The sequence below is a fragment of the Muntiacus reevesi genome, chromosome 1 (genome assembly GCF_963930625.1).
Source record: "Muntiacus reevesi chromosome 1, mMunRee1.1, whole genome shotgun sequence".
Lineage (NCBI taxonomy): Eukaryota > Metazoa > Chordata > Mammalia > Artiodactyla > Cervidae > Muntiacus > Muntiacus reevesi.
In genome coordinates, this window is record NC_089249.1 from 78,507,470 (window position 1) to 78,774,372 (window position 266,903).

At 46.3% G+C, this 266,903-nt stretch overlaps 1 protein-coding gene and 1 pseudogene across 3 annotated transcripts; one reads left to right on the forward strand and one right to left on the reverse strand.

The window, feature by feature from the left end:
- Window positions 1-4,590: 4,590 nt before the first annotated feature.
- LOC136156781 (U6 spliceosomal RNA) lies at window positions 4,591-4,667 on the reverse strand (annotated as a pseudogene).
- A 22,495-nt stretch (window positions 4,668-27,162) lies between these two features.
- KCNN3 (potassium calcium-activated channel subfamily N member 3) lies at window positions 27,163-190,924 on the forward strand. Of its 3 annotated transcripts, XM_065903309.1 has the most exons (9): window positions 27,163-28,375; window positions 72,466-72,561; window positions 127,109-127,527; window positions 165,366-165,507; window positions 173,001-173,111; window positions 182,351-182,478; window positions 183,304-183,373; window positions 188,986-189,231; window positions 189,479-190,924. In XM_065903309.1, exons 1-9 carry the CDS (start codon window positions 27,473-27,475, stop codon window positions 189,509-189,511), a joined length of 2,148 nt encoding a protein of 715 aa, XP_065759381.1. In that variant the 5' UTR covers window positions 27,163-27,472; the 3' UTR covers window positions 189,512-190,924. The 3 variants fall into 3 exon arrangements, with proteins under 3 accessions (XP_065759381.1, XP_065759372.1, XP_065759391.1); XM_065903300.1 differs by having other exon boundaries at window positions 188,986-189,579; XM_065903319.1 differs by lacking the exons at window positions 27,163-28,375; window positions 72,466-72,561; window positions 127,109-127,527 and adding an exon at window positions 145,107-145,216 and having other exon boundaries at window positions 188,986-189,579.
- The last annotated feature ends 75,979 nt before the right edge of the window (window positions 190,925-266,903 follow it).

Genomic DNA, 266,903 nt, shown 5'->3' on the forward strand with positions numbered 1-266,903 from the left:
CTGACTGAGCTATGAGGGAAGGCAGGATCTACCAGGGGATTTCTAGATTTCTGGAAGGACAGAATACTGTTGTTGCCCTGGTGAGGTTGGCTGCTGTTCACACAGCAGACTGTAGACACAGTGGAGATGCTTTTCTGAGAATTCGTGTAAGAAGAGAGGCAGTGCAGGGGTCCAAGGATGGGCTCCCACCAGGTGCTAGCTGCGTGATCTTGAGCAAGCCGTTTAATCTCTGGGAGACCCCAGGTCCTCATCTGCTAGGTGGGGCCCAGAATCCCTGGCTGTTTCTCAGCTCGGATGAGATAACGTGCTGGAAAGCACTGCGCAAGAAGGAACTCTTATCAACATGAAGCTGTAAGGCCACATCAAAGGCTGGATTTTTATCTCAGCCCAAGGGGAAAAGGCTTGCTTCTCAAAAAGGAAAAAGGATTCATTATAATTATGTGAGGGTTTCATGACTAGGTGGATCTTGTTGTTAAAGTCTCATGACTGAAGGGCACGCAGGGGAGAGGGATGAGGCGTGCCCAGGCTAGGAAAATTCCAGACCCCGTTGGTCTCCAAGGTCCTCTCGAGGTGGAGAGCTCTTACAGGCAGGGAAAGCCATTCAAGAAGGCCACTTGCATGATTTAGAATTTTGAAGATGACTTGATAGCTGGGTATGTTCTTTGTTGCTTAATAGGTTTTTTCCAGTTAATTCTCCTGGGTTCTTTCCATTTCCTGGGCAGGAGGTGTCGGCTTTAATATATCCCCACTGGCAGTAAGCTGCTGCATGGTGAACAGAGGTGAGAAGGTGCAGATTCGAGGGGGAGAGAGGACTTAGGGAAAGGATCTCAGCTTCAGGGTTGGAGGGATGTCAGGCTGTCCTCAAGGTGACAGATTCAGCTGATCATTCTTACTTCTCTTGTTAGCTGGCAAAAACCTACTTAGCCTATAAATCAAAGGTCGAATGATGTCCCCTCTGGGAAGACTTCCCCAGTATTATCAGACAAAATTAATGAGCTCTCTTCTATGCTCCTATATCAATAAGGTTGCTTTTAGATGCAAGTAAGAGGAAATTCCATTCAAATGGACTTAAATAATAAAGAGAATTTATTATCTCAGATGCCTAAGAATTTCAGAAGTAATAGCTTCAGGCATGGTTTGATCAGGACTCCAGCTCTTTTCGTCATTTGTTCTCTAGATTCTAGCCCCTTCAGATGTGTTGGCTTTGTTTTCAGATTGACTTCTCTCAAGGAGTCAAGATGGCAGCCACCGGCGATAAAGACTACATTCATCCTTCTTGATTTAAGGGCAGAAAGAGAGAATGTGTTCTTCCCTAGCCACAGAGCAGAAGCCTTAAGCCCCACTGTGGTTAGACTGACCTGAAGTGGATAAGAGAATCCACGCACCAGTTAATGTTATAGCTTCTCTTCCTGAATCAGTCAGTATGTGGTACAAACAATGAAATTATGCCAGGCAGATCACCTTGGAACTGGAGTGAGAGCAATCTCATCCAAGCACGTGGCTCCTACAAAGTAGGAGTGTGGTGGTTCCCAGAGGGAGAGTTTTTAGGACAGAGATGAGGGCAATTATTGCCAGGAATGTAACCAACTAATGCCCACTATACTCCCACGGCACTTGGCATTCTGTACTAAAATCGGGTGCATTTTGTTATGCTTTCCAATTCCCCTTAATTATGTTGAAGTTCAGTTTATAATTTTTTCTTTTATAGACTGTGCTTTTACTATTGTATCTATTGATCTATAGATTCAATGCAATCCCAATCAAAACCCCAGTCTGACCCAAGGTCACAAAGATTTTCTCCTATGTTCTCTTCTAGAAGTTTTATAAATTTAGGTTTTACATTTAAGCCTATGATCCATTTTAAGTTGATTTCTGTATGTAGTGTGAGGTATAGATTGTTAGATTTGGTTTTTTTTGCATATAGATATCCAGTTGTTCTGGCATCATTTATTGAAGACTATCTTTTCTCTACTGAACTGCCTTTCCACACTTGTTGAAAATCAGTAGTACACATATGAGTGTGTGCTAAGTCACTTCAGTCGTGTCCAATTCTGTGTGACCGTATCGTTTGTAGCCCACCAGGCTCCTCTGTCCATAGGATTCTCCAGGCAAGAATACTGGAGTGGATTGCCATGCCTTTCTGAAGCGGATCTTCCCCACCCAGGGATCGAACCCGAGTCTCTTAAGTCTCCTGCATTGGCAGGCAGGTTCTTTAACCACTAGCGCCACTGGGGAAGCCCTGTGTACACGTATGTTTAGGAATTTCTATTCCTTTCAGTTGATTTATTTGTCTACTTTTAAAAGCAAACTCCACACTGTCTTAATTATTTTAGCTAGATAATTAGTCTTCAAATCAGGTAGTGTAAACCCTCCAACTTTGTTTTTTCAAGGTTTTTTCAGCTCCTCAAGGTCCTTTGCTTTTCCACATACATAAACTTTAGAATAAGCTCATAAATATCTATAAAAAAGCTGGCTGGGGTTTTGATTGGGATTGCATTGAATCCCATAGACACTTTGGGAGAATTGGCATTTTAACATCCTTGAGTCTCTGATCCATGACTGTGGTATATATCTCTCCACTTATTTAGATCTTTAATTCTTCTCAGCCATGTTTTGTAATTTTTAGTGCACAGATGTTGCATGTCTTTGATCAGATCTACCCCTATGTCATAGTTTTAAAACTACTGAAATTGTCATTTATTTTGTTGTCATTACTTATTTATTGCTAATAAGTAGAAATACAATTGAGTTTTGTATATTGAGCTTGTATCCTGCAACTTCATTGAATTCACTTATCATTTCCAGTAGCTTTTTTAGAGAACTTCATCAAATTTTCTCCATAGATGATTATGTCATCTCCGAATAGAGATAGTGTTGTTTGTTTGTTTTTTTTTTTTGCTTTGTTTTGTTTAGTCACTAAGTCATGTCTGACTCTTTTGAGACCCTATGGACTATAGCCTGCCAGGCTCTTTTGTCCATGGGATTTTTCCCAGGCAAGAATGGTGGAATGTGTTGCCATTTCCTCCTCCAGGGGATCTTCCTGACCCAGGGATAGAACCCATATCTCCTGTGTCTCCTGCATTGCAGGTGAATTCTTTATCGCTGAGCTACCAGGGAAGCCCAAGGCAGTTTCACGTCTTTCTAATATGGATGTCTTTTATTTCTTATCTTGTTGTGCTGGCTAAAGCTTCAGTACCATCATCAGAATAGGTGATGGGTTTGGATGTCACTCATTCCCAGTCTTGGGCAGAAAGCCCTTAGACTTTAACCATTATGTATGCTGCTAACCACAGTTATTTTTGTAGATGCCTTTTATCAGAATGCAGAGGTTTGTTCTATTACTGGTTCGCTGAAGGTTTTTAATCAGGAATGTGTGTTGGATTTCATCAAATACCTTTGCCACATCTAAAAGTATCTTTTTTTCTTTTTAAGTTGGTTATTAATAACTAGGGGATTATATTGATTGATTTTCAAATGTTAGACCAACTTTGCCTTTGTTGGCTAAATCTCACTTGATTGTGGTATTTTATCCTTTATATATATACGTATATATATTCTTTTCATATATAGCAAAATTCAATTTGCTAAATTTTGGTTTAGAATTTTTGTATCTATGTTTATGAGGAATTTTGGCCTTGTTTTCTTTTAATGCCTTTGTCTTGTTTTGGTATCAGAGTAATTCTAGCCTCATAGAATGAGTTAGGAGTACTTCTTCCTCTTCAATTATCTGAAAGAGTTTGTGTAAAATTGGTATTATTTCTTCCTTGTATACTTGGTAGAATTCATCAGTCAAGACACGCAGGCCTGTGGTTTCTTTGTGGGAAGATTTTAAGCAAGGAAATTTCCTTAATAAATATAGGATTATTCACATTATCTATTTCTTTCTGTATAAATTTTGGTAGTTTGCGTCTTTCAAGCAATTTGTCCATTTCATTTAAGTTGTCAAATTTATTGGCATAGAGTTGTTTTCAATATTTCCTCATTATTTTCTTAATTCCTAAGAATATGGAGGTTTGTTACTTTCTCAGTCCTAATGTCGATGAATTTTTGTCTTTCCTGTTTTTCCTGATTGATTTGGCTAGAGATTCATCAGTTTTTAAAAGGAACATTTTACTAGTTTATTTAAGGATATACAGAGATACACAGGGCAAGGTCTGGGAGGGTCCTGAGCACAGGAGTTTCTCTCCCTGTGGAGCTGGGGACCATTGTCCTACCTCCGTGTGGATGTGTTCACCAACCTGCAAGCTCCCCGAACCCCGTGCTATTGGGATTTTATGGAGGCTTCCTCGTGTCGGCATGATCAATTTTAATTAACTCCATTTCTAGCCTCTCTCCCCTCTCTGGAGGATGAGGAGTAGGACTGAAAACTTCAGGCTTCTAATCACAGCTTGATATTTCTGGTAACCAGCTGTTATCCTGGAGTCAGAGATTCATCAATTTCATTAATGTTCTCAAAGATGCAACTTTTGGTTTGATAGATTTTTCCCTCTAATTTTTTTAGGTTTTTTATTTCATTGATTTCCACTGATATTCCTTTCTTTCATTTGCTTAGGTTTTTAATTTTCTCTTCTTTTCTTAACTTTTTCTTTTAAAATATGGAATGCTTTCACCAATTTGCCTGTCATCCTTACCCAGGGGCCATGCTAATCTTCCCTGTATTGTTCCTGCAGTGGCAGGCAGATTCTTTTCCACTAGCGTCACCTGGGAAGCCCTGTATGGTTCCAATGTTAGTATATGTGCTGCTGAAGGGAGCATCCCAACTTCTTAACATTAAAGCTAAAGTTTTTGTTTGAGATCCTTATTCTTTAAAAAATTTTTTTTTGGCTGTACCTTGCGGGACCTTGGTTCTCTGACCAGGGATTGGATCCACACACCCTGAAGTGGAAGTATAAAATCTTAACCACTGCACGATTCTTTATTTTTTTCTAATACAGGTATTTGGTGCTATAACTTTTAAGTATTGTTTCATGGCAAATTATAATTTGTGTGTTTTCTTTTCATCCAAAATACTTTCTATTGTCCCTTTTGATTTCTTCTTTGACCCATGGATTATTTGGAGGTGTGTTACGTGGTTTCCAAATGGTTGCGGATATTGCTGAGATCTTTCTGTAATTTTTTTTTGCATTTTTTATTTTGTACTGGGGTACAGCCGATTAACAATGTTGTGATAATTTCAGGTGAACAGCCAAGGGACTAAGCCATACATATACATGTATCCATTCTCCGCCAAACCCAGCTCCCATCTAGGCTGCCACATAACATTGAGCAGAGTTCCATGTGCTATACAATAAGTCCTTGTTGGTTATCCATTTGAAATACATCTGTGTGTACATGACCATCCCAAACTCTCTAACTATCCCTACCAGCCCCCATCTCTTGCAACCATAAGTTCATTTTCTAAGTCTGTGAATTTTTTTTTGTTTTGTAAGTAAGTTTATTTGTATCATTTCTTTTTAGATTCCACACATAAGGGATATCATATGATATTTCTCCTTCTCTGTCTGACTTCTGTTATTGATTTCTAAGTTAGTTTCATTATGGCCACAGAATATTTTTATGTGACTTAAATTCTTTGAGACTTGCTTTATGACTCTGGATATAATTTGTCTTGGTAAATGCTCTATGTGCACTTGAAAATAATGTGTGTTCTACTATTGTTGTGTGGAGGGTTCTGTAAATGTCAATTAGGTCAACTTGGTTGATTGTACTGTTTAAGGCATTTACATCCTAATTGGATTTTTGTTTGTCCTCTTTATTTTTGTCTCTTTCCCCTTTTTTTCTGTCTAGTTTTGGATTAATCAGTGTTTTAAGTAATTCCATTTTCTCTAATTTTTTTGCTTATTCACATAGTTACCAGTTTTGATGTTCTTCATTCCTTTGTGTAGATATATGTATATCTACACACATATGTATATATATAACATATATATGTATATATATGTTATCATGTTTCTTCTGTATGATAGACTTCTTTTAACATATATAACTATAGTTCAGGTCTCCTTTTGATGAAACTTTTTAGGTTTTGTATGTCTGAAAACGTCTTTGTCTTATCTTCATTTTGAAGATATTTTCACTGGGTATAGAACTCATAGTCTACGGTGCTTTTCTTCTTTTAAAAAAAATTTATCTATTTATCTTTATTTACTTTGGCTGTGTTGGGTCTTAGTTGCAGCGCGTAGGATCTGCACTGCGTCGCGTGGGGTCTTTCGTGGTGGTACACGGATCCTCTAGCTGTGGCTCGCGGGTCCCCTAGCTGTGGCTCGCGGGTCCTCTAGCTGTGGCTCGCGGGTCCTCTAGCTCAGCCTCAGTAGTTGCAGCTCATGGGCTCGGTTGCTCCTGGCATGCGGGATCCTGTTTCCCCACCAGGGAGTGGACTCGCGTCCCTACCAGGGAAGTCCAATAGTGCTTCTCTTTTACCACTTTAAGGATGTCGTTTAATAGTTGTCTGCTTTATATATGGCAGGAAGTCTGCTATTACACTATCATTTTTCTTCTGGATATAATGTCTCTGGTTGCTTTTAAGATTTTCTCTTTAGTCCTCTCTGATATTGACATCTCTGAGCATCACCCTTTCTTTTACCACATAATTTATTTATTTATTTTTGGTCATGCTGGGTCTACCTCGTGTGCCTGGGCTTTCTTTAGTGGCATTCTTTAGTTGCAGTGAGTGGGGGCTATTCTTGGTTGCAGTGCTCAGACTTCTCATTGCGGTGGCTTCTCTTGTTGGGGAGCTCAGGCTCTAGGGGCATGGGTTTCAGTAGTTGCAGCATACAACCTCAGTAGTTGTGGTACACCGGCTTTTCATTGCTCTGTGGCATGTGGAATCGTCCCAGACCAGGGATCAAACCCATGTCCCCTGCATTGGCAGGCGGATTCCTATCCACTGTACCACCAGGGAAGTCTTCTGAGCATCAACCATTCATTCCAAGTGCTTGACAAATCATTTCTGAATTGCACACCTGCTGGCCTCTCTCTTGAACTCCAGGCCCATTTAACACGTGCATTTGGTTTGGCTCATAGACATCCGGATTTCAACATTTCAACATATCAAGGTGTATCATCACCTTGCCCTGATCTCTTCTTCATCCTGCATTCCTTATCTTAGAGAATTTACCTTCACTGAGCTGCTCAAGACAGGAATTTGGGAATGACCCTCTTCTCCATCTTAATCTATTTTGTCACCAAAATTGTCACCTTGTCAATCCTATCTTCAAATGCCTCTAATTTTCCTCTTTCCCTCCTTTCTCTTCTCACTGCCTCAGCCTAGGCCCTTATCAGCTTCCTGGATTACTGCAGCAGCCTCCAAATTGATCTTCTTGCCTCCAACCTTGATACCATGCCATCCTTTCTCCATACAGGAGCCAAAGTGTACTTTTTTCCTTTTTTTTAAATAAGGTCACTCTCCTGTTTAAATCCTTTGATGCTCTCCATTCCCTTAGCAAACTACCTCTCTTGGTTGTAAAAATCCTTCAATCTATCTCCTGCTTAATTCTTTAGCCATCTCTCAAAGTGTTCTTGCACTCAGGTGAACCCAAGCCATCTGGGATTATTTTCAGTTTCTGCAAAACCATCCTCCAAAGCTTTATCTCTGCCTAAAGTGAGAGAATCTCTTCATTCCAGCCCCTGGTTGGCTCACCTTCAGGACTGGGCTTAAGCTTTACCATTCCTGGGAAATGACCCCAGCCCCACCCATTTTTCAGGGGTTGATCCAGGGGCCTCATCTGTGTCTACTGTCACAGCTCCTAGCTCTATGCTATAATTGTCACTTAACAATTTAAAAAATTAATTGCTTAATTTGACCGCATTGTGTCTTCGTTGTGGCATGTGAGATTTTTCACTTTGGCACACAGGCTTTAGTTGTGGTGCCTGGGGCTTAGTTGTTCCATGGGACATGGGATCTTATTTCCCTGACCAGGAAATGAACTCATGTCCCCTGCGCTGGAAGGCAGATTCTTAACCCCTGGACTGGCAGGGAAATCTCTTACTTAATTTTTATAGAATTTCTGTGCTCCAGGCCCTAGGTTACCCGGCACCCACTTTTTGGAGTTTCTGGTTTAGTGGGAGTTGGGGTGGAAGGCTCCAGCACCAAGTACATAGTCTCTGGTTAGAGATGAGCTAGTGCCAGGGAAGCTAGGACAGGGTATTAACGGAATGAATAACAGAGAACCAGCCTTAGCCTCGGTATCAGGGATGGCTTCCCTGAGGAAGCGATGGCTGCATGGGAAATCTAGGGATGGGGAGGGGTTGGTGATCAGCGAAGGAAGACGGTGGGAAGGGGTGTTGGTGGTATTCTAGGCAGAGGAACATCACAGGCACTCTGAGTGGTGGGGTCACCTGGCTCTTTGTGGAGCTGGAGGAAGCCAGTGTGGTGGGTGTGTGGGAGCAGGTGGGGAGAGATGAAGGGTGCTGCAAGGGAGGAGAGTGGGGTCAGCCCCCCTTGGGCCATGGGGCTGCACTAAAGAGGACTTTGGCTTTCATCCCAAGGGCCCTGGGAAGCCATTATGGGCTTTTAAGCAGAGGAGCAGGGCTTCCATGGTGGCTTAACAGTAAAGAATGCACCTGCAATGCAGGAGCTGCAAGAGATGTGGGTTCCATCCCTGGGTCAAGAAGATCCCCTGGAGGAGGGCGTGGCAACCCATTCCAGTATCCTTGCCTGGAAAATTCCAGGGACAGAGGAGCCTGGCGGGCTATAGTCCATGGGGTCTCAAAGAGTCAGACATGACTGAAGCGAATCAGCGTGCATGCAAGCAGTGGAGCAATATGATCAGATTTGCATTTTCAAAAGATTTCTCTGCTGCCCCATGCAGGGTGGGTGTGAAGGTGGGGTGGGGGTGACAGTCAGACCAGTCAGGAGGTGTTGGGGTCATGGCTTGGACTGGAGAGGTGGAGAGGAAAATAGGGAGATGTTGTAAGGCATTTATGAGCTTGGGTAGGCAGGATCAGAAGCAGGAACTGAGGATGGCTCCCAGCATCTGGAGGGGGAGTGTGGGTGGTGGTGATGGGGCTTTCTCCACCTGAGATGAGGAATACGGGACAAGGGGATGGTTTTGGGATGGCAAAACAGAGCCAGTCTGGGACAAAAGGGTGAGTTCCTTAAGGACGGACTCATCTGTTATTCACCTTGAATTCTCCGTATTAGGCTCAGCAGGGGCCCGAGGACTGGGCATGGAGTGGACAACAGGACAGACCTCTCAGGCCTGCTGACCTGCTTTGCTGCTCCTTGGATGACAGGGAAAGCCCTGTTATGTTCTTTCTCACTCAGCAGATTATCTGCCCAAACAGACTGCTCTGGCGGTTACCCCGGATGAGAGTGGAGAGGCTCACGTGGGCAGGAGCGGGTGGGTGTGTGGGTGTGACAGCACGTGAGGGACACTGGGAGTCGGGGGAGCTTTGTACTCAGCATCTCATCACCATCCGTTCCCTTTACTGCTCAGCTGGGGGCAGGGTCCGGCTGCTGCAGGGCAGCGCTGAGGACCAAGGACTTGGACCACTTCCCTGCTGCTAAAATGTACCAGTCCCAGATTTCCCCAGAGGCTTGGGGCTCTGTTTTGCAGTCAGGGAGTATAACACACAGAAGGCTGAGATGCTGCCAAGGCATCTAAGCACAGTTTATATACCAACCCCCCCCCCCCACCTATGCACCATTCATTCATTCATTCATTCACCCACTGTGTGCCGGGATCTGGGCTCCAGGGGTATCATGGCAACCTGGCCCCGGCCCCCTAGGCTCATACACTTCACCTGCATCCCTACACTAGTGGTACACCATCACCACGGTCACCTTTAGGGCCAGTTAGTGGCTTATTATTCTTGCTTCCATCTAAGCTGGCCGAGATGCAGCACTTCCGGAATCCATAGATGATGCTGTTATTAGAAGCTTTACCTCTAACCCCACATACGTACTTGCTGGAAGTTCAGAGCAGTGATGCTGATAATGGCCAGAAACTGACAAGTACCCCGAAATAGTGAATGACTGAGCAAACTATAGACATAAGATGGGAGAGGAAGACTAACAAAAACACCAAGTAGGTAGGATTATGCTTATTTGCAGTATGATGGAATTTAATGTGTTGGTGAGATTTCCTTTTACGAAATAAACAGAACAGAAATACAGATAGAACGTCAGATACATACTAATTACAGCTACTCTAAAACCTATGTACATACACTACAATCTCAATTTTATAAAGAAAACAGTGCATCGCAGAAGACTGGAATATGCCAAATATTAACAACGCCTGATTCAGATAGAGAGTATATACATGATTTTGTGGCTTCTTTGTTGTCTTCTATTCTTTCCAAACCTTTCATGATGAGAAAGCTTTTCCTATGAAAATTCAGAAAAGTAAATAAATGAAAACACTGGAACCTTCCTGTGTCTACACATTGGCATAGATCAGTGATCTACTCCCAGGGATGTAAGAAGAGCTTGGTGATCCCTAGATTCTGTTGTTCATGTTTGTGATAAAACTGATATTTGACAGCTGGACTCGGTGGGTGCTAAGCACTCTTTGGCTCCAATGTTCTGGGATTCAATTTGATTCCACACAAGTTGAGAAGCTCACCATCTAGTCAGGGAAAGCAGACTTATTTATTTATTCATTCATTAACTCAAATATTTATGGCATTTCTGCTATGTTTGTGGCATTGCCCAGTTGCTGGGGAACATAAATGCATAATTACAATGCCGTGTGAGAAGTGCTTCAAGAGAATTCCTTTTCAGAGTATTAGGGGGCCCGTAGCAGGGGAAGCAGCTGACCCTTTGGGGGGTGTAAAGGGTCATGGAAGGAGGCTTATCTGAATAGGGTCTTGAGGGGTGAATGAGTTCTTTAGGCAGCAACTAGAGGGAAACAGAGCTTTTGCTAAGTTGAGAGTTATTCCTGGAGAGGGTATGTGGGAAGATGGAATACACAGATTGTTTATAGACGTTTGTCCTCATCCCAGCCACGGAAACCAGGATAAGAAGTGAGTTCAGATGTCAGAGCTCACAAAGTAAGAATAACTCTTTTGAGTCCTGGCTGTTTCTTCTTCCACCTTTAACTAGGAGTCAGGCGTATTCAAGGCCTCTTTGAATAATGACCCCTCGACCCTTCAGCACAGCCTCGTTCAGGAACTGGAAACATCTGGATCCTGCTGGCTAGAAAAACATTGTGTGACCCCTGGATTTCTGTCCTCGCGCAGAAAGCACAGCCAGCTATAAGAAGATGACCTCAGGCTGAAAATTCCAACCAGTAAACAAGAATCCTTGAAAAAGTGATCACTGGATATCTCCTGTCTGCCTAGTTCTGTGACTTTTCTTTCTTCCCTTCTGTTTCCAGTTTCTTATCTCCCTTTCCTCCTTTCTCTCTCCTTTGTCACATCTACTTTCCTCCCTCTTTTCTGTCTCCCGTTAGTCTCTTGATCTCACTCTCTGCCTCCTGTTTCTCTGAGTGTTTTTGTCTCTCTCGATTTGCACATTTTCTCTTTCTCTTTTCCCTTATCTCTTGCCTGTCTTCAGGTCAGGGTTTTCTGACCTGAAAGGGGTTTTCTCCATTGAAAGGGGCCCTGGCCTGCCTTTGAGGGGTTTTGGAGAGGGCAGAGTTGGTGGGCTACTCTGAGCTTGTTTGGCCTTCTTAGACAAGCATCTCTTTTTAAGGAGTCTGAATTTAGAGTGTGACCACATAAAGAGCCCTTTCATTCTGGCTCTCCTATATCCCTACTTGAGCTGAGACATTTCCAGACAGATAATCATCAGGCTTCCTACAGGAAATTAAAGACCTTGGTGCTGTGTGGCTGCTTGCCTCACCTGTGTGGCCCGTTAAGTTTCACAAAAGGCTTCGCTGCCCTGTTATGTGACAGAACACATCTCTGATAAGATTTCTTTTCCAAATCTCTCTAATGAAGGCGGTTGTGTGTGTCTTCTAGATAAGCAAGCTCACAATAAGGCCAGCGGTTCTCATTTTGGTGCAAGCTGGCGCCTTGCCCCTTTTCATCTGAGTTACAGGGATGCTGAGTTGGTGCATGTCCTCAGGTCCACCACACTCAGGGCAAGCGTCCTTATAGTGATGTACGTTTGGATCTTTGGCTAGCTTGCAGATGCAGTACTTGCCTCACGTCTTTCATGAATCCCCACTCTGTTCACACCCTCTGGTCAGCACCTTCCTTACAGGATAACAGGTCCTGGTCTAGACAACATGGTAATCCTATTCCCATGGGATTTGTCAGTATTGGCTTAGGTCTGAGCATGCAACCCATTTTTTTTTTTTTTTTCATGCAACCCATTTTTAACCAGTGAGAAGTGAAGGAAAACCTAGGGACTGCTGGGAGTTTTTCTCATTATTAAAAAGAGATCCAAGGGACTTCCCTGGTGTTCCACTTTCCTGGTGGTCCCTGCTAAAACCCCTGGCTCCTAATGCAGGGGGCTCAGGTTCGATCCCTGGTCAGGAAACTAAATCCTACATGCTGCAACTAAGAATTCGCATGCTGCAACAAAAGTCAAAGATACTGCATGCGGCAACTAAGACCTGAAGCAGCCAAGTAAATTAATAAATATTAAAAAAAAAAAAAGAGATCCAAGACAAGAGTGCTTCCTTTACTTGTCTCCACACTTTGAAGTGTAATGGTGAGATGCCTGGAGGTGCTGCAGCCATCTTGTGACCATGAGGGTGTGGCCAACATGCAGAAGATAGATCAGAAAGTCAGAAAGAACATGTTCATGGCGACACATACCATCAAATTAATGGCCCTTGAAACTGTCCTACCTTTGGAGTTAATGTGTGGGATAATTAATGTCCTTTTTTTTTTTGCCACGTGGCTTGTAGGAACTTAGTTCCCCAAGCAGGGACTGAATCTGGGCCGTAGCAGTGAAAGCTCCAAGTCCTAACCCTTTGGACAATCAGGGAACTCCCTAAATGTCTTTGTTTGTAAACTCTCTTGAGTTAGGGTTTCTTTACTGGCAACTGAAAGTATCTTAGCAAATATAGACAGGGAGGTCCAAGACGGGCCCACTGTGTCTTATGGGGGAAGCGTGAGTTCGCTGAGAGAGGGGTGGCGTGGGGAAATGAGCCTTGGGGTGAGCCTCGAGGTCAGTTGGCTTTGCGCTAAAGCACCAGCTTTGTTGCTCCTGCCTGTGACAAGTCACGGGCAAATTACTTAACCTCTCTGAGTTGTAGTTTCCTTGGCTCAGAACGAGTATTGAGTACCACATGGATGCTCAATAATTGTCAGTTCTCTTCCCACTAGATATGTTTCTCTTCCAGTTATTTTTAAAGGGACCAGGAGGGGCCAGGCGCAGAGAGTTATTTAATGGCATTTCAGTGCTAGGGGGAGTTTATACAGAGACCGTTCTGAGTCCTTTCCCACAGTTGCTCCAAGTACAAATCACATTTCTAATGCCAGCAAGAGCGCTGAGGGGGAGGCAAATACACCCAATTCTCAATTCTCCATGGTGATGAGGGACATGGATAATTGAAAACAGCAGATAATCCCCGAACCTGCTTTGAGTCACTGACTTCCACCACCTCCCCCACCATCACTTTTCTGGTACAGCTGACAAACTGCCACAAGGATGCCCGTCTCTCCTCTCTTCTGGTGCATCACTTGGCAAAGCTGCTTCAATACAGTCAAGGCCAGGGCGATGGGAGAAGCAAGGGGACTGACACCTCCCCCGCCCTCCGCCCCAGCCAAGAACAACTCAGAAGCTGCGTGACTAAGCTTGCCTTGGAGCTGGGCTCTGTCTACACTTGGGCTAATTTGACTTCAGTTTCTCCAAGCTCCTCCAGGTGGAAATGAGCCCCACAGATGCAGGTTCTTCACCTCTGATGGGCCCTATTCAGGCCAGACAGGGCAAAACTTACATGTATGCTCAGAGATCCTCCCCTTATGTCATCATTTCTTAGAGCCAAGGGTGACTTTCCCCCTCCCAAGCAATGGCATGAACTAAAATGCATTAGATGCATTGAATTTAGAGCTTTTGGATTTTTGAAGAAAGATTTTGGCTGTGTCGGGTTTTAACTGTGGCATGTGGGACCTTTCATTGCAGCGTGAGGGCTCTCTAGTTGTGGAGTACAGGCTTAATTGCCCCGAGGTCTTCCCTGGTGGCTCAGATGGTAAAGAATCAGCCTGCAATGCAGGAGACCCGGGGTTCCATCCCTGGGTTGGGAAGATCCCCTGGAGAAGGGAATACTTCAGTATTCTTGTCTGGAGAATTCCCTAGATAGAGGAGCCTACAGTTGCAAACAGTTGGACACAACTGAGCGATAAAGCACATGCATGGGAAATGAAGTATTAAGTGCAATTGCAAAGTCACTCATTTCCCATCTTCTACTACATGTGAGATCTTCGTTCTCTGACTAGGGATCGAACCCACATCCCCCTGCATTGGAAGGTGGATTCCTAACCACTGGACCACCAGGGAAGTCCCCTAGAGCTTTTGGATTCTTTAGCCAAGTGACAGAACCCTCTTATTTACCAAAGCCTCCTTTCCATCAGTGAAACACCTTCATATGAAAAGGATGAAAATTGAGGCAAGAAAGATGAACATTTGATTACCTATCCCACGCTGTCTCTGTGCTAAGCACTACGGATCTTCTGCTTCATGGGGAGACCAGATCTTTCCAGTGAAAACTTGTCTAGCCTGAAGTAGGAGATACTGGCTGTTTGCTTATCTCTGGTAACCTATTCTGGAAAATTCCTGCTTTGGTACCAATAACACAAAAATAAATCTTCTCCAGTCCTAGACCTGGGGTTCAGGTCTCTCAGGCTCTCTTGCAATCTTGTTCTTTTTCTCTACTCTAAAAATTTGATCGGATGAGATCTGTGGGTCTAAGAGAACTGGGTAAACTGAAATTTCTTGGTTGGGGGGTTGCTAGCCTTCTTGGCCTTTATTGGGAGATGCAGAAGTGCCCCATTGGCCAGAATCAAGGCTCAGAGCTCGGGAAGCAGCTTTGATAAGATCTAGGGGACCTTCAGGGCAGGCTCTCATCCCTCTTTCTCTTCTTTCCCTTCTATGTAGTTTAGAAGTGACAAGAAGTAAGTAGGAAGCCACTGGCCTTTCTCACCCTCTGCAGCTCGCATCTGCCAGTTCCTGGAGGTTTGCAGGAGGATAAAGCTATTATGCTAAGAAAGACAATTAGTGCTCACCAGGCCTCCCTGGAGCTCCCATGGGTCACAAGGATTGCCAGAGACGGTACTTGTCATACAGTCAGTGCTGGGAACGTAGTTTCAGAGCAATCAGAGGAGGCAAGGTTTCCTAAATTGTGGGGAAAACTCCCCAGTTAGAATTACGGCTTATTTTTGGCACGCACTCTTTCTGGGAGGGCTCCCCCAGGGACTCACTGGTAAAGAATCCACCTGCAATGCAGGAGACACAGGAGACAATGGGCTTGATTCCTGGGTCGGGAAGATCCCCGGAGGAGGAACTGGCAACCTGCTCCAGTATACTTGCCTAGAGCGTGCTGTGGACAGAGGAGCCTGGTGGGCTACAGTCCGCAGGGTCGCAAAGGTTCGACCAGAACTAAGGGGCTGGGCAGCAGCAGCAGCAGCAGCTTGCTGAGATGTACGGCCGCATCTCATTTCCCTTCTGTGCGTGCCTTCAAACACCAGATGGGAAAACAGCCAAGATGAGTGTGCTGGGCCTTGAGTCTGCAACTCAGTTATTTGATCTTGGGCAAGTCCCCTAGGCCTCTTGTTTCTCTTTGTTTTAAAATTTTATTTACTTTATTTTGGCTGCACTGGGCCTTCGTTGCTGTGTGTGGACTTTCCCTGGTTGCGGCGAGCAGGTGTGCTCGGATTTCTCACTGCAGTGGCTTCTCTTGTTGCAGAGCACAGGCTCCAGAGCCTGCGGGATCAGTAGTTGTGGCGCATGGGCTTTGTTGCCCCGAGGCATGTGGGATCTTAGTTCCTGGAGGGATCGAAATGGTGTCCCCTGCATTGCCAGGCAGATTCTTAACCACTGGGGGACTCAGTATGTTACTCACTATGATGGAGATGACAGGAACTGCCTAGTAGAGGATCACCAGGTCAGTGAGAAGTTGGTTGCATGATGCCTGGGGCTTCGTGAAAGTGAAAGTGTTAGTTGCTCAGTCACAAACAACACTTTGTGACCCCATGGACTGTAGCCCACCAGGCTCCCCTGTTCATGGAATTCTCCAGGCAAGAATACTGGAGTGGGTAGCCATTTCTTCTCTAGGGGATCTTCCTCACCCAGGTCTCCCGCATTGCAGGCAGAATCTTTACCATCTCAGCTACCAGGCTTGGTAGGTGCCCCCAAACTGTTTCTAGAATTGTTTTCTGAACTATGGTTCAGGTCTGGTATTATGGCAATGGAAGGAGTATCCTTGTGCAGCCCACATGCCCTTTCTCCCCATCCAATGATGGGCAGCCTGGAAATCCAGAATGAAACTGTTCTCTCTTCTCTTGACCCTCCTGAGGGTCAACCGAGCACATTATCAGGAAGAAAAGATTTCCAAGGTGGAGGGCAGAGGCCAGGACAGAAAGGACCAGGCTGGCAGCCCACCTGATCTCATGGGTGTGTCCTATATGAGGTCTCCCCACTTCTTTGGCGTCTTTCCTTTTATTAGAAAAACCTGCCAGAGGCTCTGGAGCAGAAAGCGGAGTCCCACGCTGGGTTGTGGTTCCCATCAAGGGGGAATTTGTCACTGCACCAAGTGTCCAGCCAGCAGTGGTTGGGCCTCCTCCTGTCCGGCACTGTAGACCCTCAGCATTCTAGCTCCAGCGTCTGTGATAAGGGTTATCTTTGAGTGACCCTCACTCCAGGGTGGGGGGTTATTTGTGGTTCTCCTGAGGTGCGGGATGGAGTTCCACTTGTTATAAAGTCAGCATTGGAGAGAGTCACTGCCGGGATGTGAGCCCAGCTGGCTGTCCTGCACCCATTTCCTGGGGTGACCTCGTGGTCTTGTTTTCAAGGTAAGTCTTGGAATTTCCATTACAGGTCTGGGGGAGAAACAGCTTTTCTGTTCTACCTCATTGTATTTAATGGCTGAAATTGAAAATGAGAGAAATAGTGTAGGTAGGGATTTGGAAAAGCTTTTGATCCCTCCCTTAATCAATCTTTTCAACCTTTAAAAAATATATATGTATAGACACATGTATATACATATATATGTGTATGTGTATGTATGTATGTAGATCTCTATCTGTATCATCTATATCTATATCAAGGATCTTTGGGGATAGAGATGGGGCTTCCCTGGTTCATTTACATGCTTCTTCTAGGATATGGGAAGGGTTTTTTTTTTTTTTTAAGTGGTGTTCAGGGCACAGCTTCACTCTCCTCTTTTGCCGTTGCTGCTGCTGCTGCTAAGTCACTTCAGTCGTGTCTGACTCTGTGCGACCCCATAGACGGCAGCCCACCAGACTCCACCGTCCCTGGGTTTCTCCAGGCAAGAACACTGGAGTGGGTTGCCATTTCCTTTTCTGCTTTCTGTCGTTTGAGTGGTATTATCTGTATATCTGAGGTTGTTGATATTTCTCCTGGCAATCTTGATACCACTCTAATGGAAGAAAGCCAAGAGGAACTAAAGAATCTTTTGATGAGGATAAAAGAGGAGAGTGAAAAAACTGGCTTAAAACTCAACATTCAAGAAACTAAGATCATGGCATCCGGTCCCATCACTTCATGGCAAAAAAAGAGGAAAAAGTGGAAGCAGTGACAAATTTTATTTTCTTGGGCTCCAAAATCACTGTGGATGGTGACTGCAGCTATGAAATTAAAAGACACTTGTTCTTTGGAAGGAAAGTTATGATAAACTTAGACAATGTATTAAAAAAAGTAGAGACATCACTTTGCTGAAAAAGGTCCTTATAGTCAAAACTATGGTTTTTTTTTCCCAGTGGTCAAGTATGGATGTGAGATTTGGACCATAAAGAAGGCTAAGCACTGAAGAACTGATACTTTCAAATTGTGCTGGAGAAGATTCTTGAGAGTCCCTTGGACAGCAACACCAAACCAGTCAATCCTAAAGGTAATCAGTACTGATATTCATCTGAAGGACTGAGGCTGAAGCTGAAGCTCCAATACTTTGGCCACCCAATGTGAAGAAAAGACCCTAATGCTGGTAAAGCTTAAAGGCAGGAGGAAAAGGGGACAACAGAGGATGAGATGGTTGGATAGCATCACTGACTCAGTGGACATAAGTTTGAGCAAACTCCGAGAAACATTGAAGGACAGGGAAGCCTGGTGTGCCACAATCCATGGGGTCACAAAGAGTCGGACACAACTTATTGACTGAACAACAATCTTGATTCCAGCTTGTGATTCATTCACCCCAGCATTTTGCATGATGTACTTTGCATGTAAGTTAAATAAGCAAGGTGACAATATAAAGCCTTGTCGTACTCTTTTCCCAATTTGGAACCAGTCAGTTGTTCCCTGTCCTGTTTTTTAAAGGTTCCTTGAGGCCACTGGAGGTGCTGGAGGATGAAACTGGCTGTCCTTCCAACCAGAAGCATGTGGCTTTTGGTTGGAAACAGAGAAAGGATGTTCCACTTTGAACTCTCCTGTTCAGTTGGACCTGAGTCCATAGCTGTATGAAATCGCGCTCATGGTCTTGGTGACCTGGTCTGATGTGTAGATGGGCAGCTGTGGGATGGACATGGAGAGTGGCGACAGTGTTCTGATTTCATGGTGGAGAGTCCAATGCCGGAAAAGAGCTCTAGTCTCAGGATGGGGACAGTAATAGCGGCGGTGGTATCCTGATATCTCAGAGGGCATGTTCATAGAGGTGATATGCTCTGGTTCTCATGGCAGGGACAGGATTTGAGGTGACAGTTCTCCTGTCACCTGTGGGATCCTAATGGGTGGGTGGCAGTGCCAGCTCTGCTCCCATGGTGGGGAAACTAGTACTGCTGATGACGCTTTGACCTCTTGGGGAGGATAAATGAAGGGGGTTGTGTGGCAGGGGGGAGTTGGGATGCCTCTGCCCACCGGGCAGCAGGGGGCCCAGGAGTTGAGCTCAGAGAAGCTCCTGGACTCATGCTGGTTCTTATGTAAGAGCAAGAAGGCTGTCAAGGTCTTTCCTGCAGACACTGCTAACGCACACAGCTGTGGGGCCTCGCCTCTCCCTCTTCCTTTCAGAATCCTGCTTGAGAGACGCTGGCCATAGTGATTAAGTGTCCAATTTGATGGGAATCCTGTTAAGACCCTAATGCTTTTCTAATTCTGGCTAAATCGACATTGGTTTTGTCGATCTACCTACACAAGTTGAGCTTGTTGCTTCCAATTTCAAGTGATTTCCATCTCGTCACTCTGTCTTTCCCCCTTAGCCTGTCTAATCCCTGGGTTCTTCCAGCTGCCTGGTACCTCCTGAGAGGCTTCCTGCTGCCTCTGAGGCTTGGCAATTAGAAACAGACTCCAGCAGGGAGGGCGGCTACGGGATTATTATTGAGGAGGGAGAGCCTGAGCGCAGTGTCCATAGCAACCCTCCAGTGTTCACCTTTACCGGGAGAGGAGGAAGGCAAGGGAAGGCAGGGAGGCAGCGAGATGCCTGCCCTCTTGCATTATTCATATCAAAGTGCTGGGTGCAGAAGGCCTTGGCTGTTGACTTTGCCCTGTGCAGGCGAGGCGGTGTGGGGACAGGGGACTTTTCCCCATCTCGTAGCAGCGACTTGGAGTGGAGCTTGGGTATGGGGTGGAGTCGGTAAGAAAGCAGGCTTCCTACGTGGCGCTAGTTAAAGAACAATGCGAGAGACGCCGGTTCGATCTCTGGTTCCTTCCAGCCCTCTCAGTTGGTGATTTTAAGCTGGCTTCCTTAGGAAGATAATAGTGGTAATATATTCTTTTCCGATGATGGAACAGCTCAAGGAACCTGCCAAATAGGAGCTACTTCTTCAAAATGTTCACAGAGGTGAATCCTGGCACTGGATGTAGCTCCTGGGTCTCCAAGAAAGGAGGCAGAAGGTTAAGGGCGTGGTTCTGTTTGGGGATCTCCCTCCTGGCTTCCTAAGGGGCCTGGAGTGCAGTGCTATGTGTGTGTGCTTCCAGCAGAGGTCGCCACACTCCTCACAAACCCGCCACTGGTTTCTGTGCCGCAGGTGGGTGATGGGTCAGCATAGGCTGTGGCCTCAATCTCAAAGCCAGAGCTGGGGTGGGAGCCTCCAGGACCTTCCTGCTTGAGCCGCCTCTGGCGAACTGGAGTCTGGGGGAGGGCTGATCTCACCGGTTGGCTTGGAAGCCTGGGGCCCAAGTCACCAGCCAGCCTCTGGGGGCCTGTTCTCCACTCTCGACCCGAACTGTAGGAGGGCCATTCATCCAAGGCTACAGTGTGCCTGGGGCCCTGGACTGCCCTGGTTCTTGGCCTTCTCTTTGGCAGCTCAGGTGCCAGTTCTGAGCTTGGGAAACTGTTAGAGGTAATTTTTTTTTCCCCCTCCTCTGAGCCTTTTGGGACTGAGACCAGGAAATGGACTTAATCAGTAAATCTTAATTGAGAGCATGCGCTGTGCTAGGTACAGGGGATTCAGCAGTGGATAAAATAGACAGAAATTCCACCTTCAGGAAGCTGAGTGTCTAGTCGGGGACAGAGGGGAGGATGCCATCACCTACATTGCAGTGTGGGACTGGGAGTGGATACACCTTCCTCTCCACAGGCAGTGGTGTGCTCTCTCCACTGACTTAGCCCTGAGTAGACTGGCCTTTGGACCTGCCCTGACTCTAGGGATGAGGCTCAGATGCTGAACCCTGGCCAAACAGGTCTCCATGGGCTCCACCCCAGCCACCAAGGTCCACCAAGGTCCTTGCACTTTCCCAGTCCACCTATGTATCGCTTTACAGTTTGCGAAGAGTGTCCCCCTATCCTAGCTCCCTGTGAGCCTGACCAGGCAGCATGGAGACAAGATGTTGGTGCCCTGCGCCCATTATCTCATGCATTCTTTCTAGAGATCATATCAGCACCCTTTATTTGACCTCTGTGCATGCTTAGTTGCTTCAGTTGTGTCTGATTCTTTGCGACCCCATGGTCTGTAGCCCTCCAGGTTCCTCTGTCCATGGGATTCTCCAGGCAAGAAGACTGGAGGGGGTTGCCATGCCCTCCTCCAGGGAATCTTCCCAACTCAGGGATCAACCCCTGTCTCTTATGTCTCCTGCATTGGCAGATGAGTTCTTTACCACTAGCACCACCTAGGAAGCCCCAAAGACCTTTAACTCATCTAAAAAACATTCCCATCCAGACTGACTCATTTGGCCAGAACAGCAAGTTCTCACACTGAAGCCATGGAGAAGGGGTCAGGAGAAGCATTAAAAAATGTGTCTCAATTTTCACAAGACAACTGTGGAGGGAGGCATGACTGGATCCAGGTTTATGGGCTCAGAGTGGTGCCGTGTGGTCACCGGCGGCTCTAAAGCAGACAGACTGGACTCCCCGCCTGAGGCTCCTCTGGCTCTGCTGCCTGCTTGCTCACTCTGTCTTCTCTCCACGTCCAGAGCCAGCCTTGCTGGCCACACAGTTTTTGGAGCAGAATTGTCACCCTTCCTTCACCCTTCTCCGTGATGCTGCTTTTATGAAACTTCCCCAGGTCCTTTTGTCAGAGGGGGGTTTCATGGAGAACCTGGCTAGAAGTGGGGGGCAGGAGGAATTGTCCTCTGGAAGGGGATGAAGCCCAGTGGCAGTGACTGAGTGGAGAGGTGACCTGCAAGTGGACGGTCCAGTTTGGCTCAAGGCATGACCTCTTGCCTTCTTTGAGAACAAGAGCAAGCCAGTTGCCTTTCCTGGAACTTAACTCAGTCTCCCCATCTGTAGAATGGGGCTACTAATTCAACCCCACTGGCTTGTTGGGACCACTATGCACAGAGCAGGCTTTCAGTGAACACACCAGGGCATGAGATGTTAAGCTGTACATCTGTTTTGTAGTGAGATCCATGCAAAGCACAAAAGTTTCAGTGTTTCTTCAGCAAAGCAGGATCCTGGAGGAGATGGTATATGCTGCCGTAGGTGGCTAAGAGCGGCTGGTGGGTGCCCTGGAAGCAGGTAGGGGTATGCTGTGGTCTTGCCTCATTCTTTTTGCCATGGCTTGGGGGAGGGTGAGCAGGCTTGAGTTAGGAGAGCCCTCGTCCTGGGTCTGGATGTTCAGGGACTCAGGGAAAAGCATGGATGAGGGATCTACACTTACAGATCGGACTCACGGTGGCCAGGGGTGCAGGTAAGGGGTAAGCATTGTGTCCAGGGTCAAAGTGCCCTGAACTCTCACTCAGGCATCAATTCACTCACTCCCCGATTCAACACACAGTCTGGGTGCGAGGTGAAGTGCAGTGTTGTGTGTGTGTTCTACAATTCACACTACAGGCTCCTGTCACCGAGCTGCTTATGGGTGTAAATTAAAATCAGGGGAGGAAAGACATGTATACAGAGGACTCCAATACAAGGCAAGAGGTGAAAAGTGTCCCCAGAGAGACAAATAAAGTGCTAAGGGAATTCAGAAGAGGGAGATGGTGTCAAACTAGGGGGGAGCAGCTAGGAGGGGGTGTCTGGGAAGTCTTTGGGTGGAGGCAGCACTGTGCTTCCCTTAAATTCTAGTGGGATTGGACACCGAGTGAGGGCTGGAGTGGCGTTCCAGGCAGCATGAATGGGGAACGTGAAAGAGCATGAGTCTGGGGTCAGAAGGATCCGGGTTCAAGTCCATGACTAACTGATAAACTTGAGCGACTCCATTCAGCCTTTCTACGTTTTAGTTTATGGGGCTGAAAGTGTAAAGGCTGGAGCGACAAAAATCTCCCTGGCCTGCTCTCCAGGGCTGCCAGGAAGTGCAAACTTTGTGTGAAAGCAGTTGGAAAACTATAAAGTGCTATGAAAACGCAGGGGCTGTTTTTATTTTTAAAGCATTAATTGATTCAGCAACAAAACTCCTAGGTAAGAACACAGTAATGACTGAACCTGGATGGGCTATACAGCAGTTCAACTCAAAGCTGTCTGTAACCCAATCATCCAGGGTCTGAGGAAGTGTGGTTGATCTTTATACTTTCATTCCTGGAAGGTTAAGGAAAGCCCTTAACCACCACAAACTTTCTCAAAAATCCCACTATTGTCTGTTGTTGTAGACTATCTGAACTCCATCCATCCACCTATTTATCTGTTCAGCCAGCCATCCAGCTAATTTACCAATCTATCCATCCACCCATTCACCTCTCTCGCCATCCATCCAGTAAACCTATAGTGAGTACATCTGTGGCCAGATACCCTGCTCATTGTTGGGGATACAGAAAAAAATTAGACCCCTTCTCTGTGCTCAAGAACTCTAAGCTTAGTGAGAAAGACAGCCATATAAATCATATATCATTACTCTTTTTAAACCCATTTTCAGTTCTATGTTTTTGGGGGTAACAAATTCCAGAGACCACAGATTATGGGATTTTAAGGCTGAGTGATCTTAGAACTCTGTTCTATCACACTCATTTTACTGATGGGGAAATTGTGATTATCGTTTGTTGTGGAAAACAATATGACTTCCTCTTATTTGCCTCCAGATGACCTCTCCAGTTTTCAAGTTCAGTTCAGTTCAGTGAATCTTTATTAAACATCTATTATGTGCCAGGCTCTGGGCAAGAGCTGCAGGTGTGGCAGTGAAGAAGATGTCATCCCTGCCATCAGGGATGTCACAGTCTAGGGACAAAAGGACATACAGAGAGATAATAGCTCTAGTGCTTGATAAAGACAGGGATAGAGGTGAGCACAGGGTACCGAACATACAGGAGAAGGGCCCCTGCTCTGAATATGGGGAGCTTGGGAGAGGCTTCCTAGAAAGAAGTCCTGTGAGCCATATCTTGAAGGGCAAAAAGCAATGTGTTAGATGAAGATGTCCTGGAAAGGCATGCTGGGCAGAAGGAACAGCATGGGCAAAGGCATGGAGCTAGAAATGGCATGGCTTATTGGAGAAACTCCCCGGGAGTAGGAAATGGCATTCCACTCCAATATTCTTGCCTACAAAATCCCATGGACAGAGGGCCCTAGCAGACTATAGTCCACAGGGTTGCAAAGAGTTGTACACTCTTTGAGTGACTGACTATATACTGGAGAAAGCATATATGGTGTTGGGACTTAAAGAGGGAAGTGGTGAAGGATGAATGTGGAGAGGAGGGCAGGGGAAAAATGATAGCACATCTGAGGTAGAGCTGGTATGACCAAAGGTCACCTTTACCTTCCTGGGTTTGGTGAGCATGTCCTTGTTTACTTTCTCTGTCCTCTCTGGGCTAAGAAACTCCAGCACATTCCCTTGGCCTTCCTCTTTGCAGTCTTAGTCACTCAGTTGTGCCCAACTCTTTGTGACCCATTGGACTGTAACCCACCAGGTTCCTCTGTCCATGGGATTTTTCAGGCAAGAATACCAGAGTGGGTTGCCATTTCCTTCTCCAGGGGATCTTCCTGACCCAGGAGTGGAGCCAGTGTCTCCTGCATCGCAGGTGGATTCTTTACCTGCTAAGCCATCGGGGAAGCCCCTTTCAGTCTTAAGAAGCCTAATTCGTGTGAAGGATGAGCCTGTCCTTCAAGGTGTGGGTTTGGATACGCAGGAAAAGTCAGCCTTGATTTGCAAGATTTGCCAGTTCCTATGGTGTAAAGATTTTCAACAGCAAGGCTTTCAAGCTATCAGTGCAACATCACTGGTCATGGAGTTGAGAAGAGATATACACTGTTGGGTTTTATAAGCCAGTACCAGCCAGCTCCAGCATAGCTTCTGGGCTGCATGTGTGGTCTGAAGAGGTAGCCTACTCCTACTGACTTGCATGATGTAGGGACCCTTATCACTCCCATTTTATAGACTGGGAAGCTGAGGGTCAGAAGGTGGTTGTCCTGCCTGTGATCACTTAGCCACTGCCTGACAGAGAGGGGCAGCCTGGGCAGCCTGGCTCCAGAGCCTGAGCTGTGACCGTGATATTGTTCTCTTCCCATTCCAACAGGGTGGGTGTATCGAAGTGTGTGAGCTGCATCAGTGGCGTTAGCCTTCAAGTTCCAGCCCATTTCCAGATGAATCTCCAGTTGACATTTGGCTCTGTATAGTTAGTTCTCCCATCTGCCAGGTGTTTCTCACCCCCATCCATGCTAGAAGGACATACTCTAACAGTCCCCATTGGATCCACCAGGCACAGCCAGGGAGCCTGGAAGCAGGAGGGGATCCAGAAAGGTCAGCTGAGACAGAAGACAGATCATGGTGGTGGAGTGGGCACAGAAATGCCTAGACCTGGAGTCTCTCCCTAAAAATTGGTTTTTCACAGCCCAGATGCTGTGTCTAGCACTGAGAAGCAATAGTAACAGCACATTTCTGCTACTCACGACACAGTAATGGTAATTTGTTATGAAATCATTAAGCCTAAGTATATGATCTGGAGCCTTGAACAAAACAGGTGGCTCTGTTTGGGGATGGAAGGAGGGAAACCAAGAAGACAGAAGGAAAGGAGAGGGCATGCTCAAGGGAGTGAGGTGTGGGAGGGGGTACTGGTGGGCTGGCATGGTTGTGGGAAAACACATGAGACCCCAGGCTTGTGTCTGAGCCCGTGTTATGACTTGCAGTGGTGGGGGTGGGGGTGCAGGGCGGTGTTACCATGTCATCAATAATAATAACACTTCTCAAGATATTGTCTATAGTTGTGATTATTGAGGTTTCAGGGGTTGTGGCTTACAAGTAACACTTAACTCTCAATCATTAGGGCTGATAGGGGATTGGAGAGGTGAGAACTGGCATAGGAAGGGTACTCTGGGCTCTTTTGATGGGAGCTCTGCCCCTTCCTGACCTGGCTACTTGCTGCTCACCATTCAGAACTGCTTTAAAACTTCACTGTGTGTGCATGTTTATGGACCAGTGAGTGCACACCTATGTATATGTGTGCACCTGCATATGTGTATCTGTGTGTGTGTATGTGTGCATGGCTCTCCTACTCTTCCCCCTTCCTACCAGGAAAGCAGCTAGACAGAGGCCAGGGGGAACCAAGAGCCAGGTAGGAAGACATCGCCTTCCTAAAACCCCAGGTATGCCTGGGGAATCCCAGGCCCCCTCTTCACTCATCTCTAAGTCAGTTGCAGTTAGAAATGGAAATGAATTCAGCAGGGTCCCATTTTTTTGGAACTCCCTTTGCACACAGTGGGAGCTTAATAAATACTTGATGATGGTACTGAACCTGGGAAGCCAGCAGCTGTTCCCAGCTCTGACTCTCAGAGCTCCATGGAACAGATCAGATGGGGAGCAACCACGGGGGTTTTCAGTCTTCCTGCCAGACCTCCCGTGACTCCAAGTCTAGCTGCAGCCATAGTCCATTTCACACATCCTACTTTGGGGAGGACAGTTCTTCCTCCACAATTTCTATCTGGCTCTTTCCCACTCGTCATTTGAGGCACATTTATGGAGCCACCACTTTGCACTGAGTATCATAGTGGAAAGGCATCCTGGGAGATGGTATAGGGGCTGTGGGTTCAGACTGACCTGGGTTCAGATTCTATTACCCTTAATTACAAATGGGGTAACATCTGGCAAGTTACTTATCTGTGCTCGAGTGGTTTTTTAAAAAAACAGTTTTCATCTGTAGAAGGAGAATAATGACATAATTTTCATAGGGTTATTGTGAGGCTTAGAAATAACAGATGCTCCTGCACACATATTGCAGGCAGTTCAGTATTTACCTGGGGTCAGAAGGATGTGACCTTTGCTTCTGTGACCTTGAAGTTGTTACTCAATATCTCTGAGCATCAGTTTGTGAAATGGAAACACGATGCCCGCCTCCTTGGGTATTTGGAGTCTGTAGCTGGATAATAGGTGTGAAATAAGCTATCGTAGACCCTGACCATTAATAACTCTTCCTGTTTCTTGCCGCCGCATCAGGGTGCACAGTTTCCCTCCGGACGAGAACCTCCGCTCCTCTTCGCCACCGCCCCGCGTGCGCATACATTCCGTATCGCCGTGGGCTGACGGGTTTCTGCCATACCTGTCAGAGGAAAAGAGGGCAGCTGCTCAGCTCCCGGGTGGGGAGCGGAAACTACAGTTCCCAGCCCTCGCTGCGCCGCCGCCGGGGCTGGGAGCGGAGCGCGGCAGGCCCCTCCTCCGGGGAGGAGCCTATGCGGGGGGCGGAGTTAGGAGGTGGTTGGAGACTTAAGCCAAGCCAATGAGACCAGCTGCTAATAAGTGGGCTTGGCTTACCCTATAACAGTGGCAGGAGGAGGAGAGCAAAGCTATTGAGCCAGCGAGGAGTGAAGCTGAGCCTGGCCTCACACGCTCCTAGAGGACCACCTCTTGAGACAGAGTTCTTTTCCTCCCTTCTTCTTCTTTCTCCAAGCTCCCCTCCTGCCCTCCCTCCCTGCCCAGTACCATGCATTCTTGAGTGGCAGCGTCTGGACTCCAGGCAGCCCCAGAGAACCGGAGCAAGCCAAAAAGAGAGGACTGGAGCCAAGACACTCTGGTCGGGGAGCTTGGATGCCTGGCTTTCTTTGAGGACATCTTTGGAACGAGGGTGGCTTTGGGGTGGGGGGTTGTGCTGCAGGCAATACAGCCCGGCCCCAAGATGGACACTTCTGGGCACTTCCATGACTCCGGGGTGGGGGACCTGGATGAAGACCCCAAGTGCCCCTGTCCATCCTCCGGGGATGAGCAGCAGCAGCAGCAGCAGCAGCCGCCGCCACCGCCGCCAGCACCACCAGCAGCCCCCCAGCAGCCCCCAGGACCCCCGTTGCAGCCTCAGCCTCCGCAGCTTCAGCAGCAGCAGCAGCAGCAGCCACCGCATCCCCTATCTCAGCTCACCCAACTCCAGAGCCAGCCTGTCCATCCCGGCCTGCTACACTCCTCTCCCACTGCTTTCAGGGGCCCCCCTTCATCCAACTCCACCGCCATCCTCCACCCTTCCTCCAGGCAAGGCAGCCAGCTCAATCTCAATGACCACTTGCTTGGCCACTCTCCAAGTTCCACAGCCACAAGTGGGCCTGGTGGAGGCGGCAGGCACCGGCAGGCCAGCCCCCTGGTGCACCGGCGGGACAGCAACCCCTTCACGGAGATCGCCATGAGTTCCTGCAAGTACAGCGGGGGGGTCATGAAGCCCCTTAGCCGCCTCAGCGCCTCCCGGAGGAACCTCATTGAGGCTGAGCCCGAGGGCCAACCCCTCCAGCTCTTCAGCCCCAGCAACCCCCCGGAGATCATCATCTCCTCCCGGGAGGACAACCATGCCCACCAGACCTTGCTCCATCACCCCAATGCCACCCACAACCACCAGCATGCCGGTACCACCGCCAGCAGCGCCACCTTCCCCAAAGCCAACAAGCGGAAAAACCAAAACATTGGCTATAAGCTGGGACACAGGAGGGCCCTGTTTGAAAAGAGGAAGCGACTGAGTGACTATGCTCTGATTTTTGGGATGTTTGGAATTGTTGTTATGGTGATAGAGACCGAGCTCTCTTGGGGTTTGTACTCAAAGGTAGGGGCTGCAGTTTCTCTTTATACCTTTGAACAAAAGGAATATGTAGGTAGCAAAAGAGAGAGAGAGAGTGGGGGAGAGAGAGAGAGAGATTGGGGGAGTGAGAGATGGTGGTGGTGGGGAGAGGCGTTTGCTCAATTTTATCGAACACTTAACTTCCCATGGTTTTCCTGCTTAATCCGGGGAGAATTCATTCCTTGCTTCCCTTGGAGGGGGGACATCCCCACACACTGTCTAATTTGCGGACTCTGTGTTAGGGAGGATTAAAGAATCCCTTCTGAGAAATCATCTTTCCTCCTGGCTCACTCGTACTAAAGCATAACCCAGCAGCTTAACGCACCAATTAATTCCACTCTGCCTTGATGTGCCTGCCAGTTCCTGTGACTTCCCTCCTCTCCTCCCCTCCCTGCTCCACTCCATTTTCCCGAGGATAAAAAAGAAATAAATGTCTGGGTGGGGGGTGGGGATTCCATGCCAGTCCTTTCCCCGTCTTCTCCCTCTCTTCCCAAGTTTCCATTTCCCTCCTCCTCCCTGAGAGACTTGGGGCAAAATAGAAAAGCACCGGTGATTTGGCGTCTCCTGGGGTGAGGAGGGGCATGGGGTGAAAATACAGGCGGAGGAAATCAGCGGTCCTTTCCCTCAGGAAAGAGGACTCAGAATAAACCTGCTGCTGCCTCGTAAACACCCCCTGATAAAAATGGCTACAGGTGTTACCCGGGCAGAGCAGATGGGCGCCGCCTTGGCATCAGCGGCGGTGGCGGGGGGCGGAGTGCCTCTCCTTGGGATGGAATGACAGGGTTTCCCGGGCGTCCCCGAGAGCCCGCGCCCCCGGCTCAGCCCCAGTTCTCCCCTCCCACCCCAACTCCTTCTTCTCGGGGATAAATAAGGATGAGTGTGTGCGCGAGTGTGTGAGTGCGCGCCCCGATGGAGAACGGCGGCGGCGGCGGCGGCACCGGCTTTAGCGGGGGAGCTGGCCCCGCTGCTCCAGCCTCCGTCCAGTCCCCAGGCGGAGGAGGGGGCTTCTCTCCCCTAGCGGGCTTGGAAATCGCGTCCTCCAAGGGAGTGGGGCTTGAGGAAGGTGGATTTCTGTCAAAGCTCTGCTTGCTGGGAGCCCTCCTGCTGCGAGCTTGAAGGCTTGGAGACCTGGGGAGTCATTGGGCAAGTGGATTTTTTTCCCACTCTACCCTTCACCCGCAGTTTACTTTGTGTGTGTGTGTGTGCGCGCGCGCGCTTGTTGCTTGGATTTCTCTACTTATTTGTCATTTTGGGCAGGGGGTGGCTAGGCTGGCCAGCGGGTAGCTGGGAGGGGCTCAGCTGTTGGGGTTTTCAAATAGAGCTTGTTTCAGGCTGGGCACAGCTGCTGCGAGACTGTCACATTCCTTGTTGAAATCCAGCCACAAAAACCTGGGAGGTGCTGATCGGATTTCCCCCATTCCCAGCCTCTCGCTCTCTGAGCTGGGGATGGCTAGATCTGCCTGCTCTAGAAAGGGGTGGGGCAGACCTGTCAGATGGCCTGAAGAGCCAGAATGAAGACTTCCAGGGGGAAGGTCCTGGCTGCTCAGAGGGCATTGCCCCAGCTCTGGGCAGCTCCCGGAAGTCGCCTTCGTCTCTGGAGGTCTAGGATTTGAGCCCCTCAGTGAGCTGGAGCGAGCGGGGTTTCCCCTGGAATCGCAGCTCACTTAGTCATTCCCTGTAATGAGCCTCTGAGTCTGCAGGTCTTTCTGCTTGCTGCCTTCTCCCGCTGGGAGCTCCAGGAGAGGGGGCCACTGGCTTCGGCAGGCCCGGCAGCCACCCTAGGCACAACCCCGGCCCCCTCCAGGCTCCCCCTGGGGACCAGGAGCCCTTGCTGGGGGAAACTGATGCAGGCCCAAGTGCTGGGGGGTGGGGAGGAGGGGCAAGACCGGTACCCTCTCTCTTGGTGAACCCCTGAGCTCAGGGGAATGGCTCTTCCTTGAGACAGCTCCCAGTGAGGGATCTGTCTGTGCACGTTTGTCTCCATGGGGTGGGAGGGTTGCTGCTGGAGCAGGTGGCTCCCTGCTGGAGTATCCGGGGAAAGGGGCTTTCCCAGAGCCCGAGAAAGCAGACTCTGGGGCAAAGGAAAGTTGAGGGGATCCAAGGGGCTGGGCTTTGCCTAATTTTAAACTGATGACCCTCTGGCTGATGGATGCATGGAGGGGAGCAGCAACCCAGAAAGTCTTGCTTGCCTCAGCTAATTAGGTGGCCACTTCCTAGGCACCTTGCGGTTGGTCTTGGTGTGCTGAGCAGGGCTCACTTTCACCTGCTCACCAGCCCTCCCATCCTCTATCCAACCAGGCTCTGAGTCACTATGGAACAAGTATTTTCTGGGTGTCTGTGTCAGGCCTTATGGGCCTAGTAGGGGGTTAGGGCAGCTATTGTCTCTCCTCTCCTGGAGGCAAATAGGGTTGTTTTAAAGAAGCAGAGCAGAGTCTGAGTCCCAACTCTGCCACCTCCAGTGTGTGATCCTGGACAATCCATGTAGCTTCTTCGAGCCTGTCTCCCCAGCTGTCAAGTGGGGAGAGCAGGATGCTCCATGAATGACCTATTGCTATTTTTTTTTTTTGGACCTATTGCTATTGTTGTTGATGATGGGAGAAAAAAAGATGTCTTTATCCTCTGTTATTTAGCTCTGGCTCGAAATTAGTTGGGGCCTTGATATGCTTGGAACCAAGACTTGTCAGTGGAGTGAGAAGTTGCATCTTGGAGGGGAGAACTTTGGAGAACGAGCTGGGTCTCCTGATTCACATGCATGCATGTTAAGCCGCTTCAGTCGTGTCTGACTCTTGTGACGCTGTGAACTGTAGCCCACCTACGTCCTCTGCCCATGGGATTCCCCAGGCAAGAAAACTGGTTCTCTTCCAGGGGATCTTCCTGACTGAGGGATCAAACCCTAGTCTCTTATATCTCCTTCATTGGCAGACAGGTTCTTTACCACTATTGCAACCTGGGAAGCCTGGAAACCACCTATAACATGAGTCTGTTGCAGGGGAGGTGAACCTTTGTTCCTCAGCCTTGCAGAGAAAACAGATTCTGTTGTGACAAGAGGGTTTAGGTCAGAATGAAGAATCACCAGCTGGGGGAACTCAGAGACAGTCAGTGACCCTGGGGACGGATGGCTGACAGCCTCTTTTGCTGGAGAACTCTGTGTCTGGTTGGTTTGCTGACTGGTGTGGAAGCAGGAGGATGGACAGATTGGATTATTCTGTCCTGATGGTGACAGTTCCCACTCAAAGGCCCTGGGGAGAGGGACACACTTTCTCTTCCCTAAGTGATGAGATTGCTAACCTTGTGTTTGAGCTGCCGCTTTCTGTAGTTTTCTGCTCTTTTTCATGGGGCTGTGGCCTTTATGTTTGCCGGTCTCTGGCTGCTATCTGTTACTGGGGGAGGAATTCACCACAGAGGCCTGGCTCTCTTGAGAAGAAACGGCGTGACCCCTGAGCATAGTCAGTTCATGCTAAAGGGCGACAGTGCAAGGAAGTAAAAGAAATCAGGATGGAATGGTCCTCGGCCTCCCTCTCACAAGCCGCAGGTGATGATGGGAAAGGAAGGTGGGCTGAGGTAACAGGAGAGCTGTTTGTGATCACACCCGGGCCGTGGCTCCTGATGGTTATTCCCGATCCAAACGAGGGCGAGGTGTTTTCTTTACGGGTGGATTCACCCTTGAGGACTTGGCCCACAGTGGGGCCGGGTCTAGATGTCCTGTTGAGGAAGGAGTCTTAGTGGAGTCTTAGTCTTAGTATACTGCCTTAGTGCTGGTTAGGGCTAAGGAATGAGGCTGTGGGGGTCCGCCTTGGCATGCTTTCTTTTCCTGCAGAGCCAGTCTGAGCCACACCTGCTCCGGCATTATACTGTGCTCTTTCGGGGAGAGCTGGGGGCTCGGTGGCTGCCCCCTCCCCACCTTGCCATCCTGCTGGTGCCAGAGCTGGTGCTTCCGTCCAGCGGGGGCGTCATCAGGGGCCTTGTGTCTCAGCGGCCTCCGGTGTTGGGTGGTGGGGTCAGTCCCGGGGAGGCTGGGAAATGCTGGGGCAGCAGAGTGCCTGTTTTGCACAACCTCAAACCACTTCCCCACCCCCGGCCTCACAATCTGAGTTTCACCTCCCAGGCAGAGCCCATCCTCTGCCCACTCATGCCCTGCTCCCGCCATCCCCCCTCAGCTTCCTGCCTCTCTGCTCTTCCTCTCCCCTGGGGGCCTTGTTGCTGGGGTCATCCAGGCCGCGAGTGGAGGCGTGGGTATGCCGGGCTTCCCCGGGGCTGCCTTGTCTACTCCCATGTGTGGCTTCCTTTCTTCAGGCCGCCTCGTGGGAGGCCAGCCTGAGAAAGACAGGCTTCTCCCTACACCCCGGGGAGCTCGGTCCCCTGGCTGTTCACCCTTCCAACGGGAGTGGGGTCCTTTAGGGCCAACTGGTAGCTCTTCAGTGACCTCACAGAGGTCTACCCCCAGCCTCTAGCTGGAATAATTGAGTGGGTTCACTGGTCCTAGCTCTTCTGTTCTCCTGCCCTCCCTGTCATGGAGGGCTTGTTTGCAGACCAGCGGCTGATGCTGGGTGCTGAGTGAATGGTCTGCACCTCCTGCCAGACCCAGGAGCCGCTCTGGGGTAGGAGGGTGACTGTGGGGAGATATCCCGGTGTTTGGGAGCAGATGCCACAGGGTACTCATGTCTGTGGTTTCCAGCATGTTGTGAAGGTAGGAAAAGGTCAGATTCCTCTCCCTGGAGCCTCCCTGTGGGACAGGGAGCAGAAGGCAAGATACTTTTTTTTTTTTTTTTAAATTATTTATTTGGCTGCACCGGGTCTTAGTTGCAGCATATGGGATCTAGTTCCCTGACCAGGGATTGAACCCATGCCCTCTCCATTGGCAGCACAGAGTCTTAGCCACTGGACCACCAGGGAAGTCCCAGGAGACTCTTTACAAGCAATTGGCTGGAGGCAGGCACTGGGGAGCCAGCCACCCAGGCCCGAGGCATATGCTTTATGATCACAGGTTACACCCAGTGTCTTGGCCCAAGGAGGTCAAGAGAGACTCTGGGAGTGTGAAAGCCAGCCCGTTCTCCCACCCAGGGTGGTGGTGACTCTATTTATAACCTTGGTGGACAGTCTGCAAATGAGTCAAACGTTTGTAACCCACGGAAGGGACAGCTAACTTTTATATATGCTGCTCTTTTGCGTGTCATGACACTATTTATAACTGTCCCGGGGGAAAGACTTCATAACACATCCGGACTTCCTTTCCCCACAGGCAGCGCTCCCTGCTGCTCTGGCCCTGGCATCATCGCTGGGGCATTTATCGGCTGCATGGGCTCATTATAAGCCTGGTGCGTGGCCTTGTATTTCCCTTACTGAGCTTGCAGGAAGGGGGATTTGTGGGGCCAGGGTCCACAAAGATCTGCTCTAAAACATAGATGGAAAAGAAAAACAAAATGAAAAGAAATTGGAGTAACCTCTGTTGAAGCTGAGGCCTGGATGGAGATGTAAAATCAGAACTGAGAGCTTTGGCTTTGTTGCAGTTATTTGTAAGCACATTTGGGGAAGAAAATGAGTATGTGAGAGGGAGAGAGAGGGAGCGAGAGGAGAGAGAGAGAGAAGGGGTGGTGAGGGGCGGCTGTGTACTGATTAAATACTGCCTTCCTCAGCTCAGTGGCAGGCGGACCAGCACATTCATTCATTCGTAGCTGTTTTTCTTCTCTTTCTTTCAAAACCCCAAAGAGGGAGAGAGAAAGAAGAAAGCCTCCTAGTCCTCTTTAAATAATGAGGGTGGGGAATTCTAAGACTGCACTGTTCTTAGGAGCTGTGGGGAGGAAAATTCTAGTGCCTTTTTTTCTGGTGAGGTAAGTCCGGAGGAGGCTGTTGGGTTTTGGGGTGCCCCCTCCCCTCCCCTGTCATTCCACCCCCAGGAGCTCAGCTGGGATTCGAGAGAGCAAGGGTGGAAGGGGGAGTTGGGGGCAGGGACCACCCTGCTTCGTCTCTGGGCCTGGCCCTGCAGGGGCCATGAATGCTGGGTGACAGGAGTGGGGAGGCAGGGGACATTCGTGCCACACTGGGTAACCTTCTACTGGAGAGTCCTGGAGGTAGGGGGTGGTCACAGCCCCCTGCATAGATGATGTCACGGGGCCAAGCGGACACTGCTGGTGGGTAGCAGCACTGGATTAAGAACCCAGGGCCATTAGACTCCGAAGTTTAGGCCTTTCTGCTTGCCTGCCTGCTGCTGGAGAAATTGCTTATCATTCTTAAGAGACAAACCAAGGTTTATGGGCCTAAGAGCTGTGATGCAAAACGTGGGGATGGGAGGAACTTTACCAAGGGCCGAGAAGTGGCTTGATGGAGGGTGGGTACCAGTGCAGGCACCCAGAGGACAGTGTGGGCAAGACGGCGAGGGGGCGGGGTCCTGGAGGCAGCCTCAGTCCAGGGTGACATGTGGACAGGTCCATGGTCTGTCCTCCGCTGCCTCCTCACTCGGAGGCCCGGTAATACTGCTCTGGGGCGATGCTGGCAAAGCTGAGAGGGCAGAAGGTGTGGGGATTACAGGAAGAATAGCAGTGTATCCTGCAAGGGCCTGGACCGGGTGGGCTCCTGCCGCAGCTCTGCAGAGCTCGCCCTCCACTCCCTGAGAGTCAGCAGGACACGGCCGTGCGTGGCTCTCTGGCCTCCGGGCCCTCCTTTCCTCTTCTCCAGCTCTGACTTCAGGGCTCCTTATTGGAGTGACCCGTGTGGGCTCAGCATCTTATGTCTCACAAGGTATTTCCATGTTTGTTCCTCAGGATCCCCACCTTAGCCCCGGGGGTCATTTCAGTCTGCAGTATCTCACAGATGAGAAAGCTGAGCTGTAGGGGGCTTAAGTGGCTAACTCCTGGTGCCCGTGTGAGGAGAGATGGGTCTAGAATGAAAGCTCAGGTCCCTAGTACCCTACTCATCTCTCTGTTCCAAACCCCACCATAGACCTCTTCTGGGGATTTGAGTGAGGGAGACTTCAAGGGCTTCCCCATCCCTGCTTCTAGAACTTTCTTCTGCATCAGTGAGTCCCAGTTTCCTACTTATTTAGCTCTCGTCAGCAGCAGTTACTGTTCAAGGAAGGCCTATCTTTGCTTTAAAGGAGCCCTGTAGAGGTCCCTCCACCTCTTGCTTCTGACATGCTGTGTGGCCTTTGTCAAGTCCCTTCACCTCTCTGGTCTCTGATTTTCCAGCTCAAAAATGAGGGCTGAACTCAGATGCTGAGCTCCTTTCCTGCTCCAAAACCTTCCGATTGCACTGAACGTACATTTGTCCTGGCTTTATCACCAAGATGCCAAGCTATAGTCTTCCAGTTCCTGTTCTCAAGGGGTGCTGGGCCTGCACCCAGGCGCAATCCACCCAGGTTGGGCTGCAGTTTCTGCCAGTGGTGTTGGGAGTGCTGAGAAAGGATGCAGTCATTCGGGATGTTGGGGGGCTCCCTGTAGGAGGTGGGATGGCCCCTGAAGGGTTAGACAGACCAAGATGGCAGGGTCACGGGCAGTGGGCCTTTCTGAGAGAGAACGTTGGCAGCCAGGTTGGCGGGTGCAGAGTCGGGAGGGAACAGAGCAGGGGCAGCATGGAGGTATCCCCTACGTGGTGTCCACGGCGCAGGTAGGGAGGAAAGGAAAATCTGGGGTTTAATATCCAGTTGATGACTGTAATTGCCAGGGGCTTGAGTGCTGAAGACCCGCGACTCTTCTTAGAGGAGATACCATTTGGCCAGAGGTGGCTTGGCATAGCAGTTGCGGCCGTGGGCTCTGGGCTCACTCGGCAACCTCCTAGTGGTGGGTCCTCAGGGAGTTTCTTGAACCTGGGGCCAGTTTCTCAGATGTTCAGAGAGAATCAGGCCTGCCCATAGCATACATGGTACCCAGGTCAGAGCTGGGCATACTCTAAGTCCCGACGTCCATCAGTGGTTGCTTTTGTGAGAGCAGTGATTAGAAGATGCTCCTGTTAGCCCAGAGTCCCCACCGCCCCAAGAGTCGTGGGGAGGGTCGGGGGCATGGGTGCATACATCACCCTCCACACAGGTGGCTGTAGAAAGGGGCTCTGGAAGCGGCGAACACTTGTGGAAATGCTGCCTTCTCATGAAATCAAACGACTTCACTTGGGGTCCTGTTTCTGACTGGGTCCCTGTGGGTAAGTCTGTAGGAGAGGGAAGCAGACTGTCCCCTGGAAGGTGGGGCTGCGGCGGTGGCCCGGCTTGGGCTTCTGGAGCCTTCTAACCTCATGAGACCCAGTTATTCTCCACTCAGCGTCAGCAGTCTGTGGCCTGGGCACATTGGGTGTGGACCTACAAACCGGACAGGTGGAGAGAGATCAAAAATAAGCCCAGGGAGCCAGGCCAGAGGCTGAGAGGACCGAAGGAAGGTCACGGGGACACGCAATGACCAGGCAGAATGAGGCTGAGAGCATGGGGTGACAGGGATAGGGCCAGCCAGGAAGCCTATCTGGGATAGAGCTGGGCAAGAAAAGAAAGGCTTTCCTGATGTGTCTTCAAGGGAACACAGCTTTTTTTCCTCCAACACTTGCAATGGGGTACCTTCTTGAATCCAAAGCTCGTAGGGGTTTGTGAATCAATCTCCCTAAACAAAATGTTCTCTCTACCCTTTCTGCTCTGCGTGCGTGCTAGCTCACTTCAGTCATGTCCGACTCTTTACGACTTTATGGACTGTAGCCCGCCAGGGTCCTCTGTCCATGGGATTCTCTAGGCAAGAATACTGGAGTGGGTTGCCATGCCTTCCTCCAGAGGATCTTCCTAAACCAGAGATTGAACCTGCGTCTCTTACATCCCCTGCATTGGGAGGTGGGTTCTTTACCACCAGCGCCACCTGGGAAGCCCCCTTTCTGCTCTGGCAGGTGGTAACTCTCCCACCCAGGCTTCAAGGAGCAGAAAGACCAGTTGGGTCGGGGAGGGGTGTACCAGGGGATCGGGGCTCGCCCTGAGTGGAAGCCATTTTTTTTTTCAATAGGCCTAGTTGCAAGGTAACCAGAGTTGTATTCTGAGCAGAGCCGTGTTAACACTAAATGAACAACATGCAAATGATGTGTGAAATAATATGCAAATTGGCATCTGTTATTTTTGAGGCAGTGTGTTGGGCATTTTTCTTAAAGGACAGGCATTATGCTCAGTGTCAAGTGAACAGGAAGTTGTCTTATGGGACGCTCCCCTAGTAGCTGAATGGGCTGGTACCTGCCCCTCAGGGTTCACGAGCACCAGACTGGCCAGCCAGCATCTTCAGGAATCATTGGTGTTTAGCTTGAGCTGATAGATGGGAAAGCCCAGGAAGCTGGGGGTTGTGGCCAGGGCCCCCTGGCAGACAAGGAAGAGGAGGAGGCAGGTGATCTGGGTGATCGTGGGCAGCCGGGGAGAGACTGCACCAGGGGCTAATGCTGGTTGGCCATAAGGCCAGTGACTCACAATCTCTGAGCCTCAGTTTCCCCATCTGTAAATGGAGAGAGTGGTGTTCGCCAGCCCAGTGAGAACTAAACGTGATAATGGTTGGGTAAGTGGCCAGCCCAGTGGCTGGCACATCCCGAACTGCCAACAAATGGCAGTTCTTCCTAGCGCCTCTGCCTGAGTTGGCACCTGCCCGCGTCCTCGCACGGTTCCACCAGCAGGGATTTTTGCACAGCCTTTTCTCCCTTTTAAGAAGATTTCTGATTTTAACAAATTGGGGCTTAGCCATTTTCTCTCTCTTCTGGCTTCCATCGGGGAGGATGTTGGCTTGCTCAGCCGGTCCCCAAATAGCTCCCACAAGTGGGGATGCCCAGAGCCACGGACAGAGGTGATGTCACCTTCCTCCAGGATGAGGGCTTGGGCTGGGCATGTTGCTGTGGGTTGGGCTACTGCCTGTGGAGGGGCTCAGAGCTGGATGGCATTGACAGGCTGACCCGGAGAGGCCTCCTCTGGGGACAGTCGCTGGCGTATCTGACCTGGTGTGGTACCATAGCTCCCTGAAGGGCCAAGCTCCGTGGACCCACCATGTGTGTGCCAGCCTGCGTGACACAGCCCCTGTATAGGCCTCCTACCTGCGTGAGGAAAGGGCAGAGACCATCCTCCTCTTTACAGGACCCCAAGGCCCAGAGAAGTTAGGTAACTTGTCCGAGGCCACTCAGCATTGTGAGTGGAATCCAGGAATTCTGCAGTTTAGTCCCACTGAACACCCGCTATATGGCAGGCTCTATTCTAGTTTCCAGGAATGCAAAGGTCTATGCCCTTAAGGATGCAAATCAGCTATAGGGGTGTCTCCTCAGTGAAATGTGTTACTCTCTGCATTCTCTTTCTAGAAGGGTTCAGACTTTCAACACAGACCTGGATTCAAATCCTGGTCATGTGCTATTGACCTGTGTCGCCTTGAGCAGTGGTCTCTTTATCTGGAAAGAGGGATTATAATTCCTTTTGCTGAGGGTGGAGGTGGAGGATTCAACTTGGCACAGACCTGCCTATTAGGGACTCTTTTGTCTACACTGCTCCATGGCAAGCTTTGCCATGCTGTTTCTTTTGAGTGTTCAGGGGCCATGGGATTGTAGAAACCCTTTAGAGTTGGGCCCATGACTCCCTACCCTTTCTGCTCTGGGCTGGATTAAGCATTCAGCTCTGTCAAGACGCTCTCCCCTGCTCCTGAGGGGCTAATGATGCTGAGCAGGGTGGGAGGACGTTTTGGTACAAGAAGCCAGACTGTGTGCCAGCGATGGAGAGATCCCTCAAGAGTGAAATGAAATTGATGTGAGTAGAGAGCAAGTTCAGGATGGAGCTTGAGTCATGAGGGTTTCCTCGAGGGTGGAAGGGACCATCTATGATGCATCTGTTCTCAGCAGCTCAGCAGAATGCCCCACTCTTACAAAATAGAAACTTCTTTCCCCTTTCATAAAAATGACTCCAAAGTAATGCTCTTAGTCAGGAGTGTAAAAAGGAGCAGATGGAGGAGTAGAGGAAAATGAACATATATCAGGGCCTACTGTGTGCTTTTATACACCTCCTCTCATCTAATCCTCGCAACAATCCTTGTTTTACAGATGACTGACCCAAGGCTCAGAGAGGTTGGTGACTTGCTCAGGATCTTACAGCCAGGAAGCGGTGGTCTTGGGTCTCGAACCCAAGAGTGGCAAAATGCAGGCCTTGTGTGGCAGACATGTTTTTGCAGATCACCTCCTGGCCCGGGGCTCTTTCGAGCCAAAAAGCCGTTCTTGTTCTCTCCACCCTTGCCCACTGTCACTGTCTTTTCAGTCTCCTCGGAGCCTCAGTGGATGATTTGAGCTCTGGAGGAAGGGGTGGAGGGGAGGAGAGAGAAGGGGAGGATGTCAGCTTGGACACAGGGGTCTGCTGAACCTTCAAGAGGCCTGGGCACGTTGCCAGGGAAGACTGGGCTCTGGGGCGGAGGATGGCCCCTGCGGGCTCTGGCAACAATCATGCTTTGGTGTTCTTGTCCCAGCTCTGCAGCTGCCCGGCTATGCAACCTAGGTGACAAAGTTGACCTCTGTGAACCTCAGTCTTCAGCTCTGTGAATAGGGATGACGATGTGGGCCATGAGGAGCCAATGAGATCCAGTACCAAATTCATGGTAAAGGGCTGGGGCAATGCCAGCTGGTTTTTATCATTAATTTTCTCATTGTACAACCTGAAAACTCTAAACACAGACGTAGTCTCCAAAACCCAGAGGACTAGATAGAGTTCCCAACCTTGTAGACCCTTCCTGGCTGTACCATCTGTGGCTGGCCTGGCCAGCAGGCATCTCCCTGGGCCCATCCCATTTCATGAACAGTCCAGTGCGCCCCTGCCCCCTCCACCCCATCTCCCCACCATTGATCCCGCTCCCAGTTTATCCCAGGACCAACCCCGCCCCAGCTTCACAGGCCCTTGGTCTTTTGTGAGTAACTTGACTCATGAGGCTTACAGGTACCAGGTTGGCTTGGGGGAGTTCAGCACGTAAGACACAGAGCTCCAGGTTGGTGGGGAGGCCGGTGGTGAACCAGTCATGACAGGTATGGTGGGAGTTTTGTAGGAGACAGGACCACATACGTTTGGGTCCTTGATTTGACCCATAAAGCTGAGACTGAGTCTCCCATTCCTTCTGCCTGTTCCCTTGCCCTCTCTCCCCGCAGGTCTGTCTCACCTCACTGCTCTCATCTGCCCTTGTATCCACCTCCCAGCCACCCCCTGCCTCCCCTCTGTGGCAGCATAGCCTGGTGTTAGGAGAGCAGGCTTTCGCATGACAGATCTGCATTTGAACTCCCTACTGCCTGTGTGACTTTGGGCAAGTTGATCCAATGCTTTGATTCTCTCTCCTTGGAGGTTCAGCTTAACCCTATTTCTGGGGGCAGTTGTGAGGATTCAATGAGGCACCGCGGTATATCAAGCATATGACATGGATTTTGGCCCTTGTTGAGCACCAGTGAAGCCTGTGGGTGAAGAGAAAGGTCCTGGACTAGGAGGGAGAAAACTTAAAACTTGGTTTCTGGGCCTCTGTTTTGTCATCTGGAAAATGGGAGAAGTGAGGTTGATGATAATTTTTCATTTGGCCACTTTAAGGGAGGAAGGTCATGAGGATCAGATGGAATTAAGGAGTAGAGGGGAAGACAGCTGTGATGCCTTGCGTGGAGTGGCGCTTGGCTGCTCATGTTTTGGGGTTGGGGAGGTGTGCTGGGGAGGTTTTATCTGCCTACCCAGGAGTGAAAACCTGCGAAGGCATTGTGGCTAAGTGGATTTTCTCACTATCAGGAGACAGCTGAGAGACAGACCCTTCTGGCTAGCCTCCCTGCCTGCTGCCTCCTCCCTGCAGGCCAGCCCTTGGCATGAGGCCTTTTCGGCTCCTGAACCCTCCTAGCAGCAGGGATTTAATTACTATAATGTAAGTAGCCGTGGCTCAAGGCCTTCTGGCGGAGGGGAAACAGATTTGTCTTCTCACTGGGAGAATAAAAATCGATAGGAAGGAAAGGCAATGTACCTTCCCCTGGAGTGTGGGGCTGATGCGCGGCTTTCTTGGAGGTGTGGGGAGAGCGGCCTGCATGGCAGTGGGCAAGACACAGGGTCTGGTTCAAGGACCTTTGCTTCTGACTTTTGTCTTCAGTGCGTGACTCAGCTGAGCTGCCTCTGTTTCCCCAGTCACATGTCAAGCCCCTCCTGCGTGCCTTGCACCGCCCTTTAGAAATTTCTAGCCGAGTAAGGAGCCCAGAAAGAAAAGTAAATAACTTTATTGATTCAGTAAATAGTTATTGAACACTTATTATGTGCCAGGGTTGTTCTAGGTACCATAGCTATAGTAGAAAGAAGCCAAGGAGATAAAAACCCTGGCCTCTGGAACTTACATTTTAGTAGGTAAAACGGACAATACACTATATGTTAATTATACTTTATGTTAGATGGCAATAAATGATGTGAAGAAAAAGAAAGCTGAGATGGGAGGGCTGGGAGTTCTGAACGAGTTGTAATCTTAAATACATTGGACGGTCTCACTGAGAAAGTGACAATTGATGAGAGATCTTTAGGAGGTGAGGGAGGGAGCCCTGGGGGGATAGGAAAGAGCAGTTTGAAGGCACTGGGTGAGCAGTCATGCCTCAGACATTGTCTGAGCAGCTCTGACCAGTACTAATATAGTACAAGCCACATCTGGAATTTCAGATTGTCCAGTCGCTATATTAGAGAATGGAAAAAGAGAAATGTGAAATTAATGCTAATGGTACTTTCTGTTTATCCCAATGTAGTAAAAAGTATTACCATTTCAATGTGTCATCAATGCAAAAGATGACTGAGATAGTTTAGATTCTGTTCTTCCTGCTAAGTCTCTGAAATCTGGAGTGTTGTGTATCTTACAGCACATTTCAACTGGACGCGAAATTTTCATTGGAGATACCCGATCTGTATTCAGAGTTCATAAAACTCACAGAAAAGTAGATGCACATACTCAGATTGCAGCAAATATATTTAAAAGTTTTCCAATAGATGAATGGAGTGTCATTTTTAGAATATGTTATTGAAGATGAAATACATTAAATTCTTCTGCACTCACCACATTGCAGGGCTGCAGTGGACATGTGGCCAGCTGCTGCTCTGTTAGTGCAGGTCTTGTGCAGTGAAGCTGAGTTGGGGAGTGATGGGGACGTGGAGGAAGCATGAAGGGTGTGAGGTCAGAGAGGAGGCGGGTCTGACTACAGGGCTTTGCAGGCCATGGTGAGTTTGACTTCCACTGGGTTAAATGGGAGCAGATGGAGGGCTTTGAGTGAAGTAACAGACTCTGACTTACATTTCAATAGGGTGGCTCTGGCTGCAGTGATGGGAACAGATGAGGGGGCGGGGGCAAAGGTACCCGGTTAAGAAGCTGCAGTCACAGTCCAGATGAGGGGTGGTGGTGCTTCAGGACCAGGCCGTAGTTAGCAGTGAGATGGTGAGAAGTAGTTAACTCCTTGGCATTTTAGGAAGGAAGGCATTCCTGATGAACTAGGTGCAGGGGTATGATAGTGGGGGAGGTGGTGGAGAAAGGGAAGGTCAAGGATGAGGACAAGATTTTGGCCCAAGACTCAGTGGACATGAATTTGAGCAAACTCCAGGAGACAGTGGAGGACAGAGCAGAGTTTCATGCAGCAGCCCATGGGGTCGCAGAGAGTCGGACATGACTTAGCGACAACAATATATAAGGATGGAATTTCCATTCATCAGAATGGAGAAGACTGTGAGAGAAGCAGTTTGGGGGAGAAGATGGGAATTTGGGATTTGACTTGCTAGATTTTAAATGTGTCAGTTTCAATATACTGTGGATAGCATGGGCCCTGAGGTTGTGGGAGGTCAGAGGCCTGGGGCGTGGAAGTCTTCTGCCCGAACCCCTGCACCATGACGGATGATTCCCCTCCCATTCCCAGGGGCAGTTCGTGGCACAGCTGAATTTTAAAAACATTCCAATAAATTCTCTGTGCCTCCAGCACCATCGATGCTTACTTCCTGAAGGTCACTGGAAGTTGCTAGGGTCTTCCGAGTCAGAGGCATATTTCAAGGTCACATCTCCCTGCTCCTGGCTGATCCCAGAACAGTGTGATGAATAAAAAAGAGTCATACACGGTCAAGAGCTCTCCCAGCATGCTGGGAAGGCCAATTTTATGGGAAGTTACTAAAACAATACAAGACTCTGAAGCCATGCATTCCTAATTTCCCAGCACTGTAACTCTGCAGGAATGTGGGGGAAGGGATTAATTAGGGGTGGAGAGGGGGAGACACGTACTCCAGGCCTCTCAGCCAGGGAGGAGGAGGAGGAGGGGCCTGGCCTCTGGGAACCCCCAGCCTCGCGTTCACCAGCCATGTGACTGCGTGCCAAGGGCTCTTAGGGACCGCGCCGGGCGTGGTCACACCTGTTCCTTTTCCGGCTAGGAGGAGAGTTGGGAAAGGGGGTTAGAGTGACTTGGAAGGGCTTCTCCCAATCCTACTGGTGTCCAGCCCTGAGACCTGGGCCTGGAGAGTGAGGGTCCTGGGACCTGTGGACAGAGGCCACACCATCCTGGCGGCCTCGGCCTGCGGGGCATGGGTCTTTTGACTCAGGTCCAAATCCAGAGACTGACCATTATTTGGTGAAACTTCAGTGATTTGATCTTTGAGTCTGTTAGTGCATCTGTTGAAGGGGGTGATGATGCCTGCCTGGGCAGCTTTGTGGAGTGATGTTAATGAATGACCTTAGTGCTGAGATGTGACACTTAGTAAATATTGATATTTAGTAAATGTTGATTCTCCTCTTCCTTCCACAGATGTAAGAATTGCCTGTGGAGAGGCCAGCTCTGCCCTTGGAATGGAGGGAGGTGGTGCAGAGGGTAGTGGTGTTGGATTGAGGATGCCCAGTTAGCACTGAGAGAGTAAAAGAGAAGGAAGCACCTGTCTGAATGGGAGAGAGTGAGGACGAGGGGCGGGGAGTCTCCTCCCCCCTGAGGGAGGAGAGGTTGGGGTCTCACCCTATGCCTTGAGATTGAAGCTGTTGAGTGGGGTGACTTTGCTCCCCAGTGGAACATTTGGCCATGTCTGCAGACGTTTTTGGTCATCACGACGAGGGGAAGGCTGTTACAGACGTCTCATGGGTAGAGGTCAGGGATGCTGGTAAACATCCTACAGCACACAGGGCAGTCCCCACAACAAAGAATTACCCGGCTCCAGTGTCAGGAGCACCGGGGCGGGGAAACCCTGCTTCAGATGACTCATTCTCACAGGCTTCTTGTGAGGAGGCATGAGAAAATGGATGAGACTGCTTTATCAGCTGGAGCGTGCCACTCCAACCACTGTCTCCCCACACCCTTTTCTCGGGGGCAGCCCTGTGTCATGAAGGGCTCTGGACCAGGACTCGGAAGACCTGAGTTCAAGGGCCGACTCGGTGGACTGTGTCCTTGTGTTTGGTCTCCGTGTCCCTCACCCTTGCAGGCCTCACGTGTAATTGGGACGGGGTGTCTCCACAGCGGTGGGCTGTGGTGTGGACCCCGTGGGAGCCTGTGTGGGGAAGGCGCTCCATCAGCTGGGCTGTGCTGGCAAACAAGGGCGCCGGGATTGGAACCTTTCCACGTTTGCCTTTCCGTGAGTGATCCTTTAGGAGAGGGGAGTCCAGGAGCGCCTCTCTGCCCCTACGGGGCCACGTGGCTGTTCCCCCAAGGCCTGCTCCATCTTGCTTCTTGTTTTGTGTGTTCCGGAACAGGTGGAGCTGAAGTTTCCTTTTGGGAAGATGGAATTTGCAGGGAAATGCAGGATTATTGTTTCTGTGCCGTGTGAGTGGGAGACAGAGCCGGTTGAGTGGCAGATTCCCTGGCAGGGGAGAGTCAGCTGAGTGTGCCAGCCTGGGCATGGCTAGAATCCCTTTGGGGTGAGTGGGCCAGGGTCCCCCGGTAGCCCCCTTGGAAGACTGTTTGTTCTGAGCTCAAGACTGACCGTAGGGGAAGACAGGCCCTGCTGATGGGGAGGATCCACATTGATGAGTGGAATCTCTGAGGGTGTTCTGGGCAGACTTTCCCCGAGGCCCGTTGGTGTGCCAGGCATAGGCCCCAGAAGTGTTGGGGGACAAAGAGATGGACAAAATGTGCTTGGGGCGGGTGGGCGGGTGGGTGGCCAGGCTGCCACGACTCTGAGGCACGGCAGACTGTGACAAGGGCCCTGATAAGGTGGGGCATTACATTGAGGGCATGCCAGGAACCTCTCACATCTGGGGGCGTCTTAGAGGAAGTGGGGGTGCAGGCTTCGTAGGTAGGGAGGCCTTCATGAAGCGAAAGGGAAAGAGTGTTCTGAGCTGATGGCACAGTGTGGGCAGAGGCCCAAAGTGGGAGCGTGCCCGGTGTTCTCAGGGAAGGACAAAGGAGGTCGGTTTTCCTGGAAGTGCTGGGAAGAGAGGACTGGGGACAGACATGGACGCTGCCCATGGGGCTCACGCACCAGGCTGAGCACCAGGCCGAAGAGGCTGCACTTCTCTCTGAAGGCACGGGGAGCCATGGGAGGTGTCTGAGCAGAGGAGGGGCGTGATCAAGCCCCAGCAGAGGATGGGTTGTTTCTAAAAGGAGGGAGCTTGAAGCTGGGAGGCTGGTTAGAAGGTTATTGCAATAGTTCTACAGAAGAGGTGAGGGCTTGAACCAGGCTGAAGGCAAAGACGGGGGAGGAGGTGTGTTCACTTAGCATACTCAGTGTTAGTCGCTCAGTCATGTCCAACTCTCTGGGACCCCGCAAGACTGTAGCCTGCCTGACTCCTCTGTCCGTGGGATTCTCCAGGCAAGAATACTGGAGTGGGTTGCCATTTCTTCTCCAGCGGATCTTCCCGACCCAGGGATTGAACCCAGGTTGCCCTCCTTGCAGGCAGATTCTTACTGTCTGAGCCACCAGGGCAGCTTCACATTTCTCCACCCTGGATGTTGTGTGTGAGGGTCACGGCGAGCACTGGGCCCTATTCCTCTTATTGCTCTGCTCAAAACCAGCGCCTTCTTGGAGGATGGGAAACTGTGAGCCTTGAAGCAGCCCGCCAGTCCCAGGGGGCAGGCTGGCACAGAGCCCGCACCAGCCAGCCTGGCTGGGGGGCTTTCCTTCTGGAACCCACGGGGCTCAGCCCTGGCCTCCTGCCAAGCCCGAGGGAGATGGAACACACCCTCTTCCTGCTCGTTTTCAAAGACAGGGGAGGGATCACGGCAGCGGGCCGAAGCCAGCTCCGCCTGGGCTCGCATCACCGCGCGGGTGCTGACAGGCTGTGCTCGTGGGCAGGTTGCCCGGTCTCCCTGAACCTCAGCCTGTGCAAGTGTGAAATGGGGGTCACGGTGCTCAGGCCCCGGGGTTTTGTGAGAGGATTAATAAGGACACAGGTGTAAAGTTCTTAGCTCAGTACATGGCCATGATTTCAATTTACAAGACACGGTGACAGACTGGCGTGACGGGGCGGGGAGAGCAGGGCCCTGTGGCCTGTGATGGAGATGGGGTCCTGGGAAGTGGTTGGCATGGTGAGTTCTGTCTTAAGGGTGTCACTTCTGAGGGGCTGGTCCGGGGGGCATTCGAGGGGGGTATCCTGCTGGAATTGGGTGATGCTGGGATCTTCCAGCTGTGAGGTTCACCGGAACTGCCCTGACTAGTTGGCTTGGAGTCAGCTTTTCAGAACCCCAGTGTCACTGTAGGTGGTCCCAGTATGAGGCTCGGGAGCTGGTCCTCAGCGCCTCCCTCCCAGAGACTGGCTCCTCCTCTGCCCAGGGTCCCGCTGGGTCTTGGCCCAGCGCAGGCTCCGGAGAGGAGGAGCCCTGCGTTCGGGATCAGTGATCTGATGCCCGCCCCGGCTCTGCCCCTTCCCTTCAGGGTGACCTGGGCAGTTGTGAGGGCTCTCAGGGTGGGGGTCAGCATCCTCATCCACGATGTGGGGGTGATTGTGGGAGGATCCGTGAACTGAGGTCTGGGGAAACCTCCCGCGGGTGCCTGGCCCATTGGAGCTCTCAGCAAACATTTGGTGAACGAATGAAGGCAAGCCTGGGCGGGAGGCAGAAAGGGATGTTGAGGGGTAGCCCTGAGGAGAGGCCAGGGAGTAGGGTGGATAGCGAGGGGATGGGCTCGATCCCAGCTCAACTCCTGGCTTTGCCACTTGCTTTCAGGATGTCTTGCTCATTACCACCGTGTGTGGGTGGTAGGGACAGGAGGTTGGGCTTGGGGGCCACCCTCATGCCCACCTCCCCACGTGGCGATGGATCTGTGGGGATAAATGGCACCAGGGAAACATGCAGAGTACCCATGCATTCCTCCTTCAGGAAGCACGGTAGGCAGTTGGCGCAAAGTTGCCCCCAAAGGGTGCTCCCCAAATGCTTCTATTTCCCCAGTTGTGGCAGTGCAGAGAGCAGGGGGCCTTCTGAAGGCAGGTGTTCTTGCTGCCCTGGCTGCAGGTCATGTGTTCCTCTGCTCTTTCCTCTTCTGAAATGTGAGTCAGCTCTGTAGACACTGGCTTCAGCCACCCCAGGGCAGTGGCGGACCACAGCCTGGGAGGGACTGTGGGGGAGCCATCTGCTCCTGTGCCCACGATGAGGGGGTATACTGTGTGGAGAATGTAAAAAAATTAAGTAAGAATAAACAAAACCAACTAGAAGTCATTTTATTACCACCACGCGTGTGCTCTTAATAAGGTCGGTGATCAACTCCTGCCCCCCTAGGGCCAGAGGCTGTTCCCCGCTTCCCCCCACCACCTCCCTGCTATGCTCTGCCCAGTGGCCCTCCAGAAAAGAGCCTCAGAGCTGTCAGTGGCAGGAGAGGAGCTCATGGAGCCCTGGCCGAGGAAGCAGAGGTGGTCTGGAGAGTAAGGCATTTACGATGGCAGTGGCAGCGTGGATTTGGGGCCCAGGAGACCTCACCAGGAAGTGAGAGGAGAAGGGGGTGGGGAGATGTGGGCAGTGGAGGCGCCTGCTGTGAGCTCAGGCTGGGGAGGCACTGTCCAGGCCCTTTGGTTGTGGGCAAGGCGAGGAGTGTTCCATCTCCCTCGGGCCCAGCAGGAGGCCAGCGCTGAGCTCCGTGGGTTCCAGAAGGAAACCCCCCAGCCCGGCGGCTGGTGCTAGCTGGTGCGGGCGTGTGCCACCCTGCTCTATGGGACTGGTGGGTTGCTGCCCATCCTCTAAGGAGGGGCTGGTCCTTTAACTGGGGAGGGGAGGAGTTGGAGCTGCCCTGGGGGCTGGGGGAGCTGGAGGGGTTTGGAGAAGGCAGGAGACACGCTGGGATTCCCAGTTCTCCACCTGGCAGAACAGGGATGTGCATGAGAGTCAAAATGAGCACTTTTAGGGTCTAATGACCGTGACTGAACAGGTTTCCTTGCAGGGTTGAGGGAGGGGCCCATTGGGAAGGATTGTGGGAGCATCTCTCCAGACTGCGGAGGCTCAGTGGATGTTCAAGGGGGGAAAGCTTGTCCCTGGGGCTGGCTGAGGCACAGGGTGTCTGTGACTGAGGTCTGGCAGGGCTTGGCCCCCTTTCTCCCTGGACCCCTTCTGAGGGATTGTCAAGGCCCTGGTCTGTTTTGGAACCAGATACCTCCGGCCCCTGCTGCATCTGAAGCAGATGTGTGTTCCTCCAGATGGACCTCTGTGGTCCTGAGTTGGTGGGACCCCTGCAGTGAGAACAGAGACCTCTGGGACTTGGGGGCATGAGGGTCCCTCTTTTGGATCTGCTTCCCAAAGCAGGTGCATCTGGTTCCAGTTGGAGCCTGTTTGGAACCCATGAGTGGGCTAATATGTAGCTGTCTGGGGTGTGTGGGGCTGAGCAACCAAGCTAAGCCTAGCCACAGGCATTTCCCGGAAACTCATAGCACCATCACAGTGTTGCTTGGGTGTTGAGGAGTTGACAGGAGGTAGTGTAGGAACAGCGGACAGGTGTAATCTGGGTGTTGACTCTGAACAGTTGGTCCCAGGTGCCAGAAGGGCTGTGTTGAGGAGGATCCTGAGGTGCAGTCTGAGTTTGGTGGGAAGAGTCCTGTGATTGATTCATGATGCCTATACTGGGCAAAGAAACATGGCAAGGTGGGAAGTGGTAAGGTATTTGCCCTCCCTGGTATGGTGGAAAGACAGCCTATGTTTGATTTTAGGTGAGTAACTTTTACCTCTCCAGGTCCTTCATCTCTAAAATGGGAGTAACATGTGGCACTTCCAACTTGATACGCGTATTGTGGGGACTGAGAGAGTGGAGTGAAAGCACTGCATGAAATGTAAACAGCGACACAGGTGCAGAGTGGGGTTTTGTTGTTATTCAATCACCCTGGACTCCCAAATGGCCTAATAATAATACTGTCTGCAGTCACTGGACCAGACCACATCATGATCTGATGGCTGATGGGTACCTGGCACCCACACCATTTATCCCCTCTTGGTCAAAGTGTCAACAAAGTGTTTGGTCATGTGTCCAGTTGGGGGTCACTCATTTCTCTCACTGACTCTCTCCCCAACTTAAGATTTAGAGACTGTTTTCATGTTTAATAAGGAAAGGACAGAAAAATATCTCTCCTCTTCACTCTTACACTCCATTAAAGATAGCAAAATTGCTTTATAAAGTCTGAAAGCCTGACAAGAGCACATACTAATAATGCATGAATTATGCAAATCTGTGTAGTCACTTGATTTGCATAATGGAGGGGCTGGCAGAGGGCTGGGGAGGGGAGAGGGTGGGGTGAAGGCACCAGCCCAGATCTGTGTGTAGCAGGGGACAGCCGTTCTCTCCTCCTTCCGCAGAGGGTGACTGTTCCTCAGCCTTCCCCTGCTGGCCTTGCATCTGTCCCTCTCCCGCCTGGCTGCACGGCCGTCCCGCCCCTTCACAGGGGTGTCACCGAGGCAGGGGCACACCGCCCTGTGCTCCCCTCTCAAGTGGAACTGGCTTCATTAAATCTCACAGCAGCCCCTGCGTGTACAGACAGCTTTCCCCGGGAAGTCCCCCGGGTCATTATTTCTCCAAACTGTTTTGTCTCTCAGAGGTCACAGACTCCGTTAAGTGCCGTCTGGAATTGTAACCACGGCCAAGTGCCTTTTTTCCGGCTCTCTGGGAAGTGAGGGTGAGGAGGCGTCTGGAGAGGAAAGCTCACCTGGCCCCCTTGGTTTCTGATCATTGCTTGGAAGGGTTTGGTCCCTTGGCTGTCAAGCGGGCTCCATCTTCTGCTTTTCCCCGCGTGCCCCAAGCCCTTGCTAATCTTTGACTTCAGATTTGATGAGGGCTGAGGTTGGGGCTGGGGTACTTGAGGCCTGGCTCCTGTGGGTGCTGCCTGGGAAGCCTGGGCAGTGGGGCTGCCCAGACTAAAGGGGTGTAAGGCAGCAGCTGCAGAGGTGGGAAGGTGGGAGGGGCTGGCTGTTGGCTTTTCCAGAAAGCACAGGCACTTCCCTTTGTGGGTAAGGGGGATGTTCTGCCTGGTGGCTGCAGGCACCAGCCCTGGATGGGGAAGGGGCAGGTGTATCTAGCTTTTGGAAAGGCTGCGCAGCCTGTGAAGGCTCCCAAACAGGCTGGCGTTCAGCTCAGCTCAGCATACTTATTAGGTGTCTCGCTCTGTAGGCCAGGGCTTGTGTTAAGTACTAGAACCATGGAGATAAAACAAGTACTTGCAATTCTTACTGAGCTGATGAAGAAGCAGATCAACCCCATGTTTTCGGGTCTGAGGACTTCCCAGGTCTCCTCTCACCTACTGGCTCTCCAGGGCTCCCGCCCTTTCCCGGCTGGGCGTGCCCGGCTTAGCACCCACCGTCCTGTATGATGCACCCACACATGTACACCCTTGCCACGTTTCCCCCACACTTGGCCGTCCTCTTGGGATCCTCTTAGGCCAGGGCTTTGTTCTGGAGAGAACCTAAGTGGAATTGTCAGATGAAGAAGAAGCAGAACGTACTAATCACATTACTCCTTGAGAGGTCCCTCGCACACACTCAGCCCGCTCTCTCCAGCCCCGCCTGCCCCTGGGCTCTGCTCCTGCCGGGGGCTGGGGGATACTCTTGAGCAGGAGAGCAGGGCATGGGAGGTAGATCTGAAAGACTTGCTGCAGGAAGTCTGGAGTGAGCGGGGCTCCGTGTTGGATCACAGGGGTGTGAGCTGGAATCCTGACTCCGTCACCTATAAGCTATATGATATTTTTTTGAGTGTCAATTTACCTCATTAAGAAGATGGGGGTTTCTGGACCATTTTTTTGGTTCAGAAAGGGACTTAATATTTTTGAGTGTCAATTTCCCTTATTAAGAAATTGGGGGTTTCTGAACCAACAACATTCTGTTAAGCAATTATTCTTCAATTAAAAAATTAATTTGAAATTAAAAAAAAGAAAATGGGGGTAATAGTACCTTTGTGGTTCCTAAACTTTGCTGCATTTTGGAGTCACCTGGGGATCTTTGTTGTTGTTTAGTGACTACATCGTGTCTAACTCTTGCGACCCCATGGATTGTAGCCCGCCAGGCTCCTCTGTCCATGGGATTTCCCAGGCAAGAATACTATTTCCTTTTCCAGAGGGTCTTCCTGACCCAGGGATCAAACCTGTGTCTCTGGCATCTCAGGTGGATTTTTGCCACTGAGCCACCAGGGAAACCCTTGGGGCTCTTTAAATAATGCTGTACGCTTTGTCGCTCAGTCGTGTCTGACTCTTAGTGACCCCATGGACCACCATGTCTGATTTCCAGCTTTTGACCTTCTGATTTTGTTGGTTTGGGGTGTCGCCTGCTATCAGGAAAACTCCCCAGTTGATACCGGGCTGCAAAGCTGGAAACCTCTCCTCGTAGAGAGGAGGACTAAAGGAGGTGACGAAAACATGTGGGAAAGACTTGATAAATGGAGGTGATTATTTTTTAATTCAGTTTCCTGCCTCTTACTCCATTTATTGTGGGATCTAAGGGAGAAGGCGGGTTTTCATTTCTACTCCATACTGAGTTTGCCTGAGTGCAGGCCCTGCATGGCCGTCAGCGGCCCTTCTTTTTACTAGAAAAGCCTCTCCCTTCTCCTCTCACTGTCTCTGCAGCCCTGGGGCAGGCCGCTGGCTGCCTGACAGTCTCCAGGGAGTTCATGATCGGACCAGGATGACTGAGAGGGGATCCAGAAGGAGCTGGGGCTTGATGGTACCTGACCCGGCCTCCATGAACCTCCCTAGTGACTTGGGGATGGAAAGGCTGGTCCCCACACAGGCCTCGGGGAGACAGAGGCCCGAGAAGCTGGCACGTGGGACACTTGAGTCTGGATGTGGTGGTCTGCTGTGGGGTGGGGGTGGGCTCAGGGGAGGGTGTCGGTGGGCACAGGGTCGGGGAGGAGCCTCTTCCTTGATCCCCTGACTCTGCTCCTGGGCACATCTGGGGGCTCGGCAGACCTGAGGCGGAGGCTGTGAAGGAAGACACATTTCCCTGGATTCCTCAGCTATTCTGACAGGAAGTTGTGCATCACCAGGGCTGACAGGAAGGAAATGGCTCTGCTATTTGGAGAGAAATAGAGAGTTCTGACTGGGGCTGAGGAAGAAGGTGTTGGCTTGTAGAAGCCGTTTTGTTCCAATATAGGAACTCTTTTCTCCCCTCAGGCGATGGCTCCCTGTTTATTTTCCTCTAAATGACAAAGATTGAGTTTAGCTAATGAGAAGCTGAGAGAGGGAAGTGAGAAGGGGTCCTGTGAGATTTCAGGAGGTGGTGAGCCTTCGCAGGACGTGCGTCCTTCTGCTTTTAATCAGCGTTTCTTACCTGGCTTCCTGCTTCGGAGCTGCAAGGCGACGAAGCGTTTTGTGATCACACACACACCACTCTCTCCTCCATACACAAACCATACCTTGGCACATGCCTTTGATTTCTATTTCTTTTTACCACCCACAAAAAACACAGTGAATCTTTTAATAGCACAAGGCCTTTTGAATCGCTAACTAATCGGTCGCCAAATCTGTCCAAAGTGCGCTCAGAATAGACGCTTTTAATAAAAGAGATTCTCTTTAAGCCAGGGTAAACCTGTGAAATTTGTACATTTCTTTGAGAGCATCTCTACAAATTTTACAATATTGAAATTGCCACCCAGTGACCTTTCAGAAAGTACTAGATAAATTACAAGAGACAAATAGACCAATAGGAGAAGTACAGTTTCCAGTGCATTGCCTCCCAGGTTCTCAGGTGGAGTTTTAGAAATCCCTTGCTCCCTGGGCACCCTTCCCTTTGGCTTGTGGTGGCCTCTGCCTGCCTGCCTCTCTCTCTGCCCACTTGGATGTCCTTGGAGACGTCTGCAGCTCTTAAGGCAGCTCTGGTATGTGGCTCCCAGCCCCTTGTCCTGTCTGTGTTTGCCTTTGCGCTCCGCCATTCAAAATGCTTCCACTGGTGGCCAGAGCCCCCAGAAATGCTCTTCAGGGAGACTAGGGGCTGCTTTGAAAGGCTCGGTTGTTCTCCTGATTGGGTGTGCCCCAGCCACGTGGGCGGTGAGAACCAGGCTGGTGTTCAAACCTGGTCACCCTCCCTGTGGAGCAATCTCCGCGCCCAGCTCAGCCCTGGGTCACCTGAGTGTGGACTGTCCACTTTGTGGATTTCCCTGCCCCTGGCCCCAGGTCAGGTCCCCGCTGTCATCTCTCCACAGTGGGCGCCTTCCTTCCTTACCAGTTGGTGGTGCTCAGGAGATGTAAACCAGGTGGAGTATGCTGTTCATGCTCTGGGTAGGGAAAATGGAATTTGGAAGGCAAATGGTTTATCAAGTCACATCACTTAGAGCCCCTGAGGGGTCTTCTGGGGACTCCACCTGCAGGGCAGGTACCCAGAGATTTGCAGCCAGGATGGGGGCGGTGCTACACAGCTGGGTCCTGCTGCCAGGGGGCTGCTAATTGCATGGTCCTTGATGGCAACGGCCACATGTTGACGTGCTCAGTTCATGGGTAAGTGAACTCAGCAACCAGGCAGTTGCTTTGCCATCACTCCTCAGTGACCTTTGTTCACATCAGCTGGAAGCATCACTGGGGGCCCCTGGATCTCAGGGGCTGTGTTCCCCACAGAGATACAATCTCACATGACTTTTGGTTGTGGTGAGACTCCACCACCCTCCCACATGAGGAGAAAGGGAGATCAGAGAGAAAGCTGGGGGTTAATGAGTATTCTGAGTGCTGCTGGCCCTTCTGGAGGTTAAGTAGCTTCCCAAGGAACATAAACAAGGCGCTATCAGTGCTGCCCAGGGGTTCACTCACTCCTTAGTTTGATAGTTAATTCTGCAAACATTAATGAAGCTTTTCTCACATACTGGGCACTATGCTAGGTGCTGGGGGTCAGGGAGAAACCGGAGGATGAAAAAGACTTGGTTCCCACACTCACAGAGCTCACAGCCTGGTAAACAGATGCTCAGTGCACTTAGATTGTCTCCCAGAGAGGCCTGGTGTCCAGCAGAGAGCACAAAGAGAAGGTGGCTCAGGAGAGTGGGGCAGTGGGAGTAGTGAGAGCGTCCTTGGGTCTGGGTTGACTAGGAATGAGATAGGCCAAGAGAGGAAGGTCATTCCTGGTCCAGGAAGCATGTGCAAAGGCCCCGAGATGTGAGAGTGCAGAACACACATTGGAGTGTAACTAGAGATTCAGTGTGGCTGGTGTCTATGGTATGATGGGAGAGGAGAGGTAGGCAATGATCAGATAATGCAGGTGCTTTGCTTAAGGGGTTCATCTCTATCCTAGAGGCTGTGGGGAGCCACAGAAGGGATTTAGGCAGAGGTGTGGCCCAATTTGTGTGTTTTTAAAAAAGTTCATTCTTTAAAAAAATTTTTATTATTGAAGTATAGATGATGTATAATATTATGTAAGTTACAGGTGTGCAATAGAGTGATTCACAATTTTTAAAGGTTATGCCTCAATTATAGTTATTATAAAATATTGGCTATATTCTCCATTTTGTATAATGTATCTTTGTAGCTTATTTTATACATAGTAGCTTGTAACTCTTAATCCTCTTTCCCCATACTGCCCTTCCTGTTTCTCTCTCTCCACTGGTAACCACTAGTTTGTTCTCTATATTTGTGAATCTGCTTCTTTTATGCTATATTCACTAGTTGTACTTTTTTAGATTCCACATGTAAGTGATATTGTACAGTACTTGTTTTTTCTGTCTGACTTATTTCACCGAGCATAATATCCTCCAAGTCCATCCATATTGCTGCAAATGGTGAAGTTTCACTCTTTTTAATGGCTGAGTAGTATTCCATTATATATTTGTACCACATGATCTTTATCCATTCATCTGATGATGGACACTTAGGCTGCTACCATATCTTGGCTATTGTAATAATGCTGCTGTGAACATTGGGTTGCACGTATCTTTCTGAATTAGTGTTTTTTTTTTAAGACACATGCTCAGGAGTGGAATTGCTGGGTCATATAGTAGTTCTATTTTTAGTTTTTTAAGAAAACTTCATACTTCTCTTCACAGTGGCTGCACCAATTTACTTGCCTACCAATAGTGTACAGAGGTTCCCTTTTCTCCACATCTTCACCAACATTCGTTATTTGTAGACCTTCTGCCATCCTGACAAGTATGAGGTGAAAACCTCATTGTGGTTTTGATTTGCGTTTCCCTGATGATTAGGTATGTCGGGCATCTTTTCATCTATCTCTTGGCCATCTGCATTTCTTCTTTGGGAAAATGTCTATTCAGTTCTGCCCATTTTTTTGATAGAGTTGTTTTTTTTGGATGTTAAGTTGTATGAACTGTTTCTATATGTTGTATTTTAACTCTTTATCAGTCATATCATTTGCAATATTTTCTCCCATTCAGCACAATTTGTGCTTTATATTAACTGCTGTGGAATCTATATGGTGTAGCAATTGGAGCCCTGGAGTAGGGAGTCTAGGGAGCTAATTTCTAGTTCTGGACCTCGCAGATGATTGACCTCAGCCAGGTCTGGCCCCAGTGTTCTGGTTTGTAAGATGATGTTCAGTCACTCAGTCATGTCCAACTCTCTGTGACCCTATGGACCGCAGCACGCCAGGCTTCCCTGTCCTTCACTATCTCCTGGAGCTTGCTCAAACTCATGTCCATTGAGTTGGTGATGCCATCCAACCATCTCATCCTCTGTCACCACCTTCTCCTCCTGCCCTCCATCTTTCCCAACATCAGGGTCTTTTCCAATGAGTCAGCTCTTCACATCAAGAGAAGACACCAAGACCTGTCTGAACTCTGACATTCTCTGCACTTGTCCATCCAGCTCTGGCCGCCTGACGCTTGTCTCTTGGCTGTCCCACCATGCTCAGCAGCTGGTGGCAGCTGGAGGGAGAGGGACGAGTTCTTCAGGAAGAACACACCCTCCTGACCCCAGAGCTCACTGGCCGCCTGGCCTTTTCCACCCCTGCAGGAGCCGCTTCTCTTTCCCCCGCCCCAGGCCACCTGGCTCCCCATGGCTTAGAGTCCTGGGCCCAGCTGGGTTTCCTCAGTGAAGCAATTCATTCCCCTGGGCCTAACCATCCCCCTCCTCCCTCCTAACCTCCCCCCCCCCCCCCCCCCCCCGTCCCCCACCTCCCGCCGCCAATCCACCTGGCCCCAAGTGACAAGAGGCAGCTGATTCTGAGTCCCCGCCTGGAAGCCAGGACATCTGCGTGGAGAGATGTCAGTGCCTTTGGCCTGTGTAATCTTTTCCCTTTGCTCTGACCGAGGTTTTAAAAGCTTAGTAAGTCATCAACCTCAGTGGTTGTCTGGGAGCACCAGCATTCGATCTTCCTGCCTAGGGACCCCTGAGCCACTTCTGCAGGAGAATTGAAAACTGCTGTGGCTGGAAGGACAGGTTTTCCTCACAAGCCTCATTTGTTCCACTACGTTTGCAGGGTTATTGCTCCTGGTCCTAGAACTTCTCCAGGGTGAGGAGCTGGGAGAAGAGCTTGGCTGGGACTTCTGTTTTCCTAGGTCTCTGATCACAGCTGTTACATTTAAAGGCTTAAACCATGGGTTCTAAACAAATAAATATCTGTTTAGTTAGTGGAATGAGGAAATTAAAAGTGAGTCAGATTCCATCCCCCCGCCCCCCATTTCTAAGTGTTATTTACTACCTGAATGATCAGACCTGCAATGGAATCATTTTGCTTGATTCTCCTGGGGAATTTGACATGGTCTTTCATTCATTCTATTCACTCATTCATTCATTCTTTTGAGTATTTATTGAGCATCCATTACTATGTGCCAGGCCCTGTGTGAAGTAATGAGGACAAAGAGACAAATAGGACCCAGACCCTGCCGTGAAGCAGCCTGGAGTCTGGAGTGACCATGCAGTGAGAGCCTGGGGGCTCCAGCACAATGAGTTCCATGCAGACCGAGAACTCTAGCCGACAGTCTTAACCCTGTTTGTGGAAAACAGGGAAACAGAACTCATGCAAGAGGAAAGAAATGTGAGTGCGGAGAGTGAGATGAGGGCAGAGGAAAGAGAGAGATGGAAGAAAGGAAGCAGCAAACTCTCCCACGAGAGAGACACTGCAGACGGCCCTCCAGTTCCTTGAGGCAGCTCATGGCCATGGGCAGCAAGAACCCAGCAAGGGGGAAACCGCCCCTGCCCCGCCCCGCTCTGCTCCCTTTCAGCTTGGCGCTGGCAAGTTGGGTCATAGACAGGCACTTCCAGCTTGGTGCCTCAGTTCCCCTATCTGTAAAATGGGGCTTTGCACTGGGGGGTCTTAGAGATCATTGAACTAGCACGCTGTAACCAGTGCAGGGCAGAGTAGATACAGGCAGGAGCCCAAATAAACACCCTGGAGGTAGAAGGCAGTGTTTGTCTGGCTTCTCCCATCTCAACACTGAGATACCCTTAGGTGTCTGAGGCCTGTGGGTGTCCTGCCATTCCCCTGCTAGCAAGAGGTTACTTCCAGCAACTCCCTCCGCTGACTAGTGGAAGAAGGAAGGTTCTGGGTCTCCGTGTTTGTATATTTTTCTGGTGTGGACATTTTTTTCTTGGCATTTCTTTTTCTTTCTGATGGTAAGGTCACTTGAATTGCTCCAGGTACAGTGTGAGTCTGCAGAGTGGGCCTGCAGCATGTGATTCGTTGGACAGGCTCCTTGGCAGGCCTGCCTCCAGCTGCCTGCAGAGGCTGTCCTGAACACCTCAGTGTGAGGCCATCTCAGACTACTGAAGCCCCAGGGTCACATTCTGGAGGGCTCCAGTGCAGGTCACGCTCATTGATTGCTAAACAAAACAGTGTTTTGGCAACACAAGGTTATTAGTAGGAGAATTGGGCTTCCTAGCTGGGTGACCTTGGGTAATTGCTTAAATACTCTGAGCCTTGGTTTTCCCATCTGTGAAATGGGAGTGACTCTCCCTATCTCCCGGAGATCCAATAAGAAACTGCAAGAACGTGCTTTGTAAATTGGGAAGCCCTAAACTGACACTCATGACACAATGATTCAATAGCAAATATATTCTGATATTCAGCCTTCTGCATGGTTGTAGCCTCTTCTGTGCTAGTAATTCAAGCCACAGAGGGTTAAGGCAGCTAGGCACATGACTGAGATTGTCCGTAATTGATAGAATAGACCTGAGAAGAGTGACATAAAATTGCAGTTAATCCATGCACTGTGACACTGACACTGCCCTGCTGAAAACTATCTACTAATAATTGCTTTGATCTAGAAAAATGATGCTGGTCCATGAGCCTGGGAGCAGGGACCCTGGCCAAGGGTCTGCTAATGGCAGCACTGAGTCCAACTGCTGCCACTGGACAAGGTGGGTGGGGGTGCTAGGAGACATGGAAGCAGGATGGCAGGGAGGGGCCCCAATTCTCTGAGACCCTGTGGCAGCAAGTGCTACGTATGTAATCATGTGAGTCACTAAATAGGGATGTTTTTGAGAGTATGACATTAATAATTGCTATTCATATCAATAACTATTCATAACAATAGCTATTCATAACAATAGGCATAAACTGGTCTCCCCAGAGAAAACCTGCATATATATGGTCACTGTGTGCACAGACAGTTTGGAGCTTCTGGGAACTCTTAGGTGGTAGAGCATTTCCAAAGTCACTATTTGGTCTTCACAATAACTGTGGAAGGAAGAAAGGATTTTTTACTCATTTAATGGATATCAAAGATAGAATGAATGCGCTCGAGTGTTCTTGCCTGGAAAATCCCATGGACAGAGGTGCCTGGTGGACTATAGCTCTTGGGGTCGCAGAGAGTTGGGCATGACTGACTGGGCACAAAGATGGGGCTGGAGCTAAACCAGTCCAGTTGGGATCTTTGGCCTGGCCTGCCCGGTGGCTGAGCACATGCGGTAGAGGACAGCTGGCCAGGATCAGGAAGCTCTGGGGCTGGGGGAACACATGGTGCGCAGAGGGACAGACCCTGCAGCTTGGGCTTCAGGAGAGTAGAGTGACCACACCCATGGGGCGTGCAGGGCACAGATGCCAACAGGGACTTTGCTCGGGTCTTATCCAGTCCTGAGCTCAGAATCAGAAGACTGCCCCTCTTTAATCACATGATCTCAGCTATTTGTGTGATCGTTGTGGGCCCCAGTTTCCTCCTTTTTCAAATGGGGACAATAATTCCTTGTCATAAGGATTGAGACCCTGTATGAAAACGTGTGGCCTCAGAGACTGACATGCCACCGGTACTCGATAAATCCTTGCAGAGTCAGAATCTGGAGAGAATTCCCAGAAGCAGTACGCTTTACAGCAGCAGTCCCCAACCTTTTCAGCACCAGGGACCAGTTTCATGCAAGACAGTTTTTTCCATGGACCAGGGGTAGGGAGATGGTTTCGGGATGACTCAAGCACATTACATTTACTGTGCACTTTACTTCTATTATTACATCAGCTCCACCTCAGATCATCAGGCAGTAGATCCTGGAGGTCAGGGACCCCTGCTTTAGGGCACCATGGGGATCCTTCTACCTTGAAGCAGTTCTGACTTGGACCAGATAGAGTGGATGTACTCCAGCCTTGAAATCAGGGCTGCTTCTAACTCTTGCAGGGAAGAGGTGGATAAGAGAAATACAGGAGGGAATTGAGAGTTTTCTGACTCCCCTAAGCTGTGATTATCTCCTGTATCCACTGTGTGGGGCAGGGGCTGCATCCAAGGAAGCTTCAGGCCTTGTGATTCCCTGGAAGTTCTGAACACACAAGCAGCCCATGTTGGCTGGCTGCCTTGGCCATTTCGGCTCGAGGATAAGCTTGCTCAGACATGAGCAGGAGTTACGGCTCCTGGGGTGCCCTGTTGCTGGAATTGATGGCAGCTCAGAGCCAAAGGTAGACAGGTTGGCAACAGTTTGGTGCCGGAGAGCTAGTGAGTGAGAAAGAGTGATAAAAATGCCACATCCGGCCTGTTAATAGTCCGTGTTTGGTCTCCACCACTTCTATCAACATCTTCCATCACATCTAAACAATTGAAAAGCCTGTGCCAAGCACCTAGGAGTTAACAACTCATGGCTGTGCTGAATTTCTGAAAAACAGTATTTCCACTTCTTATGCAGCTCTGAAATGTCAATTGTTCCATGCCAACTGGTTATTTTTCCAGACCATTTCCCTTTATTTATGTTTAAGCTTTCCGAGTTTTAAGTAAGAAGATAGAGAACCTGGACTAGGTGATTATTATTTCTCCTGATTTGCCCTTGAATGAGCTGTAGAAGAAATGTCCCTTCTCCAAACATGAACTGAGTATGTGCAGAGAGGTGGGAGAGGAATCAGAGAGGGGTCCCACCCCTTGCAGGGGTGTGTGGCTGATGGGCAGGCAGGATGGGGACGTGGCAAAAATACCAGCCCAGCCCTCAGAAGACTTAGGGCAAGATAAGCCTTTTCTGTTACCTGGTGTGGGGTCTTGACTGGGGGCAGAGCCCCTCACTGGGCCCCCATTTCCTTGCCTGTAAAGTGGGGCGGTTAGACTAGACAGCTGAGGGGGCCCCTTCCCGCTGAGTCTGTGCATTGAGTGGAGGACTTGCTGTCTCACGTTTATTGGCAAGAGCCCGGGTGTGGAAGTGGAAGGAGGATGATGCTGTCCTTGGGCTGCTGCTCTGGGAAGCCTGGAAACGTGGCAGGGGAAACACAGGACAGGGCTGTTCCTTATCCGGGAAGCTCCAGCCTTCAGAGATGTCTGTGCCGCCTGCCAGGCGGTTGTTTTTCTCACCATATGTGATTTCTGGGCATCTTAAAATTTTCGCTTGGCCCAAACATTGCCAGGCTCAGGGGTTGGCTGTGCTGCGTGTGGGGATGGAAGTGGGCTTGCATCTGGGTACCAGGCTGGGAGTAGGCAGAGAATTGTGCTGTGGAAGCCTCTGATGAGGTTGGAAGGTGTTGCTGGGATCATGGTGTTGCTTCTGCTGCTGCAGCAGCCTCTGGTGCAGACAGAGCCAGGGGCTGAAGGGTGAAAAGAAGAAAGAGAATTGTGGGGGGTGATGAGGCTGAGAGATGAAGGGTGGGGGTAGTCTGTGGCTGTCAGGTGGTAGGAATTTTTATTTCAAAGACTGCCCATCTGAAGAGGTTCAGTTTACCCAGTTCATTGGGTAAACTGGTTGACCACAGCTCTTGCAGAGACTCCAGGAGTCTGGTGCATCTCCTGGGGCTGGATGGAGAGAGAGAAGCCCAGGCCTGGGTCAGACCTGGCCTGGTCTGGTTTGGTTCTCGCTGGGAACCCAGTGTGCACACAGAACCTTCTGCAGAGCAAGGTGATTCCTATTGTTTTCTTGGTTTGGGGACCACATAGGTTTTAATAAGAGGGGAAAAAATGACTTCAAAGCAAGCCATCCAGAAAGCAGTTATTTGTCTCCAACTTTCTAGAACATTAAGAAAAGGGGTCCCCTGCCACCTGGAGGAACTATGGGGATGATGGTCTTGGTGAGGGTAGCACTGGATATTTGCAAGGAGAAGCCCCTCTCACAATGATGGCAAACCAAGCAGCCTTCTGGTAGGGCTCTGCCACAGCTGTGGGGGTGAAGTAAGCTTAAGTGGTTCTCTGTAACGGGGGACCCCCAGGGTGCCAGGATGCATGTTGGGACTAGGACAAGAGACCTTCAGTGTGTGCTTCTCCTGAGATGAAGGCGGGGATTGGGACATTCAGAATGAGATGTGTAGTGACAGGTGTGCATTCATCAAAGCTGGAGAAGGTTGTATGGGGCTTTCTGACACCATAAGAGTGATGTAATTGCTGACTGGCCAAGAGCACGCACATTCCACAAGCACAGGAGGATGAAAGGTAATCAGGAGCAGATTGTTTATTGGAGAAAGAAATAAAGTGGCTAGGTGATAGGTCTGGAGGTGACTTCCAGGGTAGGAATCCAGGCTTTTGGAAGACAGATAAGTTTAGAGCTCTTATATCTTCAGAAACAGGGGAGGGTGGCAGGGATAGTTGCCTTGTGAGCCTAAGCCTTGGAGCGCCCAAACCAGCTTCTAAGCTTTGTTTCAACACAGGCTGGTGTTTGATAGGGGCTGAGCTGGCCTCACTGGGCCTCAGTGTCCTCATGTAGAATGAAGGTGGGGACAAGTTGATTTCCAGGGGTGCCTCCAGGTCTGGTACTTGTATTTTTATTGGTATTTGTCTTGGGGAGGGGCTTGCTTTTTGAGGACTTTTGCATAGGCACATATGATACCAAGATCAGAGTGAGGCTTTACAGAGGCATTTGTTTGTTTAGCTTTACTGGGGACTAAGCACCTCAGAAAGCTGAAGCCAGGTCTGTGAAAAAGTCAGAGCCTTTCCAACATAGAATAGATTGCCTTGATAGGAAGTGAGTTCCCCGTCCCTGGAGGCAATCAAGCAGAGACTGAATGACTATATGCCAGGAATCTTATGGAGATTCATTTAGCTCTTATGAGATTCATGAGAGTCACGAGCCATTTAACTAGATGGCGTTTACATTTCCTTTTAACTCTAAGGAATGCCACTGCTTATGCATATGACTGTTCAACAACATTTCCTCAAGACAGTGATGGCAGCCCCAGCCTTCTGGGCTTCTTTCTTGTGCCCCTGGAGGAGCAGTTCTCATCTCTGGCCTGCACATTTGCATCACTGAAATGTTCTTTTAAATGTCAGTGTCCAGGCCTCACCTGCAGAGGTTTGATTCAATTGTTCTGGGGTGGAGATCAAGGTCCCTCTGTGCTGTTGGTGCCTGGTGGGCACCCTTCCCCCCTGCATTCTCTCTGATCGGGTGAGGAGACTCAATGCCACCCACCAACTCCCGGTTTCATTCTGCCTTGGTATTGAGCTCAGAAGTCTAACCTTTCAACATTCATTCACCCAACAAACTTTTATAAAGTGCTTACTTCCTGTTGGAAGTCCTAATGGGCCAGTTCTTGACTACTTCAGGAGCAACCAGCCCCAAACTGCCCTGAGAGAGACCTCATTATGTGTATTTTGATGTCCCACACTTAGCACAGTGCCTGGCACATGGCAAGTATGTAATAAAAATTTTGATTGAATTGCATGGAATCTTTGCCAATATTGTAAGTGGGGCAGGAAAATAAATTATAAGTAGGCATGCAGTAGAGAATTCATGATATGCCAGTTCCCCTCTGCTCAGACCTTGTGAAGGAAACCATCTCCTTAATTGGAATTATGTTTGTGGCCCTAGGGATGACCCATCTGACTTGATATTTTGGTAGTGTGGTCTTCCAAATGACCTTTTTGTCCTTTCTCGGGGCATTGCACGGTAGGAGAGCCGAGGCTCGGAGAGGATGGTTTCCTCTTAATTGGTGTCCCGGTCATCGTGCTGGCCTCAGTAACCATTACCAGGCCACCGTCTGCTCAGACCCGATGCCCTTGTATTAGCTGCATGGTGTCCCTCAGCCATCAGATTTCATTTCCTTCTGGGGGTGACAACTCGGAGGGCCGCAGAGAAACGCCCCAGGCCAACCTGACTTTACGAGTTTTATTTTGAGATCTTTGGGGTCCTTCCTTGCACAAGAGTTTTCTGCCTGACCTCCCCACTGCAGGCCTGGTCTGGGCTGCACTTACAACGATGATGCAGACCCCCGGACCTGACCTCAGGTTGCTCATATTCTGTCATGGTAGTAAGTGACCGAGGTTTAATGGTGACATGACTGGGGCCTCCTCAGAGAGCCGTGAGGTGGGGGATTAGTCCTGCCTGGGAAGGCTGGGCTGGAAAGGGTGATGTTCTGATGATCGGTGGGCTTCCTATATGTCATAAGACTCTCTGGGTGGAGAGAGCCCAGACCTTGAGGTCTGGCTTCGGCCCGGGTTAGAATCTGATCGCCACTTCATCCTCACTTGGGGATGGTGGGCAAGCGACAGAGCCTCCCTGGGATTGTCCTGAGATCTAAAGCCATCACACCAGTGCCTGGCCATGCTAAGCACACAGTAGATGCTGGCTGTCACTTTAATTTTTTATATGTAAATAGTCAACTACAGAATGATGTTCAATTGTATGGAGATCTCAGTTTGTTTATACGTCTCCGATTGATAGACATCTGAAATGTTCTCTGATTGATAGACGTTTGATATGTTCTCTGATTGATAGACATTTGAAATGTTCCAGTTTGGGGCCATTATGTTTTTTATTTATCTGTATTCCGGCTGTTCTGTCAGGCATATGGGATCTTAGTGCCCTGATCAAGAACTGAACCTGTGCCCCCTGCAGTGGAAGCATGGTCTTAACCACTGGACCACCAGGGAAATCCTATGGCTGTTATTTTGATTGTTTATTAGTTTTCATGTATTTGGAAGCTCAGGATGGAAGTGTCTACATGCTTGACACATCTCAAAATATTCCCCCCTTCATTCAAATATTCAAGTTTTGACTAATACTTATTGACCTACTGTGTGTAGGACAATGTCCGAGGCACCAGGATGTAGAAGTGGACAAATGAAATTGAAAAATACTACCCGTCTGGGGCTTCCATCTTGGTGGTGAGCGACAGCCCCTGGGACCCGGTAAAGACACATACTTACCTACACAGAGGGCTCAGGAAGGTGGGAAGGTGCCTGCAGCTTGGTCTCCACTACCCAGGCTGATGCTCAGCCCTGGCGGGCATCCAGCAGGAGACGGCCTCTTGCTCTCCTCTTCTGCACAGAGAGCCTGCAGGCTCAGAAAAAAGCATCTTTGGGGAGAAGGCACTCTCTGAAGCCTCCTTTGGTCTCTGGTTAGTCTGTAATCCTCACCTCACATTCAGGATGTAAGGAGTCACTTCTATGTCTTCTCTCTCAGCATGGGCCTTCTGCCCATTTCTTCCAGGCCCTACGCACCTGCCCTTCATCTACCAGGTGGGATTCAGGCTCAGCAGCCCGGGGCTGAATGGGTTTTGCAAGTACCCAGCACAGGGCCTGGGCATAGTTAAGTGCTCCATAAATATTTATAATGTGAATGAATGAGTGAATGAATGTTTGCCCCGCTGCACCAAAGCTGTCTTTCTGAAATGCCTGGGCGGGGGGCGGGGTGGTGGTGGTGGTGGTGGGGAGGACCATCTTTGTATATTGTTGCAAACCTCAAATGCTGATGATATTGGAGGGGTATTCTGCAGCCCCTCCCTGACCCACAACTGAGACACAGCTGACTTTCCCCACATTGACGTCTGTGTAGCGAGAGAAATGGTGCTTGGCTACAAGAGAATGTGAGCTTTTCTTTCTGTGAAGAAAGAATGAGTTTTTTCATATGCATTATTTTACTGTATTCTCCAATGCTAATGAGAGTTGATCCTGTTATATCTGGCTTGCAGAGAAGGAAACAGAGGCCCAGAGAGGTTAAGTGACTGGTCCAGTGGTACATAGTGAGCAGCAGAGATATGATTTGAATTCTGGCTTTTTGGTTTCAATCCCATGTTATTTAGAAAAAGACAATGGTAATTTTCTTTGTTAGCCATCTTGTTCTATTTGAGGAGAAGTTAGCATGAGTGAGTTTTGTTGCTGACTGTTTCACAGTCACAATTTTATCATGTATAGAAATGCTTGAGAAAAGGGGAAAAAAGGAAAAAATGTTGGGAGTGTCCCTGTGGCCTATGTACATTTCATGGCCAGTGCCATCAGCCAGTAGGCTTCAGGGACTATTTGGTCCAAGAATCTCATTTTACTGGGGGGTATTGAGGTCTAGAAGAGTGATGCAGCCTGTCCAAAGCCAGGCATTTATCACGGAGGTGGCTGAGACCTCCTGGGTCCTCTGCTGGCAAGCCCAGGGCCCAGCTCAAGACTTCTTGGTTATGAAGCTTAACCCTGGGTTCTTGGCACTTCTCTCTTCTCAGGACTGTCAGAGGCCCAAGTGCCCTCTGAGGCCCCCAGGGTTCACCTTCCCATCCCATCATGCAGCTTTGCCTGTTTTCCTTATTCTAAAGTTAGACATCCAAGGATGCAGAGGGTCTGAGTGATTCCACTCTGGGCCGTGAGTGACCAAAATCAGATTCTGGTGGGATCCAGGCTGGGCAGTCACTCTGCGGATGCCAGGAAGAGTCACAGATGTATTTAAATGAGGCGGCTTAACCCGGGATGATGAGCCTGAGCTAGGAGATGAGCATTAGCGTGAAAGGTGTGGAGGGTGAATGAGAATAAGAGATCATGAGGAGGCAGGAGAAAAGCAGAGGAAGGAGGAAGTCAGGGGTTTGGTTCTGGTATGAAAGCACCGGGTTGAGGAAAGAAGCCGAGTCTCAGAGAACATCAACCAAGAGTACAGTCTTCCGGGCCAGTGGACGAGGGGCTGGATTTTAATTTGCATAGCATTAATTAGCAGGAGTGTCCAATTAGGACAGCCGTTTTAGAGACACAGTATTAAGCTGATGCTGAAATGTTAATCAGTTTTGGAGCTTCTCCATGAAATTGAAGGAAAAGTTGACCTTATTAAGCAGAAAAGAATTCTAAATCAATTATTTCCCAAATCGAATGCATAAAACATAGATCTTAATTCAGGAGATACATACTTTAGATGGTTTCACCTCTTCCCCTTTGGGGATTCCAGCCAGTGACAGAGATCATGAATAGGCCTCATGTGTACACATGCATACTCATTCTTGGGGGAAGGCACCTCTCTACATTTTTTACCTGGTACGTTTCACTTGTTTTCAGTGCCCCTCCAGGACTCTGCTTGCAAGTATGGTTTTCTGTTATTTTCAAATGTTCCAACAATAAAACACATTTAGGACTTCAAAGTCTCTGGGAAGATCTACCGTAATCATTACAATTCTGGCTTGTCATTGGAAGTTACAAGGCAGGCGGGGAGTTTATACGGCTGGCTCAGAAGCCAGGAACACACTCCATCACACTCCGTACAGCCTCAGGGGAGGAAGGTTCTGAGAAGGTTCACTGCAGAAACTGGAGGCTGGGAAGGTCTGACAGGTGGGGTGGGGTGGGGTGCTGATGCATGGACAGAGCACGGGACCTGAAAGCAGATTATCTGGAATAAGTCCTGCCTCCATTTTTTGGCCACATCCTTGGACAAATTAGGTGACTTCTCAAAGTCTCAGTTTCCTCCTCTGTAAAAGGGGGTTGTTGACGATGCCCACCATGCATGGCAGGCCCCTACAGCAATGCTTTACAACAGATTGTTGTCATCAATGAGAAGTCATAGATCTGTGAAGGGCTGGTTCTTGTCTTGGAGCAGAACAGGGACCACGCAGATGGGGGCATCTTGTGGGAATGTAGTTCACCCTCCTTCCCTGCTAGGAATTCCCTCTACAGCACCCTGATGGCTGTAGCCAGCCTCTACTAGGATGACACAAACTCAGCATCTCACATGGGAGTCTAGTTCATTTTGAAGGCATGGGGGGAGCATGGTATTTAGAAAAATCTGATGTATAGCTAAAATCTGGGCTAGTTGTATGACCTTGGAGAAGTCACATTGTCTCTATGACTCTCAGTTTACAAAAATTATTTATTTATATTTTTGGTTGTATTAGGTCTTTGTTGCTGCATGTGGGATTTCTCTAGTGGTAGAGAGCAGAGTCTACTCTTTGTTGCAATCCTGGGGCTTCTCATTGCCGTGGCCTCTATAATTGCAGAGCCCGGGCTCTAGGCATGTGGGCTTCAGTAGTTGTGGCATATAGGCTCAACTAAGCATGGGCTTAGTTTCTCCATGGCATGTAGAATCTTCCTGGACCAGGAATCCAATTTATGTTCCCTGCATTGGCAGGCGGATTCATATCCATTGCACCATCAGGGAAGTCCCTTAGTTTTCTTTTTAATCAGTAAAATGGAGACATTATGACCTCATCTGTAAGGTAAGGATGCAAAGTAATTTGTGAAGAAGGCATAGTCTGGGACCTGGTATGTAGTTGACACTTAATAAACATTAGGTCAAGATAAAAGCACTATTATTAAAATGTTTCAAGAAGCACTCATTAAGCACCTGTTGTACTCAGAACATCAGAGGTAATACAGTTGAGTACCCTGACACTTAATAGAATCATACTATATATTTTCAGTCATTTTTACATTAAAAATAATTGGAAATAAATGTATAGTTTTGGGGTCTGGATTTATCACTTGATATTGAATCATGAACCTTTCCTGATGTCTTCAAATATTCTCTACAAGAGTGGCTTTCAGTGACAACATAGTGTTCCATCACTGGCTAATCTCCAGTTTGCTTACCCACTCTAATATTTGGGAGCATTTAGGAATAAATGGCTTTGAAAAAATGACTCTCATCTGTTGAGTTATGATTCGTAAGCATTCTTGTGTACTAAGGATTATTACTCTATTGTTTAAAAGTTTTGAGTTGCAGGGGAGAAGGGTTGATCGGTTGGGGTGAGCACAGGGCTTGTGTATGTATGTACACACACCTATTTGGCCCCCACTCACTGCCATCTAAGGGCCAAACGGACTTATCGGGCTGGGAGGGAGTGCTGTGATCAACTCAGCCCAGTCCCGCAGGCCCTCAAGCCCTACAGGTGCTTGGGTTTGCTTCCAGAGTTATTTCGCCTCCGTGAGAGGAATCTTCCACATGCCCAGCGCAAGCTGCCGGGCCTGAGCTACTGAAAGGGGACCTTCTAGCTCCCTATCCATGGACTTTGCTTTAGTTTTTGGCCCCCTCCTTTTTTTTTTTTTTGTCTCTTTATGGCATGTGGCAGTTAGCCAGCCCTGATGGCTGCCATCATCCAAAGAACCATATCAATTTCAAGCTTTATTTGGAGATCCGACAGCAAAGAAAAGATAATTCAGCATTTTAACAAATAGAAAACATTTCTAGTCCAGCTGACTTCTTTGACATATTTTTGGCTATTAAAAATAGTTGATGGTTTATTTTTTATTGACATGTGCTAGATATTGCAAAGAAATCTGTAAAGTAGCGCTCATTCCCGCTGATCCAGTGCACATTCATCCCCTCATGGGGCTGGAGCTGGCCAACGAGGTTTCGCTGGCCAAAACCAAGAAGAAGGTGGAGTTGCCTTTTACGTAAAGGCTTTGAGTTTTAGAACAAAAGGAAGAGGCTCAAAGGAGAGGAGACAGCATCTGGCCTCTTTCCCTTTATTTCTTCCTCTAAAAATGATGAAAATAGACTTGGATTCTGATTTCGGTTAATTTCTGCCAAAAGAAATTAATTAGAGTTTGAAATATGCAGCTGATCCCAAATCCTTCCCTTGGGAAGGTGTGATGCTCCCCAGATGTCTTCAGACCCCTTTGAGAAGAAAGTGATGGTCATTTCTGGCTCGAAAACATTATGATCTGTTCCCTGTTGATTTTTGAAGGGGAAGTGGCCTTATCCTCAAAGTCTGAGTGTCCCTGAATTCACCACCTGCTCTTCAGCCCCACTAGGTCTTGGGGTTTGGATGGTGTTTCAGGCACCCAAAGTGCTTTCAAAGATTGGAACCTTCCAAAGGGCTGAAATTGTGTTCTGTTTTGTCCTGGGCCCTTAATTGGAGCAGCATAGTACTCCTCGAGATATCTCAGTGCCTATGTGCTGAGTAAATGATTGCAGGCTGCTCTTCATTAAGTATAGAACATACAAGAGGCTAAGTGAAAAGTGGCTTATAATTAGACCATCATCTACGAAGAGCAAAATGGACATCTTTCCCTGCAGCTGGATGGTCCTACATAGTATAGAAAGTTGGGGTCTGTGTATAAGCCAGTTTGGAAGCTTCTGGTAGGCAGGGGATCTCTGTAAATATCCTGTAGTGTCTAGCACACTGTTGGACACCTAGCTGGTGCTCAAGAAGTGAGAAGTGGTTGAAATTGTCATGAAAGAATGAGCTCCTGCATGGGTTCTCCCCTGGGTTCCCAGCACTAAGTGGGCCCCAGAACTGTATCAAATAGATGAATGGTAGATTGGCAGACACCAGGGAGAGCTGCTCTCTTTCCATCTCAGCCTGCAAAGGGTGGTTGAGAACACAAAGTTGGACATCTGGGAATCCTGGGCTCAAATCCAAGCCCTCCACTGCTTGCAGTGGCTGCCCCATATTGGACCCCTCCCCCTCTAATGCTGGCGATCTCAGGTACCCCTCCCTCTGTCTCCGAAAGCTTGCTTTCTTGGACAGTGATGTCTCCCCCCTCTCTCCTGGAGGTTGCACGTGGTAATTAATTATATCCCACCTTTGAGACCTGGAGGAGGAGATGGGGACTCACTCCAGTATTCTTGCCTGGAGAATCCCATGGACCGAGGAGCCTGGGGGGCTATACAGTCCGTAGAGTCACAAAGAATCGAACGTGACTGAAGTGACTTAGGATGCACTCACGCACCTTTGAGACACTTTCCATTATTATCTTAAGTTGTCATTTGGGTCTGTGTAAATGGACACCTCTCACATTTTTATTGTTTCCTACCAAAGAGTGGGCTGAGCACTTGTGGGCGGTGAGTCAGAAGCCTTGGCTTCAAACCCTGGCCCAAGTCACTCGCCCATCTGAGCCTTCACCTGTAGCATCTATACAGTTGGGTGAAAGACCAAGGGCTGTCCCGAGGATGGATGAGAACAAGCTGTGAAACCACCTTGAAAACAGTAAGTTGCTTTGTAGACACCAGGCATTTTATGATTCTGGAGCACAGGGACTGTTTCTCGTGTGGCCGGCGTCTCTCAGGATGCATGGGGCTACAACACCGAGCTTGGAAGTACTGCCGGCTCTCTGCTACCTTTATTCAGGTCTGTGTTCCCGCCTTCCTCCGGAACTGGGAGCTACCTCTGCTCCCTGGCTTCCAAATGCCCAGGAGGTACCAGCCCTGCAGAGAAGGTGAGGGAAATGACGGTAGCCATCCCTCACAGGGCCGGGTACCGGGCTAGGCACCTTACACATTGTTATTCAGTTGCTCAGTCGTGTCTGACTCTGTGACCCCATGGATTTGCAGCACGCCAGGCTTCCCTATCCTTTACCGTCTCCTGGAGTTTGCTCGAGCTCATGACCGTTGAGTCAGTGATGCCATCTCATCCTCTGTCATCCCCTTCTCCTCCTGCCTTCACTCTCATAGAGTGCCTTTATCTTTCACAGCAGCCCTGAGAGGTAGGTACTGCTATTATCCCCATCTGATGCCGGAAGCCCCTGAGTGCAGAGGCAGAGAGAGCAGCCTGAGATCACATGGCTAGAAAGTGGCTGTGTCCGGGGTTGGATCCAGTGGGCCAGTCTGGAGCGCTTGCTGCTAACCATGTGGGTCCCCTAAGCTGCCCTGAGGCTGGAGGACTGCAGCAGAGGCCAAATGACCCACGTGCCTCCCCCAGCCTCAGCTGAAGGGACCCCCAGGGCCCTTCTCCTGCCCAGGAACCCCGCTCTGCTCCTGTGCTCGGCCCCTTTCCTCTCCAGGAATTCTTCCACTGCCCTCACTTCCTTCTGCACCCTCGGCCTAAAACGGGAGAGCCACCACCAGGACGTTCTCATTCATTCCTGAAAGAACTCTGCATTGTCAGGATGGGAGGGACCTTGGAATCCTCTGGTTCAGGTTTGTTAAGAGGAAAGAGAGGCCGAAGCTGGCACAGTATTGATGTCCAAACCAGATAATAGCAGCACAGAGAATTATGTTCATATGACTTATGAGCATGAAGGCAAAAATTCTAAACAACACATCAGCAAACTGAATCTAGCCATGTATAACAAACATAATACATCATGCCCAAGCAGAGTTCATCCCAGGAATGCAAATATGGTTTAACCTTAGAAAACAGAGGCTCAGAGGGCAGCTGCGGAGACTGAGCCAGCCCAGGGCCCAGCCCAAAGTGCTTTCGGGGATCTGGTTACCTTTGTGCTGTATCCTGCTCCTGGGAGGTGCTGGTGACAGTCTCTCCTTTGCTGTCACTGCCCCTCACCACTTTATGTAGCCTCAGAGTGAAATGTTCTGTCCTGGATTTTTTCTAATCCTCTCTTTCCATTTCTCCTGCAGGATTCCATGTTTTCGTTGGCCCTGAAATGCCTTATCAGTCTGTCTACCATCATCCTTTTGGGTTTGATCATCGCCTATCACACACGTGAAGTCCAGGTAGGTGCCCTTGCCCACATCCCTTCATACCGGGGTCATTCCTCTGCTCGAGGCTGAGCCCGCCCCCCGCCCCCTCAGGAACTAGCTGGGGAATCTCACCAGACAGTATGCGAGATTGTGGCTCTTCTCTTTCGGTTTGGGCCCTCATGGGAGAGGTAACTGTGAGGCTGCTCTGGGGCTTTAGAACCATTGTGATTATCCCAGAGGCAAACATGGCTTCATGTTTTGGGGACAGTCCTGCTCAGAGTCTTCATTCTGCACTGCTTTACTGTAGGACTGACTTTGCTCTTTCTATCTCTTGCTAGATCTTTTCTGAGTGTGAGCCATTGAATCTCCCAGGTGAAGCAGACCTTCCTCCTATGCCCTTGCATGCATGTGCCTGCGTGTACACACACACAAACACAGACACTGCACCAGATAACACTAGGGGTCTGATGGTGAGTTTACCGCTTCCTGGTCTGTGCCAGGAAGGAGTCATTTTCTAGATAGAATAGAATCTTCTGTGGTCGAGGAGGCCTCTGTTTCTTGCTGCCAGGAGTCACTTGGTACCCAGAGAAATATTGGCCTGGCCTCTGGGGTGTACTCCAGTTTGGCTGCTGTCAGGAGGATGGTATGATCTGGGCTGGGAAGGGCAGGCAGGAGTGAGCAGGTCGGAGGCATCTTCTCCTGACAATGGGTCTCCCATATCACCTGGCCCTTTGGGCTGACCTGTTGTGCTGGGGCCCTGGGTGGTGGTTCTACGGTATCCAGATGTTTTTTCTCACTTGCATGCACATCTGAATATAACCCTGTCCTTTGGCTGGAGGAGCACAGATAGATCTACATCTGGGCAGCAGGCGAGAAATTGACAAAGACCAGAACTCAGAGTTGGGAAAGCTGGGGCCGAGACTGGGCCATGACCTCTTCTCACAGCCGGTCTCTGGCCAGCCCTGTCACCTCTCTGGACTGGAACGTGTGAACTTTTCTTTGTCTGGAACATGGGGCTTTTTATTCCACTGTTTACGAGTTGTTGTAAGGATGAATGGGTAGTGTATGAGAGGGCTCTGTGAACTTTAAAACACTTCAGATATGTACCTCTTGTCACCCAGCATTTCTGAGCGGAGTGGCTGCACAGGCAGAGATGGGTGAACATCTTCTGCTCCTGGGAGGGTGGTCTGCTCTCCCGTTGCGTGTCGGGGGCCACTGCAGCCGGCCCGGGGGAGGGAGCCTTGGCTCCAGGCCACCTTGGCTCCACTCTGTTGATGACCAGAGGATACTCATTGAGAAGGTGGGGACTCGTTAGTCTCCGGAGGGGTCACAGGTGCAGGGGCAGAGCTTGTGCTGTGAAGGCTGAGAGTCCTAGATGCCATCCAGCGGGTTCCTTTGTGGGGTCCGACCTGGACAAGGCGGCTGGGCTCTAACCCCAGGAAGAAGCCAGGAGTACAGGCAGGAGAAATGGGCAGGAATGGGAGACGGGCCCGGGAGTCACAGTCAGGGCTCCCGGCCAGGTTCACCCCACCCCAAACCAGCTGTGGGACCCAGGTGTTTCCTTAGTTCCTCTGAGCCCCGGCACCCTCATCTGGAGGCATCTATACTACACTATATCACCTTGACCTGTGCAGAGGGGTCACACAGGCCAGAGGAAAAGGCAGAGTAGTGAAGCTCAGCTGTGAGCCAGGCTCAGGGAAGGGAGAAAGGAGCTGGTCTCAGCCTCACACCCACACAGTGGGTCCACTCGGCTTGACTGCTGCTATTTCTACTCCAGGCCTTGGAACTAGAAGAGCCAGGTGTCCCTTCTCTGATTCTCTTGGGGTACTGCCCTGCCATCCCCAGGGCTGGCAGCCTTAGCTCTGACCCCACCCAGCTGCGGTTGTGATGTCAGTTCTGACCAGGTGGTGGGGCCAGCACCTGGCTGGGCACACTGTCCTTTCTGACCTCACAGCTAGTCTCTGCTTGGCCCTCATTATGGGCACCAGAGGATGCTATGTTAGTTATTTGTCTTGGCCTGACACTCAAAGTTAAGAGCAACGAGGTGAAATCAGTGAAGGCATTGAATCCTGGCTTAGACGCCTGAATGCCCTTGGGCCAAGAACACCTTATAACAACTTCTCTGCGCCTTGGTTTCCCCATGTGAAGTATGGAAGTCATGCCATCCACCTTGCTGAACTTGTAAGAGGGTGGGTCCCTTTCCTGTGACCTCTGTCCCACTGCTCCCAGCTGGGCCTCATCTTACAAGCTGTGCCCACCGGATGGTCACTGTCAGGACCACCCAGTGCTGGTAAGTGGTTGGGCTTCCTCTCTACCCTGCCTGCACGCTCAGCTCCCACCACCTAGTCCATCATCCTTCTGGCCTACCAACACGTGGGCTGTCACCAGAACGTGGCTCCCTCTGTGCCTCTTACCTGTCCAGTGAAGTTCTTTCTTCTGGAAAGATCTAGTGGGAACTTCTTTTGCCAGAGGGAGTTTGAAATGGTTTGGGCCAGACAGCAGGGCCTTCATACGTACTCACCTGACCATATTGTAGTTTTCTGTTCTGTGTCCTTTTCCCCAGCCTCAGGGACAATGATGTTGTGAATCTTTGTATTTCCAGGGACCCACAGCGTGTGACAGAGAGCCGGTGTCTGCAGGGGATGTTTTGAATGAAAGGGTGTTGTGTTCGAGATGTCTGATTTCCAAAGTCGTTTTGACCATTACTTAGCCCTGTGGTCTTGGACCTCAGTTTCCACATCTGTTCATTGGGGATCCTAAGCCTGCCACACCTCAATTCTGTAATTCTCTGATTAAGGTCTGGTGCCAGCCAGCTGGGGTACGTGCCTCCTGAGAGTGAGTGGAGGGAGGGTAATCCCAGGCATGATTGCTTATCCAGAGGGGCTGCTTGGATAACCTCTTCTGTAGGGAGAGGCCAGCCACTTCTCATCTGTTGGGAAGCAGGGCAGGGACAGGGTGGGTGAGGTCAGGGGCTTGTGTCAACGATATGCTTGCCACTTCCTTATCCACACCAGTTGCTGGCCACTTGGCTCAGTTGTAGCAGGAACCGGATGGCCGTGTTTCCACCTCCCCCCAGCCCTGCCCCAGTTGCTCACACCCAGGCCCCTGGCCCCCGCCCAGCACACACAGAAGGCCAGGAGTGCTTTCTGCAATAGGATTCCTCTTTGTTATATGCACAACTTGCGTTTTTGAGAAAGAAGGATTCTGAAACATTATTGGGAACCTCTCAGCCAAGCTCTGGCTTCAAGTCCTGCACTGAGGCTTGGAAGGTTCTTAGAGGCGATTGCGTGTACCCCTCACCAGTGCAGGAGGTTCCCCCTCTGTGGGCCGGCCTGTCACAGGGAGTCATGGCCTCTTGGGGGGAGGCTGTTCCTGACTGGGCATTGTGAGTTTTAGAAAGTCTGCCCCTCCAACTGAGAGGAAACGGGCCTCTCTGGAACGTCCACTCAGCCAGGCTCTGTTCGGGGGCAGGGAAAAGAGGCCCCTAAGTTCCCATGAGGCAGCCCCTATCATCTGAGGATGATGTCTTGGAGCACAGGGGCTTAAAGACCCAGGCGTTTGTTCTCCTCAGGCTAATGTGTCCCAAAAAGAAATGAAAAGCAAAATACACTGGGTTTTGTGTTGTGTATCAAAACTTTGAAAACCGCACTCTCCTGTGGGGAGTCCATTTATTCCTGTGGTTTGGTGATCACCAGCACCTCCCCGATCAGCTGCCAGCCTCCTCTCCCCCCATTGCACAATCACATTTTAGGGGCCATGGGCATGTCCCTGACTCGACTTGTCGTAAAGCTCGGAACACTTCCCTCCCTCCCTTTCTCTCTCTTTCTTTTTTCTTTCATTTGAAGTATAGTGGATTTACAATATTGTGTTAATTCTGCAAAGTGATTCAGTTGTATATATATATTCTTTTTAAGATTCTTTTCCATTGTGATTTATAACAGGATATTGAATATATTTCCCTATATAGCTATACAGTAGATCTTTATTGTCTATTTTATATGTAGTGGTGTGTATCTGTTAATTCCAAACTCCTAATTTATTCCCCCTTTGATAAGCATACGTTTGTTTTCTATGTCTATGAGTCTGTTTTTGTTTTATAAATAAGTTCTCCTTTTTTTTTTTTTTTACTGTCCTCAGTCATGTTCAACTCTTTGTGACCCACTGACTATAACCTGCTAGGCTCCTCTGTCCAGGAGGAGGTTTTCCAGGCAAGAACACTGGAGTGGGTTGCCATTTCCTACTCCATGGTATCTTCCTGACCCAGGGATGGAAGCTGCGTCTCTTGCATCTGCTGCATTGGCAGGCGGATTCTTTACCACTAGCTTCCCATAAGTTCATTTGTGTCATATTTTAGATTTCACGTGTATTTTATCGTATTTTATTTGTCTTTATCTTTCTGACTTACTTCACTTAGTATGATAATCTCTAGTTCCATCTATGTTGCTGCAATGGCATTATTTCATTCTTTTTAATGGCTAATTTGTATTCCATCATGTATATACATAATACAATATCTTCTTTATCCATTCATTTGTTAACGGACACTTAGGTTGCTTCCATGTCTTGGCTATTGTAAATAGAGCCACTATGAACATTGGGGTGCACATATCTTTTTGAATTAGTTTTCATCTTTTCTGGATAGATGCCCAGGAGTAGAATTGCTGGATCATATGGCAACTCTATTTTTAGTTTTTGAAGGAACCTCCTTTCTGTTTTCCATAGTGGCTGCACCAATTTACATTCCCACCAACAGTGTGGGAGGTTTCCCTTTTCTCTACACTGTCTCCAGCATTTATTATTTGTAGACTTTTTGATGATGGCCATTCTGACTAGTGAAACACCGAATGCTTTATCGCTCCCCTGTATCCTCCCTCCTCTTCCCTTCTTATCCATCTAGATGTTCATTTATTCAGTGTATACCTAACAAGGGCCTACTCTGGGCAGATCCTGAGACAGGCACCCAGTTCTCTGTGCTGGAAACCTTCAAATCACTTTTGCTTCTGCAAGGAGTTGTCACTGTTGAGTGAATCCATGGCCCTAATTAATGTCTTTAGTGACATCCTGAGAGGCAGGATAGCAGGAGGCTGAGAACACAGATTTTTCAGTAGTTCAACGTGGGTTCAAATCATGTTCTTTGTCACACTGCAGTATGTATGGTAGCCTTTAGGAAGCTACTGACTCTCCCTTAGTCTATTTCCTTTCTGGAAAGTGATACTAACAATATCCACCACAGGGTTGTTGTACAGATCAAATTAGATAATATGTGCAAAACATCTTAGCTTCAATGAGGATGTGTTTGCGGGGTTGACAGCAATGGAGAGGATATCCCAGGCAGAGGCCTCAAAATATCCAGAGTCTCTGAGACGGGAAACTGCAGAGTACATTCAGAATGCCTCCAGGACAATGTCCTGGGCAGTGGGGCGGGTCCACTCTGGAGCATGGCAGTACCAGCGGGAACTCATCTGTCTTGCTGAAGGGTTTTAGAACTGTCCTGTGGGCAGCAGGGAGAACCATGGAAGGGGTTTAAGTTAGGGAGACAGATGATCAGATTTGCATTTTTGCTGCAGCATGGCAAATGTTGCAAGGGCCAATTTCAGAGGCAGAGAGCATAATTGGAAGCATGTTTCCACGGTCGAAATGAGGGATGGTGACACCCTGAGTCAGGGCAAGACAAGAGCTGGGACAGGAGAGATTGTGCCTTAGAGATGCTGAGCAAGTAGAATTGACCAGGCTTGCTCACCTGTTAGGTTGGAGGTACTATCTGTGGAAAATGAGGAGTCCAGCCATTGCTTGGGTAACTCAGTGGTTGGGAGTGCCATTCATTATGCTTGAAACCACAGAAGGAGGTTGAGGTGGGAAATGATGACCAGGTCAGTTTGGGACATGTCCATGTTGAGGTGGGGAGGAGGGTGGGCATCCAGCTGCCTCCAGGATAGTGATAAAGAGGATAGGCCTGGTGGGAGGGGGCAGTGGGATGAGAGGAGGCGGGGGACAGGCCCCCAGAAGGCCGTCATCGAGTGAGAAGTGGGAGGAGGCAGATAAACCCATAAAGGAGAAGGAAACAGTCAGGGAGGTCAGAGGAGACCCCAGGGGAGGGAGTCAGGAAGCCAGGACAGGGAAAGAAGGGTCAGTTTTGTCACAAGGGGTCAAGGAGTTGGGGACTACACTGGTCCTTTGCGTTTTCTGTGGGAAGGTCATTGTGCCCTTTATCAGCCCTGTCACTGGGAGTGGCAGTCACGGGCAGGGGAAGGGGAAGGGAGGACCAAGTAGGAGGTGAGACAGTGGAGACAGTCTTCTGAGAAGTTTGGCAGAGTGGCAGCTGGGGAGGACACAGGGAGGAGGGAGAGCTGTTGGTCTGCGTGTGTGACCTGGAGAGACGGCATGCGTCTGTCAGCTCTCAGGAAGGAGCCAGTGGAGAGGGAGAGGAAATGCCCAGCAGCCAGGCTCTGGTCTGGGTGCCCCAGGGAGGAAGTGCTCTGGCCTAGGGCCTGGGGGGACGGAGTGGGGGGTGGAGCGGGTAGAAAGTGCAGGCACACCTACATCTGGACGTCAAATTAAAATGGGGGGACTGCTGTGAGCCTAGCATAGGACATAGGTAGTGGCAGATTTCCCATCACCCAGTGTGGCTGGGAACTTTAGAGATCATTAATTTCAGCCTGTGATTATTGGCCATATTCAATGTAAAAGGCATCAGTCAGATCACAATCTGCTGTTGGCCCCCAGAGCCTTCTAGTCTGCTTAAGGTCTGACAGAAACAAAACAACAGTGACAAGATACAGGTCTTCAGCCTCATGAATCTGAAACACAGGAGACCAATAAAAGGGGAGACTTTTAAGTTATGTGTAAATGTGGACATTTTTATGAAGTAGCCATAGAGTTCTCAGCTTACAGGGAGATTACTTCAAATTGTAGGACATAAATTATTTTCAAGAGACAGCTCATGTTACAGAAAGGCTCACATGCCCTGGCATGATGGTCCCGTAGGTTGGAGTACCCTCCTGGGCACGTGAAACCTGCTGTCACAGGGACGTGGGCATCTGGAACACAAGAGGTGTCACTGGTTCATATGCTTTGGGCCTGTGTGTGCTCACTCAGTCATGTCCGACTCTGTGACTCCACGGACTGTAGCCCACCAGGCTCCTCTGTCCAGGGGATTTTCCAGGCAAGAATATTGGAGCTGATTGATATTTCCTTCTCCAGGGGATCTTCCCGACCCAGGGATCGAACCTGAACCTCCTGTGACTCCGGTATTGTCAGGCAGATTTTTTACCACTGAGTCACTGGGAATTGTGATGCTTTAGGGGTCCACTGCTAAATGAGGTAGGTAGGAGTGTCTTCCCTTCAGGGAATGGACTGAGGTTCAGGCTGAGTCTTGCTCTGTGCCCTTACTCTCCCTTCTCCTTATAGAAGAAATTGGGCTCAAGTCACATCTTATCTGTTAGGTGAGGACTACTGAATGTCAGGCATGGAGGATCCAGAACTAACTGAGACCAGGTCCCTGACTTTGGAAGCTGCTTGTCCTAGACTTTGATCCACTGGGACCCAGGCTGATAAGCTTTGAGGTGTGAGGTGTGTGTGTGAAACATCAGGTGGCCACAGAGGGTTGGGAACCTCTCACAGGGAGATGAAATTTTAACTAAGCAGTGTATTCACCAGGAGCAGAGTCCTGTGTATGTTTGGGATGAGGTTGGCCTGGAGCATTTCAGGGGCATTAAAGAGGAGAGAAAGGAATGTCTGTCTGTCTTCCAGGGGAGAAGGGAGCTGCTTCACCCTGGTGGGGCTGGGATCCCTGTCCTTGCGAGCCCCTGACAGACATTTCCTAATGGTGTCTGTAGCTGGTTGACTGATGGGTTTGAATGGCCTTCACTGGGGCTCATGGATGGGCCAGTGGCCAAGGTCCTCCTTTAGAGCTGAACAGGTAGATTGGGGATCCTGAAGCCACTGGATAGCGCCTCAGCCTGCTTGGTCTGAGGACATGAGCTCCTTCAGAACCTTAGGACTTGACTGGAATGTTCTGGATAGTGGCTTCCACTGCCTAGCTCACATCCATTTCTTGCCCTATGCCAACAAACACTCCCCGGACAGATGGCCGCACATGAGGGAGACTGGAAATGGGGAATGTGTCCAGAGGACGGTGCCTGGCCTCCCACCGACCTGCCTGCACCTGGACGACTGAAAGGGAAGGAGGAAAGAGGGGCCAGGGCTGCTCAGTCCGAACACCACGAGTCCTTGTCAGACTACCCTTCAAAGACAGAAAGCCGAGAGGATGACGCATTAGCAGCCCCCTCGGTGATGACGATGTCACCTCTCATCTTGTCTAGTGCTGTGTATTTTTTGGAGTGTTGTCACGTATATTGTCAGACCTCTTGCCTGCCTGACTTCACCCCTTTGACTTTTAGGTTTTTACCTCCTCCAGGAAACTTTCTGGCTGCCCCCACACCCCGGGCAAGGTGCCCCTTCTAGAAGTTGGCTGGGTTCTGACCCGGACACTTTCTCACCTGCGTCTGCTCTGACCACAGGTCCGTGATGGTGGGGACTGAATGGGATTCTCTGCTCTGTGCCACAGCCAAGAGCACCCGGCACACGGGCAGGGATTTGATAAGTGGAACCAAATGAATGAACAACAAGCCCAGGGGGCAGACGGGTGGATTGATTCTTCCCTCGGTCCGTAGAAGACGGAACTGAGTCTCTTTAAGACTGAGAGGCTGGCCTGAAGTCCCTGGCTTGTGCATCATAAGGGGTCCAGGGTCTTGGCAGGCTGCCCCCTGTGAGCTGGGCTGGCCAGGCCCACTGTGACCCTCTGCATCACCCTCTTGTCCCTTCTTGTCCCCTCTCATCACAGGCTTTGGTCCCAGAGCCTCTTCACACTCAGATCTGCAGCTGGTCATGGATTGCCATGGTTACCACTCCAGCCTTGGCAGTCTCTGTGTGACATTTTGGTTTTATTTGCTAAATATTTGAGCACTTGCCTTTAACTCTTTCTGCCCCAGAGAGGGCTTTCCTGCCATGTTGCCCTTCCCTAGGGGTGGTGGTCTCCCGCTGCCGTCTCGGGGTCCCCCAGAGCCCAAGGGCAGCGTGCCTAGGGAGCAGCAAGGCTGTTTCTCAGCTGCCTGTGTTGACTTTCTGTTTTGGCAGTTGGAAATGTCATCCTGTGTCATGCTTCTTGACAGGGCGTGTGCTACGTCTGTTAACAGGTGTGAAAACCATTGCCCTGGGCATGTTCAGACTTGCCCCAGCCTGGAGGGCCAGTCCCAGACTTCCGGAGGCAGCTGCCTGCAGCTCCACTGACTTCCAGGCACTCACCTCTTGCCAAGTCCTCCGGAAGCTTCCTCAGCTCCAGGACTCCAGGATGTCAGAGATGTCCTCTTCCCTTGACCCTGGCAGGGGGACAGAGGGGAAACTGGTTTTGGGAGGAGTCATTGTTTGTAAATGGGGAGGTGGTGTCACCTCACCTCCCACTCCTCTTCCCCTGCTGGTTCAAGATGAGGTAGTGCCTGGGAGGCTGAATTCACCCAGCCCTGCGTTACCTTGGAAACCACACACCTAACCTTGGGGAAAAAAGGAGGGCCGAGGCATACTTCTAAGGAAGCTCCCACTATAATTCAGGGATACAAGAGATCACTGTCCCAACACAGAGAGCTAATGAGTGACCGGGTGGAGAAAAATAGCCCAAGTGCCTGCCCCATCCAAGGCACTTCCTCCCAACAAGCCTCTGCCCCCTTTACATGGTGCGAGGGGCCTGGTCTGTCTGGGATACTGATCACAGTGTGAGCTTGGGTAGGCTACTTCTGTCTCTACCCGAGTTTTGTCACCTATAAAGTAGGCAGATTAGATCAGATGATCTCTGGGGCCTCTGATTGTATCCAGTATTCCATGTTGGAAGGATGCTCATGATAAAGAGATAAAAGTGTAGACAGAGTGGCTATGAATGTTTTTTTGTTTTTTAAAAATATTTATCTTTATTTATTTATTTGGCTACACCAGGTCTTAGTTGCGGAATGGGAGATCTTCAGTCTTCACTGCCACATGCAAGCTCTTAATTGTGGCATGCAGGATCTAGTTCCCCACTAGGGATTGAATCTGGATCCCCTGCATTGGGAGCTCAGAGTCTTAGCCACTGGTTTTTGATAGCAAGAACTGATAAAGTTTGCATTCAGGAGGCCCTCGTGTGGGACTGTCCAAGCAACCTGTCCCTTCTCCTAACTGCCTCCCTTTTCTGTCCAGAAAGGGAGCTGGCTATCCCCTTAATATAGCCTTGAACTTGAAATAGCAAACAATCAAAAGGACAGTTCTTTGGCTCCAACATACTTAAGTTTAAAGGTGACTCCTCTTAAATCTCTTACAAATATAATCTGGTCAGACATCTTAAAGCTTTTAGGATAATTAAAGTCAGTGACCGAATTCCCTTCCTCAGCACTCAGTTCCAACCTCCTTCCATGAATACAACAAACTTCCACTTCTTCAAAGTCACTGGGGAGCAAATGTTCAACGTAATAGAATATTCTATTTCCCTATGAGTGCAGATGTGCAGTGTCCATGACTCTTTCAGAATTAATTCATTCTATTTTGTATGGTTCTTTTTAAAATATTTATTTATGTATTTGACTATGGTGGGTCTTAGTTGCAGCATGCAGGATCCTTTAGTTGTGGCACGTGGGATCCAGTTCCCTCACCAGGGATAGAACCCTGGGCCCAGTGTATTGGGAGCTTGGAGTCTTAGCTGCTGGACCATCAGGGAAGCCCCTCTGCTACTTTGGTACTGTTGCTGTTACTGTTTTCAAATGATGATCTCTTCAGTTCTGCATCAGGGATGAGCATTGGATCCCCTGTGCCTCGTTCTGGACCCTGCAGGCTGGGAACCCCACTGCCTGGGGATGTGTGTTTGGAAAGCACCACAGGGTCCCAGGGCTTCCTCCCGATTGAGACACATCTTGCTCAGTTATGAGCTCCATGAGGGCCATGCTTTCTCGCAACCGCCTTCGTGGCTGTTCCTGCTGTGCTGATAAAGGGGGCTGTACGTAGTAGGAGTGCAGTGATTCTAAATCTGAGCTAAAGATAATTGACTCTCTGAGGGTTTGGGAAATTGGAAGGCATGGTAGAATTTTTACTGTTTGGAGACTTCATTGCATTATACGACCAAGAAAATGCTGATAATTCTAGTCTCTGTTCAGCAGGAACCTGGTAAAATGACGTCTTTTTGTTTTTAAGAGAATAGATGGCAAAATCACCACTGCTCAAATTCTCCCAAACCTAATAATTGGAAAAGAGATGAAATGTGCCGAGTTTATCTTGGAATTAAAGAATTCAATACAATTCAATCCAGCAGAATTCTGTTTCCTCTGAACATATCACTGGTACAAACCTGGTGGGTATGTGGGAGGGACCCTGGGCCCCGGTTGTAACTTTGTCATTAAAATTTTTTTTAATTGTTGTAAATGGATATATAAAATTTACCATTTTAGCCATTTTTAAGTGTACAGTTCAGTCAGTGGGAGTAAGTTCATCTATGTTGTGCAGCCATCACCACTCTGCATCTTCAGAACTGACTTTTGTCAGTTTTTTTAAAGATTTTTTTTTTAACATAGGCCATTTTTAAAGTTTTTATTGAATTTGTTACAAATTTTTTCTGTTTTAGGTTTTGGTTTGTTGGCCATGAGGCATGTGGGATCTTAGCTCTCAGACAAGGGTTTGAACCTGTACCCATTGCGTTGGAAGGCAAAGTCTTAACCGCTGGCCTACTACGGAAGTCCTGACGTTTATGTAACCTCCAGGCACCTGATGGCTCATGGGTGTGTGGGCTCCCCCTCTGAGTCTGGGGGACTTTTTTCACATATGCATCTCCTACCAGCATACCTGCCTCACTGTGTCAGTTCCTGAAATGACCTTCACCCCGTCCCTTATATCACAGGCCCAGGTTCTGATTCCAAGTTTAGATTTGAAAAAAGGTTTGTAAACCCACAAATGACAAGAATGCTGGGCTCTATTTGTTGATCTCTTATGTGCCAGAAATTGTGTCCTTTATGATCTCAATGGATCCTCAGGTCATTCCTATGAGGTGAATTCTGTTACTATCCTTGCTTTATAGATAGGACAGCTGAGGTCTAAGAAGGTAAGTGACGTGGTCAAAGTCATGTGGCTGGTGAGAGGCAGAGCTGGACTCAAGTGGACTATCTCCAGGCCCATTACGTTGTCTCTAGGCCTGTTTATCTCTCATTACATGAGAGCTCCATCCTCGGTCTGTCTCTCTTACCCCTAGTTCCTGCAGGATGAGAAGGCAGCTTGAAATTTGGGCTTGGCCATGGGGACTCCTCTCCAAAAAGGGGCAAGAGCGAGCATGACAAAGCTTAGCTCAGAGCAACAACCCAGACTCTATTGGTCCAACCCTGCAGCAGCATCCCGGGCCCTTAGCCCCAGTTCCAGTTCCAGGAGGGAGCCCCAGCCTCTGCTCTGCCCTATGGTGGCCCCTCTGCCTGTTAGAAACCCCTTCCCTTGGGAGGGGAATTTGGGGGAGAATGGATACATCTATGAGGCTTCCCAGGTAGTGCTAGTGGTAAATAACCTACCTGCCAAAGCAGGAGGCATGAGACCTGGGTTTGATCCCTGGGTTGGGAAGATCCCCTGGAGGAGGGCTTGGCAGCCCACTCCAGTATTCTTGCCTGGAGAATCCCATGGACAGAGGAGCCTGGCGGGCTACAGTCCATGGGGTCACAAAGAGCCCGACACAATTGAAGCAAATTTGCACGCACGCACAGATACGTGTGTATGTGTGGCAAGTCCCTCCACTGTTCATGTAAAACTATGCCCCAATACCAAACAAAGAGTTAAAGAAAGAAAGAAATCCCTTCCTTATCCTAATTCCCCTCTTGTCCTCCCCTTGGGTCCCAGGCCTACCCCAAGGAAGAGGCCCAGCACCCTCAGGGAGCTAGGGGCTGCCAATTCTAAGTGGCATTCCATCAAGACTGGATGATGCTTTGGTTTCCCTGCTTTCCCTCCTGATCCCCGCTTGGCTGGAGCCTTCTTTGAAGCTCTGACTGCCTGGCTGGGTGCCCTATTGGGTCTTGCTCTTTTTTGTCCTTCCCCAGCCTCCACCCTCTAAGAGACTGGCTCCTACTTCTCTGCTAGCCGCTTGGCCCTCAGGGCTTCCTTGAAGGCTCAGCTGCAATGTGGGAGACCTGGGATAGATCTGTGGGTTGGGAAGCTCTCCTGGAGAAGGGGACAGCTACCTATTCCAGTGTTCTGGCCTGGAGAATTCCATGGACTGTATAGTTTATGGGGTCCGCAAAGAGTCGGACACTACTGAGTGACTTTCACTCGCACTTTCTGGCCCTCTGGACTAGTCAGCGCCTATCTGGGCTGCGTCTGGCCTTCCCTTTGGACACTGAGACTTTGGCTGCCAGTGTCCTGGGTGCATCAGGTGTCAGCAGCCTTCTCAGTTTCCCCACCCTTCCTTTCTCCTCTTTCCAACATCCCTGTGGTAAGGGGTCAACAGTTTCACACTGAAGCCCCCCTGGATTGGACACAGGACTTCCCATTGTCCTCTCCTGCCCATAAGAAACATCACTTGCTTCCCTGGCACTCATCAGAGCCCTGTCTCCATCCTGCCCACTGCACGGCCCAGTGCCCTTGCTCTGCACCTGCCCAGGGGTGTGAGTTGCTCAGGACAGAGGACCGCCACTCATTCTATTACTACAGCCAAAGACAACCAGTGCCCCTGAGACTGGGACAGTAGCCCATTAGTCCACATTGAATGGAATGTTTGCTAAAACCCTCTGTCTTCTACACAGAGCTGCCAAGCCAAGCCACAGGCCTCCACCCCCTTGTCCCCAGGCTCCCACCCTTGCTTGTCCAGTTGGCTTTTGGGGACGAGAGCTGCGCCTGTCGTTTGCATCTGTGCCTTTTCCCACCATTCATTTGGTTTCAGCCGACTCTAGTCTATCTGGGTCTTTAAGCATCTCACTCAGCAGCCTGTGTGTGGGGCCCTCCTGGCTTCATGTCTTCTCACATTTGATAAGCTTGACTGTGATAGCTTCATGCAAGCCATTGATACAAATGTGGCACTAGAAATGGAATCTGGGGAAGTAAACTTCCTTTTGTTGAATTAAAGGCAGACGGTATAGAGAAGAAGAAATTCAAGGCTCTGCAAATCTTTCTCGTTCTAAACATTTTGTGGCCTCCCCCTAGGCTATGGCTTTATGCGCCCTCCTACCCCCCTTCACCCAGAAGCCCAGCCTGCGTGCACATTGTTGTGTTTACTGAGTGGTGCTCCGGTGTGGGACGGGAGTCAGGAGCTGCGCAGTGGACCCTGCCTCTGTGCCCCTCACCATCTGTGAATGAAAGGGCGAGGTAGGTGTTTGGCCACCTGGCAGGCTTGGGTCGTCACAACGCTGTCCCAGCAGCCTGCGTCATAGGAGAGTGTTGCCCAGACTCCAACATTCCTAAAGCCACTCTCGGCTGCAGCAGCTGGACTTGGCCGTGACGGCTGACCAGTGGCTGCATCGGCCACAGGCACAACCAGAGATCAGTGAGCAGCCACGGTGGAGCCATCCGCCAGGTGCAGAGTGGCTGCAGCCTCTGAGCTCAACACCTCTCGGCTGCTCCTTGGAGGGGGAGGTGGGTGAGCCCCTGACGCTGGTCCTCTGTGTGTGTGCCCACACACCCTGCCCCTCGAAACCCTCAGGTCCCCCATTTGTGTAACCAGGATGGGGAGCTAAGTGCTCTCCAAGGCGCCTCTCAGCTCTCCCTTGTGCCTCTTGCCAGAATGTACTAGAATCCTTGTTGATTTGAGAGCAAAGAGAAATGACCACTTTCGGGTGTGTGTGTGTGGAATGAGGGGGGGTAGGAGGAGGGCAGGGCCATATTTGTCTTCCTGCTGCTGTTAGAAATAGCAACCGCTCTCCGCCTCCCCTGAGGACTGGACAAAAGGTGATTAATTCATCTGACACAGAGCTATTGAAGGTCTGTTATGAGCCTGGCACCACGTGGATGGCAAGGCCCCTGCCCTAAGCAGGCTTGTGATCTAATGGGGAGATAAGCCCTCAGGTACTCACCGCCTGGGGTGCCAAGTGCTGGGGGCTGAGCTGCAAGTATGGGTGTGGGTACACTGGGGCCTTCCCCAGGGCGTGGAAATGAGGCTGCTACCTCTGGGGCCTTTGGGCTGGGCCTTGAAGGCTGGGTGCACTTTCTGCAGATGCGGGCGGGGTGAGGTGCTTGAGGGAAAGAGACCTGCTGGAGAAGATGAGGAGAGTGGGGAAAACTCAGGGTTTCTGGGAAATGGGAAGGATGAAGCTGGCCACAAAGGCAGTGGTTGGAAGTGAGAACAAATGGAAAGGCTGAGGGGCTTCCCTGGAGGCTCAGCAGTGGAGAGTCCACCTGCCAATGCAGGAGATGTGGGTTTGATCACCGGGCTGGGAAGTGGTTGAAATGCAAAGGCTTCTCATTGCAGTGACTACTCTTTTTGTGGAGCACTGGATCTGGGGTGCTTGGGCTTCAGTAGCTGTGGCGTGCCCACTGAGTGGTTGCAACTCCCGGGCTCTAGATCACAGGCTCAGGAGCTGTGGCACACGGGCTCTGAGGCATGTAGGATCTTCCTGGCCACTGCTTGTTGAAAAGCCTGCATAGCAATGAAGAAAAAAATAAGTAAGATTATTAAGAAAAAAAAAAAGGCTGGACCCAGAACCTAGCAAGCAGGATCAGGAGAGATGAGGCATCCTTGTCTACAGTGGTAGCAGTCCTTGAGTGTTTATCAGAAAGGGCTCATAGATCTGGTGGGGGGGTGGGGAAGGAAGCCAGACAATTGATCCCCACGTTGCATCAGCAGAGCATTTTGTGTAAGACTGAGAAGCCACCAGTAGTTAGCGTTAAGACCAGAGGTGGGGCTGGGGGTGGGAGGACTGGTGGAGGGAGGACTAGTGGAGATTTGGGTGGAAGCCCGCCCCTTCTGCAAGCTTAAGCACCTGCTGACTTTAAGGCACACCACTGGGCTTGAGGAAATGATGAAGCGCTCCTTCCTTGCGGGATCTTTAGACATAAAGATGACAGCTACCTGGTAAGCGCTTGTTCGAGACGGAGAGGAATGGAAAAATACCCCTCCAGAACCTGGGGTTCTGTGATCTCATTGACAGAACACGACCCCACCGGGAGCCAGGGCCTCTTGGGGAGCCCGGTTTGTCTTGTTCTGTCAGATCTTTTTAGATGCTTAACTGCACTGATGAGATTTACAAGAACCTCAGGATTTTACAGTTTCGCTCTTATTGTCCTCTAATCCATCCTCTTCCTAAATATACACAGCTCCCCGGCAGCCTCCCTCAGGCAGGGAGTTCGCGTCCTTCCTCTGCCTGTGGGATGGAGAAGGGGTGTGGCGGGAACGGCCACCCTCCTGGAGTGCTGGCAGGGCGGGCTCCTGTCCCCAACGCCCAGCTTGTCCCGGGCAGGAGCGGTGACATCACCTGAGGCTGATGTGGGAGCTTCTCAGTTTGTAGTGAGTTTGAAAGGTGCAAACGCCAGGGAAGTGCAGGAGGAGACACGCTCGCTGCCTGAGGCTTGTAAAGGAGCCCTGACTTCAGACAGGCACCCACTCCTGCCCCTGTTGGCTTATCCTGGAAGAGCCTGTCACAGTCTCCCTGCCTCTGTGCCACTTTTTCCCCTTCTTCTCAGTTTCTTTTCAAACCTCTTATCAGCATCATCTAAGCCTGTCTCGTTCCACCTTCTCTTCTGTCTTCTCTGGCTTTCCTTTCTGGCTCGTTTCAACCTTTCCTGCCCTTTGTATCTAAACGTGGGATGCCTGTCACTGTGGGCTGGCTTCATGGGTGTGTGTGGCTTTTAGGTTGAATGGACAGGGCTGAATTGACAGCCGATACTGCCTGGCTCTGGAAAAAGAGAGGACAATGAGGGACAGGATCTCTTCTAGCCGAGAACATTCTGATCTGGGTGTCGTTTCAGGATAAATTTAGTTCCAAGGGTTGGTGCAACATTCTAATTTGGTGGGAGTCGTTGGGCTCCCATGGTGGGGAGGGAACAGGCCTCTTCTCACTGGCCTGGTCCATTTCAGGGGGCCACGTGAAATCCAGGTTTGTGATAATTACGTAGAATTGCAATTGTGGCCATCCTGCGCTGACACAAGATTGATTCATCTGGGGTGAAATTTCCTTCAAGCCCCTTCTAGCTTGTGGATTTTGAAGCTTCTACATTTTCATGGCTGGTCCACTTCAAGGTATAAATACCGATTAACAGTCTGTACTAGTTGTGTTCTCATGCTCCCCGGATTAAATCAATAATGACTAAAATATTAATTGGACCTTTATGAAAAGAAAATGAGATATGGTACAGAGTGGAGACTTCTAAAGTTGGAATCAAAAGTTTGAATCTCATGATGTTCTGGTGCTAGCTCTGATGCTAATGGGTGACCTCAGGAGACGCACTGAACTTCCCCGAGTATGTTTTCTCCTCTGTAGGATGAGATCACAATGGCCACAAGGAGGGTCATGAGCATCAGCTACAAGAATTAGGGAAAGGGCCCATGAGAGCCTGGCGCAAACAAGGGGCTTGACAGAGACTTAATTTTAGACCCTGCTTGTCAAACCCAACCCTCTGCTCTTGGCCTGGTGGTCCAGTTCTTGCCTGCTGTTGGCAACTTTTGAGGTGCTGGACACCTTTAGTCCTTTAAAATAAGTCTCCGAGGCCCTTACTGACCATTCCCACGATGCTTTCTTAGCTGGTGGTCAGGAAGACTCCCTGGGGGCCTCTCTTCGCCAACCTCTCCCCTTCTCCCCTCCATCGCCCCATTTCCTGTTGCTTCTCATGAACAGAGTCAGGAAGCAGAAACACTGGTCGGTGCTGTGTTAATGGGTACTACAGGGCTCCAGGGAGCCTCTTGCTCTGTCCAAGAAAGACAGGCTGGTTCCCACCAGCGTGGGCCCAAGGTCACAGAGCCTCCTACTGACACCAGGGGACTGGAGCCACTCAGCCATCTCAGGAGCTGGGAGTGGATCCAGGGATGTGGGTAGAGAGTGGGTAGCCCTGTGACAGGTGCATGGAATGCAGGAGGTAGCAGCTCCCTGATAAGATGGTGATGGTAAAAGTGATCATGCATGCATGCGAGCATGCTCGGTCATGTCTGACTCTTTGCAACCCCATGGACTGTAGCCCACCAGGCTCCTCTGTCCATGGAAGTTTCCAGGCAAGAATATTGGAGTGGCTTGCCATTTCCTACTCTAGGGGATCTTCCCCACCCAGGAATTGAACTCTTGTCTCCTGTGTCTCCTGCGTTGGCAAACGGATTCTTTACCACTGAGCCACCTGGGATGCCCATAAAAGTGATCATAGCAACTAAAAATTACAAAGTGCTAAGAGTCGTGTTACAAGTTTTTCAACATTTATCTCATTTAATTTTCATATTCTTCCCAGTTTACTTCCATTCATCCTGTATTAGTTTCTGATGGCTGCTATAACAAATCACCACAAACTTAGTGGCTTAAAACAGCACCAATTTATCATCTTATAGTGCTGGAGTCTAAAATGAGTCTTATTAAACTAAAATCAAGGTGTGTCAGCAAGTCTGCATTTTCCAGAGGCTCTGGGGAGAAATCATTTCCTGTTTTTTCCAGCTTCTAGAAGTTGTCTGCCCTTCCATCTTCACATGGAAGGTTTTCTCACATGGTATCACTTTAACACTGACTCTTCTGGTCTCCCTCTTCCACTTTTAAGGACCCTTCTGATTTACTCTGTATCTACCCGGATAATCCAGGATAATCTTCATATTTTAAAGTCAACTGATTAGCCATCCTAATCCATCTGCTCCCTTAATTCTGCGTTGCCATGTACCATACTCACAGGTTTTAGCGATGAGGATGTGGACTTTTGGGGGAGCCATTATTCTGCCTACCACAATCCCCTGTTTGTAGATGAGGAAACTGAGGCTTGGCTGTTACATAACATTCCCAAAGTCATGCAGCCGGTAAGTGGCAAGGTTGGAATTGAATTGGAGCTGCATGATCTAAAACCTGTTTTCATTTTAAAGGTCTTCCAAGGAAAACAGAAAACACACGTCCCCAGAATGGCCCCAAACAGTCAGCCACAGTGAGGGACGGGCAGATGGAAGGGACATGCCCTGTCTGAAGCCCCCAGCATCGTTTTAGCTCAGGATGGAAGAACAGACTGCTCTGTGAATAACACTGCATAAACTGAACCAGCGGTCCTCAAGCTTGACTGAGTGTTAGAATCACCTAGGGAACTTTAAAATAATGCTGGTGCCTCAGTCCCACCCCCAGAGACTGGGATTTAATGCTCTGGGGAGGCACTGAGTGTAGGGGTTTCTCCAAGCTCCCCAGGTGAATCTAAAACACAGCAGGATGTGGGAATCACTGCTTTGGGCATGCCCTCCATAATTATGTCAGTCTCTTGTAACCACGCCCAGGGCACACCCTTCCCACCCCCAGCACTTTGCTCTGGGGCCCTTGCCCAGAATAGCCGAGTCTCCCTTGTTTCATCCTGGCAGCCTCCCTTGCACCCTGGCTATGTATAAAGCCACATTCTCTGTGCACAGAGGAACTTTCGCTTGGGAACAAGGCATACTTTCCTTCTGCATCTCTTGTATGGCTCTTGTATGGCTCTGCGTCTCCTTCTGTATGGCTGTCTGCGGAATTAAATTTTGTTAATTTCCCCATTGCACATGTTATACTTCTCTAAAGGGTCCCTCCAAGAAAATACAATAAACTGTTTCTTAGGGAGTATGCGTATGTTCAACTTGAGAGGTGGGGATTAGAAATCAGACTCTTAAACCAGGCTTCCCTGGTGGTTCAGAGGTAAGGAGCCTGTCTGCAGTGTGGGAGACCTGGGTTTGATCCCTGGGTTGGGAAGATCCCCAGGAGAAGGAAATGGCAGCCCACGCCAATACTCTTGCCTGGAAATCCCATGAACAGAGGAGCCTGGTAGGCTACAGTCCATGGGGTTGCAAAGAGTCAGACATGACTGAGAGACTTCACTTTCACTTTTAAACCAGACTGCCTGGGTTCAAATCTCAGCCCTGCCAGTTCCTGCTGTGAACTTGGAGTGAGTTATTCTGTCTCTCTTTGCCTTAATTTCCTCTGTTTAAAAAAACAAGGATAACAATAGTACTCATTTATACCTAGGTTGGAGTGCAAATGAATGGTTTTATCTATATAAAAGCGATTAACAAGAAGGGTGTCTGGCACATAGGAAGACTATATATAGGTATTTGCTGGTATTACTGCCCCTGATCCTGCTGTCACTACTGTTCTCTTAACCTGGCTCTGTGGTATTCAGTTACAGTCAACAAACCCTGAAGACCTGCTCTGTGCCAGGACAGGAAAGAAGTGTTCCTGACCCTCAGATAATTCCTGGTCTTGGGAGGGAGTGAGGAGAAGGAGTCAAACAGGTGGGCAACTCGCTGTAATATAGTGTGAAAAGTTTGAACCAAACTGCTAAAGATGATAAAGACAGGGATATCCCTGATATGGGGATTCAATGAGGGCCACAGATGGGCAGGTGTGTTGTGAATTCTAAGCACTGAAACATCTCCATGGGCTTTTGTTCCTACCAGCTACACTTGCAAAGTCGTGGTCTGTAAAAACTTTCTGTAAACTATTCTGTGAATAGTAAATTCAGATAAATCATGCTAGTGCTTGCTAGTGAATGCATTAATATGTCCCAGTTCCTGCTGAGGATGCCCCTTGATGGGAGAACCTGGCCCTGAAGAAAGGGTTACCATCCCAGGTTGCAGGTGGTAGTTTAAGGAGGGTTGTCATGCAAACGAAAGTGTGGGGGTGGGAGTGGGGAGGAGGTGTGGGGGTAAGGGTGGGGAGGGCAATAGCAGAAATTAATGCGGAGTTCAGAGTTGCTTGGAAAACCCTAGACTTGGACCTTAACACCCCCAAGGAGAGGGACAGCAAGTGCCCAGATGGGAAGCTGGGTTAGTGGGGAAGGAGAGGGTGCAGCCAGGCTCTTTGGAGAGGAGCCCTCCTATCCCTTCGGAGCCAAGCGACCGGTGGCTCCACCCACACCCTCTCCTGGCTCAGGGCCCCCTTGCTGGGTGCTGGTGCTTGTTGCTGGCAGGCAGCTGCAGCGTATCTGCCAGTTGTGGGAACAGCTGTGCATGGACAAGGGTCCGAGTTGTCCCCAGCATGTTCCCATCCCCGCCTGGGTGAACAAACATGCTTAGAAACAGGACTCAACACTCCTTGGGTTCGAGCTGTAAAATAAGCACTCAGAGGCCTATCTGCCTGTTGAGGACAGTGGGGTGAATGCTTGATAGGCTTGTGGATTTTTTGGTTTTGAAAAAAAGTCACCTGTCTTGCGCAGACAGATGTTCATGAGTATGTTTATGAGGGCTTTGCCCAAGCCAATTATGATACTAGATCCTTACCAAAATGACAGGCGTCAATTTGGACCCACAAATCAGAAAATTTCGACCCCACCTCTGTTGGGGCAGCCGGCTCCACACTGCCAACCTTTAACCGTTCAGCTGCAGCCCGGGTGTGACATGTGGCAAAATGTTTGCAGTAGTCTGGGGCACTCTCCTAATCCATCCGTGTGCCTCATTGGTGGGGAGACCCAGGGGGATTTCGGAGCTACTTCCCAGGGCCTGGCCAGGGCCCAAAGCCCAGTGCAGTATAGCCAGGCACAGGCCGTGGGACGGAAGGGCTCCACCCCAGCAAGAGGCATTTCACGCCCTTGGTGAGCTGGGACAGAGGGCAGAGTCATGACTCATCTTGTGCAACATGATAAGGACCCTCACAAAGACAGGCAGTCTCTCCCTCCCATCTGGTCAGAGCAACTGCTTGAAGAGCTTAGAGAATAAGGCCTCGGAAGAAGCCTCCAAGTGACACCAGAGGAAACTGGTGGGGCCACTGGGATGGTCATAGTGCCCACGTGAGCCTGAGGCAGCAGGTGGGGCCGTGCAGGTCAACACAGGTTTTCTGGGGTTGAGTCTGATAACCTAGCAGTGGCTGGAGTGTTGCAATAGATGGATCGTATTTTTTTCTGTAATATTCTAAATACTTTGTTTTGCCCCATCTTCTAGGGTTATGAATGGTAGTATGCACTGGTAGTCTTCCTAAAACCTGACTCTGAACAGATCCTCTTCTCTTCACACATTCTTACCCTTTGGTGACTTCTAGATGAATTGGAACCCCTAAACCTGGGTCTCAAGATCTCACAGTGTGGCTGGGCTCCCTGCTGCCTGGGTCCTGCCCCAGGCTGGCTGCCCGTGGTTACTGAACACGGCTCAGATCTCAGCTGCCCACATCCCTGCGTTTATGCAGACTCTGCTCCTTCCTGGCTGGAGAGTGAACTCCTGGACATGGGGAAGTGTCCTGTGCTTCTCCATGCAGGTTTGGGTGAACACTTCCTGTTCACACTGACCAGACCAGGATACGCATCGATGGTTAGTGCCTCTCCTGCTGAGACACAAGTGGATCTGGTATATACCCAGCTCTGCCTCTTATTAGCTATGTAATCTTGGGCTGGAGGTTTAGCTCTCTGCCTCAATTTCCTTGTCTACAGGCAGAACCATATTATTATCTTCCTTAAGGGGTTGCTGTGACCATCAGATGAAATAATGCACAGAAAGTCCTTGGCAGAATATCTGGTTCAGGGTACGAGTCCAGTGGTGACTGCTATTAGTTTTGTTGCTATTTTAACTTCATCCTTCCTGCAGGGTGAGCCTCTGGTGACAGTAGGTGCTAATAATCAGAGGATTAATGAACAAGTGAGTGAATGTTGAGCTATGTTCTTATTTTTTGAAAAATGTTATTTATTTCTTATTTTTGACTGCGCTGGGTCTTTGTTGCTATGCACAGGTTTTCTCTAGTTGCGGTGAGCCAGGGTTACACTCTAATTTCAGTGCACCGGCTTCTCACTGCGGTGGCTTTTCTTATTGCAAAGCATGGGCTCTAGGTTCACAGGCTTCAGTAGTTGCAGCTCACAGGCTTAGTTGCTCTGCAGCATGTGGGATCTTCCTGGACCAGGGATCGAACCTGTGTCCCCTGCATCTGCAGGTAGATTCTCAGCCACTGGACCACCAGGGAAGTCCCGAGCTCTGTTCTTATTCCCCTGCTCTTGGGGCTGTAGCTCCTTTCCATTTTGGTGCCCATGTGCCTTCCCCTTGCATTCAGCCGTCATGAGCATTCTCAGAGCACCCGGGCGCTGATGGAAGCAAACGGAGCACCAGAGGTCAAGTTCCTCCCTCTTGGATTGCACATCCCCTTGGGGTTTCAGCTCTTCAGTCTCTTCTCAGGGACCTTTTCCAGGTCCGGCAGCTGTTGGCTGGAGATGCCAACTCTGGAAGCAGCTGTACCTCCACCATCTTCCCTTGTCCTCCCCTTGGATTTTTTGCTCTCACTTTAGCAGGCAAGTGCACTTAAAAATAAGTGGCAAGAGCTACGTTTGTTTGAAGTGTAAGATATGTCACTCTCAGAAACAGATTTTGTTCTTGCTGTATAAAAGATAAGAAATAGCTATCTAGTTAAGGAACTTTTTGGGCCAGCTCTCCTTTCGGGGGGTGGGAGCGAGCGTCCTTTGTCCTTTCGGCGTGGGCTCCCGGGAAGAATGAGTATACCCGCTTCAGAGCTGTCAGCGCAGCCACATGGTGCTGGGCTTTTCTCATTGATCTATTTCCCTCCAGTGAATGGGTTCTACAGAAGCAGCAGAGAGATTTTCCCCTAATGATTGTGGATAGAAAAGAATAAAAAGTGACTCTGGGGGTATCTTGGGACCTTAACTGTCATTGCATGCTGACACTTCATTTCAGAATGTAAAGGGCCTTCTCCCATTTTGCCAAGATAAATGGTTCTCTTTGGTCAGGGATAGTGAGCAAAGAAGCAGGGCTTTCCAGGTAAAGTTGAAGGGCCTCCTCTGTGAGGGGTGAGGGTCTTCCCCGCCCCTTCTCCTGGTATCCCCCAGAATCTCAAAGAAAGGACGCTAGAGGCTGGAATCCACTGACCAGGTTGGGCCCAGGACAGCTCTGTGGATAGTATTTTTTAAAAAATAATTTTATTATTTATTTATTTTTGGCTGTGCTGGGTCTTTGTTGCTGCAAGGGCTTTTCTCTAGTTGTGGTTCATGGGCTTCTCTCATTGCAGTGGCTTCTCTTGTTGTGGAACCCCAGGCTCTAGGGCGCAGGGGCTTCAGTAGTTGTGGTGTGTGGGCTCAGGAGCTGCCGTTCCCAGGCCCTAGAGCACAGGCTCAATTGTTGTGGTGCTCGTTCCGAGGCATGTGGGATCTTCCCAGATCAGGGATCAAACCCATGTCTTCTGACAGGTGGATTCTTTACCACTGAGCCACCAGAGAAGCCTGAGTCTTTTTTTAAAAAATTAATTAATTTGGTTGCATCTGGTTCTTAGGCCTGGTAGTTGTGGCATGGGCTTAGTTGCCCTGAGGCATGTGGGATCTTAGTTCCCCGACCAGGGATTGAACCTGTGTCACAGGTGTCTCTTGGTGAAGCCTGGAGTCTAGGGGAGGAATAATTGCTTACGGGGCCCTTGGGAAGAGCCCTTCTCAGACTGACTGGCATTGCAGTTGGTGTCCAGGAAGGAGGTTCCAGGCTTGGTCTGCCCAGGGCTGAGTGATGTCTGCTTTCCCTATGGATCACGTGTCCCAGTCAGTTATAACAAGGCCAGCTCTGGAGCTCCGCCCCAGGCAGAACAGCCCCTAGCCCTGAGTGCCCATCTCCTGGGTCAGGGTTTGGGTCCCCTGAGCCAGCTCTGACTTCCTCGTCTGTGTCCGGTATTAGAGTAGCAGCTCTGTAAGGACAGAGGGAGTGGAGCTGTGCTGTACCAACACCACAAAGGGCCCTGCGCTAGAGGGAATTCCTGTAATACCCACCTGTGATTGAATGGATGGACAAATAAGAGAGCTGACAGCTTGTTCTCTGGCAGGGGAGGTGGTCACTCATGATTCCAGGCAGTGGTGTGATCTGCTCTGGGCGGGGTCAGGGGACAGGGAAGGGGAAAAGGCCCTCCTTTCATTTCAGAGTGATCTCTTTATATGGTCCGTTCTGTACAAACACAACCTATGAAGCCGTCCAAAATAGCAGGATGACAATGATGACTTTGACCCATCTAGTGAAGTCAAAGTCCCTTACATTACTCTGCAAAGCTGTTTCCCACATACAGTTCACATGCCTAGACTGGCATTTAGCCTCTGTTTACAGATTAGACAGTTGAAAGGTCACATGTCAAGGTGTGCCCAGGACCGTTCAGACTGTAAACAGCAGGAGTACCATCTCCTGATCTGGGGTGCCGAGCCGTGGATACCCCAGCACTCAAACCCATTTTAAGTCCTGCTGAAAAAGTAGTTTCATGACCCTTCCCAGGTCCTGCGTTCTGCTGCCTGATCCGTTGAGGGGTGAGGGCATCAGGCCGACTGGAAACTCCAGGTCAGGGCCCACTCATTGTCAGCCACAAGTCTCCCCGTCCTGGGGCACTTGTATGTTTCAGAGGGAAGCAGTGGAGGCTCTCGTTGCCCTCAGTAGGATCCAAGCCCTTCCACCTGCCACTCTTTACAGCATTTACAGCTGAATTCCTACATGACCTTATGCAGGGATGGGGACTTGACCCAGGGCAGCGTCACTTTATGAGTATGTGGGTTCCAGAAGCAAGTCAGCCTGTCAGTAGTCTCGAGAGACCCTGGCTGCACTGTCTGGATGGTTCACAGGAGTTGTCCTCAGAAGCCCCCAATCAGAACACCGTAAATGCCTGACACTAATGTGTATTCACTCGTTGGGTGACCATGATCTTGAAACTTTGACCTAATCCCAGAGATTGACCTGATCTGTTTGGTGTCAGTGCTGGCTGAGACTGGAGAGCACTCACCTCTTTTCATTTCAGTTTGATCATATTCTAAGTACTGTATTGGAATGAATCGTTGTATACAGCATGCTCTGGATATGTGTATGCGATTTGTCGTCATTCAGTTGCCAAATCACGTCCAGCTTTTTGCAACCCCATGCCAGGCTTCCCTGTCATGTGTATGTGATTAATAGTATATTAATACAATAAATGTCAGTGTCATATAATTAAATGTTAATTTATCCCAGTAATCTCACCAGTCTGCCCAGGGTATGGCGAGGTAGTGAGGATGGATGTCTAGAAAGACCAGGATGGGAATTTTATCTCCACCGCTTCTTATCTTCGTGACCTCAGACAAGTACATTGCCTCTCTAAGCCCCAGGCTCCTCATCTGCAAAGTGGGTACAGTATCAGTTCCTGCTCATTGAGTTTTTGTGAGGATAAACCTGGAGAGTGCTTGTGATGTGCTTAGCCCTGCGTCTACTTCACCCTTAGGAAATGCTCTGTAAGTGTTAGCACATTTCAGTGGTCTTATTATTCCATTAGTGTAAACAATGTTTCCTCTAGAGGCTGCTCTTGAATTAGTGGTATCTTCTTGCCATAAATTATACTTGAGGTATATCCTGAGTAACAGTCACAGAAAAGAGGACCAAGGTTTAAACTCCACCAGGTTCTTCAGTGTGGGAGACTTAGAATCAGAAAGCTTAACTTTATTTGTTACTTTCTGCTTCCCAGGGAGTATTACTAGCATCCTTTTCTGGTCTGTGAGTGGGGATAATGGTATCAGTTCACCCTATGGTGAGGACCAGAGTAGCTAGCGATGCCAAAGTCCCTGGCTTAGGGTCTGGTGCATTTCCATGCCTGCCTGCCATCCTTCCTATGTTTTCAAACCAAACCTGAGACTAAGAGATGAGTCTTGGTGAGTCCTCTGGGCCTGATGTTTGGCAGCAAAGGAGTGGGGTTAGGGTGGCTGTTGGCTGTTGCCAGTGCTCATTTCTACCTAGGAATTGCACCTGGGCCTCTCTGGGTCATTTTGTGTGGCATTTGTAGAGCTGAGGGCCCAGTGATGGAGCTGGCTTTTCGCTTGGTCCTTTTCAGTTCAGAGCCCATGTGGAGAATCAGAGACAGTTAGGGCCAGGAATGCTGTAGAGGGCCTTAGCGATCATCTTTAGACCATCATCTTCCTCATCAGACAGATGAAGAATCTGAGGGCCTAGAGGCAAAGAGACTCATGTATTCTACACAAAAAGTTATAGAGATTTGTCCTGGGTCGCAGGTGGGCTCGCGGCTCCATGCCTCTGGGCTTTCCAGGTGTCTGGGTCACACTGACGACTATTCCTCAAACATCTACCATGGGCCAGGCACCATGTTCCCCAGTTAAACTCATTTACCCCAAATTTAAAGAATGTCTACCTTTTTCCAGGCATGGGGGATATCATGAATGATAATAGTGAATGAGACAGGTACAGTCCCCACCCTCATAGAACTTCCAGTCTAGTGGGCAGGAACAGGGTCAGGCAATCACAGATGAGGCATCAGATAGGTGAGTGTGAATGCAGGTGAGCGCAATGCACAAAATGGGCAATGATGGAGAATGATGCAAAGGGACATTACTTATTGTTGGGGTTTCAAGAAAGAATCTTTGAGATGGTGGTTTGGTGCTGTGATTTATTTCTGTTCATATCATCTCTTTTTTGTTTGCAGTACAACATTATCTCCCTAGGAAAGTGAGGCTTAAGATGGACTAATTAACTTACCCAGGATGATACACCTGGTCAGTGGAGGAGCCAGAATTTGAATCCTACTCTGTCAGACTCCAGAGTCCAAGTTCTTTCCACCATCTGTGCTAGTCTCCAGGAATGAGGATACCCCTGCCCTACAAGTTCTTAGTAATATGAAGATCATCGATATGAGCATTAAACCCCTCACCCTGCCAAGGCAAGGCTCTCTCTGCCTCCTGTTCCAGGAGAAGGATGAGGTGGACTATCCAGGTGGCCTTTCCCCCTCCTTTCCCAGGACTGGCCTCATTGAGAGTGATATGACACTGTCCCTGGGCCAGCTTTTTTAGGTCACAATTTGTCCCAGGCTCTTTATGAATTCAGGCAGAGCATTCCTTGTTTCCACAGGCAAACCAGGCTGATACACTTGTGTCCCAGCTCCCAATTGCCTTTTTCATTTCCCCCTTACTGATTGTTTCAATTCCACCAGCCTCATTGGGAAAACTCTTTCATTCATCACAAAAGCAAACCACACAGTTAAAAGCCATATCCTGTCCCCTGGGCAAAGCCTGCTTTCCTGCCCCATGATTGACACGTACCCAGGAGCACCCTGCACACCTGTGATTCTGTGCACTTCAACCACTTGGGGCCGTTATGCTGGGCTGGGGGTGGTAGGGGGGGCTAGGTCCTCCCGTAGCGCTCTTGGCTTCAGACAATTCTGAGCCTGCTGCTTTACGGACATAACCGGTGCTTGAATCATGACGTCTCCCAAACGGCAAATCTGCAACCGCCTCAGAACAATCCGTGCATCTAAATCTTTCAATCGATTAAAAATTACATTGAGACATCTATGTATGTATGAAAGCATATCTGTCTATCATCTATTTAACTATTCATCCATCCATCCATGGTCGGGTGTCAGGCACCACACTGGGCTGATGGGAAATACAGAAATGTATGATTTGGCAATTCTGTGGACTGTAATTCAGGGAAGACAGACTAATAACTAAGAGCTGTGCAGACTAGGGAAAGAGCAAAGGAATCAGATATGGAGTGGAGACCAGGATAAGGCTGGGCTTTCGTGAGTTTACGATCTCTTTCTCTGTCTTTGCTGTTTATTGTCTGAGATAAAATGCTGTTTTAAAAAAAAGAAAAAACTTCTAATTTTGTATTGGGGTATAACCGATTAACAGTGTTGAGAGAGTTTCGGTGAACAGCAAAGGGACCCATCAATACATATACATGTATCCATTCTCCCCCAGACTCCCCTCCCAATCAAGATAAAATGCCTTGCAGTGTTCACTGTCTCCACTCCTCCCCACACTGGTCTCAGGTGGAGTGTTAGGGCAGCCTCCAACTAGTACCCCTGTCTCCTTGCCCGCCCTCCCTCACCCCACCCCACCCACATTGCTGCTGAGGAATCCTGCAGCCACGTCTGACCTTGCCCTTGTCTGAACACCTTCAGAAGCTCCTCACTGTCCTTTGAGTGCAGTCTAGACGCCCCAGCCTGGCATACAGGACGCTCTGGGAGTGGCCATGTCCTCTCTGCAGCCACGGCTGTGCCATTTCTTCTTCAGATGCTGTGCCAGTCCCCCTGGGCTGTGCTGTACCCCCACTCTTCCACATCTCTGGGCCTGAGCACATGCCAGCGCTCCTCCTGAGGGCCCTTCTCCACCTCGGCTGATAGGTGAATACCTACTCGTCTCTAGCCTGAGCTGCTCCAGGCTGGGGGGGCCTCCCTGACCTCCCTGATAGGAGCTGCTGTCCCCCTTTCAGTGACCCCTTTTCAACCCCAGGCACACAGACCTCTTTTATTGTGCCTCTTGTGCCAACCAGTCGTCTCTTTTAAAAATTATTTATTTATTTGCTTTTGGCGGTGTCAGTTCTTAGTGGCGGCACGTGGGACCTTTGTTCAACATGCAGGATTTTCACTGCAGGCTCCTCTCTAGTCTCAGGACAAAGCGCTCAGTAGTTGCCGTGCAGACTTAGTTACCCTACGGCATGTGGGATCTTAGTTCCCGGATCAGGGGTCGAACTGGAGTCCCCTGCATTGCAAGGCGTATTCTTGACCACTGGACCATCAGGGAAGTCCCCACCCAGTCCTCTGGTTACATGATGGTCTCTCTCAGTGAGTTCTGAAGAGTATCCGGGCCCAGCTGCTCTGAGTTCTCTAGGCCTCACACAGTGTCTGACAGAAGACCTGTCTCATGAAATGTTTGGCAAATGAGTGAATTATCTACAGCTTCCACTGACCTGTCAGATGTGAACTGGAGAGGTCGCCATCAAAGAAGCCTTCTCTTCAGGCTGTGGTCAGCAGGCAGGGACCTACCTCTGTCCCAGCAGAGGCGCCTTTGCTGTCTGCTCTATTTTGTCCTCCTATGTTTAACAAATGCTTTCTTTCAGTTGGCCAGCCTTCTAAGGGTGGCCAGGTTCTTTCCTCAGAAGCCAGTTAAAGGAGGACATGGCTTCTCAGACCACAATCTAGTGCTAGAACTTCCTTTTTTGTTTAACCAAGAGCTGTACAAGTAGCCTGAGACCACAAAGACTGGGACTTGGGCATTGTGGGTCCCCTGTTCTCTAGGATGCCCTTTTCTCACAAGACTCCTTTAGCAGTGTTTCGGAGAACATTCTGGAAAAACGTGAATGACCAAAGTCATTCACTGATACCTGCCTCAGTAACTTAGATATAGGCTTATGGAAATATCCAGCTGTGGGAAATCCAGCCACGATCACTAACTGGGAAGAAATGGCCTCCCTTATTCCACAGAGTACTTGGCCTCACAGACTGGACAGGGAATAGCTATCTAGCAAGTCAATGAACAAGCCCGCCTGCCTCCTCAGAGCAGGGCTGGCCAACACATGACAGGCATGCCACTGGGATCCCATCTACACCCAGAGCAGACATGATTAATGGATCCCAGGGCCCATCTATACCCAGAGCAGACATGATTAATGGATCCCAGGGTCCTTTCTAGATGAGCTCAAATGTCTGCCCAGAGTTCTTCTCACTGAGCACTCTAGGCAGGCATCGCCAACCGTTGGGAGCTGGCCTGAGAGAAGAGCCTGTTGTCCCTCCCCACACTAGTGCTTCCTCCCACCTGCTGCTCCTTGGTGCTTGATGGCCAGGTTCCTGTGTAAGGTGCTCCTGTGACTCTGTGATTCAACCAGGGACCATGTGCTTGTCCTTACTGGGCCTAACAATTGTCTCTTCTCCACAGTCCAAGTCTTTTCTCCTCTTAGGGAGTCTCTGACCTCATCAAGAGGACCCAGTTCCTCCCCCTAAAAACTGGTCTTGCAGGAAAGGCCTGTGGAACCACTTACATGGAGGACCAAAGTCTCTTCCACGTGGTGTGAGCTCTCTTAAGGTATACTTCGGTTTTTCATCCTTCAAGTATTTATTAAATACCTAGTATCAAGAGCAGGCCCTGGGGTAAACAATGGAGATTGAAACAAGTATGACCTCTGCCCTCAAGTAGCTTACAGTCATAACAGATCAGACTTTAGTAAGACAATTGCACAAAGAAGTAAAATTGCAGCTATAGTAAGTGTTGAGTGCCTAGGATTGACTCAGTCAATGGGAGGATGAATAGGTTCTAACTTGGCAGAGAGAAGAAAAGAGCATTTCATGCGAAGGGAACAACATTGCCCAAAGGTCCTATGTCAGGTAGGAGAAGATGAGCATGAACTCCTGAAAGATGACTTGAAGTGCAGACAGCAAGGGGCCTGAAATGCAAATGGAGGCTTGAAGTGGAGAGAGCAAGGTGGTTGAAGTGGAGTGAAATGCAAATGCAGGCTGTGGAGGAGGGACCCAATCTCTTGGGGCCCTACAGGCCCTGAGAAGATGACTTGTCTTCATTTCACACAACAGGAAACTGGTGGGCGGAACCACTGGTTCTGTGCCTTTAGCGCCTGGGACAGTGCCATGCACTAGTCTGAGGAACGGATAGATCCCGTCAGTGAGGGATGAAGGGATCCACGGGCTGAAGGACTGAGCCTGGTGGGGGCACGAGGGATGCTTTGTGGGTACTTACAAACTCTGGAACCGATGCATCGATGCATCACCCTCCCCCCACCGCAATGCTGGTCCTGGGGGTTTGGTGTAGGCTGGGATTTTAACTTCTGGTCTTTGGCATCTCTTGACCAAGTCAGCTAAGTTACTGCTCTGGCCATTCTCATGGGTCACTGCAGGCATTTTGTGTTCTATTTCTGCCTTTTAACAAAACAGTTGAATAATAGTCCTTAGCATCCAGAATAAGTTAATATTGATTTGTTGTTTTCCTTTTTTATTAAAAGTATCATTAATGATCTATTGAGAATTTGAGGCTTACAGTAATAACCATCATTAATAAGGTAGTTCTTTAATGTGGTTTTTAACTTGCAAATTGGGTGTGTCAGTTCCCAAGCTTGGGGGCTTTCGTAGGCTGTATTGGGATCTGCCCCCTTAATCTCCCATCCTCCCCCTTTGCTTTAATGTACAGGGAGGGAAATCCAGGTACGAGCTTTTTTCATGTTAGTCTCTCTCCAAGGACATGTGCCCGAGAAACAGGACCAGTGCTTCTGGCCCTGGGCCTTGGCCATGGGCAGGAGGAACCAGGCGGTTGCAAATTCAACACACCCCTCCCTTTGCAACTTGCCAACTTTTCGCTCACTGGTTTGCATGTCTGACACCTCACTTGGCACATGATTTATTACAGCTTTTAAATATCCCTTTCTTTCTGGACTGAACTGTCCATATCCATTTGGATGGGAAGGCTGGCTTCTAAGTGTTGGTGGTGAGAATGTTTCTGGGTGTGATGGTTTTAGGTTAGGGGCTTCCTGTTCTTGGTGCTGAACCAAGGATCATGGCCCAGGAACCACCCTTGATCTGGCTGCAAATCAAGGAGATGGGGAGGGACACCCCAGCAGCCTCCTGAGATCTGGCTAAAGAGGCTGCACACGCAGAGAAAACCCTTTAGTCTTGCTAATACCTTTGAGGATAGAAAAACATCACACGTCTACCTGGATCTCAGACAGGGGAAGATAGTTCCACCTCAACAGACTGGAAAGAGCTTCAGAATCCATGCAGGACTTTCTACCCTGGATGGATAGGTTGGTTTCCATTTTGAAAGCACTTCCCTGGGGAGGGAGGGGGAGGTTTTCGCTAACATAATATCTCTCTCTCTTCTTCTGCAAGGTTTGACAGTCTCCCTAACCAAATTTCCTCTTGCTAGAGTTAAAGCCTCTTAGGGACCAGTTAAACTGGAATAAAGGATGGCTATAACAAGCAAATTCCGTTTCCTTTTAGAGAGGACTCTGTCTCATGGATATTACCTGAAGAAACTCATCAGTTTGTTATTACAATACCATTCTGGAATTATAACTGGGGAGGGCTGCAGAAATCCCTGTGAAAATCTGCCATGCTCTGTGTGGTGAGGGCAAGCCCTACCGGTTTCCTGTGGAACATTCTGGCCCTATTGTTACCCTATATTTATAGATCGGGCTCCACTAAGAGCCCATGGCCTTCTGTCGCTGGTTGAAAGGCTGTTTAATACAATCCCAACTCAAGAAGGAGGGTTTTCCGTGGTTGGGGGAGCTTGGCAGAGAGAGGGGCACAGAGGGAGGGGAGCGCCCTGGGGTGCTTCATGAGTCACCTGACCTCTGCAAAGGGGCACCCATTAGCAACATCAGGGCCTTTTGTTTCCTTTCAAGATTCCCACAATGAGCACCACCCATTTTTACCACAACGGTGACAAGATTTATTCTCCAGCTCATCTGCCTCCACCTACTCTCAGTTCTGAAGCCTCAGTGGTTTCACCCTCCACTGATCATGACACCTGCTATTCTGGCTTGGATTTTCTTTCTATCACGTTGTTTTCTGTGTTGTCCCTTTTGCTCAGTGGAAGGATGTTTTTATGAACCAGATATCATCAGCAGGTTGGCAGACGAGGTGATTTCTGAGGGTCTGGCAGGATGCCCAAAAGGAATGCAGGTCAGCTCTTGGAGTTTGGTTCTTACCCCTGAATTTATGCAAACAGTAGAGAAGTTTTTTTGTTTTCTTTAATCATCAGTATCTTACAACTCCATTCATTTGGCAGCAGAGGGATATAACAGTTGAAAAGCCTGGGTACTTTAAGCCAAGGTAGCAGCATGGAGGCACTCTCAAGTTAGAGGGGACTCAGTTTATTTGTAACATTGACATCAGAGTCCCTGGATCCCTTTTGAGATTCCTTTCAAATGGGTGAGAGTCCCTCAGTCTTTACCACAACGCATCTGGGCTTATATTCATCCTATCTGCCTCCATTCATTCCCAATTCTCATTGCTTTTACTGCTTTTGTTTTTAACCAAGCTTGGGGTAGTTTAACCATCATTGTGGGACTTCTGGAAATACCAGTTCACAGCTGGGGAGGGCAGTAGCATCATCCACTGAACCCACAGGCAGTCTTGTGTTTAGCCTGTTCTGTGCATAGATATGATCCCTTCCCTGCAAGGACTCTCAGTTTAGAGCAAGGATCATTTTTTTAAAAAGTAGTAAAATACACATGGGCTTCCCAGGTGGCTCAAGGGTAAGGAATCTGCCTGCCAATGCAGAAGACTCAGGTTGACTCCCTGGATGGGGAAGATCCCTTAGAGAAGGAAATGACAACCCACTCCAGTAGTCTTGCCTGGGAAATCCCATGAACAGAGGAGCCTGACAGGCTACAGTTCATGGGGTTGCCAAAAGCTGGACACAAGTTAGCAGCTAAACAAATAAAAAAATTACATATGGCTTAAAATTTGCTGTCCCAACCACTTCTAAGAGAACCATTCAGTAGTGTTAAATACATTCACATTGTTGTGCTGCCAACCTCCTGAGTGCTCTTCATCTTGCAGAACAGAAACTCTGCACCCACTGAACAGGACCCCCCCACTAGCCCCTGGCAACCACCACGCTACTTTTAGTCTGTATGAATTTCACTATTCTGGAATTGTACAGTATTTATCTTTTTACAACTGGCTTATTTCACTTAGCATTATGTCCTCAAATTGCATCCATGTTGTAGCATATATCAAAATTTCCTTCCTTTTCAAGGCTGAATAATGTTCCACTGTATAATATGTTGCTTGTCTATTTATCCATCAGTAGACACTCTTGGTTATGATGAACAATGCTGCTATGATCATGGGTGTGCAAATACTTCTTTGAGACCTTGCTTTGAAGAACAAGCATTCTTAAACTGGAGTTCATAAACTCCCAGAGACTATCTGCAAAATGTGATGTGTAAATGCATCTTATTCTGGGAAAGGCAATTCCATAGCTGTCATCAGGTTTACAGTGGGGTTAAGATGTCAAAAGGGTTCAATCTAGAAGGGAACAGGAGCACCCCCTGCTTCAAAACCCCCTGAGCTCACAATATACCAAATCACTTTGCCACTTACCTGAAATCACTTTACTCTACACCTGAATCACTTTGCTATGCACTTTGCTATACATCTGGATTACTTTGCTCAACACCTGAAACTAACACAATATTATAAACCAAATTTACTTCAATAAAAATACATATTAAAACACTTAGAAAATCCTCTGAGCTCTCTAGAAGTAGGTGCAGGAGGGCAGGAGCAAGTTGTCCACGTCTCTCATGTGCTGTGCCATTTCCTACCTGAGCAAATCTTGGCAGCTCATTTGACTTCTTGGAGCCTTAGTCTCACAATCTGTAAAATAGGAATAGTGACAACATCCTCCCGGAAATTGTTAGTTAGATGAACATAGTGCAGTGGTTACAAGCATGGAGTGACAGGCTGAATGGTTGTTGTTGAGTCTCTATGTCATGTCAGACTCTTTGCGACCCCATGGACTGCAGCACGCCAGGCTGCCCTCTCCTCCACTATCTCCCAGTGTTTGCTCAAACTCATGTCCGTTGAGTCAGTGATGCTATGATGCTATGTAACCACCTCTTCCTCTGCTGCCCCCTTCTCCTTTTGCCTTCAGTCTTTCCCAGTATTGGGGTCTTTTCCAATGAGTTGGCTCTTTGCATCAGGTGGCCAAAGTATTGGAGCTTCAGCTTCAGCAGCAGTCCTTCTGTTAGGTAGTTCGAATAGGAAAACGGAGTCCAGAATGGCGGTGGCTAAAAGACAAGGAAGGGAAAAGCCCGTGAAAATAGAACAAAGGAAGGTCTGGGGACTATAGTGATGTCACGCGAGTATATGTTCCTCGGTTCCTCGGTTCTTTGTCTCGTCACAACAAAAATTTGGAGTGACGGACATTAAAGCCCCTTGGCGGGTCACAGCTCTCGAAGGACAGACCGTGTTATAGCTCTCAGGTCTCGAACGGACCGTGTTATAGCTCTTAAATAAATCAGTGTTACAGCTCAGTGTTACAGCTCTATTTATTTAGATAATAGCAGGAAAATCCATCTTTGAGGCGTGAGGGCACGTCGATCCAGAGACGCGAAGAGAAGATCGCCCCATCGCGCAGGGGAGAGGGAGGGAGCAAAAGGAGGAAAGAGGGCTTTGGCTCCTCTTTTTATATGTTTCTCTGTCCCTGGGCCTGCCTGATGTAAATTGGGCTTAGGCAGGAGCGTTGTTTGTTTTACCTGAGGTTCTCACTCCGGTCCTCGGACCTTCCTTTGTTCTATTTTCGCGGGCTTTCCCTTCCAGGTCTTTTAGCCACCGCCATTTTGGACTCTTTTTCCCTATTCTACCTACCTAACAGTGAGGACCTCAGGTAAAACAGACAGCACTCCTGGCTAGCCCAGTTTACATAGGGCAGGCCCAGGGGGAGGAGAAAAAACATATAAAAAGAGGAGCCAAAGTTGGGCTGGGGGGCCTCTCTTCTCTTCGAGTGTTTTGGGTCAGCATGCTCTCAGCCTCGAGGATGTATTTTCCTTTACTTTCTAAATAAAACTGAGCTGTAACATGGAGCTGTAACACTGGTCTGTTGCTTCAGATTTTTTTGTGACAAGACAAAACCGAGGAAATGACAAACTTCCCCGACACTTTCGGTGAATATTCAGGCTTGATTTCCTTTAGGATTGACTGGTTTGATCTCCTTTAGTACTGACTGGTTTGATCTTCTTGATAGGTTGAATAATGGTTCCCTAAAATATCCAGGCCATAGTCCCTGGAATTGATGACTATTACCTTATATGGCAAAAGGGACCTTGCAGATGTGATCAAATTTGGGATCTTAAGATGAGGAGATACCCCAGATTTTCTTTTGGGATACTAAATATATATAAAATCACAAGTGTCCTTATAAAAGAGAGGCAGAGGGGAATTTAACTACAGAAGAGGAAGTGACAACTGAAGCCAGAGGCTGGAGACCTGGAGGGAAGAGTCTGAGAGATGCAAAGAAATGGGCTCTCCCCTAGGGCCCCCAAAAGGAGCCAGCCTTGCTCAATGACCTTGACTTTCATCCACTGAGACTGATTTCAGACTTCTGGCTTCCAGAACTGGAAGAGAATAAATTTGTGTTGTTTTAAAGTCACTAATTTTGTGGTAATTTGTTACAGTGGCAATAAAAACTAGCAGGTATGGACTCTGGAGCCAGACTGTGTGAGTCCCTCCAGACTCCATCATTTCCCAGCTATGTGACCTTGGGCTGATCTCTTTGATTTCCAACGTAGCTTGCAAAACCTTAGTTCCCCAGGGGGGAAATTGAACTCTGGTCACCTGGGTAGAAACAAGGAATTCTGTCTTCTAGACCATGGGGGCTATTGACTAGAATCTAAATCCCTAGTCCTTGTCTGCCTTGAAAGGCAGAATCAGACAAGAAGAATGTATAGGGGAAAGAAAAGCCTGCATTAGAAAAGCAGAGTATATACAGAAAGACCATGAGGGAACTCAAAGAGAGAGTCATGAGAGTCACCCCTTCGGGAAGCTTAAATCCTTTACAAGGGGTAGTCTTCCAGGTCTTTGTCTTCTCCTTGGCCAGTTGTCTTGTTTTGACCCCGTGGCTACTCTGGCTCAGGATACTCCCTTAGGTGTGCACAGACCCCTCCATCAAGATGGATTTCATTCCAACAGCATCTGGGAGGGACAATGGGAAGACTTACTATGGTCTAGCTTGCCCTGTCTTTTTGACCCTCTGAAATGTATTTGCGCATGTGTAGTGTCTCCCTTGCCCTAAGGATGGGAAATACGTGACCTCTTGATCTCTTAACAGGGTTTAGCCCCTCTCTGTTCCTGCCATAAAAGTGTCCAGTGTCCGGTTATCCACCCTATTCCTGTTGTTGTTTCTTATATCGAAGTGCAGATCTCAAAATGTAGACAGGAGTCTGGTCATAAATATGTAGCCTGGAGCCCGTCTGTCTCTTGCCTCAGGAAATGTAGACAGGGGGCTGGTAGTAAATGTCTAGCCTGGAGCCCATCTTTTTCTCGCCCCCGGAAGTGTGGACAGGAGGCCAGTTGTAAATGTCTAGCCTGGAGCCCATCTATTTCCCGCCTCAACTTAATCTCATCAGGCCTCAACTTCCTCATCTTTGAATGGGATAATAATAGGACTCACCGCATAGGGTTGTTATGAGGCTAAAGGAATTCAATACTGTAAAGCGTGGAGAACAGTGCCTGGAGCCTGGTAAGTAATGTACATGCATTTGTTCAATAAAATACCTACAAAGCCTGTAGACGCTCCTGGTTGACAGGAGGCCATCGGACGGTGCCAGCTGACACTGGTTTGGCGGATTTGGTGTGCTCTGCAGAGCCCATTGAAGAGAACCAGCGAGCGTGTGGTGCCTTCTGGAAAGACCATCAGCCGTTTTGGTTCATGGGCAGCATGGATGCCTGCAGGGTGAACGTGAGCTCTCTGCCTCAGTGACGGCCCCACCCGCTGTGCTTTCCAGTCTTCCTTGAAGCATTAATAGTTGTTACTCTAATAGCTGGTCAAATAAGTCGAAGAAACAACATTTCAAGGTTGACTGGCTTTCCTTTCTTTGGAAATTCTCAAACATTTAATATTCAGATGAATCTAGTGAATCTCCATGAGGCGTTTCCCAAACGTGGGCCACTGGACTCCTTTTCATGGCACTTCCTACAGAACTAGGGTCTTACAGAACTCACTTCAGAGCAAGTCTAGGAGCCCGGGGCTGCCATAACGGTGAGAGAGTGGAGGATAGACGACCTGAGATGGAGTATCAGGTCCTATCTGCCTGACCTCAGAACAATCTAGAAAATATAGCTGCTGCTGTTGCTGTACAGACAGACACCAGACGTCATAAAGAATTACAGACAGACTCACTCCTGTCACTTTCAGGGCTGGGGCTAGCCTCGAATGGGGGCACCCAAGCACCCCATCCCTAGCGTGCCTCCTGCCCCCACTCCCCCAGCTCACTCATCAGCACCCTGAGGACTCATGTGGACACCTTAGCACTCAGGTCCAGGCTCCATCCAACCCCCCTCTCAGCTGCCCCTTGGCTACCTCTCAGGCCTAGGGCCGTAACTATCAGCAGCCGTGGCCTGAGAGGACAGGAGGAAGAGGCAGTGAGGGCGCTAGAAGCCAGCTCAGATAGCGAATTCAGACGCCTGGACATCTGAAGGGTGGTTTACAAGGTGGGGGTGGATGGGGCACTTGGCATCTGTGGGCTCCTGTCTCCATGGGATGTGGTGTGACCAGAGGAGGCATGGGGCATGGCCTCTATTTGGGGTGGCCCAGAAGAGGAGCCGGCAGGAGTCTGGGTGCAGGGCGACACCAGGCGTGGGCACTGACACGGCAGTGTCACAGGTCTGAGCTGCAGGAAGGGCTCTTCCTCTGCTCCCGTCACCAAGCGAGCCCCTCCACAGCCTTGTCCTTGGTAGTGTCTGGTGGGCTCTAAGCTCCCAGCTGGGCAGGCACTTGCACCCTAACCTCTGCTGTAACCCAGGGGGCCCAACTCTGCCCTGGCCCCCTGTGGCCACATCCCCAGTGACTTCGCCACCAGCGGTCACCCATGCCCCCTACCCCGCACGAATGGAGGAAACAGTGGAGCTCAATTCATGCTATGAACTGTGGGAGGAGGGCCGCTTCTTCCCACAGGAAGCCCGGGCCTCTGCCCACGGTGCGCGCTCAGGGCAGGCTGCTGACTAACAAGGCTTTCAAGGCCTGCAAGGTTAACGTGCCTAAGAGGTGGGCCTTGAGATAAGTGCCTTTGTTAATTTTTGTACATGAGAAATATTTTTCACAGGGCAGTTTAGTCAGAAGAGCTATGGAACAGGTAATGAAATTGGCCTTGTGAGAGGAGCCCGGGTATTAACACTGTTCGGTAGGTCTTGTTCACAGTGTCCTAGTTGGGGGGGAGGCTCCTAGGGGCCTGGAAGCTCTGTGTGGAAAATTACAGAGCAGCCAAGGCTCGGGGATTGTTGTCCCTCCAAGAATGGCCAGGCTTAAAACATCCCTACGAGCCTCAACTAGTGGCTTCCCCCAGGCCAGTTCTTATTAAAAAAACACTTTATTGGGTTTTCAAAATTACCAAAGCTTGTTTTAACACAGAAGAATGTCATAATTATTAAAGGGAAAAAAGATCAATAGTTTCCCTGACTCCCACCCCCTCACCTCCTTGGAAGTGTTAGCATTAACAATTAGGCAATTAATTCAAGGGCTTTTACCATGTTTTCGTGTGTGTGTCCATATACAAAAATATGTCAATATGTATAAAAGAATAGACTATAGGGGAATTGTTGTTTTCATATGTTGATATTCGATTTTTTTTAAAGAGGAATCACATTCATTCATTATGCTGCAATTTTCTCTTTTTACTTAATATCACAAACGTTTTCTAAAGTCCATACAAATAGATCCACTTCATTAAAAAAAAAAAAAAAAAAAACAGCTACATAATGTTCCACAGTGTGAGTATCATAATTCATTCAGCTGTTTCTCTGTTGTGTATTCAGGCCGTTTTCCAGGTTTGGTTTCTAATTATTAGTACGTCTAATAGCAGTTCTTATTAGCAGTTTTCTTATAAATATTCTTTAGTTTCTCTATCTTGCACATATGTTGCAAAAGACTATTTTACCTTGGGAGAATTATAGAAATGGTGGACAATGAAAATGGTTCCCTTTACCATCACACTGGTAGAGTTTTGAAACCTTAACTTGTCACACTTTCAGAATATTTGCCCCCAGTCACACATTCATTTGGACAGCCTGCATCTGCTGAGGTCTGGCGTGGCCTGGGGGTGGGACAGTCCTCAAGAAGACAGCCTGTCCTCAAAGAGCCATGTGTCAGCATAAGTGCCAGTGTAGACAGGCAGATAGACCAGAGCATCTGTGAGGCAGCTCGCTGGGAGGGCTAGAGGATTAACAGAAGACAGTGTGGACTCTGGGGTCAGATCCCGCCACTACCACTCACTTGATATTGTGGCCTTGGGGAAGATGGCTCATCTGTAAACTAGGGAAGATAGTAGGACTTCCTTATTTATTTATGGTGGCACTGGGTCTTCGTTGCTGTGCTTGGGCTTTCTCTGGTTGCAGGACTTACTGCAGTGACTTCTCTTATTGCAGAGCACAGGCTCTAGACATGCTGGTTTCAGTAGTTGCAGCTCACAGCCTTAGTTGCCCCATAGCAAGTGAAATCTTCTAGGACCAGGGATCGAAGCCATGTCCCCTGCATTGGCAGGCAGGTTCTTAACCACTGGACCAGCGGGGAAGTCTGACTTTTCTCATGGGGCTGTTGTGAGGACAAAGAGGGTTAATGTAAAGAAAAGTACTTTGGACCAAGCCAGCAAGTCAGAAGCCTCAAGGGGCTGCAGTTGCTGTTTGCAGCAGCCTGCCTCTCTGTGGGGAGATTGGGAAAGCTCCTGTGAGTGTGGACATTTCAGTTGGTTCTTGAAGATGAGCTGAAGGGCATTTTTGTCTGTTGGGGAAAACAAGCACTCCCCACCCACCACTAACACCTGGTCCTGACCTGGTTCTTCTGCACCCCAGGTGGTTGAAAGATTCAGAAACCTCTTCATTTGCAGTTACAAAAACGCCCTCTGAGCCAGGGTTAGAGAGTTTCTCCCCAGTGGTAAACAGGTTCGCGTTACAGTGGAGTTGGATCTGGCAGCCCCAGTGATCATGCTGTTACCCCCAAAACATTCAGTAGGATCGGTTCATGTGTCAAAATGAAATGGAAACTTACCAGAAACTTCCTGTTGAGAAAACGATTCTTCTCACCCCAGACTTAGCAGACACTCAGAAACCTTCTAACTGCCCAATCTGCTAAGGCAGGTAGAGACCCAGAAATACCCCCCAACCTGGTCTGAGTGGGCAAGCACCTGGGGTCCGCCCCCTCACATAGCCCAGAACCAGGATATAGTGGTCAAGATTATAGCCTTTGGAACTTGTCTTCCTGGCTCTAGAGCCTATATGTGCTCCTTATTAACTGTATGTGTGCATGCTTAGTTGCTTAAATTGTGTCCAACTTTTTGCAGACCCTATGAACTATAGCCTGCTGGGCTCCTCTGTCCTCTTGCCTGGGGATTTCCAGGCAAGAATACTGAGTGGGTTGCCATGCCCTTCTCCAGGGGATCTTCCCCACAGAGAGCAAACCCACATCTCCTGTGTCTCCTACATTGCGGGCAGATTCTTTACCCACTGAGCCTATGGGAAAGCCCCTATTAACTGTTTGGCCTTCAACAAATTACTTAATCTCTTTTAGCCTCAATTTCCCTTTCTGTGTAATCGGAATAGTAATACCTATCCCAGAACCCTATTAAAGATTCAGGCATGAGCTCACTCAGATCATGCCTGTGAAACATACAGCATAGAGCTTGGTACACAATGAGGCTACAATATCTGATGTCTGGTATTATGGTTGTCGATGGAGATGGCCACCCTGCCTCTCCCCACCTCCCCTGAAATTGGGGCTAGCACACCAGATGTTCTGACCATCCTTCCCAGATGCTATTTGAGAACTGATTCTGTGATGGCATAGGGCACACAGACTGGGAGATTCCCAAGGGAGGCACCTAACCCTGCCTGGGTTGGGAAGAGGCCAGCTAAGATGTGTGGAAAAGATGCTTGATCTGGGCTTTCAAGAATGAGAAGGAAGGATTTCTCTGGTTATCCAGTGAAGACTTTGTGCTCCCAATACCGGGGGCCCATGTTCTATCCCTGGTCAGGGAACTAGATCCCACATGCTATAACTAACAGTTCGCATTCCACAACTGAAGATTCCACATGCTGCAACTAAAAAAAAAGCTCCTACACATCACAATGAAGATTAAAGATCCCACATGTTGCAACTAAGACCTGGTGCAGCCAAATAAATAAATATTTTTTAAAAGTTATATTTAAAAAAGAATGAGAAGGAGCTCCCTGGTGAAGAGGTTGAGAAGAGAGAACAGCTTGTACAGAACTTCCAGGAACAGAAGTTTGAAGACCAACTTGGTTTGGTTGGAATGAGATGCTGGGTTGGTGGTGGGCAATAGCTGGGACCATGTGGGGAAGGGCCCTTTTGCTAAGTACAACTGGGAGGTTGAACTTGATTCTGAATACTCTGGGGAGCCATTGAAAGGCTCCAAGAAGAGAAATAACACACTTTTGTTTGCATTTTAGACCATGTGCTCTGGTAGTAGGGTGGAGGATGGATGGGGTAGGCCATGGCCAATCTAACCCAAGCATTATCTAGGGTTATCTTGTCCTTACTGCTTCTAATTGAATTGGACGTGAACTCCCACCCCAAACAAGGAGGGGACCAGTGTCTCTCCACAGGTCTCTGGGGATTCTTAGGAACTTTCATTTCTCTCACCAGCTCCTTTGATGCCACACTCCTGGCTTCTGCTGAATTTTTCAGTTTCATCCTGTGCATAGTGACCCCTGTAGGCATTGAGTCACCTCCTGGTCGGTCCTTTCATTCCTACAGGACCCATGATCAAGGTCAGATGTCTCTGTGGGTAGGGGGAAGGGGGAGGGCCTGATGCTGCTGGTGGCACAAACACCGTGGCATTGAACTTTGTGTAGCGTTGTATTTAGTCTCATGACTGTTGCTGCTTCAGTGGGGAGTGCTTCTCAGTGAGTGCTCTTCTCCCTGCTGGCTCAGGACTGGCCCCAAGGAAATGAACGCAATTGTCTTACTTCCACAGAGACCAATGTGGACTGCTAATCACAGGGTGGGTTTCCCAAGGTGGTGCAGACCCAGCCTATTTCTATTGTGTATTGATTCTGTGGTCAGTGAAGGTTCTTGTGAGAGATGAATATTTCAAACAGTGGGCCTGAGTTTTCTTTAGAATAAAATAAACTAAAGCCCAAACTGCTAGTCCCCAACACAGAGGGTCCTCCTTGGTGGATGGGCAGGTGAAAGGCACATGGAATGCAGGGCCCTGGGCAGTTGATTTAACCTTTCTGGGTTAATCTCTCCATCTGTAAAATGGGTATAATATTACTTCTTTACAGGAAGATTGTGAAGTTGCAATGAGGTAGTGTGTGCAAAATCACTTGACTTGGCCTCTAGTTGGGCTTTGGGGTAATTTGGACACATGAGGACACTACTGTGAACTGAGTTGTATCCCCTTCAAAATCCATATGTTGAAGCAGTAACCCTCAATGTAACTATATTTGGAGAAAGGGTCTTTAGGAGGTATAACAGTAGCCCGATCATATAGGACTGTGGCCTTATAAGAAGAGAGATCTCTCTCTTGCACGTGCTCTCTCTGTCATGTGAGAACACATGGAGAGACTGTCTACAAGTCAGGAAGAGAGCCCTCACCAGAACCCAGCTATGCTGACTACTTGGATCTCAGACTTCCAGCCCCCAGAACTGTGAGAAATGGACAATTCTGTTGCTTAAGCCATCCAGTCTGTGGTACTTTATTATGGCGGCCCAAGCTGACTGATACAGACATGTATTTACCCTGTGTGCGGTCTGTCTTCAGAAAGTGGTGATGGTGTGCACACGGCCCTGAGGAGGGTGGGCTTGGGGTCTCTCTGCCCCCCCAGCAGCTCCTACCCCAGCCTCCCAGCTCCCAGTGATCTGGGCCCTGCCACCTACTTGGCCTCATCTGGTACCATCCCTCTCACTTGTTTCCCAGACTGGCCTTCATTTTTCCATTTCTCAAATCTCTTAGCTCTGTTCTGCCTTGGGCCTTTGCACATGCTGTCCCCTTTGCCTACAGAGCTTACTTGTGCAGGATTTACCTTTCATTCAGAGGTTCAGTCCTCAGAGAGCTCTGCCTGGACTGTCTGCCCAACATAGCACCACTTCTACCCAGACTGTTCTTGTTTCTTCCAAGCAGGCATCATGTACTGAAGTTAAATGATTTGCCTGTTTCTTATCTGTGTTTCTCCACTAGAATGTAAGCTCCATGAGGACAGAGGTCTTGTTTACTTAGTCTTGCTATGTCCCCAGAACTTAGCATGGTGACTGTCACATAATAGGGACTCAGCCCATACGAAATGAAAGAAGTCTGAAGCAAATCAATGCATCTGGGAAAAACTCCATGCCTGTGCATCTACCATCTCTTGCAGTAGACCCAAAGCACCTTGATATCCAGTACCACATGTTATTCCTCATTGTAACTAGAGGTCATCTGGTCCAGCCAAAGGTTTTCCAACTGAAGGGTTATATGGAAGGGTATGGGCCACCACACAGAGCTAGGTGGAGGAAGAGGTGAATGAATTGGCCTTTGAATGCTCTTTCCTACTCTTTCAACCAGAAGAGTTGTGAGTTTATGTTTCCCATATTGGGCTTTTATGAAAAATCTTATTGGAAAAAAGCAGCTCCACAGCTAGAAGAGGGAAAACCACAAATTGGATCCAACCCTTCATGTTACAGAGGAAGAATTTGAGGACCAGAGAGGGAAAGGGCCTTGCCCACGCACAGATGGTCAGTGGCAGAACACTCTCTCCCCAGTGGTGCTGTGGTCAGGCACCATTCTTGTTAACAGTTCTTGTTATGTGAGTGAAAAATACTGGCTTTCTCAAATGCTATAATTTGGCTTTCACTGTCTAAGAAATGGGGATAAGAAAGTGCTTATAGGGGACGTCTCTGGTGGTTCAATGCTTAAGAATCCACCTTGAATGCAGGGGACATGAGTTCAGTCCCTGGCTGGGGAACTAAGATCCCACATGCATGCATGCTGAGTCGCTTCAGTCATGTCCAACTCTTTGTGACTGTATGGGCTGTAGCCTGTTAGGCTCCTGTGTCCATGGGATTCTCCAGGCAAGAATACTGGAGTGAGTTACTATGCCCTTCTCCAGGGAATCTTCCTGACCCAGGAATCTAACCCATGTCTCCTGTGTCTCCTGCATTGCAGGCTGATTCTTTACCACTAGATCCACCTAGGAAGCCCAAGATTCCACATGGTATAGAGAAATAGCCTATGCACCACAATTAGAGAGTCTGTGAAGTGAAAAGTGAAAGTCACTCAGTCATGTCCGACTCTTTGCAACCCCGTGGGCTGTAGCCCGCCAGGCTCCTCTGTCCATGGGATTCTCCAGGCCAGAATACTGGAGTGGGTAGCTGTTCCCTTCTCCAGAGGATCTTCCCAACCCAGGGATTGAACCCAGGTCTCCTGCATTGCAGGCGGATTCTTTACTGTCTGAGCCACCAGGAAAGTCCAAGAACACTGGAGTGGGTAGCCTATCCCTTTTCCAGAGGATCTTTCTGACCCAGGAAACGAACCAGGATCTCCCGCATTGCAGGTGGATCCTGTGGTGCACCGCAACAAAAGATCTCACGTGACACAAGAAGACCCTGAGTGCCTCAACTAGGACCCAGTGCAGCTGAATGAAGACTTACAAAAGACAGGTGTGATTACCAAAGAGAGAGAAAGAAAGAGAGGGCTTATGGTCACTGCTGACGGTCCCAAAGGAACTTCAGGCTCAAAAGTCCCTGTGGGGTCGCATGCCCACTGCAAGAGGCCAGCAGTGAACTCTGCCAGGGACACCAGGGAGAACCCTGGCCAGGCCAAGGAGTCACCACAGGACATTACACACGAGCCAGGAAGTCACAGCAGCTTCTGAAGGAGAAGGTTTCTTCTTAGAAAGACACAGAGCTGGCGAGCGTGGACCCTGACCCTCTGAGAGCCGTGATGGTAGAATGACGGACTTTTGTGACAGTCCCCTGACTTGCTGACTTCTTTTCTACCTTCCCTTCTTTTCCTTCCTCCTTTTCTTCAGCCACTTCCACAGAGCATTTGCTGCCTGGAAATTTATGTTAACCATTACTGCAAACCCAGGCGTTCATTTCATCACTGGCAATCAGCTCTTGTCCTTGGGGAAACCTAATTAGGTATTACAGGACTTTTGATGTCGTTTCCATGGAAACCTCCATAGTAATGGTGTACATGCAGAATATATGCTCCAGGGAGTTTGGAAAAAATACATATATATTATTACTGGGTTTTAAGAAAATCTTTAATTTTTTTCCTCTTGCTTTTTTCCTGCATATATATTTTTTAGATCATGGAAACTTTCCCTGGAGTTTTTCTCCCACAGAGAAAACAGTAGAGAATACAAAGGGCCTTTTCCATCTTCTCTCCTTTAATTAAAAAAATTCATAGTTGTACAGGAATGAAAGTTTTTTTGGATCGGTCAGAAAATGTCTAAGCAGGATCTCCCCTAACAGCTGAGAACATTTTGAGAAAAGATATTGCTTAAATAACTTGAAAGGCTTCAAGTCTTTCAAAATAGAATGGGGAAATGAGAAAATTCAATGAATCTATTCCAGACGTATTTACACTGAAAAAATAAAAGGCAAGTCCCCTGGTGCAGTTTCCTCTGTTAGGTTGATAGTGGGGGCTTCAGGACATCTCCTTGTCTCCCTGTTAAGACAGCCCGTTCCCAGCCCTGCAGCTAACACATGGTGGGCTCCAGAGATTGTACGTGAACTGATCTCTCCTGGGTGACCAGATGGCCCTTCTGAGTTGACTCCCATGTAAAGCTAGTGAATCATATGATTGCTCTATGAGAAACTCCAGTGAGGGAAGCGTGCAGACCTGGTCTGACTGAGGTGGGGATGCACATGGAAGGTGCAGAGAGAGAGCTTGTTAAGCACCCATGTGCCACGGTTAAATTCAAAGGTTCTGGAGAACCCGTCAATTATTGAACTGTTTTCTTTGACACCTCTAATTGACCACTCAAGGATGGAATGTCCACAATGACCTCTTTGGTAGCTGCCAGCAGATCAATTTACCCCCCAAATTTGCCTAGAAGATTCACCATTCCCAAGAGTCCCTGCAGTTTTCTCTTCCACACCCAATAAATTGTTTTGCCTTCGTTCCTTGATTCAGTCTACCAGTTGACTTCCACACATATGAGAAACATGTTGCAAGCAAAATAACTCAACTGCTTGCAAAATTGATTTTTAAAATGCTTTGAGTTTTCTTTGATATATGAAATAATGTGTCCCCTAGGTGGGGTAGGGGTCAGGGAGGCTGGCATGGCCCTTGATCATGATCCCCTCTTCATCCAATTGCCCAGTTATTGAGATAGACTGGCCAGCCCTGTCTGATTAACCATGCTGGCTGGGAGGGTGGGAGTGGAAGTTCCTTCCACGGGCTGTGGCCTAAGAAGCTAAAAGGGAAATGTTGGACATGGCAGGCAAATCACCCAACTTCTAACATGTGTGTTAAGTGAAGGCATGAGTTAGATTTGCTTATGTATTAGTTTTGTTGCATGATGAAGCACACCCCGTATTAATGACTTAATAATCATTTAGTTCACAACTGTGTGGGTCAGCAGTCAGGGCAGGACTCAGCATGGTAGTTCTGCTGCTGCCCTCATCTGGGGAGAGCTTCTGTTATGCAGCTTGTCAAGAAAAACCTCACTCTTATGTCTGGTAGCTGTGTTGGCATAGGTTGGAGTGACAGGCAATGTGGGGGCCAGTATTACAGCAAACCCTGCCGCACTGACCTTCTTCAAAGGTCACATTCTATGTCATATTCTCTAATACCCCACTGGCCAAAGCCAGGCAAATGGCCAGCTTCAGATTCAAGGGCTTGAGAACTGGACTGTACTTCTTGCTGGAAAGAGAAGCAAAGTCACACATGAAGAAGCAGACAAAAGGAATGGGAGGAATCAGTGGTGTTGTGGTAGCACAGCACCAGGTTTGTCTAACACAGGCCTTCCAAGCATACTAAATCCCTGTCTTGTCCAAGAAACTTTCCACAATGGCCCCTTATCATGTCTCTTGTATGCCGGAGTTACTTGAGATCATGAGCTGATTCATGGGACATGTGTCTGATTCATACTTATATCACCACAGTTTTCTCACCTAGTTGATTCTAAAAAGAACCTTAAAAGAATTGAGGTATAACTGACAAATAAAATTGTATATATTTAAAGTGTACAATGAGACGATTTGATATAAGTATACATTGTGAAGTGATTACCACAGTCAAGTTAATTAACACATCTACTACCTCACATTGTTACCTTTTTTTTATTTAAGAACACTTAAGATCTGTTCTCTTAGCAAATTTCAAGTACTAGTTGGTTCTTCCTAATTATTTTATTGAATTGAGGTGAGTTGAATTGAATTGGTTCTCCTTTCTTTCTAATTACAAGCTCCTTGAAGGCAAGTTTGGAATTGCTCTGTCACATAAAATCTCCCTCCCAAAGCTCTTGGAATTACACCAACTGGCTGAAAAATCCCACAGGCTCTTAGAACCAGTTAAGTGGCAGAGAATCAAGTCTGGAGCCAGCTCTGTTCAGGATAGTATCTGGGGTAAGAGCAGGACTTGCAGATGACCCCAGGTCCTGGCACCAAAGCGTTCCATTTTCAGGCTGGCCAAACCCCAAAGGAGTGGAATCACTGTTGGAGGCTAAGGAGGCAGTGAGACTCAGCAGTTTGGAGAATGTGGCATTCCCTCCTCACTCAGGAGAAACCTGGGCAAGGTCAGGAAGGGAGAATGTTTGTCACAGAGCTGAGTCTTCTGCTCTGTGACAGGTGAGAGCAGACTTGCCCCCTGCCCCCCACAGGGCCCCCTGGCACCCCATGCCAGATCCTGTCCATGTCACATCAGAACTCTTCCAGAATTTATCAGGGCGGCCAGTCAGACTGCTCTAGAGCTAGGTCTGGGTGACTGAGACCTAACAAGAGGGGAGGACAGTCCTATGCCAGAGTCACCCTCCCCTCTCTGGTCCAGCACTGCTCCAGTACTTTCTAAGGCTTGGAGATCACCTGGGACCTTTTATTCCAGATTGGACCACCCCCCGGGAATAGGAGGGTGTCCTTCTCATGGCGTAAGATAACTCGTCAGGTACTCCATTAGTCACAGGCTTAGCAATGAGTTTTCTACACGAATTTCCATTCTGGGTGGTTAACAAGGGCCACTGTCCACCTGTCCTTTTCTTCACATGACATAGTCATTCACCCACACACCTCTTTATTCAGTAAAATTCTATTGACTGTACCAGGACCATCCTAGCCCTTGGAGAAAGGTGAGATGAGCCAGCCATGAGTCCTGTCCTCAGGGAGCTCATGCGCCTCGAGACCACACATGAGGTCTGCATAGAACAAGGGCTCAGAATAGAGCACAGAAGGACTTCCCTGGTGGTCCAGTGGTGAAGAGTCTGCCTGCCAATGCAGGGGACACAGGTTCGATCCCTCACCTGGGAAGATTTCCACATGCTGCAGAGCAACAAAGCCCATGTGCCACAACTAACTGAACCCAGTGTGCCTAGGGCCTGTGATCTGAAACAAGAGAAGCCACCGCAATAAGCCTGCACACCACAATGAAGAGTAGCCCTCACTTGCTGCAACTAGAGAAAAGCCTATGTGAAGACCCAGCGCAACCAGGAGTAAATAATAAATTAAAAATTAAAAAAAAAAAAACAGGGCACAGAATAAGGGATCTTCAGAGTGGAAGGCGCTTCAGGGCTCATCCAACCCATCCGCCTATTCCTCAGAGGAGGAAATCAAACCCAAGATTGGGGATTCTAGTCATCCAGGGTCAAATAGTCAACAGTAGTTACTTATTCACTAAACAAGAATTTACCCAACACCTATATGTGCTAAGAGCTGGGCTGGCACCAGAGATTCCACAGAAGACAAACAAGGCAGATATGGCCCCCCATCCCTTTTTGGGTCACAATCCGGGTTACATTTTGGGATCACCCAAGGAAAGCCAAAGCCTCATGCCTAGAGTTTCAGATTTACTTGGTCTAGGGTGGGCCAGAGTGTGGGTCTTTTAAACAAGCTTTCCAAGTGATTCTCATAGACAGATCAAGAAACACTGCTCTGGACGGTGGGGGGAGAGGTGGGGAAGAGATAGATAAAAACCAAGTTGTTGTTGTTCAATAGCTAAGCTGTGTCCAACTTTTTGCGACCCCTTGCACTACAGCATTCTAGACTCCCCTGTCCTTCGCTATCTCCTGGAGTTTGCTCAGATTCCTGTCCATTGAGTTGGTGATGCTATCTAACCATCTCATCCTCTGCCTCCCCCTTCTCCTTTTGCCCTCAATCTTTCCCAGCATAAGGGTCTTTTCCAATGAGTTGGCTCTTGGCATCAGGTGGCCCAAGTGTTGGAGCTTCAGCTTCAGTCCTTCCAATGAATACTCAGGGTTCCAAGTAAAGATGAATAAATACATAACTGAGAGTTGTGACTTGTAAGGAATGAACAGGATGCTGAGTGAGGATGTGGCAGGGTGGGGTACTGTTACCTGCTTGAGTCTGAAAGGAGGGAGGCTACACTTGGAGAGTTGTGGTTCCAGGGGTCAGATGGGAGCAGGAACAAGCGTGTCCTCCTATGGGACAGCAAAGGAATCTTCTGGGCCGTACTGCCCACCCTGCTGACTGACAGACCCCTGCACTGAAGCTCTGTCTAGCAGAGGCTCTTGATCTTCAGCCTGGACTATATCCCCATGGGCCCGCATACATACTGCCTCTCAGTGCTGCACAGGGATTAATAATCCCTCACGTTTTGAGTACAGGTGTCTCTTGGTATCCACAGGGGATTGGTTCCAGTAAACTCTGTGGACACCAAAATCTGAGGAGTAAACTCAGTAAACTCTGTAGACACCAAAATCCAAGTCCCTTATATAAAATGGTATAGAACCCTCAGCCCTCTGCATCCACAGTTCATCTGTGGATATCGATGGCTGACTGTAGTTTGTAAAGAATGTTCTCTTGTATTATCTGTATTACTGGATCCTAATGCTAATCCCAAGAGATGGACAGGGTCAAGGTTCATAGTCTTAGGACAGAGATGTGGAAATAGGCATAGAGAGGTGATGGGGCTTGCCTGTGATCACACAGCTAGTGTTTGGATGTGTGAGGCTTCAGTCCAGCTCACCAGCCTCCAACTCTACTACTGCATGTTGTCCCCCTACCCAAGCTTGTGCCAGGAAACTGAAGCAGAAGCAGGTCATGTGGGAGGCAGGTGGGGACACCACCCTGGTGCCAGCCCCTTCTCATCAAGCTGGACAGAACTGCCGGCCTGCCGCCACTTGAACATGGGTGGTGTATACTCTCATTCTTCATCAGGGAATCCAAGGAACCTGCGACTCTGCCCAGAGTGAACCCAGTTACTATAGTAACCTGATGCAGTTCTTTCTCATAGGGTGGATGGTTTTCATTTTGTATTTTAAGAGTTTGGCCAGGCAGTCACATTGCCATGGCTTGGCCTGTCGGTGGCAGTTAGGAGCAGAGGGAATCCTTTGAGCAGCCTCTGCTGCTGCTGCTGCTAAGTCGCTTCAGTCATGTCCGACTCTGTGCAACCCCATAGACGGCAGCCCCCCAGGCTCCCCTGTCCCTGGGATTCTCCTCTAGTCCCTCTAATTGATGGTGCAAACCTGTGTCTGCAAAAACCCCAGCTCAGCTGCACTGGGGAGGGAGGGGGAGTCTCAGCTGGTGCTGGGCTGGGTTCTCTCTCCCGTTTAGAGATCATACCTTTCCAATTACAGCTGCCTGGGCTGAGGTGGGCCCCTCGGCCCCCTTGCTCCCATAGTGCCTTCTATTAATAGTTCCCCTCCACGAGCCTCATCACAGGAGCCATGCTCAGAGCTGTTTCACTGCATCTTGAATGCCCAGCCCCCTGGCAGATAGAGAGCCTCCAGCATATGTTTGTTGAATGAATGAATGAATGAATGACCTTTTGTAGTTTATGAAGCCCTTTTATACCCGTTATCTCCCCAATTCCATGTCACAGCTGTATGAGGTCCCGGGGCAGGAGGCAGGGTGAACTGTGGTCCAACAAGGTGAGAGCGCGGCTTGCACAGGCTGCCTCCCCTCCGTGCGCACTCCTGCAGCTGCGCCTGCCTCTTCACAGCCGGCTGAGTAGCCTGGTACTTGCTCCTTGTGGCAGGCCAAATGGCACAGGCAGACCCTAAAAGCAGGGCAGCCAGGAGACCCCTCATCCAAGTCCTATGACTACATTGATTCACCTTGAATTTGGGTCACAGATCCCTTGATGGGCCCTTTTTACCCTCAGAGGTCCCAGGCATGGTGTCACGGTCTTCTTTCCTGCATCCTCGGTTGTTAGGATGGTGGTCTGTCAGGGTGGCAGTGAAGGAAAGAGAAGAGAAAAGTGTTTGGTGACTAACTTCAAAATACAACAATTTTTTTTTAAATTACAAACAACAACAACAATAAAAGACAGCAGAAGGTTCCTTTGGCCCCAACTGTAGAGGAAACAGCAAGACAGACAGAGGAAAGGGCCTCTACATCCCTAAACAACCTGTGAAGTGGAGCAAAGTGATGGGGGGTTGGTGAGGAAGTCTTAGCTCAGCCTTTGACCAGCATACCTAATCCACGCTGACCCAACCTCTCTGTGATTCCTGCCATGCTGAAGGTTACATCAAACTTTTCCAGGTTAAATCAAACTTCTGCCTCCCAACCCTGGCCCCAACATTCATTTCTTTCTAAGGCAGCTGAGTTTCTTTCTGGCCACGAATCTTTCCTGGGACTTGTGGGCTGCTCCTCTGGCCAGGTTGTACTAGTGCATGTGGAACATGGGCTCATGCTAAGCTGGGGGGCCCTGCCCCTGCCCCCCACCTTATGGGCCAGCTCAAGTAGCCATGCAAAGAATTGCTCTGTGCGGCCCTGGAGCCGGCAGCGTGTGGGGCTGTGTGATGGGCAAACCAGGACAGAGCAAGCTGGAGAGGCAAGGCCCAGCACCGAGAGGGGATGGCATGGGATAAACACTTCCATCACTTCTCAGAACTGAGGTGCACGCCTGTCCAGGAGGCCCCCAAGTCCAACAGAGGCCCCTGGGCTCAGGCCTCACCTTCTAAGAATCAGGACCTTCGAATGTCCAAACTGGATCTCAGAGCCTCTCATTTTGCAGCGGAGACTGGGGCCACGGAAGGGAAGGACGTGAGGCCCCCTTGCACGGGGAACTCCGCAGTGAGACCTCCTTGAGAACAAACCATGGCTTTCCTGGTGTGTGAACCCAGCGCTGAGCCCGGGCTGGGCGCACAGCAGGTGCTCAGCGAAGATTTCTTTCAGCTGCTTTGCCTGTCTTCCCTGCTGTGACTGTGAGAATCTCAGCTTTGTAGGGAGAAGGTGTGGACTGGAAGGGAGCTTAGACATCCCCGAGCCCAACCCTCATTTCCAGAAAGAGACCCCATGGATTAATAATGCTAAAAATAGCAATAACTAATACTTACAGAGCTGGTGCTAGGCAGGATTCCCCACACTTCTTATATATTAGCCCACTGCAGCTTCATGGCCACCTCTCTGCAGCAGGTGTTACTCTCATTGTCCTCAGAGGGGGAAACTGAGGCACAGAGAGGCTCAGTAACTGGCTCGAGGTCACAGAGCTAGTTGGTGTAGGGATCAGGATCCAGATCCAGGCAGTCTGGCTCCGGGGCCCTCACCGCTAACATCCCGGCTAGCCCCCGTGAGTTCACTCATTGAGGAAACAGAGCCTTTTCATCTCCACATCCCCCTCAGGGCTCAGCTCAGGACCTGGCAGGGGCCCAGGGAACTGTTCAGTATAAGTGAGCTGTGCGTCTTCTTAGTCATGGCGCAGCCAGTATAGGGGCCCCTCGGAGCTGGAAGGAACCCTGGGGAGCAATTTACAGAAATGGAGGCCCAGAGATTGACATGTCTTAGCCAGGTCTCCTGACTCCCCCTCCAGGGCTCCCTTCACCCAAGTGAGGTCTCCAAAGAGGGTCCTGGGGTGGATCAGCTGCCCCATCCTCCCTTACCCCCACTGTGTGCTTCCCTCCTGGCTGCGCTCACAGGCTTTCTGCTCCCACAGCTCTTCGTGATTGACAATGGTGCGGACGACTGGCGGATAGCCATGACCTACGAGCGCATCCTCTACATCAGCCTGGAGATGCTGGTGTGCGCCATCCACCCCATTCCTGGCGAGTACAAGTTCTTCTGGACGGCACGCCTGGCCTTTTCCTACACACCCTCGAGGGCAGAGGCCGATGTGGACATCATCCTGTCCATCCCCATGTTCCTGCGTCTGTACCTGATCGCCCGCGTCATGCTACTGCATAGCAAGCTCTTCACTGACGCCTCGTCCCGCAGCATCGGGGCCCTCAACAAGATTAACTTCAACACCCGCTTCGTCATGAAGACCCTCATGACCATCTGCCCGGGCACTGTGCTGCTTGTATTCAGCATCTCACTGTGGATCATCGCGGCCTGGACCGTCCGTGTCTGTGAAAGGTATTCCTGTGGGTCCGGTTCTGCACTCACCTGGGGCCTCCTGGCACACTGCTCATGCTGGGATGAGGGCAGGGAGGAGGAGCAGGGAGGCCCAGATGTATGTGGTCTGATGGAAGAAACAGGCATGTACCCAAACACCTCAGGAGAAAATGGGGAAGGGGAGGACCAAGTTGGGGCTGAATATGAGCTGCAACATTGAAACATTGGAACCAAGGTAAGCTGGGAAAAATGCACATATAATCTTCGTCAGTTCTTGTTCTTTGTAAACCAATATATCTCAAAGCATCCTGGTTATATCGTTACTCCTTTCTCACGTATAACACTTTATGATTTCTGTGTTACCTCTCCCTCTTGGAGTTAAAGGATGCTCAAGAGCATTTTAAAGGCTCTGAGAAGTCCTGCGGTAAAGAAACTAGTTTAATTTTGTTAAGTCCAGATTTTCTCAAGCATATTCACCCATAAGTGCTTTTCCTTGTACATTACTATTGACGCCTCACTACTCAAAAATTTGGTCCACAGACCCATCAGCATCACTGGGAACTTGTTAAAATGCAGAATCTCAGGCTTCACCCCAGAACTATTGAATAGAATTTTCACTTTAACAACTTCACTTGTGATTTGTATGCACCCTGACATTTGAGAAGTACTGCACTGATGAACTGTACTTTGGGAACCGTTGTTTTAGGAGGCTGGTGGCGGGGCAATGACTCAGAAGTGACAGGTAGGAGAGGAGGGGGTGATGGCCTAATAGAGATCGGAGGCTCTAGGACATCATGCCAGAGCCTCAGAACTACCATCATTGAGGCTCAAGGTTGGTCCATGGTTACCCCTTTCCACAGCCATCGCCAAGCTGCCCGTTCTGACTCCTCTCCCTTTCAAGATGGTTCTGGACGTTCATTTTTCTCTGATTTTGTATGTGGAGTCTGAACATGGAGGTTAAAAACCTAGATTCTGCTCCTGTGTAGCCGTGAGATCTTGAGCAAGTCACTTCACATCTCTGAGCCTCGGTGTCCTCATTTTAAAATGAGGATCACTTGAGACAGAAGGGGAGATCTATATTCACTTGAGAGAGGTAATTTTTAGTACACTGGGAGGCCTGGTCACACATCCTGTGTAATTTACTCAGATCCTGTAGTCATCCTTTATTCATCGTCACTTAAAATTGTATTATCGAATATTCCATGCACCAGAGAAAACAAGCAAGAGAATTCTGGAGGAGAGTTGGTCTAAAAACATCTCAGGTGTGCACTGAACCACATTTCCCACCTATTTTGAGAATGTTCTGTATGCAGACAATTCTTTCAGATATTTGGTCAGCAGACACACAGTCAAAAAAAGAGGCCATTCTGCTACAGCCGGACAGGGGCCCCTTCATATGGCAGGGTCAGTCTCTCAGAACCAGTACCAAACTGGGACACATTTCTTACATATAAAGCCCGAAGGACACACGATACCCATGTATTCAGAACCCCATCATTACTCAACAGCTGACATTATAACATCTGTTCTAAGTAGGACCATACTTCACCAGGCTTCATGAACCTTCTCCGGTAAGCAGACACTCTTTCTACAGTGGAGAAAGCATACGTTTGGGTTCCAAGCCCAAAGTCCTCTTAGTTGAGCAATATGGTGCCACTTTACCTCTCTGGGCCTCAGTTTACTCATCTGCAAGCTGGAATTAATAATACCAACTTTTTAGGATTTGTTGTTGGAGCCAGGTAAGATAACATATGTGAAATGTATTCCATAATAGTGATAGTGACAATAAATAATAATAACAGAGATCTCTTGATAACTCTTGGGAGTCTTGTGGCTGCTTTTTAATAATTAGAACAAGCCTACTATAGGTAGACCTATGCTCTTCTTGTTTTCCTTTGTAATTGATCAAAGCTGAGTCTTCTAGCAACAATAATAATTGAATTTACATAGCCCTTTAAGGTGTTTGAAATCTTCCATGTTCTCAAATCGATCCTGTTTGGTGTGTATCATCACCCCATTATCTCAGATGAGCAAACATGGAACAAAGTACCAGCAAGTGAGTTTCATTGTTTATTGAACCTGTCAGAAGTATGGGTGATGCTTTTTTATTGGAAGATAAGCCTGCTTCAAAATGTGTAGCTTTCAAAGTACTCTGTTGCACTGGATGACCCTCCATGGCCTCCACGCTGGGACTGGGTTGACCTGGCCCCCATCAGCCCATGGGCCTCTGTCTGCAGAGATGACTGACATGCCCAGCTGAAGCCCAAGGCAAGGGCACAGAGAAGCAATGAGCAAATCAAAGGTCCTCCTAAAATTTCCCCTTCTCTTTTGAAAAGGTCCTTTGACCAGGAGCCGTCTGCTTAGATCTCTGAGGTGTATTAAAACACATGTTGTAATCACCCCTGTTTCTTGGGCACTTTCCCTGTGCCAGTTCTGTGTGAACTAATTCACTGCCCACTCCATTTGCCCTCACAGTAGACCTGTGAGCATGCACTGTGACTGTCTCATTTCAGAGTGGAGGAAACTGATGTAAAGTAACTGGCCCGAGGAGCCCGGACACATGGAGCCGGAATCTGAGCTTGCTTCTGACTCTGAACTTTATATTTGTCTCACCAGCCCAGGCCAAATGCTGCACTTACAAGGAAACTGTGGCCTAAACTCTCCTGGCGACGTTCCCGATCCGAGCGTCTTAAAGCCACTGAGACTGATGCTTAAATCCCAGTCTGGCTGTTTTGCCTGCCTCCGATGTCTGTGCTCTTAACCATTTTGTCACCCTGTTTTCAGGGCCACCTTCACGTTAATTTCCAACATATCCGAGTGTAGGCAGTGGATGCTGTAGTGGACCACGCAGGGGTCCCCTCTCCACCCAGGCTCTCATTCCCTCAGCTGGGGCTGTTGGCCATGGCAGAATTGCTCTGGAGGAAGGCAGCTGCCTCAGCCACGGTCCGGCCTCCTCCTGCCCAGGGCAGCAAGCATCCAGTGACTTGTCAGTGTGGGAGTTTAAAGGCCCAGCCCCTCCATCCCCTGCAGGATAGCTCTGCAGGGCCTTGCTGGTTTCAGGACTCCTGCAGGATCACGTGATACTGGAAACTCTCCCCCTCCCCGGTCCTCCATCCCTCAGGTCCCACCAGTCTTGACCCTGAGTGCAGGCCCAGCAAACCTGCACTCACATCTCAGCATCTCAGTGACTTTCCCAGGCATCTGACCTATGGAACTGTGAAAGCAAAGATGAACAAGTATATTTTTTCCTAATCAGGCAAAACACTGCTTTTACAAAGACCAAGCAATTTCTTTTAGAACCAAGCCCAAATGAGCATTGCCCTTCCTCAATGTCAAATAATAAGCAAGACTGGCAGAGACAGGAATTAGTCAGCCAGAGACTGTACAGAAACTGGAGGCAGGGGCTGCTGTGGAGGCCCCGAGCCTCGGCCAGGGTGGGAGGACAGTGTGGACAAGATGGTCTTGATTGCTCTCAGCCTGATGGAATGTCAGTTCTGTCACCTGAGACAGCAGAGAGGGTAAAGGACTTGCCCAAGGTCACATAGCAGCGTGACAGGTTCTCGAAAAAACTCTCCTCTGCTGATACCCGGAGCGGGGCTTGTTCACATTGCAGGTGGGTTTCATCAGCCCGGATGCATCTCTAGCTGTGTACACACACTTCTGAAGTTGCTATGGAAATCCCTCCTCAGCAAGCCTCATTTGAAAAGACATTTCTCATAGCTGGGGTTGGCTTTTATGTGACAATAAAGGTTTTTCACATTTCCTCCTTCCGAGGGGGAGAGGGAATTGGTGATTACCCAGAGCAGCCTGCTATCAGGAGAGCAGGGCCTGGTTGCTGGGAGGGCAGCGTCAACAGCAGGTTTGTTTTCCCTGGACCCCGCCGCGGCATTACATCATGGGTTCCGAGGCTGACAGTTGTGGCACTCGGCATTCTCTGGGATTCTCCTGGCCGTGTGCCTGACTCCCACAGGCTTCCCAGAGCCCATGCGAGGAACCTCCTCATTAAGCACTGTCACACGCCGAGCAGCCTAGCTGGTGGAGAGGCCGTTGGAGGCCCCAGGCCTAAAGGCCACCAGGTGAGGCAGGGGGCTTCCTTTTCAGGGGGCACACCCCGAAAGAAGTCTACCAGCTCACATACGGGTGCTTATCTTCCCAGGAGCAGCAACAGGGCCTCCCATGACACTGAGAGAGTGAGCCGCGGCTTGTGATCCCTCGCCACGCTTAGTAAATGACCTCCTAGCCTCTTGGATGGAATCCCTTTGGTCTCTTCTCTCCCGAGGCCCCAGGCTATGTCAGTACCTCAGGACTTCCAGCCTATCCACAGGTCCTTGGTGATGATGGTATGAATTTCCATCTATGTCTGCACATTGGCATTTTTGTGAGAAATTTAATTCTGGAGACCTGGCTGCTAGAATGAGAGAAAAACCATGAATGGCCATTCTTTCTCTCATTAAAACAGAGCCACCCCTCCCATCACAAGGAAGATAAGAAGAGGCTTCCAAGCTATAGAACAATTCATAATAAATATCCATAGAGCAGGGGGAGGGTGATGCTCAGAAAAATTGCACTACAGGGGTCCATGATTTTAGAGGTTGCAAACCACTGGTTTGGAGAGTGAGAAGACTAGTTAGTAAGGATAGGAAATTATCTGTCACATTGGATGAAGCCTGCTAGACTCAAAACCCTGCCCTCTAGCTGGAGAAAGGGGAACTCAGCCTCCTTTAGGGTAGAGGAGCAGCCTGGGGCCATCCTGCTGCTAGTGCCAGGTCTGGATAGATCACTCCTCATTCAAAGTTGGATTCCTAGCAATGGGCAGTGGAGTGGGGAGGAGGAAGGAGGGGAAGGAACGTAGAGAGAAGGGAAGGGGAATCCTATATGAGGCCTTTGAAGCAAATCTGCAGCGTTAAGAAGAAAATAATTCTCAAGATGCAGAAGACTGTTTGCTTATGAGGAACAAAAAGCAACATTTGAAGATTCTTGGGTATCCCTTATAGGGTGCAAGAAGGTGATCATCATAGAGAAGAGTGGGCAGACAGGAAATGAAAATGTATCTAGTTCACATAAGCCTAGTGTTCACAGAGAAGGACAACTGTTTTAGCAAAAAGAAAATCTACATCAGGGCGCTGAATTTTTTTTAATGCAGAATGTGAAGGACAAAGTTAAAGGTTCTCTCTGAAAGTAGAAGACAAGAACAAAGAGATGAGAGAAGAGGGTGAATAGGACAGAATTAGAAGCTGCAGAGTCAAGGCTAAATCCTAGCACTAGAGTTATTTTGGAGGAAGAAACCATAATAAATTAGATAAAAGCATAATCAAGGACATACATGAAGAAAACTTTTCCAGATTTGGCTGGCCAGAGGGGTGGTGAGGAGGTTAAGATTAGTCAGATCAAAAAGGTTCCTGTTTTCCAGCTAGAATAGGGGGAAATTTTTTTTTTCTGGAAAATTTACTGAATCATAGGGTTAAACATAAGGAGATCAACCCTGAATATTCATTGGAAGGACTGATGCTGAAGCAAAAGTTCCAATACTTTGGTTACCTGATGCAAAGAACTGATTCATTGGAAAAGACCCCAATGCTGGGAAAGATTGAAGGCAGGAGAAGGGGATGACAGGGGATGAGATAGTTAGGTAGCACCACCGACTCAATGGACATGAACTTGAGGAAAGTCCAGGAGATAGTGAAGGACAGGGAAGCCTGGTGTGCTGCAGTTGATGAGGTCCCAAAGAGTCAGATGCAACTTAGTGACTGAACAACAACAAGGTATGCAATCCGAGATGCACATAGGCAACACGGAACAGACTTCTCCTTAGGAACCCTGAATTCTAGGAGACATTGGGGCATTAGTGTCATTTACATGAGGGAACAAAAGGGTCATTCTTGGAGTTTTGTGGGCTTAGAAGTTTACAACCTACATTTTGCAGGGAGCTTGTATATTAGTTGACCCAGGGATAAATCGTAGTTAGGATCTTAACAATGGAACAGTATGAAAGAAAGACAGGAGGACAGGACTGAAGCCAGGTAAACATGAGATCCAGACTACATTTAAACATGACCATGTAGCCAAATTCTAATGTCAAAGAAAGAGTAGATTCTGGAAAGAGTAAATGTATGCAATAAAATAATTCAATAATAGTGAGAGGGTTGCTAACCCACAGATTAAAAAGATGAGAGAAGTCTAGAAAGGATTGATTAATACATGCTAAATTCATCATCTTAAGTAGAAGAGAATTTTAAAAGCCTTATCTCTCAATTTTAATAATTAGAGAAATATAGTTTAAATCATTTTTTAAAGCTAAAGGTAACCACAGGTAGAATTTTATAAGTCTAATGATGATAACAGTAGCGTCAGCCAGGTATTGTTTTGCTTCATCCAGACCACAGCTCCATGAGGCATGGGGACTATTGTTATCTTCATCCTGCACGGGAGGAAATTGAGGCACAGGGCAGTTACGGTTTTGCAATGTGGCTTGGGTCATGGAACCAGGGGTCTGCAGACCTGAGACCCCCCCAACCTCCTGTCAGAGTCTCGCTTTTTCCTACCCAGAGAAGGTGCATTTTCCACATTCCTGGATGAGAAACACAAACATCATCAAAGACAGAAAAATAAAGGAAGCAGGAAGGAAAAATTGAGAAACAGCATGAAAAAAGATGAGAGGAAACCAAACTTAAAATTTGTCACAATCAACAGAATTGAATTTAACTCCCCAATTAGAAGACAATGTCCCTTACTTAGATAAGATTTAATAGCAAAACTTAATGTTATGCTGTTTACAAAAGAGGTACCTTAAATAGAAAGGTCCAGATAAATAAATGAATGGCAAAGATGTATTAGGTGAGTACAAACCAAAGGGCAATTGAGTAGAAATCTTCATTTTAAACCAAATTGAATTCAAAGCCAAAATCATTAAATGGTCCAAAGGAAGCATTTAATCTGGATAAATGCATTATACACAGTAACACTGTGAACTTTTATGCAAAAATAAATAAGGAGATAGAGAATCTGAGTTTTTAATGTTTTAATTGACTGATAAATTTTGAACTTTGTAGCCTATAAACAAATAATACAATTTTAAAGCATCCATTGAACATTTACAAAAATTGATCAACTTCTTGGCCACACATCTCAAAACATCAGAAAAAAAAATTTCAGGCATATTCTCTAACTTCAAGGCCATAAAACTTCAACTAAAAGGAAACTTTGGGGCAGCGGGGTTTTGAAAGCAATCTCCTCAATTACAACTTGTTCAAAAGAGAATTATTCAAACTACCATTGAAGACTATTTTAAAAATTACAACTCTATAAATCAAAACTCGGGCTATGCCCAAAGTTGTGCTCAGATGAAAAATACCCTTAAAGTTTTACACTGAGAAAAAGAAGCATGAAAATAAATTGAATTCATTAGGAGAACAAAAAGGCTCAGGAGAACAAATTAGTTTTATAACAAAGACAGGAATTAATGAATTTAAAAACAGAATTAGTAAATCTCAAAGGTATCAATGTTTAGCAAGTCTAATCAAGAAAAAAAGAAAACACAAAACGAGAAAATTTAAAGCAGAATACCTACTGATTCTGAGGATAATTTAATAAACAAAAGAGAATAGCTTAACTTTTTTTTTAAAGCAAAGACCTTTGAGGAAGACTTTCTCCACCAGATATTATTAATAAAATGTATTATAAAACTAAGGTAATTAAGTCTCTCTGGCATTGCTGAAAAATCAATGACAGATCAATGAAACCTAAGGGAAACCTTCAAAATAAACCCTAGTATGTGAGAACTCAATATTTGAGGGAAAAAACCAATTAGGAAGCAATAGATTATTCCATACATGTTAATGGAAAGATTGGATACTTGGATGAAAAATCAAATTAGAATCCCACCTCTCACCAAAATAAATTCCAGGTGGATCAAAGAGTCAGATATAAAAAGAAACCATGAACAAACTCCAGAAAACAAAGTGAATATTTAATCAATCCTGAGATGGGAGAGAATTGTTAAGCATAAAATCTTAGAAGAAAAGAAATGTGAAGGAAAACACTGGAGTATCTGATTACATTATACATACAATTTTGGATTTCTATTCTTCAAAAAAATAAACTTATTTAAAAGGCAAATGTTATACTAGGAAAAATATTGGCAGCAAACATGACAAGAGGTAAATAACTCTATTATACAAAACAATCTTAGTTACCAATCAGAAAAACTCATCTTCTCAGTTAAAAAAAAAAAAGCTAAAAATAAAAACACAGCCACAAAGAAAGAAATACAAATAGCCAATAAAATGAAAAACACAGCCTCTCAAATCAAAGAATTGCAAATTAAAACTACAAGAGGAATTGCTTTTTCTTCTCTGGCACTGACAAAATTTTAAATAAACGTAATTCAATGCTGAAAAAAGTTGTTATTGTTGGTGGTAGAGTGGGTGGGTTGTTTCTCTCATACTGATGGCAAGAAGGAAGATTAGCACCACCTTTCTGGAAAACAATTTAACAGTATGTCAAGGGAGCCTTTACAAGTTCATAACTTTAACCCAGGAATTCTCCTTCTAGGAAGCTATTCTAATGAAATAATCAATTTATGTCAAGGTCCTTCAGATGCATTCTACAATAGTGGAGAATCAGAAACCAAGTAAGTGTTTAGGATTTAAGCTATTAAATAAATCATAGCACATCCATATGATGGGTAATTAGGCAACAATTTTTTTTTTTTAAACCCATCCTTTGAAGACTGTAATAAAGTAGGAAAAAGTCATGACGTAATATTTTTTGAAAGGATCATACAAAAGTATTATATAGGATGTTGCCAATTAAAAATAGATATCTAACACGCATAGAAAATGCTTGGAAAATGCATATATTGTTTTCTGTGGGATGTTACATGTGATTTTTTGGGTTACAGTTTACTTGCAATGAGAATGCATGACGGTGTGTATGTGTGTGTTTTAATGTAAAAAGGGATCATTTTGTTTTTTCTCCCTCCACAAAGTCCCTCTTCTCATCTTCCACAGAAGCTCACATGTTGTATCAACAGGGCTTGAAAGTAAAGTTGAATGGCTCACTCAGTTTTTACACGTAATTTTCTCAGAGAAGCACAATAAAAGTTCCTTCCTAAAGGGTTCCTCTTCAGATCTAGCAGGCACTGGCCTCAGTGGACAAGGTAACAGGACGACGTAAGCCTAGGCTGGGGTCCTCCCTCCCCCAGGCAGGGGTGACACTTACAGCCCCTCTGTGGCCGCGGGGTGACCACGAGAGGACCTAGAACCAGTGTCCAAGCAGGTGGAGGTCTGCAGGTTGGGTGTGATCCCAGGCCACGCTGGCATTAGCTCTTCAGGACCGGGTCTGGGTGGGTCAGGCTCTGGGGGCCCAGCGATGACGCGGGAGCGCCCCATCCAGTCGAGAGAAACCGCCAGCCTGCAGGTGCTTCCTGCAAGGTCGAGGCCTTTGGAGCAGGCTGGTGCACGGGGCGCGGTAGGGGGGGGGGGGGGGGGCTGGCGGTGGGGGGAGGGGGGAGGCTGGCGGTGGGCGGGGTTTCAGGGCAGGGGCGGGCTTCGGGGAGGAGTCAGTCGGCTGCTCCGGGCACTGCCAGAGTTCAGGTTCAACCCTGCTGTGGCGCCCGCGCCCAGAGACACAAGAATAAACTTGAGGACTGGTCCTCTGTCCCAGCGTTGCCTCTCATTCCTGCTTCTTGCAGAATCCCATTCTTATTTCCTGTGCATGTTTTGCATTTCCCCCCATCCTTACTCGCTCACAGACCACTTGCTCTTTCTCTGTTATTTCTGATTCAAAACTTCTTTCCTCTTTCTTATTGGCAGTGTTTTTGTGCTCTTTGACAATTTGGCATGGCAATTGTTAATTTGTGACTGGTTTATTTGTACTTTTATTTACATTAAATAACATTCACAAATTATAAGTAATGAATGACACATCTTAGCGGAATCAAGAAATGAGGAAAATCCCCCCAAAAATTAGCATTCTGAAGCACTAAGTTTGGGACATTGTGTGTGCAAAGTGAACTCTGTTGTACAGAGAAATCATTCTATTTTAACAGTCAAGCCCATCTCCAAATTCCTCCTGCCTCTGTTACACTAAACACTAGGTTTCCCTAAACGCTCTCACTGGGAGGTGCTGTGGTCAGTCGCTTCTGTTGTGTCGAATCTTTGTGATCCAATGGGCTGTAGCCCACCAGACTCCTCTGTCCATGGGCTTCTCCAGGCAAGAATACTGGAGTGGGTTGCCATGCCCTCCTCCAAGGGATCTTCCCCACCCAGGGATCGAACCAGTATCTTCTTCATCTCCTACACAGCAGGTGGATTCTTTACTGCTGAGCCACTGGGGAAGCCTGGTGCTGAGAGGTGGCCAGTGCCTTTTTGCCTCCAGGATTTTTGCCTTAGGGTGAATCCAGATAAGGACAGGGCTCTTTCTCCAGCTGAAAAGAATCATTCAAACTTTCTCAACCAGGATCTGAGAATCAAGCCCTACAGAAAAGAGCTGGAATGACCATCTTTCTGATACCACCCAGAATGGTACACAGTTAGTACCATCCTTGATGTATAAGAGGGCAGTTGCTTGTTTTTTATCATAGATGCCTAAGGGGACCCAGGCTTCTCTTCCTAGGACCAAATGAAAAAAGGCTGCACCACTAGGAGGAGACAATGCCAAAAATCTTACAAGGGTGGGAATCCTTGGAGGGAGCCAAGGTGAGGAAAAGGGAGGGGTTCCTGTAAGCTGCGTCAGCCACATCTATTTGTGGGCTGACATTTGTCAAGACAGGAAATCTACATTCTGTCAACTTTTCCATTTTTCAACTTTGGGGTGGTTTTGTTTGCCCCTGGCGATCCCATGGTGCCCTGCATCTCAGTGCAGGCCCCCACCAGCAAGGGATGGGACCTCATCGCACAGACCTTCTCCATGTGTTCAGTGGCCTGGCACACGTCATGTGCACTCCTTGCCACTCTGTGCTCTCCACCCCCCTCCACCGTGGGCATGGCTGATGCCGCCCAGGCTAGTGTGAAACCCTGCATTCCTGCTCTCATAGCATAGCTGCTGGGGGATTTTTCTTCATGAGATGTTCTCCTTCCACTTAATAGAGTCTCCTCCATCCCCTGAGACTTGGCTCCAGCCTCCCAGAGGTTGAGCTGGAAGGGAATATGGGTGAGATATGCTACACTCCAAGTGGCACCTCATTGAGCATCCCCAGCCCCACTCCACCTCCCACCCCACCTGGATGCCTACTTTCTAGCTCTGCACGCTGCCCAAGAGTTTCCCTGGCAACCACCGTCCCCTGGTGGCTTGGGAATAGTGGCCCTGGGAACCCACCAACCCTATCACACCTGGTTCTTTTGTTTTCCCAAGAAGTTCATGGGATCTGCCTGCCAATGAAGCCCCCAGACAGGCACGGACATGCTGAGAAGGGCCAGATGGGCTCACCACCCCCACAATAGAGGGGGCACAGAGTCTAGTGAGTAAAACTCCCTTTGGAAATGTTAAACATGTTTCAGCTGAGCCAATACATGCAATGACACAGTGGTGACAGTGCTCAGAGGCTGCTTACAGCCTGAACTCAGGGTTAAAAGACAGTTTGGCTTCTGGTTCCACCATCAACCTTGGACATTGTACATATACTTAATCTCTCTAGAGTCACGCTGCCTCTACTGACCATGTTCTGGGACAGGGAACTCACCACTCTAAAAGACCATTCATTCAACAAGCTCATGGTTGCCAGGGCAGGGGGAAGGATGAGGGGGAAGAGATAGTTAGGGAGCTTGGAATGGACATGCGCACACTGCTGTTTTTACAGTGGGTAAATAACAAGGTCCTACTGTCTTGCAGGGAACTCTGCTCAATGTTATGTAGCAGCCTGGATGAAAGGGGAGTTTGGAGGAGAATGGATACATGTATATGTATGGCTGAGTCTCTTTACTGTCCACCTGAAACTATCACAACATTGTTAATTGACTATATTCCAATATAAAATAAAAAGTTAAATAACTATTCAATTCAATCTGCAGACAACTCTGACTTAGACCTATCTTCCTAATCTTTGTTCAAATTAAATTCCTTGCAGTTTCTGACTTGGGTCCTAACACTGTCTTCTGTAGCCACACAAAAATTCAAGCAAGATAGGCTGGTGGTTAAACCACTGCCTTTCAGGCAGATACAGGCTTGGGGTCTTGCTCCACCTCTTAAGCAGCATGACCTTGAGCAAGCTAGCCTCAGGACATCCAGGAAATGGGATAATTCACAAAAAGCCCTTAGCACAGAGCAAAGTATTTAGCACGTGCTGAGTACCCAGTGAAGCAGGCTTGTCTTCCCTCTTCCACTGTGCATGTGCGTGTTCAGTTGCTTCAGTCACGTCTGACTCTATGTGACCTCATGGACTGTAGCCCACCAGGATCCTCTGTCCCTAACATTCTCTAGGCAAGAATACTGGAGTGGGTTGCCTATGCCCTCCTCCAGGGGCTCTTCCCCACCCAGGGATCGAACCTGAGCCTCCTTTCTCTCTCGCATTGCAGGCAGATTCTTTACCACTGAGCCACTGGGGAAGCCCCTTAAATATTTGAGAATTCAGGTTTCATCTTCTTCAATCTAAAGGTCTCTGATCCTTCAACAAGTCCTCACAGGACTCTGTCCTGATCAGACTCCACTCTCTTGCTCACCCTCCTCCTTGTTCATCAATGTCTCCACCAGTTGGAGGTCCCAGACTGAACACAGTGCCCCAAGGATTAGGCAACCTCTCATTTTCTCACCATTATTCTTTAATGCAGCTTGAGAGTGGCCCATAGCAAGGGCAAGCATCTCCCAGAACAAGCAAAATGACCTGGAATTAGGGAGCGAGAGGCAGAGCACATCTCCATTTAGGTGTAGCACTTTGGACAATCCTATCCTATAGCCCCTTCCAAGGAGTAAGCATCTTTTAATTTCATGGCTGTAGTCACCATCTGCAGTGATTTTGGAGCCCAAAAAAATAAAGTCTGACATGGCCACCTCATGCGAAGAGTTGACTCATTGGAAAAGACCCTGATGCTGGGAGGGATTGGGGGCAGGAGGAGAAGGGGACGACAGAGGATGAGATGGCTGGATGGCATCACTGACTCGATGGGCATGAGTTTGAGTAAATTCTGGGAGTTTGTGATGGACAGGGAGGCCTGGCGTGCCGCGATTCATGGAGTCGCAAAGAGTCGGACACGATTGATCGACTGAACTGAACTGAACATCCTATAGCCCCATACCCTGTTTTGTTAATATTCCCTGAGTTCAACTGCACAGGCCCTGCCTAATCTGTGCCTTGTGACCACTTGGCCCGCCACCTGACTGAGCCACAGCTGAGTTCAGGTCCGGGGGTGTTAAGCCAACTGGAGAACCAGGTAGGGCTCTTAAGTGTCAAGAGGCTCATGTCCTGTTTCCAGGACATGACTCATTTCTTACCGTTCTTCGTTCGGATCTCAGCTGAAACCTGAGGTCTCCGGAGAGACCTTCCGAGCAGGTCCCACCTGAGTAGGTTTCCTCGCCAACCCCATTACTTAAAAAAAAATCATTGCAACCTTGTTTCTTTTAATACCTTCAACAGTAAGTGCCATAGATTTGTAAGTATACGCTTGGTCTGGAGTTGTTACTGGTCTCCACGGACATCCCTAGCAAGGTGCTGGGGATCTGGTCTGGGAGCCCATTTCTCTGCCTTAGTTTTCCTGCTGATACAAGCAGTGGTTTATCAGACCCGTGCAGATCTTTAAACAGGGAATGCCCAAATGTTGAGCTCACTCCCTCCACCCTCTGCTCTCTGGACCATTTCATACTGGTCTTCCCCACTCCCTTCTTTCCTCCATCAGATCTGCTTCCTAAATGACATTCTCCACCCCAGAGAATGCATCCACTTTCTCAAGAATGCATCCTCACCTCCTAAGTCTAAACATTGAGCCAAGTCTGTCCCCTGAGCTGTAATGTTCAATTATGCATCACTTGCTGAGTAACAATAACGTTAATGGTTACCGAGCCCTACAGTTCACCAGGCATTGTGTTAGCCATTAAATATACCTTAGAGAGTAAAACACACATATAAGCCTACATGGGATTTATAGTCTACCAGGGAAGACCGTATAGAACAATAACAACTCAAGACACATATATGTACTTTCAAATCTATGGTACATACTGTTGAAGGTGTTAAGATAAACAAGGTTGCAATGATTTTTAAGTAATGGGGTTGGAGAGGAATCCTACTCAGGTGGGACCTGCTTGGAAGGTCTCTCCACAGAGAAGTTATATTTCAGCTTAGATCTAGAGGATAGGAAGGAACAAGTCATTTATAGACCAAGGGAGTGAGCTTCCCAAGAAGAGGGAACAGTGTGTGCAAAGGTCCTGAGCTGGCAAAGAGCATGGTTGTGGAGTGGCTGGAAGGAGAGTGATATGGATGGGCCTGTGACTGTGCAAGTCCTGAGCTGCAGAGGGGACTCCAGGGGCCGTGTTAAGGGGTCAAAGGCAAGCGCAGTGGGAGGCCTCTGAACGTTTTAAGTCAGAGAGTAATACAACCTCATTCATTCTAAGACTATCACTCTGCACCTTGAGGAGAATAAATTGGAAATGGGCAAGAAAACTTGCCCAGGAGGAAGAGTTAGAAGGCCATTGCACAGACCAGGCAAAAGAAAATGGTGACTTAGAAGGGTGGTGGCGGCAGAGTCGAGTGCTTGAATACCTCCTGTGTACCTGGCCAAGACTGAATGTCCCATGTATTAAGCCTCTGTTCAAAGTCATCATTGTTGTTGCTGTTTAGTCACTAAGTTGTGTCTGACTCTTTGCAACCCCCTACTGCAGCACGCAGGCTTCCACTATCTTCCAGAGTTTGCTCAAACTCATGTCCATTGAATCAGTAATGCCATCCAACCATCTTGTCCTCTGTCACCCCCTTCTCCTCCTGCCTTCAATCTTTCCTAGTATCAGGGTCTTTTCCAATGAGTCGGTTCTTCACATCAGGTGGCCAAAGTATTGGAGCTTCAGCGTCAGCAACAGTCCTTCCAGACTCATCATGCTGCCCCTCATTTCTCTCTGCTTTTCTGTTTCTATCTTCTTTTTCTCAAGAACTTTTCCAGTTAGTATTAGCTTTTGGCTGCAAATCACAGGGAACCCAAACAAATAGCAGCTTGAACAAAATAGAAGTTTCTTTCTTATGCAAAAGAAGACTGGGAAAGTGTCAGTAAGAAGCAGGTGTGATGCTTCATGGCATTAGCAACCCAGGCTTCTTCTGCCTTGTCCTGCCAGCCTTGGTATATGGCTTCTTCCTTGTAGTTCAAGAAGGCTGCCAGAGTTCTGGCTAGTCCATCTATGTTCTAGCCAGCAGAAGGGAGGAAGGGACAAAATAATGTGTGCTTTTTTTCTCTAAAGACATTTCTTAAAAGTAACACATGTCATTTCCATTCACATTCACTGGTCATTCACATGACTGGGAAAATGTAGTCTTTATTGTTGGCAGCCATTACTCATTCCTGGACTCTTTTACCAGTGAAGAAGGGGAGAAGGACTATTGGGGCAAAACTATCTCACAGGCTCAAAACTGTTCACAATCTTTGTGCCTATGCCCACCCCCATTCAGCCCTTATTCAGACCTTAAGCCCTATGGTTCTTACACTGTAATGTCTCCCAGACTCAGCTCTTCCTGCTGCCTCCCTGACACAGATCCCAGTCATCTTATACTGAACTGTAGAAGTAGCTTCTCTGACCTCAAATTATACTATCACTAGATACATTCTTTCACCCCAAAAGTCCTGCAGTTTCTCCCTTTAGAAGGTTATGTCATATTCCTTGTTTTACTGTTCAAGGTCTTCTATAGTTAACCCACAATAGAACCCATTTGGTTCAATTTCAGTAACAGTAGCAATGATCGTAATGCGTGGGTGCTAAATTCGCTTCAGTTGTATCTGACTCTTTGCAACCCTGTGGACCTAACCCTCCAGGCTCCTCTGTCCATGGGATTCTCTAGGTAAGAATACTGGAGTGGGTTGCCATTTCCTTCTCTAGGGGATCTTCCCAACCTAGGGATATAACCTGGGTCTCTTAGGTCTCCTGCATTGGCAGGTGGTTTTTCTACCACTAGCGCCCAGGAAGCCAATGGTTATAACACCACCTCATATTTCTAAATGTAAGCTTTCATTGCCTACAAAATTGAAAGCAGTGACACCTGAAGTCAGAAAACCCTGGCTCACAGCCTAATACAGGGCACCAGCTGTGTGACCTTGAGCAAGCTACTTGTGTGTGTGTGTGTGTGTGTGTGCTCAATCATGTCTAACTCTTTGATACCCCATGGACTTTAGCCCACCAGGCTCCTCTGTCCATGGAATTTTCCAAGCAAGAATACTGGAGTGGGTTGCCTTTTCCTACTCCAGGGGATCTACACAACCCAGGGTTCAAACTCATGTCTCTTGCGTCTCCTGCATTGGCAGGCGAATTCTTTACCACTAGCACCACCTGGGAAGCCGGGCAAGTCATTTACCCTCTATTAAATAAGACAAGTGCCTATGAGTGTAGATGGTTCTTGGGGAACACTGGATCTTTTCCTTTCCTGAGCCTTGTTCTTCTGATCTGTAGGTTGGAGATATAAGTCTGTCTCACCTACTTCCTGTGTAAGTGTGAAATTCAAATAAGAGAAGGCACAAAAAGCTGGGGAACACATAAAATCCAGGACTCTTGCTCTTCTGCTTCTCCAACGACCCAGAGAAGTAAGCAGGCAGAATAGAGTCCAGAGATCCTGTTTAGTGGATTAGAACATGGTGACTCAATGAGGCTCGGTGATTCATCCTGTCCCCAACTCATAGGGCAGAAGTGACCTGGGACCCCGGGATCCTGACTGCCTGCTGTCAGGTTCTTGGGTTATTTGTTGAATTAGGGAGTTGTCTTCTGTGATTGTGTTGGGGCCAAAGGAGAAAAAGCAAAATGTGCAAAGTGAATTAACTTTTATTTTCAGTTGGGACTCTGAAGTTAACTTATCATTTGTTTAAGGGCATGCTATCTGCTACCTAGATGGAAATTATGATTGGTGCTGTAGAAAAACAAACAGCAACTTTTAGTGGGAAGCCACTTCCTGTTAGCAGGTACAGGTGGAAATGGCCCATCATCTTTGAATGCCGTGATGTCAGTTTTTAGGGGGTGGTGAAGGCGGGGTTGGAGACTGGCTAGACGTTTTCTGAAAAAGTACATGTCAAAATTAATAAAGTAAACAGCTGTATTGTCAAACTTACAGAGTTGAGTAAATGTGAATACAGTTAACTGGGTAGTAGCTTTGTAATTACTTTGTCAAGTTTAACATATGAAATTGCTCCCACTTAGTTACCAGCATTCTTAATTTGTTTTGTTCTTGTTTATAATTTAAACTGTGGATTTTATTTAGGGCGTAAATGTGTCTTGAGGCTTTTCATTATTGCAGAAATTAGACTATATCCTCCTGAGTTTGCCAGACTGTTGCTGCGGCCAAATTAGGCAAAGCCGGAGGGCTGGTGAGACTGAGCCAGGGTCTCGGAAGTCTAGTTAAGGATGACCTCAAGCCTGAGGAAGGAGGAGAGCCATCATTTGTTGAGTCCTGGATTCTTGCATTCGTCATCCCATTTAACCATCCCAAGAATCTTTTATGGTGTTGTCTCCATTGCACTGATAGAAAAACGGAATCCAAGGGAACCCACCACCATTGTGTGAGGGTGCTTATTAATTGCCTCTCACCCAGCAGATGGTAAGTATTTAAGAGAGTGTTTTCTGGAATGCCCAGCACTTGTAGGAGGTTAGGCTTTATTATTATTTGTTTTTTTGGCCGTGCCATACAGAATATGAGATCTTAGTTCCAGTGATTGAATCCACACCCCCTGCAGTGGGAGTGCAGTGTCTTACTGCTGGACTGCCAGGGAAGTCCTGGTTAGGTATTATTATTATTATTTTTTTTTTTGGTAGACATTATTTTTTAATAAGTCAGGGACACTATCCTCTTCTTCATGGCTTTTCATTCTATGCACTTTCTCCTTGTGTCCTGCACTCTCTGAGGTAGGTGGGGCAGGAGTAATTTTTCCATCTCAGAAGCGAAGGAATGGAGGCTTTGAGAGGTATGTGAGGCAGAATCTCACTGCTGGCCCAGGGATCCTGCCTGGAGAGGGAGGGTCCTCTGCCTGGAGCACTCCCGTGCTGATGGCCCAGCATCTCCTCTGAGGTCCCTTTGGCAGCCGGGGAGCCATCCAGCCTGAGCATCCCCTGGGCTTGTCTCTCCCTGATCCACTCAGTGTTTGAGATTTCTGAGCCCAAGGTCACTTAAGCTAACAAGCGCATGACCTTGTATTTGGGTGAGGGGGTGATGATGATGCCTGTGGAGATCTTCCTTTTAGGAAATAATCATATTTCCTGGAAAGTCTGCAGAAAATCATGCCATTGCTTGAGGGTATTTCATAAAATCATTCATCAAAGTAGAAGCTAATAGATAAGTGTTTGCCTAAGGAATCATCATCATTATCATTAGCATCATCCTCCTTATCAACAACCTCAGCTCTAATCATGACAGATTTTACCAAAAATAAAATAAAGGAGTCCTTTTGAGGACCTGACCCGCGGAGGGCTCTCCTCCATGGCGCCTTCTCTGTCTGTCTCCCTCATTTCAGTGAGTCAGTTTTTCCTCCCCATCTGTTTGCTGTTTGGCACTTTATACAACTGTCTGGGCTCTTTCATTTTGCTTCTGCGGTTGCTCAGCTCCAACGTGTTCCCTCCTGACGCTTCCCCTTTGTTCTGGCAGGCTCCTCTCATCTGCCGGTTTCCAGCCCTATGAAGTGTCAGAGGTGGGTTGTAGTTTTCAGGCAGCATTTTGTTGCCTGGCAACATGTAACAAGCATCTTCTGTGATGGCTGCATCCTGTAAAATAGAGCCAGGGCTGGGCCGCTGGGATGGAGCAGGCTCGGGGGGCCTCTCCAGGGTGGTTGGGGAAGAAGAGGGGGGAGAAAGACAGACAGGCAGGCCCAGGTGACTCGGAGTGTAACCGTTCTGACTCTTCTATAACAGCGGGGGTGCCAACTCACCCTCTCCTGTTCTGTCTCAGGAATCACAGGTGTTCAGTGGTCAGAAGTCCTGGGTAGGAGCCATCAGAGGTTCTGTTTGATTTGGTGGCCACCTGCTATGGCTGACCGAGGGGTGGCCAGCTGGATCTGGGTGGAGGTTGCTGGATGGTTTCCACTTGAGCCAAGCCCTTAGTTCATCTTGTTCCCCATGGGTTGTAAAAGGACTCCCTCCTGTCTGTGAAGATAACTGGCTTCTATATCTGCAGTCAGCCCAGCCACATGCTCCCCAGAGACTGGGTGGAGGTTGAGTGGGGGTAGAGTGTCATCAGAGAAACACCTACCTTAGAACTGGAAAAATCCTCACATTTTGCATGAAGAAATCGAGGTCCAGAGAAGGGAAGCAACTTGTCTGGATCACACAAGTTGGAGAGCATCCAAACTCCCTGTTGAGTGACTCTCTCCTGGGGCTGACTGTCGGGTGAATGACAGGCTGAATGATGAGTACCTTGTGGAGGAGGAAGAGGCAGCACAGTGAGGAGAAGCCTAGTGTACTTGGGCCCAGCACACTCCCCTCCAGCCTCCATTTTCTTACCTGGAAAGAACGAGGTTTGTGGGACTAGAGGCAGCCCCAAGTCTCAGTGACTCCCAGAGACAAAGCCTACCCAACAGGCAAAACACCTCCTGCCCAGGTGTTTGGTGGTACGTCCATGGTTGTTTTCTCCCTTCCTTAGAAAGGCCCAGAGGTTGGGAGCCCTGGGCCTCTGGTTAATGCTCCCTAGAAGAATCCCATTCTGCCAGCAAAACCCCTCAGCACAGCCACGTTGTGTTCCTGAGGATACTTGTCACCATCAGGCCCATTTAGGAAATCTGTGTGTTTCTAAAATGGCCTCATAGGGCATCAGAGATGCGAGCTGCAGCTGCCCACTCCTCTACCTGGCCAGCTCTCCAACCTGTGTTGGGGGTTGCAGAGCCCCCTGCTGTCTCAGAGGAGCAGATGGAGCTCCCAAGGGTGCTGCTGATAGCACATGGGATTTTATACCACCCTCTCCAGGTCCTGCAAGTGAGAAGAAACTCCAGATGGGTCATCTCTCTTCTGCCTTGCTCCTTCTCTTTCCCCAGCAAGAATCTCTCAGTTCAGGAGGCAGAAAAAAAGAATTTGGGATGCTCTGGGCTCTTCTTCTCCAGCTGGATCCCTTCATTCTGTTCCTGGAGCCACAGAGATGAGCAAGGAGGCCCCAGCACAGGAGCCTTTCCTTCCAGCTGCTGCTCTTGTAGACCTTGGGGGCATGCCAGCTCTGAAGATTTAGAAGTTCCTCTAGCAAGAAAGTGCCCCTTGGGGCATGGGCTGGGGTGTGCGGGTGCTGACTGTCTCCATTCCCTTTTCCACATAAGTCCTGAGTTTCAGAACTAGACTTCTTTCTGATGTGTTCTAGGATCTTCCGGTTAATCATATGAGCCAAGGTCTGGGTGCTTTGGCTGAGGCACTGGCAGGCCTGGACCAGCCCCTGAGAGCCTGTCACTCATCGCGTGGTCAAAGCCCGCCCCCGGAAGTCCAAGGATGTGTGCCATCTGGGCGCCTAAGCTTGCGGAACGAGATTAGAGGTTAGAGGCCGCTCCCTCCACAGGCAGGCCCCAAAGCCCCACAGCCAGGCTCCCCACATGGGTTTGGTCGCCTCTGCAGAGTTAGAATTCTTCCCACTCACCTCCTTGGCATCCCCTCTTCTCCGTGGCAGGGGAAGCTGCCCAAACGGAGCCCCCACGTCCTGCCCTGGAATCCCCACTGCTCTGGGAAACAGTAACAAGAAAACGCCCTCCCAGGGTATTTCTTCCATCCGGCTTCTCTTTGTTCTTGGTCACAGAGCAGCCCCCACCTCCCTCCCACTCTAAGGCTGCCCAGGTGAGACGGCAGCTCTGGGCCCTCCTCAACATTGCGTCGCCTGGGGAGCTGCCTGCCTTGAATTCTCTTGGAAGGCAGAACCGAGAAGGGAAAGACACCCTTCTTCCCTTTGAGGCGCTAGCTGGGACCACGGCCTACGCGGCACTGCACTCCAGGAGGCGCCACTCACATTGACTGCGGTGTGAAAGGCGCTCCACGCAGCTGCACAGCGCACAGCCTACGCTGCTGTAACAGGGCAGCTCTCCTGGCTCTGCCAATTGAGCCTCGTGAAGTTGGCTCATTGTAATATAGATCCAGGATCAGACACCCAAGAAAGGGCGCATCCCCAGCAATCTCTCCTATCGACCTTACTGGGCCTTCACTTCAGAGGCATGTGAGTGCTCAGCTGCTTCTGTGTCCTAAGCATCCTAGACTCTTCCATGCTAAGAGTAGTGTCCGACTCCGTGAGCCCCTATGGAGTGTAGCCCACCAGACTCCCCTGTTCATGGGATTCTCCAGGCAAGAATATGGAGTGGGTTGCCATGCCCTCCTCCAGGGGATCTGCCCAACCCAGGGATTGAACCTGCGTCTCGCAGGCGAGTTCTTTACCACTTAGCGCCACCTATAGGTGTAATAGTGTCAAAGATGGGGCTGAGGAATCAGCCAGACCCAAGCTCACACGTAGATGGTTTTATTTTGTGCAAGTTCCCTCATCTGGCTGAGCCTGAGTTTCCAACTCAGGAAAACAGGAAAAGACAATTGCAAACCTTGTTATTGTGAGGATTAAGTGAGATGATACACAGAAAGGTTTGGCCCACGTGGTACCTGGCTGTCATTTGACAAATGATGATGACTGTTACTTTTTAAAATAGGATTATATATCCAGTCCTACCCACTTCATAGAGTTAGCCCCAGAAATAAAAGGAGATGAGAAATAGATCATCACTAAGGTCTTTGATGAAATATCTTGCAAGAATCCCAGCCACTGTTATTCTTGTCTCCACATATAAAACACTAACAGCCATGAAGCCTCTTTGCTTCCAAATGACACTCTGTGATTGATGTTGGGAAAAGGTTCAACTAGGAGAGAAAAAACTCCCAGGTGGAAAACCATGGCCGAGGAGGGAGGAATTGAATGAAAACCAAAGACAGCAGCTATGAGAGACCAGAGGCTCACGGAGGGGAGATGAGATGAGATCAGGTTTAAGCATCACCTCCCCTGGACCGCTGTTTACTCACTGCCTCCTTCCGCCGATTCTCAGAGCTTCCTCCTAGTGCCTGACCACTGGGGCTGGCTCGGGACCGTGGAAAAGGGCAAGTCCCAGGAGCAAGCACACAATTAGATCCTGCAGTGGGAGGGACAGAGAGGACCATGGGGCTCAGGGTGCTCTGCAGCAGGGGCTCGATCCCGGAAGACTTTCTGGAGGAGGTGATTTTCTGGGCCTGAGGGTACTCCAGCCAGAGGGACCAGCACAAGCAGAGCTTAGAGTTGTGGGAGCATAGGGTAGGAAGTAAATAGTTGCTTGCCAGGGCGTCAGTGAGAGGTTGTGGCTGTACTCAAGGTTAGAGTGGTGGGCAGGGGCCAGGCCAGTCTAAGGAGTTTGGATTTAATCCTCTATCATAGACAACAGTAACCAACTTTATTTATTTACTTTTTTCTTTTATTCCAATAATGCAGGAACAATGGTTTTGAGATACCTGACTTCTGCTGTGGGTGTGCCATGGGTTATAAATCATTTCTGCCAGCCTAGCTGGAGTCCCAGCCCTTCCTTTCTGTTGGAGAAAGCAAATCAGAGTATAAGACAGCAAGAGTGATGTTATCATAGCGACAACCTTGAAACTACCTTGTAAATCCTTCTCAAATGTCAACTCTTCAACTGCTATTAGTCCTGGAGAGGTTGTTGGTGTGTCAAAGTGTATCTCCACACTGGGAATGCCCAAGGTATTCTCCACACTGAGGCTGAAGAATAGCCCACCACCCCCCATTCTAGACTAGTGGGGAGCCCCTGGTGGGTTTTGGGTGGAGGAGAGTCCTTTGTTTTGGAAAGACTTCCCTGGCTCCAATGTGTGAGGGGAGCACAGGATGACTGTGAGTCAAGGAGACTAGTTGGGAGATTGCTGCCATGATGGACATGGGACAGGATGCCACCTCTGTAGCAGCGGTGGAGGTGGGGGCAGGGATGGGAGTGAGGAACAGATTTGAAAGATCTAGAGGAGGTACTTCCCTGGTGGTCCAGTGGTTAAGACTCTGTGTTCCCAAGAGCAGGGAGCATGGGCTGGTTGGGGAACTAAGATTCTGCATACTGCATGTTGTGGTCAAAAAGGAGAAAAAACTAAAGGAGCCCAAATGGACACTCCAACTCACTGAATGGGGCGTGATGGTGGAAGAACTCTGCAAACACTCCAGCGTCCTGGAGTAGCCAGGTGGTGTTATTGCCCACAGATAAGAGATGCAGGAGGAAGAGGATGGATTTGGAAGGATCTGGGCACAGGGAGGGGCAGGTGATGAGCAGGGTTCAGGATAAGCTGAATTAATTTACGTGCTGTCCCCTGGATGTGTCCGATGTTGGCAGGTGGATCCACAGGTTGGACGGTCAGAGGGGAGGTTTGTGTTGGTTTCAGAGGCCTGGGAGAACTTTCTAGATGGTGCTAGTGGTAAATAATCCACCTACCGGTGCAGGAGACACAGGAGATGTGGGTTTGATGCCTGGGTTGGAAGATGCCGTGGAGTAGGGAATAGCAGCAACCCACTCCAGTATTCTTACCTGGGAAATTCCATGGACAGAGAAGCCTGGTGGGCTACAGTCCATGGCGCTGCACAGGCTGGACATGACTAGGCAATGGAGCAGACACACAGACACACACAGAGGCCTGGGGTGGCAGCTGAAACCAGGAGGAGGCACACAGCCTCTGGAAGAGCAGAGGGCGGTGGTCTCCGGGCCCGGGGAGGACAAGGACATGTGGTCTTATTCTGGTGCAGTCCTCCCCACTTCATCCCAGGAGTCTGACTCTGGGGGCTTCCCAGAGCAGGGACTCTGAGCTGTTTTATCTCCTGATGTTGGTATCTGACCACCCAATAGGTACAGGATATAACTTGCTGGATAAGCAAAACCAAACTGAGGCGAAGAAAGACTGGTAGCTCCACAGGGACTGTCAACTCGCTGGAGGCAGAAGCCCCCCTCCCTTTGTGGGGAGGCTTTCCTCACAAGGAGAGGGTGAGAAAGAGATTGAGCCAGGGAGAGGAGCGGAGAGGGGAGAGACAGAGGGATGTGAGGGAGGTGTTTCAAAGGAGGAAGGAGAGAAAGCGGGTGAGAGAGAAGACAGACAAATAGGCAGTGGAAAGAGAGACAGAGAAGGGGGAAGAAGGGAAACAAGCGCCCAGGGAGCCGGTGACGGTGAGGCAATGGAGCCAGCGTGTTCATGCTGCTCTGCTCCTCAAGGCCCTGCGCTGGTGCTTGGAGAGAGCACCCTCTATCCGCCCTGCCTCTCCCTCCATGTCCTCCCGGCTCCTCACCTGGAGCACCCCCACCCCACCCTGCACTCCGGCCTCACCCCTGCTCATCCTGGGTGGCTCGGGGTAAAGGTTGCGTCCTCAGAGGGTGTCCCTGCTTAGCGCAACCCATGCTGCCTGTCAACATGTGTCTCAATTCTAAGTCAGCCTCTTCTAGCTTTTGTGTTGCTGGGTGTCAGCCTCCTTCACTGGACGGTAAGTTCCCTGAAGTCAGTGCCAAGGCGCATAGTAAGGGGTCACTGACAGTTGTTGACTGAATGAACTCTCTTGGCGAGCCCCAGTGCCTGCCAGATGCTGCTCAGGGTCTTGTATTTGTTATCTCACCTAACCATCAGCATGATCCCATGGGAGATGTTTTACATTTTGTTTTATGGAAGGAAAGCCCAAGACATGGAGAGATGAGCTCCTTACCCAGGTCATACAGAGAACAGATGGCAGGACTGGGGTCTGAACTCTCATCCCGTCTCCGCCACACCACCTCCAAAGAGCGTGGAAGACACGCTTCCCATGGGAACAGTGCTTCTTCCAAACATATTGTTTTTCTCCATCTTCATGCATTTTATTAAACATTTCCAAATCAGGAAACATGGAAATATTTTTTAATAAGAAGAAAGAAAACATTGCAAATAGAGAAACTGACTCAGAAGCCTTTGCCAGATGAACCATCTGGTTTTTAATTTAATAACCATTCAAAGAGGTTGACAGTACTCCCCTTTGCGGAGAAAATGGACTACGGAAGAAATGGCAGCTGGCCTCCCTCAAATGCTGCAACCATTTGCAAAGTGGGGAAGTCGAACAAAACTTCTCAGCCAAACACGGGGAGGGAGAGACCCCAGAGAAGACTAACACACCCCAAGAAAGCTGAGTTAATGTTCTTGTTCAGACTTCCCCTTAGAGAAGCTGCACCAGATGTATGACACCAGCCAGATGTCCCAAGTCTCCCAATTTGGCGAAAGTCTCTGAGGAAAGCTACCAGAGAGACATGCATGCCGCCACCTCTGAGAGAGAAAGTCATGCCCGCTATGTTCACAGAAAAACCACGAGCCACTTCTGTTTGGTGACACGCCGCAACTTGTTTGTTGGAGTTGTCTGTTTTGGTGGTGATGGTTTTCTTCCCTTTTAAAAATAACCAGAGGCTTTGCACCCATGCTGTGAGTTCTTGGGGCTGGAAATAAAAGACTGGATTTAGATTTGCCTTGGAAAGATTCAGGGCTGTCGCCTTGAATTACCTGGTGGAGGGAAACATCCTTACTTTCCTAAATTCAAAGCCAACTCTAAAAAATAGGGCATTGACTATAGAAATGAGACAGATGAGGGAGTGACTTCATGGATGCTTGTGTCATCAGACACGTGGTCCAGGAGGCTGATGGTTAGCCCTGGGCCTCCAGGGCCATTTATTTCATATTATAAGATGTTTAGAAGGGAAATTGTTTTTAAGAAAAGAAAAAACTTTTTTTGGGGGGGTCTTGATGTGAATTCACCTGTAGCTAGAATAATGGAGTAACCCTAAAGTCACCATGATAAGCCATTTACTGTGCAGCTGACTTTGAATTTCAGTGAAACTCTTTCATGTACCTCAAGCATTTCTCAAATCCTCCTAAACAAAGGCTCATAATATGCTTAAAAATGGCAGTTTTCTCCCCAAGGCTGGAATCAAATGCCCTTGCAAGCTGGTATTCTAACAGGTATTGACAGTCGATTAACACAAAAATAAGCCAAACATGTATCATGTCAGGGGGTGATATTCACTTGGAGAAAAGTGACACAGGAGAGGAAGGTGGGGTGTGGTGGGGTTGGGGCAGCAGTAGTTGTAATAGATTAGGCAGGGAACACCTTCCTGAGAAGTTGACTTTGAGCAAAAGCCTGCAATTAATTGTGAGAGCCTTCCAGATACAAGGAATGGCAGGGATCCAAACTCTGAGATGGAGTAAAGCTGGGCTACAGAAGGAGCTGTGCAGACAGCAGATGGCTGGAACAGAGTGGATGAGGGGGCAGTCCCTAGGATGTGGGGTCAGAGAGGTCCCAGTGCTGTGGGGGAGGGTTCTTGAGACACATGCAGACTTCGGCTGTTGGTCTGAGGGATACAGGTGACATGGTCTGTCATACTGTTTTGCAAGCACCTCTCTAGTTGCTGTTAGTGGGTGGTGAGTGGGGGTTATATAGGCAGAAGCAGGGAAATCAGTTAGGTGACTACTGCAGTGGTCCAGGTGAGAAGGTAGGCCTGAACCAGATGGTGGCAGCAACGGTGGCGGGGGCTGGTCATATTCTGGACATATATTGAAGATGAGGCAGGTAGGATTTGATAGTGATAAGGGATTGACACCATGCAGAAGGGCTGTGGTCAACCCACAGCAGTGGGATGAGGATGAGTGAAAGGAGAACCTGGGAGGAATGAATGACTATTTTCCTATGGGGCAGTGTCTGCTGCCTCTTCTCCATGTCCCCTTGTGGCTGCCCTTGTCACTAGGACAAAATTCCAGGTGGGAGATGCTCCAGGTGGGAGGCTCTCCAAGAAGCAGTCACATCCCTTTATGTGTATCATATGTTCCAGTGGACAAAGCCCTTCTACTTTCACTCTTTGCCACAATCTTGTGAGATAGTCAGGGCAGACATTCTTACACCCTGATTCCCTAAAGAAGGAAGAGATTCTGAGATAGTAATTTGTTCAAGGTCACAAAGCCATTAGGCTATGAAAGGTGGTCCTTCAGCTCCAGATCCTGGATTCTTTCAGCTAAGGCAAAGCCAGACTCGTACACACAAGAAGGCACAACAATAGCCAACATTTTTAGTGCAGCTGTGTGCCCAGGCACTGTTCTAATGGTTCAGAAATATCAGCTCATTTAATCCTAAAGGTACCTCTGTGCCAGTTGGTACAAGTATTGTTATTGTTGTTCAGTTGCTAAGTCATGTCTGACTCTTTGCCACCCTATGAATTACAGCATGCCAGGCTTTCTGTCCATCACTATCTCCCTGAGTTTGCTCAGGCTCATTTCCATTGAGTCAGTGATGCCATCCAACCATCTCATCCTCTGTCGCTCCCTTCTCCTCTTGCCCTCAGTCTTTCCCAGCATCAGGGTCTTTTCCAATGAATCAGCTCTTTGCATCAGGTGGCCAAAGTATTGGAGCTTCAGCTTCAGCATCAGTCCCTCCAATGAATATTCAGGGTTGATTTCCTTTAGGATGGACTGGTTTGATCTCCTTCCTATCCAAGGAACTCTCAAGAGTCTTCTCCAATGCCACAGTCTGAAAGTGTCAGTTCTGTGCTCAGCCTCCCAGATAGCTCAGGTGTTAAAGAATCTGCCTGCAATGCAGGAGACCCAGGTTTGATCCCTGGGTTGGGAAAATCCACTGGAGAAGGGATAGACTACCCACTCCAGTATTCTTGGGCTTCCCTTGTGGGTCAGCTGGTAAAGAATCCACTTGCGATGTGGGAGACTTGAGTTTGATCCCTGGGTTGAGAAGGTCCCCTGGAGAAGGGAAAGGCTACCTACTCCAGCATTCTGGCCTGGAGAATTTCATGGACTGTATAGACCATGGGGTTGCAAAGGGTTGGATATGACTGAGCGACTTTTCACTTTCACTTTCAGCCTTCTTTATGGTCCAACTCTCATATCCATACATGACTGCTGGAAACACCATAGCTTTGACTATATGGACCTTTGTTGGCAAAGTGATATCTCTCCTTTTTAATACACTGTCTAGGTTTGTCATAGCTATTCTTCCAGGGAGCGAGTGTCTTTTATCCCCTTTTATAGATAGGAAAACTGAGGACAAGGTAATGCAGATACTGCAGAGTAAAACCCAGACTCAAACATAGTTGATTCACCGTGACACCTAACAATGGTCCACACCAGTGGTCTCCTGCCTGACACAGTGTGTGAGCAGCACATGGAGAGTGCAGAAGCTGAGTGGTGTGGGGTTACAGACAGAGAGCCCACATTGACTTGGGATGGGTTTTGAGCTGCTTCTTTAAAGGTCACTTACAAGGGATCAGTGAAGACATGGCAGGCAATACAGAAGCAGGAAAGGTATGAGGCAAGCTTGGAGCACAGCAACACTGAAGAGGAGGCCAGGATAAGAAGCCAAGAAGGATGGTCAGAACAGGAGGAAAGCAGGAGAACAAGTCACTGAAGATGCCAAGAGGACTGTTCTGAGGAGGGAAGTGCCAACAGGATCCAAGGCCACCAAAGGGTTGCGTTAGGTACATGTTAGGTTTTTCACTGGAGAACTGAATAAGCAGAGGGTCTACTGCTTGGGGCTCGGGTCTAACTGTACAAAGCTGGGGAATACTACAAGATGAAGACAAAGAATCTTGTCTTCAAGATTTGATTTGATTCCTGAAAATTTCCAACAAGCAAACCAGATCCAGCATAAACAACTAGAGCCATCAAATCACTAAGATCCATGTGAAAAGAGCTAGGTCACAGCTACTGTCAAGAAGCTGAGTTCTTAAGAATAGTGAGAACCAACTCCAAGCCCAGGGAATTTGGCAGCCACTTTCACAAAAGTTTTTCTGTCAGAGAGAACAGCTGAAGTCACTTCAACGTGCGTCACTGAATTACTAAAGCAACTTAACTCTCACAAGGGGACAGGAAAAGCAAGAAGCGGGCCATATTCATTCCACAAATATTTACTAAGCACCTTTTATGTGTTAGGCTCTGAGAAGGTACCTAGAAAAGGCTACGAAGAGGTAACTCCAGGGTTGGACAAAAAGGCCAATGGAACAGAGTAAAGAACCCAGAAACAGCTTCACTTTCACAAATAATCTATATGACAGAAGTAGCATTCTCAGTGGAGAAAGGATGAACTGCTCATTAAGTGGATTTGGGATAGTCGGACATGACTGAAGTGACTTAGCAGCAGCAGCAGCATATAAAAAAAAATGAAGTTGTATCCCTATCTCACAGCATACATAAAATCAATTCTAGGTGAACTGAAGACAAATATGAAAGGCAAAATTTAGAAACATTTAAAAGAAAGTCTTAAAACTGCAGATCGCAAAGGATTTCTTTAACAAATTATACAAGTCACTAATTATAAATTAAAATGATGATAAATTCAGCTACAGTAAAATTTAAAACTTCTGTTCATCAAAATACTATAAAGAAAAAAAAATACTATAAAGAAAGTAAAAAGACCTGGCACAAACTGGGAGAACATATTTGCAACATATAAACTGACAAAGTTTTTATATAGAATACATGAAGAACTCATAATGAATTAGAAAAAAGACAAAAATAAACCAATAGAAAAATGAACAAAAGTCATGAATAGTACTTTACAGAAGAGGAAATATGAGTGACCAATAAACTTATAAATCGACACTCAGATTTCATCAGGAAAATGTAAAGTAAAAGCATGACGCAATACCAGTTTACCCATTAGTTTGGCAAAAATTAAAGTCAGATGATGATGTATTGATAAAGACATGGAGTTACAGGAACACGTATCCACTGCTGGTAGAAGCCTAATTTTTACTGTGTTTTGGAAAATAACCTGACGTTTTCAAATGACATTAAATATGTACAAACCAGTAAATCCACTCTTAAGTAAGTGTCCCAGAGAAACTCTTAAACAACCAGGAGCTGTGATTAAGAATGTTTATAGCGGTATTGCCCATTAGAGGAAAAACCTAGGAACCACCCATGTGGCCATCGATAGGTGAATGAATAAGTGATGGTGTAGTAATATGATGAAATGCCGTACAGTAGTGAGAATACATTATAGTCACAAATATCAACATATATGTTGAGTGGGAAAAAGCAATTCAGAGAAAAGTTCATCTGTGTGCATGAAATTGCTTCAGTCAGGTCTGACTCTTTACGACTCTATGGATGGTTGCCCGCCAGGCTCCTCTGTCCTTGGGATTCTGTAGGCAAGAATACCAGAGTGGGTTGCCATGCCCTCCTCCAGGGGATCTTCCCAACCCAGGGATTGAACTCGCATCTCTTCCGTCTCCTGCATTGGCAGGTGCGTCTTTTATCATTAGTGCCACCTGGAAGCCCCATTTGTTATCCACGACTGTGAAACAAATTGCCCCGTAACTTACCAACTTAACACAGCAAACATTTGCGCTCTCATAGTTGCTATGTGTCAGGAATTCAGGGACGTCTTAAACGGGTACCTCCGGCTCAAGGTCTCCGTGAGATTGTGGTTCACGCCTGTGGTCTCACCTCAAGGCTTGACTAAAGGGGTTTCTGTTTCCAAGCTCTTTCATGTGGTTGTGGGCAGGCTGAGGTCCCCCACCACATGTGTGGCTTCTCCCAATGGAGAGTATTCAAAAGAGATCAAGGTAGAGGTCTCCCAGACAGAAGCCACAGTCTTCTCATAACCAAACCTTAGACGTGACAGCCATATTCTGCCATGTTCTATTCCTTAGAAACAAGTTACTAGGTCCAGTCCGCACTTAAAAGGAGGGGATTACAAAAGTGTGTGAATACCCCAGGAGAAGGAATACTGGGGGTCATTTTAGAGGTTGCCTATAGACTCTTACAGTATGATTTCATTTTATGAAATTCAGAGATAAGTGAAACTAAATTATATATTGTTTAGGTAGGTAAACATACCTAAGTAGAAGCACTGTGAGGAGTTTGGGATTAACATATACACACTTCTATATATAAAATAGGTAACAAACAAGAATCTACTGTATATTACAGGGAACTATACTAAATATTTTATAATAACCTATAAGGGAAAAGTAACTGAAAAAGAACATACATATTAGGAATATATATATATATTCATGATATATATGACTGAATCACTTTGCTGTGCAGCTGAAATGGACACAACATTGTAAATCTACTACACTTCAATTAAATTTAAAAATTAAAAAAAAATTTAAAGGAAAACCACTGTGAAGAAAAGCAAGAACATGATAAACATGAAATTCAGGATGTTGGCGATCTCTGGGGAGATTTGGGAGGCTGAAGGTGGTAAGAACACAAATGTAGGAGCAATAGGACAGTGAGTTCAAGGATGCTTATTTTATTTTTAGGCTTCGTAACAATTTTATGTTATGTATATTTATGTGTTTTTTTCCTTAGGTTTAGTTTTATTTTGATATTATGGAAGTTACAGCTGCGTACACTTAGACTCAGTTGTTCTGTGGTATTTGCTATCCTCCACCAGTTATTCCCATTTATGCTTCTCCAAGAGTAGCTACATTTACCTCCTTTTGCTAATTAATTGTAAATTTTACCTCCATGTTTCTTCATGGCATGCTCATATTGCTGTTTTTTTTTGGTGCTCCAGTTTCAGCATCATCTGTCCCCTTCCCACAGTGGAAGATAAGGATTTAACTCCCTTTCCTCCTCTCCAACTCTTCCTGTATCCCACCCCCCATGCTCCTTTCATCATTATATCACTATGTTGGTTAGATCAGTAATCAGTATTTACGTTACTCAGCCAACGCTAATTTGACTCTATTCAGAGCTAAGCCTTGTAGTAAAGGACAACTTTTCCTTTCCTGCAGAACTTTTTTGTTTTTCCTAGTTAATTATCATGTTTGTTCATTTGCTTAGTTTGCTGTGTATTTATCACTAATTTTACTTGAGACTCTGGTGGTTGTTTACGTTTCTTCTCAGTATGTTCGGGCCCTGCAGGTTTTCTATCAATTTTGTCTTGGAGAAATGCCTCCCAGAGTCGTCTGACCTCTTCCTGTCTGGACAGGTTGTTCTTCATGCCTGGTGTGTGACCGTCACCCAAGGACCTCCAGGAACCGTCCCCCTGGGCCTGTCTCCTCTGTGGATCCCCAATCTTCTCCATCTCAGGGCTTCCTCCTGGGTTTACTCTGTTTGGGTGATGCTTGCCCTCCTGTGGCTTCAGAAGAAAGGGGGCTGAGGACGCAAATCTTTGAAAGCCTCAGCTGGTTTGGAGATCATTTTCCTTCAGAATTTTGAAACCTTTATTCCATGGCCTTCTAGCTTCCAGTGTTTCTGTGAAAAAGTCCAAAGTCACTCTGACATCTGATTCTTGTGTTTGACCTCTCTTTCTCTGGAAGCTCCGTAGCATCTTTCCTTTTCCCCCTGGTGTTCTGAAATTTCACATAATCTGTCTTGCTGTGAGTCTATTTCCATCCACTATGCTGGGAACAGTGGGCCCTTGATCTAGAAACGTGTGTCCTTCAGCTCTGGGAAATCTTTTAATGATATCTTTAATGATTACTTCTTGCCCTCTTTTCCTTCTTTCACCTCCTCCTTTTTTTTTTTTTTGCCAGTTCTCTGTTTCTGAAACTTAGTGTTTGAATTGGTAGACTAATTCACTAATTTTCTCCTATTTTCCTCTCTTTCTCTTTTTCTGCCTTTTGGGAGACTCCCTCTATTTATCTTCCAGCCCTGTAGGAGGACTTTTCTTGGTATACGCCATCCTTGTCTCATGGGTTCAATATCTCATTTATCTCTCTTAAGATATTAATCACAGGATTTATTTCAAGAGTTCTTCTCTGTTAATTGTCTGTGATCCAGAGTCCTTTTTCTTTGTTTGTTTAATTGACTGATTTGGTCTGTGTGTTTAATATTTGAGACTTTCCTCAGATGTCTGGGGATTCCTGGTTGTCCACTTATTTTTAAAAGCAAGGAACTAAAACTGAGAGTTGTGGAGGGATAAGCTGTGTTGTGCTTCGTCACTCAGTCGTGTCTGACTCTTTGTGACCCCGTGGACCATAGCCCACCAGGCTCCTCTGTCCATGGGATTGTCCAGGCAAGAATACCGGAGTGGGTTGCCATGCCCTCCTCCAGGAGCTCTTCCCAACCCAGGGATCGAAACCAGGTCTCCCGCATTGCAGGCAGATTCTTTACCATCTGAGTCACCGGGGAAGCCCAAAAATACTGGAGTGGGTAGCCTATCCCTCCTCCAGGGGACCTTCCCAACCCAGGTGGATTCTTTACCAGCTGAGGGAAGCCCAGAGGGATATGAGGAGGAAGCAAAAATAGCATTTGCCATCTTTACCCAGTCATACAATCTTCCATATCTATCATTTATTTCAAAATATTAAAAATGAAAAAACCATAGTCCACACTCTAATGATAAGTTAATAACTATACTAACCCTAAAAACATGCCCACAGCGTTTCCTCTTTAGCCCTTAAGGAAAAACTTGGGACTCTTTTCTCAAAAAAATTCTCTATCGCAAAAAATATCATGAGATTAGTATGTGAATTTGTGACAAGTGTAAACCACTCTAAAATTGTGAATAGATTTGGAAACAATTTTTCCCTCCTCTCCACTCCCACAGTCCTGAATCAGCAGCCCGGCTCTCTCACTCATCGCTTCCTGCTTGGTGACTTGCCTGTGTGTTTTATCTCCATGACAATGCTCCAAGCCACAGGAAAGTAGGATGCAAGTCCGGTTCATATCTTCTAAAGCCCCTGTCAGGAGGGAGATCTTCAAAGTTGGACAAACAATGAATGAATAACATCCTCAAGATCTCCCTTTCCTCTTCTCAGCATGCATAGTTAACACCAGAGGATTTTAAATGGTGAATGAAAAAGAAACCCACAAGAACATAAAGAGAATTTAGAGAAAAATAAAGCAGGAAATCAAACCTCAACTTTAAAAAGAGAGACAGATGACTGGTTGCTGTTACTTAATTCCACTTTGAGGTCTAATCTCTTTACCTCGGAGTCCACCCACATATGAATAGGATGGGCCACGGTCCTGAGGGCAGCCGAGCAGTTTGGGAACACTAGTTTAAGCAAAGAAAGGAGTACTTTGGAAACCCATATGCACAGCCCATAAGTCAATCAACCAATTAAGTCCACAAAGGACAGACAGCAAATTAAGTCCAGACCCCATGGTTTGGCTTTCAAGTTTCTCCGTTGCCTCTCCCTGGGCACCTGCAAACTCCCTGTCTGGGGCCTGCCTTCTTTAATCAGCCTTGCATGTAGCTGCTAGAATCATTCTCAGATACCAAGTGTCCCATATCCCTTCTTTGTCCTGGAACTGACAGATTTCTTTCACCACTGCATCAGATAGTTCTCCAGCCCAAATACCAAGACATCTTCATCCCTCCCTTCATCTTCATCCCTCTCTTCATCTACTTCTCCCTTACTGGGACCCTCCATCCACTGCACTTGTAAATCCCTGCCACTGTGTTTTTCTGTACATTTTTTCTTGGACTGATAACACTTAACCACTCTCAGCAATAACAGTTATTGCTGACATTTAGTGTGCACTTACTCTGAGCTAGGCACTGTGCTAATATTGCTGGTGGGTTGTTTTCCTTAATCCTCCCATCAACAGATAAAGAAACTAGGTCACAGAGAGGTTAAGTCATTTGCCCACAGCCATTGAGCCACTTAAGGTAGAGCTGGGGCTTGAAGCCAGGCGAGCTAATCTCAAGACCACAGGCTCACCTCCTTTCTACGCACTGCCTTGATGTCACCATCCTCAGACCTGACCCCTTCCAGGAAATGTCTGATGAACGGAAGACTCTGACTCTGCAACATGTTTGCACGTTGCTGGCTTGTGGCATGGAACCATCTTTAAGTCTTCACCCTTCTATGCCCCTACATTCAATCTGTCACTGAGTCTTGCCACTTCACAGCCTCAAGGAGTCCCCACCAACACCTCAGCACAGGCCCTGAGAGCTAGGGTCGCCACTGTTCTTCCCAGCCAAAGAGCAGCAGGCTGTGAGTGGAGGGGACTGCATCAGCCCGAGGGCCTGGCAGAGCCCAGGGCTCTGGGGAATGGGAGGGAAAGAGTGGCTGCCCGCCCAAGGCCACGTCAGACCTGGAATGGGGCTGGAGCACTGGGGCAGGCCACACTCCATCTTGGGGATCAGATTTGGACACCATCAGCCTATGCTACTCCCGTATAGCCAGGTGAGCAGACACAGGCCCAGCCCTGGGGAGGTGAGGCCAACTGGGAGGAGTAGGCATCCAGGGTGCCCTTAGGGTAGCAGCAGAGTGTCACTGGGAAGCCAGCAGAGCAGGTAGGGGAGGGGAGGGAAAGCATCTTCTCAGCTGAGCTTTGGGGAGGGGATGTCTGCTCTTCAGATATCCCCCTGGAGTTCTGGGCATGCTCTCATGCGCACAGCTATGAAAGGCTAAAATCACCCTCCTCTGACTGCTGGTAGAGGCCTCAAGTTGGGGCTGAACAGCCCTCTAATAATGTGCTCACCGGGGTCTGCTCGGGCCAGGCTCAGGTGTGCGATGAAGGCTGCCACTTGCACCTACATCCTGGCTTTGCCATTTGCTCTCCACTTGGCTAGTCCACCCCAGGGCTGCATCTTTTTAAACATCCTGTTCACCACCCACAGACCACTCATCCCAGTGGGCCATGTCATCTTGTCATTCAGCTGCTCAAGGACCTGGAATCATTTCCAAACCCTCTAAGACCAAATCCAAGCCTCTTACCCTGGAATTCAAGGCCTTCCCAAATCAGACCCTTTGTCTCCATGGTTACCTCATCACCTGCTACTGGAGCCCCGGTGTCCTCATGTTGGTAAAACTTCCTTATCCTTCCCCCATGCACACAGCAGTCGTTTCCACCTCTCTGGTGCTGAGGGAAGAGTGAAAAGAACATGGGCTTTACTTTGGTTACGTCCTGTGTGTTTTGGGGCAAATCACTCAATGTCTCTATGTTTCCAGTTGCTTACCTGTAAAAATACATTACAAGATGTGAGAATTAGAGTGTTTGTATACAAAATACTAGCCACAGGGTAGGTTGTACTGTGTGGCTCCCACTAATACAGTGTGAGTCAATAAATGTGCTAAGTAGCTTCAACCAACTCTTTGCAACCTCATGGACTGTAGCCTGCCAGGCTCCTCTGTCCATAGAATTTTCCAGGCAAGGATACCAAAGTGGGTTGCCATGTCCTCCTCCAGAGGATCTTCCCGACCCAGGGATCGAAGCTGCGTCTCCTACGTCTCCTGCATTGGGAGGCGGGTTCTTTACCTCTAGCGCCACCTGGGAAGCCCCATGAGTCAATAAATGAAATCCATATTACTGTGCCCTTGGCTTTCATCACTCACATGCCCTCCACCTCCTCTCTCACTGTCAGACTTCTCCCGGCTTTTAGGCTCATCTCCAGATGCATCTGTATCTGCAGCCTTTCCAGCACACCTGGCTTGGGGTGGGGGTAAGGGAAAGAAGAACATTTGCCAGTTGCCCACTGGGCGCCAGGCCATGTGGGGGACGTGGAGAGTGCTGACAGTGGCAGCGAATACTCTCTGAGGGTCTCCTGTACTCAGCCCCGTCCCAAGCTTGTCGTGTAAGCCTTGTTGGTAACTCAGTTCTGTGGATTAAGGCTCCTAAATGGCTTTCAGCTCTATCCAACCAGGATGGTTTGGTCTCCCTGGCCATATCTCACTTTTCCCATCCAGTGGCCTCCAAGAGGCTGATGGTAAGAGTTTATCCAGGAGTGATGTCTGTGTCATTCAGGCTTATTCTGTTAGAGAACATTTTGAGAAAAACACCCACCTTCATTCATCTGCCTTGCCACCCCAGGTGCAGCCAGGCCTACCTGCTACACTCACGTTGGGCCCTAGCTTTTCGTAAAGGTACTATGCCCTCTGCCCAGAACACCCTTCCCCCAGTCTGCCTGGAAAGCTCCAGCCTCAGACCAACCCTCCTACATTGGGGTCAAGGTCATTGTCCTTTCCCTCTGGCCCTCCAGGTGCCTCGTCCTTACTCTTCCTCAAATGTCTACATGCTTAAAATGGGCCCTTTCCCTGGGCTGAGAAGCCTAAGGGCAGAGCCTATATCCTATTCATCTTTCTGTTTCAGTACTTGACACAGATCCTGGCGCACAGCGGGCCTTGATGTTTGGGGATGAAGGGAAGGAGGTGAGGGATGGGGTGGAATGGGTATCGGACAGAGGGAATGGTGGGGATATGTTTCCAGCTAGTTCCTACCAGTGCAGGACAGCCACGAGCCTCCATCCAGCTCAGAAGAGGAGGCCATGCCTCCATGAAGACTCTGGAAACTTCCCTGGAGACAGGTCCGAGAGAACCCCAGCTGCCGCAGCCTCCCTCCAGACACCAGGGAGGTGCCAGTCTTTGGGCTCCATCAACCTTCTTACGGGAAATTGCTAAATGCATTTGGTGATTTTTTTGACATTTTCCCTGTTCAGGAGCTTGTGATTTCAGATTAATCACATCCACATACATTTAGACTGTCAGCTTGGAAGGGAAAATCTAAATTTTATTACTGCATGATTTCATCCAAAGCTATTTTACCAAAAAGGACGTCTGCAATATGGTGCAAATCATGACAAAACATTTTACCGCCGGGACCAAGCTCGTGGTAGGGGGTTGGGGTGGGGGGATGGACAGAGAGCTGCAGGCAGGACCTGGGTGGGCAGAGCCTCAGCAGCTTCCATCTCCTGGAGAGATCTGGGTGCCGCTATCACTGCTCTCTCTGCCTCAACAAAATGTCCTTCTTTGTCCAGATGTCCCCAGAACCCCGGAATGGCAGCTGCACTGACTAACTCCTGTCTTCCCCTCCTCCCCCGGCAGGTACCATGACCAGCAGGATGTAACTAGTAACTTTCTGGGTGCCATGTGGCTCATCTCTATCACATTCCTTTCCATTGGTTATGGGGACATGGTGCCCCACACGTACTGTGGGAAAGGTGTCTGTCTGCTCACGGGCATCATGGTGAGTACCTGCCGCCGCCCATTACCCTTCCCCACCCGCAGAACGCCGCTAGGAGCAATCCCTATATGGCAGGCGCAGGGGGCCTTCCTTGTCTGGGCGCGGGGCCAGCTGCTAGTTAACGGGCCAGCATGTGTGTCTGTGCACGTAGAAAGACAGATGTGACATCTGTACGGCTTCTCGCGTTTTCATTTCCTTGTCTGAGATAGGAAGAGGTCCTGGTTCCTGAACAGTTAATGGTCTCCTCACAGATCCCTAGAAATGGACTGGGTGAAGCTGGCCACGAGTGTTACCCTCCACTCCCATCAGCGCCTGCAGTTAATTGTCCTCTTTCCTGTCCCCTGGGCCCCACAGACCTTGGCACCACATCTGATAAAGTACAGCTAGAACTCACGGCAGCAAGTGCTCTGAGCCGACCGTGAGAGACCTAGGTCCTAGCCTGGGTTGGCCACTGGTTCAGTCCCGGGTTGATGACATGGCCCTGGGCCAACTCTTGGCTTCTGTGTCTAACTGTTGAGGCGCTGGGCTCCGAGTGCCGGTCCCCTCCCAGTGCTGGCACCCGGCTAGCCTGTGACAGCATCCCCATCCCTCCCCAGGTGCCCAGCAGCTGTGCTGCCTCCTCCCAAGGTGTATTTTTCTGCCCCATCGCCCTGCCATCCCCAGCCTGACACACACTCGTGCCCATCACGTGGCTGCACAGTACGGAGTATGGGAGGGCAGTGGGTAGGGAGTTTCAGACCAGAGTCTGAATGCCCATAGCTGGACCTCAGTGTGGACCCAGGCAGGGCATTTAGCCTGCTGGACCTCAGCATTCTCCAGTACAAAGTGCAGACGGGAGGCCTGCTCCGCCCTCCTCCCTGACTGGTGATGGGGATAGACTGCAGTGCTTTATGTTACCACGCTCTGTCAGCAACACGGAGCTGCACCCGCCTTCAGGGCTGGCAAGTCCTCAGCGTCCCTACCCCCACTGCTCCTTCACCGGCCGGTTGGGATGAGGGCTTCTCGCTGCTCTCCTAGCTTTCTGACCAGGACAGACAACCGGGCCCTTTGACCTCCTTCCCAGAGCATAGAGTAAACACGCAGTGTCCTCTTTTCAGAAGAGGAAACCCAGGGTCAGAGAAGATGCAGGAATCTGAGGTTGTGTGTTGGAGCGGGGTGGGGAGGTGTTGGTGGGGATGTGTGGGGGGTGGGGGGGCGGACAGGAGGCCCGAAGCTTATTCCCTGGTCTCACTGGTGGGTCACGGCAGCCCACCCCGAGTTCTCTCTGCACCCCTGTCATCGAAATCCTTCCAGGGCTCCCTCAAATTTCAGCCATCACCCCCATTTCTCCAGGAGGAAACAAAAGACCCTCCTTCTGGAAGGGAAATGACTCCATCCTGCAGTGGGCGGGGGTTTAGCTCCTCACTAGCCTGGAGGCCCCCTGGGACTGACAGCAGCCAGTTGCTCAGAGCAGCGGAGGCCGTGGGGTCGGAGGCCTGGGCCGCGGGGCGGGAGGGCTCCGGCGTTGCCGCGGCAGGACTGGACGCCGTCCTCTCCTTTCCTGACTGAAACCCAAGGCAGGCACTTATTAGTGGGTCCTGGGCAGGAGTTAATGACAGGCGGCTTAGCGCCGGCTTGGGATAAACCATGGGTAAGTGGAAGGGCTCAGAACAAATACCTCTCGTGGGTTGGTAGGAGTCTGCCTGGCACAGCTCCAGCTGTCACCAGGAAACCAGGGAATGAGTCTTCCTCCCAGAAAAGAATGAAATGCCGCCCGAAGACCAAAGCTTTCCTGTCTCAGAGCCGCTCCTGGGGCGCCAGCTCTGTGCCTCAGAACCGGCTCTCGGTCTGGCCTGCACGGAGCCCAGCTGCTGATAGGTGAACGGCCCTGCTGGGAGCCGCCGTTATTTTTAAATACCAACCATTCTCCCTCTCAGCATGGCGCTATGCCCCGGCCAAGAAGCCAGAGCCTGGGAGCCATCATTTCCCTGGCTTCCTAACTCCCGCATCTCTGGGCTTCTGCTCCGGCATAGCTGGGCAGTGGGCCAGCCGGACCCTGGTCCCTCCCTGCCTTTTCCTGGGGTGTGGTCTTCACACTCACTTTTGCTCCAGGGGCTTCAGCAGCTGCTTGGAAGAAAGTGTTTGTTCCTTGAGGAGAAAGGTGTGATCAAAGTGGAGAGAATAAATGGGTGAGGAGGAACTCAAACCCAGCCCCTGTATTAAAAATACAGCACCTGACTTTCATCTTCTCTTTCTGCATCAGCCCTGCTGCATAGATACCTGTCTATACACAGGGACAGGGAGCTTCCCTCCACTTGTGTTTTTACCCAAATTAAAATCAGCTGCCTCCCTCTGGGGTCAGCCACAGTGGGGAAACCTGGTGGTATTTTTTTTTTTTCTTACAAATGGTACTTTTCTAGCTGAGTCACTCCTTTCCAGGGTTTCACATGGCTGAGAATCCCTTCCTCCCATCCCCCAGTCTCCCAACACTTTGTACCTCTCCTGATTATTATTGCAAGTGCCTTTACGAAAGGTAGGGCTTCCTGTTTGGTTACCATGGACACCACGCAGGCCAAGGCAAGGCCTAGTGGGAAGGGAAAGGAAGAATTTGTGTGTGCAGGCTGTAAATAGTCTTAATCATTGTTTTCTCTTGGCAATCCCAGTAACAGTGTAATTATTAACCATTAAGCAGGGTATATAATTGTCTGAACAACTTGACATTGTTGGCACAGGCCTGGTGTGTTTGAGAGATTTCACCCACTAAAGCAGATATATCAAAGTCCTGCATCTTTCCATAAAGAATTTTATGATGACAGTTATAAGGCAGAGAGAAAGCTGACAATATTTAGTATCCAGAATGGGCCTCAGAAGGCTTTCTGGTTCTGCAGACATCTGGAAGACTTTTGGGACCCCAAGACTGATTGGTAGGAATCCCATTTCAATATATATTTTCTAAAGCTGGACTCATCAGGAAAGACCCTGATGCAGGGAAAGATTGAAGACAAGAGGAGAAGGGGACGACAGAGGATGAGATGATTGGATGGCATCACCAATTCAAGGGACACGAGTTTGAGCAATCTCTGAGTGATGGTGAAGGACCCGGAAACCTGGCATGCTGCAGTTCATGGGGTTGCAAAACATCGGACACGACTGAGCAACTGAACGACAGAGCTGCCTCCACTCTGTGGACCCTTTAGGAGTTAGGGACAGGCAGACAAAAGATTCCAGGATATGTGCTGGGGACACTGAGCTTTTCCCCTAAGATTTCATGCAAGAGGCTTCTTTGAACTGCAAAAGGAAAGGGATGATGAAGTAAAAGGTGGCACAAACTGAGTCATTTGGGGAGGAGGTAAAGAAGAGGGCTCAGCAAGACATCTGCTTAATGTCAGTTTTAGAAGATGAGCTTCTCCCTGAAACACCTTGGTTTCAAACCAATTGATGTTATTTTAGTTGTTACATGGAATCTGTTGCAGAAACAGAATCCAACTGTAAATCCTCCAGGCTTCCCTCCTCCATTTGTCACTTTCATTTATGTTTTATTTTATTTTATGCTTCTTTAGTTAAGAACACCTCATACTCTTCCCCTTGGGATACTTATTTTTCGAGAGTCTAAGGTTTTCCAGCTGGAAAATGTTTCTTGGAAACAAGAAGTAGGAGGACCAGTGTGAAGGAGACTGGGTCTCTGGTTTGGGTCCAAATCTATGGATGAGTTAGGCGTGTTGACCCCAGGCCAGCCACTCCTTTCTCTGTTCACTCCCGCGCTCCTGCTCACTATGTACCTTGGAAAGTACGACCTCATTAGAGGACCCTGTCCCCTCCCACCACTCTCCCATGGAAATAGTGTTGGATAGAGAAGATCCAGGGAATCCAGTTGGTGTTGACCAGGATTCAGGACTTGGCACATTTGAAGGCAAAAATCTGAGTCATGAATTTGCTCCACAGTCTGATCCATTGGAAGTCGCACCAGCAGCTGCTTACCCTCTTTGGTCCCACTCTGTCCTTGCCTCAAATTTCCCTCTCTGCCCACCAGCCATTTCTGAGATTCCACGTGAGGACAGCTAGGACAACAGGAGTGCTCACACGCCCAAAACAGCCAAGGCCTTGGCAATTGTCTCTTAAAATCAACCCACATCCCTGCCACATGACATGAGCCTTTTTAAACTGTTAACATGGCCCTATCGGGCTGATAAACTCACCTAAGTAAAAAGGTCCATTGTCCCCAAATAAAGCAGAAGTAATCATTGAAAGTGAAGTGAAATGAAAGTGAAAATCGCCGCTCAGTCATGTCTGACTCTTTCCGACCCCATGGACTGTATAGTCTATGGAATTCTCCAGGCAAGAATACTGGAGTGGGTAGCCTTTCCCTTCTCCAGGGGATCTTCCCAACCCACGGATCAAACCCAGGTCTCCCGCATCGCAGGTGGATTCTTTACCAGCTGAGCCTCAAGGGAAACCCAAGAAGACTAGAGTGAGCTATCAGGGAAGCCTGAAGTAATCATTATACCACTTAAAAGTAAAGTCAGAAGGAGGTGGGAGGGGATCCTGCTGTCTTTATTTCCTTCATTTCCTCTAAAGAGCCAAAGTTGACCATTAACTTCTAACCCAAGTCTTAGGCTCCTTGTTCTTCCTGCCTTTCAGCCAGTTCCCATGAGCCCATCCCTCTTGCCTATTCCTTTCTATTTTCTTTCCTATTTTCACTTCTTCCTTTCCTCTTCTGCTCTCTGTCCCATGCTGTTGAGGAAGCAGCACAACTTGTTGCCTCTGTCAGTCTCTGCCCCAACTCTCTCTCTCTCTACATCTTCCCTTCCTTCCTTCCTTCTTCCTTCTCTCTCTCCCTCCCTCCCTCCCTCTCTTCCTTTCTCTCTCTCACACACAGGAGAGGACCAGTCTGGATTCCAGCACCTGGCACACCACTTTCTGAAGGTTGGTGGTGTCTGACCCCATCTTTGCAAGGTTGCCTCTTAATGGGAATAACCAGATTAGGTTTCATCATTGGCTACTTCCCTAATCCATCCAGATGATGGATTTTTCTAAAAGAAAAGTGAAGTTGAAAGTATCTACTGCTATCTATTTGAGTTAGAATTAGGGGTTAAGAACAAAGCATCCTTCTGGGAAATATCCGCAAGGAAGTCTTGACCTCTTTAAGTTGAAGGAAACTGAGAAATGTCATCTAGTCCAACCTCCTGCCTCCATGCAGAAATGTGTCTTAATTATATAAGACAGGTGATTCCTTAATTAGAACACTCTAGCTTCTTTTTGCCCACTCCAGTGTTCTTGCCTGGAGAATCCCGGGGACGGCGGAGCCTGGTGGGCTGCCATCTATGGGGTCGCACAGAGTCGGACACCACTGAATCGACTTAGCAGCAGCAGCTTCTGTTTAGAACCCCTCTGCATTCAGCAGGCTCGGTTGTGAGCCATGGCAGGAACAATCCATCTAGCACCTGAAACTTTGAGATTGTGGATGGTTGATTGCTTTAATGAAATTCCCCAAGTGGCATGACAAGCAAGGAGACTCCTTCAGGCTAATTCTTCCCCCAGCTCTCAGGGATGATTTAAGTAGAGTTTCCCTGGACCCAGGGAGATGAGGGAGCCTGGAGTCAGGGGAGAACCCTCTACATCTGATGTTCTGTTTTTAACACTATGATATATCCGTCTTTTTGGGCGTTTAGCCCAAAGTACTTTTGGAACTCCATACAAAAGAGGGGGATTATATACTTGGTCTGGATGAGGGGAAATGGATCACACATCTTCCCGCTAGAAGAGCTTTTTAAGCTATTTTTTGCTTTTAGAAGCCTGGCTCAATTGATGACACCTACAGACCAGGCTGTCCAACTGCCCATACCTATCCTTTGAAAACTGGGCACAGAGTCTCCTGCAAGTCACTGATGCCAAGAAAACAGGGCTGTCCCTGAACAAGAAAGGAAAATGAGGTCAGAAAAAGGAAGGTTCACACAGACTCCGTTCTTTTCAGTTTGTTGTGCTAGAAATGGGTCGCTGACCAAATGTACCAAGAAACAGGAGATTGTTTTCATGAGAACCCTTCTAAAAAAGCTAGGGAAAAATATTGCCAACTTCAGCTTTGCCAAAACCTCACACCGGCTAGCCTTTGCCAATCTGTGACAGAGGAAAGAAAGTGATTATGAGGGAGAGAGTAGGGGACTGATCTGTCACATGCATGCTGCCCAACTCTGATACAGATGATAGTACCTTTGAAAATAGTCTTTACGACTTCCTACACATTCTGTTAGACTGCATGAGTCCTAAATGTTCTTGATGGATTCCTTGAATCCTGGGACTTCAATTGCTAAACTGAACTTTGTGGCACCTATAATTACCGTTTGGCGTCTAGAGCGTCAGACTGCTGACTTGCCTGAACTCATCATCTTTCCATGAGTAGAGGTCAGGGCAGTGCAGGGCCCCACGTGCAGGAGAAAGGCAATGGTCCCCAAGAGGCATGTGCTCTCTTCCAGGAACCAGGCCAGAGTAGGGCTATCACTGCTGCCTGCAGGAGAAGCAGGGCAGGAGCAGTTCTCTCTTGCCATCCCCAGCACCCCCAACCCTGTCCCCCAAGTCAAGATGCACAGAGAAGAGGACTTCAAGGTCCTTCAGGAGAATATTGGGATGAGTCCCTTTCTTCTCATTTCTCAGACAGTCAAGCATGTGCCCAGAGGATTAGTAGAGAGAAAGTGAGTCTTCAGGAACCTGCCTCTTTTTTTCTCCCTCCCTGGGCTCCCCTGGAATAGACCTTTCAGAGCAGAGTGGGAACACTGCTCTGGAAAATACTGAGCACCTTCAGCACATTCCTTTAAAATCCCAGGTTGAGGCAGGTATCTTTAAAATCTCTGCAAGATGGTGAATTTTGGAGCCTCCTGGTGAAAATAAGAAGGAACTGATATCTTGTGCTGAGTCATAGGCTAGAACTCCTGTGAAAAGACCCAACCGAGGAGCAAGCGCAGTCATTGAGCACATAGACTCTATCCAACTGGGGTTGCCCTGGAAAGCAGTCTCGGGCGAGGGGAGATGCTCTGCCTCTTCATTAGATTCTTTTCAGGAAAACTGTCCTCTGCCAGCAGATGATCCATCAGACTGCATGGCTGGCTGTCTTTTCTCCTGCCCTCCCCAGCCCACCCTGCTCTAGACTGGCAGTGGGGCTGAGGTATGGGTGAGGAAGAGGGCACATGTGTCCTGGATTTTCTGTCTTCCCTGCTTAGCTTGGCAGGTGCCCGAGTGACTGTTCAGTATTTTATATGACCCCAAGCCTCAGCCCCATTGAGTACCCTGCTCCATGAGGAAGTGGCCAGCTCTAGGAAAGCTCATGTCCCAGACGGCAACACCTTCGTGGGTGTGGGGATCAGGGTCCTGCTGGGTTTGGGGACTTAGCCTTGACTAGCCAGCGCTCAGGTCTCCACCCCACTCCCAGAACCCCTCAGTGGGCCCGGGCACGTGGGGTCTCACGCGTGTGAAGTCTCCTGCTTCATTAATGATGTGCTCTCTCCTCGGTCCTCTTGCCCCCACAGGGTGCTGGCTGCACTGCCCTGGTGGTGGCCGTGGTGGCCCGGAAGCTGGAACTCACCAAAGCGGAGAAGCACGTTCACAACTTCATGATGGACACTCAGCTCACCAAACGGGTAAAACACCACTGTCCATGTCTTAAAGGGGGGACCCAAGACCCACCTAGGATCTAGTCAGAAAGTAGCCACAACAGGTTAGGGCTGCACCTTTCAGTGGGGGGTTGGGGGAGCCCCAGACACATGCAAACAGCTGGTGCAGAATGGCCACAATGCCTCAACGCTGCAGGCTCCTGTCTTTTCTTAAATCACTGTGCATGGTTCAGGCAACCAAATAATTTCCCTGATAATTAAATCTATAGCCTACAATGATGTAACCTACTCCCTTGCCTAATGGTACCAAGTAAATCACCCAGCATGAGATGTTTTGGTTTCTGCTTAAATATTTTCATGATTCTCATTAGCAAGGGCAGTAGAAAGTCTTTAAAATGATATTGGAAATGTATCTAAATTCAACCCCTAAAAAAAAATCATTACAGACAATCACTCCTAAATAATGTTCATCAAAATATCATCATCCAATTTTCCCCTTTTGGGTTTTCCAAATAGTGTTTCTCCCTTGTGTCCTTAGGGAAGTGGGTAAGGAGGGTTAAAAACTGATTAAGCAGGAATGGGGGAGATCATTTAGCTGCTAAAAATCTGACACCCCACTGGATTGTCAGAAAAGAAAAGGCCCCTTTAGAAGAGACAGAAGCAAGCCTTCCAGGATAAGAGCAGGCCAAATAAGCAAGGCAGGAGCTGTTTATTTAATGACAGCTTTTATGGAAAATTCTTTAGAGCTGCAGGCTGAACGAAGGTCAGGAATATGATTTCCTGCAAAAACTCTCCTCTTTCCGAAGTGAGAGAGGAGCAAAAACCTGTGCTGGGGTCTTGGCCACCCTAGCAAGTCTTTCTCATTTAGGATTAAAGTGGGGCTGGGAGACCCATGAGCAGCCAGATTTTGATTGGGGTTTTTGAAAGCTGGAGAAAATATTCAGTGATGAATGTTGTGGCACAGTAAAAATGTGTTCGAAATAGAGACAAAGGCAGGAAGGGAGGAAAAAAAGAGAGGGAGAGTGACGGGGACGGGGGGGGGGAAGGGGGGGCGCTCGGGAGGGAGGCAGTGGGGGAGGGGGAAGTTGCCAAGGCCTCTCCAGTTTCTCAGCAGAATTCTTTATGGTGTTTGATTGTTTGGTCTTTGATTACATGTATTGGATTCTTTAACAAGCCTTTTTAAAGATGTTAAGAAGAAAACGTACAGGCAGATATTCTTCTGTGGTTGACATACAGATGGTTATATATGGTGCATTATGGCACTGAGCTGTCTGTGGCACAAACGAAAGCTCAATCTGTAGCATCAAGATGGCAGCATTGAGGGCTGTATCCATGGTCAGCCAGCCGGGTTCCCTCCAAGGCCCTACAACCCAGCTGCTTTCCTTCAGCCCCCTACTGTGCATGTAGAAGTCATGCTAGGCATTGAGCAAATTATCAAAGTTATTGGGGAAAAAAATAATCAGTGGTGTCTGACTCTTTGCTACCCCAGGGACTATAGCCTGCAATACTCCTCTGTCCATGGAATTCTCCAGGCAAGCATACTGGAGTGGGTAGCCATTTCCTTCTCCAGGGGATCTTCCCGAGCCAGGGATCGAACCCAGGTCTTCTGCATTGCAGGCAGATTCTTTACTGTCTGAGCCGAAAATATATTTCCCTCTATTCTCCTGGAACAATGTAGTGTGGGAGTCAAGGACAAGGGTATTTGGCCCCCAAAACCTTCTCAGAAGCTGTTTCTTAGAGCACAGACATTAACAGCCTCTCTGTTTATTCTATTTGCTTTTGAAACCAAGGATATACTTTGTATTTCACGTTATTCCTTTGTCCTCTTCATTTTTCACCCTTTGAATCAGACACTAGAGGAAAATAAAGTTGAAGAAAGCCAGCTCCCTCCTATGACAAGAAAATAAACAATTTTTCTGCACTGTGATTGTAGAAGATGAGGTTGTGGTGGCTAATTTCAGTCTTTCTTTCAAACATTCTCTAAAATCCTTCTCAAATCTATTTTTTGAAAAGTAGGACTGAAAACCAAATCAACAAATATTTGTTGCCCATCTAATCGAATAACATCTCACTTGTCTGAGAATACTTAAATCTGTTGAAACGTTCCTTTGATGTCTAATATCTCTTTCCCAGAGAAACAACCAACACGAAAGGGATGGTTCTCACACAGAGAGGATTCTCAAAACTGGCAGGACTGGAAAGGTTCTTTTTCATAACCTTGATTGAAAGGACACTGGCTGTGAGCTTGGCCTGCTCTGGCTTTAGTTCCCCTTCACCTGGTCTCAGAGAAGCCCACCTTCCTTCCCCTGGTGATGCGTCAACCATCCTCCGTCTTCTCCAAATGGCCCTCTGTGTCCAGACGGAGTGGCTCATGGGTCAAACAGATGCTAAGCTTAGTCTAATCATAAGATCTCAGTGAATTCACAGAGAAAGATCTGATCGTGGGAGGAGCTCATTGGGGCATAATTACAAACCTCCCAGGAGTGGACAATTAGCAGATTTAACAGATAAAAGCCATCTCTTACAAGTACACACAGCCTTAATTCTTCAAACATCTAAGCAAAAAACGAAAAAGAGGAATTCTAACCTATTAATCATTAAAATATTCAAATTGTTCTAGTCTTTATTGGTAATAAAGTCTTCAGCCCAGCCTTTACCATTCGAGTCACACTATTTTTATTCATTTATTTCCCAGGGAGGCAGGGGCAGGTAGGGTGGTGGTCTGATAGCACAGGGTCCAAACTAAGCTTCTGGTTTTCTGAGTCACGTGACTTTTCTTCTCTCACTTGTATAACTTGTTGACCCTGGCGGTAACATCATTTCTGTATTTAATGCAGTCAGATCTTCCCACATGGACTTGGCAGTGTTACTGCCATTGTTAATCTCGAATTACAATTTACTGCTAACCTCTGGGCTACTAGATAATATATATGTAAATTACACACAGAGAGACTATAAAAAAGATACTAGATTCTCATCTTTTTTCCCATGCAACACTACACATCCCTGTGTCTCTATTTTATGCAATGAAACACATCCATTGCAGCTGGATACCACACCCTGTGTTCTGGGGACACCGAGATGAATAGGAGATGGTCCCTGCCCTCATACTTACTGCCTGTCCTCAAAGAGCACCTCTGCTTTCTAAAGAGCAAGGTAGCTGCCCATGTAAACACTTGGCTTAAGAGGTACCAGGAGATGTTCTGTTTGCCACGCCCACTCTCCACATCAAATCTGCAGATACCTCCATGGTGTACTGCCACTGGCTGAGGACTGTTATCTCTTCATTCTTTCCATGAAGGGTTCCTGCCTCAAATACTTCATCCAAGTTCATTTCCCCCTGCAATCAATGAGTAAGACAAAAACCAAACGTGTATCTTCCTAACATTAGTATCTTTTCCTGACATCCCTATTAATGACATCATCATTCTTCCAGTCTCCGGGTCTGAAAATTTAGCAGCATCTCTGACTCCTCTCTGCCCTGGTACTCACAGGGCTCCAAACAGCTTTGGAGTTTGATTCCACCTGGCCAAACCAGCCTCTCCAGGTCCTCTGCCCACCATACTTCAAGCCACCATCTCAATCTTGTGCCATTTCAGTTGCTTGCTACCTTCTCATCTCACCTGGACCTCCCTTGCCCAAGTCATCCTGTACTTTATCCTTGTGACTCTTCTTAGATGCTGACACTTAGTTCTGCACATGCCACCAACCTGTTCGAAAACCTTTCTTAGCCCCCCAGAACCTACTGACCAGTGCTAAAGAAAACTTTTCTTTAATTACAAGCATGTGTCAAAGTTTTATCACAATCCTGCTGGGGAAAAAAAAATTTTTTTTTTCAGCAGGCTAATTCAAAGGTTTACTCATAGAAGGGGTCTTTTATTGGAAGAAACAATAGTAGTCATTGTTGTACTGGGTACAGAAAATCTAGCTAAAGGACTCTAGATTCCTGGCTGACAGCTGGTAGGACCCACAAGTAGATTCCCAGAACAGGTCTTAATCTTTTACGAATTTGTCAGATAATCAATTGAGCAGTTATCAGGGACGCTAATTGTCCCCAGAAGGGAATTATAAATTATATCACCCACTAAAGTTCTGTCTCAGACAGATTGGGTACAGTTTTTCTTTAACAATAGTCATAGGAACATTGAGTTTTTGAGCTGGAAGGTTCTTAGGGATGAGCCTCTCAGGCCCAGAGATAGGCGAGGGGGCCCCCCAGCCATATGCAGTGAGTTGGGTCCCAGCCAGGGCTGCCGTTTGTTCTCAGGCTGGTAGGCAGCTCTCCAGCCATAACCCAGTGGGTTTCCCAGAACAGTTAGTTCCTTGGAATTCAGAATAGTGGTGAGGGTCCCAGGTCTGCTGGAAGAAAAAGCCAGTTTACCTCCAAACAAGCCGAGCATCACATTAATAGCATTATGGAACTAGCCTCCTGAATCCACAGATTCAGGACCATGTTGCTCTGGGGAAAGACCAGACGCCAGCTTCCACCGTGGAAGCACAGCCCTGCCTGCTCTCAGCCCCAGTGTCCTGCCAGCCACAGCAGCCCCCATTTCTTATTCAGCGAGAGCTTCTGAGCGAGGCAGGCGGAGGAGCCTGAAAAGGGAACGTGGAACAAGATGGGGGAGGAAGGAGGGACAGTGTAAGGAGGGAAAGAAGAGAGATGGTGGCCGCAGGAAGTCAGCAGCTAGTGTGGGTGTGGGCTGGAGAGTCAGGGTGGCGGATGGAGAAGAGGGGATGTCCGGGCATGACGGACAACTTCAGTGGAGCGTCTGAAGACAGGCCTGACCTGAGGCCTCTCAGACTGTGATATTACCATCCCTTCAGGTTTATTCATCTACATTCAACCTCTAGAACTTCTTGAAGTTGTCCAAGTCACACCTTCTTGCCAGGCCTGATCTGCCCTCCTCCCTTCCTCCTTTCCCCCCTTCTCCATCCTCCAGGAGCAAACACCCTCACCCTGGGATGGAGTGCTGGCAGCATTGTGGGCATGCTAGTATTTCTTCTCTGGGGGACCCACCAGTAGGGCTCCTGGAATTACTCTCCCAGGACTCCGTGACTGCTGGAAGCATTGGGAGGCAGGCAAGAAGGGTGCTTCTCCTTCTGTTTCACGTGTTCCTCCTGCAACAACCAGCCTCTCTCCCGCATAACACAGAGGAGCAGATTACCCTGCAGAGAGGCGGCCAGAGCAAGTCATGGACATGTATAATACAGACAAGAGCTCAAGGAACAGACATGTGTGTTCTGTGTTTTCTTTCGCTGGAGGTGGAGGAAGAAGCTAACATTTGTTGCAGGGGAAGAGCATCAGTAAGGCACCAGGTACTAAGGTGCCAGGCAGCCAGGCTCTGTGCTGAGTGTTTGAAGTACATTCTCATTGAATCAACCCTGTGATTCCGCTTCACAGGTCAGAACTTAGCATTACTCTGTAGCACCCTTCTGTGCTGCAGCTACAGGGCATGCTGGCCCCACAGGATTAGAAGCTGTCTGAGGGCAGAAAGGTTATTGGTTTGTGCCTCCCAGGATTCTCACTTCCTCGAACAGTGTCAGCCCCATCTTTGGGGTGTGGTAAATGATTTGGGAAAGAATGAATAAGAAAATTGAGTCTCAGAGAGAGCCTTCCCAACCGGTCCAAAGTGAAGGTGATCATTCATTCATCCCCTTGTGAGGTTTTTCCTCATCCCCTTGTGAGGTTTTTCCGAGGGCCAGTGGAGCAACGTAAACATAAAGTGTTGAGCACAGAGCCGGGCACAGAGGAAGCACTCAGTGGATGTTAGTTGTCAGTACTGTATGCAACATCTTAGTTGTACAACTTTCTTGCCCAGGCCCATCAATCTTTGAGCCCTCCCTGAAGTACATAAGTCACTGAGCCTTTTCTCTGGCCACCGTCAGAGTGAAAGCACACAGTTTTGGGGAAAGAATGAATGGACCCACAGAAACAATTAGCTCATGTGCTATGGATTTGGGATGGAACAGCCAGTCTTCCATGCACAAACAGCCCTCTTCTAACTATTTCTGAGTCCATCAGATCATGGCCAAGCTTACCCAGACCTTCCCAGTTCCCTGACCCACCCACTCTCACCCCCCAGAGTATCTCTGGGCCCTGATGCCCCTGCCCATCAGGAGAGCTCAGTAGGTACCCAAACCCCCATCATGAAACAGAGCTTGGGAACCCTGTGGCGCTCAGTGAATCCCAGGAGGTGCACATGACCTCTACGTTTCCCACCCCAGTGATGCCCAAAGCAATCAGCCAGGTGAATTGGAGGGAGAACCTGGTCACAATAGCATTTACTGTCGACTTGGGAAAGCACAGTGCAGTTAAAAGCCTATTTCTTTTTCTCTTGCAGATATTGATCTACTTAGCTTTGTGCCAGGCTGTTTGCTGACAATTAATTCAGAGTCAGCACCAAGGCTCGCATTTAACATCGCTTTCCCGAATACGCAGGGGCCTCCTGTTCAAACCCGTAAAGACGCTGTGACTGCTTCACTCAGCTACCCAGGCTGTGCTGTGATTTTAGTACCTTATATTTGGGCTGAAGTTAAGTGCAGGACCTGGACTCCCTGTTCTGTCATATTGCTAAGTGAGGGCCATGATGATTAAAAACAAATCTAATGTCCTTTCCAGTTCCTTGATCCTGGAAAACAGGAAATAATTTTGTTTGCATAGAGATGACATCTTGTCAGGTCTTTCTTCAGACCACATGAAAACCTTATGCTCTTTTTTGGACGTGGGTCTTGTTTTAACTCTGCCATTAGCTAACTGTGGGATTCTGATCCTCACATACTATCTCTGAAACTGCCATTTCCTCATAGTCTCAGAGGGGATTTGGGCCAGATGATGATAACTAACATCTTTATGGTACTTTATGATTTCTATAACACTTAAATTCACATTGACTCAGTTTGCCATTTATAATTTTAAGGTCTTGGTCTGTGTCTCTGTTTCTTCATCTGTAAAATGGGGATAATATGAGTACCTGCCTGAGAGGGTTGTTGTGAAGATTAAATGCATTTGCACATATGTAATCTGGCGCCCGGTAAATGTTCAATCAGCACCATCAGCTCCATGCTAATTGCCTCCTAGGGGCCTCAAAACAACCCTTAAGGTAAGGATTTATTTTTCCCATCTTATGGATAATTAAGCACTTACTCCTAAACTGGCAGAACAAGGATTTACTGCAGGTTTTCCAATTTCCAGTACTGGTTCCCCACCAACACAGAGACCATTGTCAGGGGCTCATCCACACTGATGTTCCGTGCCTTTATCAATGTTCCAGGGATGAGACTTGATAGCTGGGGCTCTGCCAGTCACCCTAAATGCTGGGGCAGGGTTTTCCCTCCTAGTCTTCTGGGAGGCTCTCCTCGGAGGCTATACGCCTAGGAAAACTGAAGAAACCACCTGTCAAGTTGCTCTCTTCCTACAGAAGGGCGGTGAGAGGATGCCCTCCACAGAGAGAGGGCCTTCCCTTCTATGCTGCCTGTTTTGCCAGGAGGCTGACGTCCACTCTAGCCCCTGGACAGAACCCCCGTGATGATCCCCTCCTCTTCCTCCCCACTTCTCACCTGGACACTCACCGTTTCCAGCTTCTACTCACCACCACCTGCTTCCTCTCAGGCAAGAAAGTGCCAGAGGTGGGCAATAAAGTCATCTAAAACCATTTTCATGGTAGAATTTTACTGAGCAGAAAAGCAGTATTTATGTCACTTAGACATTTCTGAGAAGACCTAGCTGTTCTTTTAGAACATCACTTTAGCGCCAATGAAAAATATAATCCAGCTTTCGTAATAAATTTTTAAAACACACACACAAAAGTTATCAGCCTACAAAACAATGTTTCCTAGGCCTTCCCACACGTCTCAGTATTTTAACAACGTCCCATCTGTTGATGTCAGTCTGAAGAAGCAGGCCTGTACTCTCCAATTTTATTAAAATCTTTTCTGGCTAGTAACCTGATTTCTACTAGGCTGGCCTACTTACTTCCAGGCCCTGGGCCTATGGGCCTGTGCCAATGTGCATGGCTGATAGAAATGGGAACAGTTCATCAAAAATCTGTTTAGCTTGTGCTTAATAAGAAATGTTTCCTCTTGCTCTTGTTACTAATTGCTGAAGATGTCTGTGTTTGGATTAAAACTTTGTCCCCTGCCATCTGGATGCCATTGATATGTCTCAGTTCCATCGTGAGCTGGATGATATCAGTGGTTTCCATGTCAACAGATGACAGCGTCATATGTGGAAATGTGTGATTGCAGTGCAGAGAAGGAGCCAGCCTGCGGAAGGAAGCGGCTCTGGTTTCACACCAAAATATCTTCACTGATTTGCAGACCCTTCTTGGAAATGATGTCAGTTTTATGCCAATTATACTTATATGTAAAGTTGCAGTGTAACTGTTTTGGGCCATTTGGGAAAGGAAATAATGGACTTGTTGATACCTTGAGCTCCATTTGGTGGGAAAGATTTCCTCAAAGAGGCCTGGTAAAATCTCCAGCTGAAGTGAAATAAGTCAGACAGAGAAAGACAAACACCGTATGATTATCACTTACACGTGGAATCTAAAAAAGACAACAAACTAGTGAATATAATCAAAAAAAGCAGACTCACAGATAAAGAGAACAAATCAGTGGTTCCCAGTGGGGAGGCGGGAGGGGTGACATAGGGGCCGGGGAGTGGAGATACAGACTACTGAGGGTAAGACAGGCTCAGGGATATATAGGGCAACATGGGGAATATAACTAATATTTTGTAATAACTGTAAGTGGAAAGTAACCTTTACATTTTTAAAAATAAATTTTAGTTAAATTTTAAACAATTTTAAAATAAATACAATCTCTAGCTGATAGGAAATCTGTTTACTCCCGGAATCCAAGAAATGTACCATGTACACTAAATAAAAACCCCATGTAAAGCATGGAACTCTGCATCCAAGGGCAGCAGTGGTACATATTTATCTATTCAAAGCGTACCCCAGGCCTGCAGGTCTGGGTAAGGCAGCCTATCTAAATATAGCAACGGCAGTGGAGAGGCAGTCCCAAAATAATTAAGAAAGAGAAAGAGGCACTCCTCAACTTCAGCCTCCAGTCTACCGTGTCCAATACAGGATTAATGAGAGATGAATTTTCATCATCCTTTCTAAGAGTTCACGATTTGATTAAGGAAAAAGATCATTGCAGACTCATTTCCTTGCCAAATCGACTCTATCGGCAGACCCCCTCAAAACATGTCATGTGGACCTAGGAACACTCACCTGATAGTAACCTGCTTATTTATTTTTCCTTAGATCAAGAATGCTGCAGCCAATGTCCTTCGGGAAACGTGGCTAATCTATAAACACACGAAGCTGCTAAAGAAGATTGACCACGCCAAAGTCAGGAAGCACCAGAGGAAATTTCTCCAGGCTATCCACCAGTGAGTAAGCCAGGGCGGCCAGGCCACCAGACAACCAAGTGAGAAGTGGTGGGCGCCCCAGAGCCCCACCGGAATCTTCTCATATACTTAGAGGAGCGGGAGAAATCTGCTCCACTCAACAAGCACAGGGTGAACTGGATCCAGATCAGTCTGTTTATTCATTTATTGCACCTGCCACTGCAAGACATTGGACAGGCTGCCATGGAAGGCAAAAATTAGATAAGAGCCTCAGGGAGCTCTCAGAGTCTACATACACACACATACATCACATTACAACTGGAAGCAGAACAAATTGTGATCAGTGCTTTCTATAAGCTGCTGCTGCTGCTAAGTCACTTCAGTCGTGTCCGACTCTGTGTGACCCCATAGACGGCAGCCCACCGTCCATGGGATTTTCCAGGCAAGAGTACTGGAGTGGGGGGCCATTGCCTTCTCCGTTTCTGTAAGCTAAGTATTTTTAAAAAATATAGTGGATTTTTCAAAGTAGAGGATGAAAACATTTAGTCTGACCTGGAAGTTTCAGGAAACCCCGAAAGGCTGAGCATAAGACCTTAAAGGTGGAAGGCACAGCCTTGATAAAGGCATGGAAGCTGGGACACGATCTGAGAGTGGTGGGCAAGCTATAGGGACTAGAGGCAAGCACGCATGGAGATGAGTTTGCTTACTTGGGGACCTGCCAAGCCCTTGATTCTGGTCAGTTGTCACCCATGTTTGTGGTCCTGGGCTGGATTCCAAAACCAGATGGATTGACATGGATGTGGAATCAGCTGGTGGGGCTGAACCCAGCATGCACTTGAAGAGTATGGCTCTTACTCTTTCCCACAGACTGAGGAGCGTCAAGATGGAGCAGAGGAAGCTGAGTGACCAAGCCAACACCCTGGTGGACCTTTCCAAGGTGAGTGGCAGAATCCAAAGACCCCATAAAGGGTTCTCTGATGCTGGCCTTTCATCTCCTCAGGTGTGGCTGTGAAGAAGTGGCCATGGCTAAACTGGACAGAGCAGGACCAGGAAAGTTAAGGCCATTTCCTCCTTCCTTAAAAAATAATCTAAGTTCAAGTTCTTGACATTTGCAAGCTACTAATGTGTGTTATTGACTTTGAAAACCTGGCATGTGTTTCTTCAATTCTATCGCTCAGGTCAGGCTTTGCTGGGAATTGATTGACTGGCCTGCTGAGTCTGTTTAGTGTGTTGCTTGATTCGCTGGACACTGAGTTTGCACAGGGTGAAGCACAATGACAAGACCAAATGGTGATGATGGCGATGCTGTTTGTCTAGGCCACACCTAGAAGGATCCTTCTGATTTGTGGTTATAATTGTAAGCTCATTTTCCTGCATCCTTCAGTCCTTACGACTCGGCTTTTCTGGCCCCCAGTCAGGAGGAGGGGGGAGGTGCATATCTTTCTACCTCATGAAGATGCCAAAGAAGAGAGTCCTCCTTTCAGAGCCCTACAATCGTTCTGCATTTCTGGCCCTGAACTGCCGCAAATACTGTAAAGAAACTCGCTCCTTTTGCGAATCTCTGGAGTGAAAGAAGCGGAGGCTGCTCCGCTGGCAGAGCTGAGTGTGGGCGCCACTGAAGAAAGGACCTGACCCCTCCTCAGCTCCTCCTCCTCATTGCCTCCTGATAGAAATTGTATGTCAAGTGTATAGCCCAGGGCCAGGCTGGTAGAACATTCCAGCAGATGTCAATTATCATCACGGAACATGTTCCCTGAGTAAGCAAGAGAAACTCCCTCAGACAAATTAAACCCCCTTTGAAAATAGGATGTAATCAGAGAAATTACCAGTTCCTGGGCCACATGCAGTGCCTTGTTCAATGAAGGGATCAGGCCAGAGAAAGGATCTCCCAAGCTTGGGAGGACTTTAATCAGGGAATGTGTGGCTGGTTGGGAGAAGCCCACAGGCCTGTTTGTCTTTGCAGGGGGTGTTGAGGTAGACTGAGGTTTCCTGCGAGCCTGGAGGAGGCAAGGATGTGAATGGGATGCCCGAATGCAGAAGGGAACCCCTCACCCGGGTCTAGCGTGCATTGGTCAACACTTCTGGCTTCTAGTATCAGAAACCCTTTGGAAGTAGGTTTAAAAATGTAGGTGTTTAAGAACACAAGGAAGTCTCATTCCAGGCAGAACCTCAGGGCAGGCATGTGGTCAGACTTCAGGAAGGAACTAACTAGAAGTAGACCTCACCCCAGGAAATAGGTGCCCACCCTCTCTCCTCTCCCGTGTTCAAGTGCCTACATCAGTTCTCTCTCTCTTCCTCTCCCGCATCTCCTGACAGCTTTCTATGCCCCTTGTCTCCATGGCAGGCCCCTATCCAGAGTCCATGTTCTAGTTCTAGCCACAGGCAAAGACAAATTGACTGGCCTCCTATTGGTCTTAATTCTAAATTCTCAAAAGGGATGAGCTGACTGGCTAGTTTGGGTCACATGTCTACCCTCGGACCAATCACCTGAAGCCAGGAGGAGGGTCAGGTAAGGCAAACATTGCTGGGAAACCCACGCTGGGGGATGCAGGAATGGTCCACCAAGCCCCGAGATATTTCTTTAACAAGTAGCCATATTTCTGCCTTCTCTGTCACCTGGCAGGACCCTCTGTGGCTGCAGTTCTCCTGGAAATAGTGGACACCCTGGACTTTCAAGCCTGCATTTCTTCATTGTCAGTCACTGCCTATCACAGAGATGGGGCCCCCTGCAGAGCAGACTGGGTGAAGCAAACTCCATGAATTGGAAAGAGGCTCACAGGAACTGGGTGGGGAAACTAAACCATCAATAACTGGAAAGAAAGAGTGTGGAGGAAAGGGTTAAGGGAAGGTGTCTGCTGGGCTGCAGGGGTGGTGTGAACTCTGCCACACTTCATCTTTCCTCCCAGGAGGCTCAGCCAAGGTCCTGGCAGCAGCCTAGCATCTTTCACACTGGTCTGCATTCCCCCCTGGCATCTTGTCGCCAAGCAACAAAACAGGGGAGACAATAATAACACGGTGTTCTCTCCTTTTCTCTCTGTGCTTCGTCCGCCCCGCTCACCACTTCCCACCCCTGTCCTGTGGTCCTCTCGAGATTAAGAAAAGAGCATGTGGCCTCCAAATAACACTTGCTCTATGGAAGAACTCTCTTGTAGGGTGGCAGAGCTTGGGGGCCTGGGAGGGTTGTGTGTGCTGGGGCTCTTTATACCTAGCTTCATTGTCTTCCATTGAGATGTAAAAATTCTTCCTCATATCTGAGGCTCAACTGATCAGATAAGGTGACATCTGTGAAAATGCTCCGAAAACTATAATGGTCCTGCACGTGGTAGTTCTGATTAGAAATCTATATGAGGAAACCAAGATCCCAAGGAACAAAGAGACCATCCCAAGTTTGGTCTGTTGGCGAGCTGCCACGCTGGGGCAGAGACCCAGGGGCCCAGACTCAGTCCAGAGCTTGTCAGGGTGCCCCTGCAGGCAAATCCATTTAAGGTTTTGTACATTCTGGGAAGCTTGAGGAGCTTCTGTGAATGTTAATTAATGAAGGAAGCACTGCCACCCCTAAACTCACCCTCCCCTCTGAGAGGGCCACAGTGGACTCCTGCCCTGGAGAAGTCACAGCTGTCTCATTCCTTCTGGGGCTGCAGCCAATTTCCTGGGGGGAGGGTATCGTGTGTACGTGCTTAGTTGCTCAGTCATGTCTGACTCTGCACCTCCATGGACTGTAGACCTCCAGGCTCTTCTGTTCATGAGGTGTCCCATGCAAGAATACCGGAAGGGGTTGCCATTTCCTCCTCCAGGGGATCTCCTGATGCAGGAATTGAACCCACATCTCCTGCACCTCCTGCATTTGCAGGGGGTCTCTTTATCATGTGCCACCAGGGAAACCCTGGGAAGGTATCACTACATTTTCAACCCCCCTTCTCCTATCTCCTCTCTGGCTTCTCACATTTTGCCACCTCTAACTCTTTTTTTCATTTGCCTCACTTCCTACTCCCTTGGCCCCTGCCTGCCCCCATGGTTTCTGCATCTTCCTGGGGTAACTTGAAATTTCAGGTGAAACAGGATCAGAGTGTCACTGGCAAATGACCAGAGCCACAGCACCTGCAGGTGAGGGCTGGAGGGTACAAAGCAGCCGCAAACCCCACTCTGCCCTTGCAGCCACAGAAACACCCGACAATGTGTTCCTGAAGTCTCCCAGGAATCTTGCTCCCAAGTCTGATGCCATTTGTTAATTTGTAGGGAGAAATGTGACTGTCATGTTGATAAAGTCCCTACAGACCAACCCAGGAAGCCAAATTATAACCCAAACGTTGCCTGACAAGAGTAGAGTCAGAACCTTGGTGGTACTGAATGGAACAGAAGTGGTTTCATTTCAATTAAATGAATTGAACTTGAGGGATCATTAGATGTATAGTAGGCAGGACTTTGTACTGGTGAGAGGGGGGCCGGGAGAGGATGGTGGCCAGGTTTTAGGTGGGAACAGCTTGAGTGAACGGCCTCTCCTGGAGATAAGGAGCGCTGGCAGAGAACGGAGGGAGAGCGGAAGACGGAGCTCTTGGCATGAGTTGCATTTGTTTAGTACTCTCCTGACCTGGTTTATACTTCAGACTCGAGAAGACAAGTTTATTACTCTCAAGTTGTATTTTATTTGCAGTTCCCTGGAGGTACCCCATGTTTGCTCTCCTGCTCTCAAGACCTCGTTCAGGGTTCATTCACAAAAACTTACTGAGCACCTGCTCTCCAGAGGCGGGCCCTGGGCTGGGCCCCCACGGGACTCTTCTCTCCTTTCCTTCAGTCACTCAGGTCTCAGCGGGAAACACTGGGAAATCTTCTAGTTATTTGAAAATAACTTGTGGTACAAGAGGTCTTCTCCCATCAGTTAAACTTTTACGTTGGCTGAAGAATGGAAGGGCAGAGGTTTTCCCCTGAGACAGCACTTCATTCATTCATTAGTTCTACAAACAGCTCTTGGTGCTGACCATGTGCAACAGACCCCCTTGCTAGGCACATCTGTGAATATTTATTCATCAAAAATGTTAGCTGAGCATCTCCTATATGCCAGATACTATTTTAAGTCCTTGGGACACATCAGTGAACACAACAGGCAAAGATCCCCACCCTGGAGGGGATTTCCTTCTAGTGGGAGAGGACAGACAACAACAATATGCAAAAGAAACAGCAGATAGTTAGTGTATTAGAAGACAGCTTCAAAGAAAGGAGAGCGTTGAGCAGGGTTAGCAGGTCAGGAGTGGAGTGAGGACAAGGTGCCTTATTAACAAGGGCGTGGGGGAGGAGAGGGGATTTTTTTTTAATTGGAGTCTACTTGCTTTACAATGTTGTGTTAATTTCTGCTGTACAGCAACGTGAATCAGTCATATGTATACACATATCCCCTCCCTTTAGAGCCCCCCTCCTGCCCCCATCCCACCCCTCTAGGTCATCACAGAGCACCGATATGAGGTATGCTATAGAGCAGCTTCCCACTAGCTATCCGCTTTAAACATGGTAGTATATATATGTCAGTGCTACTCTCTCAATTGGCCTGACCCTTTCCTTCTGTGGGGAGGTGATTTTTCAGGGAGGTTTAGAGGAGGTGAGGCTGTCGGCCATGGGATGTGTGTGGGGTGAGTACTGGTGATGGGCGGCTTCCTGGGACATCGGGAGATAGCAGGAGAGCAGGATGTTTACTGGGGGGCAGTGTCAGGACCGTACCTGTCAGAGAGAGGGGGAGGGAGAACGCGGCAGAAAGAGAGTCTGAAACGCGATACGGGACACAAAGTCCTCGACCGGCCCACGGGAGTTCCCAAGGTGGACTGGCCTTCAGGGGTGTCCCAAATGGAGGCAGTGTCCCATCTTGACCAGGAAGGAGAGGCGCTATAATCTCTGCAAGGCGGCTTCCTTTCACTGCAACCCAGGTCAGAGTGAGTTTCATCAGATAACCGTACATTCTGGGTGCTGTGTTGAAAGTGAGTGGTGGGTGGAGCAATGACTTCATTACTATGTGTAGTTATTATTAACTTCTATTTTGTAAGGAAACCGAGGTTCAGAGAGTTGAAGGGACCTGAGGGAAGGCACATTGTTAGTGAGCAGCATACAGGTACTTGAACCCTGGCCTACCACTGATCAGTCTATTGCATTGTCCACTCCCTGCCTCAGAGCCATCTCTTTTTAATCAGTAGGTGTCATTGCTGTGAGCTGAGAGGTTGGATGCAGTAAGAAACTGAGGATACATTAGGGACTTGTTCTATTTCAGAAGTGCTGCTTCTTTTCCATCCTACCCATTTTCTAATATATTTTTATAGGTAATATGCATTGTTTTTTGTAATAAAACAATAACAACATAAAAACCACATGTGCCACTGTGCCATGTCTTTAAGAAAGTAAACGACTTCTCCATCCTTGGCCAGAGGAGACCCAGCCAATGTGGAAGCTGGTCCCTGGAGAGTGGTCTTTCCACTGTCGTCTGGAAGAGTATCTCATGTTTCTCATCACAGATTCCCCTGTGATGACCTGTTGTCTTCCCATCTCTCACCTCTCCATCTCCCCAAACAGATGCAGAATGTCATGTATGACTTGATCACAGAGCTCAATGATCGGAGCGAAGACCTGGAGAAACAGATCGGCAGTCTGGAATCTAAGCTGGAGCACCTCACTGCCAGCTTCAATTCCCTGCCCCTGCTCATCGCCGACACCTTGCGTCAGCAGCAGCAGCAGCTCCTGTCTGCCCTCATGGAGGCCCGGGGCGTCAGCGTGGCGGTGGGCACCACCCACACCCCACTCTCCGACAGCCCGATTGGGGTCAGCTCCACCTCCTTCCCGACCCCATACACGAGTTCAAGCAGTTGCTAAATAAAACTCCCCACTCCAGAAGCATTACCCATAGGTCTTAAGATGCAAATCAACTCTCTCCTGGTCACTTTGCCATCAAGGAACATTTCAGACCAGGGATCGTAAAGAAGAGACACCGAGCTAATTAACTAACTCATGTTCATTCAGCGTGCTTGGTTTGATATGCCTTGAAACCAGAAATCTAATCTCTGTTTAGGTGCCTCTACTTGGGAGCAGGAAGAGGAGATGACAGGAAGCGACGCCTCTGGCAGGGCCCTTGCTGCAGAGTTGGTGGAGAACAGAAATCCACGTTCAATCTCAGGTCTTCACGTGGGGAGGGGCGGGGGGTCAGATGCACTGAAGGAGCCAACAGTGAAGCCAGCCTGGAGGTGGGTCCCGCTGCGGGGAGGGTGTGGTATCAGGCTTGGGAGATGGGTTCCTCACCCCTGGGGTCCTCCAGCCCACCACTTTCCTTTCCTTTTGTCTAAGGAAGCCCCCAGAGGACAAAAGTAAGAGAGAGCTGCCCACAGCTTGCCAAAACAGATGTTCTTTCCTCCCATCCCTTACACAGTCATAAAATTTAGACTGAAAGAAAAATTGATGAATAAAAAGCCAGACTCTCCATTCAATATTAATACTCATATAAACCCATGTATTTGCAAGCGTGTGCATGCACACACAGACACACACACATCCCACATTCAACCCAGGTCTTTTCTTGTTTTCACTTGACCCAAGCAAAGAGGGAGCTGGTACCTTACTCTGCACACAGTAGGCACTCTCTAAATGTACACTGAGTTGGTCTGAATCTGGGTGTGGGTGCTGTCAGTTCAGTGCGTTTGCCAGTGTTGCCACATTCTGAGCTTCACTGAAGATGCAGGTCCCTTCAAATACAAAACAGGGTACACCATGCTTGCTCTGAGATGAATGACAAGCCAAAATTGGCATTCTGGAGAGATAAGCAACCTTCTAAAAATAACAGCTTCTGCAGAGTTTTTATCTTGTATCCAAACAAGCTGTGTTCCACAGGAGTGAATGATCAGGTGTATGGATATGAGGTCAGGGGAACAGGATCTGTGCACGCATGCACACACATGTGTGAATAGGTGCAACCCCAGGACACCTTCGTGAATAGAAGTATTGTCTGGGGGGTTGTTCAGTGATATTTATCCAGTAACGGTTTTCCAGCCCCAGATGTTAAGAGCACAAAGGTGTCAAGGGCCTCACATGAGAGCTGGGAGTAGAAGTGAGGATGAGTGACCCAGGTGGTCGCTTCTATGTGACCTAAAACCATGTCAAAGTGCAAGGTTTTGAAGATAAAGGGAACCCTTAGGGAACGTTGTGGGTAAGATAAGGTGACATAGATTTGTCAGTAGCTTATTTCTATTGTGCCACGTTTATCTTGGTGCAAAAATTATTGTAATACTTCTCCAACTTCAAGAGGCTTCAGAAACATTCAGATCCAGTGTATAACAGAAATTGTGAGCACAGGGCATCTGGATGCAAGATATTTTTCTCATACCATCATCCAACTATACATAATGCTTATGATGTGAAAACCATCCTACTAGTCATTACATTTCTCATTCCAAGGTCTCTGACTTCTGCTTGTGGGGACTTAAATGATACTGTAGGGAATATTTCATCTGTTTAGGGTAAAATGAAGGATGTCATTTGTGGTGTGGATGGTTGTCCTGTAGGGTATCACAGGACATCATCACCTTTCTGAAAGCAGAGTCTAGCTGTGGAGACTTCTACAGCTCTGGGCCTGGTCTTCTAAGGACAAGGGAATCATCAGACAGCAAAAGGTAGACAACCCTAGGAAGCCCACTCTTTCAAGAAGATCTGGTCTCTTGTTAAATTTCTTCTTTTATCTTTTTTTTTTTTCTTTTCTTTTTTTTTTTACTGCTATTGCTCTTCCCCTGGTGGCCTCATTTTTATCTCAATAACTCCTTTGAGCATTTTCCTTGGTTGTTTTGTATACCATAGATGCCACACTTACTGCTCGCTTTTTTTTTTTACTTGTTATTTTACTTATTGATTATCTAAAAGATCCATATCTTTTTTTATGTCCCAAGAATGGTGCTCCTGTTTTCAGTGATAGCTGAAAGTATAAACAGACAGATAAGCAGATGAAATAACCATGTGTTTTCTTTGTGGCATTAGTTCATTTCACAGTGTGAAAAGCACTGACAGGTCAACCTGAGCATGCCAATCTCGATCATCTAAACTGCAGCCCTCAATTCTTAATTCCTAGTCACTCTTCCAATTCCCCAGGTAGCCCTATGATGTGTGTGTGTGTGTACACATGCACATGTGCATATGTAGGGATTTCATTTGAATTTCAAACAAATGACATGCAAGATTCCATTGCTACTCCTCCTGCCAAAACACATGTGCAGACTGTCACTGACCCATTGTTGTCTATGGGTGGCTCTTCTTTAACCCATCACTAATGCTGTTCACTTGGGTAAATCCTAGTGACCAAGCTAGCAACACAAGCAAAGAGAGTGGCTGGAGAAACTTTCAGTAACAGCAGTCACTGGTATCCTAGAAACACATGGGCATTTGTAGTGTGACTGGACCTATTGGTAGTGCAATAGCTAAGTATGATTTTTCTCTTTGGGAAAAGAGTACTTTTCAAAAAAAAAAAATGATCGAATTCGCATGTTGACCCTCCAGTGATAAATGGGACGCTGCTTCTCTGCGCTGCTATTTCAGCTTTAGATGGGGAAGTTATCCATTCTCCTGCAAGTACAATCAACCTTTGATGACTTAGGTATGGATTATCCAGGATGTAACCCACCCGTTTCCTTCCTACAGCCCATCTTTCGGCTAAGTCCACTGCGCCTCAGCATCACAGTCAGATGGGAAAGGGGGGCAGGTGGGTTTTCGTGTCACACCTTCTTGTCCTGTAATTTCAAGTTTGGTGGTAGAGGAGATTTAATTATCTACTCAAGAGTTGGCTATATGAAAAAACAATTAATTATGGTAACCTTACCCCAGTACTGAACTGATTGAGTTCTTCCCCCTCCTGGAAGTCAGACCCAGTGGCCAAGCCCCTCCTATAATCTTTCTGTTAACTCAGTGTCAGATCAAAGTATACTCTGATATTCCCTAAAATATCTAGACACTTGAATTAAAAATATAGAGCCACCCCCTCATTGCTTAAGCCATATTATAGCTTCATGTACTGTAAAGGCAGGGATGTATATGATTACCTAAGACCACTAATCTCAGTGGAATTTCAGGACAGAACATCAGTTGGTAAGTTATACCAGACTAGGGGCTCACCCCTCCTTAGATTGAAGTCCAAATGAAAATCTGCATCATTGGATCAAAGGCCACATATGTGAGATCATCATCAATAAATGATCATAAAGTGTCTATGAACTGCTCTTGCCATCCTCATAATATGTAACTTCATGACATCATATCTCTAGAAAGGTATAATACAATGTAAAAGAGCAAGAGGGGTAAGGCCTTGAATCACCACTAACTTCTGACTTCAGCAAGTACCAGTGGTGTAACAATAATCTCGTAAGTGAGAAGGTATAGAAAGTGTATGCCCAAGTAAGTTCTGAAGTGTTGAGCAAGCGCAAACTGTTGTTGTATATTAAAGGCCGGGAAGAAATAATATTGAAGAAATAATGATTTTATTACATTCCCTTTAATTTTTATAATTTCTTATGAATAAATCCTGATGGAAGAGAATAAACCTAGAGATACAGAATCAGAATAAATAAAAATATAACATTGGATCCATATCCTTGGCCAATGAATATGACCACCTCAGACCTCAATTTCTCTATACTTAAAATGAAGATAACAATTAATATTCTTAGGTGTGAAGTATTCAATAGATTTTTTAAATGGAATCACTATTGTCAACAACACCAGCCCAAACAAACTCTGTCTAGTCTACACTTTGGTGTTGCCTCAGAATGTACTCAGTAGTTACCAAAAAGTAATTCTTACCTATTGACCTATGTGAAATTAGCAGGGAGAGAAGCATGGGATGAGCACATAGTCCCAAGACCTCTCTCCTCCTTCAGAGTGTACCTCATCAAACAGTGCACCCCAAATTAAGAATCAGTGTTTCATTCCAGAACCCATGATGTTGGTACCATCACAGTACCAAATTGAGACACTATGAAGTCATTGCACTACCAGTAGGTTACTGCCCTTTTAAAGTTACAGCTTTTAAATCGTAAACTATGTCCCCAGTTCTGCAGTCATCCCACTTCCCTCCATGTTGCTTAGAAGCAGATGAAGGCTCTGTCAGTCGTCATTTTGCTGCCCCTATTGACTCTGCACGTGTTTGGTTTCAGTACCTTAGACAGCTACCTGATGGCTTCCTGGTAGGCGGGAACAGCCTCTTCCCTTCCCATCCTTCCGCTACAGTCGGTCGGCTTAATGACACCCTGGACAGTATCCCTTCCTTCTCTACTGCCGCCAAAGTAAACATTGTGGGAACGGGATCACTGAAACCACTAAGAAAGGAATGTTACAGGGATAGCAATATTAAGTGTCTGCCTCTGGTAGTAGAATATAGGTGAGTTGCTCTTCATCCTGAAAGCTTGTGCCAAGCTGCATGAATAGAAATTAACACTAAACTCCTGTCAGACAAGTAATATATAGATTTTTACTAAAATAGACCGAGGCTTATTAAAAAGTTCTCAGTGGAATGGTATAGTAATATATACAGATAGAGAAAAAAAAATAACTGTGATCTTTTTCCTTACACCATTACTGGAAATGCCCAAATATGAACTGGAGTTCCCTCTGAACAAAACCATTATCAAATCTTCAACGTATGACCTCCAAATCTAGGTGCCAAGTGCCCTGCCACAGTTGTTTACACACCCGAGAAACACGTTCTGGAAGCTGTACTCTTGGGCTTGGACCATGTGTTGAGACAAACAAAACAGACGTTGTGGCCAACCAAGCTGATGGAGGAAAAGCACAAAATTCAACACCAACCTATAGTTCAGATCCCAAAGAGATGCTGAATTTATAGCCAAAAAAAGTTTCTTTGACAAATTAAATACCGATCTGATCGGAACAGCCAACATGAAAGTTCACAGAAGAAGGACAGGGAATAAACAACATTCTCTAGCTGTATCATATTGTCTCAGTCTTTGAATCTCAACCAGGACTGATCTACCTTCATCAGACACACTTTTTAATGGCGCAACAACTCAGTATTGGTCCCAGACTCTCCATTCTGCACTGACCAGAAGAGAACAACAAAAGAGAGCAGCAGGATGTCAATGGAGGAAATATATCCATGGCGAACTCAGAAACTGATGTGTTTATATTCAGAATCAGATGAGCTTCAATATGAATTTGCATCTTGCCTCTGTACTGCTTGCTATTTTTTAATGATAGGAGAAAGTATAACAGTTTATTTTAAATATGAAATATATTGCTATATTATAAAATATATTGTAACTTTCAATTAACATTTTGTATCAAACTAGTCTTTAGCAGGTACGGTGTCAACCTGCTCTCCCAACGACTGTTTCTGAGTACACATCACTATTAGTGATTGCCTAACACCCAGAACAAGGGTCCTCAGCCTACTGAACTGCCATATTCTAATTCTCTGAGACCTGACTAATAGAGATAAAAGAACGTTATACCCCACTTAGAAGACTAATTCTACCCTAAATTCTTTCAAGCCATTTCAGAAGAGATTTTAAAAGCCATCACTCCTTTAGTAGCTGTGCAAAGCCAGTTTAATTACAGTGCAGGCTCTTTCTATCTAAATGCAAAGGCCCTATTACATAAATGATATGTCTCAAACTCAGCCAATCAGTTTTTCCTTTGGCAATGGCAGAATGGGGCATAAGGGAGGGTCTTGTTCTCCTGTGACACAAAAGATTCAGAATCCTAGGCATTGTAAGTTTCTCTGTGTCAGAGTATAACTGGGATTGGAATTTCATTTCCATGGGGGCCCAGTGAGAACCCAGCGGGCAGTTATGCTTTTCTGAGTCAGCGGTGCCCTAGAGGGAGCCAGGTTTCCACACATTTAACCACAACATGGAGCACAGCTCCTAAGGGAATGAAGGTAGGAGGCAGGACATGCAAAGAGCTGGGCTTCCTTTTCTGCTAGTTTAGCTGGGAGGAAAGAGTTTCCATCAAGATGTTTTCCTTTATTGGCAAAACTGTAACAAATTTTCTACTTCAGCAACTATGATATCGATGTCCTTCCTTCTCTGATAGAGCAGTTGAGACACATGTGTAAAATTTCTCACTTCCCTCCTTTGGCCACGGGACTCTTTGTAGATGAAAACAGGATGCATTTGGTCATAGAACAAAGGTTTCCTGGAATCAGTGGCCTCCTCCCAAGGAGGCCCCTTGCTTGTTATCACACTGGTAAAATATTGCACAGGTGCACAGCAAGTAGCATCAGGATGGATTCTTCAACTTAGGTTATCTCTTCCCTTCACAATCTCTGAAAATTCACACAGATATACTGATAGTGCAAAACAGTAGATTTTCTCCTGGGAAAAAGGCTGGAATCCTCTCACACTTCCGTTTTATTTGGGCTTAAATATAGATAAGGCTGGGACCTCAATGATGTTATTCATGCCATTCGAAAGAGAAATATCTAAATGCCCAGCTTCAATCTGCTCATGTGGCCGAGACCTAACATGGAGACACATTGTATTTCATTTTTACTCATTAAGCCTTTTGTTTTGTACTGGAGTATAGCCAGTTACAATGCTGTGATAGTTTCAGGCGGACAGCGAAGGGACTTGGCCCTATATACACATGTATCCCTTCTCTCCCAAACTCCTTCCCATCCAGTTCTCCACATAACATTGAACAGAGTTCCCTGTGCTGTAAGTTGGTCCTGGTCAGTTATCCATTTTAAATACAGCAGTGTGTACCTGAACACACATCTTATTTTTATTGAGCTGAATTCTCTCAGTCTCTGTACTGGTCCTCAGTTACATGTTTGGCTGAGCTCCCTTAAAGCCATCGCAACTCCAGGGTACCTGTTTTTAGCAAGTTACTCACTCACTTGGTAATGGAAATCAGTTTATTCTCAATTTCATAATTGACTGATGAATGTACTGGTGGTAATTTATTTGCCTCATAATACTTTTCTGCTACTAAATAGAACTGTCTCTTTTGGCTTTTCCTTCTAGCTGTTCTCAGACTAAGACTTTTACGTTTACAGAGAGTGTTCTGATTTTTCTACTGAAAGTTACTATTCCATCTAGAATTAATAAAACCAATATAAATTCCTGATTTGGGGAAAATGGGACCTTTGGACAGTAATTCAGGCATATAGCTATATGCTGACAGTTGTAAGTCAAAGTGTGGTCCACAGATCGGCGGCATTAGCATCATTTGGGAACTCGTTAGAAATGCAGAATCTCGGGCCCCATCCCAGACCTACTTAATCATATTAGGCATTTTAACAATGTCCCCATGTGGTATACATATTAATTGTAAGCACTGTCCTGACCACACAGCAATGGTAAATAACATCATTACTATTCAGAAAATCAATCTATTTCTTCCTTGACCCTCATGTATAGAATTATTTGATGAAGTAAAGGTCCCATATGATCATAAAAACAAACGCACCTTAAAATTCCTCTTGAGGTCAGATAGCTCGAGTGGTATATATAAAGAAGCAGTCTTTTCCCAATCTTATTTTAAAAGTACTCACTTCCTAGCCTTGAGCCATCTCAAAGCACCTTTTTAAGGTTTTCGTTTTAGCGAATGCTGGCAGGGCCATCAGAATATCAGGTGGTTCCTTGGGCCAGGTCCCCTGGAAGGCCACCTGGCTCCCTGCTCAGCATAACGCAGAAGTAGCTGCATCTGTGTTCCTTCCTTGAGAAACTCAGCATCCCAGCAGTGGGAACTCTCCTCCCTAGAGGGAACTAGCAAGAGAAGTTAGTTTAACTGTCTAGAAACATTCCTAATCTCTCTTTAAACCAAGTTTCTTATTCATTACACCAACCAGACACTCCGAGGTAAGCAAGGAAAGATGTGAATTGTGATATTGGCGCCATAAATTGATATGTACCCAGAAACAGTTATGTTCTGAATTAATGGCTTTAACCTGTTCATTGTAAAAAGTGCCTTGGACTTCAATCTAAAGAGGTCAGTATAAATATATGTGTGTGTGTGTGTGTGACATATGTAGGCAAATATTTACATATTTATACATACATAGGTGCACACACATATACCCTGCACATTCATATATAACATATACATACATATATAAATGCTTCATAATATATCGTATTGCTATTTGCAGCTCCATTTCTTTTGTCTGGTCCTATGTTTATTTGTTTAGTGAGACCTTTACATAGAGAGGTTCTATCCAGGACACTGATGTATTTTTTTGTTTGTTTTTTACTTTTTATTAAAAAGGTAAAGGATATAAAAAGTCAAGTGCCTGAAGGTTTTGAATGGAACTGTGGTCAACTTTCTCAGATCGTCAAAAAGGAAATTGAATTTGCTTTTGGGAACCATTTTTCTGTTTCAGTGGTTTTGTTTCCCTCTGCAGGACTACCTAAGTAAAAGTGGTTACAGTGATTTTGTAATTTCATTATATTCCATTTTAACAGCAAACCTTTTGTTGACTGTAGTGCCAAGTTCTCTTAACACAGCAGAATCAGAAGGTTCTGGTCTTTATGAGCGAGGCACGGCTTTATTGTCACCTGAAACACTAGATTGTAGGAGATGGGGCTTGGGTCAACTCACATACTGCTTGGGTTTCTCAGGAACCTCAGAGGTAAAAATTCTGCCTGCCAACCAAGACATGGGTTTGATCCCTGGGTCAGGAAGATCTCCTAGAGAAGGAAATGGTAACCTACTCCAGTATTCATGCCTGGGAAGTCCCATCGACAGAGGAGCCTGGCAGGCTACAGTCCAAAAAAAAGTTGGACATGACTTAGAGGCTAACCAGATATTGCTTCCATTCAGTAGCACTCACAGAAGGACAAGTAGGGATTTCTCTCCCTGAACCAGGTGAGAATCTAAGATGGCCAGCCAAGGGACCCCAGTGAACTTTCTAGAGCTCCTGCTCCCTGCCTTTCTACAATAATACAGTCATCTGTATTGATCAGCCTGTCTACCAAAGGTCATCTCGTTCTACTGTGTGACAGCTTTTAATGGGCCCGCCTCTCTGGTTAGAAGCTCTCCAGAGTCCCAGGCAGAGTCCCATGGTTTCCATGGCTCTGTTCATGAGCTCAAGAAAACACTTTACTTCTTCACATCAAATAAATCTTCTCTCCATTTCCTTACCCAAGTGGCAATGCCCTCTTGACAGCCAGGGCCAGGCCAGAGAGGCAATGCCCATTCACGGTGTCAATCAGAAGAGACACTTCGAAATATCGGAGGGACCCAGAAGGACAACCAGTCTCTCCAACTGTCCCACTGCTACAGCCACATTTGTGGAGCTGTCATTAAGAAGGCCTGGCAGGACTTCCCTGGTGGCTCAGTGGTAAAGAATCCGCCTTGCAGTGTGGGGGACATGGGTTTTATCCCTGGAAGATTCCACTTGAGTGTGCTGCAAATCAGACCCAAAGCACGCAGTCAAATTAATTAATTTTTTTAAAGGCTTGGCAAGCCAAGTTCCCCAAATTGAAACCCCCATACCTTACTGTTCTCCCCATGAATTTTTCTGTAGCTCTAGATAAAAAAGAAGAGAAAGAAAAATGCAATTTAGGTACTTTCAAAACCAGTATCTAATATTTGAGGGTCTTTTCTCAATTAAAATATTTTCAGAAAATATCTAGCTATATTTCTGTAGCCATTCATTACTTAAAGCTCTTTCCAAAATCCCTTATTGAAGGAATGCATTTACCAACCCAGTGATTACAAAACAACAATACTTCATACTTAATAATAACTTTCATCCAAGGACCTCAAATGTCAATAATTTAGTTATCGCCCTGTGAGGTAGATGACAAATATTATTCCCATTGTTCAGATGGGAAAATTGAGCTAGAGAAAAGCAAGCAGCAAATCACTTATCAAAGGCAGGAGTTAAGCTGAAAATACAACCTAAGACTTTTCAGCATATTTGGGAAGGACAAGAAATTAATGGCTCAAATTCTATTGCTGGCCACCTTTGGATGAAGAAGACCAAGAATGTATGTCAACCACATGCCTAGACCCAGGCTTGGAATGTAAATGGTGGGTGGGTTTGGAGTCTGGGTGGGAGACGACATCTCTTTCTTTGTGCAAAGTGTGAGAGTTGTGCCACTGAGGGTGAGCTGAGTCTATGGCCTTCGCCACTTCCTCTTGAACTGAAGCTGGAGAGAAGGGGCATTTTAAAAATGTTCTGGTAAATGCTGATACAATATGATGGCATTAAATAAAAACAAGAAGGGAACTGACAAACACAAAACCAAAAACGCAAGCGGCTGATTTCCTTTAATTTTATCTTCTTCCTTCCCTATGTCTGCAGTTGTGAAAACAGGAATTTTTAAAGGAGGAAATCTTAATTTAGATTGGAAACAGGGCCCCCTGGAAAAAGCTACCTCTCTTCTTTAATCAAGGTCAGCATTGCCTTAGTGTTGATGGCGGTGCCTGACTCAAGAGATTGGCCCTGCCAAGAAGTGAACATGTGAACGTGTTTAGTATCTAACCTGGTTTTAACAACGTTGGGGAGGAAGTGAGAACTGTGCCGGAGGTAAGCGACTGTTATCAATGAGGATGTATAGACACTGATGTGTGATAAAATACGCTTGCAGCTATGTTCAAATAAAGGATCAGGCAGCTACACAGTACGGTGATTCCATTTATCTGAGCAGAGGATCTCAGTCTTGGTTTCACACTGGAAGCACCTCAGAAGCTTTTGAAAACATTCAAGTCAGTGCCCCTGAGACCTGAGATTCAGAAGGCAGAGTCTGGGGTGGTGCCCGGGGAATTTCCCTGAAGCCCCAGGGGGTCTAAAGGGCTCTCAGAGTTGAAGGCTGATCCAGAGCTTGCTGAAGTGAGACCCCCGCAGGTGTCCAGTCTGGCCAGTGGCTCCCCCAGGGATCTCTATCCTCCCGAGTTGGCAAAGAGCCATTGAGGAGGGGGCAGAAAGGGCGAGATTTGTATTAAGACGGGGATTTGCTTGAAGCTCCATTCCTTTCATCCTGCCCTCGTTTCTTTCCAGTTCTGGACCCATGAACCTGTGCTAATTTGCATTCAACTCTGCACATATTGGCAAACAATGCTGCCAGGTTATTATTCACTCAGCATTTCTCTGCCTGCCTGCTGCAGCCTTCTGCTTTCTCCTGACACACAGTCTGTCTGGGGCATAATATCTTTCTTTGGCCTTCGGTCTCTATGAGGATTCGGGGAGGGCCATCCCAACATTTTTCATTAGGCGAAAAAGACTAAAATTGAAAATAACACGTTGCCCTCGCTAGCAGATGTCTTGTTAAACCTAACAAAAAAAACAGGGTAACCTGCCATGAGACACTCATGGATCCGTTCCTAACTATATTTAACCATTAAATAAAATGACTCCTATCTTAAAGAAAACTTGATCCATTATTACATTATGCATAGCTATGAAAACTGGGGGAAAGGGACATTAGAACCCCAAAGTGGGCCCAGTTCTCAGAACGGGGCAATCCTGCTAAATACGGGGCCCTCTGAGTAAGACTGCCCCCTGCAGGTAAGACAGAAATACAGCAACCAAGGGAATAGAAAACTACACAGGCATCCGGGAAATTTGTGTCTTGTCCCTTACCTGACACAGAGGAAATGGAGGGGCAAGAGAACTGATTGGCTCAAAATCAAACAGAGAACTTCTGCCTAATTGAGCAGAAACTGAACTGGAACGCTGCCACCCCATGTTGAGAAGGCCTTCTGTGCTGGTGTGGAAAGCTGAGGCCTGCCCAGAGCCTCACCACATTCTTCCTAGATTCATCCTCATAGTCAGTTATCAGTTTTGCAAATGTTAGCTAAAAATAAAATGCTCTGCTTCCCCCTACACATACATGTTCACACACACACATACACCATATTATCAGTCTCTCATTGAAAACAAAGATATGCGTATTGTGACTGGCTAAGTTAATTCATCATGTATTTCATATTCCAGAGACGTTGATCATTTTCAATGTTATCTGCCTTTAGTTTAAAGAATTTCAAGCTAATACTTGCAAATCTACAAGAACCCCCACTGGTTAGGAGACATTAAATTAGATTATTAAAAGGATGCAATTTTATATCCAGAATTACAGTGGATTATGCTAATGGTGGTCAAGGTTATTAATCTTTATTCCAGTCACTACTGCAAATAGTACATGAACATTAGCCAAAATTAGCTTAATCTTTTTTTTGTAGCATGAATTTGAAGTCTACACTTTATCTTTTTCCGGGGACAAGTCACAGTTAATAGTATCTCTTAAAATGCAATCCTGTCCCCTAGAAAACCAAAGGTGGAAAACATGAATGCAATATGTTACTGCTGCCTACAGGCCATTTCCTCTCTACTTAGGTAAAGCTTCTTTCCAAATCTGTTCTACCTCCTACTTTCCAACACTGGGGTATCACTTAAAAGTCATCAAGTATTTCTCAAGAAAGAATACATATAGCAGTGAGGCACCCACACCCCAGTCACTCATCAAGGGAAATGTCAGGTCTTCTGTAAGCTCCTGTACACCGTGATTCAATTGCCCTTTCTTCTAACACCCTCCTCACCTCCCACCTCTTGGAATGAGAAGGTAGATACATAGCTCTGCCTGAACATCAGAAATTAGGAATCCTAACAGCTTTATACTTAAGATTTCCTAGAGAATTTTTTTCCTCAGGATGACAATGCAATGTTTACTTGACTCAGAAATGCAGGAACCTAAGATCCTGTTTGGTTTTTGTTCAGATGAGAAAATAATCATCTAGTATTGCCTGAACATCCACAAGAGGGGCTGACATCTTTTCTCCTTGAGAAAAGTGGTGAAAGAAAGCTACAGAGGACAGTATTCATTACCTCCAGGACATCCATTCCCTCCAATTCTCCAGCCCATGGTACATGGATTTTAATTTGGTGAATAAACCCTACCCTATCTCCACTATGCATTTGGGGAGAAGTAATTCTTTTTCCAGATCCATAGAAGACCAAGGCAGACTAGGGCAATTAGAGGAACTCATCACCCTCCCCAAAGGAGGGCACATGGCCCAAATTAAGCCAACATGAGCAAATGACTCTCAGAGTGAGGGCTTAAGCAGAAGCTATCAGAAAAACAGTCTTCCCCAGGAAGGTGTGGTGTACCGATTTCGTCAGGAACTGATGTCCCCTTTTGTTTCATGAGGGAAGAGGGTGGGGTTGTCAGGGGCCAACACATAGAACATGAAGCCAAAACCACAGAAGGCAGAGAGGAGAGGAAGAGAGAAATGGGGGCCTCGGAGCCAACATCCTTGTAGCCACTGACTCTTCAATTACCTGAGCTGGTAACTTTGCTTTATGGTGAAGTTTGCAGGTGGATCTTCAGCCACATTCAATGTAAAGAGTCCTTGTGGAGAAGAACCAATCTTCAGTGCACGTCTGATTCCCCAGAGGAATAACCAGAATGAGAATTAAGTGGAAATGCTTATTCAGTACTTCTGACATTTAAAACTTCCCTGGTAGCTCAGACGGTAAAGCGTCTGCCTACAGTGCAGGAGACCAAAAGTTTAAAACGCAAAAACTAAATAGGATAACAAGAAAATTGGAAATGCCAAAATTGACTCTAGAGTGTACCTTGACCATCAGGGTATAAGGGTGATGGAAGGAGGAAAGATACAGAATGAGATCCTGTTACATGAACCAACCAGGTATTCACAGAAAGAAGAGACTAAAGCAGACAGTGATTCATCAGTCAGGTTGGGGAGAGGAGTGCAGTAAGAGTGATCTGGGTTATTACTTGGAAGGGAGGTAAATATCGATAACTTCAGAGTTAGACAATTAAAATTATAATCAATTACATAGTTGAAGCGGAGTCTGTAACTTCCAAATTAGTACAGTTCAAAAGGAGGACAAAATCAGTTCAAAATCAGTTCAAAAGGAGGAAAAACACAGAAAAGATGGAACAAATTGAAAGGACAAGAGACGTCCCTGGTGGTCCAGAGGCTGACACTACACTCCCCATACAGCGAGGAGGCCCGGTTCAATCCCTGGTCAGAGAACGAGATCCCACAAGCTGCAAATAAGAGTTTGCACGCTGCAACTAAAAGGTCCTGCATGCCACAACAAAGATCGAAGATCCCACAACTAAGACCTTGCTCAGCCAAATAAACAAATAAATACTTTAAAAAGAACAAAACAAAATGGAATGAATATATCCAACTATTTCCATAATCACGACAAAATAATGGACTAAATGCTCTAGGCAATAGAAAAGGATTATCAGACCAAATGTTTTTAATTACCCAGATATCAATAAATGCTATTTATAAGGGATGTATCTAAAACATAAAGAAAAATTGAACATACAAATTTTAAAAGCTACACCAAGTATATTCTAGCCAAAAGAAAGTGGTGTAGCTATATAAATATCATGGGGAAATATAATTTAATGTAAAAAGCATTGAGTTCACCAAGAAACAATAACAAATCTGAATTTATATATTTAGTCATTTGGCCTCAAAATACATAAAGCAAACATTTATGGAACTACAGCAAAACACAGACAAGTCCAGAATTATAGTGAGGAAATTTAACACATCTCTCTGAGTAAGTAGTAGATCAAACACGCAAAAAAAATCTGAAAGGATTTTGAAAATGTGAATGACTTAATAATCATAAAATTACACCTTTTCCTAGTACATGGAACATTAATGAAAATCAACCATTTAATGAGCCATAAACACATTTTAAGGGACATTTAAACACACTGTAAGGGTACCATACAAACAGGGGGTTTTCCCACTGGCTCAGCAGTAAAGAATCTGCCTTTAATGCAGGAGATGCAGGTTCAATCCCTGGATCAGGAAGATTCCCTGAAGGAGGGCATGGCAACTCACTCCAGTATTCTTACCTGGTGAGTCCCACGGAGAGAGGAGCCTGGCAGACTGCAATCCATAGGGTGGAAAAGACTTGAACATGACTGAAGTGGCTGAGCATGCACACATGCACCACACAAACATTCTCTGAGTACAATGTAATATACACTAAAGATCAGTAAGATAAAAAATTATAACCAAAAAAATGTCCTTTGGAAGTTAAGAAGCATACTTATGAATAATTCATGAGTCAAAAAATAAATCATAATGGAAATTTTCAAATATGTAAAACACAACTTTAATGAAAATACATTTCAAAATTAGTTGAATACCATTTTATTAAAGGCAGAATGAGCAAATAGAGACAAGAGCAGAAATTAAGTAGAAAATAAATATATATTAGATAAGACTTTTAAGAATCCAAAAGTTGATCCTGTGAAAAAACAATTAAAATTGATAAACCTCTAGCAAGATTGAACAAAAAGAGTCAGGGAAGGAAGGGAGGAGCAGGAGAGAGAGAGAAAACAAAGCAATTTTAGGAATGATGCTATAATCACTGAAAAGATAATAGGAGGCTATTTGGAAATAAATGGAAAAATAGATTTCTATAGAAAAATCTGCTTGCCAAACTTGACTAAAAAAATGTTAAAAAATAGAATAATTATAAAATCATTAAAAATAAGTAAGTAAATGGTTCAGTTTTTCCCACAAAGAAAATGCCTAGCCTGGATGATTTTAGTAGCAAATTCTATCTAAAATTCAACGAGCAAAATAATTCCAATCTTAATACACTTTTTCCAAAGCATAACAAAAAAAAGGCTGGTTCCCTAATTCATTTTATGAAGTTAGCATAGCATTAATATCAGAACCATAAGGACAGTACAGGAATGGAAAACTATAGGCTAGTTTTATTTATGACTTTAGATGCAAACATCCTAAACATACTATTATCAAACTAAATCTAGAAATAAATGGGGGAAAATACATCATAATTAAATTGTTTGTCCCCAAAATGTTTGTTTAATATTAGAAAAATAATGAAATTTGCCATATTAATAGATCAAAGGATAAAGATCATTTAATTATAATAGATTTTTTTTAAAATTAATCAGGGACTTTCCTGGTGGTCCAGTGGCCAAAACTCTACCCTTCCAATGCAGAGGGGGCCCAGGTTTGACCCTTGGTCAGCGAACTAGATCCCACATGCTGCAACTAAGAATTCACATGCCACAATTAAGAGTTCATATTGCTTACTGTTTTTAGTCACTAAGTTGTGTCCTGCTTTTTTGAGACACAAAAGCCCACCAGACTTCTCAGTCCATGAGGACTTCCTGGGCAGGAACACTAAAGTGAGTTGCCAGGTCCTTCTCCAGGGGATCTTCCTGAACCTGCATCTCCTGCATATGGCAGGCAGATTCCTTGCCACTGAGGCACCAGGGAAGCCCTAAGGATTCACATGCCACAGCTAAAAAGATCCTGCATGCTGCTGCTAAAAGATCCCAAGGCCCCGGACGCAGCCAAGTAAATAAATAAACAAACCTTTTTAAATAAATAGAAACTTAAAAAGAAATTAATTAATATCAACATTGGTTAATTAAAAACAAAACACTGAGAAAGTTAGGCATAGAATATAATATGAGTTTGAGCAAACTCCAGGAGATAGTGAAGGATAGGGGAGCCTGGTGTGCTGTGGTCCATGGGATCACAAAGCATTAGACATCATTTAGCAACTGAACACCAGCAGTCACTCCATGATTCACGCCGTTGTATGCCCTTCACCTCTTGAGTGTGGGCGGGACTTGTGACTTACTTTTAGCCAGTGGAAGGTGGCAGAGGTGATAAGACCTCCCTCCTGTGATTATGTCCACACCATCCTAGGGGACTGCAAGGTTCTCCTGCTGACTCTGAAGAGGCAAACAGACATGTTGTCAGTCGCCCTTGGGAAGGGTTCTGTGGCAAGGATCAACTGGCCTGTCAGACCTGAGAGCAGCCAATAGTGGGTAAAAAGCCAGAACTCTCAGTCATATAAAGGAATGAACTCTGTCAACAGTCTGAATGAGCTTTGAAAAACGATCCTTCCCTAGTTGAGCCTCCAGATGAGACTGCAGGCTAGGCAGCAAGATGATTTTCCCTGTGAGACTCAGCACAAATGACCCAGTTAAGCTGTGGCTGTACCCTTGACCCATGGAAACTGAAATAATAGATATGTGTTGTTTTGAACAATTTGTTGCACAGCAATAGAAAACTAATACAAAAGGAACTTTCTTAATCCAATAAATGATATCTACAAAATGATCTCTTCCTAAAGCACACACCACACTTAATGGTGAAATCAAGATGCCTGTTGTTACCACCTCTGCAGTGGAATTCCTAGCAGTGCAATATCTGTAGAAAAGAGGGAAAGGAGGAGCAGAAAGTAAAAAAATTTTGTCATTATTTGCAGCTGATATGATTGTCTAATTGTCTACCCCAAAAATATCTGAAAATAAACTATTAGAGATAAATTAACAAATCACTAGAAATAAGTTAATCAGACAGCATGGTTGCTGGATACAAATTCAATCAATAAAAATTAATTACATGTCTATACCCTATCAATAAGCTAGGAAATGAAATTTTACAAAAGCAACCATTTATAATAGCACCCAAAGATATTAAAAATCTAGCAATAAACCAACAATATATATTAGAGTTTTAGAGAGATAATTATGAAATGTTATTAAAGAACAATAAAAAAACTTAAATGGGAAAATATTCAAGTTCAGGATTGTAAATATGTTTATTCTCCCCTAAATTAATCTACAGGTTTTTGGGTGTGTGTGAAACATGACAAATTGAATGTTAAATTGATACAGAAACAAAGAGGTCCTGACATCTCTGAAGGAGAGCAAGGTAGGAGGATTTGCCATATATCAAGAATGTTTGTCATAAAGCTCTCTTAACTAAGGTAATGTGGCCTTTGTGTAGAGAGAGAAAGACAAATTAAACAATGAAACACAAGTGGGAACTGACAAACAAACATAGATTTTTGGAAATCTGAGCTATTATAGAGATGGCCTTGTAAATCAGTTGGAAAAAATGGACTATTCACTGAAGAGCACTGAAACAGTGACTATCTAAATTCATACACAAAAATTAAAGCTGGTTGAAATAAAAACATAAAGAAAATGTGACACTTTCAGAAGACAGTAGATATCATTCCTTAAGCAAGACTCCAAAAGCTCAAACCAAGAGAAAATGACTGACAAATTTGAGTATATTAAGACTTTCTATCCCATATTTTTTTTTAAGTGAGAAGGGAGTTACAACCTGTATGACGAAGTCACACAAACCAAAGTGGCAGGGGTGGCAGGGAGAGGAAGAAGAAAGAAACATGAATTTCACGAAAAAGGAACCACAAATGTCCATAAACATATTGAAAATGTGGTCAGCTTCCAGTGATCAAGGAGATGCAGACAAAACCACAAGTTACAATCACAACCACTAGAGTGAAATTGAAAATCAATTCCAAAGGTTATAAGTTTGTGGGGCAACTGGAACTGTTACCCACCACTGGTGAGAGTATAAATTGGTATAACCACTTTGGAAAACAATTAGTCATTACTTAGATTGGTTGAGAATGTGCATATCCAATGACCCAGCATTATTTGTAAAACAAACAAACAAAGAAAATACCACTGGAATCAACCTCAAACAGAACAGAATGAGTAAAATTATGGGGAGTCAGTCATGTGATGGAATATTATGCAGCAGTGAAAATGAAATCCGTGAACTACAACCAGGTACACCAGCAAAAATGACTCCTGATCACATAATATTAAGAGGAAAAACAGCCCAGGAAGAATACACATTGTATGTGCCTGTGATATGATAGTCAAAACCAAGCAGAACTAAATGATATCCTTCTTAAAGATACAGACATTGGTATGTCATGGGAAAGAAAGGAGGATGGGGGATGGGATTGAAGAGGGGTGTTACAGAATTCTAAGCTTCTAAACACTTCCTATATTTCAATCCAGATAGATAAGATACAGACGTTCATTTTATTATTCTTCTTTAACCTGTACAAAATGTATTCATACATTCTTTTGTATACCTGTTATGCCTTATAGTGTTTCAAAGTTGTTAATAAAGCAGCACCCAACATATGCCAGCTTTTTCCTCTGATCTAGTGCAGCTGGCTGGCCTTATAGGCAGTAGTACCACCTAAGGTGGGCTTTCCAGGTGGCGCTACTGGTTAAGAACATGTTTGCCAATGCAGGAGACATAAGAGATGCGGGTTTGATCCCTGGGTCAGGAAGATCCCCTGGAGGAGGGCGTGGCAACCCACTTCAGTATATTTGACTGGAGAATCCCATGGACAGAGGGTTAGTCCATAGAACTGACTGCAAAGAGTCAGACACAAATGAAGCAACTTGGCATGCATGCATGCACCATCTAAGGTAAGCAGAAGGAATGACCCAACATTCAGGAAAACAGGACAAAGCTTAAGATACACCCCCAGAAGCCTCAAATGTGGTTTCAGACTTTAGGAAACAAAAGAGATGTCCGTAAAGGACATCACACTTCTGCAGTTACCAACAGAACTTTTATCCAGAGAACTTTGACCTTGAGCACATGACAGACACTCCTGAACACTAAGGAGGAAGGAGAAAGCAGTCCTTACAGGTTTTCGAAGAGGAAGAGAAGCCCTGCCAGGGATGTCTTATTTAGTCAAGAACAACTTAAGTACCCAACACCTGGATTAGCCAGCACAGCAGCAGCAGCCTGGGTTTCTTATGCTGACTTTGGTGCTTATAGCTGGTAACCTTCTGTGAGAGGGAAGAGCTCCAAGCTTCAGTTTCTTCATCTGTAAAATGGGAACACTAATAGTACCCCTGCAGGAGAGCTGCTATGAAAATTAAATGCGGAAACCTATGTGAGGTCACCTCCCACGCCACACAGGGCTATCCCAGTCTCCTGCCGCTTGTGTAGAGTCGGTTATTTTCAAGCTTGATGTTTTACCCAGGGGGAGCTGACTTACACAACCATTGCTTCTTTCCATCTAATGATGGTGTTTTCTAGCCTCCCCCATGCCTAGATTCAACCGACTCCATCAGCATAAAATAAAGAGGGCTGGAAATCCCGACAGTGTCCCAGGGGCGGCAAATCAAGAATGCAGCTCACACTTCTCTTACTACACCCGGGAGTCTAAAGCACATTATGCGCTGTGATTAAAAAGAGGCTTAACTGCCTCCACCGCGCAATCTTGCCAATCCTCCCAATCATCAAGAAATCGTAAGGACTGACAAATATCTCCTCCCAATCTCATTTCACAGAAGTCTGCAATTCTTAAGGGCATGCATAGGGAGGCATGGATCATTCGGGAAGCCCAGGGGCCATGGGAGGCAGCAGCTTCGAGTTCCTGCGGAGGAGGATGCCCCCGGAACCTCTTCCTGCTCCATCTCATTCCCCTTGTCCCCACGCCCGTCCCCCACCTCCCCGCCCGCCTCCCCTGCCCCGTTCCCGCCTGTTCCCGCCGCAGCTGAGTGCGCTTCTGCCTCCCTTTTGCCACCTTCCACCCGGTAAGGCGCCGAGATCGATTTCAAACCCTTATCGAGCCTCCATGTCCTCTGTTGTGAAAATACTCTCTTCCTCCTTTTTCTTCCAAACGAGGTAAGTCAGTGAAATAACAGCCACTTCACAGTGCATTCAATTTTCGACTGTCTACTCTCCTCTCACCAAAAGCGCTAAGATGCTTCTAGCTAAATGAATTATAAATTGTGATCTTCCTTTTCCTGCTTATGTTTATTTTCCTTCAATATGTCAAAATTCTTGGAATCAAAAAAGCGAGCTTTTAAATAAAGACCATGTGGAGAGCCAATTAGGTTCTGCCCTGCATGGAAATTCTTCAGTCGCTCCCTGTCTGTGAGATCAAGTCTAGATCCCTTTCTAATCCTTGTCCCACTGTGACCCCAACCCACCTTCCAGCCTCCTTCCCTCTCTCCCTGTCTTGTCCTTCCCCCATCCTCCCTTCCTCCCTTCTTCTGTTAGCCTGTCTCACACTCATGCACACACAGCTGGGTTTCATAAACCTGAGTTTCACATACTTGTGTTCCCTAAGGGTTTACACATGCCCTCCTCCTGCCTGAAGAGCCCTTACCTCCATTTTGCCAAGAAAATTCTACTGCATCCTTCACGACTCGCTTCCCTAAAGCCCTCTCCATCGGCCTCACTCTGAGGATAACAGCCCTCATTTGTCTAAACACCTATTGGTTTTCAGCCTGCACATCAAGATCACCTGGAGAGCTCCCTAAAAATACATATTCCTGGACCTCATCCCAGACCTTCTAAGTCAGATTCTCCCCGGTGGGAACAAAGCATTTCAAAGCCTCACAGGTGATGCTAACACACGGCCGTGGCTGAGAAGCTGCACTGCATAGCAGCTGAGATCCTGGGCTCTGGAACCAAATGATGTAAAGCCTGGCTCTGCTACTAACTGGCTGCCTGACCTTGGGCAAGTCACTCAGCTTCTCTGTGCTCTATAAAACAGGCACGACAGGAACAATAGTGTCCACTTCACAGAGTTGTTGTGAGTTTTTAGTGAAGTAGTACAGGAAAACTCCCTGGCACCAAGTCAGTGTTTAACCAGTGTTAGCTATTGTGTGTGTTTCTGGCACACACTTCACATAATCTTCACAATAGCCCTGAAGGATCGTTATGATTAATCATAGTTTACAATGCGGGATCTGCAGCTTAGAGAGAAAAAGAAACCTAGTGTTCATAGCCAGATCTAGGATCTAGGACCGAGCCCGCCCTTGGATCCTAAGTCAGTTCCCGTGAACCACGTGGCACTTTATGTGTGAGGAGCAAGTCACATTGAAATGGCCTAACCATTTGGATGAACCACTCAACATTGGCTGTTAAATTCTGTGTAGCTGGGATCCATGTCTTCGGCATCTTTGTATCCCCAACACCTAGCACAGTTAATGCCATCTAGTCGGCCCTCCATAAATATTGGCTGAAATGTGAATTAATAAAGAAGAAAAGAAAGCAGGGAGGGAGAGAATCCGTCAACAATAGTGGTCTGAGTCGCTGAGCAGCTCCCCAAGCTGGCACTAGGCCACACACCACCCTTGGGAGAATGTCTTCACAAAGATTATCTCCTTCACAAGGAATCCGGTGGCAAGGATAGAAGTCTCCCTATTTTACAGATAAGAAAATGGAGGCAAAGAGTAGTAATGGATCATGAATCTCTTGATTTCTTATCTTTTATTTACTCTCTTCTCTGTGTATTTTAATGTAATAGGTCATTTCCAAATCATCTATGAGCACAGTACATAAATCAATTAACAAAGCTTTGTTATTGATGATTTTACACAAGTTTACCTCCTTGAGAGAAGGGGTAGAAGTCTGAAATTCCTATTTGTTGATGTTCTCTAATTAACAGTAACATTTGTGATGCATTCGCCATGGGAGTCTACCTTTGGGAAAGCTTGAAGAATATGTGTTTGTTTGGGTTTTTTTAAGCACACGTGTCAAATGGAGGAGGCACATGGGTGAGCTGTGGGTCCTCCACTCACCCAGGGGGTCTCAGAGGAGTAATTGGTCAAGGGAGTAGCAGCAGAAACCGAATTTAACAAAGAAGTTGTGGAAGTCATGTGACCTGAGCTCCCTCTAGCCAGGAGAGCAGCAAGGCCTTCACCTGGATCTGGAAACAGAGCCTGGGATGCCCGCTCCAACCAGCAGAACTGGAGCAGGTGATGTGCCCCAGGGACCTGTGTTGGAACTTGGCAGCAAAGAATGAAGGATCAGGAGTCAAGACCACACACCCCCCATCAGTGCCTATGAAAGCCATGGTTCCCAATCCCCAGAGGGTGTGTTCAGTTGCTCGGTCGTGTCCAACTCTTTATGATCCCACGGCCTGTAGCCCGCCAGTCTCCTCTGTCCATGGGCTTTCCCAGGCAAGAATACAGAGTGGGTTGCCATTTCCTCCTCCAGGGGATCTTCCCGACCGACCTAGGGCTCGAACCCAAGTCTCCTGCATTGGCAGGTGGATTCTTTACCACTAGTGCCACCTGGGAAGCCCTCCCAATCTTCAGACCGTCAAGTAGTATTTTCAAGTATTATTTTTGCTTTGTCTGGGATAAGCTTCTGGGTTTACAGCCTTTCATTTGTAGCATTCTGTTCCTCAGAAGCCTCTGCGTTCCTGCTGTGGGCTCACTCCCTGAGGAGTTCCGTGTGTCAGGGTGAAGGGGCTGAAGGTCAGCCCTGGCCCTGTGACCCTCCTGGCGGGCTGCAGTGGCTGGGGCAGGCTGGGGGGACCCTCAGGCCGTCTCCAGACCCCTGCTCCCAGCGCCCTGCCAGGGAGCTCACTCAGTGGGAGCTCACCCACTGCTCAGCGAGCCACCCCGTGCCCCAGACAGAGGCACTTCTCTTTCCCTGGGGCTTGGTTCTGACCCTTTGGGGGGAGGCGACAGAAGGAAACACTGGAGCAGGTTCTGAAAGTTCCTGTCACACAGATTATAGTAACCAAGTTTCCCCTTAGAAGTGGTGACTCCAGGCAGCAGGTGAGACCACCTGGGACTGGAGGGGGTCGGCATGGCGGGATTGTGCCACCCAGCTTGCCCACCTCTGCCCCTCCACGATCGACTCCTAAGGCCTTTGGTGCAGCATTTTAAAGGCCGGGTTGAACAAGGCTGTTCAGTTTGAACCAGGCAGGTGAGACCTGACTGCCGAGGAGAAGCAGGAGCCAAGAAGGGCCCTGGCCAATGGAAGAGACCATTTTGTTCGGCTAGATTGGCAGCCTCAGCTTGAGTTGAGGTCATCTCTCACTTTCCATCCTCCTCCTCCATGTCCCACTCCTTCTCCAAAAACATTTAGAATAAACTCCACTCCTGCCTCTGAGAGATCGGGTTTAATTTTTTTCTATAAAACTGGGGGGAGTGTGTTGGAGGCAAGCTATGTCTAAGTAATAAATACAGAACAGATTCTCAATACATCATACGCTGACACATCAGGGACACAGCAATGGCTGGAACCTGTAGCCGAGTCATTAATTTGCTGATTCAATTCTGGAAGAAGCCCACCAGCTTTGACTTCCTCATTAATTTCCATAGACAAACTGCAGCCTCTTTCTCCATGGGCAAGCTAATGGATTTGATAATTACTTACTTCTGCCTTATTTTCACATCCTATTCTAGTCTCAGAGTTGGAGTTTGGTGATTAAAATATTTCTAACATCAATATTTTGTTTCCAAAGACATTTGAATTTTAAACGAATAGTGCAAAGCTTCCGGTACCTTCATACACAAGTGCACCTGTTTATTTCAGTTTGGCAGTTTTCCTGATTACTTTTGTACCAGAGGAATTTCAAAGATTAAGTGTTATTGCTAAACTCTTAAAAATTAAAAGTATTACACTGGTAATGGGTATTGTTCATATTTTTTGGAGCCTTATCATTCTGAGAAGGGCTTCCCTCTTAGTTCAGCTGGTGAAGAATCCGCCTGCAATGTGGGAGACCTGGGTTCAATCCCTGGGTTGGGAAGATCCCCTGGAGGAGGGCATGGCAACCCACTCCAGTATTCTTGCCTGGAGAATCCCCATGGACAGAGAAGCCTGGTGGGCTACAGTCCACAGTGTCACAGAGTCGAACATGACTGAGCGATTAAGCACAGCACAGCACATGATTCTGAGAAACCCCCAAAGTACAGATTCATTCCCTTTCTCTTACAGATGGTTCAGTGAACAGAGCAAGGGTTTGGAGTCAGAATGACCAGGGTTCATATCCCAGCCCCCCACTTACTAGGATATATCAGTTATTAAGTTATTTCAACTTTTGGACCTCAGTTTTCTCATCTGCAAGATGGAGAGAGCATGTGAAACAGCTGCTGAGGATCAAGTGTGATTGTTTAAAGCAATGATTTCCTGGGCCAGTGGTATCGACAGGACCTGGGAGTTTGTTAAAATGCAAATTCTCCGGCCCCATCCCAGACCTACTGAACCAGAAACTCTGGGAGTGAGGTCCAGCAATCTGTGTTTTAACCAGTGCTCCAGGTGATTCTGATGCCTACATAGGAATGAGATCCCCTGGTTTAAAGTGCAAAGCATACAGCTAGCACCCAAGAGTTCCTTTTTCCTTTTTTCTCTTTAAATAGCAACGGTTCTTTGCATCCAATGACTGTACGTGAAACGAGCTAATGATTTCAGCCTACCTGCTCAGTTTTAACTAACACAAACCCTAGCCCTAAACAGTCCTTCGAGGATGGATGCCCACAGTCCAATAATATCCTGTAATTCATCTCAAAGAGGTCATCTTCCAGAAAGCCTACTGGGGAGAGGGTGGGCAGATAACATTGTGCATTATTCTGTGGAGGGTTTCTACATAGGAGCAGATTGTTTTCATTTCAAGAAGAAACCAGGTACTTTCAAATTCCCAGACAGCCAGGCCACTGGTGGGGCTGGAGCCTTGACTAAATGCTGCCATCCTGTGGGCAGAAGCAAGACAGTGTGTGACCACCTGGCCATCCCACCAGCACTGGCTGGGCATCTGAAACATACCAGGCCTGGACCTGGGCCCAGACCGTACAAAGGTGTAGACGCTGCAGCCCCTGCCCTGAGGAGATTGCAATAGACTAGTGAACGAGATGAGACTGTAGACAGATAAGTAGGTAGCCGGCGCAGGAGCCCATAGGAGGGAGGCACTCACACATAAGTGCCTGGAAAGACTTATTTAAATACACAATCTGTTCCCTAAGGGCAGCAGAGAATTTGCAGAACTATTAATAAATTTTCACAACAAATATACGGGTTTTTTAATGAGAAACTAAAAATTAAGAGTGACTTAAAAAAATGCTATTCAAAGGCTCCATTTCTAATTATAGTCTCCTAATGGAGAAAACATGGAAGGGCTTCATTTCTCCTGATATAACAGACGCTCAGTGAGAGCTCCCATTGATAAATTGGTACTCTCATTTGTGTCTGTTCACGCTGCATGATTTAAAACTCTGGAAGGATATTTCATTTTAGCACAAAATACCATCTTTTGAGCAAATGCAATTAACTTAAATTCTATATATACCTAATTCAGTCTTTCAGATAAGTAAAAAATACTATCTACCAAAACAAGAAATTGTCAAAAAGATTTGGAAGGCAGCTTGAAAGCACTCCCAATGAAAAAATCCAGAAAAATTAGGGCATCAAAATAAATAATGAAGTGACAAATTACAGCCTATTGAATAAAATAGGAAATATGACCCGGTATTGATGTACATAAGTTAAATGAATAAATAGAAAATTTGATGAAGAATAGGATATTTACATAGTTTTATAGTATCACCCTAGTTTTATAATATCACCCTATAGAATGTAAATTGGTACACAGTACAAGAAAATAGTATGAAGGTTCATCAGAAAATTAAAAATAGAACTATCATATGATCCAGCAGTCCTTCCCACTTTTGGGAAACAAAATCCAAAGGAAACAAAATCAGTATCTTAAAGAGATAGCTGTACTTCCATGCTCATTGTAGCATTATTCACAGTAACCAAGATGTGGAAACCACCAGTGTCTGTTGACAGATGAATAGATAAAGAAAATGTGAATAATATATATAGAGAAAGAAAATGTGAAAATATATATATATAGGCTTCCCTGATGGGTCAGTGAATCCCCCTGCCAATGCAGAAGATTGGGTTCGATCCCTAGGTTGGGAAGATCTCCTGGAGAGGGAAATAGCAACCCTCTCCAGTATTCTTGCCTGGAGAATCCCACGGACAGAGCCTGGTGGGCTACAATCCAACCACAACAACAGATACTGTTCTCCATAGTGGCTGCACCAATTTACATTCCCGCAAAAGAGTCAGACATGACTTAGTGACTAAACAGCAACAAATATATATGCACACACACAATGGAATATTACTCAGTCTTTTTTTTTTATTCAAAAAAAGAAAGAAATCTTGTTATGTATGACAGTATGGGTCATGGATGAACCTGAAGGGCATTACGCTGAGTAAAAAAGGCCAGACACAAAAAGACAAATACTGCATGATCTGATTTATATAGAGAATCTAAAATAGCAGATCTTTTAGAAGCAGAGAGTAAACTGGTGTTTGCACGGGGCTAAGGGGTATGGGAAAATGAGATATTGGTTCAAAGGGTACAAAGTTTTAGTTATTCACAATAAAGAAGTTCTGGAGATCAGAAGTACAGATACTGACTATAGTTAATAATACTGTTCTAACTGGTATCTCCATCAGCCTTATCCTGTGTGGCTTGTGAAGAAGAGGATCCTTACCAGCAACCCATGTTTCATGTAAGCTCTGAGAAGAAATGAATCTTGTCTTAAAAATAATAATAATAATACTATTCTATTTACAGTCCCTGAAATTTGTTGACAAGTAGATTTTTTAAAGCCTTCAAATATATAGTTTATTTTGTTTTTCTTCCACTTTTACTGAGACATAACTGACATACAGCACTGTACCCGTTTAAGGCATACAGCATGATGACTTACATGCAACATGAAATGATTATCACAAGAAGTTTAGTAAACATCCTTTATCTCATAAAGGCACAAACTTAAACATTTTTTTCTTTGTGATGAGAACTCTTAGGATTTGATCTCAACAATTTTCATATATAAGACACATCAGTGTTAATTATATTTATTGTGGTGTACATTACATCCCTAGTATTTATTTATCTTATAACTGGAAGTTTGTACCTTTTGACTACCTTCATCCAATTCCATCCATTTCCCCCCGCCCCCCTGCTCTGGTAACCACAAATCTGATCTCTTTCTCTATGAATTTGTTTCTTTGCTTCGTTTTTGAAGTGTAATTGACCTATAATACGTTAGTCCTTGTTACACGATTCAGTATTTCTATACATGTCAAAATGATCTTTACTGCAAATCTAGTCATATCACCATACAAGGATATGGGTATTGACTATATTCCCCACACTGTGCATTTCATAACCATGATGCATTTATTTTGCAACTGGGTGTTTCTACCTTATAATTTCCCTCGCCTGTTTCCTTCCTACTTCTGCCCCTCCCCTCGGGCAACCACCTGTTTTTCTCCATGTGCCTGTTTCTGTTTTACGTTTGTTCATTTGTTTTGTTTTTCAGATTTCACATATAAGTGAAATGATACAGTATTTGTCCTTTTCTGTTTGATTTATTTCCCTTGGCATAATAGACCCTCTAGGTCTATCCATGTTGTCACAAATGGCAAGATTTTGTTCTTTTTGTGGCTGAGTAATATTCCATTGTCTCTATATGCCATATCTTCTTTATCCATTCATCTATTTGGGGGCATTAAGTTTCCCTCCATAACTTGACTATTAAAAATGATGCTGCAACAAAAAGAGAGGTGTAGAAAATTTTCTAATTAGTGTTTTCATTTTCTTCAGATAAATACCCAGGAGTGGAATTGCTGGATCATATGGTAGTTTTATTTTTAATTTTTTGAGGCATTTCCTTCCTGTATTCCACAGTGGCTGTCCAATTTTTTTTTTATTAAGGTATAGTTTATTTACAACATCATATGTTTTATGTGTACAACATAATGATTCACAATTTTTAAAGGTTATATTCCATTTATAGTATTAGAAGATATTGGCTGTATCCTCTCTACTGTGCAGTGTATCCTTGTAGCTTAATTATTTTATACACAGTAGTTTGTACCTCTTAATCCTCTCTCCCTGTGTTGCCCCTTCCCCTTCCCTCTCCAACCGTAACTGCTAGTTGCTTCTCTATATCTGTGAGTCTATTTCCACCTTTTGTTACATTCACTAGATCATTTAACTTTTTAGGTTCCACATATAAGTGATATTATACAGCATGTGTCTTTCTCTGGCATATTTCACTAAGTATAACACTCTCCCAGTTCATCCATATTGTTGCAAACGGCAAAATTTCATTGTTTTATAATAATTAGTATTCCATTGTATATGTATACAATATTCCATTGACTATTCCATTTACATTGTATGTGGAGTAAGTAGTATTACATATGTATATATATATATATATATATATATATAAAGTAGTATGTCCATTGTGTATAATACCTTCTTTATCCATTCATCTGCTGATGGATACTTATATTGCTTCTATTTCCTGGCTATTGCAAATAATGTTGCTATGAACATTGGGGTGCATGTATCTTTTCAAATTAGTGTTCACTTTCTTCAAGTGTATACCCAGGAGTGGAATTGCTGGATCATACAGTAGTTCTAAGCGGCTGCCGTATTTATATCCCCACCAGCAACACACAGGAATTTCCGTTTTGCCACATCCTTACCAACACTTCTTGCTTGTTGTCTTTTTGATAATAGACATTCTGACGTGTGTTAGGTGATAATCTCATTATGATTTTGATGTAGTTTTAAATGAGATTTTTTTTTTACTTTTCTTTCTGATATTTCATTGTTAGTGTAAAGAAATAAAACAGATTTCTGTATATTAATCTGATATCCTGCTAGCTTGCTGAATTCATTCGAACCATCCTTGTGAATGGTTCAAAACTCAACATTCAAAAAACTAAGACCATGGCATCCGGTCCCATCACTTCATGGCAAATACATGGGGAAAAAAGTGGAAACAGTGATAGACTTTATTTTCTTGGGCTACAAAATCACTGTGGATGGCGACTGCAGACATGAAATTAAAAGACACTTGCTTCTTGGAAGAAAAGCTATGACAAACCTAGGACAGCATATTAAAAAGCAGAGACATCACTTTGCTGACAAAGGTCCATGTAGTCAAAGCTCTGGTTTTTCTAGTAGTCCTGTACAGATGTGAGAGTTGAACCATAAAGAAGGCTGAGCACTAAAGAATTGATGCTTTCAAACTGTGGTGTTGGAGAAGACTCTTGAGAGTCCCTTGGATTGCAAGGAGATCAAACCAGTCAATCCTAAAGGAAATGAGTCCTGAATGTTCATTGGAAGGACTGATGCTGAAACTGAAGCTTCAGTACTTTGGCCACCTGATGCAAAGAGCCAAATTACTGGAAAAGACCCTGATGCTGGCAAAGATTGAAGGCAGGAGGAGAAGGGGTCAACAGAGGATAAGATGGTTGGATGGCATCACCAACTCGATAGACATGAGTTTGAGCAAGCTCCAGAAGTTGGTGATAGACAGGGAAGCATGGCATGCTACAGTCCACGGGGTCACAAAGAGACAGGACTGAACGACTGAACAACATCATCCTTGTGACCCTGGAATGAATCCACTTGATCATGGTGTATTATCATTTTTATGTGTTGGATTCAGCTTGCTAATATTTTGTTAAGGATTTTTTACCTATATTCATCAAAGATATTGGCCTATTTTTTGGTAGTGTCTTTGTCTAGTTTTGGTATCAGGATGATGGTATCTTCTTAGAATGACTTTAGGAGTGTTTAGGAATGAGGCTAAAGTCCTTGTAATCTTTAAGAGTGTCAAGGTCATGAAAATTAAGGAAAGCCTGGGGAACTGTTTCAGACTGAAAGAAAGTCAGGAGACTTAAGAACCAAATACAGGATGTTCTGAACTGGATTCTTCTGCTACAAAGATTATTACAAGGACAATCAGCAAGCCTAGAATGGGCTCTGAGGGTTATTATATGGTTGTTATATATTAGTGTTAAATTTCTGATTTTGATGACTGTGTTTTGGTTATCAAGGAAAATGTCCTTATTTGTAGGACAAATACTAAATACAGAGACTAAAATATTTGAAGGTAATGGAGAAGGCAGTGGCAATCCGCTCTAGTACTCTTGCCTGGAAAATCCCATGGACGAAGGAGCCTGGTAGGCTACAGTCCATGGGGTCGCAAAGAGTTGGACACGACTGAGCAACTTCGCTTTCACTTTTCACTTTTATGCACTGGAGAAGGAAATGGCAACCCACTCCAGTATTCCTGCCTGGAGAATCCCAGGGACGGGAGCCTGGTGGGCTGCCGTCTATGGGGTCGCACTGAGTCGGACGTGACTTAGCAGCAGCAGTGAGGCATTGCCTAAGTTCACAGCTTCCTCTCCAGTGATTTGAAGGGAAGGGGCAGTTCTTTGTACTATACTTGTAACTTTTCTGTAAGTTTGTGACTTTAAAATTATACGGAAGACTGCTTTTTAAAAAAGAGTATCAGTTCTGGAGTCTGAGTCCATAGGTGTAGCTGCAGGATCTAGGACAAATTACTGAATTTCTCTGTGCCTTCATTTTCATATCTGTACAACAGTAGTATCATAATACATACCTTATGGTACTGTAGGGATTAAATGAAAACAATAGATGTTACAGATTAATAGGGTAACAATTTAAAATAGGAATCATTTAATTTATCATCCAAACTGGGATTCTTTTCAGAGTAAAAGGGTGTCAACTGCTAATTCCTCAAAGAGATCATCAAAATCACCTGCTTATCAGCAAAGTTAGGTTTATTACTTAATCCAGCAAGGGAGACCATTACCTTAGTAGTGTCTCCCAAGGAGGCGGTTGTGGGTTCAGAAGGGTTGAAGAGTTTTGCTTAAATGGGGTCTTCCAACACAGGGGCCTGAGAGGATGACTGGAACTGACCAAAATCATGATCTCATAGTTTAGAATTGGTGGATACAGGGAGGAGAGGGTTTCAAGGGAACATGGAGGAGTATACAGATGTTTCACAAGCCAGTTGAGTGATCTACTGCTAAGTGAGAAGGGGGCTATTACTCTGATGAGGACTAGTTGAGTAGTCTATATTCCAATAAGTGGATTTTTCTAGATGTGCCTGAGATAAGCAATATTCACAGATTCCTAAGCTGGAGTACATATATATATATATATTTTTTTTTTGGAGTTTCTTGAAGTTCAAGTATTTTTAATGAAGTGTTTGTTCCTAACCCTATTAAACTATGTGTAGATGGTTTCCACTCTCAGGGACACTAACTAGACATGACTTAGGAACAACAGGCATAAACCAGGATATATGGTTACCCTACCTACCACTAGACCAATACCAAACCCAGATAACATAGGAATTATTATCCCCACTCAGCAGATGAGGAAATTGAGGCTTGTGGCCATTAGGAAAGACAGATTGTTGAGCCTTGACAGATGAAGGAAATCTTCCCAGAGGACATTAGAGTCAAGTTTAGTTCTGAATAATTAGCAGGAGCTCATTAGGTGACAAAGGGAAGAGAAGAAGAGGGTGCTGATGGGGGGCAGGAGGAAGTGCACCCAGCCAAAGGAGCCAGGGCCTCCTGGGGAGCTACAAGCACCTCAGCTAGGGGAGACCTGACGAGTGAGAGGGGAGGAGCCCTGGAGTACCTTGCTATGGAGTTTGGACTCTATTCTAAGGAAGATAAGTCATTGGAGGGTGGTAAGCAGGAGTGGCATGCTTACATGAGCATTTTAGAAAGTTAAACTTAATTGCAGTTGTAGAAAGATGGATTGGAAAGGAGCAACAGTTATGAGGCTGCTTCAGTAATTCAGGAGAAGAATAAGGAGGACTTCAAATAAATTTGAATTAGTGAGAGTGGGAGAGAAGTGGGCAGATGAAAGAGAAGGAAGCAGAACCAACAGGACTTAGTGTTTTGAGTAGCAGGAGGGGGCCAAAAAGAGGGAGAAGAGGAATGGCAGCTGACATGATAGTGAATCATCCTATCCATGAACATGTTTCATCCTATTTTTTGAATTGTCATTCAGTAATGTTTTATAATTTTCTTCATAGAGAGACTACATTTGTTTATCCCTATGTATAACTAATACTGATTTGCTATTACAAATGGCATTTTAAAGCCTCAATTCTCGTTCTTGAGCTTATGAGCCAGAAGGCAACTGTTAACAAAATGACCTGTTTTATCATTCAGCCAAATGCCCAGCCGCTTTGGGATGCCCACATTTAAAGGAAGAATTATACCATCCCGGGTGGCAGCCAAGTGGCCAAATAGCAGACGGAGCAGCTTCCCGGTTCCTTTCCTCAGAGAGGACAGGGCCAGGGTTCCAGCCCTGCAGCAGGTGTCAGGGCTGTAGTCACCCGCAGGGGGAGCCCTGATCGCAACTCCCAGGTGGGTGAGAAAATCTGCCAACACCTGGCAAAGAGCAGAGCCCTGAGAAAGTCTCTCCAGGAAGCAGTGTGCCGCTGGCTGAAGTGTAGTTTATCGTTACTGGCAGGCAAAGAGGAAGGCCTTTGGCTTATACAGAGTTCCAAATCCATAAAGGAAACACATTACCCTTGACTATCTGAAACTGCACATTTTCACATTTCACTAATGGCGTTTTTATTTGTTATTTACCCAGGAACTAAGTAAGGAAATAAATCTACTGAATTTGCATAGAGGTGATTGGGTATACAAACAAATGGGATGTTGGTAATTGGGTGTAGAAGTTCTAACAAATGAAGAAATTTTTCAGAAATATTTCAGAATACTATGTGGGTGATAAAGCAACATTTTGATAGAGCCCTTTTTCATTTCCAAAGCTCTTTTCTATCCATTATATCATTTGATCCTTACAACAATCGTAGGAAATAAGCAAGAAGACTATTACTTTCCTGAATTTATAGATGTAGAAACTGAGGCACTAGTGATTTCAGGACTTGCCCAAGGAGGGTTGTCATGCTGGCACCCAGCAGAGCGAGGACTCAAGGACCTGATTTCAGGCCACCACTACAATGGCCTTTGGGCTTCCTTGCTGGCTCAGTGGTAAAGAATCTTCCTGCAATGTAGGCATCACAGGAGATGTGGGTTCAGTCCCTGGGTCGGGAAGATCCCCTGGAGGAGGAGGGCATGTCAACCCACTCCAGTATTCTTGCCAGGAGAATCCCAGGGACAGAGGAGCCTGGCGGGCTGCAGTTCACTGGGTCACAAAGAGTCGGACACAGCTGAATCAACTAGCATAACACAGCACACACTGCTGTTTACCTTTGCCTGTCATATAGAAATTTATTCTCAGCCACTCCAGGGCCCTGGCCAGCTTGAAAATTCAACATAAATATTTATTGGGGTAGAAAACAAGAAATAAACCAAAGAAAGGCATAACTATAATTTTATGCTGACCCGACTCCAGTATTCTCGCCTGGAGAATCCCCAAGGACAGAGGAGCCTGGCAGGCTACAGTCCATGGGGTCGCAGAGAGTTGGACATGACCAAGCACAGCAGTTACAGCTTATAGTTACATGGGAAAGCTTATGGTGAAAGAGATTCTCTGGGTAGCTAACCTGCCACAGAGATATGAGCATGAACAAATTTATCCTCACCTGGCATTGTCGATCAATAGCATTCACTGAGCAGGGACCCTGAGCTGGCCTCTCTAAGGCCGTGGACAGCTGCCCAGGCTGAGGTTGATCGTTTCTAAATTGATGGAACCTGAACAGGTCATACTTCCACTGCAGACTATTCTTCATTCTTGGGCTGGTTAGACAGTTATATTGTCTTCCCATATATGCTTTTATTAAATATGCCATTAGACAAGATGGGTTCTTCCACATGATAACCGTATTACTTCCAGTAGAATATAGACTAAATGGTTCTTCCTAAAGTAAAATACACCGGAAGATATTTGGTGCCAGTATCCAAATTAGCTTAAATCGTTTTTCCAAAATATTCTGACAATTCTCTAAGAAGAATTGTGGGTTTTTTAAGCCATTGGAACATTAAAAGAAATTTAACACAATAACAACTGGCTTTAATCTACACTGACTTAAGTACAGAGAGCAATGAGGGAATCATTTGAATGATGTATTGGAACCATTTGGATTAAATGAGTTCACTTCAGATCTATAATAGGCAATAGCCATCATTATTTCTCCTGTTTTTGGTATTTTTATCTTTCTTGAAAAGTGGAGATTTCTTTATGCAAAAGAATATTTTGCTTATAGGTCAGTTTCATCTGTATTAATTTCTTCCCTAATAATTTTTTATATACTTTTATTTATTTTACTTTATTTTTGGCTGTGCTGGGTCTTTGTTGCTATTTGGGCTTTTCTCTAGTTGCAGAGAGTGGGGGCTACTCTCTAGTTGTGGTGTGTGGCCCTCTCATTGTGGTGGCTTCTCTTGTGGAGCACAGGCTCCAGGGCGCGTGGGCTTCAGTAGCTGCGTTACACAGGCTCAGTAGCTCTGGCTCCCGGGCTCTAGGGCGCAGGCTCAACAGTGATGCACACAGACTTAGCTGCTCTGCTGCATCTTCCCAGATCAGGGATCAAACCTCTGTCTCCTGCACTGGCAGGCGGATTCTTTACCACTGAGCCACCATGGAAGCCTCACGTCCCCTAATAATTTAAAGAATGACCCTAAAGGTAGGCTTAGGACTTACATTTTACAAGATATTTGTTTTATCTAGTGGTTACTTGTGAAGAGGGGGTTGGGGGCAAGATAGAGGTAGGGAATTAAGAGATACAAACTAGTTTATTGAGTTGGCTAAAAAGTTCGTTCAGGCTTTTCCATAACAGCTTACAGGAAAATTTGAACAAACATTTTGGCCAACTCAATACATAATATAAATAAGCCACGAGGATATATTATATAGCACAGGGAATATAACCAATATTTTATAGCTACTATAAATGGAATATAAAAAAAAAGAAAAAATAAATAAATGGAATATAACCTTTAAAAATTGTAATCAGTATATTGTACACCTCTGACATACCATATTGAACATCAACTATATTTCAGTTTAAAAAATCCAAAAAACCCCTTGACATTTCTGCATAAAATATTTGCATTCAAAATTATTCACATATTCATATTATAGTGAAAGTGAAAGTTGCTCAGTTGTGTCTGACTCTTTGCTACCCTATGGACTATACAGTCCATGGAATTCTTCAGGCCAGAATACTGGAGTGGGTAACAACAATTCCTTTCTCCAGGGGATCTTCCCAACCCAGGGATCAAACCCAGGTCTCCTGCATTTACCAGCTAAGCCATCAGGGAAGCCCATACATATTCTATATAGACATAAAATTTAATTTGTTTTGCTTTTTAAAAAATTAAAGGGATAGGTTTGGTTAGTTAGTTGACTGGTTAGACATCAGAGATAGCTTTTAGTTTTTGAGATAATTGACTAAGCTATTCTAGACATTTAAACTTATGTTCATTAAGAAACCTCAAGTCAAACTATAAAGCACAAAACACAATACTTCAACATTTAAATGTTTTCAAAATATGTTTTGTTTAACTTTAGAGGACCTTTAAGAAACAATCTATTATCATCATTTCTTCCATTTTCATTTAAATTTTGCTTTGTTTCTATTAAATTCAAACAAAGGTCAGCATAATACTTCTATAGGTAAGGCTCCCTTGGATACAGGGAAGATGAAAAGATGAAAGGGAATTTGCTGATAACAAAAATTGAGATAACCAAGGGTGTACCTGAATTCCAGTCAATTTAGACATGCATGGATCAAAGATGTCCTCAGGGCTCCACTCTCTTCATCTTTTGGTTTTATTTATCCCTCCTTGGTCTCTGGAAGGCCTCATATCCTACAATCCTAGTTTAGCAACCCGGAAAAAAGAAGCCATCATTAGTTCCCCCACACCCCCCTGCAAAAGCTTAAAAAGACTGATTGTTCCCCTGCTTGGTTGAGTTGCATGCCCAACTATGTACCACTCTAGAAGGCAGAAGAGTGTAGGAGGGTTCTGATTGGCCAGATATAGGTCATAGAACCACACCTAGAGAGGGAAGGTAGGCCCAAACATTGTATCAGATGGAGTCCTCACAAGAAAGAAGTTCTGTACAGGAAAAGAGCCAGAAAAGACCTGAGATAGACCACAAGAGACAATCAGTTCCATACTTTATCTCTGGATGGTAGGAGTAGAGGAAAATTAAATTTTTATGTTTTTATATATATGTCAGATTTTCATCTAAGACCATGTACTATTTTCATAAACAGGGGAAAAGCAATTAATATAGTTTACATTTCTAAAAGTCCTATAGATATATGGAAAGATGGATTGTTAAGTGAGAAAAGTTAAATTGTTGGACAGTATCTATAGTATGATCACATTTACGGTAAAACACTTCTAAAGTACATAAGGAATGATTGTAGTATTTACCCTAGAGAGTCATCAGAAACAGGTTATGGCAGTCTTTTGCTTTTTATTTTAGGACATTTATACTGTTGCATTTTTTCATCATGCACATGTACAGTCTTTTATAATAAATTACAAACAGTGTGGATAATAAATACTTTGAGTGCACAGGTGCGTGAGTGGGTACACCTGTCCCATTCTTTGAGACCCTATGGACTGTAACAATAAATATAGGATGGTGTATTAGTTATCTATTGCTCTGTAACAAAGTGTCCCACAAACTAAGTGGCTAAAAACAAAATATATTTACTGTGTCACAGTTTCTGTGAGTTAGGAATTCAGGCATGACTTTACTGGGTCCTCTGCCTCACAGACTTACACAAGCCACATTCAAAGTGTCAGCTTACAGCTGCCATCTCACCTGATGACTCAGCTGAGAAGGCTATGCTTGCAAGTTCACTCACATGGTGGTTGTCAGGATCAATTCCTCATGAGTTTTTGCACTGAGGTCACCCTCAGTTCCTTGCCATGTAAGTCTCTCTGGAGAATATCCCACAACATCAGAGTGAGGAAGTGAAAGGGAAGAGATAGCACCAGCAAAAAGAGAATGTTAGCAAAACAAAAGCCATGGACATGCTATCTCATTACTTTGCTCTATTCTATTTGCTTGTTAGGAGCAAGACACTAGGTCCAGCCTACGCTGGAGGGGAGAAGATATACAAGGGCACAAATACCAGAGGTAGGGAGTATTGGAGCCAGGTCAGATGCTTCCTATGACCATTGGAATAACCTGAACAGCTTCATGGGGGAGGAACTGGAAAGGTGCAACTTAAAAGAGTGAGAAATTCAGCAGAATGAGAGAAAAGTGAAGGGAAATATGGAAAGGAAGCACAGAAATAAAGAAGATATATGGTAGAAAAGTGGGTAAGTGTTTCCAGGGAAGGGACTAGACCATAGACCATACTGTTGAAAAAAGTGAACTTTTCTTAGGAGTAACGAGGCTGGAAGAGTAAGTTAGGAACTAAATGCCAAACTAAGGAATTTTAAGTTTTTTCTCTGTAGTGACTAACCAGGCTGTTCATCAGTATCCTCACCAAAAACTTCTCTTCTGGTTGTGTCATGTTATTAATGATTTAACTGATAGCTCGGGGGGATCATGACTTTAAGGAAAAATATCACATCACAGTACATAATTCACAAAGTAGATAATGTGCTTATATAAACCAGAAAGTTGGTTACATGTTTATTCTAATCTCATCATATTGCTTTGATTTCATGTTGTAGTAAATGTCAGCAGTCACATAAGGAGCCTAAAGGTTTTAGAAATACTTCTACAGGGAATGATATTGATTACAATGCTCTCAATTAAATATTTTGTGAGGCTGCGCCATAACAGGCAGCCTAGATTAGGAGTAGGCCTGGTTTTTCAGGGTAACATGATTATCAGGCCACCTGGAGCCAGCCAATCAATATGTGCCCGGTAAGGAAGAGGGAACCTATCAGGGAAAGCTGAAAAGCCTGCCAACGCCCAAGTTTGAAAAAAGTCCAGAAGGTTTGAGCCAATAAGATTACTTTGCAAACATGTAACCAGTCCGCTTAAGCCAGCTACCAACTGCTTATGCTCACCCTATAAATTTGTGTAACAGCTCGGGCTCAGCGCTTTTCTGACCCTGCACCACTGCGTTGGTTGCAGCAGTGAGCCCTGACTCAAGTCAGCAATAAACTTCCCTTTTTTGCAAGTTGCATTGTCTTGGAAGCCTTCTCTCTTCCCGCTCGGGGATTCGGACATCGGGCATAACATTTGGGGGCTCGTCTGGGATCCCTTGACCAGGGAAGGAGAACACTTTCAAGACAGAGGGGAAGGATAAATAATAGCACCGGTGCTCAGGCAGTTCAGGAAAGTCCAGTGTAAATCTGAGGCCCTGCTGAGAAGCAGGAAGTTATCTGGTGCAGGAGAAAGCTTTCTATAAAGGGGGAACGGATTGGACGTTCCAGCCGGCGCAAGACCGATGCTAGCGAGCATGCTGGAAGGCAGTCAGCTCATGCTGGAAGGAGAGTTCCTCTCCTGATCCTGAGTCTGGTGACCAGTGGACGCCATTCGGTAAGGTAAACCTTGTACTGAGGGGCAAGAAAATTCAGGGGGCCCGAAAACCCAGCGCTGTGTCGTCGGCCGACGTTTATTTGTCCATGTGTTTGTCTTCGGCTCTCCGTGTTAGTGTGTGTGCCAGCATTGTCTCTGGTCTCCCTTTTCTGGAAGCCCAGGGAAAAGTCCCGTAACGCCTGGGTGTCTGTAGGTGGCAGGAGACGTCTGTAAGTCCACCCCTTTTGCCCCCCTTTCCCGCTTCCTCCTCCTCCTCCTTTCAACCTGGCTTCCTTTCCTCCTTTTGAAATCTTTGAAGACATCTGAAGTTTTGTGTCTCTATAGAAGGTTTTCTGAGAGACTGTATTCTTGTATTTAAGGGAGTGTCTGATGAGGACTGCCAGGTTTATATGTGTGTGTTTTAACTCTGTTCTGTGTTGTGATTTGTGACAGCCATTTTGCTTTGTCTGGCCACCATTTAGACCTGCCGCCGTTTTGTTAGAACTTGATTTTCTTTTCCTGTGCCATGAGACCACGGCTCTCAGGAACACTTATCTAGACCATCTCTAACTCCTGAGACTGAGAGAAAAAAGAAAAAAGCCTTTAAAAATGTTATTTATTTCAACTTCTTTTATAAACTAGTAAATTTTATATTGTAATATCTAATTTATGACCAAACTTAGAAAATGAAGCTAGATCTTGCACTGTGTCTGTCTAAATATGTTTTGGTATGTCTTTGTCTCTGGAAAGTATTTTTTAGGTTAATTTGTAAATGAGCTCTATTTAATTGGCTTTAAAAAAAGGGGGTAAGCACTTACAAATCAAATAATTCTAAATTAAACAATAAATTCCAGGTTTAGGTGAACTGGGAAATATTCAGTACTAAATACCTGATATTAATGTTTGTTGACCTATCTAATATAGACATGTCTTAGAGTAATTAACATCAAGTAGAATATTTTCATTGTACTTAGGTTTAATATAAGTTAAATATTATACCTATTACAAGTTTGTCAACAAGGAAATTACCTCGAGTGAAAAAACTTCTAAAAAATGTAAATGAGGCATGAGTTTGTATATAAACTGTATTAAGAATAATTATTCTTTAAGAATATCTGTCTACAGTGGTCTCCCCAGATTGGCATAACTTGAATTTCTAAGGGTTGTGCTAAACTAAGTATTGGAAGTCTATTAAATAATTAGGTCATTTCCAAATGAAATAAGATTTTGAGACATTTACTACTAAACACTGATTTCCTTTTACAGAAAAATTAAAGAGATTTGGGACTATAAATGAGTAATGTTCGATGCCATCCTAAAATGTTTTAAGAAAGCAAGAGTTTTAGAAATTATCACTGGTATTTATGCTCACCAATCTATAAAATGCTAATATAAAAGTTAGCTCTTGATTGCTAAAGGAAAGCAGGAAGTGTGCTTTCAGTAAAGTATGAAAAAATACTAAAAAGAGTTATGCATGATCAGGATTTTCTAAAATTGGATTACAATTAGTTAGATAAGTGGATTTTGTTAGGGATGACATGGTTGTAAGAAAACTGCTTAGAGCCAATTAGGTCCAAGATGGCTGAGCTGACTTTCACTAGACCTTGAGCCTTGGTATTTACGCCCATTGTGACATATCAACAAGCTAAATGATACACCCATCAACATTGACTAAATCTGACCAAATGTTCTAAAGCTTTTAATTGATCTTTTCGATAAAACTTCCTAAATCGAATTCTTTTGAAGTTCCTTTGGCATCTAGCTAATTTTAGGGTGTTTCAGAGGGCCCCTGAAACATCCCAAAGAGGGATATTAAACTGTTTATTTGGTTGGTTAAATTACATGAAAAAGATTATCAAATGAGTAATAAATCCACTCATGTTATAATGTATGAAAAATTACTAATACAGTTATCCTAGAAAGTATATGGAGTTCTTAACATTTTGATACGTCTTGGTATTCTAATGAAAAACCTGATGACTTCACAAAAGTTAACAAAGGACTGAATGAACCAGCGAATATGCTTATAACTTTTATGGTTTCTATCTGAGAAATTACAGGTTTAAATCGTGTGTTTTCCGGGAATAGGAGAAACCTTCCTCTCAAACTAGTTATAAAAATAATTTGGTAAAATTACACGTTATACATAGGGTCACAGAATCGGACACGACTGAGCGACTGAAATGAACTGAACTGAACTGATGATCTTAATATCTCACTTACAAGCCCTTGATTGATTAAGAGTTGATTGTATAGGCTAGTAGTTGTAGTAAATTTTGTATATTATAAAAAAAAAAAAAATTACACGTTATAAACAAAACAATTACATTTTCTCTCTATCTGACTCCTCCAGAAATTTGAAACTCTTAGGTTTCCGGTAAGTTTATCAAATGAGCTAAGGTTATCTCACTAACAGGTACAAAAATCTCAAGGAATTTTTGAGACCTTAAAAAGAAAAGAGTTCACCTAGATTTGTTAGGCAAAATCTGTGATAAGCCTTTGGTGTGAGTTTCCCAGCCCTGTTTTATATTAAAAGTTCAAACTGAGATCCAATAAGTGTTTCAGCAAAATAAAAAGTCTATGATCAATTATGGTTATAGAAATCATCAGACCAAAATTAGTGAAAACAGACCTATTTTGCAAGCAAACTAGCCTTAATTTGGTTGTACTTGATAAAAATGGGGGTAACTTTAGGGAGAAAAAGATATTTCAAAAAAATGTTAAATCCCAGTTTGTTAATGGAGGTCTGCATGTAGTAAGACTCATTTCTTAGATAGTTCTTTGCTGTTATGTGATATTAATGTGAAAGTTTGTTTCTGAAGCTTATCTCAGTAATCTATCTTTGGATGAAGATCAGATGCCTCATGACCTGCAACCAGGACTGGAAAAAGACATAATTTAAGAGACTGTCTCCAACCTGGATGGAAGGACTTTTTATCAGGTACTCTTAACTAGCTCATGCACAATGAAACTGAAGGGAAATTAACTCTTAGATTAATTCCCACTTCCAAAGGCCCCTACAATGGATTGGTCTATAGAGAAGACAGCTGACCTGATCTCACCTTAAAATGATGCTCAAACAAGAGAAACTACAGTACACCAGGATGAGAAGACAGCAACATCAGAGGTAGACAGCTTGCCCAAGATGCTGGATATGCTTCATATGATCATTTATAATGTTTTCTTGACTTCTTAGACCTTTGCATATAAATCAAATGCTTTTCTATCATAGGCCTGATTCTATGCCAGTTTTAGAAATCAATCCAATTGTTGGGTTTGTGGCCAATTACCTGTATCTAGTTCTGGGTTACCTTGGTAAATTTCTCCACTACAAGACTCTAACTGGTTGGCCTTGAGGAAATTTACTTAAAAAAAATTATAGTCATATTCAGGTCACTGTGATACTACCAGACAAGATCCCCTCACTGGGCCAATTAATAATGCCTACTCTGACTCTGGCCATAAATTTGAGCCTTTTTCTATTCCTCAAGCTCAATCAGAGCAACAAAAAAGTTTCAACAAAGGAAAAAGAAATCTCCCACAATTATAAGATGGATTTATATAGATAACACCAGGCTATCGTAATTTAGGTTTAAAGTCTCCTCTGTGTTGAAAACAATTGTATCATGCTAAGGATAATCAATCTAGTAACACTAGAAAACTGGGCTATGTGCCTTATAGATGGTGGTGCCAATGTATAATTTCCCTGAAAGATAAAGATTCATACAGAGTAGACTAAGTCAGACGACCTGGGATATACTGGGCTACATCTAATGGAAGCTCTTAAGTCTTACTTGTGACTTTACTAGTACTGCTGGCTATGTTCTTTGTATTTCACCTGTTTTACAGAATTGCTATTTCTTACAGTGCCAAATGTGTGACTGAGACCTCTGATAAAATAATATATAGTTCCCTATGAGATCGATGATGATGGCAGTGTAACTCTAGATATGAGAAAAAGCAACAAGAGGGAATGTTTTCCTGGACCAAGAGGCTAGTAAGACAGGTGGTCCAGAGAATTTTGGATACTGTTTTATGGCCTAGTCCAGTAACAGCACATTGAGTGGCCTGTCAACAAAATCTTTGCCAAACCTGAGAATGGACATTCTCAGCACCGTGGGATAAAATGGTCATGAAATGCCCCCTCAAAATCATGGTCAAGTTTATGAGCAAAAAGGGGCTCTGCCAACTGAAGATTGACACTTGCCATCTACATCTACAGAGATTATATCATGGCCACTGCAACTGCTGACTTTCAACGGCCCTGAAAGGAGTTCAGGGTGAAGATCAGGAATGAGGCGCTCCGTGCTCTGGGAAAAACTGGCAGAACAGGCCTTCAGATAGTTAGATCTTTTCAGGAGATTTTATGAGTCCCAATTCTTGCATCTTCTCATACCTAGAGAAACACTGACATCATTAATGGTACCATCTGCTTTGGCTATTAAGGAAAATTTTTACAATTAAAAGTCAAAATAGAGTACTCAGCTATGGTTCAGACATCCTGAGAAATAACCAGGTGTTACTATGGGTGTAATTTCAGATTAGACATTGTATTGTTAAACACTTGAGTTTTCTGAGTCGTGTCAGGCTTAGATGCCACCATTCTCAAAACAATGTCTGCTGGAAGCTGGTAACTTCTACCTTACTTTTTATAAAACTAGGCAACTGGCCACCTGGCTACAAGTCTCCCTGAAGTGCCAGGTCCAGACTGGGTTTCAGGCCTCTTCTTCTAAAAGAAAGAGATTTATTTTGTCTATTAAAACTCCAGTTATCCCTCCTCTAGTTACTACTAACTGGGTATGTTACAACAAAATGGCAGACCAAGGGATTGAGATTTTAATCATACAAGGCTCAAATCTAGGACTTGGAACTCAGGAATACTTCCAATTCAGTGTCTCTTCTCCAGGCTGAGGCAGTCCTATGCCCCATTTTGACAAGAGATTATCACAGTCATAGTTGCCCTGTTCCCTAAATTAAAGCTGAGCAGGACTCTGTGGAGTGGTGACTCTGGAGTACAGACCTGCTGTACTGTAAAATATAGGCTTTATTCAGCCTCCTTGACCTTCCCTGAATTCCAAAGGGTAGATTCAAACAATTGCTAATCAGGGAAGAGAAAAAATACAGAAACAGAGGGAAAACAATCAAATGGTGGTACAGTCTTGAGACGGGTCCTGGTTCTTACTCAAAGAAATATGCATAATAATGTCTTTTGAGTTCTTCTACAGAACTGGAGCCCCCACCCAGGTGAAAGATGGTAACTTCAGACTAAACACAAGATTCCTAGAACACAGCTCTGTTGCTTGACCACCAGCCAATCACCCCAAATGTTGCCTCCTGTTTCTGGGGACCAGTGATGACCATCCTGTTAGGTCTCCTGTTTGGCCCCTGTCTATTTTATCTCTGAGAGGCACCAACAGTTTCAAACTAAGTTGCTGTTATTACAAGAGTAAAAGCTGGTTTCAGATATAAAACACCCCAACTTAGGTCAGGTATAGAGAGACTTCTGCTCTGATAGGCAGGCCTACGCCCAGGCACAGCAGGAAGAAGTTACAGAAGAAAGAGACCTCCACCCCAATTCCCAAAAAGCATCTTGAGTATGAAGTCTCTCAAGGGAGAGTTGTTAGGGAAGACACACTGCCTGTCCGTCCACCTAATGTTACTCAGATCTCAATATTCGACTGCCCCCACAGATGATATAGAAGACCCATGATTGGGCCTTCCACAGAAACAACAAGACAGGGGGGAATGTGAGGCTGTGCCATGACAGGCAGCCTAGATTAGGAGTAGGCCTGGTTTCCCAGGGTAACATGATTATCAGGCCACCTGGAGCCAGTCAATCAATATGCGCCCAGTAAGGAAAAGGGAACCTATCAGGGGAAAGCTGAAAAGCCGGCGAACGCCCAAGTTTGAAGAAAGCCCGCGAAGGTTTGAGCCAATGAGATTACTTTGCAAACATGTAACCAATCCGCTTAAGCCAGCTACCAACTGCTTATGCACACCTTATAAATTGTGTAACAGCTTGGGCTCAGCGCTTTCTGACCCTGCACCACTGCGTTGGTTGCAGCAGTAAGCCCTGACTCGAGTCAGCAATAAACTTCCCTTTTTTGCAAGTTGCATTGTCTTGGAAGCCTTCTCTCTTCCCGCTCGGGGATTCAGACATCGGGCATAACAATTTAATATATATTTGTATTCAGTAGCAGTGTTGAGAGTGGAACAAGCAACAATTTTGAAGCCAGGAAGAGAATTTTAATACCATTTGAATCTACTTTTTGAACATTTCAAAGAAAAGTTTGTAATAAAAATGTGCTGAATAGAAAAGAAAAAAAAATGTGCTGAATAGATCAAGTAAGTGCAAGGACACTGAAAGTGTCATTAAATATGGTGCCATGGAAATGGTTGATAGAATCAACAAAAGTAGTTTTAGCAAAGTGGTAGGAATGGAAGCTTCAGCAAGCATTGAAGAATTAATGGGGCTCCCATTCTGGCAACATGAAAGAAAAGTTACTATTCAAAGGATAGCGAAACAAACCAAAAAACACACCTGATTTTTAAAAATTCCTAAAAATACTAAATAAAATATTTTTTTAAATCTCCTTATATATATACATAACTGAGCAGGCAAAAAAGTAAGAGAATTCCTCAGAGGCTAAAATAAATCAAAAGCATAAAACCAGAGGGTGAATGAGCATTGAATCCAGCTCCCTTCCTAGGAGCATCTCATGACCCCCAATAACCTAGAACTGTAGTTTCATCAACCATGCTATGAAACAGAAAGCCAAGTGTAGTGCCCTTGCAAGTTGGAAATTTGGTTTTAAAAGCTTGTATAAAGCCAGTACTGTCAAAGGGCTATACTCTCTGTGAAAAGTTTGCTTCATAAAGGGAGAGGGATATAGCTCTTGAGTGGAGTAAGGTAAAATTTCCCCCAAATAATTCATAAGCAGCAAGTTGGCCCTCACAAAGATTTGGTAACCAAATTCATGCTACTGCATAATCAAAAAACTCCAGACCAAAAATTTAGTTCAGAGTAGTCCCAAGTTTTGGAGTGTCCCTGACATAGTAACAGTTAGAACTGGACATGGAACAACAGACTGGTTCCAAATAGGAAAAGGAGTACATCAAGGGCTGTATATTGTCACCCTGCTTATTTAATTTATATGCAAGGCACATCATGAGAAACGCTGGGCTGGAGGAAGCACAAGCTGGAATCTAGATTGCTGGGAGAAATATCAATAACCTCAAATATGCAGATGACCCCACCCTTATGGCAGAAAGTGAAGAACTAAAGAGTCTCTTGATGAAAGTGAAAGAGGACAGTGAAAAAGTTGACTTAAAGTTCAACATTCAGAAAACTAAGATCATGGCATCTGGTCCCATCACAACATGGCAGATAGATGGGGAAACAGTGGAAACAGTGGCTGACTTTATTTTTCTGGGCTTCAAAATAACTGCAGGTGGTGATTGCAGCCATGAAATTAAAAGATACTTACTCCTTGGAAGGAAAGTTATGAGCAACCTAGACCACATATTAAAAAGCAGAGACATTACTTTGTCAACAAAGGTCCGTTTAGTCAAGGCTATGGTTTTTCCAGTGGTCACGTTTGGATATGAGAGTTGGACTATAAAGAAAGCTGAGCACAGAAGAATTGATGCTTTTGAACTGTGGCGTTGGAGAAGACTCTTGAGAGTCCCTTGGACAGCAAGGAAATCCAACTGGCCCATCCTAAAGGAGATCAGTCATGGGTGTTCATTGGAGGGACTGATGCTGAAGCTGAAACTCCAGTACTTTGGCCACCTGATGCGAAGAGCTGACTCATTGGAGAAGACCCTGATGCTGGGAAAGATTGAGGGCAGGAGGAGAAGGGGACGACAGAGGATGAGATGGTTGGATGGCATCATCGACTTGATGGACACGGGTTTGGGTGGACTCCGGGAGTTGGTGATGGACAGGGAGGCCTGGCATGCTGCGATTCATGGTGTCGCAGAGAGCCGGACACGACTGAGTGACTGAACTGAACTGAACTGACATAGTAAGCAGAAAGAAAAAGTGTTTCTAAGGGAAATACCCTTAATGTAGGCCTCAAATATTGCTCACAATACAGTTTCAACAAACAGAAGAGCACAATAAAAATTACAGAATATACAAGAAAATAAGGCATCATATGAGAGAATCAGAAGAAAAACCTACAGCAAAATCAGACCCACAGAGATGTATGGTATTGAAATGATCATATAAACAAAAACAAATATATTGGTAGATTTTTTTTTAAAGACTTAGACACATGGGTAAGGAACAAGACTGTAAAACTGACCTTGCTATGAAAAAGTGCCAGACTGAACTTCTAGAAATAAAAAATCGGTGACATTCTAAAGAAGGGAAATTAGTTAGAAACGTGGAGAGGATAAAAATAATGAGCTAAATGTCCAACTTAAGAAATTAGAAAAAGAACAGTAGACTAATCAAGAGGAAAATAGCAGGAAGAAAATAATAATAATAAGTAAAGAAATAGTGAAATTGAAAACAGGATCAACAAAGCCAAGGTTGATTGAAAATTTATAAACTTGAGGGAAACTGATTTAGTTTAAGATAGACAGAAAAAGAGGCACAAAGCAACATTGTCTTTTATGCATAACATTGGAAGTCACACCACAGCGTTAATTCTGCCAAATTTTATTCATTAGAAGCAAGTCACTACAGCAACCCATATTCCCCTTTTATGAGAAGAGATTTAAACATACAGACATATTTTAAAACCACTACTTGCTATATTACAGTTTCTACCTGGAACAGATAAGACCAAAAAGAAAAAAGTGAATAACATGTATACAGACTAGAAGGAAAGAGTCAAATCTGGTATTCACAGGACATATTATCTACACGAAAAATGCATAAAATAAACAAATCAGTAGAATTTAAAAAGCTGAACATAAAATAAATACGCAAAAGCTACTTGCATAGTTGCACACCATTAATAACTGACTAGAAAACGAACTTCTAGGAAGAGAGCATTAAAAACTGCAGCAATTGAAAAAAAAAAAGATACAGTGAAACTGCTCACCAATACAAGTATCTCCTGATAATGCCTGATAATATCAGTAATTCAATCCTGAAAACCAGGTATTCTGCACAAAAAATCTAATCAGGGCTCATTCCCCATTATTTTAAAAGGAAAAAATTATAATATGTTAAATTTCAAACCAAACTCTCTAATCAATTTCCTAAAACTAAACACAGTAGAACACCTGTAAGTAACAGATAATAATAGGATAGAAAATGCTAAAACTCTCAATAATTAATATAATTGTTAACAAATAGCTGTTCTGCATGCAGTAGAATGGCTTTTTTAAAAGCCAATATCCCTATATACACCTCCTTTGTTGACACTGGGTTTACGTCTTAAAACATCTGATTCTGATATTCTACCAACAATCCTGTATTTGCAATGTAACTTGAGAATTCCCCTGCACGTTGTTTTGTAAAAACAATTGAGGTAAGTTGGGACAAAAAATACATTTTTACCGTACAACCACAGGCCAAAAACACTGTATTTGTAATTTAATTTCTGAAACACATTCATTATAGCTATCTTAAACTCTGTGTATGATAACTCTAATATCTGGATTTCCTGTCAACCTCTTTTTATTATTTATCTTGTGTCTGAATTTTGGGAAAGTCTTTTCTTTTTTTCCACCCTATTTTTCATTAAATGCTAGACATACTGTATGAAAATGTTTGAAGTACTGGACAATATTATCTTCCCCCAGGGAAGATGGTTTATAGGAGAGGTTAAGATAGGGGCAAACCACTTAGTACATCTAAGATTGAATTATTTCAAGCTGGATTTCAATTTCCTTGAGAGTTAGGGATCCCAATCTAAACCTGGTATGTTTACCAGGACCCTTCTCATCAGTGAGTTCTGAACTTCAGAAAGCTTCTGAACTTCCAAAAGCTCTATCCAGCTTCTTACCCTCACAGCTTTGACTTCAGAATTCAAAAATACAGTTTTGTTGCTATTTAGTCCCTAAGTCATGTCTAACTCTTTGTGACCCCCATGGACTATAGCCCACCAGATTCCTCTGTCCATGGCATTTCCCAAGCAAGAATACTGGAGTGGATTGCCATTTCCTTCCCCAGGCAATCTTTGTGACCCAGGGATTGAGCCCACATTTCCTGCATTGGCAGGCGGCCAGGAGGCATTGGCAGGGGGACTCTCTACCACTGAGCCACCAGGAAAGCTAACAGTAAATAGCATATGTGGGGTCAAATGTTGGCCTCTCTTCTGTGGGATTCCCTCTTCTCCAGTCTCTTCACTCTTAAATCCTTTGCTATCTCAGTGGATATGCTTTCAAATAGATATTTTTTAAAAAATATTTTATCCAGCTCTTCTAACTGTTCTTCACAGAAGGTTTGGTCTGATACAATCTGTTTTGAAATGTCCTTGGATGACTTTAATTTATTCTACCTAGCTCAGAGACTTTAAAAAGGGAAGTCTTTAATAACACCCAGAGGATTTCTCAAGTGTAAAATTGTGCCAATAAAAACTTTGAGAACCCACCAGAACATTAACAGAACACAATCATCTGGCTTTTGAGAAGTCCTGACACATTCAGTACCATTCCTGGCAGGGATACTGAGATGGACCATTCCAAAGACTTTTCTTTGCCTTAGCTTTTTATCTCTACCAAACTATCACAGCAAAAACATATATGTCCACAAACATCGTTTTATTCTTCCCAGTAACTTGTACCCTCTATCTGTAATTACTCCCATGTTAGAAATTTAAATTCATGTATATACAACCTGAACTTTGAGCTTACAGAAAAGGCTCACAGAAGTAAAAATACATCTTTAAGAGGTCACAGAAAGGAAATTTTTCAGTTTGAAAGAAACTGTTTTGCATCTATCTTAGTCCCCTAGCCAGGGATTGAACTTGGGCCCCTGGGAGTGGGAGCTCGGAGTCCTAACCACTGGACTTCCAGGGAATTCTCAGAAATTGCTATTCTTGCATTTCCCTAAAGGAAGAGAGCTTTCTTCCATCTCTGTGCCTCTAAAATGCTATTCCTTCTTTTGAGAACCTTCTCCCTCTTTATTTTATACTATATGATCCACCTAAGATTTCCTTGGCCTCACTTTTAACCTGGGCCAGCTTTACATAGACTCCACCCACTCTCATGCAGGTACACCCTCTATGCTAACACTACACACCTCTTCCCTCCCGGCTACCCAGCTGATGCAGAGACATCCGAAACCGGAGCGCACCGCACCGCACAAGGGGCAGGGGAGTTAATTCTCCTAACAGAAGGAGAGCAGGAGTCAGTAGGGCAATTCCTGTCTTCTTTCCCCAAGACAGTCTATTAAGTAATTGAAGACATCTTTAAAATATTTTCCCAGGCAAACTTTCCTGAAGCACATTTTATGTGACTTTTTTGGAGAACAGTCCCATAACATCAAGCTATCCTATTTGCACGTAGTGGCAGCTAGTCTATAAACACATCCTCATATTAACTCTCCTTCTTTCTCTGTATGTAAACTCAAACAAATATTGTCTGGGTAGAATAAAATGACAATGACCAGTTTACGGAGTTAAAAAAAGAGAAAAAACAGAACCAAAAATTAGACAATAGTGCTGTATTATTCAGAAGGGGTAAGAAAAGTGCTAAACTATTCAAAAGCTCTTGTACTGTGTAGAAGAGAATGTCAACATTGTGTTTAAACTTTAGAATGCATGATAAATTTTAAGGGTAACCACTAAAAAGAGAAAGCATAATTCCAAATATTTAGAAAGAAAAATATGGAATAGGAAAAAAGTTCAAAAATAACTCAGTTAATCCAAAAAGAAAGAAAAGGGGGGGGGAGCGGAAAGTAAGAAATTAAAAAAGCCAGAAACATAGAAAACATGGATCAAGTAGAAATCAGAATCAGTTTCAAATATATCAAGAATTACAATAAATATATATGGACAAAAATTGACAGTTACAAGACAGAGATTATCAGAATTTTTTAAAAGTCCACCTGGAGTGAAACAGATCACCAGCCCAGGTGGGATGCATGAGACAAGTGCTCAGGCCTGGTGCACTGGGAAGACCCAGAGGAATCTGGTGGAGAGGGAGGTGGGAGGGGGGATCGGGAGGGGGAATACATGTAAATCCATGGCTGATTCATGTCAATGTATGACAAAACCCACTGAAATGTTGTGAAGTAATTAGCCTCCAACTAATAAAAAAAAAAAAAGTCCACCTGGATTTCTGAGTACTTCTAAAGCAAAAGAACTTAGAATGATTAAAAGTAAAAGGAATGAAAATGATATTCCAAGCAAATACTAAAAGAAAGCTAGTTTGGCCATGTTAATATCAGATAAAATATATTGAGGATAATGAGCATTATAGGGATAGAAAGGGATAACTCTATAATGATTTAAGATTTAATTACCATAACACTTCCCTGTGGCTCAGCTGGTAAAGAACCTGTCTGACAATGCAGAAGACACAAGAGATGCAGGGTTTGATCCCTGGGCAAGGAGATCCCCTGGAAAAGGAAATGGCAATCCACTCCAGTATTCTTGCCTGGAAAATTCTATGGACAGAGTGGCCTGGAGGGCTACAATCCATGGGGTTGCAAAGAGTCAGACACGGCTGAGCATACACCATAACACAGTTCTAAAAATATAAGCATCTAATAAAATATGCTTAAGATAATATAGAATATACCGTGATGACCTAGAGGGGTGGGATGGGGGTTGGGTGGGAAGGAAGCTAAAGAAGAAGGGAATATATGTATACATACAGCTGATTTACTTTTTCGTACTGCAGAAACTATCACAACATTGTAAAGCAATTCTACTCCATAAAAAAAGACATATAAATTATAACTTGATAAAAACTACAGGGATAAATGGACAAATATATCATCACTGCAGGAGATGTTTTTAAACACGTCTTTGTGTCTGATGATTCAAGCAGACCCCCCCAAAAATAAGTATCAGCAAAGATGTATATCTGAACAACAAAATTAACAAGCTTATAGTAATGGACATACATCAGTTTTGCACCCAACAGTAAGAGACTACAAATTCTTCTCAAGCACATATGAAACATTTACAAAATTAGGCCATGAGTTAAGCTATAAAGCAAATAACAAATTTCAAAGAAAAGTATTACAAAACTATGTTCTAATCACAATGCAGATATTTTAGAATTTAAAATCTCCATAGATTTTGAAATAGATTTGAACATAGATTTTGAAAACATGCTTTTTAAATAACTCATGAGTCAAGGAGGAAACTATAATACAATTTTAAATACATTTTACAACTTAATAAAAACAGTATATATTAAAACTTGTAGAATATGAAAACAGTGCTTCAAGGGAAATTTATTGCCTTAAATACTTTCTACAGAAGGAGGAAGAGGCTGAAAATTAATGAACTAAGTGTATAACTTAAGTAGAAAACAAACAACAGAATAGACTCAAAGAAAGTGAACAGAATATGATAATTATAAGAGCAAAAGTAGGAACTAAAAAATAGGAAACTAAGTTACATTAGAGAGAAGCAACAAGGCCAAAAGTTGGTTCTTTGAAAAGACCAGCAAAATAAACTTCTGCAATGATTTATCTGTGAAAAACAGGAAAGAAGACATAGATAAATAATTTATCAGTCAGTCTTCAGTATAATATGCTGTGGTAACTAACAAAATCTGAAATCTCAGTGTTTATTTTTTGCTTGCTGTGTATAGCACACGTCTTCTGCATTCTCAGATCCCCAGCAGAGGACATGCCATTCTCACTGAAGAGGGAAATAAGCAAGAGAGCTAGTGGAAACACAGAGAGAACATTTTTTAAAGATTTTGGTCAGATATGAAGACATTGTGACCAAACTCACTGTCAGTTGGGTGGATATGCATACTCCTCCCAAAAGGGGCACTTCAAATCACATGGCAATAGGTAGAAACGTGTAGTCCTCCTACAAGAAAGGGAACAAATATTTGAGGAACCATCTGTTCATCAACATATGAATGGATAAAAGAGCCACAGAAAAAGAATGAAATAATTGCAGCAACACGGATGGACCTAGAGATCACCATATTAAGTGAAGTAAATCAGACAGAGAATCTTATATGAGAAGTCCAAAAAAATGGTACAAATGAACTTATTTACAAAACAGATATAGAAATAGATCCACAGGCATAGAAAACAAACTTTTGCCAAAGGGAAAAGGTGGGGGAATAAATTAGGAGTTTAAGATAAACATATACACATTATTATATATAAAATAGATAAAACAATAGGGACTTACTGTATAGCACAGGGAACTATAGTCAAAATCTTGTAATAACCTATAGTGGAAAAGAATCTGAACACATACACATATACATGTATATACATACATATATTTTGTATATAAATATATATTTTGTGTGTGTGTGTGTGTGTGTGTGTGTATAGTTTGTATATATACAAAAATAAAAACCCAACAACTGGCAATTGCATAAATATTAGGCTGCCAGAGAATGAATAATGGGTACACCCAGAAAATTGAATGACTTGTTACATAGCCGTGAGAATGAATGAAATGCAACTTCACTCAACAACAAGAATGAATCCTAGTAATATGGTCAACATTTGTGTTCTCCCCCAAATTCATAAGTTGAAATCCTAATGCCCAACAGAAGGTATTAGGAGGTGGGGCCTTGGTTTAACTTATGACAGTAGAGCCCTCATGAATGGAATTCAAAGTCTTATAAAGGAGACCCCCCCAGAGATCCCTAACTCTTTCTGCTATACAAGAACTCTGCCAATAGGAAAAAGGCCTTCACTGGAACATGCTGGCACCCTGACTTTCAGCCTCTAGAGCTGTGAGAAATAAATTTCTGTTTATAAATCTTTGGTATTTGTTATAGCAGCCTGAATGGACTAAGTAATTTAGGAATATGTTTGTTAAAATAAATGTCCAAAACAATAAATGAAAGTTCAAAAACATCACACATACACACAGACACACACACAAACCTAATTTTAAAATATACTGTTTAATAATGCACATAAATGTGAAAAGAAATGAAAGCAATATAAAAGTTGTGTAAACACAAGTCAGGATGGAGGTTACTTCTGAGGGGAAAGCAGTGGTACAGTATGGGGCCCACTTATAAGAAGATTTAAATTATTGGTAATATTTCTTGTCTCGGTTGGGGTGGCAAAATGGCCGAGTTAAAGGTGATGTTCATTATAACATATTAAAAATACTTAATCTGAACTTTCCATCCAAGGACTACTGATTTGGGGGCATTATTAACTTATCCAGTGTAGCTGAGATCCATTTTTTTTTTTTTAAAGATGGTATCCACCTACCATCCAGGCCTTCCGGCCTAACTACGTTATGAATGACTGAGGAGTTTAATCAAGGCCATGAGCAAAAATGTAGCATCCCAAACCCAAGTACCTATTCCGCACCATGCCTACAGCAACACCATTAACAGAACAGTAAAAACCCAAGGAAAGCAGCAACAAAATCCTAGCTTAACTAGCACGCAAACAAAAGAGAGAGAAATCACGTGGTGCTCCCTCCCACGCCCGGCGCGGCGCTGATGTCACCAATCCGCGACAGGGCCATTGATTTCAGACTGAAGATAGAGAGGGCTACGTGGTGGGGGAGGGCGGGGGGAGGGTCCGGGCGGCAGTGACTGTCTCTGGTGTCGAGTTGTGTCCCGGAGAATTACAGGACCCGGTAAGAGGTTTTTCCCTTCCCCGCCATCACTTTCTGTAGCCTGAACGCCCGGCTCCCGCCGCCGCTCCAGTGTCTGGCGCTACTGGAAGGGGGAGCGCAGGGGCGCCCGGGTGGGCTGAGGGTGGCCGCAGGGCCAGGTGGGGAGGCGGGGGTCGCGGGCAGCGGCGGGGCTCGGCAGCCTGGCGGGGAGGTGAGCGCCGGGGGCCAAGTGCTTGTGTGCGTGCTCCCGGGTGTGGGCGGCAGAGACCGCGCTCGGATGCTCTGGCGCTCGTGCCAGCCAGAACCGAACAGCTGGGTACCAAAGGCCCTTGTTTCCCTCTCGGCAACTCCCTCGCCCGAGGGAGAGTGACAGCAGAGAGAGGCGCCTGGGACTCGTTCCGGTCCGCTCCTTTCTGCGTCTTCAGCTCTGACTGCATAGGCCCGCGCCTCATCCCTGGGATAACATCCGCCGCCCTTGGCGTGCCTTCCACAGGGAAGGCGTAGGCGTCCGCCGTGTAGAGCCCACTGCGGGGTCACGGACACTGCGCTCCGCCTCGCTCTGGCCTTGGTGCAGGAAGCCTAGTTGCGTCACCTCCCCTTCCTTCATCTGGCTTGATTCTTGGGCCCCGCTGGAGGGTAAGCCTGCCTCAGGTGCGACGTGTTGATGTCAGAGTTTGGGAAACTTGCCTTTCAAAAAGGCCTTAGTACCTGTCACTGGATACTCAACGCAGTGTCGGGGTGTCCCAGCCTGCGGTAAGGGAGGGAACAGAGTCTAAGCTGCTACCGGGGGAGGATGTGCACACAGAGGCCTGCACAGTGGCTGTTGTTGAGAAGGAGGCCGGATCTCTAGAAGAGGTCCCTGGGAGCGAGGAGGCACGAGCAACAAATTGTCCAGCAAATGTGAGTGATGATGCCAGTTTGTTTCTTTACTAAAGAAAGCCTGTTCCCATCGTGTCAGAGATCCTGAAATATCTTTTCCATTATTTCATTGTTTCACAGTTGGGTGTGCTTGCTGTATTATGAGAGACAGGGAATAGAGTGGAAAGGGGGCATGAACTTTGGGAGTCAGATCTGCTTTGCCAGCTGTATGACAGTGACTGAGTTATTTAACCTTTCTACTCCTACTTGATCTTATCTACGAAATCAGGATAATTATATCTACCTTGCAGGGTTGTTGTCAGAATTTGAAGTGTCTAGCTATTATTAGTAAGTTCCCAGCACCCATGACTTGAACTTGCTCCCTTGCTGAAGGTTTCCCATTGGTACAGCTGCTTGAAAAGCAGGGGAACTTTTTGCTATTCTGGATATTTGCTATTCTGCCAGATAGGATAAAGCAGAGTTGAACGGATGGGGGTGGGGAGACTAGAAACCCACCATCTCTCTACAGTAGACTATCAAGTTTTAGAACTGGAAAAAGATTAAGCCTCACTTTATTCTCTTAATTATGCTTAGTTGCTTCATTCATGTCCAACTCTTTGCAACCACATAGAATGCAGCCCAACAGGCTCCTCTGTCTCAGGCAAGAGGAGGATTTCCCAGGCAAGACTACTGGAGTGGTTGCCATTTCCTTCTCCATCTCTTAATTATAACTTCTCTTTATTGAGCACGTGCTACGTGTGTGACCCTGTACCACGCTCTTTACAGACACTAATCAATTTAATCCCTCCAGCAACCCAGTGCTATAATAAGTATTATTCCCATTTTACAGGTGCAGAAGATGAGCTTAGCCAAGTTTCTGACACTGGTTAATGGCAGATCTGGAACTTGAACCCAGGGCCTCAGGCTGTGTGGAGTTGGGGCTTGTTATTTCTCAGCATCACCAAGTCAGTGGACATGAATTTGAGCAAACTCCCAGAGATAGTGAAAGACTGACGTGCTGCAGTCCATGGGGTCAAAAAGAGTTGGACACGTCTTAGCAACTGAACATTTCTCAATGACCTGAATCCAGGCAATGTGAGCCTACTGCAGTGGGGGAAGGGAGGCATAAGCAGAGTTTAGAGGGCCAGTGTTTGCGCTAAGAATAACATCTCATTGTCCAGTGATAAATTATCTTGTATTTTACATCTTGCCCAGCATTGTCCAGATGTGAACCAAGATTTGGCCTTTTCACCCAGAGAAAAAGGAAAGGCTTATGGGCACACAGTGCTGGGATCATAGACACACAATAGATACTTGGAAAGAAGAAAACATCTTGAGATATTGTTACTTCAGCCAGGAGTAACTTTGCTTAAGACAGTTTCCTTTAAGCTAGCTATTTTTATACTATAACAGGGTGTAATATGAGCTTCCTTCTGATTTGTGGATTTAAAGATTTGACGCTGTGATTCAGACCACAACTGGTATTATCTGTGACCAACTGATTTGAGTTTTCAAATATGTGAACCACAGGATCTGAGCTTTTGGGCTTCTGTAGTGACCTCTTGAGATACAGCAGTTTATTTTGCTGTAACATCTGTTAGACTTGGACCATAGTGAATACAGCTGCTTGAGTTAAGTTTCCTGAAGAACACTGGATGATCATTTGGTGTAAGGGGTAAAGAGTTCACAATGTTCAGTTTGTCACAAAATTAAGTATTTGAGAAAGATCTGTGATGGATGTGCATTAATGTGGGAAGAGTAAATGGGTTTTAAACATGATATTCTTGGTGTTTTTGATCAGCTGTTCTGTGTTGTTTCTCAGTTTGAAGATGACTTTCGACTGTATAGTGAGTTATTAGAAACTTGGAAGATTTACATAACCCACCCATGTAGATTGTGACAAATAAACTCTCAGTTCCTCCACCAAGGAGCTCTCATTGCTGCTTCTGTACCCTCCCAGATGTCCTGAAGTCACCTATTTCATCACGTTTATCAGACTTAATGGGAGAGTTGCTTTAACATAATTTATCCTTCCCTTCCCTTTGTACCCCACCACCACCACACACAGAGTGAAGTTTTTTCCCCAGAACAGTATATACTAATATAATTGCAAATAGCAGAAACCTAATGTAAACTAATGTAAGCAAAAAAGGATTGATTATTTAACTAAGAGGTCCAAAGGTGAACTTCAGGCATGGCTGGATCATGAGACTGAAATGATGCCATGAAGACTCTCTTCACCCTGCCTTTCTCTGCTTCTTGTTGTTTATCGCCCTCATTCTTTTCTGCTGTTTTCTCTATTCATATTGAAAGAGGTGACTTCTGGCAGCTCCAAGCGTATGACCTTATAGCTCACTTCTAGCATTGTAAGCTAACCATGTAGACAAGGAGCAACGGATGCCATGATTAAGCAAGTCTGTGTCACAGGCCCACTTTTGAAGGGCAGGGGTAAAACTTCTTCCATAACGACATGGGATGGGGAAGTGCAGAAGTACTAGGCAGGTGAAAACACCAAATGATTGCTTCAAGTGTGTGTGCATGCATAGGCATTTGTGCTGACCTGTGTCCTCATATCCCACTTCTCTGAGGCATTTCCAGAGTCTTCCACTAGAATGAAGCCACCTGGTTTTGTTTGTCCATCACACATTGTTATTTGGTTATGGCATGGATCATGTTCTTTTTATCCTTACCTTGCTTTTGCATCTGCTGTTTGGGTTGTGCGTGTGTGTGTGCACACACTCACGTGCACTGTTTTGGCTGATTGACTTCCTTGGGTTCAGGCCGTGGCTTCTCTTCCCAGGAGGCCTTCTTTGACCTCCATCAATTAGGAAGTCACATAAACCCCTGAGCACAACCCCATTGTGGATTTGATTTCTGTTTGATAACTGTCTATTTTCAGGTCAGTTCTCTGCTAGACTGAGAGCCCCTTGAAGACAGATGTGCTCTGTATTTCTTGCTTAGCTAAGAAATTAGCTGCATTATTTTTCTTCTTAGCACTTAGAACTAATTGACATTGTATATTTGTTTGTTGCCTGTCTTCTCACTAAAACATCAGTTTCATGAAAGTAATGAGGAAAGAAATTTTTGTTTTGTTTACCACTATATCTCTAGGGTCTAGGATGGTGCCTGGCACATAGTTTGTGCTTAATAAGTGTTTATTAGATGAATAACTGAAAATCTACTCACAGGGAGAAAATGTGTTGATTAGGATTAATCAACATTAATCTGCATGATAGATACAGTTGTCACTGTAAATGGCTGTGAACACAAGTATTCAGGTCCATCCAAGCAAGGCAGAACCTCTCTCCCCATGTGCATCTGAACCTGCAGAGGTGAAGGGTCAGGCCCCAAGGAACAGCCGCCTGGAAATTCCACCCTGTGAGATAATTCATCCCCCTGAAGCCCTCCTGAACTATGATGTTGTTCAGTTGCTAAGACCTGTCTGACTCTTTGAGACCCCATGAACTGCAGCACGCCAGGCTTCCCTGTCCTTCATTGTCTCCTGGAATTTGCTCAAACTCATGTTCATTGAGTCAGTGACGCCATGCAACTATCTCACCCTCTATCGTCCCCTTCTCCTTCTGTCCTCAATCCTTCCCAGCATCAGTGTCTTTTCCAATCAGTTGGCCCTTCACACCAGGTGGCCAAAGTATTAGAGCCTCAGCTTCAGCATCTGTCCTTCCAATGAATATTCAGGGTTGATTTCCTTTAGGATCAACAAGTTTGATGTCTTTGCAGTCCAAGGGACTTTAAAGAGTCTTTTCATAGTCTAAACTATGATAGGTAGGATATTAAGGCTTTTTTCCCATAGTTTGAGTCTTTTTTTTTTTTCTCTTAGAGTATTTATCTTTAAAACATTTCCTTAAGCACTTACAATGAGCCAGGGAAGGTTTTAAGTCCCTTAACAATTCATTCTTTGACTGGAGTTTGGGGATCAAGGGTTATGCTTTAAACCTTTTTTTTTTTTTTAAATACCCAAACATTCAAAAAGAGGCTTAAAAAAAAATCCAAACTAGAAAATTATAAAAGAAATGAGACCCCTCTCCATCCAGCTTATCTCACCCTCCAGGGGTAGAACTACTACTAATAGCTTGGTGTGTATCTCCTCCCGTCCTTTTCTTGGACTTTTAAATAAAATATACTCCATCTTCTTGTCATTGTTTGGTTTTTCACCCAGATGTTCTGCATGCTCATCTGCACCTTGCCTTCTACATAGCCATCTTCAAGGTGCTTCTACTGTGCCCAGCACTGCTCCCCAGGGACAGCACCCTGCCTTGGGGTGAGTGGCAGAGCCAGAGTGGGGGGACTTGCAGCATAGAGTACAGTCTGTCCTCCAGCACAGTGGCTGCTCAGGTGTTGGTCTTTGGCCCTCTCCCAGGGAGGGCCCAAACCCCCATCCATCTTCCTGGTGCCTTATCTTCAGGGAACCCTACTCACGCCACATGCACCCCCTAACAGAAAAATTGGAGCAGTCTTACCCTTCTGTTTCTTCTTTTAACACACAAAAAAAGTAGTTCTCTTACAATTAGAGGCTGGAGGTGAGAGGGCTGTTGTTTAACCCCACTCTCACCGCCAAATATCCGGGCCCCCCTTCTACCTAGCTGCAGTACCTTCTTGTCCTCATTTACTTCCTTAAAAGTGAGTAAAACTATGGCTGAATCTTGTTGATGTATCATGCAGAAACCAACGCAACATTGTAAAGGAAAAATATATGATACTTACTCACTAATAAAACAGTTGCTGCTGCTGCTGCTGCTGCTGAATCGCTTCAGTCGTATCCGACTATGCTACCGCAGACTGCAGCCCACCAGGCTCCCCCATCCCTGGGATTCTCCAGGCAAGAACACTGGAGTGGGTTGCCATTTCCTTCTCCAATGCATGAAAGTGAAAAGTGAAAGTGAAGTCGCTCAGTCGTGTCCAACCCTTAGCTACCCCATGGACTGCAGCCTACCAGGCTCCTCCATCCATGGGATTTCCAGGCAAGAGTACTGGAGTGGGTTGCCATTTCCTTCTCCAAATAAAACAGTTATCCTCCAATTAAAAATAAATATTTTTTTTAAGTGAGTACAAGTTTACACTGCAATCCAAGTTTACACTGCAATGCCTGACCATTCCCTATGCCTCTGTCTTGCCCTACCCTCTCCAGGACTGAGTATTTTAACTGAAAGAGGAAAATCTTGGCTAACTTGAAAAACAGTGTCTCATTTTAATTTGCACTTTTGGTTCTGATTTAGTTTGAACTGTTTTTTGTTAACCATTTTTATTTCCATTCTAAAAATTCTGTTAATTTGTGATTTTGTCTATTTGCTTGTTGTCTCTAAATGATTTTGTTTATAAATTATACAAATTATCTAACCAATGAGTGTGTGCTGATTATAAAAAACAAAAAACTCTTACGTGCTGTAAATACCCTTCCAGTTGGTTGTTTGCCATCTAATTTTGGCTTTATTATTAAATATACAAAACCTGTTTTTCATTCTTCTGTAGACAAATTTTGTCCTTTTTGATTTCTTCCTTTGCTTGTAAGCTTAAAAATATTTTTTCTTCATTCTGTGCCCTAAAGCTTTGCTTTTTGGCATATGGCTAAAAAGTTAATAGTTGGTTTTATTTCAGATTTTAACAAGATATTTGATGAAAATATTGTGCAGTGTTTTAAATAAAAGCAGTTTTAATTAAATAAAGGTCTATGTTTTGTTTTAAAGATACATTAGTGTGTATGTATCATATATTTTTCCTTTTTTAAGTTTAGTAGAATATCAAAGCTTACTCCACAAAACTGACTTCAAATAAATGTATAATTGTCATCATTTTAATATTGTTAAGCATTTTTATAAATTGCTGCATGAGACATTTATCCGTTGCTATTGATCTGGTTTAAAGAAGCACTCTTGTTCAGCTAACAGCTTCTCAGTGTAGTGAAAATGATAAATTTAGCCTCTTCCAATTCCCTCGTCTGAAAACTTCCCTAAATATCTCTTTGAGATATAATCATGTACAATAAACATTTTATGAATATGATATGGTATTCACTGAATACCACTCAATAAATTTTGACAAATACAGATACCCATTTAATTACCTCCAAATCAAGAAGATAAAGGGTTTCCATGACTGCAGCCAGTTCCCTCATGCACCTTTCTAGTTACCGCTATCCCTAGAGGCTACTCCTGTTCTGATGTCTATCATCATAGATCAGTTTTGCCTCTAAACTGTCATGTAGATTGAACTATTCAGGATGTACTTTGTGTGTGGCTTCTTGTAGTGAGGTTCAATCACGTTGCATGTGTCACTGTCTACTTCATGCTTGCACATTAGTTTAGTTCATTCATCAGTTTGTGGACTCTGCAGTTGTTTCCAGTTTGTGGCTATCAAGGGTAAAGTTCTATGAACATTCTTTTTCTTCTTTTTTTATTGTGGTGAAAAAAACACATAAAATTTACCAGATTAACCATTTTCAAGTGTACAGTTCAACAGTATATGTCTATTCACATGATGAAACCGATCTCCAAAACTTTTTCATTTTGTTTTTATATATATATATTAACATATTTTTTGGCCTTGTGGCTTGCAGGATCTTAGTTCCCTGACCAGGGATTGATTCTATGCTCCCTACAGTGGAATCGTAGTCTTAACCACTGGACCGCCAGGGAAGTACCAGAACTTTTTCATTTTCAATTTTAAAACTCTGCCTCCATTAAACAACTCTCCCTGTTCCCTTCTCCCTATCCCTGGTTCTATAAACATTCTTGTGTAAGTCTTTTTGTGACCATCTCTTTTCATTTGCCTTAAGTACCCAGAAGTATAGTAGCTGAGACATAGGGTATTTGCATTATTTAACCTTAGAAGAAACTGCTAAACAGTTTTTCAAAGTGGTTGTACTGTTTCACGTTCCTTCCTACCAACAGTATATGAGAGTTCTAGTTTCTCCACATCCTCACCGTTAGATATTATGAAGGATTTTTTAAAATTTTATTTAACAGAGAAGCCTAGTCTGCTGCAGTTCATGGGGTCACAAAGAGTCACACGATTTGTCGACTGAGCAACAACAGAGAAATATCTATGATGTTGTTTTGTGATTTTATCTCATCATATCTTAATCATTTATTTACATAGCTATTCCCATTTAGACTGAGATTCTTCAGGCAAGGTTCACACAGTAGGTAGTTATCTTTTCTTATTAACTTTTTCCCTCTTACTTTGGGTGTGATAGATGCTTTATTATAAAAAACTTGAAAATTGAAGAAGCTATTAAAATGAATAAAATCTCTGGTAATCCTAGCTCTCAGATATCATCGTGAACATTCTGGTGTCACATGAAGATTCACGTGATGCTGTGTTGGTCAGCCCACAGATAGGGCAGTTCCAGGGTAGGTTGGTACAGCAACTCAGCGTTGTCCCAGCCCTCTACTCTGCCATCCTCAGAGCATCATTTATTCACAGCAAGGAATTTTTGTCACAGAAAGCCCCTGACAGACTTCCTTTGTGTTTTGCTGGCCAGAGTTGTATCACATGTATCACTGGCAAGAGGAGTGGAACTGCCAAAACAGGGTTAGATTAGACTAATCACAGTCCTTCCTCTGGCTCCGGGGAGGGAGCCTGGCCTTCTCAAGGACTGTGGACAGAACCAGGGATCTGTCAGAAAGGAGGGCAGAGTTCCAGGGTAGGCACTCAGCACTGTCTGTCACCTAGTCATGTTGTTTTTCAAAAACCTAACTGTTCTCTATTTAAATTTTATGTCTTTCCCCTTATAATGAACTAAACATCTTCCATGGCATTCAGTTCAGTTCAGTCTCTCAATCATGTCTGACTCTTTGCGACCCCATGAATTGCAGCACGCCAGGCCTCCCTGTCCATCCCCAGCTCCCGAAGTTTACTCAAACTCACCTCCGTCGAGTCGGTGATGCCATTAACTCTTCATATATATGACTTTTATATATTGCATAATTTATGACTGTACCAAAATCTACTTGACCGCATCTCTCGTTTTGGACATTAAAGTTGTTTTCAGTTTTTTGCTATTGTATGCAATTCTATAGCCAGCCTAAATTTCTGTACTAGATTTCGAATTATCTTCCTCAAGGTAGGTTTTTATGATTGTATTATTAGTTGTACTTATTAATAATTATTTTGCAGTATGATTACAAGATTAATAATGATTGTTGATTATTATAGATGTTATTAATATATTTAAGACTTCTGACACATATTGTCCAATTGCTTTGTTAAAAAAATAAAAGGGGGCATCTTAATCTTACCACCATCTAGTAGGATACCTGTTTCTCCTCCTTTTCTTATTTTTTACTTTTCTCCTTTCTTTTTCTTTCATTCAGTCATTAATGTATATTCCTTTGGCAGATATTTGTTTACTATCTTTTGACAGTCAAAGCACTGTGCTGGGTCATGAGGGTACAAGACTAGTACTGCGAAGGACAGACGGACAAAGATCATGCAATTGTGTAACTATAGCTACTGATAAGTATTATGAAGGAAGCTTCCTAGGGTTCTAGATACTGTAAAGTTTATATGCCTTCTGGCATGGGAACAGGACTGGAGGAGAAAAGAGTCTACAACTCTGCTTTTTCAAGGCTGCAAGAGTGCTCTGTGGCTATTGGGCAAACAGGATGGAAGGTGCTTCCTTCCTGAAAGGATAGGCTTGGCCGGAGAGTGGGAATCACTGACCTTGTTATAGACATGGGCCTTTATGCCAAGAGGAACAGGTAGCCCAAAAAGGGTTAAAGAAGGGAGGTGATGGTGACCTAACCATCTTTGAGAACATTTTGGAGGGGGCCAGAGTGGATTCCCAGAATCTAGATTGTGAAGGTAGCCACGGAGTCACCCCAGCTGGCGCTGGTGTTTTTTTTTTTAATTGCTGATTTTATGAATGAATGAAAATGTAAGTTGTAGTATAAATGTGATTGAATATTTCCCCACACATTTGCACTTCCTTTTTTGTGAATTGGCTTTTTGTCGACTGCAGCATTAGTGGGAACAGCATAGTGTAATGGCCAAGAACACCCGCCCCAGAGCCAAAGTGCCTGAGGGTGAATCCTGACTGCCAGGACTGACTTAGTTATCTTCAACTACTTTGGTCCACCTCAGCTTCCCCTGCTATACCTTGGGGACAGTAACAGTGTACCTCTCTCATAAGGTAGTTGTGAAAATTAAAAGATAAACTACAGTGCTGGCACATATGAGCACTCCATATAAACATGCTATCTTATTTCAGGTATATAGGCTTTATATATACATATATGTATTAACTCTGTCTTATGTATAATGTGTTGTAACTGTGATTCCCTATTCATTTCCATTTTTTAATTAATATTACTTTTAAAAAACTTTTTACTGTGAACATTTTCAAACATCATGTCACTCTTTTGAAGTACAAAAATTTATCTGCAGTAAACAGATGTCAGTCTTCTCCTTTGTGATATCTTCCATTCCTGTGAAACAGGTCAAGTCATACACAAAGATTTTGTTTTTCAGTGTTTTTATTCAAAATGCTTTGCAAATAATCCTTTAATCCATTTATAATTTATTTTGGTTTATTAATATCAAGCAAGGCTCTAAATCTATTCTTTACCTCCTCTGCACATTCATAGGGGATTTGATTTAAGTTGTACCTGGCTGGCCTAGTGGTTTTCCCTGCTTTTTTTAGTTTAAGCCTGAATTCGGCTGTGAGAAGCTGATGATCTGAATAGGTTCAAGGGATTAGAACTTGTAAACAGTGTGCCTGAAGAACTATGGACAGGGGAGTCCATAATATTGTACAGGAGGCAGTGAACGAAATCATCCCGAAGAAAAAGAAAAGCAAGAAGGCAAAGTGGTTATCTGAGGAGACCTTACAAATAGCTAAAGAAAGAAGAGAAATGAAAAGCAAGGGAGAAAGGGAAAGATATATCCCCAAAAATAGAGATTTCCAAAGAACAGGCAAGGCTTTCCAAAGACAAGGCCTTCATCAATGATCAGTGTATAAAACTAGAAGAAAACAACGGAAGGGGAAAGACTAGAGATCTCTTCAGGAAAATAGGAGATATCAAGGGAACATTTTGCCCAAAGATGGGCACAATAAAGGACCATAAATGGTAGAGACTTAGTAGAAGCTGAAGAGATTAAGAAGAGATAGAAAGAACACACGGAAGAACTGTATAAAAAAGATCCAGATGAACCATATGACTACGATGGTGTGGTCAGCCACCCAGAGCCAGACATTCTGGAAAGTGAAGTCAAGTGGGCCTTAGGAAGCACTGCTGTTAATACAGCTAGTGGATGTGATGAAATTCCATGCCTTCAATGTGTTGCATTCAATATGTCAGCAAATCTGGAAGACCCAGCAGTGGCCACAGGACTGGAAATGTCAATCCTCTTCCCAGTTCCCAAGAAGGTAGTACTAAAGAATGTGTTCGCCATTGGACAGTTGCACTCATCTCCCATGCTAGTAAGATCATGCTTAAAATCTTAGATGCTACGCTTCAGCATTATGCTAACCAAGAACTTCCAGATGTCCAAGCTGAATTTAGAAAAGGAAGAGGATCCAGAGATCAAATTGCCAACATTTGCTGGATCATAGAGAAAGTTAGGAAATTCCAAAAAAACATCTATCTCTGTTTCATCCACTACACCAAAGCCTTTGACTGTGTGGAATATAATAAACTATGGAAAGCTCTTAAAGACATGGGAATACAACACCATCTTACCTGTCTCCTGAGAAATCTGTATGCAGGTCAAGAAGCAACACTTAGAACCCTGTATGATTTGTTTATCAGTATGCATCAGATTATTTTGTTTATTTGTTTGTTTTTTGTAAGCATATGTTCAAGGTAAAAAGTCCCTACAAGGACAAATTAAAGATCTACTATTTAAACTTTTCAAAAAAAAAAAAGAAACAAGTGATTGGTTCAAGATTGAGAAAGGAGTACTACAGAGCTGTCTGCTGTCACCCTGTTTGTTTAATCTATACACTGAGCACATCTTGAGAAACGCTGGATGCGTTATCTGAATGGAATCAAGATAGGCGAGAGAAACATCAACAACCTCAGATATGCGGATGATACCACTCAAATGGCAGAAAGTGAAGAGGACCTAAAGAGCCTCTTGATGAGGGTGAAGGAAGAGAGTGAAAGAGCTGGTTTAAGACTAAATATTAAAAAACTAAGATCGTGGCATCCAGCCCCATTACTTCATGACAAATAGAAGGGGAAAAGGTGGAAGCAGTGGCAGATTTCCCCTTCTTGGGCTCTAAAATCACTGTGGATGGTGACTGCAGCCAGGAAATTAAAAGACTCTTGCTCCTTGGCAGGAAAGCTATGACAAACCTAGACAGTGTGTTGAAAAGCAAAGACATTACTCTACTGACAAAGGTCCATATAGTCAAAGCTATGGTCTTCCCAGTGCTCATGTATAGTTGTGAGAGCTGGAATGTAAAGGTGGAGCACTGAAGAATTAATGCCTTTAAGCTGTGGTACTGGAGAAGACTCTTGAGAGTCCTTTGGACTGCAAAGAGATCAAACCAGTCAATCTTAAGGAAAATCAATCCTGAATACTCATGGAAAGGACTGATGCTGAAACTGAAACTCTAGTATTTTGGTCATCTAATGCGAACAACTTACTCATTGGAAAAGTCCCTAATGCTGGGAAAGATTGAGGGTAGAAGGAGAAGAGGGCATCAGAGGATAAGATGGCTGGATGGCATCACTGATGCAATGGACATGAACTTGGGCAAACGTTGGGAAATGGTAAGGGACAGAGAGGACTGGCATGCTGCAGTCCTTGGGGTCACAAAGCGTTGGACATGACTGGGCAACTGAACAACAACAAAGGCTTTAAGTAGATTTTTTTTTCAAGATTAAAAAATTTTTATTTTGTATTGGTGTATAGCCGATTAACAATGTTGTGATGGTTTCAGGTGGACAGTGAAGGGAATCAGCCATACATATACATGTATCCATTGTGGCTCAGATAGTAAAGAATCTGCCTGCAATGCAGGAGACCCGGGTTAGATCCCTGGGTTGGGAAGATCCCCAGGAGAAGGAAATGGCAACCCACTCCAGTATTCTTACCTGGAGAATCCCATGGGCAGAGGAGCCTGGTGGGCTACAGTCCATGGGGGTCACAAAGAGTCAGACACGACTGAGCAGTTAAGCACGGCACATTCTCCCCCAAATCCACTTCCAATCTGGTCTGGCACATAACATTGAGTAGAGTTCCATGTGCAGTCCTTGTTGGTTATCCATTTTGAATGTAGCGGTGTGTACATGACCTTCCCAAACTCCCTAACTATCCCTTTCCCTGGCAACCATAATTCATTTTCTAAGTCTGAGTCTCTCTTTGTTTTGTAAGTAAGTTCATTTGTATCATTTCTTTTTAGATTCCACATATAAGGGATGTCATATGATAGTTCTTCTTCTGTATCTGACTTACTTAACTCAGTATGACAATCTCTAGGTCTGTCCATTTTGCTCATGTGGCATTACTTCATTCTTTTTAATGGCTGAGGGATATTCCATTGTCTATATGTACCACATCACCTTTATCCGTTCCTCTGTTGATGGACGATTAGGTTGCTTCCATGTCTTGGCTCCTGTAAACAGTGCTTCAGTGAACATTGGGATATATATCAATGGCAACCCCACTTCAGTATTCTTGCCTGGAAAATGTCATGGACAGAAGAGCCTAGTGGGCTACAGTCCATGTGATCACCAAAGTCAGACACAACTTAGCAACTAAACCACCACCACCATCCCTTTGGGTCATGTTTCTCTCCAGATATATGCCCAAGAGTGGGATTACAGGGTCATATGGTAGCTCTATTTTTAGTTTTTTAAGGAACCTCCAAACTGTTCTCCATAGTGGCTGTACCAAATTACATTCCCACCAACAGTATAGGAGGATTAAATAGATCTTTTTTTTTTGTCCTCGAAAGCCTGTCAATTAGCCAAGCTCCATATATAGACTAATTGATCTTCCCCTTGCTGCTGCTTTTGGCTCCTGTCATGCAATGGATCTGTACACACACTGGGGTCTATTAGGAAATGTGGTTCTGCTCTGTAGCTCCATTCTGGTATTATACTAGCACTACTTTGATTTAATCAGTATGACTGTCCTCTTTTTAAAAAGTATTTTGGCTATCCTTGTTTGTTTTTTCTTGCACTTGGACTTTAATCATTTTGCCAGGCAACCACTCCTTACTGCCCCTAACCTCATTAGAATTTGCAGTAAACTGCTGTTTAATTTGGCAATAATTGGCAGTCATAAACTGTTCAGCCATCACATTTGTAACTGATGTATCCTTCTATTTAAGACAGTTATTCCTCAACAGAGTTTTTTGTACTTTTCCACACATTTTCATATATTAGGCTCTTCACATTTTTTAGAATTATTCCCATATTTCCCTTCTTAATTTTAATTTAAAAAATATTTTGTCTATTTATTTGGCTCCCTCGGGTCCTGGTTGTGGCATGCAGGATCTTCCTTGCATCATGTGGAGGCTTTCATTGCAGCAGATAGACTTTAATTTTGGCGCACGTGTTCAGCAGTTGTGACATGTGGGCTCAGTAGTTGCAGCACGTGGACTTAGTTGCTCCAAAGCCTGTGGAATCTTAGTTCCCTGACCAGGGATTGAACCCACATCCCCTGCATTGCAGGGCGGATTTCTTAACCACTGGACCACCAGGGAAGTCTCTGTTTACCTTTTTAAAAATGTTTTATTGGCTGTTAAGAATGTAGTGCTTTTCATATAAGGAAGTATTGTGTTTTGTATATTTCTCTTACATCCAGCCATATTCCTTAACTGATGGTGGTCCAAAGAGTTTCAATCTTCTTGTATCAACTAGGGTTATGATATTATATCTGCAAATGTTTTTCTTTCCTTTTTGGTTAATTTATCTCTTCTGTTTTGTGTTACAGAATATGCTAGGATTTTCAGAATAATGTTAAATACCATATTTCTTTGATTTTAAGACCATTGAGCATAAGAACATGCTATCAATTTAATAATAGTTTTAGGGACTACTAGTCAAAATATCCCAATATATAATTTAATATCCATGCATATAATTCATGGACTTCCCAGGTGACTCAGTGGTAAAGAATCTACCTGGCAGTGCAGGAGGCGTGGATTTGATCCCTCAGTTGGGAAGGTCCCCTGGAGAAGGAAAAGGCAACCCACTTCAGAATTCTTGCCTGGGAAATCCCATGGACAGAGGAGACTGGCAGGCTACAGTCCAAGGGGTCACGAAAGAATCAGACATGACTTAGCAACTAAACAACAACAATGTGTAATTCACATCCCAATGTCAGAAATGCTTGGAGTACATCTCAGAATGGAGGAAGTAAGATTATGGTGGTAATGGTGGCCCTCTTTATTTCTTGTTTTATTGGGAATTCCTAATTATTCCATTTTAGATATGATATTGGCTGTTGGTTTATGATCAGTAGTCTTTGTTATATTATAGAAATAACCTGTCCTTCAAATAAAACAAAAGAAACTGTAATTCTGCTGGACAGAAATGAGAAGGCTGTATTGTTTAACTAAAAAGTGGAAATCATGACTGTGCCTGTATTGTCTATGCCAGCTGGTCTCTCTCCACCTTGTCCTTGAGAGCCCCAAAAATGCAGAAACCTTGGCTGCACGGCAGATCTGTGCTAGTCCTTCACCCAGAGCTCCCTGATTTGCACAGCCTATAGAGGGTGGTGTCTTAGTTTCCTGCAGCTATGATAACAAATGACCACAGATTTGGTGGCTTACAACCATAGACATTTATTCTCTCACAGTTCTGGAGCCTAGAAATCTGAAGTAAGTAGTGTTACTGGGTTGAAATGGAAGTGTTACAGGGCAGTGCTCTCTCCAGATACTCTCGGGGGGGGATCAGTCCTTGCCTCCTACAGCTTCTGGTGGCTGGCTGCATTGCTTGGCTTGTGGACACATCACTCCCATCTTCAAGGCCTGCATCTTCAAATCTCTCTCTGCCATGTCTTCACACACCTTCTCCACTGTGTGCATAGATAGAGTTTTGTGTTTTTTTTTCCTGAACTTGTCAATGCTGAAGGAAATGCTTTTAAAGACATATGTTAGGAATTTTTGCTGTTCTCTCACTAAGTTGTGTCCGACTCTTTGCAACCTCATGAACTTCAGCATGCCAGGCTTCCTTGTCCTTCACTGTCTCCCTGAGTTTGCTCAAACTCATGCCGGTTGAGTCAGTGATGTCATCCAACCATCCCATCCTCTGTTTACCCCCTTCTTCTCTTGCCCTCAATCTAGCAAAGATTTATTCATTCCCTTTGGGAAGAAAATTGTGGTCAGCTGGAAATGGCTCTAGGTCAATTCCCAGAAAATCAATCCACTGAAATTCAGTTCCACAAAAGCCCCTCAACCTGCCTCCTCCTACCGACCCCCAGTCTCCTCCTCAGTCCCAGCTCTTCATCTACAGGGAGTGGGCAAGCTACATTTCCTCTAATACTGTTGTGAAGGCAGAATAAAACCTGGTCAATTAAGGCTAGTGCTTAAAGAAAAAAGAAAGAAAGCAAAGGCTTTCTGCCCACTTCCCCAGGAAACACTGCAAAATTCGGGGGGGCAGGGGGACAGGGGCTGCCCTCAGGCCTGCCTCGAACAGTACTGCGCTTGTCCCCTCTGCTTCCTACAAGCCATGGAGATGAGGACATTGCCCTTGCTGGAAGCTGGGACTGAGCCTGGCCACTCATAGGCTAGGTCCTAGGGGAGAGAAAGGAGGGAAGGCAAGAGTGAGAGGGAAGGTCCCCCGTTTGGACTTTGACTCAGTTCAGTTCAGTCGCTCAATTGTGTCCAACTCTTTGAAGATCCCATGGACTGCAGGGACCCCATGCTTCCCTGTTCATCACCACCTCCCAGAGCTTGCTCAGACTCATGTGCATTGAGTCAGTGATGCCATCCAACCATCTCAACCTCTGACGTCCCCTTCTCCTCCCACCTTCAATCTTTTCCAGCATCAGGATCTTTTCAAATGAGTCAGTTCTTCTCATCAGGGAGCCAAAGGATTGGAGTTTCAGTTTTAGCATCAGTCCTTCCAGTGAATATTCAGGACTGATTTCCTTTAGGATAGACTGGTTGGATCTCCTCGAAGTCCAAGGGACTCTCAAGAGTCTTCTTCAACACCACGTTTCAAAAGCATCAGTTCTTCAGCACTCAGCTTTCTTTATAGTCCTACTTTCACATCCATACATGAGTACTGGAAAAACCATAACTTTGACTAGACAGACCTTTGTTGGCCAAGCAACGTCTCTGCTTTTTAATATGCAATCTAGGTTGGACATAGCTTTTCTTCCAAGGATCAAGTGTCTTTTAATTTCATGGCTGCAATCACCATCTGCAGTGATTTAGGAGCCCCCCAAAATAAAATCTGTCACACTGTTTCCATTGTTTCCCCATCTATTTGTCATGAAGTGATGGAACCGGATGCCATGATCTTGGTTTTCTGAATGTTGAGTTTTAAGCCAACTTTTTCACTCTCCTCTTTCGCTTTCATCAAAAGGTTCAGTTCTTCGCTTTCTGCCATAGGGTGGTGTCATCTGCATATGTGAGGTTATTGATATTTCTCCTGGCAATCTTGATTCCAGCTTGTGCTTCATCCAGCTCAACGTTTCTCATGATGTGCACTGCGTATAAGTTAAATAAGCAGGGTGACAATGTATAGCCTTGATGTACTCCTTTTCCTGATTTGGAACCAGTCTGTTGTTCCGTGTCCAGTTCTAACTAGACTAATAGTCTAACTTTGACTCAGTGGAACCTAAATGTGGACCAGTTGCTGAGCCTCTCTGGCTAGAGCCCCAAACTAGCTCAGTCGGGTCCTTCTTGCCAGACCAACCTAGCATAGAAGATGTGGTTTCAGAGTATCTGGACTTAGTGCGTAAAACCACAAGCCATGTGCGTGTGAAGTGTTTATGAGACTAAAGGTACATTTGCACTTTAAACTGACATGTAAAATACTCAGCGCAGGCATGTAAGCCATTACTATTCATGTTATTTTGGCATTACTACTAGTATATCTTTAAAATATAGTACTTACCACAATACCTATAGATATTTGATAAATACTATTTTTCTTCCTTCATTTACTGGGTAACTTTGAGCAGGTAGAGGCCACTTCTGGAGACCTGTGTTTTTTCTGGAGGTACCTGCGGCGTCTCTTGCTTTCTTGTAACTTCAAAAGCCAGTCTAGTCAATACCCTTAATAGAATATACATCAGCGTAAAGACAGCTGTGGAGCACTGCTCAATCAGTTGGGCAACTTTGCTATTCTGCCCACAGGAAGCCTTATAGGTTATCGAAGCAAGTCAGGTTATTATAGGAAGACCCTGGCAATTGTGAAAGTTATGTTGATGTGGCAGTAGCTGTCTAGTAGAATAAAAAACCCAGTGATTAAATATTGAAACAATGAAAAAAGAAGGCAATAAATGTATGCCTAGCAACTCTATGAATTGCTTGCTACGTATTTCCTAGGAGTTAAGATAAGAACATGAGTTTATTTAGGTGCAGATCCTCTTCTAAAATAGTGCGCTAGTATTTAAAATAACTCAGTAATTCATTACTTTTTTGATAATGTGCTGCAAGTTCGGTCGCACACATTCACAGGCAGTCCATTTTTGTTGCGGTATCGGCTGTATGAGCGAATACTGAAGGAGTTTGCAGACGTCTGCTTTACAGCAGGGAGAGAGATGATCCAACTGGATACAGCCCATATGTGCAGAGAAGTCTGGTTACAGGAAATTACAGACTAGAAAGACCGTTGTTGTAAACATGCATCCCTGCACGCAGGAAGGGGCTTCCCAGGTGGCTCTGGTGGTAAAGAACCCACCTGCCAGCCAGCGCAGGAGACGCAAAAGACACGGGTTTGATCCCCGAGTTGGTAGTATCCCCTGGAGGAGGGCATGGTAACCCACTCCAGTATTCTTGCCTGAAGAATCCCGTGGACAGAGGAGCCTGACGGGCTATGGTCCATAGGGTCGCGAAGAGTCAGACACTACTGAAGTGACTGAGCGGGCACGCACGCGGGTAGTCAGGTTAAACAGAAAATCCACAACAAGCCAAGTTAACCATTACAAAGCGAGGTTAACAGTTATATATATAGTTCAAAAACAAGAGTAACAGGGTCTGGAAACAAAAACCAACCCAGTAGTCCAGATGATAACACGTCCTTCCCTGTAACTGGGCAAGTCCAGGTCCCAGAGGCTCACATGGAGCCAGAACTTGTCAGTGTTATGTGGGAGCCAGATTTCTGAGGACACTGAATGGGGGGCTTTTGGAGTATTACCTAATTTTAGACAGTAACTCTTATCACTTAGGCAGTTGTTAGCAAGTAACCTTAGGTAGTATGTTCACAGGAGGTTCTGCATTTGGGGCTACTGCCAGGCAGCAGATAGTCGCAAGCTCCTGGGGAGGTACGCACCTGTGTTAGGAGAGCTGCATAGATGTGTCCATGGAGCTTGGATACACAGCAAGGGTGAGCACCGGTGAGCTAACAGTGGAGATTTAGGGTAGTTTTGACCATGTGTGGGCTTCACCGGTGGCTCAGATGGTAAAGAATCTGCCTGCAATGCAGGAGACCTGGGTTTTATCCCTGGGTCAGGAAGATCCCCTGGAGAAGGGAATGTCAACCCACTCTAGCATTCTTGCCTGGAGAATTCCACGGACAGAGGAGCCTGGCGGGCTACAGCCCATGGGGTCACAAAGAGACACGACTGAGCCACTAATACTTTCACACCTGACCATGTTTGCTCATCTCTAATTTTCTGGCAATCAGCACTGCGATTAAAGTGTTATTAATTAATACTTTAGGTTATTTTTTAAAAGAACTTCATCCAACTCTCCAGGCCCCTACAATAGAACAGTACAAAGACTGATGTCACCACCTCACAATCCTGTGGGAGCTGAAACAATCACTGAGGGCAAGGAGATGAAACATTTATGAATAAGACTATTTGCAGTTACTTGAGCTGCTGAGATTAAGTGGCAAGCACAGTTATTCTTTCAAGGCATACACTGACTGACTGTTCAGGAAACAAATTTTGCCTTCCTGCTTCCCCTGTGCTTCCTGGGTTTGATTCAAAGCCACGGAGGCAACAGTGATGCAGCTTCCCTGCACAGTAGCTATGATGAGTGCTTTTCTGGATCATTCTTGTGGAAGGGTGAGAGGTCTTGGGATTGTTTAGCTTGAAGGCAAGAAAGCAGAGGTGAGACGTAACTCATTTTACTTGAAAAAGAGGAGACACTGGAGTTGCTGCAGGAAGAGTTTACTGTTTTTAACCTTTTAACATTGTGAAGTACAAAACATACGTACAGAAAGGTGCATAAATCATCAGTGTATGCCTTAATGAATTATTGGAAAGCCATGTATGTAGCCACCACCCAAGTCAAGAACTAGAATATCAGCAGCATCCAAAACATTCCTTTCCAGTCAAAACCTCTCCTTCCTGCCCTAGAGATAACCACCTCCTGTCTTTGATGCAGGGTATACTATAGTTGTTTTGCCTGGCTTGAGACTTATAAGTGGAACCATGTCATATGTATATGGCTTCTTTCACTAATTATCATGTTTAATGATTAACCACCTTGTTGCATGTGGTTGTAGTTCTTTCATTTTTGTTGCTGTATAATATTCTCTCATAGGCAGATGTCACCATTTATCCATTTTCCTTTTGAAGAACGCTTGGCTGGTTTCCGGTTGGGAGCTATTATGAATAATGCAACTACCAACTTCCTGTATGTGTGTCCTGGTCTAGAAGTGAAATTGCTGAATTGCGGGGTGTGTAGATTCACACCTTTCCCAGGTTTCCTGTAATAACTAGGAGCTGTTCTGCACCCTTGCTCTCACGTGCTCTCATCAGCTGGTTAATGTGCTTATTTGATAATGGACAGTAACTCACTGAGGCTTTGCTTTGCATTTCCTTTCCTGAGATAGAGCACTGTCTCTTATGTGTACTGGTATTTTTAATTTCCTCTTGTGACATTCCTGTGCCACCGTTTTGCCCATTGTTTTTTCTACAGAGCAGTCTGTTATTCAGTCAACTAACCAGCTCCCTGAAGGGAATGTGGGGAGTTCCCTGCCCCGGGAGAAGACTTTACAGCTCTAAAGGCAGATATATAAATAAGTAGTTCATAACATTGTGATGATCATGTGAAACATCAGTCTCCCCCACCAGGCTGACTGTTAGCTGAAGGGGCAGGACTCTTATTTGTCTCATGTCCTTAGTGCTTAACACAGTGTCTGGCATATGTTAGGTGTTTAGAGAAGTCTCTGTTAAATGAATGAAGAATGAGGCATTTTCAGAGGATGGTGAAAGTGCTCTAGTAGGGGTAAGTGTTGAGTAAGAGAGAAGAACCAAATAAGGAACTACGAATTGCACCCCCTCCCCCACCGAAAGTGGGGCAAAGCTTCCCTTGGAGATAATATTTGAAGCAGATCTTGAAAGACTTCCACCAGAAGCTGTGGAGGAAGTATATTCAAGACTGGACTAGAATGCAGAAAGACACTGAGAGGGAAGGAGCACAGTACACTAGAAATGGGAAGTTGCCAGGGGAGAGGGGCGCTCACACCAGCTGGGCGAATGGAGTGAGAGGAGGTGTGAAAGGGCATCAGCTGGAGACAGTGCTGTGAAGGAACTGCCTTTAAATCTCATAAGCAGTTGTCCACTGAAAAAAAAATGCACAACCTAAAAATTGAGCGCTGTGTTTTATTCAGCGGACAAAACTGAGGACTTAAGCCCAGGACACGGCCGCTCAAATAACTCTGAGAGACTGCTCCAGAGATAAGGGAGGTCCCGGGATATATAGGAGTTATTTCAACAAAGACCAGGTAGTCAGAACATCAAGAAATTATTGTTAATTAAAGAAAACTGGATATATCCTGTGTTTTCTCATCCTGAGTTTCCTCCAGGGGCACCATGACATGGAGGAGAGGGCTGCAGAGTTGGATGATTGGCTGGTGGGCATTGCTTTTAGCCTGAGTTCCCTCAGGGCTCACTATTGGGATAGCTGTAATGTGATGACTTGATAGCTGCAACATCCTTTGCTTAACTGATATAGCAGGCAGTATTTTTCATTCACACAGTGGGGATATAATTGAAATGAAATATAGAAAAAGAAATTTCTCACAGGTGAGCGGGGAAGAGAGCTGTTGAGCATTATAATTGATCTTTTCCCAGACATCTTGGACAAAATAGAGCAGATATATAAGCCTGATCATGAAATCAATTGACAACAAAAAATTATCTTTTTGAAAGCCATCATGTAACATGATTGAGTGTAGAGTGGTAATGAAGAGTGACTTTCTGCAGTCAGACCTGGATTTAGCAGCAGCACGGCCCCAGTGGAGCCTCCATTTCCACATCTGTAATTTGGGAATAATGCCCACCTTGCAGAGCTGTTGTGAAGATTAAAGAGATAAGGTGGGACTTCCCTGGCTGTCCAGTGGTTAAGACTCCCACTTCCACTGCAGGGGCTCACCAAAAAAAAAAAGGAGATGAGGCGTGTAAGGGACTTCACCCTTGCCTGGATGGATGCTGAAAGGTGGGATGGTTTTATGATGTAGATCCTTAAGTCAGTTGCTGATATTATTATCTTGCTACTACATGCTGGCTGTTATGTAGTCATGTTGATGCAGCCAAGATCTTGGCTTTGTCTGCTCACTAAAGCCAAATAAAAAATACATAGTTTGGAGGAAGTAGAAAGGTGGCTTTAATCCTCAGCCAGTGGAAGGGAGAGCACAGTAGGCTTGTTCTTCAAGAACCGTGCCCCCCTTCCAGGAGGAATCTGGATTCCGTGGATGAGGCTCACAGTTAGGGGTCAGTGATGAGGAGCAAAGGTGTAAGGGTCTTGTATTCTTCCTCTTGCACTGTCATTGGCTGCTGTCTGGTAGCCCAGTTGTTGGGTCCATAGTCTTTCTTGACTTGTACTGTGGCCTCCTTTCTGTAATGCAAAAAAAAAAAAAAAAAAGTGAAGAACTACAAGGAGTGGTCTGCAAAGAGAGTACTAGAAAGGTGAGCACCAAACACAGGATGTGATTAGCATAGAGTTGAAAGATAACAGATGCAGAAGGTAGCCC

Bases quoted from the DNA above. Each gene is read 5' to 3' on its own strand.
- KCNN3 (XM_065903300.1), top strand. From the start codon at position 27,473: ATGGACACTTCTGGGCACTTCCATGACTCCGGGGTGGGGGACCTGGAT. The intron at 72,562-127,108 runs GTAGGTGCCCTT...CTGCTCCCACAG, and splicing joins ATCACACACGTGAAGTCCAG to CTCTTCGTGATTGACAATGG. The intron at 182,479-183,303 runs GTGAGTAAGCCA...TCTTTCCCACAG, and splicing joins TTTCTCCAGGCTATCCACCA to ACTGAGGAGCGTCAAGATGG.